The following is a 285,033-nucleotide window of genomic DNA, read 5'->3' as shown; positions in this document are numbered from 1 at the left end:
ATAGCAGAGAAAAATATTCGACGGTATTTGACAAGCTTTTCTTCGCTCGTTCGTTCTACGTACAAGCGTAGATTCGCAAGCAAGTCGAGAGATTGCGGCTGACGTGGGTCGTGACGTGGATCGACGAACAGGGAAATAATTGGAAAAGCGTAGCCGCGTATTCTCGCAACTTGCTCGTGCGTACGAAACGAACACGTGACCCTTTATGTTAATACGTCTACGATGATAAAGAAACTTCTGGTCGTTAATTTAGTGGCGCGATACGCATAGTTCGGGCGAACATGACCATGTCGAATCGTAAATCTTGTTAGCCAGTCGTAGCGAAATTCCAAGCGTATGAATATTTAATTTCGCGTACGTTCATTGCAACGGAAGCAATCTGTAGCACTGGACTGGATGCTCCTGTTGCTTAGGCGAACGCAGGAGAAACGAACGGAGAATAGAATGGAATTCACAGGCAGAACTGATTTTTACGGTTGCACTTGTTTTAACATATGCGCGAGAATGAAAAACAGTAGTAGAAACTATAGGAAGAACGTTTTATGGCTCTTTCTAAACTCTGTACGCTTTATTGAATTCCGAAACTTCTCTAATTAATTACAATTAATCGTAATTTCGAGTAATAGTTAATTAATAATCGATACGAAGAAAAACACAAATTTTCTAAATATTAATGTTGAGATAATTACCTCAAGAATAACTCTATACCTTCTCTTTTGTATATCCATGACCTGTTTCGAAGATAATAGAATGTGGCGAAAACAATTCAAAATAAAGAGAGGTGCATATTATTGTGCCCTTAAATATGAATTATGTATTGGGTTACAAGGTCTGGAAACAAAAGAGCTATAAGTAGATTTCTATTGCTGTTTCTTGTAGCCTTCAGCTAGAGCTACACACCAAGGCTAACTTCTTGCTAATGTCCTTTGCTAGAAATACACGAACGTGCTCCCTATCAATAGCTTCTTCTATTGTATTATAACATTGTAAGAGCGAGGATCTGGATCAACATACACTCAACAATTAAGGATCACTTGTTCGTAAGCGTATCGCGTAAACTTTTCCTCCCAATTCCTCGCGTACATTGACGTATTTCAATTACTTGTCCATTGTGTTTTATGTGAAAATTTAGTTGGAATAAATAGCGAGGCAAAAGCGAGGTGATTTCTCGACCGTTTCTGGTCCCACGATTTTGAAGTCGAATTTTGTGCCAAATGATAACTTGCGAGACGTCGATCGCTAGAAATTTTCCAGTCGAGCTGACAATTACTTTCTGAACTGTACACAGCGGCTGAAAGATGTGAAAATTCGTTAACGCGTCAAGTTCTTACTCTTTGGTCCATTTATAGTTCAAAAGATTGCTCGTTCGATTTGCAGATTTTATTGAAACGTTTTGGTAGGTGATTGTTTACCGTGTCAGATCGATAAAACGTTCTGACAAGAATCTGTGGACCAACGTCGGCTAAGATAAAGGAAGAACACGATATCTGCGGTAATTTATCTTTTTTTCTATCGCGCTTTCATCGCATATCCTTGCAAGGAAGCATCCGCCGTTGATAATACGCCCCTAAGGCGAAGGATAATCGTCGATAATCTATTACATCGTCGATCCTGGCTTCGTGTTTCTTTTTTTACCTACCTTTTTCTCACCTGCTTCGCTCGCAGGCTTCTAAAGTTTCCACCAGAAACGTTTCAATTTCGAACCATCGTCTTTCAACCGTTCTATCTCAAACCTATTTTGAGGTTAGATCCATACGAGGTTAGTTCCACACGAGATACTTGAAAATACGTTATTTTCGTGTTGTGTTTTCGAAAATATAATTTTAACGTTGCTCAACTTATACGAAATAACACGAACGAAAATTATTCCATTCGAGAAACGCTTATTCGTAACGCGTGCATTTTTTCTGTGTGTATTCGTTCATAGATCGACACAGTTTCTCTTCGTTGTATTATTGTTCACGGTGTCCATTTCAATCTGTCGTTGACGGTGAACAAAAGTGTTGAGGTTGTTGACTGATAGAAGAACGAGTGGATGAATTTGTAATATAATAGAAAAATGTATTGAAATAAATAAAGGTATAAATATAACGTATAAGATTATGCTGATCCAGATCCTTATTCTCTTAGTGTTACTATACAATAGAATAGATAGGGAGCAGGTTCATATATTTATAGCAAAAGGACATTACCAAAAAAGTTAACCTTGTAGCTCTAGCTAAAAGCTACAAGAAACATAAATAGAAATCTATTTATTAGTTGCTTTGTTCCTAGACGTTGTAATCCAAAACATAATAATAAGGGCACAATAATATACACCTCTGCTTGTTTAGAATATTTTTGTTTCACTAAATTTTATTTTCTGCCTAGGTCTCCAGGTCTCCAGGTCAGAGTTTTTCTTGAAGTAGTTACTTCGACAAAAAGGAATTTTCTTTTTTTAACGTGACTCCTTCTTCTTTAATGGGCGCCTTTTCTTCTTCTTAATGAAACGTTAGAGTCATGACTACGACAAGGATTCTATTATAGCAAGTAATACGCTATAATCCTTTACATTTTATTTATCGAATCCTGATTGTCTTACTTTTATAATTATCTTTACCACTGTGTTATTCGACGAATTTTACGCCATCTCTTTCTCTAATTTTATTTTACTTTGCTCGTCTGCCCTTTCTTACTTACCTTCTCATTCCCTTTTACGCTATTCCGTTTGTTATAAAAAAATTTCGTATAAAAACCACGTTATATATTTACGGACCACAAGTTACGGGATCACCTAACAAAAATATTAAGATTATGAAACAACGCGAATTGTAATTGTATCGTAGTAGCATGAAGCTCGTCATCCGCATAGCGTGACGCGAATGGCTGTAGAAAAACGCTATTGTTTACCGACTCGTTATTTATATTGCGACGTGTCGCAGTGAACTACGTTAACTGTTATAACAAAGATAAGCGAAACGCTATGGAACCTACACTCTTACACGATTATTCGCCTCACGTGACCAGGCAGCGAGAATGGAAGAAATTATTGATGATACCTTTCGAGGACCTCTCGTGAAGAAGTGTTAGCTGCGACTCTTCCAAATAAAACGCGATTATTTATTTATGCGGTCATTTTTCATTTAGGAAACGTGCTTCGCGCGATAAATTTTATTCCTCGTTTTAATTACCTTCAAGATAGAGTAGGTTTAAAAGCATTTCCAACTTTTCACTTGCTCAGTTACTTATTCATCGACGATGAGTCACTTTTCATTGACAATCGGGCGTTTTCGGTTTTTAAAAACTGTGAAATAACAATTAGCGTGAAAATGTCGCAGTTTCACCGTGTTAATATCTACTTATGACAATTTCAGAAATTCTGCTAAATTTACGATCAGTCACTTTTCCTCTCTGCTATTTCTTCGTCGAAGAAGTATAGGAAGATCGTAGATACAGTAATGTCACGGTTTGATTATGTTGATCGTCATTTATGGTAATTTCGTCAATTATACCGTGGAATAATTACAATCGACAAGGCAGAGAATTATGCTATTCGCTTGTTAAATATCGACGATTCTTATTCCTGCAAATTCACGCAAGTTGCTACGTTCTAATATTTTATTACGTAGCGATCATAACGTTGATTTCTAATCAAACGAAAGTTGTCTTTCTATATCGCAAAGAAGAAAAATGTATATAAATGTATTTTGTAAGAAAAACAATTTATTCAATTGATACCATTTTTATACCAATTATGAACATATTTTTTGGTTTTACCGATTAATACAAGTCCCTCGCGAATACGCTCGACAATCGCACGCCTCTCACGCTCTCATACGATTAAATCTACTTATCGATCTATCGGTCTTTCATCCTTATCTAAATTTCACTAATCGTTAACCCTTAGATCATCGTTTTGTCATAATCGAACGTTCCAAATAAATTTACAGAATTGTTACGATCACTTCGTTGAAAAATCGTGGAAAATCAGTGGCTATGATATTTCCCAAGAAGGCAGATCTTGAAGATCCACGTGGTCGTGAAAACGAATTAATTACAATAGTTCCAGGGTTAAGATTGATTATTCGATCGAATACAAATCTTTGTTCGTCGACGTATTAAAATTCGATAATTACGGTCATAACCATAAGACGCGATCGCACGGTTTAACAATTATTTCGACGATTGTAATTAGAGACATTGAAAAAATATCAACTTCTTACGGTGATATCTCGCTCTCAATCGGACGATCGATTAATCTTAACAGTAGATATAATACAATTCGTACGTACGCAAAAAAGGACCAAAGTCTTTGGTGAATTTTCGGGCGTGGCGATTTTTTACATTTTCACTGAATTTTCATCTCGACCCGAACAATACCATTCGACTAGGTCCGACTTATAATATATCTTTGGTCCTCTAGCCGCTATGATTCTTTGCCAGACATCGAATTTCTAGTGAAATCGTTTAGTCCTTTTTTTTTCCTTTCTGCCTCGTTTCTCTCCTAATTCGACGAGAACATAAAATTATTTACAATACATAGTCCCCGAATTTTTTCTTCTCGCAATTACTTTTGTGCAATTAGTACAATTTGAAGGGCGGAACGTATCGAAGAACAGCGCTTAACTAATAATTTCTTTAACGAGTGGTTCCAAGCTCGAGAAATTGCCGATAAAAAGATACAAGTTTCCGATTTATGGGATTTTTCTTTCAACTAGATCGAATTTAACGCGAGTTTAAATCTGTTTTTTGCTTTCGATGGCACCGGTGGAGTTTCGGTACTTAAGCAGAAATTTTTATCGCAAATAAAAAGCACATGAGATTTTGTCATTTAATTTCTCTATGAGAATCTAAATAAAACTAATATTAATTGCACAAGATGAATAAACATTTCTTTGGCTTTGGAAAATACAATTCTTTTTATAATTTCTATACTTTTCGAAAAAGGAATTTTACAAGCTAATAAAAAATAAGACTTCTACCTAAACATAAAATTAACATTATCCATACACATTTTTTACAATTCTAGATATAAATTTCGTACATATTTAAAAATATCGCGCGAATAATTGCCAAGCAATCGCATTGCTTTATTAAGAAAAATCCGCTTATTTTTTTTATAATAATTCATCTTCGTATTTGCGATCAAAAATTCCTAAACTAAAAAGTACGATGAAATAGCGTTATTAATAAAAACGACTAATTTAAATAAGACACGTTCCTTTGAAATAGACCTTCTGTCCACTCGTGAGTCTGATTGCAGGAGGTAGAAATAGTAAAAAATATGAAAAATACCGGGCAGCATGGTGATTATTGCGGCACGACTGTACATTTAATCGATACTCGATCGATATTTAATTATTATATAAAAACACACTTCGAAAGAACTTCTTACTTTCCAATCTCTCGAGTGGCAATTTAATTACAATTAGCTACACTTTATACTGTATCTTCGTTATCGTCGTCTCTTTTAGAGATGACGATGGCATACAAAGTTTTACAAGATTCAAATTCAATTATTTTTCGTCCCACAGATTTGATCAGATATCTAAAGATCAGATATGTTACAAGATTGTTTATACATTTTTTCTTACAACACTAACAAATGGTTTTTATATTTTTATATGAAATACCAAGATCTACGGAATTATACTTCGCTCGACACATTGCCACTCGAGCGATTAAGTGATTAGCAAAATCGCTTCTAAATGTAAATGAGCATACAACTAAGTATTTGAAAACCCTGCACGTGCAATTGGTAACGCTGGCTCGGATATAATATTATACGGATTTATACGCGCCGATATATGTGTACACACATGCAAACACACGATAGCGTCTTTTCTTTTTCGCGAAATACGCCGCTGAATTTCATTAGTAATATCGAAAATCAATACTCTTTTTTTTTTTTTTTTAAACTAAAAAATTCCATAGTCTTCTATAATTTCTTTAATTTTTCCTAAATACGTATCTTTGTACGTTACACGCACGTATATACGTGTACATATGTATACACACGTATCTGCTTGCTTGTATGTGTGTATATATATACATATATATAATTATATATATGTATATAATTATACACACATATGTATATATAACATATAATTTTTGTCAATATATATCTATATAAGATGTATATTTATATATATACATGTACATTACATACCGAAAGTACAGCAATAATGGACGGCTGAAGGTTCCCTACCTCAAAACAGTGGTCGATCTCGTAACACTCGCCGAGGACCGCTAGTTTAGCTCGAGAAATATGCAAAAGCGTGCCTCCCCTAAGGCGTTTTTTCATTGTTGAACAGCTCGCAGGTATACAAGTACCGGTTATTAACAGGGCCAGCCACTTGGAACAGGTGTCTGCCTACATCTAATACGTTCGTTACGCAGTTCGAATCTTCCTTTGACGATAGAAAATGCAAATTTGTTGCGTTCGAAATATAAGCGATTGTTCGTGGAATGCGTGATTCTTCGATCACGATGGTCGTACTTTTGTCCGCTTTGAATCTCGATCGAACTACCGTGCATCGTATAAACGAGCATTCTCCCTCGTTTGTTCTTCCGATCTTTTAATATTTCCGTGTTTTGCATACGAGCGTGAACAGAGGGTGTTGAGAAAGAACGTAACGTTCCAAAGACGTGGAAACATGTGATTCGAGTCGTTTGGAAAAACGATAGTTCTCTTCTGTACAACGTACGATCGTTGGTTGTACTGGAAGTTACGAAATTTGTTAAAATATGATTCTTTCATTCGTCACGTAGCAATTGTAATTAAGAGTAGTTCATTTTTCGAGTCGATTTCGAACTTTTATAATATTTCTTTCGATTGGAATTTCTCTTCTTTAAGGAATTTCTCCGAGGATTGTTAAAATCTGAACAAAGTGTAGCTTTACCAAGTGTAGCTACAGCAACATCCCTAAAGAATACTTGAACTTCAAATCTACCGCAGTTACCGAAACGAGAATAGATTTCATATCTATTTGATACTAATAACACACGCTCTTTTTCTTATCTTGTTATCTTCAACAAACCTCTCAACACCCTACACACATACTGTATCATCCTATCCATCCATTATCTTCCAATTTGCATCCGCATATCCATCTCTTCCTTATCTCTCATTTTGCTATGTATAGTACTTCTCTCTCTTCAACTGTGCCTCTTCGGCATTCACGCGGGGACAAAGAGCAAGAAGAAGGAAATGACAGGCAGACGGTGTTCGTGACAAGATCGTGAAAGAATCTCAACTATTACCGGGGACAGGTATCATGTGATAACCGGGGGCAGGTTGTAGAGGAGGAGAGTGTTTGACGTTGGCGGGCTGCGAGGGTAGTTGGAGCGAGCGATAATCGAGCGCCGGGGCGGCTGGATGCTGTCCTTCTCGATGACGTCGCAGATCCACCTTCCTCTGGAACGCCTTGTCGCAGAGACCACACTGGAACGGTTTGTAGCCCGTGTGCTTGCGCATGTGCGTGATCAGATTGCTGCTCTGGGAGAACGCCTTGCCACACACCACGCATTTATGCGGCTTCTCACCTGCAACAGCGATTTACGGATGGTTTCACCTTAGAAATTTGAGAAACTTTGAAACTCGCTATTTTTACTCATTTTCTTTTTACAGTTAGTCAATTACGAAGCTTGCTGTCTCCTCTGTCTCGTGACACGTGTCACGTTGTTCTTTAAACGATTATTTATCATTTCTGACGATTTTACCTGGTTTCTTTAGTATATTTGTTGGTTACCGTAGATATGTTCATAGACAAAGGAATCGAATAAATCACAATGTTTTTCCCTATCATGTGTTATAATTTTCTCTGTGCTTATAATTCGCGATAGTTAAGCTTCAACATTTATATTTGTTCTTTTTCAACCTTGCTATGATACTCGAATTTTTATTACTCGTTCTACGTGTTGCTTCAACGAGCAAGAGGATCTTTAACCCTTTGCACTCGGAATTTTATTTCAATTTCGTTACCAGCAGCTCCCAACGCTTTTACTTTAACTAAAAAGTAACAATTTAAATAAATAAAGGAAGACAGAAATTCGCTTAAGTACCAGTGTATTATTCAAACTATTGTTGTATTTTGTAATTTTTAAGCGTATGATATATCTTGAAACAATTTCCAAGAATCTTTCGAGCGACAAAGAATCTTTCCTGAGATAGAAGCTGATGTCGAGTCACGCTACAAGGGGTTAAAATGTTTTAAGGAAAATTTTGGTTTATAGTTACATCGTGTGGAATAGTTGATAATAGTTCACTGTTGCGCGATAAATAGCAACAGAAGCACGATCGAGGCTAAAACGACGCAAATTATGCCACAGGATTAATAAATCCTCTGTCAGATGAAATTTGCTAAACCTAACGATTTTTCATTTATACTATGTTACGCGTAAAAGTATTTGAACATAAACTGCAAACATCGTATTTCTGGCAACAAAGTATCTCACGCGTTTACAGTTACTCATCGTGACAAATAATCGTGAAGCAGGTTGCAAATTCGATTAACGAGCGAGGAAAGAAGTCGAACGCGATTTGGAATAATGAGTCAAGGTGAAGCTGAGCGCACCTGAATCAACCTATAAATCGTGGCGATCTGTTTGTCGCCGACAGTTGGAGCAATCTGTTTGCGTCAACGTCGAGAAAAGTGTCCTCCATTGCGCTTCTTTTTCTTTCAGGCGATTCAACCTTTCAAACCTTTAAACTGTTCTTGCAAATTAAAAAAAAAAAAAAAGAATTTTTGAATACAATACATTTTACAAAAGAAACCCGATAAACTACTAGAAAACAGAGTTTATTAGTTCACCGATTCAACGCTACCATCCTACAAAGATATTAACTAGAATATCTCTTTTTTTTTCCTATTTTACGACATATTTACAGCTGGCTGCCTAGAGCCAAGCAGCAAATTTGATACGTGAGATTGTGTCGTGGACAGTGGATAACACGCAACAACGTTTCAATTGTATTCTATTTTGTGTGCTGTAAGTCGGTTGGTAGGTTCTGTTATCTTTCGTCTTCCTACTGTCGGTGTATGTCTCAACTAGAATATCAATAATAAAAATCCCTATAAAGAGAAAAGGCGAGTAAAAGAGTAAAAATCGAATATCGCTTATAACTCAGTCCACGAGCTATAAAGATTGCGAGCAAAGAATAAATTTCAAGCGGCGCGACATCGCGTTACACGTTGAATACGGTTGCCTCTAAATATTCATAGTGTACCACTCTAACTGCTTTTTAAATACCTGTTTTTAAATATGTCCGAGCGGATATCAGAGCGTAATTCAGTGCGCACGACGTTCCGAGCAAACAGAGGATGGCTATTAAGCGCGAACGCCCGCCAAGTTCCGCTGGTGAACCGTGCAGAAGAAAATTCCAGGAAACTTAAATATTTGCTCGAGAACCATTATCAGCCTGGTTTTAAGAACGATCTTTTATGCGGATCGGGCTACCGATAAGAGGAAAAACTCGTTCGGAGGAGACCTCGAGCGGTCGTCTAACGATGATCGTCTCGATAAATCGTGCAAACAGCCCCGGTTAACCTCTCTTTCTCTATCTCGAAAAATTCCAGGCAAACACTGGAACCGATTGTAAAATGCCGATAAAACGGCTCATACGTAAGTTGCGTACCGCGGGGGTCCCATCGTCGTTAAGATTCTATCGAGAAGAAATTAATTTTCGTCCTGGCCGACGTCACCGTGATCGTGCGACATTTATCTCCGAGGGTGCAAAAACTCGCGGTGTGGAGGGGAAAAAAAAAAGAGGGAATTCTCATCGCGGTTAGGTTCGTGGATTGCTCGTTTTTCCGATTATCCACGGCCAACGTGTGACATTTTCTCGATCGACTATAGGCTAATATGTACAATAATTATTTGCAGAGAAATTGTGCACGGGGTGTAAGAAGAGACGAGAAGATTATTAAGTATGTATAAAGATCGTTGCTACGTATAATAATGATTTGGAGAGGGGAAACTGTGAACGGAACGGCAGCGTGAGAAGAGAAGATTGCTGGGGGATACAGCAGAAAAGAAGAGAAAAAAGGGAAAGAGAAAAAGAGTGGAGAAGAAGGTGGAAAGGAGTAGGGAAGATGAAAAAAAAAAGTATGGCAGTGAAAGGAGAACGGATAGTAAAAGCAAAAGAGAGAGAGAGAGGTGAGAAATAGCAATGTGTAATGGAGAAAAGAAGAAATAAATTGAATAGAAAAAGGAACAAGTATAAGTCAAGCGGGGAAGAGATGGAAACGAAGGAAATGCAAGATGATTATCTGTTTCCTTTTCGAATCAGCAATTAGAACTAATATTCACGATTTAGTTCCTTCTTTATGTTCCAGGATGAGGAATCTACCAATGAAGAGACGCGCAATGCTTCGATTCGTGATGTTCGATGCTTCATTCTTGAATTTGGAATGAACGGAATGTCAAAGTAATCGTGACGAATCTTGTTCGCGAAAAATTAGAAGCAATTGGAAAGAAGTGAAAATTGGTAGGGAAATATGACAACCGACCTAAACGAAACTTTTTATCTTTCCTATACTTATTACCATTCGTACCATAAAGAATAAAAATAGACGAATACAAAATTAATTAGAGAGGTATAAAGAAGAGAATAAAGTACCAACTTGCAATCAATAAAAAAGCGTAAGGGTATCGGAAGAGAATGAAAGAGGCGACCGATAACACTCTCTTGTAGAGCGATAAAAATGTCACCAGCAATCGTCACACGGCTTCCCTTTCGTTTTCCTTCGTTTCTCAGTCAACGTACATATATTGCTTGCGAATCGATTTGCATCGATATATCATCGGACTTATCGGGTCCGCTATAAATACGAACAATGGCGGAACGCGACGATGATGACGCCTTGTTATCACAAGCGTTGGTTCGTTTGTGTCACCGCTTAGGACGACGCGAGGAAAAATACCATTATCGTAATTGTTCGCTCGGCTTTCGATCTACCTAACCCTTTTATAACTAATGAAAGATGGTTGTCTACACGAGTATCCTCATCGAGTGGTGCTACGTTATTATCGAAATGATTTTCCCGTAAATTAAACATGGCGAACATAGCTGCGTCAGCGTACGATTTTTTAGACACAATTCTAAATAGATTGATAGACGAAGGTGACGATATTACACAAAGGAATTATTAACGATGCTTTCCAATAAGTCGAACAGGATTCTACGGTACCGTTAAAGATAGCACATAGTTACATAGAAGTAACTCGAACATTAAATGTTCCGGGCAATAAAATTATCTGATTGCTGAAAGTTTGAGTTTTCTTACAAAGATTCTATTTTTTAGGAAATGAGATATTTTGACTAGTGAAGCATGTTCTATTGCACTTACAATGACGAACAAAAGAAAACTATGTTGGTAACAAGTTGTTTATTTTGGAGCATTATATCTGCTTGTCGTTTCTCATCTGTCAATCACAATCTTATTTTCTAAAATTATGCTGTTTCTTCGTATTACTCACAAAGTTTCTATTTTTTAGGAAATGAAATATTTTGATTAGTAAAGTATATTCTATTGCACTTACAATGGCGAACAAAAGAAAACTATGTTGGTAACAAGTTGTTTATTTTGGAGCATTATATCTGCTTGCCCTTTCTCATCTGTCAATCACAATCTTATTTTCTAAAATTATGCTGTCTCTTCGTATTATTTAAAATTTGTTTTGTACACCACTGTAAGTATGTACATAAAAATATCCATTATAATATTTAATAAGTAAACTAATTTTCTATCCAGGTACCATTTTTCTAATTATTTTCTTGGAAATATGCATTCGTATAAATATACGGAATCTAGTTATTAGCATTCATTGGATTTTACGCGTTTACTACAACGTGTGCAAGAACCTAACAGGAGAAATTCCCCATGAAGAGGAGGAAACACCTAATGACACAGAATCGGTCGCGTGCTTATATGTATTTCGATCACAGAAACGTTCTGTATGGCCAGCTAAAGAGTTCCACTTTGCATATCAGAGGAACAACATATTGCAGCGGAAGCGTAATGTCTTTTCAAAAGCTCTTTCGACGGTGTACGGCGGGCAAACGATTTTCATCTTGTAGTTTCCCAAGTGAAAGCGTCACGGAGTAATAAATTTTTCATTACACTGCAAGAAGTTTCTTCCTAGACTGTGGCTTGGGTCAAAAAAAAAAAAAAATGTCAAATTCATCTTCTCACGAATTCATTTAGCACGCTGACAACGCAGCCAGACAAAGAAAAGTTTGATTTGAAATGAAATGATTTAAAAATAAAAGCGATAAAGGAAATTCCGATCAATCGTGAATCTTTTGTTTGATTTTGTTTGCTTTAGTCGAGCGGCTGGATGGATTTAAAATAAACTGATTAATCAAGATCATACTTGGAGAAATTTTGTTTGGAATAAAAATAAAAAGTAACGACCTGAAATAACCACTTCTTTCGACTAATTTATCATTTTTATTGAAACTGAGTTTATTTTACGTGTCAAAATTAAAGAGGACATTCTTTGTTTCAGTCAAGGTGATTGCCGAATAAAATATAAAAGATAATTAAATATTAACGTATCGATCGAATGCAGCAGATCGCTAGGAAAAGCAACAAATTGTTGCGATATCTTAAAATATATAGAAAAGCTTCTTTCAAAGTAATTTTAAAGCAATAAAAATTCGCGTTCTTTAAAAAATATACAAAAGCTGCTTTCAAGTTTATCTTCGGTGCAATAGATATTATTAAGTATTCGTTATTCAAATGTAACTTTGAAAAAATTACCTGTGCACTTTAAATTCCGTTCGAATCTCGATACGTGTGTATATTTCGCCTATAACAAATTCGATTCTTAAAATTTCACCGTTCAATCGTTCGAGTCTAATTCTATCGTGTTTGCGTTTCTGCTGCGATGTTAATTAATTATACTTGAACTTGAACGGACTCTGCGATCTCTGTACACCGCGTTACGTTCTTTTATTTTTTCCTTTCGTGATTCCTGTCTGTGTTTGCGCGACAGATAACGCCAAAAATGTGACGTGTACTCGTGAAATTGTATGCGGGCTTGATAAACTCGACGTTGCAACTGGCGATCAGAGCCGAAAAAACATTCGAAAACACAGCCGGCAAAAATCGTGATCCTTCTGTTTGTCCAAATGTTTCCGCGTCATGATACGCACAGTATCGGTATTTATCGAGTAATCGTAGAAAAAGCCACGAAATCCCACTGATTAAGTGGTAATTCAAGTGGTTCTTATTACCTTGGTTTTCTAATGACATAATAAACGCACTTACCGTACGTTAAACGTTCAATAAAAAATTATCAATCCGTAGAAATTTCCACAACGTACGATTGCTTATCAATATTTTTGTAAAACTTAACATTCGAATCTAACGTAATATCGAAAATCATTGCCAGTAAACAGTTGTACAATAAAAAAAAAAAAATGAACTATTGTTAGCAAAATATATAACATAATCGTGTTTCAATTGTAAAATTCTACGACCTTTTCTTCCCTTTAGAGCGAATATAGAATTACAAAAACAACAACTATCTAAACTAAAAGCTTCGCAGAATCATAATTTAAGAAGCGAAATCGATATCATAATCGTTTCCAACTGCTGAAAGTTCAACTGAAAGACGATGATCTCCCAAGTTTACACAGCACCTGCACCTTTCGCCTTTTAGAAAATCTCATCGTCGAGGGTGAACGATCGCGCGTGCATGACCATCGCAGCGAAAATACGTTAAAAAGGAAGCGACCGGTCGTTAGAATTACTCGCCATAGAATTATTGATTTGGCAAGCAAGTGATTGCGGATTTTGTCGATACCACCTAACGACAAAATCCGCGATCACTTAGTTGCCAAGCCGGTACAATCTCGTAAAGGCGTATCAAAAGAAGGAGGAAATTTGAAAGCAATTTCAGCCGATGGGTAATATTTATCAAGTGTGTCAGCAACCGATGAACGCGCGTATTCGTCCTCTTGTACGCGTACGTGGCCATGTATCGATCCATCTCGACTCTCATTACCGAGCCCTTAGCGGTCGACTTAAATATTTACCGTCTGAAACGTTTACTTCGTGGCCGATTTTAATGATAGCACTGGATACTCGGCCTTTTCGCGTGTGTGTCGACACGTGCGTGTGTTTTGGTAGCAGCCCGCCAGTTTAATTATGCAGCGACCGCTTAATGAACTTCATGTAATGGCGTCGCGTGGATTATCTGGGACCAACGTCGTCCACCAACAGTGGATTTTCATGTATCGGAAATCGTCTGATTCGGAATCTTATTCGTCCCTCGTTTCAAAGTTTCTTCAGAGTCAATGATTCGTACGAGTATCTACGTTTGTATATTGCTTACGTATTCTGATAATAAAATTAAGAAATTATTACAAGATACAGTCGACTGGTATGGCTTTTCATTATTATTGTTATTATTATTATTATACGACGAATATATAATAAAATAAAGCGAAATGGAAAGTAGGAAATCTAATTTTCATACGAACACGAAATTGAACGTTTTAGCCTTAATTGAAATATCGCTTTAGTAAGCGATAGAGAAAAGAAAGCAGTAAACTATCGTCTAACAACGATAACTCGACGTGATAGATTAGTGGAGTGGACGGTGCAAGAATCTGCAATCGAAACTTTTTAATGCGAACACGACAATAAAATTCCTCGATATACTCATTTCGATATAAAGCGATGTTTCATCGGCTTTTGCCAGGCAAGAGGACAATTTCAATGAAAGTACATGTTAGGGTATGCAATTTACCATGATGTGCGTGTATCAACGAAGAAAGACCACCGCATGTATGTAAAACTTTAGCGATAACCTCCCTTAGATCGCTGCTTCCTGTTCTATGTCTTTCTTATATTTATTTTCAATTGCTTATATCGCTGGTTTGAGGGGAAACTTGCTCACCTATTGTCTATTCGAAAGAACTATAGCTATGTTATTTCTCTATCCAGACGTTTTCTTACTCTTTCTTTCCTTATTTTCTGTTTAAATTTCACAGCAATCAGAAAGAGATGTAACAATGTATGACGCGTAATGTATCGCAATTCTGCGCGTATTTTCTACTTTATAACTCGAGTATCATTGAGAATAATTCTATTCTTTTAATGTTCTCTAAATTCCACTTTTCCTCCTACTATTTCTACTATTCCAATTCTACCTTTTAATTCTTTCCTAATTCTTTTAATTCTACCTTTTGATCCTTTCTTTTTTAATTTAATCGTCAATTTCTATTGGCAAAAAGTGGATATTATTTTTATTATCCAAATAATCTCGCCAATTTCGAATAGAAAGATTTAAACAAAATGTAACTTTGCTTCATCGTAAAATGTATATGGCAATATTACTTAAAATTGCTCAGGTATAACGCAAATGAGATTATTACAACGATCATAGGAGAAACGACGCTGAGAACGTTTTCTATTTGTTGTATTTTGTTGAGAATTAAATGTGAAATAAAATTTCAAACGTGTTGTCGCGAAGAGGTAAGAACAGGGTGGATACTGTGACGACGAGGCGTGTCGTATCTCCCACAGGAATTATTTATACGGCAAAGTTTCGCTATAGAAAAGTCCGGCAAACAATTTACAAACTGCGTGTAACCACTGTTCAGCCCGGGTTTCTACTTATTACCCAAAGGATTATTACAGTGCTGCCGTATTTTAGAGTACAATTTGTTGTTCGAGTTCAACGAATCTTTCCTCACGATTCATTTATGCCCTCCGGTAGTCGTCGTCGAATATCCTTTACCCTAGTCTTATATCATGCCGGTGAATTGTATGAGATTATATATCTTTCTCCTCAACGATAGCAAAAACGAAAAACAGACATCGAGAAGCGTATGAATTTTAAACCGGTTAGTTAATATTCTCCATGATATAAAAGTTTGGTTGTTCGAACGGTTGTAACGATTAGACCGGAGATGTTTATGCAAATATACTAGGTGGCTCTGTAGAAAATTGGCAACGAAGTAGAGATGGAATATAATCTGAATGGAACGTGTTTTCGCTTCAGCAAAATTTCAAATCTCTTCTTTAGACTCAAAAGTATATTTTATATAAAATTAGTTTAGTTAGTGACATAGTTATTTTATAAAACTCGATTAATTTACTTGCAAAGATGTACAAACATATTGTACAAATTACCAGGTGAACGTTATCGTTTAATTTGATGCTATTAATTATTATAAAAAATGAAATAACGCAGTGTAGAATACTAAATACGAATACGAAACGTAAAAGAAGCACCGTGTACATGGAAATGGAACGTGTTTTGGCTGCAGAAAATTTCAAATCTCCTAGACTCAAAAGCATATTTTATATAAAATTAGTTTTGTTAGTGACATAGTTATTTTATGAAACTCGATTAATTTACTTGCAAAGATGTACAAACATATTGTACAAATTACCAGGTGAACGTTATCGTTTAATTTGATGCTATTAGTTATTATAAAAAATGAAATAACACAGTGCAGAATACTAAATACGAATATGAAACGTAAAAGAAACATCGTGTACATGGAAATGGAACGTGTTTTGGCTGCAGAAAATTTCAAATCTCTTAGACTCAAAAGCATATTTTATATAAAATTAGTTTAGTTAGTGACATAGTTATTTTATGAAACTCGATTAATTTACTTGCAAAGATGTACAAACATATTGTACAAATTACCAGGTGAACGTTATCGTCTAATTTGATGCTATTAATTATTATAAAAAATGAAATAACGCAGTGTAGAATACTAAATACGAATATGGAATGTAAAAGAAGCATCGTGTACATGGAAATGGCACTAATTTGCAACGTGCTTATTGTAGATTTCGCGTATTTGAACTTATATCCTATATTTTATTCCTACATTGTGGCATACATTAAAACATACAGATAAGTGGAGTCATTAATCACATATCATTCTTTATGATAAACGATCTAGTTTCTATAATTTCTTTTGTATAATCAGCCAGTACTTCGCGACTTCCATTTACAATTTTCGTCGCATTATACCGACCGTTATTAATAGCAACAATTAAATACTGATACTAGTCCAAACGTGACACATAACGATAACGTGCTACACGTGTAACAAAACATAACATTAGGTGTCCGTCTCTTTAGCGACTAATCAACAAGTTAAATCGCAAAAACGAAAAAGCTAAATAATATTCAGAAAGAAACCGTAGCTTGGTCGGCTGTTATCTGACGTTTAAATCGCTTTACTTTCCGCCGATCCATTAGAATTCGATGCTCGTTCGTCCACGCGGTGTTCTTATAATTCCCCAGCAATTAAGCGCAATTATCCGTCAAGGTTGCTTTTATCGGAACGCTACGAGAAGCCAATACACGTTGAAAAGTCTGCCGTACGTACGCTACTAAGTTCCAACACTTTGATCGCGTATTATTATTACTAAAATATAGAAATTAATGTACACGGCATGTAATGTATACGGTATGAATAAATTAATGAGAAAATAGCGAGTAGACAGCGAGTTCATATTTTTGCGAACGCAGTTACGAAACGAAAGCTAAACAGAGATTTATTTGAAATTGCCAAGCTTACACAGTCTGTTTCGAATTTTCTTGTCGTTCTATGGAACCCACAACTTTGAAATTACTTACCGAAATAATTCAGCGATTCGTAGGAAAAGAAAAAGGGGAAGACGGACGTAAAGAAAACATTGCAAGTGTGCGGTGCACATGTCTCGGTGTTATGCATTACGCAATAACTCTGTACATATTTCACCCACCCGTTAATTATGTGGCATTTTCCGATGACAGACGAGTTTTGTTTCCAACTAGGAAATTGGAGATAGGAATATTCCAAAGTATAATGAATTGGAATAAGGAGTTACTTTTAATTCCATGTACGAACACGGAGACAGAACAAAGAAATTTTATAACGCTTTCGAATGTATCGATCAAACGATATGTTTGTACAACGAGTGGAGGTATCTTTCAAATCTGAAAATGTACCATTGTTAAATAACGTTTATTCTGTTAGTTCTCGTCGTGTCTTTATAAGCGATAAATTATTGTATCGTATCGTAGGCAGTCTATTCGTAGCAATCGAAGATTTCTAGTTCTCACAGGCTACGTGTATCTTGAGAAACGATCGGTTTTTTAGTTTTTAGATCAAAATAAGAAGCTCTGTTCGTAATATCTTCTTTGTTATGACCAAACAATACGATAAATAATTCCGGGAAAAAAGCCAGTCTCGTCTAGTCCAGTAAATTACTTTGAAGATTTTGTAGATAAATTAAAATTATGACAAATTAGTCCATTTTTGCACGTTTTTGAAGTATAGGCCAATTCACGATACACTGCGTATGTAGTATGTATTTTGCGCGTATATATGCTACTACAACCGAGAACTGGATAACATAAGTTGTCATTGATAAAACTAGCGATAATTAAAACCGTAAATGTATTATGTGCCACCTTGTAGATTATCGCCATTATGCGTGAAAATAAGCACATATAGCTGTTTTTAAACGCAATTAAAAAAAAAAAAGACTAACAATAATAACCAGTGTTGGTTCATAAAATATCGAATATACATTAAATAACTTCTGTAAATATTATAATAAAATGAATTTTACCTAACATTATTTGACGTTTCATATTCCCAGTTCTAAGTGCTCCAATTAAAATGAAATTAACTAAAAGGAAAAATTGTGCTATCAATATTTTATGTACCTATTTACAGAAACCTAATCGATATTTCGCGTTTCATAATTTTGCGTGTAATCTGGTTTTCCCACTGATATTCTAAAATACTATTCGAATGATAATTACGGCAGTTAAAAGAAACAAATCAACTAGAATTTATACTTACGTTTATTTAATGTGCCATATATTTATTTGAATAGGGAAATGGTAACGAGGAAACACGAATTGCTCGTTTCTATCCATAAATTCTATTCGCTTGATATCTCGCAACGCAAAACTCAGCTTTCTATAAAATCGTTATCAAAGAAATTTCCTCGAAACATTCCGACAAAGCAACGTACACGGTACACGAATGATTTGAAATAACGTTGGAAAAATGTATAGAACGCGTGTTACGTAAACTCCATAACAAAGTACTCTTTAGAAAGTTTAACAGTCAGGATTCCACATCTTCGATCAATATGCATAAAAGTGCAAAATCACATGGACGTTCGCAGTCTATTCGCCAACAACAAATTCGATGTCCGCCTGTACCGCTTGGAACGTTAAAGCGGTAAAGCAACCATCGTAAATTCTCCGTTGTTTTCTTAACGATGAATCAATAGGAAGAAATCGCGACGAGGGGCGATTAAATTTGTATCAGTAGTTGTTCCGTGAAACGAGGGCAGAATCGTTTACGCGAATGGATAAAATGTGTCTGGAGGTACACGTCGAACCCTTACGACGCCCGACGCTAATTAAAAAGGGACACGGCGATCCTCGTGGTCGGCCACGTGGCTAACCGGAAACTCCCCGATCCGTGACAAGCAGCACGTTTCCCATCACTCGTATATCTCCTTCCGGTCGTTCGAATCGGAAAACGCGATTAAATCGTCCCTAAAATGTTCCCCTCGCGACCGATCAAGATTTCTTCTTAGATTAAATTGGCTGTTTCCTTTTATTTATGCATCTTTCAATTTACATTACTACGTAATATCGTTTCGTCGGGAATAGACATAAGCATCGTGATATTTATACAGTGGCTACAAAAAATATCGAATATGTTCTATTCGGCCTCGCAGCCGAGAATCGCACGTTTTTTTTTTTACAAATATCTATATTTACAAAGCTATCTTATCCGTGCACTTTGTATCATTCACTCTCTCTTTCTCTCCTATTCGACTTACTTTATCGGCTAATTATCCTACTTGTTTCAACCTTCTTTCCTCGCTAAAACTTTCTTTAGTCCGCTTATCCCATATCTTTCTCTTCACTTTTGCTCTTTTGTTTTGCACCTCCTCGAGCTATTCTACGATCTTTCTACCCTACCTTTCGCCCGCTACGTCTTCCAACCCTGACATCTTTTACGTTTTCCTCTGCCCTGTCTCGCTGAATGCTCTAGTTTCCCGAATTTATCCCATGATTCGTCCCGATCTATCCTGATCTCAGGCTACACCTTGCTCTTTCCGATAACTGTCCCAATTTTTCAAATTTCCACGTCTTTTGACTTTTTTCCTCTCTTTTCTTAGATGTTGGGTTGGCAACTAAGTGATTGCGGATTTTGTCAATACCATCTAATGACAAAATCCGTAATCATTTAGTTGCCAGTCCAATATTTTCCCAGTCTTATTGCTCGGGGCTATAAAAAGTATTTGCACGCCATTGAATTTGATAAAATATCTAAATAGCAGTTAATTTGGTCCAAATGTATCAAATTCCATATCAGTTATTATCATTTTGAGATAAAAAGACGCTTCAATGGAAAATAAGGTACGTGCAAGTATAATTTTCTTTATTGTGCCTTTGAAACGATGAATTCGATTAAGCGAAAATTACGAGCATTGCAACACGAACAACATACGTTGAAAATCGAAGTGAAAAGCTTTCCACTATATTCTTTAATATCTGAACACACGAATACTATCGTTTGGTTTATCATTTATCTTTCTTACGAACGATGAATTTCCTACTTCGAACAGTTGCATATTTTATACAAATTTCATAAAATAGTCGAGCAACGAAACGTCCAGATAATTGTTTCATTCGCAATTTATCTTCTTCGATAAATTATGTATAAATAATTGTCGATATATCACGGAGGGCTATAACAGCGGTGTATGCTTAATGCATTATTGTATTAGCGATTTCTTGAGAACGTGTTCGTACATCTTCATGAATATGATTCGAGTATTGTATTAGACAAATAACAAATGTGTTCAGGGTCGGTTCTAAAGTCCATTAAAGTCTGCTCGTGACGAATATTATAGACACATTTATGTATCTTATTTCCTACTACATTAACATGATAATTCAAGAAATAATCGTGAAACGTCTAATGAAAAAATCTTTTGTTTAATATCTGTTATTTTTCATTCGTATACGTCCTATATAATTATTATTTATTTATATTCTTATAGATCCTTTTCAAATCTTCCATAAGTTTTTACATTTAATTATTTTCACATTTAATATAAAAACGTTTATCTCGATACGAAACTTTGAAACGTTTGTTTCTTAAACTTTTATTCAGAGAGTTTCTTTCTCGATAAAAGAAATCCAAGTCATCGTGTTTTTTAAACGACATCGTATCATCGGACTCGTACTATTCGTCATTTGAAAAGCTATTTACCATCGAAACGATGAATTTTTTAAGATTAACGTCGTACCAAGTGTGCGCTGAATCAACTGTCCAAGTTTATTTTGTCCTTCCTGAAAGGTTTAAAAAATATTTCCAGAGATAACCGTTTCAATTGACGAGGGAACGATATATCTATGCTTTGCATGACACGTCACGATGGGATATCCATATAATTTCCATTTTAAAATATACGTCGATTATTTGTCGATACGTGCCTCGTGTTTCATTGCAACTACTTGGCACACATATTTCACCGGATGGAACATAAAGTTCCATCGTTAATAAAATTCAATTACAACTTAATATCGAACAAATATGTAAGAATTGCATAATTTTCTATACCTAACGATCCTGTTTCATTCTACTTTCGAACAAACCGTAACTTCTATCGTGATCAATTCGCAATAGCGAAGTATACGATGACCATGCGTGATTCACAGGCATATGACACTCAGGAAGCGTCGGCGATAGGCCCGTGCATAGGTGCACGCGTAAACAGTATGTATATTAGAGCGTAAAAGAGGGACGAGGACGTATGTATCATCGTGGTTGGCCGAGGATGCGTTCTATCACACGTGCATATACATATAGTGCGCATTAACATGCACGCGTCGCGTCGATCAAAAAGGCGCGGTCTATAGGACGAGCCACGACACCGGCTTTTTCGGTATCGTTACACCCAGCGAACGTGCATGCCACGTATCCGACGTGATAAGCGTAATTTCGTTTCGTCGACGACAGCTACGTTACCTGTTCGACGGAAATCCAATGGACGATGGTCGATTAAAGAAAAGTAATATTAGTTCGGTGTATGTGAAAAATACATTCGGTTTTCGAAAATTTGCAATTAGTTCGTGGTCTTCTTTGACAATTTAAATAGTTTGTTATATTTTTTGCTATTCTTCGAGGCTCGATTAATTTTTAATAAAGCGTTGAAACACGAAACATATTGTTTGAAAAATATATTGAGACAAAGAATATATTGAAAATATCGGATCGAAATTAGAACTCTGTTCACGTTACATATCGCTATCGTTTCGAGTCGTTGATCCGGTTCGCCTCGAATAAACCAACAGAAAAAATGGTAAAAAATTAGGAAAATCGATTCAACGCGAACAATTTCACGAAAGGTGTCGTTTCGACGTGAAAAACGTGACGAGACGAATTATATGAAAAAAAAAAGAATGAAAATTTATAGTATCGCGGGCAAAGGTATCGTCGCGATATGAATTTGGTGAAAGTAACGAGGGGCAGAAAAGTTGAAAAAAGTTGAGGAGTTTCGTTCCAATGGGAATTTCACGAGGTAACAAGTGACGAGACAGTGGTGAGCTTGACAAAGTTGCGAACTCTAGTTGCCATGTCTCCGACATGTTGCAACGTATATTTGCAGTTTTCGACGATCGTAACGATGGTCAGCTGAATAATGGAAGCGAGCGAACATATTAGAAGCGGCACGAGTCGCGTGAATAATTGAAAAACAAACGTCAAAGTTTCTTCAATTACAAAACTAGTTGCGCTTGCAGACGCGCCAACGCGAGAAGAACTTTCTCTGAAATATGTTTTTTTATGTCGTTGACGGCAACTGTTTCATCGATTGGCAACGATACTGCTGGAAAAATTCAATATTTTATTCGAAGACTACGGAGCGAGAATCATAGACAGACTTTATGAAGAGATTACGATCACGTTCTCTACTTTTTATTTTACAGAGTAACAGTTTATCAAAATTGTCGCTCTATTTCATTTTAAACCTAAACGCCTGTATTTCCAGCTGCTTTGTAATTTAAAAAAATATTTCCTCTCCTTCCAGTAGATATTAAAGTATTGTTTGTCTTAACGATTATACTTTTGTTCTCAAACGATCCCATTTTTAACAATTAAAATATTTAAATCGTAAATGAGTCGACTTTTTCATTTTATAACGTCCAGCTAGTGAAGTTATAGTTAAGACCGATTATAGTTAAAAATAAAAAGGCTCTTTTGATGCTACACTGTATAGAATATCAACAGTGTATTGAAACATAAAATTACTTCACGGTAAATCTGATTCACCATATTTTCCCCTATGGTCGTTGTACACTTTAAGAGCTTAAGTAGTAATTTAATTACGAGACTCACCGGTATGAATGTAAGTGTGCTTCTTCATGTCTGATTTCTGATGAAACCTCTTGCCGCAATATTGACAGGGATACGGTCTGGTGTCAGAGTGTATTAAAAGATGAGTGCTGAGAGTGCTCGAACGTTTGAAGGCTTTCCCACATTGTTTACACTGTAACAGAATAAAAGGGTATCTTAGAAAGTCGAACCAAGTCTAATAACTATTGACTAGGTATCATATTCTTCGTCATATTCTCCATGCGTTTGTTTCAACTTTTTCATCATAAAAATACACTTTGCATAGTATCATATTCGTTGAATATTTTCAAACGTTTTACTGTAAAACACGTCTCAAATTGATGCAAAATTTACCCTGATCTCTGTGCTTTTAGATTCACGATGCCTTAAACCGAACTTTCATAACATTTCTAGTATTGGGTTGGCAACTAAGCGATTGCGGATTTTGTCAATACCATCCAATGACAAAATCCGCAGTCACTTAGTTGCCATCCTAATAAATCAATTCGCGAGAAGTTCATTTTCTCAGTGAAATTATTTCGCCACTTTTTCTTTCTACCTCGCAAATTATCGTTCAACCAAGTGAAAAATCAACGAAATAATGTTCGCTGGTAATTGATATAAGATTCGCGAAAACTGAAACGTAGTCTAAAGGAATTACAGTAGAAACAAAGGAGGAAGGAAAATGCGTAATTGATTACTGTTGAACGACGAAGATAAACGAACGATTCGACCTGGAGAAATCGAAATCGGTATAGATGATGAAAAATGTGGAAGGAAGAAGGCGGACGACGTCGAGCCGGCAGGCGCACCTGTGTTCACGGAGCCTCGGTTTTTCTCCTCGGGCTTATTGTCACATGGGCGCCAGTCCTGACAATGCTGTCGACCTAGGCGTGTCTCTTTTCACGATACACGCGTAGGTACATGCGTGGAATCGCGTACGAAACCGCTACAGCGGGATATTATTACGAGCGTGCACCGGTACCGGTAGAGAGCTACGACTACGCATGATTCACATCCCTCACCGATCAATAATAAGGAACGATATTACGATATTAACTTGTCGCGATGTTCCAGCTCGTTCGATTCTTTTCACGTGCCCTTACGTCGTTTGGATGTTTAAGAAGTTGCGGAAACACTTGTCCACTTGTGAAACGTAATTTTCTTTCGACCCTTCAATTTCAGATTATAATTTCGATCGCGACGCACGATGGCAAATTTTCTTCATTTTCTTTTCTCCTATCGGTATACTTGATATCGGTATACGTATATCGACAGAAATGGAGTTACTCGAAATAATCGATCTTCTACGATATCCATTTTACATAATTTCACATGCATGCCAATTTCACTGCTCGTTTTATGAAACTGAATGCTCTCGCAGAATTTCGAATGCTTTCTTGCGATCAAGTAGCAGCAGAATGCAGCTTACGATGCGCCGCTTGCTGCATTTGGACGACACCGAAGAAGTTCACCGAAACTCGTTCGCGTGCCCCTCTGGGAGACCGTAGAACGTGTAATGGCTTCCGAAGAGCTTATAAATCGTCCGTTTCGAGGTTTCCCCGAACAAGTATCGACCGTGGCAAAAAAACGTCCCGTGTCTTCTTTGATCTCATTTTCTTTCTGGAACGCTTAATGCGCGATCAAAACGACCTCGAGCATGACGTTCAACAACGTCACGAGAACTCATTCTTCTTCTGTTTAAAATACAGCAGGTTTTTCGTTAGTCTCGATGACAAAAGAATTACGAGAATTTGTTTCTCTCTTTCTTTACGGTTTGCCAAATGCTTTACATACGCGATTTACTAAAAAAAAAAAAAAAAAAAAACTGGATGAAACGATTAAAAACATTATTTTGTTTATTTATTATCGTATCTTTCTACTTTCTACGTATTGCGTTAGTATTTAATCGTTACCATTGCATCTATTACAGTATCTGTTAAAGCTTCTATCTATTAAAATAGCTTGTAGCTTTCAAATAAATTTTTTCAAAGATTAAAACACATGCAAAGTGTCCATTAATCATCTTGAATAAGAAGATGGATCAGCGATGATATTTTTCCCCCTAGTATAGCAGCTTCGAATAGTCGTGTGTATTTTTTCTTTCGCAACGAGTTGTATTTTAAAAAAAAATATTCTTTGTTATTTTAATCTTCATTCTCTATCGAAATAAATATCTTAGGCATCGAAATCAAATTTCAAGTTAGTATTTGGCAATTTTTCTTGCGGATATTCGATAGAATATCGTTAATAAAAAGCAAGATTGTTATCTCGCTTGTCCCACCGTATCTTCATATACAGAATTTTTACGTTTACGTTCGCCTCTTCTATCATTCAGCTTTAAATAACATTAAATTAAATAAAATACCTGATAAGATCCAGTGTTATCGGGCGTATAAAATTTAACGTCGTACAATTTTTGTGCCTTCGTACCGAATTAAGCAGTTAAGGCATAACTTTTAATGCCAGAAAAATAAAGTACGAAACTCTTGTAATAAGTATCATGGTCTGGGCTGTTGCTGTACAATTTCCAACGATATCTTCGAACAATATACGGAATCTGCGTTCTCGTACATAACGGTATAACACGTCGAATGACTGCAGTCGAAATATCGCGAGATGTTTGTAAGCGAGGTATTAAATTCAGGTCAAAATGTGCCGCTTACAAAGATTGAGAAAAATGGTTAACCGCTGGTTCCGTTCATTCGTTTTTATTCATCCCCGACTGATTGCGTTGTATACTTACGTATACGTGTAACATTATTTCTTAACATTGTCGAAACGTTGCCTTCACGTTACGAATACAGTAGAAATGGATACGGTACAAGATAGTGATACAGCGGAAAATGATCGTTTGCGCGAAACATCTTGCAACAAGATCGAAGAGAAACTAGAAAATTCTTAGGGGATAGGAAATCAACGACAATTTTCTGCACCATTACCTCGCACGAGCATAAAATCCTCGCTGATTAACGGCTTCTCTGATAGCCCGAGTGAATTACAAACAGGAGATCCCAATTCCTACGAACTGGATTGCACGAACGAAATGTCAAAGTTTCATGAAAGACAGAAAGTGTCTGATGAATTTTAAGCAACGAACAGCAGTTTGAAAGATTCTAGTTGTTACGGATCAGGATTCGAAGTCAGAGAATCCTATGATTCACAGTTGGAGCTACGACTGGAACTTTGAAAGCTTGGCAAGCTTATCGTAAAAACACTGTCCCCTTCGTCGGTGAGTCGATGAGCCGGTGAATTCTGGCTGCTCGTATCATCCCTTCGATTTTCGTATTTGCATACGTTCGAGGTGAAATCCATGGGAGTCACGCAATGGTAGGCTGAACGGTGGCGCAAGTGCCCTAAAGTGCACCGTGACATGACGTGGCGAAGAAGCGGGTCAAGCGTTTGACGAATGTCGGAACACGACAAAAGGCGGCGGTGAAATTACGGCTGATTGAATGGAAGTAGAAACTCGCTTGGCCGCAGTTTTACGCGCGACACGTAACAGCCACCGGACATATTAGGATATCTGGGGCACACGCGCGTCATACGATCCTGATTCTCAGCGAAAAAAGGCCCGCCCTGACAGCGCCGCGTCGCGAAACCGAGCTCGCCGTCAAAATTTTTCCCAAACCGCATCGTTTTCTTTTCGTCGGAAATTCGACAGGGTTCCACGACACGGAAACCGCACGCTCCACACTTGCATTCACTCTCCTTTCCACGACTCCAGTAAAACACGAAACGAGGTATTCGGGAGAATATGTACACATTTCCTGTATAAACATCAACATGATCCACCGTGGACTTTCACGCGAATTCGTATTTTTCAAAGTACTGTAGTATCGTGGACGAGAGGTCTGAGAGATATCAGGCGAACTATGAACAATGGGTTGAGGAACAAGTGCGTGGTGCGGCTGAGACGAAAGACAAAGGGATGCTAAGGGACAGAGACGAATTAATAGTCGGTGTTGGTTGAGAAGTCAGAGAGTGCGAATTGCGTTGTCGAGAGAGTGTGGTCCGCGTGAGAGAGAGCGTTGGATCCGTGGTGACGAGACTTGCCAATTAACCATCTAATTGTCTTAATTATAATACGTTATTGTGATTAGTTGACGTTAAACAACCATCGTTTTCTGTTTAACCAACGTCTGTTTAATCCATTTATTGTAAATAAATTAATTGTAGTAAAGATCTTACAGTACATTATTGGGAAGTGGAAGCTCGATAGAAAATCCTTTTGCCTATCGAGTAGGATAGAAAGCAGCGTACTTTCGCTATTTTACGTAATTTTCCCTATTACGTTGCGTTCTGTGAAATTTCCAAATTTCTCACAGATGCGTGAGAATTCGCGCTCCGGTTATTATGTAAGGCGCTGCTCGAAATTGGAATATGGCCACTAAAAACGGGTTTACTGTGTAGCTATCGACGATGTAAATAAAACGAAATGTAAATTCGTCGAGCTCTGTTCCACTCACGATCAGTCGCACTACAAAAGCGAAAGCTAAACAGGGATTTGATATCTTTGTGGATATTTTGTGGTCCTGTGTAGTGTATTAAATATCGTTCGAGATGAAAGAAAATTGCAAATCGTGTATAATCTAATACCTTTGGTATTAATCTTCCAATTACTATTTTGAAAAAAATGTGATCTTATCGTTGTATGAAATTCCGATAATATTTATAACGAAGATAATAGGAGCATAATGGTAAAAATATTGCGTCTGAACGAATTGATAGATTCGATGAGCAAAATTGAGAATAGAAATTGTTAATAATATAGCGAATTACAGTTATAGAAGATATAAAATGAAAAGTTATTGTTGCTTAATCGTTACATAAAGTATAATATAGTAAGTATAATATACAGGGTGGTTGGTAATTGGTGGTAGAAGCGGAAAGGGGGTGATTCTACGCGAAAAAAGAAGTCGAAAATATAGAATAAAAATCTTTTTTTAATTTTTCCATCGAGACAACGATCTACAGTGAGATCCGTTATAACGTACCGCACGCGTACCGAGCGAAAATTCAAAGTCGATTTTCTCGAAAACAAAGCCTCGAACGAAAAATTTGTATTCTATATTTTCGACTTCTTTTTTCGCCTAGAATCACCCCCTTTCCGCTTGTACCACCAATTACCAATCACCCTGTATACTAAAATAGCACAACATGCATATATAATTTCATTGATTTATCGATCGACTCAATGGAAAAGATAAATGAGACATGAAAACTGATTTATAATATTCTTGCGATAAATTTATGATCATTTCGATGGTAAAGGGAAGAGAAATTCGTAACTATACTTTTTCATTTCTTGTTCCTCGTCATTCTAAATGTTGCAAATACGATTATGCAACCGGAATGATGCTTCAAAGGTTGTGGCGCGATAAAACACATTTTCATTTCAGCTAGCACAAAAGCAACAGAATCTACCAGAAGAAAAATGACTACTTACAGAGATGCGTGACAAGATTATTATACAAGCGAATATACACGTAAGCAACGCAGGGAGTGACAATATTGATAGAGATATAAATTCAAGCAGAAAAGGACTGTCAACAATGTTGTCCTCGCAGTTGTATTTTAAAAACGTCGTTTCAAGTGAAAAATGGAAAAATTATCTATATGCAATAAAATATATCCGATTATTTCTTACGTATTTCAATTATACACTTTGCTGGACAAGCGTTCCCCGACTTGTAGAAAAATTGTTTCTTCCATGTGAAAACGTTATAAAAGTATCTTGATGTTTAGAAACGTCGTTTGAAGTGAAAAATGGAAAAATTATCTATATGCAATAAAATATATCCGATTATTTCTTACGTATTTCAATTATACACTTTGCTGGACAAACGTTCCTCGACTTGTAGAAAAATTGTTTCTTCCAAGTGAAAACGTTCTAAAAGTATCTTGATATTTAAAAAAATCATCCATCTAACGTAACTCCTGGGAATTTTGTACATTCGCAAAATACGAATACTAAACACAATTGAACATTTAATATTAAAACACCTTGCAGAAAGAAAAGTGAAAAAAAGGAAGCAAAAGGGAAAGAATGGAGTAACGTGAAAAGGAATGAAAAAACGGATAAATCTAGATAAAATCTTGGAAAAATTGACGCTATTCGAGTAGATGTCTGGTTGACCGTGATTTTGTTTACGAGCTGGAGATTATCGAACCTCGGAGAAAGCCTATTTACGAAGCTCGTAAAAGAATACACAAAAATGAGAATATTTGTTTTTGACGATCAACCGAGTGTTCAAGAAGAGAACACGGTGGTCGTGTAGAGATTTCCTAGAGCGATACTCGTCGTGTTCTCTGAAAAACATTTCACCACCTTACTGTTTGACGACGATTCGAGTTAACTCCATCAGGTGATATTGCCCTTTTTCCATTTTCTCTATTGATTTCTTTGGGACAAAGGTACCGTTCCGAATAATCTTTGAATCGTTCGATTAATTTTAATTTAACATCGTTTTAACTTGGAATTAATATTCCGATTGAACGTATAAGACATCTGGATCGAAGAAACGACTAGAATCTCATAATAATTTACAAAAAGATTTGGATCTGCTTTTTTCTTATTTCACTTTCTCATTAGTTAATTGCTTTAGATGAAAAATACCCGACTTGTTAATTTAGAACTAGATGTCTGTTAGGAAAACAAAATTTGCAAAACAACCAACTATATTTCTTCCCATATATGCATCTTTCCTCGAATTTCTCTTCTTCAAGATTTAAAAAAAGAAAGACGTTTTGACATAGAAAACTCACTTGGAATGTCCTTTCCGAAGAGGAGGGTGGTGTCAACGGTGAATGATGGATTTGTCGAGTGATTACAGGCGTCGAGGATGGACTCCTGGATGATAGTATCCTGGTTTCTTTCGCTTCCCTCTCGCAGACTGTTCCCGGTGACCAAATTTCACTCTTTCGGTTCATGGTGGACGAAACGTCGTTAGGTTTGGTACTTAAATTTAGCGGCGCCTCCTCCTCTGAAAATTATGTTGCAAAAATCTTTTATTTTGTATAATAACTCTAGCAGAGTCGATTCTTGGATAGAAATTTCTTTCAAATAATTTAAAGAAACTCTTGCTTCCAATAATATCATTATAATTATTCAATTATAATTCGATTAATCATTACAATTATATTATAATTCAATTAATCGTTACAACTATATTATAATTACAATATCATCGTAATTACAAATTTTCGGCAAGTTTTCGCCAAGTTTAAAATAGAAATATAAATCTTCATATACGCAAATTATAAAACATATAATCTGAAGCTTCTAAATCTAGAAAGTAATAGAACCAATCACTTTTTAGCCCAATACAGCAAAATAGTCAAAGAATATTCTATTATATTGGTACAGCAAAATAGTCAAAGAATATTATACTTCATTTTGTTCGAATCACAGACAAGTCGTGAGATATTCTTCAATTTGTTTGACGAGGATTCTAAGCTAACGCTTGTCACCCGCATATATCACGAAAGTACCCTATCGTCGTAGGTACACAAACAACGAATACGAACCTAATTCGTTATCGTTCACCAGACTGCGCAGAAACGTTTACGTGGCATAATCACCGACAATTATCGGAACGTTATACATTACCGAAAGGGATTCGTGATAATTAGTTTAATAACAGGTTCTCTCTTTGTTATCGATGACGATAAACGTAAACGTCGGTGGTGATAACCGACCGTTTGCCAACCGCTCGCAGAACAGGATCGATATTACCTACTTACTGTGCTTACGACAAAATTGTCGGTCAGTTGTCCCCTTTTTTAAGCTCTTCGCGTATTTCTACGCCTTTTTCGCCGACTGGTCGCGTCGAGAAACCCCATGGGAATCTCAAGGAGGACCTCGATGGAATTTTAAGATAAAACGCAGTAAATCTGGTTGACGTATTCGGAAAGTGATTTATTTCGTGACTTGTTTAAAGGAAACTTAAGCTTTTTTTAATCTTGCAGTCGATTTATAAATGGCGAGTGGTGAAATTGAATTAATAAGAATAAATTTGATAAAGCTTGCCGACGTACACCAAAAACGATTTATTTTACGACAAGCGATTTAATGCTCGCAGTCGAATCTCTTCTTGTCACGTAAATAGCAAAATTATTGGTTCGAATGGAAATCCCGACGCGATTATTACTTGTTAAACTCAACACCGTGACGAGTAGGATTTCAAATGTAATTTCACAGTTCTAACTTTGGAAAATGAAAGTTAATCGCGGCAGTGGGCAAACACGTGCGTACCACCAAGTGCCGTTAAAAGTACGCGGGATAATTCTGGAAATTGAAACAACCTACCGTTGGCGTTACAACTGACTGACAAAAGTGATATTATCGAGTAGACAGGAAATATACAATTCCAAATTAAGGACAATGTTTGTCGCGTTCTATGGGCATCGTGGCAATTTTGTTGGTTTTCGTGAGCGTCCCGTGTGTATTTAAATAAATGTTCGATCGTTCGACAATTTATTCGTCCAAAAGATTCGTTCGACTTTAAACAGCAACGAAGATAAATCTGACGTGATTACTGGTAGAAAAAGATATTAATATTTCCGCAGTGATAATAATATTAACGTTCCTTCGAACTATAATGTAGTATAATATTCTGAAACTATAACATGTTTCTCTCATCCCATTCATTCTCAGGCTACCATAGAACCTCCATCGAAATTGATCGTTACAGTCACCTCGTGTAATTTTCCACGAACTGCCCTCTTAATTAAAATTCTCACCGAACTTCGCCTTCTCCGGGGTGCATCTTCGTGGCGAGCCAGCTCTGGACGTGTTCAGGGGTTCCGGGTGAATAGGCGAGCAATTTGCAACCGGTGTAGTTTGCTGGTTAGAAATCCTCGAGGGTGGCAACAGGGAATGGGGCAGCAAGAGACTCAACTGGTGTTGAGCTGCCCACCATGCAGCCCCGGTCGACCCATAACCACCATACATCAGACCACAACGCATCTCTGCAAGCCAGAAAATTTCTATCTAGCACGAGAAACCTGGCGATCCTCGGCTCAATCATCTTTCCACTAGCCGGGAATTAACTCGGGAAGTTTTCGAACAAAGAATCTGTAGGTTTATGCTAAACGTGTAACACGTATTTTTTAGAAAGGTATATTTTTTTCTTAAATAGTCGAATTATTATGAAATTTTTACTTATTTTGTAAATATAGAATATAGAAGAATAAAGTTGTCCGATTGAAAGCTAATGTCAATCCCATCTAGTCTTCGAATTTTGATTTCAATCTTTCTATTTCGACGAATCAAAGAGACTTTTAATATTCTTAAGTTTTCTAAAAATATTTAAAAACTATCTTTGATGCTTTAAGATAGAACTTAAGAATATATATCAGAACAATTGTTTCGTATCTTCCTCAAACTTGAACAAATTTCGGATGATAGGAAAATATCATGATTGGGTCTAAAATGATTTAAAAAAGCGTTAGAAAATTATTATCGCAGCGAACTTTCCGACTGAATTTATTCTCTTATGCCTGTGTCTGTTTTGCTTCATATTTCCTTTTTCTTTTTCCTAGAAAACTCCGTCATTATTTCTGGATAAAGTAAAAAAGCACGTTTATTGTTAGATGGACAACATTGGATATTCGTTAGCGATTCAGATACGACTATTCGATATAATGAGGCGAGCTATAACCGATATAAATATTTCAACCGAGAATAGAAGATCAAATAGGAGAGCTTAAATGGGCTGACGTTCGCTTCTAAATTCGACTGACCGAACGTTCATACAGATCAAGCTTCTATTATTTACGAAGTAACGTAAAATGAGACAATTTTGGTGATCTCTTTGCAAATATATATAAAATAAATTATACAATTACTAGCTGGAGTATTTAAATACTCACTAGGCACGATACAATTTTACAAGTGTACACGTATCAGCCAAGAACAGCAGGTTAAATGGTTTAGTTCTAAATTTGGCTGACTGCATTGACACGAATACGATCCTATATTTGTGAAGTAGCATGGTCTGTTCATGCTCTGTTTCTCAGTCTGACGTATCAAGTAGTCGCAACAGATTCTGGTCAGACATATGCTATAAAACCTTGTTACGGTTGTACTGAGATAACGATCAACGAATACATCGAACGATAACAGAATGTCATAACTATAAAAATAAGAATTTCTAACAAACACGATATAACGAGCATTTGCCTAATTGCTCGAAGATGACGCGCCACGAACGTACCAGTCAATGATCGATTCATCTATTCGGATTACGAACATCTTGAAGCTAAATATTAAAATCAAATCGCGTTCTACGACTCTTCTATTTTCAACGATAAATAAAATTCTCCAACATCCTCCTATCTCTAATACGTACAACGTAACACTATATTCATACTATTTCGATATTAATCTATGATACTATAATAAATCTAATATTAATAGTAGTCATATCTGAAAGGAATTTCAAACGCTGAAACAAGCAATGGAATAGTCACACGATAGTACGATATTATAGCTCAGCAACATATTACGGTAATCGTACGTAATACTTGATAAACGAATAAACCACGCAGTATCGCGTGAATTTGCATAAATACCCGCAGAGTATCGACGATACTGGCGATTGTGTTACCTCGTGCCGTGGTTGTGTTGGTCAGCGGTAGACTCTGAAGTCTGGCGTCGGAATTGCAGGTGGAGACGAGGGTGAAAGCGCTGAAACGGTCCGGTGTCGGTTGGCCGAGGCTCGTGGAGGAAGCCGAAGAAGGATTGGAGGATGTCGCAGCGGTGTTCAAGCTACTTGCAGCCGCGCCAGGACTCCACGGCGAAGGCGGCAGCGTGACGCTGGGGCTGCTAGGCGGTGAAAGCGTGGCCGGGGGTGACAGAGCGCCCGCCGGAACTCCAATGGCGCTGTAGTGAAGTTCCGGTTTCATGTACCAAGTACGCGGCACCGCTTCTGACGAGCAAACCGTGAAACCATACATTTTTATACATCTTTTAGACGCTCCTGCTGTCGCTAGACTGAGGACTTTTGTGCGATCGTGGAAAATTTGAAGGCGCACGAATCGACATAGTGTACGTAATACGGAAAAATATACGAAATGTTCAAAATATGGTACTCTTTGTGATACGTAGTAGATAAGACAATCGCCCACCTGGCTTCCAACTTCTAAATTCTAAGTATCGGAAAAATTTGAATAAACATTCACGATTTACTTATCGTTTAACGTTATCGTGGCATTACAAAAATTGTTTAACACAAATGGAGTATCGCACCCTACAGGCGATAGATACGTCGTTCGTAGAAACGATCGAGTAATAAATATTCGTCTGGTACCAAAGAGAGTCGCCATAAAATCGTTGGTCTGCTTGAGAGCCGCAACCAAATTCTGCCAATTGTTCGATAATTTTCTGTAGTATAAAAGTTTGAAAAATCTTCAAAAATAATTAATCGGTAGTATCGGTTTTAAATATTTGAACGAAAGCCGAAGAGGAGAAGAACGTTTGATTATTTCGAACGAAAGTGTCTAAAATAGCGCTATTAACGCGTTGTATCTACGAAATCGTATACTCGATCGAAAGAACATGGAAATGGTGTGCAATTGTTAGAAGGATTCTGTTTTTATCGAATTCAAACGGCAGGATATAGAGAAAATTGCGCGTGTCCTGTTTTAAAATGGATTTCTATTACATTTAGATGGGAGCCGAGTTAATGCGTTATTCTCGCGAGTCATAGGTAGCCACGGCTATCAGATTTATAGGGAAAATCACAAACATGCTCCTCCCCCGAACGAGAACTATGAATTATACATCGTAGAACATGCGTGCGCGTGTCCATCCAAGAGACAGTGTTCCTAATCTGATCGTACGCTGAAACGGACGTGATTGTCCGACGAACTTTATTCGCGGCCAACTCTGATAAGCTAGCAATCAATAAGATCTCATCTATCCATCATCTATCCTTTTAAAAGCTTAAAAATCGAAAACAAAGTAGAAACAAATTGCACCACGGTTAGATATCTTATAAATAATTTTTACCAATATATACAGAGTGTACATTTTTATCGGCATTTACGATTTTCCAACTAACGCTGTTTAATCGTCTCTGTTGATGCCTGTAATTTTTCTCTATCCTTCGCAATATTAATCTGTTTATAGTAATATACATGCAAAAAAGGAGAAGAGGACCCGAAGCACGTAGTAGAGGAGATGCGAGATTACAGGAGGAGCAATAAACACGGGGAAAGTGCTGAAGGAGACTGGAGAAGGACTGACAGAACCGAAAGTCATAATAGTGAAGAGAAGAATAGCAGAAGAGAGGGAGGAACGACAGGGAGGGAGCACAGCAAGGAAGCAAAAGACAAAGAAGGACGTCGTTGGAAGTCGTTAAAAGGCGAAAGGCACGGATTAAGATTAAATAAATAAATAAAAATAAATCGTAATATACCTGACCTTAGATATTCGTAACAACGCGAAAGAAAATTATCTAGCCTCGTAAAATGTTTCGTGTCTTTTAAAGCAAATTGCCTTTCTATTTATTAGCGTTGTTGTTATTACCAGCTTACGTCTACCGGATATTTCTAACAATCAGCTAAATTCTCCTTCGACCGACTCGAAGAATTCTCCATTCACGTACTACTTAGACAAATTTCACGCGCAATTTAATTACGCGATTACAATAAGCCCTTTATGGCAAATCAATTTCGATTACTTTCAACGCTCGACTCGTAATCCAAGAAGAACGCAATAAGAGAATGAGTCAAACAACAGATAACAGAGTTAATTTCATAAACAAATGTATCGTTCAGAAAAATAAGGAAGTTGCATTAATATTAATAATAAGATTAACATTCTAAGGCAAAACGAAACCGAATAACTTTCTTGCACGGTAAGCTTCTCCGAAAGGCATAAGGAGACACGAGCACGCAACAACGGAAGAAAACGTGAATCGTTAAAGTCGAAGGTTTTCAGGTAATAGATAATGTTCGTACATATACACAGACGTAGTTAATAATCGCGCCTCGTTGTTTGAATAAATCTGTAATGCGATTTGCAAACACGACTGTATGAGTGGTTCCTGTTTTGCATAGATAACGAACGATAATGTCCGAGTTCGATGTCAATCACCGACCATTACCTACTTACAAATCAGCTTTAAAATTGCTTGCATATTGTTATACGAAAAAAAGGGAAAAAAAAATTATAGTTTCGACTTTTGGCTAAATAATTTGGCTAAACAGGTCGTTCGAGACTGGAATTCTCAACGAAACAAAAGGATGTACCTTCAGCGTTCTGATGGTCAGCGAAAGAGAAAAAACGCGTTGGTAGCGAGATTCGATTTTACAATTTTCTCAAATTTGATTTATTCTATACGATTTATCAATATGATTTGCACAATACGCATTGTGATTTATATTCCAGCTTTTCCACATTTCGAAATCAACGTTCACGAATGACAGACGTTTCGATCGATTCATCGTCCGCCACCTAATTACGAAAAAGCTAGCCGAAAAGACGTTTCGTTGGAAATCTTGAACGTGATCGTAGGTGAGAATCGATCCATCTGGTCACCGATTCTTCGCTTCGTTAAAATGTGTATAAACAAGTGTACATATCAACGAACGTCAGCGTTTCCGTCTCTTTCTTTTAACGAAGACGCTTCTGGGACCACGAAACTAAGAGAATCTTAGTCATTGATAGGAACAGTTGTCCGGTAAAAATCTGACACATGTGTACTCTGTTACTAAAGAGATTATGCAAACACTTGGTCTTTTTCTTTCAACAAAATGAAACCGAATTTATTCGACATTTAACCGACATTTTCGATCGAACACTTATAATTTCTAAATATTATAATTTCTTCTTTACGACCAAGTCTGTTTTCCCAATACACTGTGATATTACTTGTTGCAAGATTTTCCATCGAAATTCCATCGCTTCTATATATATATAAGGTCGTCCGAAAATTTTCTTTCGTTTTACAAGGAAATAATGGACGCACAATATCTTTCGTTTTATATTATTTTATCGAATCACGTATGATTCATTTTGTTCTATCAAGATAAAGATCGCAACGTTTGATAGACTAGGTTTCGTGTTTGTATAAAGATACACCGTTGTAACAGACGGGTCTGTAAAAGAAAGACAACCTAATATTACAAATTTCACAACGACGTCGATTCTCTTTTAGAATTTTATATTTTCTCCCACCAAATTATAACGCCATTTCTCGCAAAACTTTCCATCGAAATAATCTTATGGTTTGTGAATGCTATAAATACTTTTTGTAACGATATTATGCTAAATTTTAATATTTGTCATACTGAATACGAAAGACCCTGAAATTCGTGAAAAGCGAAGGTATCGAAGAGATAAGGAGCGAATGTGAATTTGAATTATGACATTTTGAAACAGGATTTGCGATTACTTTGATCTGTTTTAACGTCATTGGCAATACGTACAAATATTTGCTGCTGCCATTCGTGTGCGCTAATAACATTCTGGTTCCTGTGTATGTTCCGAGTGTATGCACACTTTTAATATATCTTTTTATGCGGCAGATATACAAGGTCGCGATAATACGAATATTTCGAACAACCTTGAAAATTTGAGTATCTCCTACAAGTTTCGCGATAAGCAACATTTTTCATTTTAAAATTGATATCTCGCTATAATTAATTTTTTAAATCGTTCGTTTAATTCTTTTTCCTTTTATTCATTCCGTTAAAAATGTACATAATCTTCACGCGATACAACAACGGTATAATTAATTTGCAACGTTATAAATAGAAGTAGCGAATAGTTTGCGATTGTATCGGTTTTAAGTTGAGATTCCTTTAGAATCTCCATCAAATAAGAGAATAGTTTTGAAATTTCGAAATAGCTATTCATAAATTTCAATTTGCAAGAAGCGATAATTGTAAACTTTTCTAGATTACAAAAACAGTTAAAAACTAAACCTGACAAACTAAATACGAAAGGTATTTTTTCATCGCCAAAAACTAATAACCGTATACTTTCTGCTAGATTAACAAAACTACAAGAAGTACAAGAAGAAGAAGAAGTAATCTGATTAAACCGATACCGTCATCCGCTCTCGGCTTAACGAAATACCTAATCCTCCTTGGTAAATCGACATCATCGAAAAACCGATATCTTCTCTTTCGACCGGATAAAATACAAAAAAGAAACAACCTGTATATGCACTTACATCGAAAAAGAATCGCATAATTTTATCGATATTTTATCGCTAGAATATTTCTACGGGGAAATTTCCCAGCAGAATTACGAAAATAAATTTAATATCACGAAAACGACTTTCACATCTCCAAGTGTCGTATATCAAATCAGCTAACATCGTCGAGATAATCGCCGAACTATATTTAATATCATAATTTTGCCATAAATTTCCATTGGAATACGTGAAAAATAACACAAGGTCGATAGTATATTCATGGTGAATTCAACCGGAGGCGAGATTCGTTTTCTCAAGCACCGTATCACCTCCCTGTGAAACTTGTCTCTCTGTTACCAAGACGCTTCGCGCCAATCGATCGATTCCATTCGCGCGAATCGCAGCGGAAGAAAAGAACAACGAGAGGAAAGCGATGAGATGCGGAAGAAACTCACCGCACATTGCGTCCAATTGGTCGATCGATTAGTCCCCTAAGTCTTGCGACTGTTCATGGAGGCGAGCAGCGAATCGTAGTCTCTTTTTATTGGCACTAGAGATCAAGGAACGCACAAACGACGTACACAATCGGTATCAACCCCACAGACAGTCCCGACGCACGTACAGTTTTTCCATTCACTGGGCTGCTCGCTGGCGATCCTCCACGTGGTTCGCCAAGGTCGCGGTCTCGTACCCGGTTCGCGCGTCCAAGGCGGTTCAGTTCGATGCTTGGAATCGATTATTACAGACGCAAGACGAGTAACACTTCTCTGAGAAACGTATTTTCAACACTCTTTCAAGCCAGATGATTTTTCTATCACAAAGCAACGTTGTATGCGGTTGTACGCAGTTGATAACAGAATAATTTTCTTCGAATCGTGAGAGGCGATCGATGAAACGAGCAAGTAGACGGAATCGGATGATCCGTAGAGCAAAGAAGAGTTACACAGGTAGCCCGACAGCTGTCCGTTGGTTGGTCTTCCGGAAGATACTCTCGGAGCGTCCTGGCTAACAGCAGGACCCTGACTGGCCCCGGTCTGACCGACGAGGGTACACGCACGGTCTCGCGTGGAGCGCGCGTCGCAGTCTGCCCGTGGCTCGGCTGCTTACCTGTTCGGCTTTTCTCTCTTCTCACCTGCGCTTCTCCGCTACCTGGAGGCCACGCCTACCGAGCTCGCATGCGGCTAACTTTAACCCACGGGAAGTAGCGCGCTGGTGGGGTGCGCGTTGCTTCATCCCCTCTTTGGCAAGGATAGTCGGACAGCAGACAATCTTCCTTCCTCTTCCCGGCGAACGGATGCACGCGAGCGCGCTTCGGAAGCCGCTTCCACGGACGTTAACCGTTGCATCGAATTCTCCAATCTCGGCACGTTGGCGGTGTCGTATTGATTTCTCGCGTTAAAAACGAGTATATTTGAAATGGGAAATCGTTTTGGGCAAGTTTGCTTGGTCGTTGAAATACGTCTACGTTGTTTCTATTGGATTATTTTTACATCACAATATCGACGCATATGCGTATGTGTTCGTAAAAATGACGAATATCTCGCTAATTCCGAACGAGAAGGTTAAAAGGTTGGATAGCGGTCGCATCGAATCGTATACCTAACTTTGGTTGAAATTGGTTGAAAACGAGCGCTGCAAGTCGAAAGAACTTTTTTTCCATCGCCTATTGGTTTTAGATAGAAACACTCGGATATGGAGTAAAAATATTCATGGACTATTTATTATAATTTTAACCATTAAGCTAGTACGTATCTCTTTAAATATCAAATACGTTCGTCAGGTACTTACATAACCTACACACTGGAACGTAACTTTGAAATTCATTGATTTTCCATCTTACTTTTGCCAAAGAATTATCATACGCAGACTACAATTTTTTCTAGCGAAAATCAGTTGATTTCTACGTTTCTTGGCAACCACGGTGGCTAAATTTAATTTATCTTAAATCTCTATCCACGTACATCTAACCCTGTCTTTCCAAATACAAATCGCAATAACCGAACCGAAAAACGCAATATCCTAACCGATCCTAACCTCAGCTCAAATATTCAAATTATATTATAATTATAATTTGAATATTTATAAATATAATTATACAATCATACGCAGATACTAAATGGATACTAAACAGCTGCTAAACGTAGAAGCGACAGACCGATGAATCGGGACACGTAGATCGGAACCTCGGAATTACGCGCGAAATTTCAAATCTCGATTAACCCTATGTAATTGCAAATAGAAGAACACGAACGCACGAATATATAGAAAATGGCGTATAGTAAGAGCGGGATAGGAGAGGAAATTGTCTGTGTACGGATTAGTTGATCTTACGCATATGTGAGAGAGCAGCGAGACCGGGACGATTCTGTGAGACCAATAGGCAGCCGAGACGGCGGAGCGAGAGCGATGCGCGCGCATACTAGCGCCGCGGCGTAGATTTGATTCGGCGCGGGTCGCGCGAAGAAGGAGAGCCACCAGTGCGTCTGCGCCGACCGAACACGTTCTATTGGGCCGCCTTCCTAGAACCGGGTCCACCTTCGATAATCGCGCGTGACGTTCTAGTCGAATTTGGATTAGGCAGCCACCAATCCGTGACCTTGACGTCTTCCATCGACACCGCAACGGTAAATGTTATCGAGAGAACGTATCCGAAAGTGGAATCGAACGCCTCGTCGTCGTCGTGGCACTACAATCGACTTCCAGTCGATGTAGGTCAGGACCACGCTATTGCTGCGATCTGCCGCGTTCTCAGAAACGAAAATTGTTCACTTCCGGAAGTCAGACCCTTTATTTTTCTTTTCTTTTTTTTTCTTTTTTTTTTTTAAATTAAGGGTTTCCAAGGAACATGTGACAAACACTTTGATTCGAGAACGTAATGGTAAAGATAATTTTTGATAGAAACATTCGATGCTTTTAAATATTACGAGATGTTAGGTATTATATTTAAAGTATTCTTATAGATATCGTGTCGAAGAATATTGAGACGCAAGGACGGTGCGATGAGATACTGTCCACTGCTACTGTTATATGTAAGTATTCACAAGTTCACCAACTTTTTGATGCATTTAAATGGTTTTTGAAATTGAACCGATAAAAATTAATTAATCGCAAGATTGAAATTAAATTATTCGATAATTTTCTAGGTAACGTCCAACGGAAGAATGGATTGAAAACTGAAATCCTGTATATCGACTATTTTGTATTTAAATTACCTTCGACCGGTAATAAATAATTGCACGTAAGCAATAAATTGCCCACGAGACTAATGTAATTAATGTTATTAGTACTAATTATATATTTCGTGTGTAAATATCTTTGATACGGACACTCGATGATATAGAAACGAAAGTATGGAACCGGCGAGAGATAAACTGGAAGAATGGAATTTCCTATAAAACGGTATATTTTACTTGACGTTAATACTTTTATTAACTTTTTAAATAACAGCACGTTGCAAACTGTCATTTCGCGAATATACCAAAATACTCGTTTGCCGCAGGTAACTCTTTCTCCAAAAATGGCCAAGAATTGAAAAACTCACGCGGTCAGTTTAATTTCGTGTGAATTACACTTGACCACCAGTTCGGAATCATTAATTCCTACCTTGTCAGTCACGACGAATACTTGCTTCCAGGCAATTAAACTACTTTCTCGCTTGTCACAAAATATCGATCGCAATCTTCGGAAATGTATAATGTACATCTACTATTACATATGTAAACTGTTTTTGTCCGTATAATAAATATCTTACTTCGAGCAGAGAATCAAGAAGCAAAGATAATATCCGACGATTAAAAATACTCTTCTACCCAAAGTCTGTAAATTACAAACAGTTTTTACAAATTACGCAGCTCCACTTACCGCGACATTTTTATTGAAATACAAAATTATATTCCAATAGATCGTAGGTAATCGATCGGTTTCGAATTCGCTTGTCCGAACTTGAACTCTAACTGTAACCTATATGGACGTAAGATCATAAATAACGAAGAGAATCAGCGAACCGAACAAACTTTTATCGCGTCGTGAGCCACTATCTTGAAATACGAAAAGACGTTAAACAGGACGTTTCAACCTATCAACCAGGTCATCTCGAAAGCACCGATAATCGGGTAGTCAAGCTAAATCAATTGATTTCCAATTTACTCCACGCCAATTGTATCTCTTACGCGTGCATATACCCTAAGGAAGAAAAATTATTATAGCAATTTCATGGCAAAACGAGCGAAGAATTGGCTCGTCTTTGCCTACAATAATTTTAACGGCTAATCCAAGGGAGTGAAAACAAGGAGGAGCAGCCATAATTCGTCGACAGCGAAGGCCTTAAACATCCCCTATTTCCATATCCTTACGATCTGATTCTTTCACGGTCCTGCACCAGGCCACGAATATTCCAAGATCCCGATGACCCGTTAAAACGCAACTTTAGGGTAGCACACTTTCACCACAAAACGAGGCGATTCCTACGGCGTCGAAATAGAAGGAGACAAAAGGTAGACAAAAGAAAAATTTCCAACCGAGAGTACAATGCTGACAGATGGAAAAGAGAAGGAAAGAACCTGGCCACGGTGTATTATCGGAAACGGAGTGCTTTCGTGGCGAGGAGTGCGTGGCGAAGAATGTATTGAAAGCAGGTCCCGATGTCCTTAACCCACTCGTGGTCTCGCGTCCCGCGATAACGAGCTACCTGGCAACTTCGGATAAGTGAAACTTGCATAATTGGCTACCGTAGGAGGGACGAAGAAAGAACTCGACCAGCAGGTAACTGCACCTGCGATGTCTCCAAGGTGCGCGCGTGCGCCCGGCCGGCTTGCCGGAGGAACGTGTGCTTCTACAACGAGACCACCGCATCCGGACGAACGATCAAAGGAGACTCGAACGTTCAACGTTTCGAAGAACCCACCGAATCACGCTCATCGACGGAAGTACGATTGATCGTGCGTATTCCAATTGTTGCTTCTTAGTCCATTGTTTCATGTACGCTCGTACGTATATGTAGCTTACGCGAACGTATTGAAAATTACAGGAAATTTGTACGCCTTTATCGTATGTGTTGTATGGAATATTTGGAAATTTCATCAGCACCACGAGCAGGCACGACTGCTGACGTCGTTATACTGAGAAACATTACGCAGTTTTATATTAGTTCGACTGTAAAAGTTATCGTATATAAGAAATATCGTAACAAGTAGAAGTCTACTTTGGATACTTTATACACTTTCGTGCGTTATCTATTGGTTTCTGCGTTTTTTAATTTTGCGTAAATGCAAACAGAAACGCACAAACGTTCGCAGTCTCGTCATAATTACGACGATGAGCGAAAATAAGTTTCAATTTGGTACACTACTGATCATTTTCCGTCGTATCGGTTACGGTAGCTGCTATTGTCAAGTAGAATCCTATTTTCTAAAATTAGGCTGTCGCTTCTCCCTTAAGCTCTCTTTTGTCCGCCAGTTGTGCGTTAATACGATTGGAAGCCAATCAACGTAAACAAAAACACAGTGGGAACAGCGTCAATGAAATTTCAAAATATTTTGAATAACGCACGCGATCTATTCGTGAAATAGACCACAAGTGACGAAAATTCGTAAGTGGCCACGAGCGTTCCATTAATTTCGTTATTCTCGGTCGTTGAGATATTACGAATCTAAAAAGACAAAGTAGCAAGCTGAATAAAAATTATGCGATTGAAAACTTGGTAAACGGTGTTAGTTTCTGATACATTGGAGTCATACGAAGCAAAGACGAAGGAAGAGAAAACAGGGTTTCTCGAAAGGAACGAGGTACATATTCCTGTCGCGCTGATTCTTCCAACCTGCAGCTTGACAGTTTTGGCACGTTGCGTGCTTACACGCGAAAACGTATGAATGGATGTCCCACGATCCGACCGCAAACCTTCCTGCCATTTGGAGAGGATGCGTGAAATCTTTCTCGTCGAACGACTCACTCCAGCCTGAGACCGAAAGGATGCATCTTTCAAAGGTATAATATATCTTTCGAGTATAATGTAGTTACTGGTATGATCTTCGGTTTTTATATGCCACCGAAGTCGTATTTCTTCGAAATAAACTTCATCCGTAACGAGAGGTTCGTATAAACGATACACGTAAATCTAAATTTGTCAGTTAATTGGTCTCTTTAACGTTAACTTGACTTTATCGATATAAAATTGTTGTTCCCTTCTTTCGGATATAACGTAAGGTTTTACGTACGCGATTTTTTAAGTTGAACGGAAGAAAATTAATTCGTTTAAGATAGAAACGTTGTCGAATTTAATTGTAGTGAAAGCGAATGCTAAACGTTGAACATTTTTTTTTTTAAGAGAAAGCATATCGTATAATTATTTGAAAAGAACGCGATTGCAAAAGCGCAGCGCCGGCTTAGGAAGAAGAAAAATTCCAGAATCGATCGGTGAAGCGATATTTTGGGAATAAAAATTTCAACGGATTCTCAAGCAATATTTTAGTCGCGTATAAACGAAGGAAAAATATACGTGGAAGCATGTCGATGGAGCCGCGTATATTACATTTAACAGCACGACGACGACGTCGAGGATACGAAAGGACAAAAAGAGAAAAACATCGCGAAGAACCAGAACGTACAAGCTGTTTCGTTTCAGGCAATAGTTATTAATCAATCGTTATTTCGAACGGTACACCATCGAGATTTGTCCTGGGCGAAAGCTTTTTAATCTCCCGTCGAGATCCCGTGGATCGTTACGAAACGGTGCTTAAAATGCAGGTGCAAGGGAGAATACCTAATAGCGGGCGCAGCTTGAGGGGTGAGGTGCAGCAGTAAAAGGAATAATTAACGAGTACCAGCAATTATCATGGAACAGCTTGCGGCCGCAAACGTCAACCACGATCCTCAAGTTTTATCATTCGCTTAATTGTTAAATATGGTCGTTTCTATCGACGATAAAGACAAGACGATTTCATTAGTAGTAGCACAGAATATTATTTACAGGGATCAATTGTCTTTGTGACAATTGTCTTTAGAATTTCACAAAGTTTAATGGAATATCCTTTCTGGATAAGTATTAATCGATAATTATACACTGGCTACCAGAAGTACTAGGGCGCTCAATCGGTGCGATCGTTGTGAAATTCTGACAACTTTTTTGTATTTTACCTTACAAAGTATTTTACATTACAAAGCACGCGCGAACGAATTTATGACGATTTATAACGAAAGAGTTGAAACATGAAAACAGTGGAAAGCATTCAAGAACAATTGGTAGTGTACATCTTTGATTAAAACTCAGCTTGTAAAAGATCAAATAGCATCAAATTGTGTCTTCTGTCTGCGTGCATGTACGCATTTTTTTAATTGTTTATTTAAACCTACAATTGCTAGTGTACTTCGTTGCTTAAAACTCAGCTTGTAAAAGATCAAATAGCAACAAATTGTGTCCTCTATCTGCCTGTATGTACGCATTTTTTAAATTGTTTATTTAAAACTGCAATCGACAGTGTACTTCCTTGCTTAAACTCAGCTTGTAAAAGATCAAATAGCATCAAAAACGCTGCAATCGATAGTGTATTTCCTTGCTTAAAATTCAGCTTGTAAAAGGTCAAATAGCATCAAATTGTGTCCTCTGTCTGTGTGCATGTACGCATTTTTTAAATTGTTTATTTAAAACTACAATCGATAGTGTACTTCCTTGCTTAAAACTCAGCTTGTAAAAGATCAAATAGCATCATATTGTGTCCTCTGTCTGCCTGTATGTACGCATTTTCTTAATTGTTTATTTAAAACTACAATCGACAGTGTACTTCCTTGCTTAAAACTCGGCTTGCAAAAGATCAAGCAGCATCGAAAAATAAACCATCAAATTGTGTCCTCTATCTGGGTGTATGTACGTATTTTGAAAATTATTTATTTAAAATTATATATCACGATAAATGTATCGATACGATGATAAAAGATAACCACGATGTAGAAGTGAGCATATAAAGTACGCTATAAATAAAATGTCGTTTCTTATTTATGGGCTGCGCACGTTTATGAAACTTACATTTTGATCTGCGTGTATAACACGACAGAGAAGAGGCATAAAAATTCATCGGTTTCGAAGGGAACGGAACCGTCTCAAATCCAATAACGCTTCCGTTCCGGGTCCGAACCGAACAGTGAATGGTAGAAAAAGTAGGTGTTCGAAAGGCAATTAATGAGCGAGCGTAATTATTGGCGGATGGACAGATTGGGGCTGACATGGTGGTTCGCGTGCAACGATCGCTTCCCGTTTCCCTGTGGCGTTACACGGAAATCATTCGAGACTTACAACCACTCGTTCCTACACTTGTCACACGTAATTCTGCAATTTTGACTGGTCACGCATACAAATACCGCGTCATATTTTTTCTTGCCCAGTTTCGACCACGTTGCAAACATCGTGTGTTTTACTTTTTAAAATATTGTATCGATTTCTTTCGTATAATTATATCGCTGGAAAAAAATGCGAACACGTAGCTGCGTTTACGAAAGGTGAGGGCCGGGTAAAATTCATTGCTAACGATAAGATCGTCTTTTTTTACAAAATATCTAAACGCGCTCAAACCAAGTACAACGCGAAACTCAAAAAAAGCAGGAAACCCGATTTATCTCTGGTATTTCGGTTTACAAAAATTCCCTCTTGCGTCACAGACAATTATGGTCTTAGGATGGCGCAGATAAAATTTCGATCTAACCTTACGTTAGGTTGCCTGAAAAGTTTCATTCGTTTCATAAGTGAAATAATAGATGCACGACATTTTCTATTTTATATTATTTTATGGATTTACGTATTTTCCATTTTCTAGTGATAGAATAAAATGGATCAAACGTAGTTCAATAAAAGAACATATAAACAAAAGATGTCGTGCATCTACTACTTGCTCGTAAAACGAAAGAAACTCTTGGAACAACCTAATAGATTACAACTCGACTCTTCTACACGAGTTAACGACAGTTTGCCCTCAAGCAACAACGACACGCGTTACTTTCCAACGAAATTATGTTCATGACATCTGCCCACCGCGTAACCTCATAAACCGATCAACAGTTAAATCAATACGCAATTAACTGATCTCAGAAGCTAGCCTAATTCGAGAAAAGAAAAAAGACTACAGATAAGAAAGGTGCAAGAGAAATGACGTTGCCGATATTGTGGCGTGTTTCGATCGAGCAGGCGATAGGATTCCGGTGAATTAGTCGGTAAGAATCTATCAAGAATGCAGAAGTCACGGAGGGTGAAGAAGGCGCGTGCACGAAGGATGCAAGGCGAGGATGCACCGAGCGGAACGTGCACCCGACGCGGAGGAGCCGGCTAGCACCCGATGCTTCCCTTTCCCTTGTTCTCCGAGCGGATCCTCCATTGGCGTATCACCTGCCTTTCCGTTGCTTCGCGATTACCGGATTTTGATTCGAGCGCCAGATGTCGAGGCTCGCGTTCCAGGGACTCTATCAAATCCGAAATCATCCATTCCGACGAACCGTTATTGCTGTTACGAGCCTATCTGGCTGATGTTAAGCGACGCCATCGGGATCATATCGTCGATCGTATTTACGATACGAGTTACGATCGTTTCGTAGTTTCACTGTCTTCTTTTTACGTTCTTACGCTCGACTTGCATTAGAGAATTTTATAAGTTCTTAGAAAATATTCGAGTATGGATCGAATTAAGTTTACACGTAGTACGTTTACTAAATTAAGCGATACGTAGTATCGTAATTATGTATAAAGAGTATTTGATTATACATAGATATAGCTGATACGTTTGGAACAATAGATACAAAAAATATATGTAACTTGCAATTTCTATCATCAATCGTTTTGCTTCGTTTCAGGTTCTCTTACTTTAAGATCTAATCTGCGGCGTAAGATGTTGTACGTTTACAAGATACAAGTTAAACTTCGTTTGTACTATACACGCGTAATTTATAGGATACCATCAAAGGAAAGATTGTACATCGGCAGTAAAAACAATGTAAGATTTTCTTATCGATCGTTGGTTACGATCTTGGGACTTCTCCCATTACATGCGTTGGCCACAAATGAATATCAGAAGCAACTTACGTGGTACTAAAGGAAACCAAAATTGCTAGTACCATGCGTAATATTATACTAATATATATTCACAACGTGTGCTTAATCCACGTTGCAAAGAAGAAAGCAAGAAGAACAAAATCTCATTTAAGTAATTGACGAATCGATCAAGTTTCCAAGGGAAACTCGATAAGAACGAAGAAGTACGGCTACACCTGAGCACATTTTCCTCGACGATAAAAGGAAATGGCGTGAGCTACGCCAATGACAGACAGCACGTGACTACAGGGCACGCGCCGGCACGCGCCACATTTCTCACAGAAAGCACGCGTCTTTCTTTCCCTCTCTCTTTCTCTCTCTGCCATCCCCTCCATCGACTCTCCTCATCCCACCTTTCCCTACTCTCTTTCACGCTGTATCCCCCTTTTCTCTCCGTATTCTCATCCTCCGCTTCTCTTTATCCGTGTTCATCCTCCTTCGTTTCGTTTTTCTGCAGCCGAAATTTTCAATTTCTTTCCCTCGTCTGCCATTCCTGTGTCTCCTCGTTGGTGTTATTCGCCATCTTTATCTCACAAATGATTTTTCAATCTCGATCTCGAATTTCTGCCTCTCAATGATAAATGTTGGTCGTTGCTGATCGTGGAATGGTGAAAACGTAAAGGATCGAAGAAGAAGATGTGCGGAAGGTTTGCCACGTTGTCGATGGCACTGTAGAGCTATGAGGCTTTTCCGTGTGTTTATTGGTTTTCCTTCGTCGTGAACTTTCCTTCCTGGCGATCCTGGTAGCTGAGATATGGCTATCTGCGAAGCAAGTGGTTTCCTTTTGACTGTACCGCGAGTGTGTATAATAAGAAATGTTTGAATTTATTACGAGAGGACTGCGTATAATTCTGTTTCTTGGTACCAAAGTATTCAGAAAAGCAGCAATTACCACAGTATTGTCCTGAATTGCAAGTATACCTAACGTTAACAAACTGCATTCCTAAAGAAATATTAATCGTTATGCAAAGCGTTATCAATTTTGTAAAAAGTTAAGATCGTCCCTATGTAAAATTAATTAAACGTATTAACGAAAAAAGCTACCACAAATTGCGAAACTAATAGACGTTTATTCGTAATCTATCGAAGCAAACGTTTATTACATGTTACGCTTCATCAAGATCATTTTATATTGTCCTTATACGGTATTTCTACTTCTTTTTCTCCCATACATTTTCAAAATCGACCAAACAGACGTTTACCTTGTGCAGCTTGATGCACCTTAACATTGACTGACTAATGAGGCAAGAATAAGGATTTAATAACGGAATAAAAAAAAAAAAGAGCGAGACAAAGAATAAGACAAATGTACCATCAAAATCACAAAACGTAAAGCAGAAACACGCGCCAATGCCGTTTCCACGCTGAAAATATCTCACAAGTAGACCTCTCATTAATCACTTAAGGCCTAAGTAACCAAACGTCCGATTGATAAACCATCGGACACGAGCCGATGAAACTCTTTTTATCGACCTTCGTCAATTTTACGACTGTTCAGAGGTTAGGGTGCGTGCAGTGTGGAATAAAGTGAGTCGTCAAAAATGGCGAAATCTCGATACGATCTCTCGAAAAAAGGACGAGGAAGTAACGATGGATGGAAAGAATGCGGCAGAGCGAGTGAAGGGGAAAGGGCGAGAGATTCATCGACGATGATTCGTCACTGTAACGGGGTGTCGGGTCTGTATGGGCAAAAAGGAACATCTCGAGACTGCTTGACCGAGGCCAGCATTTTTCAAGGTTCGAGGGCCGGATAGTTACCGGGCGCAGGAAGCATCCGAAAATCCTTGCCTCGCGCAGCCTCGAGAGACGCGCCATGCATTATTCAGGAGGCTGTGCGCGTGTTGCTCGTCCGCCGTGTTTACGTATGTAGTACCTATGTACATACGGCGCGCGTGTGCGCGTTGACGTCACTACGCTCGCCCTGGCGAGGAAGATACGAGGCACGCGTCCCTCCACGCGCGCCGCGGACGGACACCAGACACCGGGCAGCTGCACCGTGGCGGCCGTGCAACCACACGCGCTATACACCCGCGCGTTCACATACCTCGTGTAGATGTCCGTGGACGCCAACGCATCGATTCACCGACGCCTACCGGTTAGCGACGCCACTTTTTAACCCTAACTTCTCCACCCTGACCGCGAATTTTTCGTTCGTCGATGGTCAAATCGGTAGTTTCTAAGGATATGACTATGACAATGTCCTTTAAAACTGGTATCAGTTTCTTGCTAAATACGCTTGCCATTCGTATTTCGATTCTTTCGAACAAAATATTCGTAGAACCGCGTTTAGGGGGGTGTCCTGAATTAGAATAAACCTTTTTTCTGCCGTTGTTTAGTTCATCCAGGAGAAAAATATACAGGGTGGTTGGTAACCGGTGGTACAAGCGGAAAGGGGGTGATTCTAGGCGAAAAAAGAAGTCGAAAATATAGAACAAAAATTTTTCGATACGTTATAACGGATCTCACTGTATTTATTGTATATTTACCAACCACCCTGTATAATAATTTAATCTTTTTTTGGTGTTTTGTTTCCGTCAAGAATTACGAGGTGGAACTTTCCCGTCGATCGAAGACTACAAAGATAAGACGCCCATGAAATAGGCTTAGAAATCTGTTATAATTTTTTCTTTACTTTAAAAAGAATTTTTTCATATTTGTTAAATATATACAAAAGCATACCTCAAAATTCAATAACCTCGTTTCTTTCTTTTCCTTCTAAAAAAAAAAATCACAAGAGAGCGCTGTTTTAGAAGCCCCTTAATTTGTAGCAGCGCATGAGCTAGAGGACAATTCGGATCATGTTGTTGTTTTGCCTGGGAGTATCACTATCGTTAGGATACACATAATGTGATAATAAATAAACTGCGGGCAAAACAATGTCACCGCTACGTGCAACCGTCAAACGAAGACGAATTTGAATTTTCCAGTAATCTCTCGACCAGTATAAATAGACGACCATGTTCTGCGGAAGTCAGTCAGTCGTGTGAATCGATATTATAATATAGTTTTTCAGTCTCAGTCTTGAGCGATTTTAACAGCGATCTATACACTGTCCTAGCGAATCAGTTAGTACCGAGCGTCTTAGCGAACATTCTCTCTATCTATTTATCTTATCTTATCATTTAAACTTATACCTCGTCATCGAAACCATACGACCAACCATCCTCTACAAATTAAATCACGAGGCGTGGGATTTTGATACAAGTTATTTGTACAAAGTCGTTTAATTTTAATTCGACGATAGGTCGGAGCATACGTCGCTTTTCGCTATTATCAATCTCATTTCCAAGTAGTAAAATCCATCATCGTTTAAAAAGTCAAGACACTTGTTCTTTCAATGGGCAGATATTAATAAGAGGAAACGAAGTAACACACCAGCGGATCATTGGACGCAGGTCATGTTGTATTTGCGTATTATACTATCGCTGGGTTAAACAATCTACGAGCATTGACTCTCCTAACGAGCTTGATCTTTCAGCAATTTTCAATGTTTCGATCGTATGGTTACGCTACGTTTGGTATTTAAAGTGAATGAAAAATGAGAAACTCGCTATGTAACTCTGATAAAAGTTCAATAGATGATAATCGAACATAACCGTACCACGTATTTACCAATAAAATAACCACGTAAAAGTAGCAATTCTCATAAATCCTACTCGACATAAATGACGATTGATATATCCGACTTTCTATGATTCGAAGTCTACTAATTACGATCGTTACAACGAGCCTGAGCAATCCATAGAATCTACCGTCTAAGAATTTGACCAGAGTGTGGAAGTGGACTGGAAATCGTGGTATTTCGAGTGGAAAGCACTTAGCTCGACGACAGCAGCTGGTTCGAGCCAGTGTCACGGCACGGACACCTAGTTCATCGGCGCGAGGCGAGGGGCCGGTGAGCGTGTGTGTGGTGCACGTTCATCCCCTGCAGGGTGATTAAATGAAGCACCACGATTCACAAAGGGAACCAACCGTAAAACACTGTTGCGCCCTCATCGTCCCGCACACGCACAACTCCCGAAACTTTAACCGACCACGGCTAAGACGATCAAAGTGGCGTGCAACTTTGTGTTTTCAGGGGATCCCGCAGATACGATTCCGGATTATTACGTATCTGCTTACAAAATTTCGCGGCTATTCGAAGATTACTGGGGAATTTTGAGGAAAAGAGGATCAGTGGTGGTATCGGCATATGGTTAGAGGAATTTTTTAAATTCGTAGAAGTCGTTGTTAATAAACTTGTTAAAGAACTTGGCAATTTCGAAAATTTATAATCGACGATAATGGGACAAACTTTAAAGGGTTCTATGGGAAGACTTGTAAGATGTACCTTATTATTGACTTATACTTTAAAAACGAAAGGTACTTGCACAGTTAGAAATGATTATAGTTGTGCATTATTTTCAAGAAGAGATTTTGTCTAATCAAAATGATCGCTGACTTTGCATTAGTCCCATTGATCGAGATAAGCTTTCCACGAGCAAATTCGCTACATTTGTACACGTTACGTTTCGCCGCGTAAATTTTAATTAATCAATCGGAATATAATCGAAACTTGAAAAACTATATTTATCTTTTTCTTTTTATTTCTTATATTATTATAATGGATAAATTTAATCGTATAATTTCAGAGTACTTTTTACATTGTACATTAAAAATAAATACACGTCGTTCCAATCTAAAATGGCAAAAAATACCGTCAATAAGCGTAACTTATGTGTCAAACTCTAGATTCTAGACTTTCAACCATCATCTTTATTGTCGCGAGCCACGTTAGGTCGATGCAAGTGAAGTCACCACGCCGGTCTATCCGCGGATCGTCTTCTCGCTTTCGAAATTATTCATTAGACGCTTTATAGCGAGCTGGAGGATCGTTTTACCTTTTATTCCATCTGACTTCTTCCTCTCTCTCTCTCTCTCTTCCTCCCTCTCTCTCTCTTTTCTCTTTATTATCGCGGCTTGAAACGTCAGGGTAGAGCGAGCGGAGCGTTCAACGCGGAGGATGATTTGTGTCAGCTCGTAAAATCGTGGGACTCGGCCAAACATTTACACCTGTTCTTAATCAACGTTAACATAAATATTCTTTAAGGCGATCTTGGTACGAACTGACCGATATAAAACTCTGACTGAATAATGCTTCGTTCGTTCGTTCTTTTCAAGACTAAATTATTCACTGCGAGAAAGGAATTAAATTTACGCATTAATTTTGTTAAGCGATCACTTGTGCTTTATCGGGCAGAACTTTTTAACGTCCTTTTGAAATCTTAACCCTTTGACGGTGTAATAAAGCGACCAAGAATTTAGAATCTCGTGATTTCTTGCACGGTATCACGATACAAACAGTACACTTTTAATACTATTTCTAATATTCTATTTTTATAATAAATTATATTTTAAGCTTTTCGCAATACCCGATATTGTTCCTCGTATCGGATTAAACGATTACCGTAGTCAAAGATCGATACGTAGCCGCCTATCTGCTCCATCGTATCTGCTCGTTAAATTGAAATACTGCAGGACCCGATGTAATTTATCAAACTATTAAATTAATCGAAAAAAGCTAGAGGCAAAAAATGGGAAAATCCCGGAAGAGGAGGATGACAGGGAAGGGTGATTTGAAAGGCACGCGATGGGCACACGCCAGAGTCGAGGATAAGGAGGAGGTTTGCGGAGACGGTGGGCCTTTTTCCAGGGCCCGTATGTCGCACGCGTGCGCTCGTGTGCGCGTGTAAACGTCGAGGGCAGTGTGCCGACGTTGGAACGAGAATGGTTGGCCGGTGTCATCTGGCAAGCAGAGCAATCCGAAAACACATGGGTGTTTTGTCTCCTGCCTGTGTGTGCCACCGCTTTAATATGTGGAAGTAGAAGCATCGTACGCCTTCGTATAACGGTCGAATCTGTCGATTCCACCGCGAACGACTACCCACAGCCTACATCGGAAATTGTCAACCACCGAACGGCGATTAAACCAATCAAAAGTCATTTTCAACGTTATTAATGAACGTATCGTTTTGTTTGTTCCGCCATACGGGAGAACTAGTTGTGTTTTATTTGGCGAATGATTTTATGTAGTAGAGAAAAATCAACGATGGTAATTTTGCGAAGGATATAAGATAGGGATCAGGTACGAGTCAAATTAAACTATTTCTTCAGCAGTTAACCAAGAGTCAATATCAAAGTTAAATATCTGTATTCCATTTTAATCGATTTCTCTGGCTAAATTTCATTGTCATTTATTTCCTGGTATTGTAGCGAATTATAAAACGAACTTTAAGTCGATAAATTGTAAAAATTATTATTGATAGAAACGGTAATTTAAAATAAAATAGCCAGTTATTAGAAAGCACGCGTGAAACGTGCGTAATTTCGACAAATTTTGAAAACAAGTTTTGTTCCTTCCGCCATATAGGAGCGTTAGTTATCTTTTATTCGGCGAATGATTTTACGTAGTCGAGAAAAATCAACGATGGTAATTTTGCAAAGGATATAAGATAGGAGTCAGAATGGGATGCCATAAAGTACGAGTCAAACTAAACTATTTATTCATCGATTAACCAACAGTTAATATCAATGAAAGTTAAATATCCGTATACCACTTTAATTGATTTCTCTGGCTGAATTTCGTTGTCATTTATTTTCTGATATTCTAGCGATTTATAAAACGAACTCTAAGTCGATAAATTATAAAAATGATTATTGATAGAAACGGTAATTTAAAATAAAATAGCTAGTTATTAGAAAGCACAGGTAAAACGCGTGAAACGTACGTAATTTCGACAAATTTTGGAAATAATCATTTCCAAGAAACGTTTCCCATTAATCTTGTCTTTTCTGTCTCGCTCTGTCTCATTATGATACCCTCGTCTCTACCATAAATCACCATTAACCTCCGTTATGATATTTCGCGGGACGCTCGGTATACTCCGTAATTGCTTGGAAAAAAAACGGACACACAGCAAAAGATCATCAGCTGTGCGTGCAAAGTCGGGCATCCGCGTTGATTTTGCCAACTATACCGACACTCGCCGTAAGATCCGCTTCGATGATTTCCAGCGGTTAATCAGGTGAGCGTGCACGTGCGCTCGACAGGGACGTGGCCCATTCCATTTTAATTGAAAGCAATCGCAAGACTGCAGCTTCGATCCAAACGAATTTCAGTCACGGAACAACATACTGAATATTCACCATATAAGGAAGCAAAGGTGCAGAACGAAAGCCGACTATGTCAGTTAACAGATGAATTATACACTTTTTAGAAAATTCCTGCTCAAACGTGTCCCTACCTTTGCAAATTGAAATTCAGTTAAGACCGAAGTTTGACGATGAATTGACAAGCTTTGACGGGTAACTGAGAACTTGAATTTTGAAAAGTCCAAGTCAGATGAATTAAGAAACGGAAGTCTGACGATGAACGAGGAAATCGACGTTTAACGATGAATCGAGAAATTCGTGTTTGACAAGTCCAAGTCAGCTGACGAATTAAGAAGTGGAAGTTTGCTGGTGAATTAAAAGGTTCAGAGATGCGATGATGAATAGACAGGTTCAAGTTCGACGATGGACCAAAAAATGCAACTTTTGAATAACGTTTATCAAATTCTTTCGCGCAGTGTACTGCTGCGTTGTACTACCACAATGAAAACTTCCAGCGTAGTTTATTCGATTCAGAATTTTGCCCGATTATATTAGGTCGTCCGAAATGTTTCTTTCGTTTAATAATAGACGCACAATGTTTTATATTAGTTTATTGAATTATGAAGGAACGCGATAATAGAGATATAATTCAATAAAATAATATAAAACAGAGATTATTGTTCATTTATTATCACCTTATGAAACGAAAGAAGCTTTTCGGACAACCTAATACCTTTACCTTACTATCGAAACTATTTCATACTCCTATTTTTCTATTCTTCCAATGACACGATAATGGAAATAGCACGACCAATTTAACAGAGTATCTTCAGAATACTGCAGTTGTAGATTTCTTCAACTTCGTTCGCAACGACATTTGTACATTTGATATTTCGCGGGTATTTGATGTCGCCACGCGCAGGAATCGTTAACCTTTCGCGGTGGTACACGAACTACCGGTTATAATATAATAAGGACCAGTTTTTCATACGTGCGAATTGGCCTGTATTTTCCTTAAAAGAAGCGCCATTATGGCCACGTTTCGTATGTCTTAATTGGACATGATGGTTGTTGAATTCGGGCGGATAATGAGACCATCGATCGTCGAAAGCCGGTGTGGCTTTTCTTCGCCTGCCGCGTTTTCTTTCGTTTATGTAACCACATTGTCTTTCATTTTTGGCTGTTCTCTTGTGAAACGCCACTGATTCGTCGTTATTTTCGCCAACGATTGTTAGAGTGTGTATAATTTTCGTTATAAATCGCGCGAAAATTGCGCCTTGCGTGTTTGCACGCTCGTTTATAACGGTGCTGCTATTTCCATTTGTCGATCGAGCTTCCCTGTTTTCCAAATAATTATAGCACTAGGTTGTCCGAAAAGTTTCTCTCGTTTCATAAGACGATAATAGATGAACAACAATTTCTCTTTTACATTATTTTATTGACTTACACCAGAGAGCACAATATACGCATTGCTGTATATCGTGTTTCCTAGAAATATTATAATGTTTTACGCGAACGATATTCTCTTTTATACGACGAATTAACTTGCCTCCGTACTTCTGGTGCCTGAATGTATTTTTGGTAGCGTACAGTTTGCTCGCAAGTCGTCTTACCATTAGATTGTGCGAAAAGTTTCTTTTGTTTCATAAGATGATAATAGACGAACAACAATTTCTCTTTTATATTATTTTATTGAATCATCCATTTCGTTATATTTCTATTATTATGTTCGTGCGTAATTCAATAAACTGATATAAAACGAAAAACATTGTGCGTCTATTATTTCCTTATAAAACAAAAGAAACTTTCCGAACAACCTAATACATTGCCATTTATGAGCTGCTAATTCAGTTAGTATCGTGGTACCTAACTCGACAGGATGTTTTTCTCGTGAAAGGAATTTTAGAAATGGAAAGATTTCCAAGAGCCAGGGAGTTTCTTTAAAGTCGTCTTAATTTTTCATTTTTTATATTTTCCATTTTATCGTTTTTACGTCGTTCTCTTTTCATCGTATGCAACCGCGATCTTCGAAGCTTTAAAACTCAATTGGAAAGTATGTACCAAAGATATATAGCTTTACCAACAACTTTCAATCTCTCGCGATTTTTATTTCTGCCACAGTACTAAATTTATCAATTCGATAAGTCAATCTACTATCTACAAACGTACAGATCATCGTCCAGAAGCAAGACGAACGTAACGCGATACATTTTGCGAGATTAAACATATTCGGCATATCGCTTCGTCGCATCAAAACATTTTCAAATGTTGCGTTAAAAGAAATCTCTCGCTTTAAGGCCATAATCTTTTTTCAACAGTGGCAATTGTACATATACCAAATTGCCAGGCCATTTAAAATTTACCTTTATCTGACATCTTGAAAGAAAGTATTTACTTGGAACGTCATCGAACGAGAGACTTGAATCGCGTTATCCGTTAAACGTAGCCATCGCTCTTACTCAAGATCCATCTTTGGCTTTACGTTTCTCGTTTCGGACGAATATCATTCAAATCTGTCAGGAAGACAGCCAAGCAATTAATTCACTGTCTCGATCGACAACAACGCGGACCGCAGACAACGCGACAGATGAGTTTGTTGTGCGCCGGCGCAGTCGATCAAGGAGAATTTGCGCGGGAATTCGAAAGGTTCAGAGCGATGCGGGTTTATCGCGATTGCGTCAATCATTGTGGCAGCGGTCGGTGCGGTGAAATCAATGTAGATGCCGATAGCCGGTTAATTGGAAGTGAAATCACTTAAGTAGACGTCCGTAAAACGTTGTTCCGCGTTTTCAAGTATAATCGCGCGAAATGGCAAATGATAGCTGGCGTGGTTTGTCGTTCATCGACGATGCTCGTTTGTGACGCGCGTCGTCCAATTTCCATAATTTTCGATCGCGCTACTTTGTATCGTGCTCTTTGGCCAAATGTGTAATTATTTCCACGTACGCAATCTTTCTTACTTGCCCGGTCGAACAAGCGAAAATAAGAAAAAAAATGGTAGGGGAACTTGATCAAAACCGCGCATTATGCTTATCACCGTAATTAATTAAAAAAAAAAAAAAAAAAAGAAAAAGCTGCTGCCATTTGGCGGTTATTATACCAAAGTCGATAGAAATTTATCATGAGACGCTGCAGTGAATTACCAAGCTTCGCGAGTTTTCAAGTATCCCGATGTTATCTTCGCCGATTTTCTAGAAACAAATCTTCCGCTTGATGAGGAAATGGTAAAGTAACTTTAACAAAATAAACTCGTCACTATTCTCTACTTTTTTTACTTATATCGTTGATCGATGCTACTATCGAACAGCTTAAATCTGTGCCCTAAATAGCTGCCTTAAACAAATTTTCCAATGGCAAATACAACGTTACGTACTTACGTATTATGTAACTATATACGTGTATATGTAATACAGAGACATATTTACAGATATAGTACAAGGAACGCAACATACTTATTGCTTGATAAATTCTGTCGTTTCGATCACCATAGCGTTTACTTCCGATTCGTTTCGTTCGGTTCGTGTATTCGTATTCATCGTCCCTTTCATTTTTATCAAAGCAAAGTCTCGAACCAGCCAATATTTCCCAGCACTTCCTAATAAGTACATCGCAGCTGCATGAAGAGCCCCATGCCACATGCTACACGCAAAAATCCTCTTCATAATGCTGGAACCCAATCATCTCCCCATCGCTCGTACATAACCAATCAAATTTAACGACCAATACAAAATCTTGATCAAACTCTGGCGAATCAAATCACACGCAACAAAATGATAAAACACAAAGAAGACGCGAAATGATGGACGAACGATTGAAGCGAAGGGTTCACACGTTGCAATTGTCGGCTGGAGCGACAAGAGGTCGAAAGTAATCAACGACCGAAGGCTTTCCCCGGAAGATACGTCGGCGATAAGAAGAAGCCGCGGAAAGAAAACAACGGCGAAGGAAAAAACCGATCGGATCGTGTATGGCCAGTAAGACGAAGACGAAAACAGATTACGTATAAGCAACTGTGCGCATGTGCTTTTAAGTTGCACCTGACCATTCAGCTTCTTTTCCAGGCACGAGAACAGATATCCGTGCCGTTTCGATCGAGGGTTCGTTAATGAGACGCTACCACTCGCTGTCTCGATCTCTAATGAGAGGTTTTCCTTTGCCGTTTCAGGGCCAACAGATTGGGATCTGTTCGATGTGCGCACACAGCGACCTAGATGCATATGTCTCCGTGACAGTCAGAGCCAATCGTGCTCGTGTCTCTTATATGCCATTCGTATGCTTCAAGGAAAGAACCTTGTCGTACTTTAACGTCATTTTTATCGATATTATTATCATATACACGATATTTCTGTTCGTAAGTATTAGGACACTTACAGAACGTCAGATAAATTTGAAATTGCAATTGATCGTTGGGGTTTGTTGGAATCTTTAGCGTTATTACCGTTATTAGTCTTGTTTGGAATCGTTGATTGCAAAGAACCCATATATTATTCTTAACCATCTTTTAATAATAATATGTTACATATAACGTACGATGTACTATTCGTGTATAATATTGGGTTGGCAACTAAGTGGCTGTGTCGATACCACCTAATGACAAAATCCGCGATCTTAATTGCCAGCCCAATATATCCTCTATATCGTAATAATTGGCACGTGATCTTGAAACGTTGACGGAAAGATCCTTGTTCGATCAGAAGATCTGCCAAAGCGTTGCCCCCCACCGGTTCGTAATTAAATACGTTCAAATTTTAGTTTCTTGAAAAAAAGACCTCGAACGGCCATATATTTGTGGCGGCACTCAACAGAAAATACCACCACTCGACACTAAATAGAGTCGGACGACGGCAGCGCAGTGGTTAACGCCTTAGGTTACGAACGTTCGGGACCCGGGTTCAAATCCCGGCGACTGAAATCCGATTTTTCTTCCATGCATCTAAATTGGAAGAAAAATAGCAGTACCCCATCAGCGAGCGATATCTATCTACAGCCAGCATCTACAAGTATCACGAACACTATACCACCTCATATTATTTCACGTCTTATTTTCAAAGCTGTAATAACCTCGCGTTGATTGTTCCTACTCGTACTTAATCGGCGCTTAGCCAAGTCGAGCTATACTTGGCGAATTTTCAAACTCGTTTTTCTCGAAAACGAAGCGTCGTATGAACAAATTTTCTTGTATTCTTCCCACTTGTTTTTCATATAAACTCACCCTATCGTCGGTTGTAACACCAGTTACCGAAAAATTCTGTACGTATCTGTCTAACGTATGCATATACGGACACGTACCTATCTAATTGAAGAGAAAGCTGCTCATTGTCATCTGACAAATTGAGGATCGTTTCATTCGTACGCTAGTAGTAGTGAAAACACACAGTCAATAGCAGGTCCGTCCGTCCGTGTCTGTAATTTTGCACGACTTCATTCACGAAAACGAGCAAGGGACTTTTACGACTTCATTCATAGCCTGCGGATCCCTTGAACGGATCCAACGACCGATGGAAGAAGCACAAGTCGTTTTCTTACACCCTTCGTTTAACCCTGTGAAGCGCCTCCTATTTTTACACTCAGACGATTATATACCCTTGAACGTTCAATTGTAAACGGATAACGAGTGTGTAATTTCACTCTTTGAATTGCATCGAAACCCTTTGCCACTGTCCTCTCTGCCTTTAATTATCTGAAAAGCGAATGCCAAGAGAAGCATGATCGATTTCGATCGATAGTCATTTCTCTGGGATTCGGTCATCGATAATAAACTTTCGCAACTAGCGCTTAAGCAGTTTTGAACGATTAACGCAGGGTTCGCTGTTTTGATACTTCTGAAACGGCAGAAAAAAATGCGAAATTAAAAATTTTGGCGGGTTTAAAAAGAAAATGTGTTTAAAAAAAAGATAAACTTTCAGGTGTTATAATTATTATTTAAATAAACCTTTTTTCCGCCTTTGTTTAGTTCACTCTGAAGAAAAATATATAATAATTTAATCCTTTTTTGGTTTTTTGTTTCAGTCAAGAATTACGAGGTGGATCTTTCCCGCCGATTGAACACTGCAGCGACAAGACGCCCATGAAATAGGCTTAGAAATCTATTAATTTTTTTTTACTTGAAAAAAAATATTTTCGTATTCGTTAAATATATATAAAATTGAATAACTTCATTTCTTTCTTTCCCTTGTAAAGAAAATCAGAAAAAAAACGCTGTTTTAGAACATTCTGAAGCAATTTTGAACGATTACTGCAGGTTCACTGTTTTCATACTTCTCCCTCCTCTAAATCTTTCGTAACGCTTTCCCAATCCCATCCATCGCATTTTTATTCTGTTGGTGATATAAGTTGAGATACTTTAACTAATTTCCTTAAATTATATGTAATATTACCCTATGTTGTATACGTATATCAACTCACAAATTATAATTTCAAAAGATTTTCTTCGAACTGATACTAACATCTAACGCTAGTTAATACGTTATATTCATATTTAGTATGTTAATATCCAACATACCAAGAAATTGTAATTTCTCAATTTATTAGTCAACTCTTCCACAGAAAGAAATTACGATAGAGAGAAAATGTAATAGAAACGACACGTTGGATATTCCTCTAAATCGAAACACGTGGCACACGGTGGAGGGCTTGTTCGAATCGAGACGCGTCCAGAGGCGAACAGAGCACAGGTTCTTAATAAAGGAATGCGGAGAGGCCAGCATTTACGAAAAGATCAGCTGTTCCTCGGGATGCTTCCTGAACGAGCGGCCAGAACCGACCCGCCCCTTTAAATCTCTGTGCAGGACCGTAAAGGATCAGATGGCTGCAAGATACGTAGGTTGCAGACTCGCTCGGACGTTCATCAAAACTTAAGCACGTTTAAGCTTCACCGTTATAAAATTCACGAACACGTTTTTCCTTCTTCCTGTCTTTTTTCTTTTTGTTGCCAGATTCTTGCCAGTAATTCGTCCACTTTTTTACGAACGACCGTGTTTTCTCGTATCAAACGGGTTTCGTTTTAATCATTTTCTCCCCTGATTTTATAGGTCGAAGAAACTTTGTATATGTATAGCTACAGAGTAGCGACGAGTTTCATCGAATTAGTTACGAAATCCCGAGTTAGATTATATTTTGGTCGAATCGACAGATTCAACGTGCGACTATGGAACATGTGGAATATCGATGAATCGGTTAAAAATTTAGGGATGATCTACATGTATGCTGCTCATACCTTCTGTATACTTTCTTACATTATACAAATATTTTGATAATTTGTTCGAATTGTAAAAAATCAAGTAAAACGAATGAACTGTACGGTAGCTATTACTGTTTGGTAACTATTATTAATACTATTGTATGGTAACTATTATTAATTGCACGAGATGAATATTATGTAGATGAAATATTTGTTATTTATTTGTAAACTCTTATATGAATTTTACGATAATCGAAATCACGTTTTGCCAAAGACGAATCATTGTGTGCGCGTATGTTTCGCTAATTTCTGCTTATCGGCTACAGAACGAGACCGATTTACATAGATTTCTCATTCGCACTCTCACTCGACCGCAATATACACTGGTTTATGCACCATTACGTTGGTATACTTCTCGTTATTTGTTGTCATTGTATGTTACAGCTGCTTAATCGAGACAGAAATGTGGATATGTGAATTTGTTTACATATTACTTTGTAGAATAGTCTATTACGATTCCTATCAACCCCTATCATCGATTTCGTTTTTATTTAAGGATTTCGGTTGATATTCTACAAGTTTTTATTTCCTGTTCAATGGACGTCTTTATTAGTTCCCGCATGTCTGCTCATGTAATGGAGAAATATGTGCTATGAAAAGGACGCAGCTGGTTTTCAATTATCCATTTTTCTTTGTTATTCCTCAAGTTCTCGGCAAACGTCATTGGATTGGAACGAACGATCGCTTGGTTTACGTGTGATTGTGAACATTTCCAATGGAACGCGTATTGTGAACGATATTTATATTTTGAAGATATTTACTCGTCAAAAGTACCAAGAAACTTATTCGTTACGTTTATTAAAAAATTCCAAGAAAATTTACCTTCTCCAGATACGCAATATTACAAGATACATTTAACACGAATAAAGTAATAGACCACACATGTGTATAATAAACTCACTGAAAAATGGAAGCAGTGAAAATCCTAAATCCTATAGCCAACAGTGTACTCCTCGGAATACGTAAGATGCTTGAAATATTTTTTGCTAAATAACATTTTGCGAATAAAAATAATAATCACCAATTACAAAACCAAGCTGAAAGTCTCATGATACCAGCAATACCTATCGTGACAACAGACCTATCGAGTGTTCGTACCGAACACCGGTCCCAACAAAACCACCAAAGCTACCCAAACTACCCAAAGCCAGCGTGACGAGACGAAAGAAAGTTCACTGTGAAGGAAAACGTCGGTCAGGATGGTCGGAAGAGCGTTTCGGAAGGTTGGATCGGTTAGTCAAAGCCACGCGTATCGCAAGAAGGGGAACGCGAAGAGGCGGTTATGAAGTGGCTGAAGAAAGAGGAAAAATGAGAGGGGACGACTGGTCCGGTAATTGAATGTGCCAAGGTGTATGATTTCGTCGATTTATCCCCGAGGCGCGAGCGAGCCGCGGCTAATTTAAACTAAATGCTTGGCCGGTAAACGCGGCGGTGGCCTGATAAGTTCTCTTGATTTAAGCGGTTCGAAACCATGGCCAGAACCAGCGGCCCTCTGTACTTTCGCGTCGTTAAGCCAACTAATTAAACGGCTGGCCACCGTCGGCGGGTATCTCTCTTTTTCACGATTCATCCCCAAACGCGTCACGCAGACAGAGATATACCGCTGAAGCGACAGTGTGTAGAGGAAAAACGAGGGAGATGCGTAGCCGCAGCGTATACTTAGCCACGGTTATTCTATACCTAATTATCGTCTTACGCGGCCGATTATCGACGATTATTAAGGATCACGGTCGATCTTCGCCGACAATCGTTCGCCTCGGGACGTATAAATCTGCGGGAACGGCCGGGTGCAAGCTTGTTATCAAAATCTATTACGCTTTCCGTAATTCCGGCGGCGCCCCATCGTTAGTTTTAATTGTGACCGGTTCAGGGATCGCGATCACGCGGGACACCATGATAAGTACAGTGGTGAAGATCGCTCGCTTTTGGTTTTCTAATTTTATTTAAGAAAAAAAAAAAAAAAGGCTGCGCTTGGCAGGCTAGGACAAGAAGATGGAGCGAGTCATTAACGTAAGTATTGGTTATGCGTGTAATGGCAAACCTATAGGTGTATGATTCAAATATTAATATCGATATTGTATGATAATAGTAACCTCTGCATGCCGTGCTCCTTTTATTCTTTTTAGCGCTTTCAAATTGTAATATACACGGGTAACTCTCTCGCAATGCGACACTCGAATGCTGACCATTTTACGTACTTCTATTATATTATATTCATCTTTCTATTATATTTTGGTCAAACTTACTCCAACTACCTGCACTCTGTTTTCTTTTCCATCGGATATTTTTATCTTCGTATATCATTTTCTGTGTACTTTGTCTCTTTCTTGCGCCTCATAGCGTACAAAGAATTCGATTACTCTGCGCCAAGTCTAACATTGAATTTCAAGATCGAGGCTCGGGAGACTCAAGTAACCCTTACATCACTGTTATTGCACAAAATCTCAAAAACCAGTTAACGACGATCTCCTACAAAAGCTAGGTGAAACTGTAATCATCGTCTGCTCTTGTCATCTTCGTATATATTAACCCCTTCCCCTATATATATTAACCCCTATTTTATCGAGTCAGACTCGCGATGAAAATTTTGGCCCAAACATAAATATCGCGAGTCTGACTCGCGACCAGACACTTGGGCCAAACGTAAACATAACAAGGCGAGCTCGCGGACTGTTTTTTTTTGCCCGTTACGATCGTCACTGAATGTTAGCTTCTGTTTACGAGCATCAGACTGGTCTGTTTAGCCCGCGTCGATGTCTACCGCTTGGACCCCGAGTTTCGTCGAACTAAATGGCACGGGAAGGGGTTAATAAGTACTTTGTCAAATACAAACGATCTATCGCAAAATCTCTTCTAAACTATACGTTATCCGAGAAAGTGTTTCGAATAAAATTTTATCCTATTTTCGTTCCCTACTGTATATAGCTTAGAACTTAAATAAAAACGACATGAACCACGAAACGGACTTGAGGAACGTGTCCCACGCTACAGTTACGTAACGGCGTAAGAATACGGTGTAATATAGTTGTCTCTCAGGCCACGGTTTCGTAACTCGCAGTGTGGCACGTGGCCCGGCCAAAGGAAACTGCAGCGGGCCTCGCGTGTCGCACTTGCATCCGCGTGTCTCGCCTTGCCTTCTTCGCAACATTAATAACCAAGCCCCATTTGCATCAGAAACACCGACCGTATGCGCGGACAATGACAATTTGTCGTGCGATATGAAATCGAGTCGCGTACGCACGATATCTTCTTTCGCATTGCCTCGAGGAATGGCTTCGATAGGAACAAGAGCTATTTGCCGGCAAACGACGCGAACCTTTTTTGTTTTAGAAAACGGGGCATTGTTTGGTTGCTTGCTTGATTACACGGTTTCTTCTGTCGTTACATGTGTCCTTCTATGACGCAGAATTTAATCCTACGTTTTATGATTCTTCTAGCAGCTGTCTCAATAGATCTATATATATTCTTCGTTTACATCGTTGTTTTGATAGACGAGTGATACATACGTTTAGGAAAGTGTTTGAACATTTAACACAGCCAATTCTTATTATACGTATCGCGTACAATTGCATTTTCCTTATTTTATAATACAGGGTGGTTGGTAACTGGTGGTACAAGCGGAAAGGGGGTGATTCTAAACGAAAAAAAAAGTCGAAGATATAGAATAAAAATTTTTTTTTAATTTTTCCATCGAGACAACGATCTACAGCGAAATCCGTTATAACGTACCGCACGCGTACCGAGCGAAAATTCAGAGTCGATTTTCTCGAAAACAAAGCCTCGAACGAAAAATTTTTATTCTATGTTTTCGACTTCTTTTTTCGCCTAGAATCACCCCCCTTTCCGCTTGTACCACCAGTTACCAACCACCCTGTATATCTCAGACCTATCGCGTCTATTAGATTTGCCTATAACATTTTCACAATGTTTCAGAAGAACCAATTTTCTGTCAATTACACTTTCAATCGACTCTTTACTTCTTACTCTCGTTATCATTCGAATCAACTCGTCAAAGTAGAACTACGAGCGTGCGTAAATTAATAATAAAGGAAACTATGATATTTGCGGACGATTTATCTTAAACAAACGAGGCTTACGTAAGCCGTGTGCTAATTTTTTGTCCAGCCGAGTATATCCTGGCTGCAGTCGTGAAGGATCACCGGCTGTTGAAGAGCAAGAGTGGTAAAAGAGGATTATGAATCCCCCGCTCTTGCAGCCTGCTAATACCATAAAGAAAGAGTAATTCGACCAGATCATCTTGAGAATACGCTGCAACGTATTTCGTTATACAGCTTTCCTTCCTTCTGTCTTCACGGCAGGATTTAATGAATTTCCTATAAATAGGAATTTCGAGAAGAAGAAGCAAAAATAGCCAATTGACTGATAACTGAACAATTTTGAAAAATCTTTATCACTTCGTACCGAATGACGTTCGAATATAGAATTTGCTATTCGATTAGTTAATATGTAAATCGAAGACTTATTAATCAACAAATTAAGCTCTTTCGTAAGTTACTTCAACTAGCAAATATTACAAGCTCATCAAAGTGTTAAAAATTATAATTTCCTAATCTCTTGTAAACAAATATGAAAAATATCTTTCCTCTGCTAGAAGCAAATATGTATGTTTATATAATATGTATGTATATTGAGGCTGTTATTTGCCGAAAGACTATCGTCACGCTACCGTAAAAAGGAGAACGCAAAAATGATTCGAACCACATAAACCAAGATCAGAAGGAGTGTAAAAAAGATACACAGCGATCGAGATCGAGTCGAGATTGCCGGGGCAAACCGCAGAAAATGTAGCAAATGTGACATTGTCCTCTCAGTGAACGGAATATTCTGCGAAAACGTACACCAACCCTGTGCACCAACAGATGTTTCCCGTATGGTGTCGGTGCGTCAAAGGAATTCGCTGGTTCCCGCACGTTCGCATTTCTTCGGTTGGAACGTGTTTTCGTTGCTCCTCGAGAATTTGCTCCCAATTTTTGCCATCTCGTATCATTTTTCTTTCCGTGTATTCGTGTTACTCTTCTGATTTTTACGACTATCCGGTGCTTAAAAGAGAATCCGTATCTTTGCTCGTTAAGACTCAAGTGGTAAAATAACGAGAAACTGCCGTACAACGCTATGGAGAAACGAAATCATAGAGCTAATCGTTTAGATAGACTTTAATTAATTTCCTCGACCATCTGTCACTTGACTGATCTTATAGTTACCTTTTATGGACAAAAAAGATGAAATCCGCGATGGTTATGCTGTTTCTGCTAGTTGAAAGTACGTAATGAAACATAGCTTGGGCATATTTACGGTGACGTGTTCGTAGTTTACGATTTAGAAAGTAATTTGTGAAACGAAGGAATAATCCGTGACTTCTACTTTCGCTAATTCAGTAGAATGAACTCGTTACGCGTACAAACGCGAGTACATTCCTTGGTATGTATTACAGCGAAGAGTTTAAAGAAGAGCCAACTTGGAATACTATTACCTTGAGAAAATTCTGTCGAACTCTATCGGAATAAAGATCACTATCGTCGTGTCTGTACATATTAGCAGTATATATTTGTATATATATATATCTGTATATATTTGAAGAGCGATTCAAAATTCGCAACAATATACCACCAGTATACGAAACAAGCATACCATTTACATAACCAAGCTATGTAAAAATGAAACTACAAAAATATATTTGCAGCTCGTCGCATTTACTTATTTATCTCATACCTACTATCTCGACATATTCAATTACATATTCGCTTCCTTCTCGTTATTTCACTCTATCACGAAGATAAGCGCGTACCTTAATCTCGAATAAGATATCCGATCAAAGATGTAAATACCAAATTACAACAGTATTTTCCGATCGAGGCTCGTTTCATAAATTACTCGTTACGCCGTGTAACGTCGCAGGACTAATAGTAGACGGTACCGGTGTACATTTTAAAATAGGGGAAAAGTAAGATGGAAAAACGTGAAAAGGGAGCCGCACGGGGGACGCTAGATAAAGCGACAGAGATAAGGGCGAGGGGCAGAGCGGAGATAAAACGGAAATCGGGTAACGCTCTCTGTTCAACACCTGGAAGTGACTGCTGGTAAGGATCGGCCTGAAGGTTGAATTACGAGGTAGCGAAGGAGTAGGGGGCACCTGTGCGGCAGGTGACCGCTATCCTGCGAAGCATAGCGGAGCTTGAATATTCACGCACGGACCGCGTTCTTCTTCTTTGGTTGTTGGCTCGTGTGCGATCGCTATCGCCTACGCCTACCAAGCGTTCGCCTCGTTTCTAATTACCGCGCAGCCATACGCGTTCCATCCATCCGCGATGCGTATTAAACACGCCGTGTTTACTCGCTATTATACAGACTGGCGCGCCGCGCCTGCTTAAATCGACGCTCGTGTAAAATTTGCATACATCGGCGCAGTAACCTTCGCTCTTTTTCTTCTGAATTTCCTCTTCTTTCCTTTTCATTCATCTTCGCTCTTGTCCTTTTATTTTTCTATGATTTCTGAGCATCTGCCTTACACGCCACTGAAAACAATCAAAGGATCATATATAAAAAGGCATTTATCAAATATCTATTGAAATACGTACGAGGGGAACAGTAAGATATCTTCTTCCTTTTTCTGTCCAATTTATCTCTCTTTTTCTCTCTTCCATCGATTCCATTCGCTCTTCTTCCATCTTCCTTTTCCTTCCTTCCTCTACGATTCATTCTCGGGTATTTGTCTTATACGCTGTTCAAAGCAATTAGAAGATCAGACGAAATAAAACTTTCGAATATCTATGGAAATATGAACCAAGAGAACGACAAGGTTACTGTTGTGGATACTGTTTCCCCTGTTAATAACATCACAAGATGAATATCATTTACAACGACGAAAGCGTATCTTTTGCTCTACACCAATTTCATTCCATACTCTTTTCGTTCTCTTTTTCTGCGGTATCTGTGGGTTTGTCTTCCTCTGAGGTCGATAATAGTACTAATGATAGTCCGGATATATGGTATGGTATTATTCGTGATTAAGTACAGGTACAATTATGTGTTGAACGATTTGTGATTGAACTGGTAGAAAAATTTTAACTGCTTCTGCGTTTCGAATCAGTGCTGATTATTCCTTGAAATATTTAGCGCTTCTGGGAAACCTTCGTTTCGTTTTCAACGTACAGATAATATCGTACGAAATGAATCATTTGACTCGCATATTCGAGCAACTTCTACGTTATACCAATCAAGAATAATGTTGTTTTTCGAATCGTTAACATATTTCCCCATTGCACGTTTTACATCGAGCCTTGTTATGAAAAACACAATTTTGTAAAAGTTGCATTCCATTTAAAGAGAGAGAACAAAGTTGCTCTTCGATATTTCTACATAGCGTTAACGGGCTTTTAAAGCAACTCGAACAAACTCGTTACTCAAGCTACAAACCGAAAAAACCGATAAGAAACGAAGCGCTTGGTTCGCGTATATCACATTCGACAAATTGGCCCATGAGTCTGTTCGAAAACGCGCTCGACGATCACGATCGTTTACGCTGATTTACAATACAGCGGGCGCGTCGATTTGTTCGCCGGCTTCGCAGAAAAACTTCATCTTGCCGGAAATTAACGGAGATCGCGGCGCTGGTTAGAGGCAATCTGCGAACCGCGTCAGTTCTCGATGAAAAAAACGGTCCTTTCAATTACCGGCAGACTTATAGCCACTTAAACTCTTCCAACCTCATAATTGCTATCGTAAAATCTCTGCTACCCTGTGCGCCATGCTCACGCTTTATTCGCGAAACTGGCTTCTTCGTTTCAGTCAAATCGATCGAGCCTGCCTCGCGATATACTAAACAGCTGTTAGAAACGTCGTTTCTTCTCCGCGTATCTTGCTTTCTTATGCAACTGTTTCTTCCGTACGAATGTTTCTTGGTGTGTGCGATTGATAACAGTAGAATGTCCCATTAAGTTTTTCCAATTACGTCTGCAGTGTGTTTCGAGAGATAAACAAAGATAACAGTGTTCGCTAAATGTGAAGCTATATCGAAGTTTGGCGTCCGTTTTGCTTATATTTATTTTTATTATTTATTTTTGTTTAGTCTTTCGGGTTTTACATCCCTTACATCTAATTCTCTTCTTATATGTTTACCTTCCCCCTTTTCCACTCTATTCTATTGCACTACCTTGCTTATTCTACCTCTAGAAACTAAACATTAGGGACTATAATTTAGAAACTAATGAGAAACGAACTATTGCAACGTTGGTATTTAGCCTCCTTGCTGTGCATCCTCCTTGTCGTTTGTCCTTCTCTTCTCTATTATTGCTTTCAGTTCTCTTAAACCTTCCCCAGTCTCGTTCAGCGTTTATCCTACGTCCTTTGGTCCTCCAGTTATTTCACATTCTTCTATTACATGTCTCAGGTCTTGTTCTTTTCATCTGCAATAGTCTGCATCTTTCTTCCTCCTCTTCTTTCCAGTATTCCCTTGCTTTGGTCTCGTTTCCACATTCGGATCTTGATTATTTAAAAAATTAAAAAAAGAAAAATTTTTATTCTAAATTTTCGGCTTCTTTTTTCGCGTAGAATCTTTCCGCTTGTACCACCAGTTACTAATGACCCTGTATATGTCAGAGATAAAAGGACATCGGGGCCTTTCTTTTGGAATGGTCGTCAAGGTCCGCAATACTTTAGTCCAGACTTTTTATTATATCTGTACTTAAATAATAAAACTGAGAAATAGTTGTTCACGTTCTAATCCGAGTATGAGTGCCCGAGATTTACGACAGTGGGTTTTTTTTTTTTCTTTTTAAATAACGTTTATTACACCAAGATACATTTTAATACATTTGGGTATTCACAATAAACTATGAATTTTGATAATGATGTGTTAGGCAAAGGTACGACGTAGCCATACTATATTATGTGTCGGCGCTTTACATTTTTTGCGTTTAATGCAATCTTTGGGTTTAAGCCGCTGGGCAGCGGAGCTTTCATATGATTTTGTTTTTCGTTGATTTTTTCTGTCCTGAAAACTTGGTCGCAAAACAGGACGCTTCGGTAGTCTACTTTTTAGGTGCTGTGTAACTTTGGGGAGGGGTGGGATGAGAGGGAGGGGGGGGGGTCAAATAGGTTTATTTACAAAATTTACAAATACCTGTGTTATACGCTGTCAGAATTGAGTTCTGTCGGTTTAATGGGTTTACGACAGTGGGCTTGGGCTCCAAGTGACACAACGGGTCGCTGAACGTAACCACGGTCACGGAAGGGTCGTGTACCTAACGAAGGTATTGTTTCTTCGACCATTCGCGGAGAGACGCGATGACGAGAAAGCACGTCAACGGGAGTCGCAAATTCCCGTTACGATTAGATAATCGACGCCACGAACTGATCGATCCCCTGATTTCTGTTACGATAATAGGGCTGGTTTAATTGTGCTTACGCTGAATTAACAGGTATAAATTAACGTTTATTCCAACAACTCTGTAAAGAAGATAATTACACCGATGCGTATGTACAAGTTAAGTAAGTGATTGATTTAAGGATAGAAATCCGGTAATTACATGTTGGCTATTCTAACGATGAAGAATAAGCGAGGTAAAGTGACGATGCTGTGTCGGAGGAAAGCTAGTGATGGGTGTGGGCTAACGCAAGGGACCATTGGATTTGTTGATGGCAATTTTGGTTAGAAAAGCGAAGGCGAGACATGTGAAAGTGAAGGTTAGACATTGCTTCTGGTTAGATAAAGACAGATTGATGGATTAGGAAGGGTCTTAGCTACCCTTGATAAAAAGTTGCTAGTGTAAAGTGTCTTTCCGTAGTAAATAATAAGCTTCAAAAACGATTCAGTAAAGAGATGTTTGTTCGGTCCGAAGGACCTTAGCTAGCAAATTCCTGAGATTTATGATGGGTCCTTACGACTATCGAGGGTACTTAGCAAGGATGGGCGGTCATTTGATTCCCATTTTGCCCGCGTGGCGTGGCCTGGTCTAGGTAGAGTGTTGCCCGACGTAACAGGTATGGAGTAATTATATAGCTCTCCTTAAAAACAAAGATTGACCCGAAAGGTACGGATAAAAGTATTTAAGGGCAATTTCACTTGGACTGCGGTTCAGTTCTTTCAGATAAATTCTACTTGTACAATGGACAAATACGTTGAGTTACGCCAGAATGATCTTCAATACTTAGTCTAGACTTTTTATTATAGCTGTACTTAAATAATAAAACTTGGTAGTTGTTTATGATTTAATCCGAGTATGTTTGCCCGAGATTTATGACAACATGCTTAGGCTCGAAACGATCCATCTGGTCGCTAAACGTGGCCACGGTCACGGGATGGACGTTTTAACTAACAAAGGTATGTAGTTCTATAGCTCTCTATAATAATGAAACTAGAAAAACTAGAAAATTATGTAGTTCTATAGCTCTCCTTAAAAACATAGTTCACCCAAGGGGTACAAAAAGGTACATAGAAAGGTACAGGAGGAGTTCCACTTGGACTGTGGACAAGTAAGATCAGTTACACTTGCACTGTGGACAAATAAGATCAATTACACTTGGTCTGTGGGCAAGTAAGTTTAGTTACACTTGGACTTAGGACAAGTAAGCGCATTTGCTATTCTGTTGATCGTGTATTCGTTATTGAATCTAAGATTATTGTCATTAGCATCTGGTGTATCTAGTCGGCCACGGTTAATTGTCAAATTCTGTAATGATCATATTTGTGGCATTAACTGTCATCTATATGGTATAACAACAATGGCTAATCCAAACGAAGATTCGTTAAACGCCCCTAATCTCAATGATAACTCGACATATATAGGTGCGTGTGTGTGTGGATATACAGAGAAAAAAGTAGATGTCTGATATAATATGGTACTTACTGTAATTTGTTTCAAGACTAATTTTTAAATTCCTATAATTTTGGTAGCACGTATCTTCGATTTTTCAAACTTGTAAATTTTCGTTTTTTAAATTTTCGGATCGTCGAATTTTGTATTTTTTGAAATTTTGACTTTTCAAACTTTCGATCTTTCGAACTTCGGAATTTGACGAAATTCATTCCACTCGATTCTACGATACAACTACGATTCTACAATAACATTATCTATCGTTATTACGAAAGGCTGCAACTGCAGGTGCAAGACATTTAACAAATAAAGAATTAGGATAACATTACATCTGAATGCTCAAAGATTCAAATAATAGAAATGGAAATAATGAAGATTCTCCAATGCACGTGTTTCTATAACAATTGCATATCAGCACCTGTTTTGACGTACCCTGTTTCCTCGAAATTTCCATATCACTACGTTTTCAATATCACTGACAATAACCCTGTAAAATAACGTTATTGTAGAATCAAGAATAGCAACAAATACGTAACGTCATTATATAGTAACATTGTAGCAGACGTGACGCTTTCGATTACTTCCTGGAAGCTAAGGAATTGTTTATTATCTTTTCGTAGTCTTAAGAATTCACTTTTATCGCTCTGTTTATCTGTTACGTCGATCAAACTTTAAAAAAAGTTCAACCGTTTTATGTAGGTTTTGGAAAACCTCCCTAAAATAATCGACGATGATTCTGTAAAATTTCTGAATTTCAAAAATACCTGGCTAACTAACTTCACAAATTATTCATCCAGCGCTGTCCACGATTCACTCAAAAATTCTTGCAAAACCTCGTGAGAGTCCTTCGAGGAATCAAACACATTTTAAGCTTGAGGAGTGAAGAACGCAAGTGCGATACATTTTAAAGACCCCTTAAAATAATCGACGATGATTCTGTAAAATTTCTGAATTTCGAAAATACCTGGCCAACTAACTTCACAAATTATTCATCCAGCGCTGTCCACGATTCACTCAAAAATTCTTGCAAAATCTCGTGAGAATCCTTCGAAGAATCAAATACGTTTTAAGCTTGACAAGAGAAGAACGCAAGTGCGATACATTTTAAAGTTCCCTAAAATAATCGACGATGATTCTGTAAAATTTCTGAATTTCAAAAATACCTGGCTAACTAACTTCACAAATTATTCATCCAGCGCTGTCCACGATTCACTCAAAAATTCTTGCAAAACCTCGTGAGAGTCCTTCGAGGAATCAAACACATTTTAAGCTTGAGGAGTGAAGAACGCAAGTGCGATACATTTTAAAGACCCCTTAAAATAATCGACGATGATTCTGTAAAATTTCTGAATTTCGAAAATACCTGGCCAACTAACTTCACAAATTATTCATCCAGCGCTGTCCACGATTCACTCAAAAATTCTTGCAAAATCTCGTGAGAATCCTTCGAAGAATCAAATACGTTTTAAGCTTGACAAGAGAAGAACGCAAGTGCGATACATTTTAAAGTTCCCTTAAAATAATCGACGATGATTCTGTAAAATTTCTGAATTTCGAAAATACCTGGCCAACTAACTTCACAAATTATTCATCCAGCGCTGTCCACGATTCACTCAAAAATTCTTGCAAAACCTCGTGAGAATCCTTCGAAGAATCAAACACAATTTAAGCTTGACAAGAGAAGAACGCAAGTGCGATACATTTTAAAGTCCCCTTAAAATAATCGACGATGATTCTGTAAAATTTCTGAATTTCAAAAATACCTGGCTAACTAACTTCACAAATTATTCATCCAGCGCTGTCCACGATTCACTCAAAAATTCTTGCAAAATCTCGTGAGAATCCTTCGAGGAATCAAACACGTTTTAAGCTTGACAAGAGAAGAACGCAAGTGCGATACATTTTAAAGTCCCCTTAAAATAATCGACGATGATTCTGTAAAATTTCTGAATTTCAAAAATACCTGGCTAACTAACTTCACAAATTATTCATCCAGCGCTGTCCACGATTCACTCAAAAATTCTTGCAAAACCTCGTGAGAATCCTTCGAAGAATCAAACACAATTTAAGCTTGACAAGAGAAGAACGCAAATGCGATACATTTTAAAAGCGCAATCTGAATAATTCCATCAAAAAAAGAGAACATAATCTCCCGAGATACAAGACTTTGCATTCCACGTGCGTATTAATTACACTCATTTCCGCAAAATCAGGGTGCCTGACGTTTAAGCGGTGGCCATTATCGTTTCCTAGTCTGCGGATGGTAACGGATGTCGATAAACAGTACGTTGTCTCGCAGGAACCAGACTTTCAGCCGTCCTTGCTCAAACGCGCCAACGTAAAACCAAGAGCACAAAATGCGCTAAAACGACAGTCGTAAGCGGACGTCGATTTTGTCGGATGTTACAACTGCACAAATTTTAATTGTATCCGTCGAAACTACACTGTGAACTTTTACTGTAATTTTATTTTGAAATATAAAGGCGCGAAAGATACGCAAAATAGCCAAAGTAAAATATAATTTTTGCCGGGTGAAACGAATCACTATTTAAAGATTCTGCTTTATCTGCATTCATAAAGATGTAAATTTGTATAAAAATCTGTAATCTATTGATAACTTTCTCGCATCGAGAACAAACGTAGACGAACAAACTGATTCTAATGCACAAATCAGGATTTTCATTGAAACTCTGTTAAGAGTACAAAAGAAGAAACAAAATTGAAGAAAGGCTGCTGTATTAAGAAGATATCTCCATATTTAAATAAGCAGTAATTTCAGGAAAGCATCAGAAGTCAACTAAAAATCAGGCTAATGGCTTAGCTTAGCTTTTAGTCGAGACGCTTCCGTATATCGCAGCTAATACTTGTACATTTAACATAGCATAACTTACCTTAGCTACCCGATAGATTGCGGCTTTAATCAGCGAATATGTAACACACGAGGTGGACAAAAGCAGAGAAAGGACGCAGTTTCGTTAATTAGAAGCGTGCGATTGCCAGGGCCGTTCGATTCTTGCGAATTGCGCGCCAACTCGCTGGTAATTTGCTGGCGGCACGATTGAGAAGAACGGTCGAAGAACGAGAAAGAAAGCAGAGTGAAAAGGGACAGAGAAAGAGAAAAAGGTTCTGGCCGCAAAAAGGGCTTCTTCGTTCGTTAGGACGCTGTGATTGGCTCCGGTACGGGACAGGTGCGTATCAGCGCACGATTCGCCTCGTAACGTCGCCGCTTCTGGCCGCCTCGCTTCCTCATTTTTTACGCCCGGAAATCTTTACGCCCGTGTAATCCGTCCTGAGTAACGATACGAGTTGGAAACGGCTGTGACACCGGGTCTGCTCGAATTTTGTGTATTCGACGCGCAATGCCATGGCCCTGTTTCGTGCGAGGTGTCTCGTTCAACGACCTATACATGCACATAGAGTGTTTAGAAAGATTGGTATTAAATTGGCCTTGAACATTTAGGAGAAAACGTTTGGGGCGATATGAACGAAATGTGGTTTGTTTCAGTGGTTTATAGAACGATGTTTTATTTTATTTGGAAAAAGTATACTTGATTTGTTTGACAAATTGTGTTTAAAATAATAAGTAGGCTATGGACGATTATAAATCCATAGGAAATAAAAGAGATACACAAATGCCTACAATGTACATAATACACAAAAGTATTATGTACGAAAATCACATAAAAATATATGTATAGGTAAAAGATTTAGATTATAATGCTCGATATAACTATTTGATTTTTTACCGACTTCAAATATCATTATCTCTGAGAAAACAAACATTGTAGTTCTCTCGACTATCGAGTTATCTCTCTAAAAGTTATTTTATAAATATTTATAAAACGATATTTGCGTAGAGGATCGTTTAGAACACAAATATTAAAGTTCTCTGTATTGCTTACGTTAATACTACACACCTTTGATCGTACGTTTTCCGACACCCAGTATATCGAGAATAGACACGTGGGAACTCAGTCGGCAGACGAACTCGAGTTCGTCGTCCCCGAATCACCAATCTCGGCCGACCTTCGTTGTCGAGCGAGCAATTAATCGATTTCGAGAAAGGCACAAGAAGGAGAGAAGATTCGATTCCGATAAGAATCGGCCAGTAGTCGCGTAAATAGTGGTGGAACGTTAATTTTGCAAAGGGGCTACCCTCCGGCTGGGCCAGAACAATGCAAGTATCGTGAACACCGGAAATCAGATGCCAACGGCAACAAAAACATCAAGAACGAAACGTCTATTGCAGCTTTCGACGATTAGCACGAGATACATGGCATACTCGTCGTTTCCTCGCTTTTGTATTATCCAATAACATGTATCTTTCAACATCTATATTTAATTTTGTTATAATAACCTTAATAGTTCTAAACGGGGGTGTACAGCAGTTTAACAATTAATAAACTTGTCTACTAACTAATAATCAGCTTGTTATTACGTACTTTGTTCGTATTTCCTAATTTTACTAAAAAAAAAAAAAGGAACAAGAAACGTGAAAAATTTGTTCTCAACTCGACAACCAAAGATCGTAGGTTCTACTTGAAATTTCAAACAGTGCAGATCATTCGTAAATGCAACACCGACATGCAGAAAATAATCGTGTAATTAAACCGGCATCGATAACATCAACGTTACCAACCTGACACACGTGTAATTAATATACACGAGTCGTTGGTAACTCAATCGACAAGGTTGCTGCATTTCTACCTTGTATGGCTGCACCGTGCAGTATGATGACCACGCGAGCGCACCCACGCGGCCGCTGAGGCGGGTGTCGGCGTGTGTGGTGCGCAAGTACGCAACCGGATACCGCGAGCAGAGGCCGGCACGCGCCGAAAGTCGACTCGTCGGTTTTCTCGGCTGGTTACCCGTCAATTTGCCGCTTCGATACTCTCGCTACGGGGAAAGGTGATTCGAGAATGCTCGTCGAGCGTAGCCACGCGTGTCCCGTCCAGGAACGTGTCAAATCAACGTGCGTTAAATCGTCGAAATTCGACGGTTTTCTGTCACGATAATTTCGTTTATCGTCGTGGTTCGTTTCGAGATCCATTCGCACCCGTACGAATTTAAAAAATCGATATGCAAAGCTCGCATGCTGCATTCTATTCGTGTCAGTTTCACCATCGATTTTTGAAATTATATTTCCCGAAACTGATTGGACACGCAAAAACGCTTACAAATATGACAATAGCCAAGAAAATGTCACTGCTTATGGCTATAAAATAAACCCGCGACTACCATGCTCGTGAAAAATTGAACGTAATACAACCAGTCACCCAGGCCGATTCGAACCTTAGATCCTAAGATACGATTGAGTAACCGGAGGAATAGAAAAGCATGCGACTCACGATTAGATGCGAGGAACGTCGTCTTCGATGTTGTTGCGATCCAGAAAATATCATCGTGAAGTCCATCATCAAATAAAAATCATCGAACGCCATGGAAAAAGTGAAGGCTGGAGAAAATCTGAAAAAAGCGTGGGATATCTATTATAACTCGTTTTTGGAAACAGTGCGAAACACGACATTCAGAGATACTTACATTCTTGATTTCTGAAACATCGCTAGATCTTCTGCGGAGAGTAGGAAAGAGTGCAGATTGTGAACAACCTTTAACACGTTAAAACGTGAAATATTATAATCTATTTTTAAAAACACAAGGTCAATTGTTTAAATAGTTTGAGATATTAAAAGATGAGATTCGAAGAGAACGATTATATTACGTGCCGGAAACTGAACATGTAATGGCGACTTCCTCATAGAAATAATAAAAGTTATTTAAAAAAAAGTCAGGAGATGACGCTGCTATAGAGAAAATACGCGGGAAACACAGTACAACGTAATCCAAATGCAGACAATAAAATTATTCCTTTAATTTATTTGAAATAAGAAACGTTGATATATCAAAGGGCATTTGTATAATCATTTTTTAATTTCTAATTAGCATTCTCAAAAGAATATGAATTTATTTATTATTCAGTTATGTTACGATTAGATACGAAGAACGTTGTCTTCGATGTTTTGACCAAGGAAGTACATGAAATTACGTAATCAAATAAATTGTGTATCACGAAATAAATAACTGTATGTATATCAAGTATTATTAATGATTCAGTGAAAAGACAATGCAAAAATGTGATAGCTTTCGTTACAATAAGTGATACATTACCAAATCTCCGTAAAAAATCAGATTGACCATTAATCATCATAGCGTCCATGCTTTGAGTTGACGACTTAATCCTTCCATGTTAGTGGCGTCATTAATCGACACCATCAAATCAAGTCGAATTAAATATAAAAGAAAGTAACACCAAAACCAGCGAAAATTATATTAATACATTCCATTACAAAGCCTGTCACGATAGAAGTAAAGAACGCAAGCTATCGATATCTCTAACAATCAAATACAGGATTGGAGAAAAAATAACGAAAATGAAAAAGGAATATTTAATTTGGAATTTGACACAAATCACATAAATAAATGGTTGATTGAAATGACAATCGTAAGCAAAAGCTACTGTGCACTTACCTACTTTTCTAAATTCAATGATTTTCAAATGTGGCTGAATTTTGGATGCAACAAAAAACAATCTTTTTATGTACTCTCTTAACCTTCACTCACACGACTGGTTGGATCGAACGCTGTGTTTATATCCACCACCCTAGATCATAGATGGCATAACAAAATCTCTGACCTTTTGTACAATCGGTATTTCAGAACACGTAATGTAAACTCCATCAAATGCTGTGTATATTCGACATCTCATCTGTGATTAGTATGTCAACAAGGAAACGGTGATCTGTGATTTGACTTTTGCAGTTCGAAAATGTATCGTAAATTGAAATTTATCGAAGATTTGCAACACGATATAAGAATAGTATAGTGTACTGTAACAAAGTAGTTAGTGTTTACTTGTATATCCACAATTTCAAAAATGAATCATTTTCCACCAATGGGAGTATGTCCATCAGTGAAGACAGCACAGCAGTGTACATTTGTGAGTATGAAGAATCTGAATCACTCGAGGTTGTGCTTCGAAGTATTTCCGTGTTTTACACTTTCGGTGAAAAGGAAGAACGAGAGAACCGGAAATCAGTTGCTGGTTCGTGATAAATTTCGAGCAGGTGAAATACACCGGAGTAAAAGGCTTCGCGCGGAACAGAACAAGTCGAAGAAAGTGGGAGAGAGAGAGAGCATGACGGCGATAAGGAGCAAGATAAAGAGGGTAAAAACGGCACGTGAAGAGACGGATACGCAATTCGATGGCTGAAAACGGCCGATAATCATGACTCAGTCATCTCGTTTATTGCGAATAAAATAATTTATAGAACGAACGGCGCGTGTTACAACCGGGCTAATAATTTGTCACGACATAACGGGATTTCTTTGAATCACTTGCCATTTCGCGCGTGCATGTGCAGGTGGAAACTCGAGTTTCGATAATTAACGCATCTACTTCTTTATTTTCACCACTCGTCGATACAACAGCCGGTTAATTATGTAAATGAACTTATTACGGGAGTACTAAAGGACCACCGTGTTCTTCGTGTTTTACGCAACGAATAATCAAAAATGTGTCCAATACGCAGTTGATTTTACGTACCGCTTGGAGATGCCAGGTAAGGTTAAACCAAATATCTTGCGATTTCATAAGAGGAAATGCTTTCGAAGGTTATGTTTATGGTACTGTAGAGTAGAGACATTTATTTAAGAATTCACTTATGAATGTGAGAATTGAGATAGCCAGTGAAAAATGGACAAATACTGGTAATAAAAAGAATTTATGAAGTAATTGAAAATAATTATAATAAATAGAATTTATATTGCATAGATTTCTTATTGCGTATTCTACAAGGTGTTAAGAAAAGGGGCGAGGTATACAAACTATCTAATACGCAATTTGCGTCATTAGAAGTTAATCTGTTAATTCATAACTTTGTGAAAAGTGTAAGACATGGCATAATTTTTCTTCGACCATAATTAGCCAAAATTTATACCAAATAAGATACAAATGATTTATGCATTTATGCGAGAAAATTGTGTAATTTAAATATGATTTAACACCTACAATCATGCTCTGGAAATTAATAAAGATTCTAGAAAACATTATACCTCGTACAAAAAAGTATATCGAATACGTCAGCAATAAATAACAAATTTCACGCTTAGTAGGCACGCTATAGCTTAAAATAATTTACAAACGTTGCTTTCAATATGAAGCTTAATTTCACATCGAACAGGCTCGGACGAATTAAACAACATTTTATACCTATAATTTCCATTCCGTTGCTAGCTAATAATTATAATCTTACAGATACTGTATGTTGCTTCAAAGGAACATTTGTCACTACTTACACTTTCACCAAAGATATCGAACGACACTAAAATATCGAATATTCACTGTAATCATCGTATTCTTATCTCGTTAAAATTGTCGTATAAATTGTTCGGTCCAGATAATTGTTGCCGGATTTATCGTTGGGTTAAATACAATTTATCGGTTTTAATTGGCGCGACAGAATCAGGATGAGGTTGTAATAAAATAAATAACTTTTCCCTTTCGCCTGAAATGACCTCTTTTCCATCTTTCTGTGTCTTATTTATGCTAAACCAGCATTAATAATACTAATTAATTAAAGCTCGTGAACCTTTCAAGTTGAAGTTTCGCTAGTTTTTGCTCGATTATGAATCGACAAAATTCGAGGAGAATTCATTTCCGCGATATGTAATTGGAGTGCATGTACAGGGTGTCCCATTTTAATCGATCAACACAAATATCCATCAAATTACACATTATTCGAAAAAGTGTTTCAAATGAAACTTATTTGTTTCGAGGGAACAGCTCGCGATGGTTACAAATCTTATCGCGCCTTGGAGATGTCGAGTTTACTTGTTTGTTTAAATGGAACTACCTACAAATTGTAAAAAATGATAAAATTATAAATTATAAAAATGGGACACTCTGTACATGCGTTTAAGGAAGAAAAGTCTCGAATGGGTAAATATGTACATAGAATGCAATTACAGATTTTTATCGAAAACATCATTTTTATGATCGTGTTTGAGAAACTGATAATTAATTAAAGCCGATGTATCGAAGGAAGATAATTCCTTAATATAGATTACACGTAGAAAGTGGTTGAAACGAGGAGTTCGCCAAATGAATGAAATTTATGACGCCGGTGTGATTTCTTGTTAGTAAAAGTAGTTCCTTTTAAATTTCATTAACGCTATAATGAGATAGATATATTTATTTCAAGAAACGTCTCGTAATTTCTACATGCTACCTCTATTTTCATTGGTTCCAAATTTCTCCAATATAATCGCGATAACCGCCTAATAAAATTTCATAAAGTTTCCTACGACACGTATAATATATTTAGAAAATTTGTTTACGACAAACGTTTGTAAAATCGTGAATCACTATGTATCACTGCTAATCACTATAATACGATATACAAATAAGCGTTCGTACGGAACTAATGCACGCTGCAAACCCGATTTCTCTTACGAATGACGAGCAAAGTTTCATAAAAACATAGACGTCGATCGAACGAACGAAGGAATAAACGAGCGAACCAGCGAACAAGTGAACGGGCATCGTTACACGGCTGCTCAGAAAGGATCAAATGTCAGGTACGGAACCGTGGCTGGTCTTGAAGAGCCTCGGGGATGTTGCACGACAATTAATCGAACGAGGCGGCAGCTGCTCCGTCATGGCTGATTTTCGTAATTACGATTCGTCTTCCCCTTTGGTAATTCCGTGCAAAAAACGCTGGCAGGAAACCGCGTTGTTGTTTGACCGTCGCGAAATTCATCGACTCTTCTGGCTGAGGCCGCTGCGCTGTATCACGCGTTAACTTAATTTGTAGCGAACCGATCAGCCACGGCAGCAATTAGCTCGCTAAAACTTTCCGTAAGTTCGATGCCCCTCGTTTGCTCTAATTAATACGTCAACGACTTTCTTCCAATTGATTCTGACTTCTATGGAGAAAACGACATGCCGTATTCCTTCACGTTTTTCTTTCATCTTATTGCATCCAAAACTGTCCGGCAATCGTCTTTTTCTTCCTCTTCGTCGTTTATGTGTTTGTCGTGTTTTCTCCATTTATCTTACAAGGAATCGAACTTTTTCCCCTTGTGGTCACTTAGGTTACTTAGTTTTAAGCGTGCAAATTAAGATTATCGTGGAAGATTTATTGCAAAATTAAAAAAGATTAACAAGCAAATGAAGATTTGGAAAGTTACATTTTTTATACTGTTTCAAATATTATTAAACGATATTATTTCAAAAGAGGATCTCCGGTACCGTAGAATCTTCAATGGGAATCAATCTTCTCAAATAGTGGAATAATTTTCTCTTTATTTTATAATCCTTTAATTACGTATCTGGTATTTGATAATAATTTTATCTATCGTTATGTACGTAATGTCAGACTTACTTAATTTTTATTATTTCCTATCGTCGAAAGATTTGAACGACTTCAGTGAGTTCACGTGACATATTTACCGTATAAAGAATAACGTGAAATATAATAAATGTTTCCGTTAAACGCGCCACTATACCACAGAACCATGTTTAAGCGTTTTCTTTTTGAAGATAAAAACGATTGTATACTGAAAAAGAATATGGTAGCCAGACCAAACTGTTCATTATGTCCGGCAGGCAGAAACGTTTCTGTTCTTTTCAAACACGCATGACAGATGTTTCGTTGGGAAGTGACAAAGGATTTACCGATTAGGGTCTTCTATCTTTCCACTAAAAATTAATACGAGAATTCAGATCGGATTACGATGTCCTAGAATTTACGCGCGAGAAACGTTAAACCGGATGCTAACGAACGCGTTAATTATAATATCAGAGTTGTATTTGCATCGCATTAGACTTTGTATTATTTCAAACGATGGTTCGAACTTTGAGCAAACATCGTTCTTTGGAAATATGTAGATTGTAAATGTTTATGGAAATATTCATGTTTTCATGAATATGAAAAGAACATTTTATATATTCCTGCGCCTTCAAATTTCTCATAAATCTATAAACATCCACTGCCAAAAAATAAAATATTATTTCAGTTGTCATTTTCTCAAAATCGTCGATCGATCTTGTCAAATTCTTACAATTTTCCTTGCAAACGATTAAATCGATTAAATACTGCGGATTGAAAGTATTGTATCTTATCTACGGTATATACGATATTTGTAATAGAAAAATTCAATTTGTCGTACAACCTTTCTTTTTTTACTTTACCATCCGTTTCACCTATTTCCTGCCAACTATGCAAACATTCTCAGAACACATTCATTCACATATATTCCAACTCTTCCACACCCTAATCTCACGCAGTCGATTCATTCACGCGTCTCAAACCTGCAATCACGCGCAAAGAACAACTCTGGTTAATCGTCTATTCTTCCTTCATCCCCTAATCTCAAGTACTCGGTTTGTCCACGCATTTCTAACGCTTGAAGCTCGGAAACACGCAACGAAGAGCCGCCCAAAATTCCCGTTTAGTAATGTAGTATCGTCGTATCGAGAGGCCTAAGAGATATCAGGCGAACTATAAACAATGTCGCGAGAAAGCCGAAGTGCCGACAGGCCCAACAATGTATCGTCGGTCCTTCGATCGAACAGTTTCCCGGAAAAGGTCTGCGTGACCCTGGCCACGAGCGGTTGAGGAACACGTGCGTGGTGCGGCTAAGACGAAAGACAAAGGGATGCTAAGGGACAAAGACGAATTAATAGTCGGTGTTGGTCGAGAAGCCAGAGATTGTGAGTTGAGAAGTCAGAGAGTGCGAATTGCGTTGTCGAGAGAGTGTGGTTCGCGTTAGAGAGAGCGTTGGATCCGTGGTGACGAGACTTGCCAATTAACCATCTAGTTGTCTTAATTAGAATACGTTATTGTGATTAGTTGACGTTAAACAACCATCGTTTCCTGTTTAACCAACGTCTATTTAATCAATTTATTGTAAATAAACTAATTGTAGTAAAGACCCTACAGCGAAGAACTTTCTTTTATTACGTCACGCATGGTGACATAAAAAACGAAGAAATAATCGCAGCCGCAGTTCCCATGCATCAAACTGTTCTCCGCTTTCGATTCAATGCGTGTATCTTTGTCCTCGAACGATCCATGCCGACTATGCATCGATTCGTGTGGACGTAGGCGTATATTCAGACACACGCAGTGGAATGAACGTAAGAATTGTAATACCGAAGACATTCGACAATACACGAAGGCAGCTGCCGTTTCGGTAGCAATTCTCACAATGGCATCGCGCGAATAATTCTTACGGTAATTACGACCGTTCCTCTTTTTCTCCCGTCATCCCCTTTTCCACTCGCATTGTCTTCTGCCTTCCATCTGGTTCCGCTCGTGAATCCTTCTTTCTCGTTACTTTCTCACGATAAGCGGAATTCACTACGGTTTCGTGGTGTCTATCGTGATAAGTATACCCGAGAAGATTTCAATACCGCAGGAAATTCGAGTTGCAATTATTTGTTCGATACTCGCATCTCTTTCCATAAGTATCGGCGGAAGCTCGCTACTGTCGTACAAGAAGCTTACAATATTCGATCTATTGGCTTGGCAATTAAGTGATCGCGGATTTTGTCAATACCAACTAATGACAAAATCCGCGATCACTTAATTGCCAAGCCAATAGATCGAATATTCTAAGCATTGAGATTTTGTCAATACCATCTAATGACAAAATCCGCGATTACACAGTTGGCAAAAATTTGATCAAAAGAGGAACCTGATTTGTGGAATCATTATGGTATTTTTGGAACAAATAGCAATAACGAGAAAGAAATTTGATTTCGTCGTGCACGATGGATAAAAAAGACGAACCTAAACGATCGCTAGAAATCACTACCTCGTTTTACCCTTACTTTGCTACTACATATTCACTGTCTATCGTGTAATCGCAACTATTCACGATTATGCGTGTTTGAAATCTGTCGTTATAAAGAACATACGTTGGATATTTTAATCAGATCTACAAGGTGGTTCATAGTGTAATTAAGAGAATAACAAAATTGCGATGGAGGCTTCGTCTTTGATAAAACCGAGCTTGGCAATTTTGTTATTCCTGTCTTCGTCTTGTTTCCAGCTTGCTGACCCCATTCGTACCATGAATTACGAATCACCCTGCGTATATCAATTATAACATTTTCGTAAGGATCGTAAACGTTGTCAGCTTTACGAAAAGCTCAGCCATCTGACGTGTAACAGCTTGGTGGAAGAGAGTAAAAATGAAACGTTCTTATATATCCGAGAAAGGACACGAAATGCAGGCCCGTTAGTCGCGGTGGTTCCAGGTCGGTAATAATTGGCAGCTTCGAAAATTCGCTAGAGAGTGAAAATCAGCCGGCAGCAGCGGCGAGCGGCGGGTCCTCTTCACTGTGGGTGGAGAACAGTCGAACGCGGTGATTACCGGGTTAATTCCCTCCATTATCGGGCCACAAGTGACCCACATCTTCGGGGCTTCCGCTTTCGGAGAAGTTGAACGATCAAGTGACGGCTATAAGATCGCGCGAGTTTGTAACAATTTATTTTATAGATAACATACGAATGAATTTTCTTATCGAACATTTGTACTTGGATTTTATTTCTAGAGAAATATATATACAGTGTGTGTGAATTAATCGAGACTGATCAGAGATACTTCATACACCAGAGAAGATACGAACAAATTGTTTCGTACAGAGGGTTAGTTTGTTTTGTTTGTTAGTTTTAATTTCGCCATTTATCTAAACGGTAGATATAGATCGATCATAGATGTTCATCAACCACAAGTCAAACAGTCTATCTTCGAATATAGATCATTAGAAAGTCGTTATCTTCGTTATTTCAATTCCATATTTTAGGTTTAATAGATACTTTCTCGTTCGCTTCGTTTGTGATATAACTCGTAAATAAATTAATAATAGTTCCACGTTCCATAGAATTAGAGAGGCCTGTAAGCCTTAAATTAATGCGAGTTTTCACCCTCAGAAGCCATCAGTGAATTAATTTCGTATCGACGAACTACAACGAATAATTGTCTTTCCGTCTCTTTGAAACGAGATATTAAATCGCTACTGTGGAACTTGCAGCGAATTTTTCAAGTGGCAAATTACGTTAACGCGATTCATCTCTAATCCAATTATCAGAAAATTGATAGTCATTAACGCGGTGATCATCTGGAATTTCTGCGTTCCTTAAAGACCACCTACAACCTGGTGGATTTAGTAATTGTTAACGGCCAACGTCAATTAGTGCCAGGATTGGGTCGTGATTAATCGTCCTTGTGATATTCGGCTAATTGATTAGCGAAGGAATTATGAGAAGAACGAGAATTAATCAGATAAATCGGTAATTGCAAGTTACATCTCGAAATCATTAAAGTACGTTTTCATTTCAGCCTTTATTAAAATCGGTGATACTCATCTGGAATTATAAGTCGCGCACTTATAACGAGTTCTTATTATTGCTTTTGTTTCATTGACATCAATTCCAATCTTGGTCCGAGGAGAAAATTATCAAAATGAATTATTATCCTTTAATACGTTATCGTTGCATCGTCGTAATATACGATTGTCATTTATCGAAAGTATCACTTTCTTGTGGCAAACATATTAAAGTTATATGAAAGTTCCATAATGAAAGTTGGAAATGTTAAATTACACCGAAATCAAATTATATCCTATCTATACACTTTTAATTAATCGATCGCTACAATGTGATGTGATTTTTTAATGTTTTCGTTGAGAGTTCGTATCGTTTAGAGAACATACAGTTTGATGGGAATTACATTGGAATTACACTGTATTTCACTCGTATGTGTTTTTTTAATTTGTCGTCATTTGTATTTTCTTATATTCAATTTGCAGTTTCGGTGCTTCTCGTCATTTTATAATGCCATAAAAGATTTAAATCTTACATTTTTCATTAATTGCATTTGACCAATCTCCTGTTGCATCACATTATAAGAGAAAGTCACCAAAATCGTACTACTTAAAATGTTTTACCTTATCTTTATCATTCGTATCAGACCAATTTGCATGCAAGTTAACGCTGAAAACTGAAATTCCATATTTCGGCCATACGTATTTAAATCATCGACGAATTAATTCGTTGCGACACCTTTTAAAACCTGACTCTAAAAGGTAAGAATACAGCTACTTTTAAAAATTAGGAAACCTACAAATGTAAATCATAAACGATATACGTACTTGAAAGGAAAGATCAATTTCTAAAACGTCTCGTAAGTATTAAAAATTAGTCGATTAAATACAAAATAAAAATAAAAATACAAAATATTAGAAATAAAATTGAGTTTCATCCGTTAAGGAAAAAATAACGAGTTTTATTTAGGCTAAGCTATATGTTCTACCATGAGATAACTCTGTCAAAGGGATTTGACGATAAGATAAACATAAGAACGTAAAAGAGAAAACAAAATAAAAGGAAAAACTGAAATTTAGAAAAAAAAAAAAAAAGAACGAAAGCAAGGAAACGAACAAGACAGGGAAAAAGTGGTGAGCGCATTCAACGACTATCGCTGACCGAAGAAGCTGGAGACAGAGAATATCCGTGGGTGAGGCAGATATTTATGATGCACCTCGAATCGCGCTCCAGTTGGGATTTCGACCGCGAGAGTGGCCATTCGCGTGGCTGATTACCGATCGGTGATTGCCATTCACGTGACGACGATGATTTTCGGACGGGACTTTAAAGACGCTCGAGAAATTATCCGTGGAATTTTCTGGTCCATGGTAATCAAGTACAGTTACGGCCAGACGCCGCTGAATCTTCCTCGACTTTTATTTAACGAAACGGCTATAAACAACGAACAGACTTATCAAACTTTTCATACCGGCGATGTATATGCGAGCATGCACAAACCTTTTTGATAATGATTATTGTGAAGAACAGGAACGTCGTTAACCGTATGTGGCGTTTTTTAGAAACTCGGGTCGAGATATCGAAACTTTCGTTATCGTTTAGTGGAGCGCAATTTTCTGAATATATTATTAGCCTTGAAAGGCTTTCATGGGATGAGACTCCGCCCTCTACGAATTTCGTTCTCGTATTTATCCACTCGTAGTAATTTTATCGTGATATTATTCGCGATCATTAGCAGACGATCATTTGTCTGCTCTTCGTCTAGCATCGAATAATAGTAAAACACCTAATTCCACTTGTCCGACTTGCAATCTGAATGTAAAGAGATTTCCGAATGTTTCGTAATTTCTGTCAGCTACGTACGCCTATTCGGTTACCACGTGTCAACTTTTAAAAGACAATTTCTGTCGTCAAGGTCATCGTGTTTTATCGTGTATAATTGATTGCAGATAACATAAATCAGAAAACCGATCAAACGATATAATCAAAATCTACGGTACAAGCGAAAGAAAAGCGATAAAAAATGTGACAGTCGACGCGATGCCAATAAATATGAAAATGCACGGAACCAAAAGCTTAATGTACAAATTTACGATAACATCTGTATCTTTTATACATATATGCAAATATATTCGTGTCAGTCGATCGACACGTTATAATACAAATCTGAGTACGATTAACGCAAGGCGACATGCTAATTATAATAACCAGATAATAATTCAAGTAAAGGTACAAGTGCACGAATGATAATGATACAAGGGAGCGATGCAAAGGCAATCGGAAAGAAGTCGCGTTAATTAAATGGTAACTAACCTGGCACGTATACTTTTCATGGTAATCTTCTCTGTGGTATTTTCTTGACCGTACGGCAGAAAAAAAAAACTGGCTAAGTACACAAGGCCCGCGGCTCGCTTCGGGTAAAAAGTATAACTAGCTGACCGCATAATATTCACGAAAATATATCCGTACCTGACAATAACAAGCGTAGGATCAACCGAGTCTGATTACAGAGCAGCGGTCCTATTACGATGCCAAAAACGACTCTGGTAACGGCTACCTGGAGGAAATTTCAAAAATTACTCGGCAAAATTTCTCCCGCTCTTATTACGTGGAAAACGTATCCGAATTGTAAATCGTATCGAATCGCAATTTCAGTAATTTTTTCTTCCTCGAACGGTAAAAATATTTTCGTAATTCGATTACCTTTGTAACTTTCCGTTCTCGACGTTCCAAATCCATCTTCGTTCATTTTGATGTTCTTTCGGCACGGCAATCCATTAATTCCAGCTTTTGCAACTTTAAGTATCGACTTTCATGGCCATTAGACGACATGTCTGTGATTCCTCGGCTTTCAGTCGCGTTATCGCTCGTCTATACGTTTCGTCGACATTCCAGATTTAAATTTACCAAATGTCCAGCTGGACAAATTGTGAAGTATAAATTAAATAATAGAAAAAAGAAAGAATTCCAGATTTCTTCGGGGTGAAGCTAGAAGGAAGGACGAAAGTTAGAGATAAAATATGTTGAGCTTCGACAATTTTCAGATATTATTTAGTCAGAATTGATAACATTCAAGCTACTACGATTTCACTGGAAGGTAGCTTATTGTAATGGTCGATGCAACTGCAAACAATCAATTAGAAGAAAAAGAAAAGTCTTATTCTGTTAAAAAATTGTCCATTTGTCTTGTCTTCTTCTGCGAGTATGTACGTATGTATATCTGTTGGAGAGGCACATGTTTGGATAAAAAAGGACGAAAGAAAAAAGATGATTGATCGAGCAAAAATGTTTGATGGTTGCAGGATGTTTAAATTGTCAAGTCACTGGAGCAGAATATCTGAAAAGTTTGCAGGAACACGAAAAAGGAAATTGAACGAGAAATTCAGGGAGAGTCACGAGAGATTGGCTGATAATTGAGTTAACGAACGAAACTGCATTTAAACGAGGCTGCTGCTAAAGCGTTGCTCGATTAAATATTCCCGCAGAATCGAGTTATATATCGTGTCGGCAATAAAACTCGAATCTTCTTTATGGGAAACGAGAATGCTTAAGTAATTTCCTTCCAATGACACACTAAACTAATATGGAAGAGAACTATATCCGCGATAACTGTACATCTTTCTTTCACTTTGAGTATGTATATCGATACTCCGCGGAAAGTACAAATTAAAGGAGAGTTCAGACGACCAATGTCATTGCCAGTACAGGGTGTCCCGCAACATCGAGCAATCACTATGACGGTGGATTCTGTAGATGGAAATAATAAAAAAAAAAAAACATCGTACAGACGCATACCCTGTTTGACCTTGTTTTTGGGTTATAGCAAATTTCTTATTTAATAAACCACATCTGGGTATCGTCGCGAGATCAAAATAATCTGCTTGCGTAGGGTCGCGAGATTAGAGACATTTCATCATTGACTGGAAGCGTTTAGAATACAAGGGCCAACGTGGAATGATCGAATTCTGTTTGCAAATTTGCAAAAAGGTGCACCTACTTGCACCTTTCGATAGAATTGTTCCAACCCGGTATAACTCGAAAACAAGGTCAAACAGGGCATATGTTCGTATGAACTTTTTTTATTGCTTTCATGTGCAGAATCCACCGCCGAAACGGTTCCTCGATGATGCAGGACACCCTGTAATTAAGGTTTTCAATATTGTATCGTCAATATCGTATACATATGTACATTGATCGCCTAGTTTAGAGGGTCTCTTACGTATGATCGTGTTGATAAATAAATATCGTCTTCTTCAGCGGAGAAATGGAGAATATTCTCATAAAGAAGATGTACAAGGTAATGTTTGATTAAAATAATAGAAAAAGATAAAATGGAAAATTTTCAAAATGAGTACAAGACGATAAGAAGAGTCGTACCCACGACAATTTCACATTTGATAAATCAAAGAGTATTAATTGATAAAAATACAATTGCAACGAAAAGTTCTTCTCCAGAAAAGAAAAGAAAAACGAAGAGAAGGCATTTCTCAAAATAGAATTAAAGAAAGATTGAAAAGCTACTAATCGAGACAAATTAATATATAATTTCTAATTCTCAACAACCCTTAAAATTTTCTTACCTGCAGATTCTTTGAAACTCGCGGTATAAGACACGACCGGGATAAAGGGTACATTAAATGACCGTGCGAATATATAATTAAAGCAATTTCTTCAATTACTATGATCTTTCCGGGCTCGTGAATTATCGTTCTCTGTGTGCAGTCGCACATTTTGGCGTAAACCCTTCTTCCCGCTTATCAACGAACGATCAATAAGACGGCTCGGACTAATGTGCTCAAATTATTGATCTTGTACTTATCTGGAGGTCGTTACAAAGTAGAAAGGAGTAACTGATCCCGATTACGATTTCTCCTCTCAATGCCATGAAAAACGTCGACACTTTCACAAAGCGGCGTGTGCAGCTGTTGAGAGAGGAACTCCCCGTATCTGGAAATGGTGGATAAATGCCGACAGGGTGAGGCTGTTCCTCCGTGTCCACGTGCCACCTCCTATTTCCTCGATTATCGCCGCAATTATCTGAAACTTTGTATACGTGTTTTCGCAATTACCAGAATATATGTATATCGGTCAATTGCAACCGAGAAGCACGTGTTATTTATTATATAAACGTATTATGCGTGTAGGAAATATTAAAAAGTGAAACAGCGTGTGAATATATATCAAAAGTGACAATTTCACTTTAAAATACGATTTCACCAAAGTTACTGTCGAATATTATATATTAACTTGAAATAGTTTATACGCGCGTGTACGTTTATGCGCGTTTCGCATTAACGTCTGCGTTTGGGGACAAGGGATATTATCCTTGTACTTTCCATTCCTTATTCAAATTCCATTCTTAAACTGTACGAAGCAGTAATGTAATATATATTTATAATTCTTCAAAATCAAAGATTTTATTCGATTGAATTATCTCGTAGGAAATTTGAAAATGTATAAAAGTATAGGTAAGGAATATACAGGGTGGTTGGTAACTGGTGGTACAAGCGGAAAGGGGGTGATTCTAGGCGAAAAAAGAAGTCGAAAATATAGAATACAAATTTTTCGTTCGAGGCTTTGTTTTCGAGAAAATCGACTTTAAATTTTCGCTGGGTACGCGTGCGGTACATTATAACGGATCTCACTGTAGATCGTTGTCTCGATGGAAAAATTAAAAAAAAAAAATTTTTTTTTAATTTTTATTCTATATTTTCGACTTCTTTTTTCGCATAGAATCACCCCCTTTCCGCTTCTACCACCAGTTACCAACCACCCTGTATATGTAATACGTAGAAACGTATAAAACATCTCAAATATTCATTTATATAATTCGTTATAATATTCAACGAGCGAAACAAATCGTCATTAACGTGAATTTCAATTATTTCCATAGAATTTCCATAGAAACCCATAGCCTGATAACGACGGACGAAAGGAAAATAAAATATTCGCGCACTATTTTTACATTAATAGTCGAGCCGAAAATGGAATTACATAACAGAATCATTAACAAATCTTGCAACGTTTCTTCCCTTACAAATTACCCTTGTCTCGATTTGGAAAGGCAGCAGCATCGAGTTCATCACGATTCCTTTGTTCATTATCGGCATCATTATGAAACATTGTTCGTACGGTCTTTTCATCATAAAGGGCACACGATCGATGCCATACCGAAGGAGAAACCGAGCCCGAAGCTGGCATTTGCGTTTCAATTGCCGCATCGAAGCTTTAAACCGACAATTTATGCGAATAATGCCTGGAAATTGTTGAAACAACGAGGCAGACACCGCGATCAAAGAGAAAACGCCAGCTCGCAGCGACCAACTCGCGTGCATCGTGAACGAAACCTGCCTCGCGTAACAACACAATCGATCTCCTTTAAAAAACCACCGGAGGAACGGCTTAAAAAGGTATAAAAGCGTCTCTGTAAGAAAGTTGCAACCGATCGAGATGTCAGCCTCTTTGATTTTAATTGTCTAATCCACGTGCTTTAACTATTTGCGTATTTCAGCTGCGAGAGGAATATTAACATTGCATTATAATGCATAACAATAGCGTTGTATTTACGCAAATAATTAGTTTAATAGCGTAAGAGTTAGATGTTCTAAATGTGGGAGAATTTATGAATGACGAGCGTTATTAACATCACAGTCGAAAATCAAGATTCAGAAATATACACATAGCTCTATACGAAAGCATCTCAACGCTTATTATTTTTTATACTTTTTATGAATTATATTATATGCGTGTTATACAAAACATTTTGCAAACATACGCTCCAACGAGAACCATAGAAACTATAACATATTTAGTACAAATATTAAATGCAAGTTGAACAACCAAATATCCGTTATTAATAATCTCATATAAAATTCTTCTATATGTCTGTAACAAATGAAACTCTGATTAGTTCCAACTTTGACCAGTATAATGATAACGATGTTAACGAAATTTTATACACGTCATGTATACATAACGGTTTGCTACGATAGGCGTTGGAATAGCTTGTAGTTGGAATAGCCACTGTAGAGAGGAACGACTTTAGGATCGAAGATTAGCATTAACTTTAGAGTTAGAACGATAGGAACAACCATCGTCGAGAGTATCAAAGATATCGAATCCTTGGAGTTTTCGATGTTTCCAAACGACCTAATAAAACACTCGTTCGTCATACATACTCGAGCGTTTGACGGCGACTAACGCGAAAAGAAATCGTTATTACGAGTAACAGTGCTCGTTCTGTTCTTTTACGCGTGTTATTGCTGGCTAAGACGCGCAACCGCGCAATGATTGGTCGCCGATGGAAGACCATAAGCTTCCAGGAATCAGCGCGGTCTCTCGTAGCCATCTCGTGCCGGTTTTGGTCGAGTCGGCGGCGAGGTAAGTCCAAAAACGAGCGGAGCCAGCCCAATCGAGAAACTGAAATATCTGATCCGGATGATTCTTTCGCGGGCCCCGTTTCTTTTCTCTTCGATACGCACTCGTCGCCGCGTATTCGCAGCTGTACGCCATTTACGGGCTTACGGTGGCACGCCGTGCCTTTTTTCCCCCCTTCCGTTTGGTACAACGCGTCCCCCCTTCAACAACAGCGACAATCTTTACTTCGTTCAACTTTATGCTTTTATGGCTTCTCGTTCGGTGCGATATTCCTCGTATTTGGGAATTTCTTAAGCTGTTAATGCGCTTCTGTGTCGCGTGTACCATCTCTGGTACACGTTGAGCTTCTCTCCGAGTCATCGACATCTCTGATGAATGTAAAACAGAGAATGGTGTCTAGGATATGTTATTAACTAGAAAGGAACGACTAAAGGTAGATAGAATCGTTTAAAAATGTTGACATTTTCTATCAATTAAGTATTATCTTGTAACAGGATTAGAATAAACGTACAAATTATTGTCACAATTGCGTTACGAGATACTATTCTGGCAAGATAATGCGTCTTCATATTAATCTAATTTCCCATTAAAATATAACGTTCTTCGCTAGATTGTAGTAACGAAAAGACAATTCTGATCTACTGGGGGTTGGCTGCAGCTTTTCCTAAATGAAAACAAACGCGAAGTAAAATTTTGATGTAAAACAACGAAAGTGGAGTAAACGTTGGATGAATCTACAGACATTGCGGGGAAAATTAATCGATGTTCGCCGCTGAAATATATCTCATCCAAAATATCCCTACGGGCCCAAGGTTTACCGCATTCCTGTCACGAAAATATCCTTGCAAATCATTAATCAAACACTGGAAAAAGCATCAGATGATAAAGTATCTTCGTTTACACCTTACAACCGCGATACGAGTAACGTATTCTTCAATCAAAAAGTTCATAACGACCAATCGATAACTCTTCCGAGGATGAAAAGGAAAAGAAACGAAAGGAACAAAACCTTTCCGCGACCCAAGACTTTCTACCGAATTAACATCGATTTCAGGATTGTAACGAAGCACGATTAATTGATAACTGCGAAGAAAAAAGAAACCATAAGTTTATAAGCATCGGAACGTGCAAACAAATCGAAACTCGAGCTGATCGTTCCAAAGCGATAAAGTTGTGGCGTAAAGGGGAACAAGCAAAGAAAAATGGGAGGTGTTTAATGGTTAATTGGATATAAGCAGGAACGAAAGACGAAGAAACGTTAGCCAGTCAGCTGGACGGTAACACGGTTAAATAACTGGGTCGATGTCGCGCGAATCCGATTTCGATCGGATCCGATCGTGCCACGAAATCGCGAAAATGGATTTTCGTTTAAGACTGCGACCATCATGCAGCATATTGTTCATGATGTTCGATAAACGCTGTTGAATCGTGTATGGAACTATACTGCGTCATATCTCATTGATGGAATACAGGAAATAGTTTGGATAAATATTTGAAGAAATTAACGAGAAACATACAAAGTATATTTATGTCAACTTATTCATAAAACCATGTAAAAATACTAATTTTATAAGACAAAATTATACGTAGTAAAAATAATGTACCGTATATACTTCAGAATAAATTACCGTTACCAAGATGATAAATATTACTATATGGTATACGAAACTTACCAAGTTTCAGGACATTCTTACACGAAATTATCAATTTTAAATTTTCCTGTCCGCATTACCGTCATCGTCGCAACTTCAACAGAAACAAAATTGTCCTCCAATCATCATCACGATACCCCATAGAACGTAAACTCTTTCCAAACACGCCAAAAGCGACGGCGTGACGCTTCAAGAATACTTATCTCGAAAAAGACTTTCCTCTTAGCCCGGAGGTGTAAAGTAACGCTTATAAATTTTCCAAAAGGACTTTCGAATCTGCTTATACATCAGCCGTACGCTACAGCTTCGAATAAAAGGGAGCTTATCTGACCCGGAAACGTTTCGTTTCGTAATCACAGGAGAAGCGGACGCTGTTTCACGGACGCATGCCGAAATGGAGCGAGAGAGTGAGTAATTGTGGCGTACGCGATTACCTGTGCGAGAGAGCGATCCGCGTGGCAAGGCACCTGTTGATATTTCCAAAGTTTCCGCGAGCAGAGACAGAGGGACCTGTTTCGCGTCACGCTCCAATAAACCTCGTCGATAGCAGACGTTCGTTACGAGAGCTACAGCGAATTGCTCACTACCAGAATCATATATTATACGACGCTCGATTTGTTCAAGATAGCACACTCCAATGAGTTTCCGATACGCACGAAACTTTGCATTTGCTATTTTTTGGTACACTATCTTTTTTTTTTTTTTATTTTGCTCAAGCCCCTTGACCTTATGATCATCTGTAACAAGCACAGCCAACTAATGATTCTACAGAATAATCGTATACGACGGTTCGTAAGAGTATCGGAGCATTTAATATGGAAAAATTATTATAAACACGTTATGCGTATTATGAAAAATTTTTAGAAATTTTATTAACGTTTATTCTCGTTTATGTGGTTTTGTGTCGTTGTTATGCCTTCGCATTTCGTGGTTGTAAAAATTCTCGATCGACGAACGACATTGTTTAACAGGCTAAAGTATAGTTTTCACGTAACAACCCTATTTATGACGACATATTATCCTGCAACATCTAGCCTCGAATCGAAGGCAACGCCGTGAGTTATCTTCCATATATTTCGATCGAGTATAGCGATTAAAAATTACGAAGCGGTTAAACAAAGCTCGTATCCTTGAGACCGACGCAATTTACCGCTGTTAAAATCGAGTTGATCGCGAGCTGTACCTATCGTATGCAGAGACAACATCGAACGACAGAAAGGAAGGAAACGTGGGTCGTGTAAAACGGAAATGGAATCCACGAGGTATTATCTGTACCATCGTCTGCTTCATTGGACAACCTGAATATGCATAGCGTTCTGTCGAGTACCGAGAGCCCATAAAAAATACGCTCAGACAACCATCTATTTAATTAGATGCAAGTATACATTTCGCAGGTGTGCTCCTATACTATCTCGCTATACTTTGCTCGAACCGTGCGACATCGAACTGATCGACCGTGTGAACCGATCTATAGCCACGATGGCCACGACAGAACTTTATTATTACCCGTATAAGTGTTAAAAACAACTGGAATTTCATATCGTGCAGATACTATGTGGTGGTTTAATTTAAAGTACCGATGGATTATTATACGAGTACTTAATTGATTCAGAATTACTATAAATTGTCGATTCGTTAATTTCTTAACATATCGTAATGATCAAATAACGCGTAATCTCACGCAACGACATTCCGATGAGACGTATACATTATCGCATAATGATTCACTCTCGTTTCAATATTCTTTTCTACGCTGAATTCTATCGCGTCTAATATTGGTCTGGCAATTAAGTGATCGCGGATTTTGTCATTACCACCTAATGACAATATACGCAATCACTTAGTTGCCAGTATATCATAATATCGAACAATTCTATTGTAAGATCTACTGTACGTTGAGCAGTAGCAGCTCAAGCGGAAGACACGTGCTAGACACGATCGTTTGGAAGCAACCGACAAACGGTAAAAAGAAACCGTGTACTACACCGCGGAATGCACGTGTTGTGTCGCAGCAAAAATTAAACTGAAAATACTTCAGAAGTTCCCGCATACCTAGACGCAACAAGTGTCAACCGAAGTTATTTTTAAATTTCTTGACGAGTTTCTGAAAGTCGAGGGTGACTTTTCTCACGCACGTGCAACAAAAGGCAACCCCAATTCCTTCTCCTTCAGCTATACACTTGTATTCTTCCGTTGTTAACAGGCTCGTAGTGTTCCTTCGATATCCGTTTTTCAAGCTGATTATTCAAAACGAATGGGTGTTACGAATGCAACAGTCGATGGAGCCTAAACGCTTATTCGAATAGCCGCTAAGCATGTTTTCGTGTTTGCGATAAAGTAGGGTTGAATAGTTAATCGTTCGAATATCTTATTTACTTGAATACCCTGAGAAACGATCTAACGAACGTACCGTGTCCATCGACAGTTTCAGAAAGTTTCTTAAGTTTAAGAAAAGTACAAAAAAATCGTCGATTTTTCGCCGTGATGATACACTTTTTCCCAAAACATAAAAAATCTTTGCTGCTTGTTGGAAAGAAGAATGACGTTGGAACATAAAAATTGAAGCATCGTTCGCAGCTGCGTTTAAGCGAATTAATCGAATCGATGTTTATCTAGTTACTGAAAATTATCGCGTAACTATCGTTAAAAAAATACTTATTACACGTGGTAAGTGGTGTCTCATTGGCAAACACGCTATTATTATGTTTAAAAGGCCGTAGGGTAGAATAATTGTGAAAATAGCCATATGAAAAATGACGAGATCGTTTAATTTTTTCGATGGGGTCACTTAAAAAAGATAAGAAATTCGATCTTGGTGAAAGCGTGCCTGCAAGGATTGAGACAAACGACTTCGAAATAACCTGCGTCTATACGTATACACGGCATTGTGAAAATGTTTTAGACCACCTGCTACAAGATAAATTTTTATTACCTCGCGAACGAATTTAATGCTACAAGGTATCGTTTTACCTCTTTATTATGACCGGACAATATATAATGCGAACATATCTAGTTGTCTGTGTGAGATATCGATCGCTGTTAAAGATCGATCGTTTTATCGGAATTACATAAAACCAACTTTCTTATAATTTTCGCAGTATATTCATATTACCTTATTAAGTGGCCATTAAACAAATCAAGTTTCTCTTATCTCTTCTTTTTCTTCTTTTAAATAATCGTACTTAAATTCAATAACAAATTAAATTTCTACTTTGTAGTAGCAGACTTATTAAAATTTCCTCCTTGCAATTATTTTAAAACTTCGTTTACCGATCTGTTAAAAAATTCTGCTTTCGGTGTCGCTATATTCGTCCGCTTCGATATTTTCCTCATATTTTGTACCAACCTGTGTAATCTCGTCCAAGTAGACATTTTTTTCGATTTTTCTATAGAACTATAACTAAACGATTCTTGCGAAACTGAACAGACAATGCAGAGAATAAATACGAATGAACGAATAAAGAAACGTTGACGAGGACGCGCGACTTGGAACAGTGACATAAAGCCAAACCCTAAGGAGACAGAGAGATCGAAAACGTGGAGGCCAAGTTGGAACTAAAAGAAAGGGACAGTAAATCGAGCGGAACGAAGGGAGCAAAACAAAAGAGGGAGATGGGAAGAAACAAAGTAACGCGGACACGAAAGAGGAAAGCGATGTAACGAAGAATCAGAGCAAGTCGCGAAGAAGTAAAACACGAGGAACAAGAAGCAAGAGCAGAACGAGCGAGAGAGAAGAAAAATAAGAGGCAGAGAGACGCAGGAGATAGAGGAGGACGTATAAAAAGCAAAGGAAGAAAAGAGTACGCGAAATACAGGACAAGAGAAAGAAGCAGAAGAAGTCAGAGAGAGAGAGAGAGAGAGATTGCAAAGAAGCTCGCTTCGTGCATAATGCAGAAGAAGAAAGTAAATGTAAGGATGAGGAAGGAGGAGAGGACGAGGGAGAAGGACGAAGAAGAAGGAGGAGCAGAGCACGAGCCATGCGGCTCCCGCACCATCTGTTGCACCGTTTCGCTGCACGCCGAAGACGGTACCCGGTACACGCTCAGACTTCGTGGGGACACCATATGCTCTCTCTCTGTTGCATCGGTCTACCTACAGCCGTTCCGATGCAGACATACCTCGCATATGTAATGTTCTACCGGTTTTCTCAATCACACCGTTTCATCATGATTTCCGTAAGCCGTGTGCCGTGTGCCACGTACCCTGCACCGTACATGCCCCTCTCAATTTTATCGCACCCTCTTCACCGGCTCTCTCCTCGAGAAACATTTTCATCGCGGAATTTCTAACGTGCTTTACGGTCGACTACCGTTTACGCGAATTTATCGAAAGAAATTTAGTGCGAAGAATTAGGTATTAAGAACATAATACATCACGTTTCTTCGATGTCTTTTACGAAAGAGCTATTTCGAAGTTCAACGTATTTGATTAATTCTACATCGAACTATCCATGTGATGATTTAACCTAAAGAAGATATCGATAATACTGATTACGAGTGATATTAATTAAAGGAAGATTATAGTTTCGTGTACTAGAAAATACAGGATAAAATGTGTCCAAAATGATACGATTTTTCCGACTCTCTGCAACATCGTGCTCGTTCGTTCGATCATTAATACGAGTAAAATTGTACGTGTTTATATATTATAATTGACATAACGCTCGACAACAGTCCACATAATAAAGTAAAGTCGGATAAATCAGACATCGAATAAATCTTCGTTGCAATGAAGTTCGTATAAATGAACTCCCACTGTATCCTTCGATTGGACAAATGGTCACGCAAAGATAGGTAGGTTTCTCTTTTACAAGTTAATTCGACGAGATGGCTTTCTCAACAAAGGATAAGGCTTTCTCTGGAACCACGTCAACTTCTATTAATCATGCTACTGTGAACACTTCGATGAATATTCATATATAAAGTATATATATATACATATACATGGCAGATCAATGACGTGATAACTGCAGCCAGTTTCGTACAAATGAGCGATGTACCGTTTCGAAAATTATTCGTCCTCCAGATGTATCTTGTTTTGACAGAACCAGTAATTCACAAAATGAAAAGCACCGGGGTTTCTTTTATTGCGAGGGAGAGAAAATGATGGGCAGGGCGAAATGCTTGAGACGACGTTTTCGAATTTATGATTCTCTTCTTCGATGATACAACCTTGAACTCGCTATTCGTCTGACTTTTGTACTTTGACGAGATTTCTAAAAACCACTTCTGGAGGATGATAGAAAGTTTATCGATATTCCATATGGAACGTCCCATAAATTTCATTTTGACGAAAAGTTAAGAGCGAAGTGTGCGAAACGAGACGTACGTTCCGTATATTTTTTACACCCGAAAATTTCTTAGCGATTTTTTTCATTGCGAGTTAGTTACCACGCGTAACGCATCGAAGGGTAGTCCTGACGTTAAAACACGATATACAGAAATATGCGAAATACCCGAGGCAAAGCGCTCATTTACATTTCTCTCGTTTCACGCTTATTTAGCGGGCGAAACAAATCTCTACTTTTAGTTCCCATTTCTTCGATCGCATTTATAAAAATATGAAACTGCATATAAACATCCGCAATCTAGTTACATTATCGCGAAGCGTTCTACGCGACAGACGGAGGGAACGATCAGCCGAGGGCGACTGCAACTGTCCCCCGAGGCTAGCACGCGTCGCCACGTGGCCAGGTAACGAAAAAATGAAAGAGGAGCAAGAAAGGTAAAAGCCATCCTCGAGGAACAAACTTATATATGTACTTTTGCGTGCCGGCCTCGTTTCATGCTCCCGATCAGTGAAATAAAATTTGATTCTCAATCGGGCGTGGCATTTTGTTAGGATTACCACCCTTCTGGTATCACAGGCTCGAATGGTTGCAAGTTTCAACGATGATATATTTTCGCTCAAGGGCGTTTTGATTGCGTTCCTAGGCTTTATTCGATACCCTGATTATGTTTCGTTGATACGCCGCGATGTCATTTGCGGCGTTTCATTTTGATTATATTGAAAGTCTTATATTCCACTAAAACTTGAACAATATCTCGATAAATGCAACGAATGATAAAAAGCTCAGTTTCATAATCATTTAACTGCACGTTTTGAAGAAACGGATTATTAGGATTATTTAAGAATCAAATTACTCGAGTATCGAGTATTTCTTAAGTAATTATTTAAAGAAACGATTTAAACGCAGATAACGTTATTCAGTAATTATTACTTTAATTATACTATAATTAGTACTTTGTAGTAATACACGTTTAAGAAATACACAAAATTCTATTACATATTCTATAATTGTGAAAATATTTTGGAAGCAAAAACAGTTTGATATAAACATCTTGTAGCATTTGCCGTTTTATAAAACGAACGAGTAGAAAGAAGATAGGTAAAAGAACACACGTAAATGCAATCACTGATGACAAAGCATCTGTCCCGTATATTGGTTCTAAAACCATATATCTATCCCCATATAGTCTGTCACGTGATCTCAGAACGTTTTATATTGCCACTCTGTATTTGCTGTGGGTTATATGCATGGGAACTTTCGAAAAAGCAGATACTCACGCGTTACTTAGCTTGATCAGAACGCGTCACATTCATTTTTATGACAAATATTTGCGCCATTTAATTAAGAACCTAGAAAACTTGCAACTTGTATACCATCCATCTCAATTTATATGTATCGTAACATGTTGTTATCATTGCCGTGGATAATTAAAAATTATATAACCAGTGATATTCTTTGGAAAAGGAATTAAAAAAATATTTTCTAGTCTGCCATTACTTCTCTAAAAAATTAGACGAAACGCAGGAGCAACTGCATAAACATCCACAGTCTGTTTATTACACAAAACGAAGATTTACAAGTTCTTGCAAAAGCAGTTGCAGTTTATCAAACTGTTTAGCAAATGCAACCTTTACCCGAGCGATAGACTCTAACGAAGGGCGAACACAAATCCAGTGAAAATTTTCTCTGTTCGTAGCAACAAAAGAAGTAGTAATAATATCCAAATATATATACAATAGGTGTATAAATAATATATTAACAACTATGGAAGCTCACATAAACATGCTATGGAAGAAGGCGCGATATTTATTTACATCGATAATATTTTCGAATAATATTTCCTACCAATTCGCAAGCTTTCGTGAATGACGACCAGGTAAGCGAGAAAGATGTTGGTCTTGTCCGAACGTTTCAGAGAATACAATTCATACGCATACATGTTACGCATACAACCGTTAGGCAATCGAGCAACGCTGATGGGGCTCCTCTTTGTAGATTCATCCAATTAGGATCTCGGAAAATCGGGCGTGTCTGATCAAAGTGTGAAATTCTGTTTGCCACATGGCACGCGCCCGTAGACAGATTGTTGGCGAGAAATTAGCAAAACTCTTTGTTCCTTTACGGCAAAAACCTTATCGTAAGATCGTAATCGAGTTTCGCAGACGCTATAATTAACTTTGCGATTAATTCGCTCGTAGGAATGCAGAGAACCACACTACCTCTTAAAGGCAGTGTGACTCACTTTCTTGATAACTTGTTAACCTACGAATCGCAGTAACGATCTTCTTCGGTGTTCTTGCATTCTATCTTTGCATTGCAAATGGAACGTAACCTCGGTATTTTTGAACGATACAGACAATTTTTACGAATACGTGTATCATACAAAACGTGTCATTCGGTGATCTTCTTCTCTGTCTAAATCGATAGAATTGAATACTCTAAACACGATACAATTAAACGGTACTATTAGTAGAGTAGTACAACACTAGCTACAAACAACATTGGTTTTGAGTAAATGTACATCTCAATAGAGAGCTGTTCGCAGACTTCCGAGCAACGACGTCGAACATGAATCTTCCTTTATTTCGTGGCGATCCAATTAATGCGCCACATGACGTTTCCGACGAGCGGAAATCGGTGAAGGGGCCGCTGGCCAGAGAGAAACGAGCAAGAGAGGGCACACGGCCAGACGTCGGACTCCTGCAGGGTCTAAGTTAATTGTTAATCGGTAATCCAGCTCGATCTATCCGCCACGCTACCGTCCAACCGTCAGCTGGCTCCTGCGATTTTTCGAATCCGAAAAACGTTATCCTTTCCACTTTCAACCGCATGATCGTCACTCTACTATTAAACGTAATGTGCTTCACGAAAGTATTCCGACGCTTACCATAGAGAGCCTCGATGTATTTGAAATTTCATTGCCACTGTCGCGATTATCTTGGTAGAACTGAAAACCTGATCTTAAAAATCTGATCACGAATATAAAAGTTGTAAGATATCTAGTAGAAAATTAGTACATGGCCTGAGTAGCCATCCTAAACACGCAAATACGTGTCAAGAACGATTCCATTAAATATCGAGGCTTACTAATACAGTATGCAACAAAATACATTATTGCAATATCCTTTGGAAGGTAGTTTAGATTTATAGTACCGTGGCTCAACAAAGAGCCACTACGTATTACTTTAATTACGAATTTATCATTAATTCGTACCTTTTGGTAAAATTCTCATTACTGGTTCTTACAAATCGTCCAAAAAAGTCTCTGAATGCTTATTCAACACGGAATGATCTCCGTTCTATCGTGTTTCAACCAAATTTCCTCGCGAATAACCAAACGTAGTAGCCGAACCAGTGTCGTCGTCGAGAATGAGCTTTTTTGCGAGCACGATGAGCAAAGGAAGAAGAAGAAGCAGCGAGACGTAAGTGCACTCCCATACAGCCGGTTTTCTGGCGCATAACGCGCGTTCCTCTCCGTGGTTCTCCAGGCGAAAAAGGAAGAGAATTCTCGGTGCGGTGTCTCGGTGTTCGGATTTCATGGTGCCAGGCCAGAAGACAGAGAAAGTCTCAACTCCCGTCGTCGGTGGCGAGAACGTGGTGACAAATTAAAATGGGCGAGAGAGGCAGGTGGTACTATCTCGGTGCTTCGTTTTTAAAGTTATGTATGCCGGGCCAGTTTTCGGTACCATGTGCCGTAAGAAGAGACATTGCAATTCGTATCGTCGCAAAACATAAACTTCTGAAACGCTGTTTCTTTTATTAATGAGTCTTGTCCATACAATGACCAAATGCTCGAATATACGTCGTGAGTGATAGTTCACTTTCCTGCCCCCGAGTCCCGTTCATATCAATCGGGAATATCTCGATCGATATTTGTATGCAATGCCTGACCTCGATAGTTACACAATAATTTATTAAAAAATCATAAATATGTGCATTTAATTTAGTCATTAATAAATAATAATGTTTTTATTGACCTGCAGTAAGGGAAGAGGAAGCGAGCGGAAGTTGGGATGGGAATGGAAGAGGGAAGAACTGGAAACGATAAAACGGTTCACATGTCTGCAGATATTATTTTAAAGAGGTAGATGTTTGGAAGGGAACATAAGGGAAAAAGAATATAAAGAAAATACAAATTTAAGAATGATTTTAAGTTAAGAATGTACATGTTTGGGGAATGTGTGGGTGGAAAAAGAAAAGGGATGTGGGGAAGATAAGGATAAGATATATAAAGTCAGTATTAAGCTTGGATAGATATACATACTGGACTACATGGTATTGAAAGAGACGCAGAGAGACAGGATAAGAATTGAGGCAGGACAGAGGGCAATGAAGTTCGAGGAGAAAGTAAAGGAAGAAGAGAGAAGAGAAAAGGAGAGAAGACCGAGCGAGAAGGGTATTCACTAAGAGTGAGCCAATTTGGAGTCGAACAGCTTAGAAGCGAAGGTCAAGAGACAAACGAAAAAGCTAAGGGAAGAGAAAAGCAAATACAAGTCCAATATAACAAGATAAGAGGCGCAAAGTATAATGTGAGGTACAAGCAAATAAGGACAAATATACGGGCGAGATATTTGGAAAAAACTGGGGATGGAAATAATCAACAGCTCACAGCAAGGGCGAGATGTGGTAATATAAAAAGATGGAATAGGTTTTGGCTATGGGCACTGGGAAGAAAGGAAGTGCGAGATTTGCCATGAAGGATAGAGCACGTTGGAGCATATGGTTAGAGTGTTAGAGAATGCAAAGAACTGGGAAGGGGGAACTTCAAAGTGAATGGAAGGGAAAGAGAAGAGGTAATAAAATGGCTGAGGGAAGTGGAGAAAAGAAAGAAGGAGCAAGAGAGAAAAAAGAAAGTCTATTCAAGGGGACAGGTGAAAGGATAATAAGAGAGAAAGAGCAAGAGTGAAGAAATTAGCCCAAGTGGAATAAGTAAAATTATACGCTTATGTATAAGTATAGTCATTAGATTAAGCAAATTTTCAGGGTTGTGGAGCCGAAAATAAAGATATAGTATGTACAAATTACGTCTTTATATAGTTTCTGATATAATAAGCTCCTTTTCAAGATCAAGATATGAGAAAGGTAAGCGAGCAGAAGGTAAAAAGAGAGGAGGAACGTAAATGACAATGAAAGAATAAAGGAAAATGTGGAAGCACGATAAAGAGAAGAAACAAGAAAGATAGATAGAAGATGGTAAACGAAGCAGAAAGATTATTATAGAAGAGAAAGAGTTTAAAGAGAAAAGGAAAAGAGTACAAACCTAATCCTGGCAATATGAAACGATACGTAAAGAAACGCAGTGAAATAGGAAGAAGAGGAAAAAGTAGTTACAAAATGGAAAAAAGAAAGGAAGAATGGAAAGGAGAAGTGAAAGGAAGAGTGGAAGTAGAGAAAGCTGCGAGAGAGAAAGAAGGAGAGAGAAAATGGAATCGACGGTGCGTGACCCCCTTGGGAAGGGTCAAGTAACGGAAGTAGAGCTCGGCTCTCGACCCTCGAAAACCAGTGGGTCGCAGGGATGAGCACCAAATTAACCGGCAGTTCAATCCAACTGGCATCCCTCGATATATAGGCATCATCGACATGGATCATCGTTCTGCACCGTCACCATATGTCGTGCAGGTGAAGACACACGGTACGTGCCAATATCGAAAAAACGTGACTAGCAACTACACGCCTTACCCTCTGACTGATCGTGCACCCTCAAAATGGATGGAATGCGACAAATTTCAAAATTACCGAATTAAGATTCTGTATTTGGTTATTGTTCGATAGAAGATTGAGATTAAGATTTTTAGAAATGAATTTATTCAGACTAAAAGAAGATAATCTTTTATTTTCTTAAGGTATTGACATATATATATATATATATATATATATATATATATATATACGTGGATATCGAAAGATAAAATTGATTATTTATAGAAAAATTTTGGGAATGTTTGTTTATAATATAGTATTCATTGTATTTTTCGAATTAATCTTTTTTATTGAAACGAACCAAATATTTCCAAATTTTTTTTAATTTTATTTATATAGTGGATGAAAGCGACACAGTGAGTTCGTAGAATCGGCCAACGATTAAAGTTTTCGCTAAATCGCTTCCATCCACTATACGTGCTTTTTCCTTGGAATTCTACATACGTACTTAACACATATATTACCATCTTGCTAAAAGTATGTAGAACCAGAATAGCAATATAAAATACAGTAATGATATAATTCGAGATACAAAGGAATTCAGCTAAATATGTAACGCGCAAACTAACAAGAAGGGGTGCAATCATTCAAATCGCTTTATCGAACTACAATCTCATTAAAAATGGTCGTTTTTCATTAAAAACCATGATAAATATTCTCATTCAAATTGACGACAATATTTTATCGAATTCGATTATTTTATCTTTTCTCCTTGCCAGTTTAAATCGATAAAGTTGTAAAAATCAAAAGAAACATTTGTTTGATCAAACATCAAGGTTCCTTAAACTAAAAACACGTTGTAACAAAGTATAAGCAAGGCACAAACAAAATGAAAAAATCAAAAATAACATTGCAATACGCGAAACAACTGAACTCGGTTCGGCTTTAACGCCAATGTCGCGTGATGATCCCGAAATGGATTTACACGGATATCGAGGGACAAGCGACGCTCCGGCACCGTCAAAGCAAAAATTTTCCCCAGGGACGATGTTCCCCTTCACTTTTGTCATTAAATGCGCATTACCGCGCTGCTTGCATCGCAATCGACTCGTCCACGTGACTTTTAATCGAATCGATCGATATCGTTACACGCGTGTTTCGTTCCGTACAGACATTTAACGACGCAAAAGTAAAATCGTCTACTAGACAATAGAACTACCTCATCCTCCCCTCTGTCTCTTCAGATCATATTTTCCTCCACTGCAGCCTGTCCTATTGCTATATCGATAATCCTTATTAATCTCTAATTAGCAATCACGGTAGTTAAAATAGTTTCTCTCGTTGTTTATAATCTTCCGCCCGTTTTAGAATGGGAAATAAATTTTATGACAATCAGATGATTATAAAATCGTTGATCAGTGTTTAGATTCCTTTTTCGTTTTAGAAAACCTTTACAAAAAACGTAGTATTTTATGGATCAAGATAATCGGAAATTCGAGAGAGCTATGCGAAGCAATCAATTTTTAACGTTATGCGAAATAGAACCTATTCTTTCCACTTTTGTGTAGTGAACAGTTTTTTTATCGTTTAATCACGATAAATATTTTTTTGGTTTATATCTTGACTATAAATCTGTCGTAGGAAATACATATCAACGGTTCTATATGCGCATGTTCTCGTGCAAAAGCTCATCAAATCGAATGTCGGGTGGAAAACCAAACATCAAGATAATTAAAAGTCGCATTTTTCTTTCTTTATCTAAAATAATTGAGGCTTTCTACAATAATGACGCAACTGCATGTATACAGGTGCTCAGCATTACGGAAACACCGTACATCAACGTCACTTTCGACCGATGCCTTTATAACTTTCGACAATGAATATCGTCCAGCTCATATTGTATGCACGCATCAACGATAAACCTGCGAAATCAGCCTAACTGAATTGTTCATTCTTACGTACTATGTTCAAACTAAATTATGTACACGTTTCTTAAAGAAGCTATATAAAATTTGAAACCGCTAAAAGTTATAAATTAAATAATTAAATGAATATATATACTCGTTTTCGATTTAAGATAAATGAGCTCTTCACAAGCTCGTCTAAGAAAGTATGATTCTGTCATTGGTAACCAACAGAGAAACAATTTTTTTCACAGGCTAAGAAAGCCCAGTTCTCTCTCGAATGTTACGATACATAGGAAAGACCAGAGACTTGTACAAAAAGTGCAAAAAAAAGATTGTCATCAAGGCGTTGAGGCGTGAGAAATGATGGGAAATTGTGGTTAAAGTTAACGACGCGAGTATACACATGCAGCAGCAGGGATTGTAAGACAACCAGAGAATATGCGGGTAGCACGATCATTCCTGCGCAACTTTGAGTACAGCCGATTTTATACCTGTACGAGAGCCAGTTGTCGGTGTCTCGGAACGTGCAGCTGACCGTTTTTCATTGCCACCTGTACAGTTCGTCTTCTTTCGTGTATACTTTTCCGTTTTGTGGTCCCATACGGGTGAATTTTAAGAATCAAAGAGAGAATTGCGTTCATTTGCCGCCCGCAGCCGAATAAATTGCATCTCCAAATTGTTCTGACATCGATATCGTCACTGTTGAATTTTTGCAACATGACCGTTTTCGTTTACTTTTACTGGTTGATTGGATACTTTTCGGTAATCGATCAATGCTTATTTATTTTATTTATATATTTAGAATGATCAACAAAGTACGTCAATTACGAGCTAATTAATTGATAACGTTGAGTGCCGTTTTCATTACTCAAGATCCATCATCTCGCGTTTAATGGTATTCTCAAAAGGAAGATTAATAGGAGCAGGTAGGCGGTTTGAAAAGTGGAAAAATAAAACAGGTGCAACGTACAGTCCGGCAGCTAGACTCGTCTCATCTTCGCTGATTTATCGGCGACCAACAAAGTGTATCCTATACTTCACCTGTTGTCCTGACAGCTAACTTCATCCCTGGGCTACACACTTAAAAATTCTACTTGATAACATACATAAAACAAATTATTTAAATTTATTCAAATTTTCGAGTATTATTAATTTCCTCTTCTAATTAGCTCTTTTAATTTCCTAAATTTATGCGGTAAATTCTTTTAAACTATCGAATATTTTAACGTACATCTTTTAGAATAAGAAATCATATATTATGTATGAAAAAAGTCTTTCGCGCACACGTGATAGATATATCGCAAATTGTTACTTAAATATCGATAAGCTATCAAAAAGTACGAGCTTATCATTCAACCTTTCGATAATAGCATTTCGATGATACCATCGGCAATACGAGGAAGAAATCGTAAGAAAAAGCAAATTTGTATCGCTATTCTATTTATTTTAGTTCAAACCTACTACAGCGAGCATGTTAGTACGTTCGTCTGACAATCGTACTCTTCGATCAAATAACATTTTCTGCAGTTTTGAAAATAAGGGATTGTTAGATACAGAGTATGCAGGTGCGCACAAGTAATCGGCTGCAATTTTTGAAAGGTTTGGAAACATCACGTGTCCCGTAGTACTCCACCATGCGATCGGATCGTCTTTTCTGTTAATTATTTTCAAATTTATGTATCTAGAAAAACAAACGAGAAAAGGTTACAAACGTGTATTGTACCACTAAATCGTAAAAAGCTACACGATTTAATTTCTACGTTTGTATATTACCTTTCCAACTCGTGCCTTGATGGACAATTAATAACACAGTTGTCAGGTTTAACGCCCAATTCCTCAACCCTTTTATCAAACGCCGCCCATAAAATATTTGTTTCCACATTTTCATCGTTCGTTTCCGGACTACCAATCGTAGATTCATCAGAATTAGTGTTTTCATCGTCGGAAACGTTTGATTTCGTCAATATATTCTTCACATTTTCGATACATTTCTCGGAATGAAACGCAACGTCCTTGTATCTAGGATCCAAAAACGTGGCGATGGCGTAGCCGACCGACTCTTCCACGTCCTTAAATCGTGCACAGAAACATGTCAACAAACTGTCACGGAACAACGCGCCATCGGCTGACAAATCATCCATATCTTTTAAAGCAGCCTCTATACCATGAACGATAGGTATTATTTTCGAAATTGTCACGTGAAGATCAGAGAACAATTCTTTCGTCGCTTCGTGCAACGGCCGCAAAACTTTGATTATCTCCGAAATTATATTCCATTCAACTTCCGACACGGATGGTACATCTCCGTCAGGTCTTTCGTATATCTCTGGCGACGTCTCAAAAGTTGCTTCCCATTTAGATAATGCGCCCTTCTCTGCGAAAGCTTTCGATAAAACAGGTTTTAATTCGCACATGTGGTTTAGCATTAAATACGTGGAGATCCAAGAATCGGCCGCATCCCCCCATAAGTTCAACATTTTCGAAGAATTTGCAGCAAATCGCTGCGAAGCCGCAACAGCTTCGTTAATTTTAGAGTCTCGGCACTTATTTATCACGTCAAATACAACTTTCGTGTTTTTCATCGCAATCTGTACTACACGGTTCAACGTGTGACCAAAACAAGTGTTATGCGTGGCGTGCGTCATAGTACAATACGTGTCGTTGTAAGTGACGACGTTTATTTTCGAACAGAATTGCCAGAGTTTACCGATTTCGTCGAGCTCGCGTAATATGGGAAACTTGTCGTCCGTTGATCGAAACGAGATCCTCAATAACTTGTGGTGTTGGACTCTATCGACACAGAAATGGACGCTTGTCGCGAGAATCGAGCCACTGCGCTTCGTATTCTCCTGCGAACTAATCGCAACGTTAACACACGTCGCTTTCGACAAACTTTCCTTGATCTCCGTGCATTTGCGCGCGTACGAGTCTGGCAAGTATTTCGAGATCAAAATACTTCTCTTTGGTATTTTGTATTTTTCGTTCAACGTTCTCACGAAATTTATGAATCCTTTGCCATTGATTATCGAAAACGGAAGCACGTCTTCTGCTATCATTTGTACCAAAGATCGAGTTATCTCGCCTGCTTCTGTGAAATTCGAAGACGATCTTCGCAGCGCATCGGACATTTCTGACGGAATTACCGCTCTGTATTTGGTCTCTGACGAACTGGATGCAGTTGTACGAGCTTGTCCCGCTTCTTTCTTACAACTAGACGAGTTCATCTCGAGAACGTCTTTGTGGTGTGTGCGGAAGTGCGACCACAGATTCGTCGTGTTTTTACAATAAGGCACTATGAGATTGCACTTGTTGCACCTGACGATTGCGTTTAATCCATCGTTTTGGTATGCTATGGAAAAATGCAGCCAAATGGCACTTCTTTTCGCACGAATCTTAGGCATATTCGATCATCGATGGTAAAACTTTGCCGTAAAACTTGTATCTTGAAATCACTAGCGTTAACAGTTCTTGTTAATATATTTGTTGATATAATTTCTGTATCATTAGTTCTCTGTTCTTTCGTTAGAAATGGTATTACTGGCTCGATGCTGCACGCTTAAAACTCTACTACGAAGATGCTACTAAAGATTAGCGATAAGGTATCGGTAACTTATCGATAATATTATTAAGATATCGATAACACGTATAAAAATAAATGGAAAATTTTGTAGCGTATCCACAAATAGGATTTCAACGCAAGATTAAACGAGTTGGAAAGAAACGTTCGAATAAAAACGTAGCATAACTGTTAAATTCATTTTGCGTTATATTTTAAATGATAAAATACGGTTCTTAAGTACTTTGATAGAATTCGTGTTGCTACTTTAGATAAAGATTATTCCTCATAAATTAGATTAGAAGCATGCTACGAGATGAATGCGAAAATAAATAATTCAGAAAAAAATGTAACTTATCATATTTCGTCCTTGCGCTCATCGTTCGTTGTAAATAAACTATAGATATTTATGCATTTACAAGGACTATTAAAACCACGAACATTCACAGAATACAGGAAAATGCAAAAACATACGAAAAATAACCGAAACATAGAACTTTTTATAATATCCAATAGTTGAAACAAATCTCTGTATTTTTTTCATAAAAGTATATATTTTCATAATAAACATCCTCTGTCTAGCTCTGAAATACTTTATCGAATTCTTATCTATTTTTATAAAGACCTACACACGAGTTCTGCCCACGAAATTCGATCAAAGCGCAATACACAACAAGCGGAGACTAATTTTTTCGTTAACCATTCGACGATCTTATCGATCATCTTTTATGAAAGGAGTAATGAATAGTCGTTTAAAGAATAATTAATCGTGAAGGAGATATCGTTGCTTAAACTCAACGTAGTGGCTTGCGTTTAAAAGAAAAGCGATCGCTTAACAATAATGAAGTCGACGAAAGCATAAGATCTCGTATGATCATGCTTACACGAGATTAATGCCGCGACCAAACGACGAAAATGCAATTTCTTCGTACAGCAAATCCCATTCGATCATCGTCAGAAAAGCATCCTTTATCGATTCGATCGCCGATGCGGCCTGTACGAAACTTATACTCACGCACGGCACACGATATAAAGATACGGAGGAACTCAGAAATTGGCGACACAACCCCGATGTGCAGGCAGCAGCACGAGTGTGCCTTGAACTGGGCCAAGTGTATGATAATAAATAATTCGCACGCCTCACTCGATCCGGTTTAACGCAGGCTCGTCCTGTTATAGGTGTATACAGGGTGTTTCAAAAAATTGCTAACAATCGTTCGTTATAGCGCAGCCTATTAAACGTCTATGAAACAGATGCATGGAAACAGAAATTTATTCGCGGGCATTCGTCGTGACACGTATTAATTTACGATTATCTGAATATGAATAGGATATTTGAATCGAGTTAAACGATTTACCCGGTAATTCGTAAAATTCGATTACCAACAATTTTTGTCTCGTTGTTAGTGTCGCGATAAATATTAAAATATATCGTGTACTTGTCGAAAGATAAGATGTTTGTTCAACTAAACAGACGATGCGTCGCTTTCTCATTTTTAATGTTTCCTTCCCGCTGAACCTCAAGCACCCCATATTTTCTCCTTCCTTCTCTGTTCTTTTATTAAAAACTAACACTGTCTCGTAACGTACATAAGTTCGATAATTTCGTACAAACGTTCCGTACAATGTTCGAGGCTGAATTTCAAGACATCGAAGCATAGCTAGCTCAAATAATCCTACCATAAGCTGTTACTTACCTACGCGTATCATCATTTGTCTCCATCGATGTCGCAGCGAATTTTTCTCTCGTTCGTAGGATGCTTCGATCCGCTTTTTAAATACAGACCGAATAAATAATCCTTCGGGCACCTTACGCACGAAACTTCGACAAATAACCTCAAAACTGAGCTCGAAATGTTTCAATGATCGTGTATCAGCGCGCGTAAGTACGCTCTTATGCAGGCGCGTGTACTTGCGTCTCCAGCTGTCCCTTGTTATTTACGTGTCTCGGTTCGAGGAGCAACGACAGCGAACGAAGAGAACGCGAATTCGTTGCTCCGGAACAGGGAGAAAGGAACGAGAACAGTGAAAGAAAGAGGAAGAGAGAGGAAGAGAGAGCACGACAACTTGGTTCCCGCGTGACATTTATCTTTATGCCCGCTCATTTGCGCCCGCTTATGGTCGAGCACGTGCTACCCGGATCGATTGAACGGGGTCCGTGATGCCGCCTATATAAAGTCGAGTCTACACCTGACAAACGAGCTCGAACCAACGTTACAATCGAAAGAACGAACCTGGATAATATTTATTATCCGTTGCTTGACGATACAACGGAGGAACGTATTTTATTAGGTGAAACAATTTGATCTATTTAACAGACAGACCGTATAAACGAAGAACAACCGACAGAGTAGAATCTAGGTAGAAAGCTTCGTTTAATTAATATTATACATTTGTTAACAAGTAGCTTACCTACTTTGCGCACTTCGTGCTTATTTTTCTATATTACCTGCATTCTATGCATTTCGCACATCCCATAAATGCATAGAAATCTAGTCTATGTGTATTTAGCTGGAAACAAATTTTAAGGAAGCTAAAAAGTTGCTCGTCGGTACGGCAAAGGATTATCTTTATTAAGTAGGACAATTTCATCTTTTTGGTTAAGATATTTAGACTAGCGTTTATCGATATGAGTAATCTTTTGCTTTTATCGTTTATGTTTTCCCTGAATAAACTAAAGATCATATTTCGATAGATACGTAATCAATTTGTAGCGACAATACGAAACTCGGGGAAATTTCTTCTTAAAAAAATGCAAAGGGCTGCTCTCGAACATAATACCACGTTATTTCGTTAATTGAATTCGACGACAAGACGTGTAAGTAATAAAAATAATGAAAAAACAAAAACACCTTAAAGAATCGCGAAATAATGATAACTTGAAAAGGACGGTTCCCAAATTGTATCACCTTTATTACGAGTCTGTGAAGTAAGTATATTTCAATTACACGTATATGTGTAGTCCGTGTCATAAATTTTGTGCTTGTCACCCGAAGACACGTCCTGGGAAAAAATCAATGTTAATCGAGTGGCATTAACGCAGATGACGTATTAACGGAGCAATATTAAAATCCGTGTCTCGGGAGAAGAAGAGAACGAGAGAAAAAGAAGGGAAAAAACGGGGAACGGAGGGACATTAGTCCGGGTCGGGTTCCGAAAAGCTGCAATCGGTTCGAGTTTCTGTAATCGGAGTTAAACGCGCCTCCAGGCAGTGCGTTTAAGTCGAAAAACCGCGGTAACACCGACGATACCTCTTAAACCACTTTAATGACGCATCGACGCATCGCGAATTTAAAATTACACTGACGACTTACTCGGTCCGCGCCGATAAAGATCGTTGCCGATGCAAAAACCGGCCTGACTCGGTCGCGCCGACTGATAAACCGCGATAAAACTCGCGTGTGCGCGTGTAGCAACAGTATCGTAGCGCAGCCTAGTTGTTCGTTCATGCACACCGAGCGCAGTGATTGCTGCGATTTCATTACGGACGAAACGTACGATCCGACGATGGATGTCAGCTTGAATCGTGTAACATACAGTGATTGCCGGAAGTACTCGAACGCCAGCATAGAAAAAACGTTTACCATTTTTACGAAAACACGACGTGTTTCCTACTTTCTCCGTACGGGTATAATCTTCAGGTGGAAATAAGAGAAAAACGTTGTATAGAGTCTGACTATAAAAGCTTCGTTACAGAGTTGAAGGCAAATATCGAACGTAGGCTGGATTTAGGTTTATCAACGCGTATTCTGCGGTAAGGAATGCGAACGATAGATCGTATTTACCTTAGTTCTATCGAAATTGTTCAAATGCTTCAACTTTCATTAAAGAATGCCACGTAGATGCGTTGATACACGCTCAACATCGATACAGCGTATAGTATACAGGATGGTTGGTAACTGGTGGTACAAGCGGAAAGGGGGTGATTCTAGGCGAAAAAAGAAGTCGAAAATATGGAATAACAATTTTTCGTTCGAGGCTTTGTTTTCGAGAAAATCGACTTTGAATTTTCGCTCGGTACGCGTGCGGTACGTTATAACGGATCTCACTGTAGATCGTTGTCTCGATGGAAAAATTGAAAAAGAAATTTTTATTCTATATTTTCGACTTCTTTTTCATCCTCTTTCCGCTTGTACCACTCGCAGTTACCAACCACCCTGTAGATATAAATACGAGCAAAGTCTTGCGTGAATCGACTATAGATCATTTGAAACTTTACTAGAAAAGTATAAAAAGAATTCGGAGTGGGAATAGATGGTTACAAATGCGTGGTTACTACGAAAGTTTATTCTCTAAGTTGTATCTATTTCTAGACTTCGTCAGCATGATAAACTAATCAGAAGAATGGGTCTTCTGAAGTTGTTATACTTGCCCTAGGGAAAAAATATAATACTAAAGATCAAACAATTTGTCTAAATTAATGTTTGAAGGTGTTTCCTTGAAAGTAATAAAATATCTAATGGGTTAAGAGGAATTTAACGAAGAGTTCGTAAAATGGCTGTAGCAATCATCGGTGAAGGACTATGAATTCACAGTAGTACGAGTGTATCTTGTGTCAGACATCTAGCGCGGGGCTTATTTCTTCGCTCGAAACGCGTCTTTTTCTTTAAGTTGGTCTCAATGAAAGCTCAACTTTATATTATATATTCTTATATTTTTTTAAACAAACGTTTAAACAATGTACAAAATTCCAGTTAGAAACAATTAATTGCAACTTGTTTGGAAAAAGGAGGAATACAAATTGTTGACGTAAAAAGCATGATATTCGATAATTAGAAATATATTACGTGCAGAAAACCGGTAAAATTTTAATTTATATCTCCTTTTATCAACTGATCGAAAGTATCTTAAAGAAACGTAGCAACTGCCGCGATGGAAATTATAATTACGTATATTCAAGCGACACCTGTTCCACAGTTAAGCAAGTAAACCTTCAGCAAGTAGTATCTTTCATTCTAACTAATATATTTATTATACGATATTTCGATTATTACCAACCTATCAAATACTCAAATATTTCTATCTATCCTTCTGATGTCGACTTCTTTCCCAATAATTCAAATGTTTAGTAAATAATTCTTTCGCAAGCTTTCAAATATTTGCTCACTTTTGAAATACGTGCGCAACGCGTAACGCGGTGTTCGGACGGTATCAAACCGAAAACTAAATCACAAGCTATACATATATATATATATATATATATATATATATATATATATATATCCTTTCGTCAATAATTCGAATAATTAAACTGGCAATACGGTTTTCCCTGAAACGGGAACAACTCGTCTGGCGCAATAAAACAGGCAGAACTTCCGTGAACGCAGCGTGACTGTGTGCAAGCTGCAGAAATAGCAGGCGCGCGATACGATAAAACGATTAAGCGGATCGTCGTGAGTTCGGATGGCAGGTGCCAATAAAAATCGGTTACGTCTTATTACGGTTGACCTAGATTTTAGCCGACTCACAGGCAACCAGCCCTTGTAATCTTAATAAGGTGATCCACACGGTGTAACGGCGGTATATACGGCCCCATTTGTCCCGTTCGTGATGATTGAATAATCTTGCGGCAGAGAATGAGAGCCGATGTTCTCGGAAGCGGAATATCCATAGACACGCGACCGGCTCTTTCCGCTTTCGCTCCAAGCGCATCGATCGCCGTGCTATTTTATTAAGCAGCGGCTTGATACAACCGATACGATGGCCGCGAAACACGGCCAGCTTTCACGATTCGCAGCCAAGATACGGTGTTCGAACATTGTTTACCAGATGCGAACACGAAAACAGTGATTGCGCGTTTCGAGATTCGAAGAGAACATCGTGGACCTTGTTCGCTGTGTAATCTTGTAACTATACGTTTAATGACGTACAGGATGTCTCGGGAAACCAAGTTTGACTACGTTACGAGACAAAGATGGATTTATGGCTATGCGTCATCATTAATTGTTAATACTCGATTTCAACACGACAGAAATAAAAATTTCCATTTATTAATCTGTGATCTGTTTGCTTCTGCTTCGTCTCAATGAACCAATTTCATTCTTTTTTAATTGAAATGTCTTCGATAATTGAAACATCCTCTATTGATATTATCGACTTGGCCTTTTTTATTTTTTGGTACTGTCGAGTCTGTAATTTCGTGTTGTTTCTGAACCTTGAGATTCTTACGGAATCTCAACAGGTAAGTGATTTTAAAATGTAAAAGTAGAAGCTGGTAGTGATTTAATCGCGCAATCTTATTGAATATGTTATGGGTTAATTAACTTCTTAATTTAACTTAATTTCTTAAGATGTTGAATTTTTCGACTGGAAATAAACATTTTTTTCGTGAAATCTTTTTTCATTATTATTTAATTTTGCTCGAGAGCTATACGCGGGAAAGAAGTTTAAATAAAAATAACTGTAGTTGTGCCATCTGTTGTTGAAAAGAGAAAGCGTTGACACGGTTACAACGATTCGGACAGTTCTAACGATACAGTGCTTCTATCTGTTGGTCTTGGACGGAAAGCAAAGGTAGAGTGACACAATTGGCACAACGCGAGCGTAACCCTGGGGATTCGGTTCAGAAACGAAGGAATCGCTATTTGGTGCATTATGCATCACAAGCAAAGATATCAAAATGAATGTACCCTTGTGATATCATCCACGGAAATTTGGTGAATCGGATTTTAAACTGGTGTATCGGTTCTGAAGCGCGACGCTGATTCAACATCTAACATCATGCTATTGTTTTAACAGTATCGTGAAAAAACGAAGCTGGAACGGTGATCAAATTTTTGTTTATCGCTTATTAGCTGGGAAACTACCCAAACCATACAGAAATTCGATCGAGTTTCTTAATCGTACGTCAAAAATCTTCGTATTCATCATACAGTGAGTGTCAACGATGTTTCTACTATCACTTTCTCACGCCTACGAGCTGTCCAATTCCTTGAAAACACTTTTACACGATCCGTCGTTAAGATAAATGTATAAAAGGTGAAAATATCACATAAAACTCGTATCATTTATTCAATATGCAAAAATATATTCGCGTAATTAATACTTTTGCTACATTTTCGATTCTTTGTAAATTGTATTGTAAAACTGTATTAACGATGATTTATTTCCGACGTAGAAAAATTCAGTTAATTTAATCTCAACGAAAATCTCATTTTTCATAATGGCAGTAGTGTCTCAGTGTATAAATTAAAAAGATATATTTTTATGTTAGAATGTGTTGTATTAGATCTATGTCAGTATTATCCATGTTATTTTGAAAGATAAAATTCTATTGAAGATTTGATTATTTTTAGAACGCGTTTCGTATATAATGATTATTTTTTATATATTTCAAGCAAAATTTCCAACTTTATGTTATGCATATACAGAATCGTTTATTTTGATGACTAAATCTTTTATCTATAATACTGAGTAACATAGTTTCATTCAAAGTTTAGACAGATAAAGAGATTAGATAAAAGAACTATGTGTTTACTCATGTACTTAACACAAAGAAAACAAGAAAGTTTAACAAAGAGATTTTATTATATATATCACAAAACTTAAATGTATGTATAATTTGCTGTTAAGTTAAAGATAAGTTAATCGTACTATGATTTTGAAAAATTTATATTTCTTTCTCATAAAGTGACTTTTAATATTTGTGGATATTATTTTAAACATTAATTTCATTATTAATTGCTACTATATGTTATTACTGGGGTTATGTTGTTATTTATAAACAGTCATGCAATTACTATGATTACTATAAGAGCATTGCATTATCTACAAATAATCTGTATCGATTTGGAATCTTTATTAATTGATGTTATATCTATATACGTATCCTTTTACAATATAAGAGTCTTCTTTTCAGTTGTTTTCTTTTTAGGTAGAATATTTGTATCAATGAATCGTTAAGTCACCACACAACTATATTAATTTTTCTACTCATTCTAAGCTTTTCCAACTTGTTATATAATTCAAAAGTAAAATTTGAGTTTATTAAATTCTGTCAAATTTATATGGAAACAGTTACTACGTATAACTATAAAAAAAACTTGTTTGTAGCATGATCGTAGTTGAGAAGCCATAATGACTAATTTACAAACACTTCTTCAACCTTTGGTTTATATAGGAAAATAGAATTTTAGCACACGATAGCTCCTAAAATTCTTCAATGTATCAAATGTAATTATGTAAACTTATGTCAAATTATTTGGATACTAAAGATCAGTTAAATCGTTCAAACAGATAAGAAACGAATGCTTTGATTTTAGGGATTTGAGAAGATCAGAGGGCCTGGTGCGGGCACGTTCGAGAGCCGTGGTGGTTGGTGAATGGTGTTGCAGATAGACTCGGTGTGGGGTTGGGCGTCACCCCCGCTGCGCCTCCAGCTAGGGGGGTCTAGGGGCGCCTCGGGGAGAGCGACCGCGGGCGCCCCATCCTCACAGAGGATGGGTGAAATGGTCGTAGAACGCGCACCTTCCCCAGCCCGCCTCAGTCACACTTCAGAGAAGCATCCTCGTGCTACACTCACCGAACTCAATGTTCTTCGTCGTCATCGAGAATTGTGCGATGTTGTTCTCAATGTCGGCTCTAGAAAGATATTTGCTCACCGTGTTATTTTATCGGCGTGTAGTCCGTACTTCCGGTAAGATACTATAATCGTAATTAAACATTGGAACTTTCAAAATTTAAATTGACTAAATAGTGAAAACTGTATTGTCTGTAGAGCGATGTTTACTGGGGAGCTGGCGGAATCTCGACAAACTGAAGTCACGATACGTGACATAGATGAAATGGCGATGGAACTATTGATAGACTTCTGTTACACTTCTCACATCATCGTCGAGGAAGCGAACGTTCAAACTCTCCTTCCAGCAGCGTGCCTTCTCCAGCTAGCAGAGATTCAAGATATATGTTGCGAGTTTCTCAAACGCCAGTTAGATCCGTCTAATTGTCTAGGTATACGAGCGTTTGCTGATACTCATTCTTGTCGTGAACTTTTACGAATCGCGGACAAGTTTACACAGCACAATTTTCAAGAAGTATGTATTCTTCATTCTCCAAGATGTATCTAATAACTAGATTTATAATAATTGTTTACATTTTTGTTCCTAACTAGGTAATGGAAAGCGAAGAATTTCTTTTATTGCCTGTTGGCCAATTAGTAGATATTATTTCTTCGGACGAGTTAAATGTTCGAACAGAAGAACAGGTATTTAGTGCAGTTATGAACTGGGTCAAATATAATGTCACTGAGAGAAGGCAACATTTGGCGCAAGTTCTTCAACATGTACGACTACCCCTCCTTAGCCCAAAATTTTTAGTTGGAACCGTAGGTTCTGACCTTTTAGTTCGGTCCGATGACGCATGCAGAGACTTGGTAGACGAAGCGAAAAATTACTTGCTGCTTCCTCAAGAAAGGCCGCTGATGCAAGGACCTAGAACACGACCTAGAAAACCAACCAGACGCGGTGAAGTTCTATTCGCTGTCGGAGGTTGGTGTTCTGGCGATGCAATCGCTAGCGTGGAAAGATTTGATCCTAACACTGCGGATTGGAAAATGGTGGCGCCAATGAGTAAACGAAGATGTGGTGTCGGAGTAGCTGTACTGAACGATTTGTTGTACGCAGTAGGTGGTCACGACGGACAAAGCTATTTAAATAGCATCGAACGATATGATCCACAAACGAATCAATGGTCCTGTGATGTTGCACCTACCACATCGTGTCGAACTAGCGTAGGTGTTGCGGTATTGGATGGTTTTCTTTACGCGGTAGGTGGGCAGGATGGCGTCCAATGTTTAAATCATGTTGAGAGGTAAATTGTCCTATTTATAAATATTTTATTGCCATATAGTTAAAATCAAATTTTATTCATTCAGAGTCTCTTCACTAATTATACATCACAAGTATAAATAAACTTTGCCTACTTATCATGCATGTTATTCACGTTTTATTGTTAGAGTGCTATCTCTTCCATTCTTTACTTTATAAAACACAATAACAAAGTGAGAAATAACATGACATGATAACTGTATGATATGATAGAACATTATTTGTAAGCTTTTACTCATTTTATCTACTTTCATGTATCAATATGAAATATACAAATTAATATAATTTTAAAAGGATTCAAAACGAAACAAAGGATTTATTACATACAGGTATGATCCTAAAGAAAATAAATGGTCCAAAGTATCACCAATGACCACTAGAAGGCTTGGAGTAGCTGTTGCTGTGCTAGGCGGTTATTTATATGCCATCGGTGGATCCGATGGCCAGTCGCCTTTAAATACAGTAGAAAGATATGATCCGAGACAAAACAAATGGTCTCAAGTATCACCTATGTCTACAAGACGTAAGCATCTAGGCTGTGCGGTATTTAATAATCTAATTTATGCCGTTGGAGGACGAGATGACTGCATGGAGCTCTCAAGTGCAGAACGGTATAACCCTCACACAAATTCTTGGAGTCCGATAGTCGCTATGACATCAAGAAGAAGTGGAGTAAGTTGCCTTAACTTTTACTATTTATTGTTTAAAACGGTCATTAACCTGATTTCTTGTAAAAACCTGTTTCACTAAAAATACTTCACTTAAATTTCATAATATTGGATGCAGATAAATTTAAAAATCATACGTTTCTTACTAACAAAAGAATTCATTCACTTATCATATTTTCAGGTGGGTTTAGCAGTAGTGAATGGTTTACTATATGCAGTGGGTGGATTTGATGGAACTGCCTATTTAAAAACAATTGAAGTGTACGATTCAGAACAAAATCAATGGAAACTATGTGGTTGTATGAATTACAGAAGACTCGGTGGAGGTGTGGGAGTAATGCGAGCCCCTCAAACAGAAAACTACATTTGGTAGCTCAGGCCCCCCTCTTCAGCCCAAATGGCTGAAACTCCTTTAACTCCTCTTACACCGATGACTCCAGTTACACCTGTAACTCCTCCCGCCCCTGTGTCGGTTCCTGTTGTTATAACTAATACTAGAAAACGCTACCGCCGATCGATGAGCATTATATAAGTAATACGTACGTTTTATAAGACTTTGCCTTTCTAGAGATGAAGTCCTTTTTGTTAGAAACTATTCTATGTTCTTTCACTAGCTTTGTGTAGCTTACAGTTCATTTTCACGAGACAATTACTTTGTACTAAGTACGGATGTATATTTTCCTGATGTAGAAAATTTATTCCTTGATAATGTTTATATTGTCGCGATTTAATCATGTTTTTTATATAAGACTTTGTAAAATATTTCTCTTATGTTATTTATACATTCTGTTATGTATTACAAAATACCAATTCCAACTGTTCTAGATTTAAGTGCAATACTCTTGTAATTTCTGTTCTATTTTCCTTTTCTTTTTCTTTTTATATATATATATAAGGCAGCCGTGTTTATTGTGAATATTTAAAATACAAAGGAACAGAAAGGCAAAATCTCTTTGGAACATATTCTCGAACACAATATTCACTTCAATGGAATGCTTGCAGCTTCCATGTTTTCAGTGATTAAAAAAAAAAACAGATTTTTAAAGTATATATTGACATCAAAACTTCGTTATGGAGGACTGCTTGTGCAGTCACTGATAAAAAAAAGAAAAACAAAAATAAAGAGTTAATCAAACAAATTGTTTCTGTCTCGATAGTATACTTTCTACATGTATCGTATTTTTATCAATAAGACTGAAGTGAAACCAAAAGTTTATGTAAAATTAATAAATGAAACGAATGTTTCAGGCTCTAAGAATATTTTTGTTTTAAGATAATGTATAAAACATGCATAAGTTATAACATGATTTCATCATGTACTAAATATTACAATCATTGGATTTACGTTTCTTAATCCTTTTAATATCTCTACAGAAAACAAAGCTTGATAAATTTACGTTTTGTTTGAAGCGATAAAGGAGTACTCTTATTGTACAAAATGGTAATAGGGATCATTATCCAACAATTTCATAATGTAACGTTTGTGATAATAATCTAATAAGAGTCAGTAAATTTGACTGATTGTGAGCAATATTTTACTAACATAACAAAATATTGTTTTGTAATTATTTAAATAGAAAGTTATAAGAAAGCTGTGAAAATTTCTGTCGATTAATTACAAAATTAAAAAGTTTATGAACTTACTAGTTGTGTTACATCTATGAGATTGTTGAAGAAAACAAAGCACATGTCTAGTATAAGAATATGCTGACGATATGATGTAACTATCTTTAAACAACTTGTTACAAAATATCACTACTAGAAACTGTACAGATTCTCGATATTGTATTGTAATGACTTTCTTCAATGGAACAATCAGTTTTAATTAGACACGAAATGCAAAAACGTTTCTATTTCTTTACAAACACAACAAATTTATGAAATCTATATAGTATATCTATATAAATGAAACAATTATATTGAGTTGGAATAATCCAATTACAGATTTAAAATGGTACAAATTATTGTAATCACTAAACAAAGTTCAAATAAGTGTTCAAAATTACAGATTTAATTTACAAATAGTTAAAACTGTAGTTTCATTATAAGATGTTGCTAAAAATGTTAGTATTTTAGTTGCTTAAATCAAAATTTAATTCAATTTTAAACTCATGTGAGAAACATTTTTACAGAATGACATTTACATTTTTTTTTACATCAATAAATTTTATTATAACCAATTGCTATTCTCTAATGAGACAATGAAATCTTTGAAGTAAAATTATTTTATTATTTTTTATATATACATATATACAAAGATTTCATTATATTCCTTGGGAAATATATTAAAAATGTTTTATTTTCTGCCTACTGGTGAATTCTATTATGTGGAGCAGATAATCAAAATGAAAAAGTTTTACACATAATACGGAGTAATTTATGGAAATGCTAAAAATTAGATGTTTTTTTACAAATAAAACATACATTTCAAAAGTACAGATTAAATTTTTGTTTTATATAAGATTTCATATATGTATAATATAAGTTTATAGAAATGATAAGTTTTTAGTGTACTTAATAATTCTGAAAGATGAATTTCTTTTTTAAATCTTGTATAATAAACAAATTTCAGTTTGTATTTTTAATTTGTTTTTATGCTAATGATCTCTTTCTCAATTATACCAAATGTTACCTCCTATCTTCTACAGTGAATAGCCAATTTTCCACCATATTTTATATGCTAATCTTTAACAATTAATTTTGTTTTAAATACTTGTCATTTATACTATACAACTATAGAGTAATCATATATAAACAAAGAGTTTTCTTAAGGTTTAGTTACAACGGGAACAAGTAAAGTGTACTACAAACTGTCTTTCTAAAACCATTGAGAATATCAAGTATTATTTCTTTCAAAATACTTTCTAACACATGAACACAATTCCAGAGATAATTTACCAGAACAAGAACTATTTTATTATATTAAACACACTTCTGTAACAGCATTTTTATATTTTACTTTTGTATTACAAAAGTAGAACCATAAAATGTTCTACTATTTTCTTATATATTAATGTATTTGTGAGTTATCTAATACAATTACATCCTTTTTCATTAAAATTTTTAATAAAAGATAAGGAAAATATTAGAATATATAAAATTAAATAAATGTGAACTAAATAAATATTTTGAAACATAATCAGTGCAAAAATTGGAGATATGTGATATCTTTGATGGTTTTAGAGAAAATAGTCTGATTAATGGATCATGTTACATGTTGTTTATATGCAATATAAGAAACTGATTAGAACAATATCATTATACATATGTATGTATATCTTTGGAGTAAATATGAAAAAGTATAGTACAAAACACTTTATAAAATAATCTTTTCAGTTTTTAAGCAAAAGAATGGGGGAGAAAACAGAAGAAAATTAAAAAAATTATGAACATTTTACTGTAAGTAACATTACATGCAATTTCCAATTTCTTTTTATCACTAACATAGAATACTGTGCAATATTATTTAAACTAAGAAAGTTATCTTGCATAATTACTGTAATTGGAACCATACATGAATATATAAAATTTTAGTTCAATATTCAGTCTACACATACTTTATTTTCTAATTTTATATGCTTTATTTGTATATGAATACTTCTGTGTATATTAAAGATCTGTTCAAATCCTTTAACAAAGAAAATATATCGTTAAGATAGAAGAAGAAAAATTCATTTTGCTGTAATCAACCCTTTTATCAACTAACATAAACTCAATTTTAGGAAAAAACATTTTTCCTAACATTCTCATATTTGAATGATATGAAGGTGGAAAAGAAATAGTCCATCATGATAATTTTTTAATAAGTTTAAATAGTATTTAATTATGATTGTATCCTACATCATAATGAAATAATAATATGTATTAGATTATCATATAATGTGCGTAAATTATGTTTTATTAATAATTTCAAGGAGCTATCACATCAAAAATTAACCAAAGCAATAAAAATTAGTAATCAGATTGAGATCATTATCTATCGAGAATATAATTTTTGGCTAAAAATTGAGGAATGTTAACAGGAACATAGAATATTAAAGGAGGTATCGTCATGATAAGATAAGGAGTGATACTGAGTGACGATGTCGAAATTAGAAAATAAATTTTACATTTTCACGCAATTAATTTACATCCTACGCGTATGTATCAAAAGTTGATGCTTTTAACTATTTCCAGGTACAATTTTGATCCAAGTACCGAATATAGTTTGTGAGAAATGAAATATTATTCAAGCAAATATCTATCTATTAAATAAAATTTGTAAATCTTTATTTATGTATTTCGTAGATTAAATGGAATATTGGAAGAAAGCTAAGAGCCTAATTTGGGAGAATCAATCATAAAAGTTTACAAATTAACTGATTTAATTAGTTTTTTTCGAAATAAAATATTTCATCTATTTGTGGATATAGAAATACTATTCACCACACAGTGGTGAAAGGTGGAACTAATAATTTCTCTATTTATCCTTGTTGCACAGAAATGTGCTCCTTATCTAAGAACAGACGAATGCTGCCATTTATCCATAACATTCAAAGCTTATGTTCCTTCTTTATCTCATAGATGACACCATATAAATGCCATTAGATCGGAGTTAAATTACTTAAAAATTCTACATATACATATAATAATATATTTCAAATTATATATTACAGTATGTACATTGGCCTACATACGTAGTTATTTAATAGTAAATTACAAAATGTACACTGTTCTATACACATACACACATCTAATAGTAATACACAAAACCATATCATGATCATAAACAACATAAAAAATTATTAGTTTTTAAATATAAATAAAATATGATAAGTTGTGACAATAAGGCACTATTTTGAAATAGTTTGTATAAAAACAAATCTAATTAGTATAAGTACACTGTACAACGTATCTTTAAATTGAAACTATTCATTTTTATTGTGTCATATTCAAGGACCTATTTCGTTTACTTGCCGAATAAGGACCACGAGGATCACCATATACAGGATCAAACGCAGAAAATGTAAATCTTGTTGGTGTAACTGGACTCCTTGGAGTTGACATAGTTGTACTATTTAACGGAGATGAGCATGGAGTACTAACTTTTTTTAATTGTGGTGGACATTTATCAGCTATAAAAGATGAATTGCGGTTAAACAGTTATTTATTATAAATATGAATAGAAATTATGTTAAAATAAAATACATACCAAAAACTGATCTATTCTTTATGTTTAAATCAACATTTGCTATTTTATTCTTCCATACTATAAAACAAAATATAAAGATAATATTGTAAGAAAATATTTATACGATAAGCTAAAACCAATATGAAATACTAAGAGACTCACTGTAGAAGAAAGTAATTACAACAACAGCAAATGTTCCGAATGTATAACGATGGAAGTACATATAATCTACCCAGTGGATTCCAGATAATGGTATGAAATTTTCATATTTTGTTACACGTACAAAAAGCTACAGAAACAAAATTAAATTATTATTTACAATAAATTATGATGTTTGATAAGTGTTTTTTTTTATCTACTCACGGATATATTTTGCTTTGTAATGTCATTTACAATAACAACTTTTTGACCTTGGATTTCTTCCTGATTATGCATCAAACGCAGTTTGTATTGCATTGTAGATTTTGAAATATATTGTCGAGCACTTACAGTCATTCCATCTGGTACATCAATCTATAGAAGTTTATTACAAATGAAATGAATCGTATTTTAAAATTTACTTCAACTTCCATAGAATAATAAACTTACAGTAAGATGATTTAATACAGATTGCAACCCATATATTTCAAGTGTTGCTGTTGGAATGGTTTGAGAATGGGTATTAATAAAAATAATTTCTTTGGCATCAACATAGACAGGAGGAAGATATGTAACTTCTAAAGGCACAGCCTCAATGTCTTTACTTTGTGCACTTATTTGAATACGACTTTCTAATGTACTAGAAATTATGTTTGGAGAACCCATTGGGATTACATCACAATAATAAAATCCTACAATAAACAATTTCTATGTAAAGTTAAATAATAGTAAATTTTGTTATATGCAGCAGAAGATCAAATTAAACGTACCAGTTGCAATATCAAATCGTGGTTTGACAAGAAACAGGTCTTTTATTCCGATAGATGAAGTTGATGAAACAAATTGTATATTACAGGTATAGGGAAATGAATTTAAAGTAAATAAACTAAATGTTCTACAACCACCTAAGCCTCTAGATAGGATATTGTTTTCTTTGACTTGTTCATCTTTGCTTTTAAGTACAACAGGAACACTAAAAGTTTCAGTTCCAGTAATATTTCGACCTCTCAGTGGGACAATTGATACCTGTATGTACAAAACAATACCATGTACAATTTTCGAAAAAATATTAATGATTAATAATTCCAAATGATTCACTGAATGTAGTACCTTTGCAATAGGTTGGATGTGAACTTCTATTTCACCTTGCATGTGAGTTGCAAGACTATGTTTTACTACTGCATAACCGATATTTTTTGCTCGACCTATTCCTGTAATAGGATCTACAGTTAATATTTCAGGAGCAGAAGATTGCCAATAACCTGGATCACCGTCAGAAGATAAAAGTGGCATTGAAAAGCATACTATATCGCCCACTGTTAGTGTAGTCTATAATACATTATAAATTTAAATGATTTAAATGATTCATATATGAAAATTTCTTATTTAACATAAAATAAACACGTAAATTACCTTTGTGGGGAAAACTATATCACCAATCATCATATGTACATAATCAAACATTGCATTAGGATATCTTTCATTGTATGCTTTTACAACAAGGTCTCCATTTTCAATAAATTTTGCAGTAACTACATTTTCGGAACCTTTAGTAAATGATGCGAGATCAACCCGATTTAATATAGTTTTAGCATCAACTTCAGCAGCATGAAACTTTGTTCCAATATTATCATAATATTCAAGAATATAATCCAATTCCATACCCTTGGGTAACATATTTAATTCTTCTCCACTCCGAATTCGTAAAATTGATTTTAAAGACAACATCATATAATGAATAGGCTTGACCTATAAATAAAATAATTAAGATAAAAATTTTTTAAACTCCCAATCAAATTCACATCTTAATAATATAATATAAATCTTACTTCAACAATAACAGTTATTGATTGTTTCAAATTATAGGCTTCAGTATTTGTAATAGAAATAACTATTTTTCCAATACTTTCACCAGCTTTTATGATGCCATTTTTATCAATAGTAACGGTTTTAGATGCAACTGTTAAAGCCTGTAAATCCACTGAATCATTTCCATGTACAGTAGACAATACTTTATAAATAGTTGAACCATGTTTGTCACGATTTGTTTCTAATTTTAAGACAGAATTTGGGGACATTAGTATCACTGGTGCATCCAAAGGTAGTCCCAAATGCATTAAACGCAATTCCTCAAAAATTTCAACTTTTATAAATGTAGTATATGTTACATCGCCTTTAAAACCGGCTAACATATTAGATGGCATTGTAACATTTAAATAAATAGTTGCTAATCCAGGACTAATTGCTTTGGCTCTCAAAGATACCTCATTTTGGTATCTAATGTTAATTCCAGTACCTTCATACATATTATGCAATGTTATTAAATTAGAATCACTAGATAACCACATAAAAGTTAGTGGTAATTGCATAGAACCTATAATAAGAGGAGTTAAATGTTCTGGGATACCAAATGCCCAAAGTGGAAACATTGCACCCACTTTTACTCTACTTGTTGGCACAACAATTTTAACTCCTTCAAGATACAATACATGTATATCAGCATGATCCTCGGAATAAATAACTTTATTGCCTTTAGCATTAAGACCAATGGCTCTAACAATAATTTTTGTTTGTCCAACTGATTTTCCTTCAAATATACCATTATAGCCAACGTTCAGAATATCATTATCCTGTGTAGAGAATTCAATTTCTGCATTTGATGGACCTCCTGTTGTTTGTACTTGATAAACAGTCCCTACTAGTATTGTTAGATTTTTTGGAAAAACTCTTAAAGGAACAAAGACTTGGATAGTTGCTGATTCACTCTGTATCTCCTTTTCGGCCCCTTTATTGACGAAAATTAATTGAGATTCGCCTTCTGCCATTCCATATACCATATACAACAATTGATTATAAGGAGGATTGCCATGTTCACTAGCAGGTAACTGTTTAACTTCTATGTATTCGTTATCAATTTCTGCTCTAAATTCTAAAGCATTCAAAGAAGGCAATTTTATAGCATGACCATTCGTGTCATAAAGTTTCAATGCAGCTACTATGCACTTTCCCTTTTCGATTTTATTCACTGTTTCTATCTCTATTATGGCAAGTTGTTGTATTTCAATCACAACTTCAGCTGGTTTTGAAGGTAAACAAAGATCTATCAATGATAAATGAAGCACTCCAGATTTTTTTGGAGTGAGACTAATTGCTTTTGTTGACTCTATATATCGAACTTCTGCAATATCATCTGAACTTAATACAAATTCGTAATATCCAGAACCCTGACTCACTTGCAAGTAATATTTTGCAGTAGGATCATTTAATACCATTAATTTATCAGGGATAACAGAGGTATCATTGACTAAAACTACTTCTATAGAAGTTTCTATAAGAGGCGTTTCATAGATTTTTCTTTCAGTCTCAATTGCGAATGGCGGCCATTCGGGAATTATTTTTAATTTACTCAATATATATTTTTGATAACCCGTAACTGTAGCTGTTAATATAAGAGTGCCAAAATGTTTTTTAAAAATGACATTTTGATAGTAACTTTTTGGTAAAATAACATTCATATCCGTGATTGTTTCCTCTATAGAACTAGAAGGCATTTCTACAGAACCTACAGTCGAGGGTTTCAAATTCCATTCAATTCGTAAACTCGTAATATTATCGAATGTTCTACCTTCTTCATCCTTTATTATTGTAATAAGCTTCAAATTTTTATCACTGTGTGCCATTATCCTTTCTATATTAAGATTGCTGATAGGACAATTCTTATCCTTAAATTCAGGTTGAAGATAAATATGTCTAGGTTTACCACAAATCACTTTTACTGTTTCAAATGCATATGTACTTTTACAGTTTGGCAGTAGAGGAACATTTGAAATTTTATATGTTACATCCACCTCTCCAAGGGCACGACACATTACTTCAATAACGAATATATCGTGCAATCCATCTGAAGAATCTACATGTTCTGTTACATCAACAATTTTTTCCTCAGATACTTGAATTTTTCGCGAATAACTTTGTGGCTTGTTAGACCATGGATGGGGTCCACCTTTAAAAACTATTTTCCTCAATGAACCCACTGTTAATAAAGTTTCCTTGCTACTTGGATGTAATGCTATTAAAGGTTCATAGGCCGACACAGTAACGTTGTCAGTCAAATATTGACCGTTACCGTTGTATACTACAGTTACTTCGGATGTTCCAATATCCACGCTAGTAACTGCTATAACGGCACATGCAATTCCTACAGGTTCTATGACATTACTATTGTTTTGTATAAAATTACCGTCTGGGATGTATGTCTCAAAATTAATATCTCTACAATCATTGAAAGGAATTTCTTTGGAGTCTGTTCCATTAATTAATCTTCCATATAATGCAATGTGAAGATAAATCTGTTCTCCTACAGCAGCTTCCATGTTATATTCAATTACTTTTACTTTGGAAGGAGGTAATACATACACTTTTGTTGTGTCTTTATTATACTGATTTCTTGTCATAGCAACATTTATTTCTGTTACACCTGCTGTTAAAATTCTCATTCCTCCATTTTGAGAAATTGTTGCTATAGAAGGATGTTTGCTTGACCATACGTATGATCCATCTCCTCCACTTGCGTTTAGTACAGTGTCATACCTATAATAATAAAATAAAATTTCATATATTAAATTTAATAAAAATATTATTATTAACGAAAAAGAATGATGTATTACACATAATAATAGTAATATAAATGACAACCTTGATTTAGCCTTAGAATCCCATGGAACTGCCAATACCTTAGGTTGTATAGTAACAGGAGTATGAATCAAAAGCTCAGCTCTTGTAGTAGGACGTGAAGCAATAAACACTTTTCTACCATGTTTATCAATTATACCATTGAGGGTAGCTTCAACAGTCATTGTTCCACATGTGATAGGCACACCAACAATATAAGTGCCATTTTGTGTTATCATCTTTGGTTCAAAGTAGTGTTCATCTAATTTCACTGATACTTCAACACCTTCTCCAATGTGAAATTTATGATCTTTATTATCATATAATTCAACAACAATTTCGTGAGTATGACCAAGTACTAAACCCCAATTTCTATTGGGTAAAACAGCAAGCATTACATACGCTACATCATTTACATTAACTGTAGCAGATGGTAAAATAACGGGATATTCATCACGTACATTTTTATCATGTAAGAATATTTTGGTACGTCCTAGAGATTTAGCATATGCAAAATCACGATCGTTATCAATTTCTAATATATTAGGATTTTCTGCTTCTAAGTAGTATTGGCTAGATGGTAAAGTTATTTCTTCCAAACGACCTTGACGAGCCTATAAATATATTAATAATTCAATCAACATTAATATGCAAAATATGTCATGCATAATAATAGTGATACTTACTTGCATTATTTTATATTTAAAACTATCATATGCCATAACTGTTGTGTCTGATGGAATAATAATTAGATTGGCTATTACAATTAATTCAACTTCTATTGGTGGAACATGTTTATATTCTGGATAAGTTAATTTCACAGAAACCTGCAATCAAAAATATTTTCTTCTCTTTATATATTTTATTTATAACTAAATATTTTATTTTGCTTGAAAGTGCAATAATATTTACATCTGTATAGAATATATTGATACCTTTGCTGTGCCAGTTTTTATTCCTTCTAGCAGTACGATATGTCCTTTTTTACCAATTACATCTAATGCGGCAATTGTTGGTGGAGTTTCATAATGTGATTCTTGATAAGTCATAAATCTTAAAATATCATTTGGTGCTTTAGAATCTGACATATGTTTATCAGCATTGTCTATGCTCCAAAGAAATTCGACACCAGCAAGAGTAGTAAATTCATTTCCTACAAAAGCATATCATATTATAATCGAAATTTATGTATGTTTTAAAAGCTTACAAACTTTAAAATAATAACTTTAAAGGAATGTTCAGACAATCAGTATTGTATGTAAAAGACCCTGTAGATGCTCAATATATATTATTAATACAATGCTGGAAACCTTAAATATTGACAAATATAAATGCTCTTTTATATAATGTAATATATAAGGTTTTATCAAATATCTTTACCTTGTTCATCGTATGCTCTAACTTCAAATGCTTCTGGTGCTTCCTCTATATATAATTCTCTGGTAGTTGTCACAAGATTTAGAGAAAATATCACATCTACTATAACATCACATCTTAAAAATTGCCCATTATTAACATCTTCTGCTAATACTATTGCAGTATTTCTATTGGACTCTCTCGTTATTGTTTGAATCAATATAGCAGAAGAACAAGTTCTCTCGACATTTTCATTTATAGGAATTAGTTGAATAATATCTAATCGCGATGTTGACCTATTGATAAATGTATTTTTAATTTTAAATATAAAACCATAACAAGGTTCGTCGAAAATCATAGTACAATCAGAGAGAGATAGAGAGAGAGGGAGAGTGAAAATCCATGAAAAAAATTACTTTTGAACAAATAATAAAATATTAAACATATGAATGAAAAATTGAAAAGATTTAAGTTTTAATACTAAAAATTGCAACTAAATAAATAACAAATTAATAAAACTAGGTTGTAAAAGAAATAGTAGTTACCATTTATAGCAAGCACCATCAGTAACTTCAAGTGTAAAATTTACAGCAAAATCATTAAATACTGGTAATAAAACTCTGGGAACATTTAATCTGTGTACTAAGGCATTCGATGTTACACAAAATAAAACAAAGAGTACCGAGAAAAACATTTTTAAGGGTTCTACAAAGTCAAGTATAATTTCTTCACGTGTATTTAACGGTAAGGAATCTACTGAACTTGGCGGTCTCTAAATAGCTTTCAAACCAGATTACATACTTCGATACTGATCGATAATTATCGATACTTTCAGTCGATATTTAAATTATATTTAATTTTTATTGTAAAAAGGAAAACAAATTTATACATTGTACTGAATCTCAAATATTTCTTACATATCCATTGCTGGTTAAAGAAAAATATTATTTACTTAACTTCCTTTGATTTTTAATTTATTCAACTTTATTTAATTTTCAAGAATCATGACCAATCAGAAAGATTTGTAGTAGCTGCTACATGGAAAAGTGCCAGAAAGTCACAACGGTACTGCGCATCTGAGTGCGCAGAATTATTTTCCCGCGTAGAGTCAACGAATAATAGAATAGTGCGAAGAGGAAAGTCATTTCAATAAGCTTTTTCGTCAGAAGTTTTCGAAAAGAGCGAGACTATGTAAATATAAGTATGTAAATATCGTTGAAATTTATTATATTTCCTTATGTAAATTTTTTATATATATTTTCATAAGCCTCGAACAGCTTTAGTAACACTGAACTAGGCTGTGAATATAGAAAGAAACATTGAAATATTAAGCTTCTCAGAACATAAGAACAATAATTTATTTCACTTTCATTATACATTTTTTTACATAACCTTTTAACTATAAACAAGTTATTCATCTATAGTTAAAATCAATTATTATTTACAATATCCACATTTATATCTCTTGACATTATTATATTTTAATACATTAAATTGTCAGTTGTGAAGTTCAATTTGTTTTCTGAACCTCGGTAGAATATCTGGCATGATTCATCATAGACTCTACCCTGTTAGCAGTTTCTCTTACAACATCAGATATTTCATCCGGTAAATGATCTAAGGTAGGAATGTGTGCAGATAGTCTTTTGTATACAGAATCTCTATTTCCGTCTTTTTTGTGCCTACGCTGTTCTTCATACTTTAATTGTTGTTTGAAAAATATAGCATTCTTGATAAATTCTAAAGTGTTCTCAAAACTCTTCCCAGCACCATGCATTGTCTTAATAGCGCTTACAGCATACTCTACATCATAACACCTGCCTAAAAGTTGCTGTTGAAGTGTAAGCACTTCTACTCGTTTATCCACCATAGGAGGCAATGCCTTTCTTACATGTTCCTGAAGTCTATAAAATGCAAGCGATGGCTCATTTGCAACTATATGCATGTTTTCAGATATGCGTTCAGTTGCTGAAATGTTAAAAAATGAGAGTAATGATAATCTAAATGTATTCGGTGATAGAAGTATACAGAATCCTAACCTTTTTTAACCTTCGTCTCTAATTCTTGATCTGGTTGATATATTTTTGCAGTCATTGTATAAATATTGCAAATATTGTATAAATAATAAGTTACTAAGAATTTATAAGTTATAAATATACAAAATTCGAAAATTAAATCAATTTAGTTAATGAAAAATTCTGTTTTGCTGTTTTACGATATACTGAGAATATTCGACACAATTTCTTTATTGTTATTAATGTATGATATATAATATTACAAATAAATTAATTAAATTTTCCGTATCAATGAAATTATTGTATACATTCAACAAAACATTAGTTTGTTTTCACCGCCATTTTATTAAACGCTCGTTGCCGGAAATTAACTGCTAACAAAACTGTTTTCTTTTGACGAAATGTAATATCTGGTAATATAGAAGTGTATACTGTTGGTACTGCTCTCAAACATATATAAGTTGAACTTGGCTTTGTTGGCGTTATGTTTAATGATTATAGATATGTAGATTAGAAAATTTAAAATACTCAATACATCCATAACACAAAACATATCTATATATTGTTCAAGTATTTGATGCGGCTAATATAGCTAGGAGGAAGTTAGAACTTGATAAACAACATTATTTGAAAATTTGTATCATGCTTCAGATAATAGATCTGGATAGTAGATATTTAGAGAAAGTAAGAAAATTTTTGATTGATGGGATAAAACTTGATTTATGATTGAACGAAGATTTAGGAAGATAATCTCAAAGATATCAAAGATCTCTGTAAGAGTAGAGACGTCAAAAAAGAAAGAGAAATTTTTCAAATCAATATTTTTATATATTTTAAATAATAAACATTTTGAGCCACTTGTTTTTTAAATAAAAGTTATCTTTGCCATACCTAGACATCTTTAATTTTTTATCTTATAGTATGGCTCAGTGCTCCATGGGCGCCAACTCATGTGAAAAAGCCTTTAAGAAACTACTGAATAATAATCTTAAAATGTTTACGATGTCCAAGCTTCCATAATTATAAATGCAGTCATTATTCCCGGTCCTTTCATGTACGTCATATAAAAATTGTAGATATATTTGATATAATGTTAATAAAAGGAAATACAGATATGAGTAAATGTGAGCTAGAAGTACCATAGATGTGAATGAATAATTCGAATCATTCCATAATCATACAGTTCCTCTAAATGATTACTATAGTTTTGTGAACTTATAATTGTTATAATGTACATTCTAACGCAAATATTTTTGACACATTTATTATTTTCGTATCTTGTAATTGGTGGTCCGGAAGAGGAACAAGGTGTTAAATATGCAAATAAATGCGAAGGTAACTATATATATACATACGTGCAGTGTATATTGATAAATTTTTTTAAATGTACACAGAAAGCAATACATATCACTGTTTTGTTATAGTTTGCAAAGTTGTGGCTATCGAATTAGAGGCTAAATTAGATGAAACCGGTAAAACGCACGATGTACTTGAAATTGGATATTCTGTTGATGATGTTTCACCCAAGAGGAAAAAGGAATACAAAAAATCGTAAATATGAAATATATTTTTAAAGACGCAATATTCTATGTGTTCGTAAATTCTAGTTTACATTGGTTTTATTATGTTTAGAGAATTACGTTTAGTAGAAAGTATGGAAAATCTGTGTGAACGTATATTGGAATATAATATTCACAAGGAACGTACAGATAGTACACGATTTGCCAAGGGAATGAGTCAAACATTTAAAACACTTCATGGACTTGCGTAAGCTATAATTTAAAAACAAGAAGTTCGAACTTAAAGTACCATTAGAAATAATTATATTATATTTACATAGGCATAAAGGTGTCAAAGTTGATCTAGGAATCCCATATGAATTATGGGATAAACCATCTGTTGAAATTACTACTTTAAAATCACAATGTGAAGATTTAATTGAAAATCATGAGTCTGACATTGAAGACTGGTATCATAACTATCAAGGAAAAGTTCCATTAACTAGGTACTAATTTATTATTATTAGTTATATTTTATATTCAGGTTTTATTTATTGAGTTTAATTCCATTATGTAATATGATTTTCATCCTATTAGGTATTTGTGTTCAGAAAGAGTATTAAAGGATAATGATGATTCTTGTCTGAAAGAAAAAGGTGATACTAGTGGTGAAGTTAAAAAGAAAAAGAAAAAGAAGATGCAAGTTGCAAAAGTTGAAAACAAAGAAAATGATGTGAAAGAAGAACTATAAACTATTCCAAAAAATTATCATCATTATTATTGTTATTGTTATTACTATAATTCATCAGTGAAACACTTTTAATTCATAATAGAAAAATTAATGGCAACATATAAAAAAGATAAAGTGACTTAAAAAATATAAGTAGAATAATATTATGTAATAATATTTTCTGAAGCCAGCTTTTTCTATTAAAAATTTTAATATCATCTTTTTACATTTGATCTATAAATAATATAAATAGTGCCCTATGATTGCCATAATTATTATGTTAATATACTTACCTTTTAATTAAATAAACAATTTTACATTCATTAAAAATCGTGGACATTTAATTTAAGTTATTATAGTATTAACTTGAAGATAGCTACATAAAAATAAGATATATTTCAAATACATATTATATTTTCTATTTCATTTTAATGAATATGTCATTTTACATTTCATTTTTTCTGATCTTTATAAATTTGAAAGAATATAAAGGTATACTATTAAAAGGTAAAAGAGCTCAAGATGGTCAGTTTCCCTGGTTGATACAGTTTCAAACAGTAGCACCATGTGGTGGAGTACTTCTATCACCAGATTGGGTTTTAACCGCAGCGCAATGTGTGCAAGACAAGAGAAATGTATGATACTTTTTCTACCTAACACTAAGAAAAGGATATATATATAGTCATATCTTAATTTTATTAATACAGTCCATTACTTTATTTGCAACTGGACTAAATGGAACTGACTCTAAACAGACATTACCTGTAAAAGCTACATATATATATCCCACATATGAAGCTTATTCTGTTCTTCCTGATCGAGATCATAACATAGCTCTTTTAAAACTTACTAAGCCATTTGACATGTGCCATAATAAAATAATCCTACCTAAGGTTGTGCCTGTCAAATATGATGATGATTACAAACTATGTTTGATATTTGGATGGCAAAGTTATGTTGCACCATCTTCAAAAGTTCTAGCTAAGCCAGTTCTATATTACGAAGTAATTCTTAATTCCTGGAAAATGTGTACGTATATGATAAAAACAAATACAACTTACACAAATGTATTTTGTACAATGGTTGAGTTTAAGGATGAAATGAGAGCCTGTGCTGGTAATCCTGGTTCTCCAGTTATATGTGAGAATCAAAAACATGAGATAGCTCTAGTTGGAATTGCATCTTGGACAAATTTTTCTTTAGAATGTGGAGATCTTCCAACATATATCGATGTCGGTGCATTCAGGTATAAGTTCAAAAATAAACTTACCAACAATTTTCATAAAATTTTAAATTAGAGAAATAAAAATTTGACATATGTATTTGAAAATGAATTATAATGTATAACTTTTGCAATTAGGGCATGGATGGATGATTTAGTTTTTAATAGCAAGGACACAGAAGAATGGGAAAATAACACCAAATTAAATGAAAAACAGAGTACATTTAAAGAAAACATTAATGTACATGATAGTTTATGGAATCATTCAGATCTTTTACAATTAGGTTCACGAATAAGTTATTGGCCAGGTAATACAAAAATACATTTACATAATAAAACTGGGACAGCAATAAAGTATCAAGAGGTACCTATAGAAAGTATGAACAAATCTTATTTTTGGAATAAGTTATATCCATCTATTTCCAATAATTTTAACAATAAGAATGCATCTTCCTCCGATGGCTACTATAAAATGTCTTATCTAGATGTAGCAAGAGAACCAAGTAGTAATATCTATAAATATAAAGAAATTGGAAGTTCTCAAAAAAAGAATCAATTTGTAGGAAATTTCAATGGTGCTATGAATAAATCATTATTGTGCAACATTCAACAATTTGATAAAGTTACAGTACAACAAAATAAGGATCAAATAGAAATAGATGATTTTGAATTGTTATTACCACTTAATTTTGAAGCTGTTTCTTATTCTAATATTATTGTTGCATACTCTAAAAAATTATACTTATTTTTTCATTTTGTATTTTGGTATCTTTACATTATTATTTATACATAACATTTGGCATTTAAGTAAGCACATGTATTATACGAAATACATTTTATACAAATACAGTTTGATTTAATACACTGAATTTAAACAAATCAAATAACTTATTACTTCCTAAATGGTGGAGGAATCCATTTCTTTTTGCCACGAAGTTCTCTTAAATGTTGATACTCTTCCTTAAAATCTTTATGTTCATCTCTGTATAATCCATAACTCCTAAGATGTTTCATTAATAAATCAGTTTCAACGTGCCGTGGATAATAATCAACAATTTCTGGTCGCTTATTTATTGGTCTTTCGCTAAATAATGTCACTACTTTCATCGATTTTTTATTAGTCGTTCTTGTTACTTCACCAAATATTCGATTACTTAAACGATTCATATGTTTGGCATAACTGGTACCTGTTTTTGCAAGATCCAAGTATTTATTCATTTTAAAAGACATTTGATTATTTCTTTTCAGAATGTATCCTATGTAAAGAAGAATAAATTAAGGTTATATAGGTTAGAAAGTATAATATTGTCTATTAAATTTAACTAGTTTTGAATTTTAATCATTAATATGTTACTTTAACTAAATACGTACTATTAAATACGTATATGAAGGTGTAATAAATTATTGATATTCGCTTCTACTTAGAACTTTAAGTTTCAGGCGTGAATAGCAGTACCTTCAATAAATATATAGAGTGTTAAAATATTTCGAATAGAATCAACTGCTGATTTAAAATAAACATAATTTTTTTTACAAAGATTAATAAAAAGATAAAAAATTGTTAATAATAAACTTACAAATTCCTATATAATTATCTAAAATTAATTTACAGGTGAGATTATCATAATTACATTATTACATCAACATTGTTATATTTTTATTTAAAAAAGTAAATTTTCTTCCAATAAAGAATGTTGGAATTATTAATTAATTGATAATATGATTTATCATTTATTTGTTATATGTTGTTTTTTTATTATACAATTTTCGTTTGACTTTTTTGCAAATGTTAACAAAAAGTATGCATACAGAAAAATACACATATTATATGAATTTTTACTATTAATCTTTTTTATTTTTATTTCAATTTTTTTCCTTATATCTATTTATTTTATTACATTTTATTGAATATTGTAAAATATTTGATTCATTTATAGGATTTAAATTTCCTGCTCAGTAGAATACGCATATGGCGCAATATGTCAAATCGTGAAATTTGAATTTTACTGATTAAACATCGTAAACTGGTATTTAAAAGTTTTCCTTGTGATAAACGTAAGTATATTAGTATCTATCTTATTATCATTCTTTGATTAAAGAAAATAAAGATATCAGAAAATGAAGTTAATAATTAAACGAATTTGACGATACAACAACATATACATAACTGCCGTTTCTTTAACCTGTTTAATGGTCCCATAATTAGAAAAAAATTAATATCTGTTAGATCGATTTTAATTCTTGTAAATGTATGTAAATGTAATATACATACTTTATTTCGGATATAAATGATACTGTGCCTAAAGAAATAGGGAATCTTTGGTCCACATGTAATTAAATTAATTATAATAAATATTAATTATAAATTAGTTACATATCTATTATCATTTGTTCAAGTGTAATAATGAAATAAATAGATTATTCTTTTCATTGCTTACAATGTTGAGCTACCGATACAAATTTTATGTAATAAATCTCGACCATCAGTCAATAAATCAATCCCTGTAATTCACCAATGAAATTCTCCCTTTAGTATTAATCGGTTTTCGTCTATCCGTGAAATTTAGTTAGAAGTCGACAAATGTATTCGTTTAAATCTCGAGTGATCTGCTTGTTAAAATGTAAATACTTTAAAATATACGATATCGTAAATAATTCCTGAGAAATTCAATGAACTGAGGATTCAATTATAATAATATCAGAATTTTCAATTAACTTTAACTTTATTTGTTCATATTAACTTTAATTTATTGTGTATTGAAATTGTAATGTTGTATAATGATGTTGTATTGTCTGTTTTGATTAATTCATTTCAATTAACAATCAAAATTTTGCCTAAAATCAATGTGTGTATTTCTAATATCAAATTTTTACATATATATATTATTTAATATTTTACAAATCTAATTGTATATTTTTTTTTATTAGGAAACATTAAATGGAAAAAATTAAGTGAACAATATGACCCAACATTTTAATCTAGTATACCTTACAAGTAGATTTTGCCAATCTTGTTAGCAAATATAATAAGAAGCTTGCACTGTGCAACAATGATTAACAGTAGGTAGCAAATATGTTAATACTAGGACTAATTGCAATACAAATGGGAATCCATGCTGTTAATTTTTGTAATGTGTTCAAAATGAAATAATATTGTTTTTCTGATTTTATGTAGACTCATTTGAAGATTGTTATATACTGTTCTAAGTTGTTAAATCCCTGTTGCTCATTATTAACTATTACTAACTATTATCCAATTATGTCATTATGAACAAAACCAAAGAGTACAACAAGATATTATCAATTTTCGGAAATCTTTCAAAAATGTGATCTTTCAATTTCCGTATTAAATTTTACTCATCAATTTTATAGACAAATTTTGTTTGAAGAACATGTTTTTAAATATATAAATTACGCCATTTCTTTATTGTTCTTGAAGCATTGTAAAAAAGAGCCACAATAAATTCACTGATAACAACGAGAACATCATAATCCTTATGTACCATTACGTACATAACGATCTGCATATACATATAATATGTAAGCAACAGATTAGAGATCCCCAGGGTATGAACTTTCATACATTTAAAACGGGACTTCACGAAACTTACTGCTCTCTAATTGAATTAATATCATCAATAAACAATGGCAATTACACACATACTATCGTCTTACCTTTTCGTTTTATCCTTTAAAATATATATGTACTTAAAACAGAAATCAAAATTTAAATTAAATTTCCTCTAAATCTTCAATGTTATCAAAAATATAATTTCTTATCGGCTCACATTCTTTTAATACATTAAATTCTGTTTTCTTTTTTTTCAAAGCTTTATTTTATATCATCAAACCTACCTTAATCAGAAATTACAATATTTCCCACTATCGATATTATATCCTTATGAATATGCATATATAACAACGATATATTGTACTTTTAGAAACAATGAACATTATTTCTTTTTCACAGAAAGCTTACTTTCATCGGTACCATAGGAGGCCTGTAACGGAATCAAGATCCATCCAGGTCGGCAGGAAGGTTAACACGGTCAGTTTATTCATTACGGATTATAAGCGGACGGAGCATTCGTCGAGGAATATTCTTATGACAACAATGATTGAAAATATCGGCACGTAAATTACCAGCAAATTAGATTGGCGAGTTTTGTTGAGGCTTCCGTAAGCGAATCGAGAAACCTGCCAAGAGTCAGCGCATCTCAGAACTTCTCCGACCTCCGGCAAGGTGAGTGCTACTCTCTAATATTCGACCACGACTATCGGACGGACTTCCTGTGGCACGTGACTTCTTCTCGTCACCGAAATTCTGTTTACTGGGTAAGTGCCAGTATCGAGAATACCTGTCGAAAATATCGTCAAGAGAAAACACCGATTCGATTCTGCGAGCGGACGATTTCGAAACAACGAATCTAGATACGGCGATAATAATTATTTCGCCGAATTTTCGCTCGGCATTTGTTCATATTTGCATCTATCTGTATTAATTACGTTGGTGGTGGTGCGCCAAGATATTTCAAAACGGTGTCCGAAAAATTTCCACTGCATTTTGCAGTGCTGATTTTTCAGATACCATTGGTCTTAGTTTTAGCGTAGGTTGGCTATACATACGTGCCTTGCATTTTAAGAGACATTTCTCGAGACCGAAGTGAACGTCGAGGCAAATGGTTGTAGCAGATTTTGTTCTCTCGAGCTGCGAAGTTTTTCTCCGTTGATACGTTATATTAGTCGTAGACCGCAAACGTCTGTAATTTTTACGCCTGATAAAGACTTCATTCGTTGGAAATAACGTGTTTGATCACTGATCACTAATCAAATAATATGTCAGACTAGATAAAATGTGTAATATTGTATTATAAAGATGAAAATCACGATTCTGGGGAAAGTCGTAAATTGTACGAGCGTTTTTGTTGGAGGAACATTGAATGTTTGTTTCCTGCACTTAAAATTGGATATGGTGCATACAACATATTTTAAATGGATTACTGTGTAATTTATACAGGATGTCCCACGAAAAGCAGGATGTGATTCTCCATAGAAAAGAATAAAAAGCATAAGAAGAATACAATTTTTGTATATAAAGCTTCGTTTTCAAGGAGACTGACTTGGAGATTTTGAAAACGTAACAACTATACGTGCGTTTAACTCATAAGTAATGACGTGATGAATCTTGGTTTACATTCTTTCTTTACAATCTATTATCTTATCAACGTAAGCTAACAAAAATATTGAATAAGACAAAATGTTTCATCAATCTAAATGGTTCATCGAGTCATTATCTAGACATATACTCTACTCGATACATTTTCAAAATTCATTTTCTCGAAAACGAAACCTTAGATGTTTTTAAAAATTGTGTTTTTTATTTCTGATTTATTATCTCTGCTCGATGGTATTACCGTATTTTGGAGCATACTCTATATGTATAGTTTGGATTTGTTTAAAAAGATATAAATTCTATAGTATAAAAGATTTCTATGAAGTATTAAAGAAACACGTGCGAAATTTGTTTGTTGTATCAGACTTTTTACTGGAGAGAATCGATTTTGAAATTTTGTTTGCTACATGTCGTAATTCGTACACGTACGTACATATGCATGCATAATGCATATGTGTGGTAATATAGATTACCAAATAAGTACAATGCCAGTAGAAAACTGATTCTCCATGAAAAAATAAGTCGTAAATATGGTTACTGTTTATGTGATAGTAATTAGCAATTATATGCAGGGTGTTTCACAGTAAATAGAAAAGTAGAATGAAATGTAAACTATGATTATTATCGTAACTTAAAATATGGGAGGAAATAAATAGCAATAGAGACACTCGCACCGATATTTATAGTATAGATGTGACAAAAATCAACTCGTATGATAGGATCGCTAAAATGGAGATTATTTTTGGCGTGCGAGGAGGAGTAGCCTTGAGCAGTAGAAATCTTTATTTTTAATTATGGTAACTTTTTATAATATGAAATATAATCATCCATTCATGAATATTGTTTAATTCGATCTTTCTAATTTAGGAGTGAAAAAATATAAAGACGCGTTAGGGTAACAGCTAACATTTTAGATATATGTAGTTATAGTAACTAATAAGATACTGAAACTCGAAATATCGTAAATTCTAGAATCAATGTAGTACTTTGTTTTATTTTTGAAACTTCAAGAAGTTGTGCCAAAATGAGATAGCTGTAGCATATATGATCGCCTAAATTTCTATTAAAGGTGACATTATTGCGATTTTATTTTTGATTTATAACAGTTTGATAACTTAATTTTCTTCGAAATTAATTAAATTTCGTATATTTTGAGTTAGTTTCTCTTCCAAGTAAATTCATTTAAATATAATTAGGAAATTTTGTTATTTCCACTTGTACAATGTTATGTGAACATGCATACGATGGACTTAAATGTCTTTTAATTATTTCAAGCCTGTTTGCGAGCATGTTCTGGCTTGACATTGTGAAAGTAATTTCTTGGAAGATTTTATGACAAATAAAGTACATAGCCAGTACAGTTCGTACAATCAACAGAAACACAAATGGAATTATCCTCTAAGCGTACATTGTAGTGTTCGTACATTTGCGTCTAACATTATTTAGAATAAAACAATGAATTTATTTAATGATTTTGTTTCTCTTTCGAAAAAGAATATTACAGATGCAATTCTTCCAAGTACCATGAAATAATGGTTTTTACTAAAAGTAGTTGTTACATACAGAATGCCTGAAAAGATTGGGACAAAACAGAAAGATTCATATAAACTTATATCTGAAAATGCTTTATCGAAGAGTTATAAGTGTTGAAAGATTTTCGGGAGGTTACTCGTTATACTGAATCGCAATTAGCATGCATCGAATGCATTTAGTATTCCATATCTCTACAACAGCAGGAATATTCGAAAAAGTTCAACAATTATTAGTTCGACGATTGGGATTCTGTGTTTCTGCAGAAGCAGGAAATTTTGATTCTTCATTTACTGTAACTGTTAAAATAATTAATACAAATTTTTGAACGCTTATAACTCTTCAATAAAGCATTTTCGGACGTAAGTTTATATGAACTTTTTTTTATCTACTTGACCTCATTAACATATAGTATGAGTTTTGTCCCGACCTTTTCGGATACTTTGTACATAGTATATAGAAAGGGAAATAGAGTATTTTAACATTTAGGATAATATAAGACTTAAGGTAACATAGACAATTTAAACTTGAAAGGGCAAATTATGAAACGTCGAAGAACGAAGCCATAGTAGTTATTTTATGTGGAATGTATCCATGAATTCGATAATTACGATACATGATACAGTAATCTTGATCGGTGTGTAAGGTAGAGCAACGAATCGACTTTTTCACGAACAGACTGTTTCATTCAGTGTTTATTTTTCAAATCTGACGGTGTTACAGTTCGTATTAATATTTTTGAAGGTAAAGAAATATCGGAATTAATTTTTGCTTAAAGCAATAAATATTTTCAAGAGTATTTTCACTTTATCGTTCGAACGTTCAAATTTCATTCATTTATGGTTTTTCTCTGCCTAATGGTCATTACCGGTAGAGAAGAATAAGTGTGCAAACCGTAAAAAGAAAAGAGAGCATTAGAAATTTATTATGGGTACGCGCATTGTGCTTGTTCCATGTGTTCCTCGTTAAGATTCAAGCTTCGTTGCTTCCGTTGGAAGCGTCAAAGGGTTCTTGATTGAAAGTACTTAAAAACAGCTCATCAACGAATGGAAAAACAAGTATTGAGAAAAAAATAATTATTATTTTTTTAGGTTTTTGTAGGTATTAGTAATTGAAAGATCATCATTCGCGAAGGTTTAATATTTCAATTTTTTACTCTTCGAAATCTTATAGTTAATCGAAACTATAATTCTAACTATAAGTGTCATATTAAAATATTTTATTCTACACATTTTATTCGTTTTTAGATATAATATGGCCCTGCTATTTATTGTACCACTCTTTATGGGACATTCTGTAAATACTCAGTAAAAAGTAATTATTGAATAATTTATAATTCCCCAACTGTAGTGATAGCATCCCTCTGCCTAGAGCAAGATAAAATAGGAAAAAAACCATCTTCTCTTTTATAAGCGACGTTGTACCAATTATCCAAACCTATGGCAAACCATTTGTTTACGCAGTTGCGAGAAATCCAAGATCATGTCCTTGAATCCTGCTGCATCAAAGTATCAAGTGTCTTCGGTATAATGATCTATAAGCTAACGATTAGTGAAATAATGGCTAAATAACTATATAACGCTTCGATCCGTATCACGCACGGCTCGAATATCACGTGTGTACGAGGAACAGAACAAGATCCATTGTCATCTCGCGGAGGTCGCAACGAGGGAAAAGTTCGTGCACTTTTCCTCGCAGAATCGAATTTCCTGTTGCCAGTGTGTGACGTAGGTTTGGTGTTCCAATAACAGGAGTCCCCATACATAGTCGGTTCTATTGATTTTTCGTAGAGGCGCAAGCGCTATTCGGTTCTTATCTGGCAAAAGGGAGGCGCGGCTATAACCATGGATCCCAGTGTACTAGCTAACATGGACAAGGACGCATTGAAGAAGCAGATCGAGAACATGAAGTACCAAGCTGATATGGAACGGTGGCCCCTTTCGAAGAGTATTGTCGCGTAAGTCCATTAACCCCTCTTTTTCGTCCCACCTTCGTCGATTGTTTCTCCAATTTTTTCTTATTTCCGCTTCCTTTTTACGGTTCTATTGTGTCACCTTATTTAGTAGACAATGATACGACCAGGATGGTCCACGGAAAGTTTCGTGTTACGCGTCCAACAACCCCATCTGTCTCATCCTATATTCGTCAATTGTTCTTGAAATTTCATTTGCGTCTTTTCATTTTGCTTCTTGTTTCGTTTGATACACTGATTAACGCATGATGTTGTTTCCTATCTATCTTTGTTATCGTAGAAATCTATTGGTCAGTATAAGTAGCTGTCCTGTTTCACCTCATTTCTTGTTTTATCGTTGTTCGAGTAATAGGTTGAATTTTTTTGTTCAATTTTCCCGATGGACTGTTCCGTCCTTTCAACGAATTTTTTATGTATTTAATTATTCCTTGTTTACTTATTATGCCGCATTTTCTAGGCTGAATAGTTCATCTTGTATTTTCTTTATCTTCTGGGTATCATAGAAAGAATGTCCTGTGAAATGATTCATTATTTTTTGATAGGTTGCATAGATGAAGTTAAAAAGGATTCAGGATTTAGACAATATTTTTATACAAGACGCGCAGAGTAACATCTTTGTACCATTCTGCAGGCTACAATTTAGTAAACATACCGAACTTTTTAAATAAATAACGTACTAAAAGATACAGAAGCATTTTACACTGGGAAAAGTGAATCGTATGAGGATTTTCTAAAAATTGCACACAATATTAATGGAGAAGTTTCAATAGTCAAAACCACATTCCTATTTGCATTTGATATGTATTTTATGATATTGTTTGGAAGATTAGTTCTACTTCAAATGGCTCTATCACAGCCAAATTTAATAAACATATGATACATAATGACGTGACACGATATTTAAGGAAACTGTATGTCTGAAATTATTTTTAATTTAAATTTAAGACGGATTAATCTAGAACAGCATCCAGTAAACAATGTTCCATTCAAATGACCCAAGTGATTTTGTGTTATATTTAGCATTTCTTTCGAAGTTATTTTTAGCTACGAAGGTATTCATAACACATACATACATCGTGTAATACATAAACAGTGTGATGAAGATTGTGAGAAGCAAATCATTTTTATTTTCTGATCTTGTAAAATTCAGTTCAGACATTCGAAAATCTCCTAATTATATACAATACAATACGTTTTACAATACATATATTCCTAGTAGCTTTGTAATTGATCCGAGATCCTCTTTCTTTCAATTCTTTTTCTCGTTTGTCTTCAATATTTAAAAAAGGCGTTCATAGTACAACAGGAAAATAATGATTATTCATACTATTTAGGAAAAATTACCATAGTTATCACAAGAAATTATTAACATGGCATTGTAATCGTTTTAATCATATTTGTTAAATTTACAATTATTTTAATGTCATAGTATCTATATATCATTTATAACAAATTGTTTTAAATACTTCGAATCTTTTTATCAAGCATCATTCACATTCTTGCACATATTCGTTTATTCGAATTCATGTTTGCTTCCATGTAAAAACTGTTTCCTTCTTAAAATTCATATGGCGTATTCCAAAGTCCTCGAAAAACTTTAGAAGCTGGACGAGACGGACAATTTTGTTGGTATTTTACTGACTTTGATAATTAATCAAAAGAACTTGAATGGTCAAGAAAACGACTATGAAGACTTTTGCAGCAGAAAACCTTGCAATAGTAAACGCAAAAGCTTGCAATCTTTCGTATCGACATTATCATGGAAACTACCGAGAATATGAATGCTCTTGCTAATTATTTTATAATTTTTTTTCTTTGTTCGTCAACTTGCTTTTGTCAGATTACTTGGGAGTATCTGTCGAATCGTTAGGTGTCAGGAAAATTGATTTAACGATCAACAGGTTGAAAGTTAGTAATATATATCTAATGAAAAATGGAAAGTAAATTGGATAAATAAGTTATAGTACTTTTGTGGAAAGAATATTTGTATTGTGGCGAATTTATAATATTAGAATGGAAAATGTTATCTGTATAAAATTAAGCTGAGATAAGAAAGGAATTTTGAATATTATTTCATGCGTTGATTTGTCATTTTCTGCGCTAATTAATCTTAGAATTCCAAATTTGCACAAAAAAGATAGGCGATTATCGACGAATACTATTTTCAATATTATTTTACATTATACTAGGATATTAGGTCAAATCAATATTAGTAATTCTGCTGTAATGAATTCAGAATCCTTCAGCTGCTATGAGTACTTGATGCTTAATCGATTCTCTTCATTTTGGAAATTCATTCTTGTAACATATTAATACTTTATAGTTTAATGTCAAACGTCTAGAATCCTTCGTTCATAGATTACATACTGTCATCTGATCCTAAGACTTTTCTTAATTAGTTACTTCTCGAACTATCGTGTTTCTTTGTCTCGACGCTGAATTAGTACTTATTAGTGCTGTTTTGCATGTATAGTTATCCATTCCAAATTATAAAGATTTATAAGTTTTCAAAACAAATGCAATTAGTTTTAGAAATAAAACGATATCATCATAAAGAGGTAATTAACAATTCCGTAATTATTTAAAAGACAAGGTATCAAATCTATGTATTTTACGATTTTCTGATGAAACACTGTTACATTGATTTTTCTTGGAAAAATAAAGTCTCTTCTCATTTACTCTTCTCACGATTACCGAATTCTTTGTAAATATGTAAGAAATTCTCGATTGCTTACATTTAGAAGAACCGTATATTTACTTCTTCTGTACTCGAGAACAAAAGCTGTTCATATAATTTACATTTGCTTTAAAAAAGAAATACAGTTTTTCCATTTATTTGCTTCTTCCGTGTATTGGTTTTTATTATAACCTCTGGGTTGTTCATGATACTTGAGATATTATATTGCGATAAAGTGGCAACTCAGACGGTGGTTAAAAAAACAAATCGAACGACGCAGTATTGATCGAGTCATGTTGAACCGACTCGAACGAAACAATCGTCGCGGTGTCGTATAAAAATCGTTCGGACAAAGTGATCATAGAAGCAGTTTCCTAGACGAATCGAGAAACGCGAGACGTATAGATAGTGTAGATGACGACGTAATCGGTGTGGCGTGGCGCGGTGTGCCGCAACATGCTGCTAGTAATCGACAGTCAAGGTTAAATTACACCGACGTTCCCATATTACACGTTGGGACAGGATCTCCTTGGACGTGGAGTATCTGTTAATCGCATATTCGTGGACTGATCGCTTTTAGACGCTCGCACTGTGCATACTTACATATCAGCTGGTTCGTGCAAACGAATTAATTGTATCAAAGTTGTAGGAGTTTTATATGTTAATTATCTTCCCTAATGTGATAGAAAGGCGTAATTTTCGGATAGTTCCACGTCATGAACGAAGATGTGAAAACCATAGGAGAAAATGTGATATGTAGATCCATCTTTGTTGATCTTCTGATTCTTATATTATGTTAGTTGAAGGAGACTACCTCGGATTGGAAAAATTTTATTAAAGAGAGAGGACGTTTTACGTGTACGTTACAACTGAATGGATACATACTGCACTGTATTATAAATTCATTCTGCTTTTATATTTACTACTAGCAGATATTTATGCAAATTTACATCTTTATGGGCACAGTTACGAAGAACGGAGCTTAAGCGCAGCGTGTTCTATACAATATCCGTATTATGTGTATTCCGTGTACCTTTGCATCCTCAAATTTCCCATAAATATATCAAAATCCGTAGTCTACCACCTATTGCACAATACCCACAATCTTGCGTTATATCTTTGCCTTGCCAGTGGCAGCAGCTAATAGAAAATATTCTTTATTTCTTTATACGTTTAAAATTTGCCAATGATTCCTTTTAATGACGATAAATTTTTACCTAAACGGTTGCTGACGTGTAACTTCTACGATGTATGTAACATTAACCATCGTACAGTCGGTAAAGGATCGAAAAAACCATATTACATCACCAATCGGATATGTTACACTCTAGTACAATAACATAGACAGCTATTTTAATTAAAAAGGTCTCAGGCAAATCGACAAATAAGTAAATAAGGATAATCTTGCTTATATATCGATCTTGGTTCGTTTGAGTGGACACACACAATTAATCGAATATTCCTCTGAGGTCTAGAGGCTGTAATGGCGACGCGCACCTAATGAGACACACGTTCAGTGTTCGATAACATATGGGAAGTTGCACAGCGTTGCGGAACGAACGCGGAACCGCATTCGAGCAACGACGTTGCTCGTTGCGGTTTTCGAGGGGAATCGTACGCGAAAGCAAAAAGTTTCCGCGGTCTGCTACTCGGAGAGTGCCCGAGTGAAAGGTACCTCCCATTTTTTTCTTCCTCTCTTACCGATCGAGCTAATCTCTCGCTCACCGTCTTGCACTTAACGCCGGGCATTCTCCTCTTTCAAACGTGGTGCGCTTTTTCCCTTCGCGCGCTTTGAAATTCCTTGGAAGGAACAGTATTTTCCGTGCCAACTACATACAACGTATATTGTATACAGCGACTCATAAAACTATTCGAACGCTTACCATAGCAAATTTTTACGTACACACGGTATATACAAAAAGTCTTTACACGTATCCTTAGTTTCTAATGAAATGATTTTTCATGAGGTCCTGCGAAATTTTTATAGAAATTTAATATACTTGGAGCTAATTAATCAGTATATAATTCCTATAATAAACACAGTGGCGTGCTAGTATTTTTTGCAGCCACTGTATTATGTGTATTACATAAAACGTCTTCGCAAATTTCATTTATATCGTAGCGAGTTACGACTGTGAATGATTTTATTCGTGAAATTTGGAACGAATCTGAGAATTGATGTAGAAATTACAGGGTACTTACTATTAACATGTATTTAGTAAAAAGTTAATGTACAATATAGAAAGCTGACTGTGTTCGTAAAACTTTTCTATGCCAAACATTCTGGATACTTTCGCGAAGCATTATACTTGTGAAACTTTGCTCTTGTGGTACATAGGAAAAGTTGGTTTTGTATCGTGTATTAGCCTTATCTAGTAGGGATACTTATATTTGTATATCATAGTCGCTATTAGAATTTCATACAGTGACTTACTATAGGCGATTTACGTGGACAATATAGTCGACTATAAACACTAATGGCCTGGATTTAACACCCACCACTTTTATCGATATAATGAAGCTCTGATTGATTCAAAAAATAATAGACTTCAAAAAGAAATTAACATTCTAATTGTTTCGAATTCTAATTTGCTATTTGCTATTGTAAGATGCATTGTAAACAAGCATTTATTCTTCCTTTTTGGCTGAGAGATACCGAACCAAAAACAGTCGCAATACAGTAAAATAAGAAACTCTGAGTATCATGTATTGTACAGGTATTTATACGGTGGTGAGCATCCCACTTTATGGAGGTTGGTACAAGGGGAAGCTAGAACCTTATGGTAAGAGCAAGATGTGAAAATATGGAAGAAGGAAATAGGTATTGGAGAAAGGAGCAGGACACACTGTGTAGGATATACCGAAGGAATATATATAACGATAAAATACTTAGTAGAGAACTATACAGGTGTGCAAACAGTAAATTTAAACGTGGAAAAAGTTCTGCACGATAGAAGGGAGTAACGCGTGGTGGAATGGTGGAAAGGAGCAGCATTGTAGGAATGAGGAAGGAAAAGGACGAGGGCGGGAGAAAAGAAAAGCAGATGCAATGAAGTAGAGGATAAATGGAGGGATTAGGATAGTTCTAAAGCAAATAGCAGAGGCTAGAGTAAGGAGTAAGCGTTCGAAATAGAGTCATCTGAATAGAGTTAGGTGGATAAATGTTATGAATGGAGTTATGGAAGGATGAGAAAGACGAGTGAATAATTGTACGGGTATGTGTGTTGAGTAGAAGACTATGTAAACCAAGTTCACATTTCCTAGGCTATGAGGCTGAAAATTAAATAAATTATTAATGCTAGTCCATTTTCGAAAAATATTATAAAAACTACTTAAAGAACGTGAAAAGGAACGTATTTGAATTTTTTTCATAAAAGGTATAAAATAAAGAAATAGAATGAAAAAGTTACTCTTTAATTAGGTAGATTTTATACTAATAACGTTCGACGTTCTTTTAAGGAAACGTGAATGAATGTATTACTCAACCTAACAGTTTAATAGAACAGAATACGTAAATGTAATATAGAAAGTATCTAATAAACATGAAATATCTATATGAGTCAGTATTGACCCAGTCTTTGCTGCCTGGGAGTTAAACGAGCTTTTACATAGAATTTAATGTCTCCAAACTTCATATATTGAAGTTGATAATATAGTTTATATTATAGGGTTTGGATGCATGTGGAAGTCTAGAAACTATGTTGTGAAAGTTGTAGAAATTATTTTCTATCATAATGAACGGGGGTCCTTTAAGCGTAATGGAATGATGTGCTTGGTAAGATATTTAGATCTTAATAAATAGAAAATAATAATAATTCATTTATCTCATTCACCTATCTTAGGAAGCAATTGACAAAGTTTAATAATAATTTGACAATTTTTAAATAATCTTGAATAATACGATTATAAGATTTTAACATAAAACAGTTTTCTAAAACAAGCATTGAAAAGTTACTTGTGTAAGTAGTAACAGGTCATTAACCTACATTCGTTTCTAATAAAGAGCGATAAGTGAAAGCTTATAATTTTCTCGCATTTTCCGCTAAGCTGCGGGTTAACTGGAACAGGGGATTCTTATTATTATAACTATTACTGATTTACTGATACTACCGACTAATACAACCGATTCATTAACAGCTTTGCTTGAATGTTCTAACATACACAGCATACCACATGTAATACTAAAAATAATAATAAGCATACCACAGAGTTAAGTAAATTAAAGTAGAAACTACTATGTGTACAAAAATTATTTACTACCGTTAATTAATTATATTATTGACCATTGCTGTGTTTTAGAACACGTGCGATACTTTTGGATATTTTTTTAAAAGAATGATACCTAGTTCTAAGATTAATTTTTTCATGATTCGGAATAAATCCTTTACAATGTCCTGCCTATTCAACTAAAATAATTCCATTACCATTACACAATCCCTACTGTATCTCGATACCAGATACATAATTCAAATCTTTCCCCCTGTAGCTCATCAACTTGAAAAAATCGTGCTGGAATTATAGTTGCGATTGCATCTAGACATAGGACGACCTGCTTTATTCAACGACATAGCTGAAGAATTCGTGCCGTATCCTTTCAACTTATTCTTTGCGATCAGATATATTCAAGATAACGTTGGATATCTGGAGATCAGTGCAAACAACAGAGCGCAATAGAAAGTGCTATAAATTCATTTTAATCAAGAAATCTGAAACTATTGCAAAAAGCATTATCAGAAAGTTAAGAAAAATTTTGAAGATATCGTTGCGATCGATAAATTCTCAATAAAGACAAATTTCAAAAATAATTTGCAATAAATAATTTCCAAACCAATAATTGTAACACACCTATAAGAATAAGTTTACATTGTTCTACACTACAATTTCTAGATACCCACCTACTACGATACTTTTTAACTTTTTGCAAAGCCTTAATGTTTCTCTGATTCTTTTTATTTGAAGGCGAATTGATTAGGCCGACGTCATAAAGCATAGTTGCACGAATTGAATTAGATTTTATCGAAGTTGCTTTATCTACAGGTATTTAGCGAGAAAATCGGAAAAATTGGTCGATCGCGATTGAGCAGTCGCGAACCTTCGGAACACAGAATTCTCCTTGAACGCAAAATCGGCCAGACTGGCCGCGAGTCCCTTTCACCGAGCCTTCTCGGCGAAACGACCAACTATTCGTTCCTCGCTGCACTTTTCCTTGCATCGCTTGCAACCTTGTTACGTTTACAACGATCCTGTATCTCGTCAACGTGTTCTCCTCAGGCACCTGGAAATTTACTTGGATTTTGTTCTTTCCTGAAAATATCATATTTTAAATACTTATTAGATCAAATATATTTCGAGCGAGATATTCGAATTAACGTTTTATATAATCTGTTGATTGAAATTTCTTTTAAAATTGAAATTAAAAAACTAGTCATTTTTCAGGATATAATTCGTAACGAAATTGATTAAAATTGATATACAATCAATAGGTAGAGTCGTAACCAATATGCATTGATAATGTAACTGTTGCATAATGATAATGTAAGAATTATGTAATGGTGATATGGGAATATGATTGATCACCGAACGTGTACGTAATCAACAAGTAATTGGTAGTTAAATCATAAACATGTTAGAAATATCATCATTAAATGCATAATATATCGTAACACCTTTTAGTATAAACAATTGTCTGCAGCTTTTCCCAATCGATTCTTTTTAATTTCTTACTTCTTCGCAAGAATTTCTGTATCGAACTGTGTTGTAGCTTAGTTCAACATAATTTGCCTTTTTATTCGAAACCATTCCATCAGAGGTTGCAAATCGTTGATATTTCTTCATTATTTCGCGCTCTTTCGTTTTTAATCTTGTATATTCAATCATTAATAAATATTTCGTTTTTTTCGATTCCTAGAACCATTCAACGTTCTCGTAAGAGATTCCACCTTCAGCGATAGTCGAAAATATAAGCGAACGAACACAACTGAATCAAAAGAAAACTTGATCTAGTAGACGATCTGCTTGCTTCCAGGATGAGGGAGTATGTGGAAGAGAACGAGAAGACTGACCCACTGATACACGCGCCCGACAAGAAGAACAATCCCTGGGCCGAGAGAGGCAAATGCATAATCATGTAATCAGGACGTAGAACCGCAGGGGAGAAGGAGAAGGAGAAGAGGCGAGGAAGCATCTGAGCGAATACCATCCGAAGCGAGCAGGAGAAGCGGAAAACGTTTTAGCCGCGTTTCAAGTTAAACCAGCGAAACGAATAATAAAACCAAAAGAACGAAGCAGACAAACTAAAATAAAAAAAAAAAACAGAAAGACGAGGAATACATACACGTAAAAGAAGAAAAACGTTAAAAAAAAAAGACAGAAAGTAAGAAGAGGAAGGAGTTAAAGAAAGGATAAGAAAGACGTATGACGAATGGGAAGGAATTACGATGAGCAAAAGAAGAAGGACAAGAGGAGAAAGAGAAATTAGGCGTTGGCGGAGCGATTTGGATGAAATCCTGGAAGAGGAAGGTGCCAGGAAAGCAGCAAAGTCTCGGAAGGAGGAGCACGACTGGCGCGAAGCGAAATCAAAGTAGCCGGAGCAAATTATTCAACAATCTAATTCCTCGCGGTTACCTGTTCGCGGTAACTTTCCCGTTTGGCATGCAAACGAACGAGTGGCACGTTTCAGCCCGGCTTTCTTTGTCTCTCTAATCTCCGCGGCTCTCGAATTGACTACTCGAGCTATTCTGAGGACGTGGTCCTTGATCTGGCTAAGTTTCGATCGATTCGCACGACGGCGAACCGAGACGCGAAAAGTATCGTGTATCGATATTAATTGGTTAAACTTTCACCTCGTGCGTCTATCGCTCTCTATTTCTCTCTCTCTCTCTCTCACTCTCTTCAGCCTCTTCATCCTTCGTTTCCTTCTTTTCGAAGGGCCGCTCCCTTTCTCTCGGAATAAATGGATTCCCTCTGAGTGAGCTCGATCTAATCTATCCGAGGATTTTAGAAAAGAAAGGCTACGAACGAAAAGGTACGGACACGGTGAAAATTTAATCGATCTAAGAGGACTAGACGAGAGAGCGGGCGAAACGGCGCGAAACGAACGGATCTTCTGAAACGGGCTCCGCTACGAGTACGCGCTTCCGCTTCGTCGTCGTTTCGAGTTCCGAGTTTTGGATCAGTTCTGAATAATATCAGTTCCAATTCGACTCAATTCGTTTCGATTCGATCCAAACCGTTTCGACTCGGACATGTGTTACGCGTCGTAATACACATCATGTGCAATTCGAATCTAGTACCACGGAAAACTCTTTTGAATCGTTCATTATATCGTGTAAGGATTATTTATCTTAAGTACACAATGTAATCTAACGTCATTATATGTACACACGTTATACCATATGTCGTACGATTAATACGCTATGCATATTTCTGCGAATTTCTTACGAAAATATAATATATTCACATCGTTTAATGGAGATTATTGTATGCTGTTTCGTCCTGTTCCTTTACATCGGGCATTAGTTTCTGTCGCGTGCTTTCGTAATCTAGCGTTTCTTCAGAATTTATAGAAACGTTTTTATTTTGCAAAAGAACGGTAGTGTTTTCTACCTTTTAATTAAGTTAGTTAATTCGACGTTTCCGAATTGGTCATCGTAAAGTTTAATCGTATTCGTTGGTTATTTGATTAAACTCGTGTTTATTTTAATCACTGTGGTAGATACGTCGTTGCTTCAAATAAGTATAGCGTTAGGTAAATGCAAGGTGTTTCATTGTTCGTGAATATCTTGAATATTTTTGACATTTATGAAGATGTGAAAAGTCTCTGAAGCAAAATTATACGACTCGAAGGAATAAGATGTCTGCTCATTTAAAAATTTTTATAAAATGATAATTTTGATATTATTATACGTGTTTCATCATCTAACCCGCGCGATTTCATTGTTAAACATTTTTCCATATTTTTAGCAGATATTTAAGAATTTATGGCGAATGAAATATCTTGCGTATTTAAACAAATAATTTCACAGACTCTTATTCCTAATACATATTTCATTAACATCGTATGTACATTAATCTAACAATCATTTTTATATGATGTTCTATTTTAATTAATCTCGATCGTCACTAATTTTAGAAAACAAGAGAAAACAACAGCGATAAGCTTAAAAAGTTGGAAACTTCTCCACCAATAAATTAGACCAACACCGATATTTATAAATACATCAGACAAGATTGCGGATATACTCCGTAATTTCTAAATTCAATTCCCTAAGAAAAATGAAGTATATCATTGAATAACTCTCTCTTCAAACGATCCATTGCTTTTTCCTCCAATTTAATTGTACCACGAATGACAATTTTGCATAGCTAAGACTGCCAAAATGTATGCTTAACAACAAAACACACGGATAATTATAAAGTCTATACCCTAAAACAGATCATAAGAAAGAAAACTTAAAAATAACACGTTTCACGGTGCAGTGTACAGTATTAATTCGTACCAATTTCCTTTGTAATTTGTAAACGGAATTTATAATGTTATTAAAGCAATTTTCATTGCAGGGACCATCCTGTATGTACCACAGACAGATAAAACAAAAATAAAGTATCGTAAACGCCTAACTCGAATTCTCTCGAGGGTTGTTCAAAACCACAAGAAACTGCCGAAGAATACACCGTGGAGATGCGATTCTGCCGAACGGCCATTGACGTGGCCCGTGATTCTTCGCCCACGATATTCTGTATCGATTCTGGCGTTCATTGTTCAACAACCGTTTCCACTGTCGATTACCAAGCAAACCTCTTAAGCTCGCTCGCGCAGGAAAACTTATCTTCAGCCCTGAAACGTCCGGCGAACGAGGCCGAGATTCCTTTTGGAGGAGGTGTTGCATTTCAGAAATGTGTTTACAACAATGTAGCTACGTATTTGTAAAAATGATGGATGAGAAGAAGAGAACGAAGAAAAAAAAAGCAGAAAACGAGAAAGGAGATTGTATTTTCGTTGGGGTACAATGTCGAATTATATCGTTGTGTCATCGAATAAAACGCGTGTGAAGGATGAAAAGAGGAACATAATGAAAAATTACTTTCACTTTTTACTACATGCAAGAAGCCTTATGGATAGCTGCTTGGCTTTCCAACAATTAATAATTATCGAGGATATGCTTTGGTCACGGTATTTTATTTCGATATCGTCTTCCATGAAACGTTCTAGACGATGTGGGCGATTAATAAAACCGATGGTGATTTCTTCCTAGAGAATGCACGATAATTATTTCTCTACGTGTTTGTACTTGTAGGAGACGTTAAGAAAAAATCACGTGGCCCATCCGTTTGCACGAGGAAAGAAAGATTTATTGTTAGCAAATGTGTTCGAAGGTTAATATCTATTGAAATATAAGTGATAACGAATATAAAATATTTTATGATTCGTTTGTTATCGGTGTACGTACTTTTTTAATTGGTACCATAGTTTCTTATCTTGGAATATGAAGAAGGAACATTGTGATACGTAATTTAAGCCTGAAAATATTTCTTCGTTAATTTTTATTAATGAACTGCTAATAGATAATTGAGGAAGAAGATATTTGTTTTGAATGTTGAATCATTAATCACTTAATAGCATCAAAGTGTATTAAATCGCTATATTAATATGTTAAATTATTAGAAAATTGTAAAAGATGATAAAAGTATATCGGATATTCCAGTTTGTAGGTGTATTTGTTGAAACATAATTTAAAATCATTCAAATTCTTCGAAATAAGTCAAATTGTTCGTTTTTCATCACATTATATGTAGGATTCATTGCGAAAAAATAAATGTAATGAAAATATACATTTTTATTCATAAAATTAAAGAATTATTCATGAAATTTCACTAAAATCTCTACAAATGAGAAACGAATTTCAGATCTAATACTCTATCTATCTCTCATATGAATGAAACACATGCGCATACAATACTTCTCGGTTTTAATGGTTTAAATAATTAAGACAAACGATTATCTTATCTCCAAACTTTAATTAACGCTTTTTGAGACGTTTCTAGTATGTGATCTATTACCAAATATTTATCAAACTTATGCACCTGGCTGAGGATTAAACATCCAGAAATTCTGTGTAATTAACTCATGGGACCGGTTATTTTACCGCTATGCTTAGAATATTTTGCCTTAATTAGTGATAGTCCATCTAGTTTATATGCAACGATGTTCCATCTTTATAGTAAATTTGGTCATATTTAAAGGAAATTTCTCGTGAAAGGTTAATGTGGTAGGAAAGTCCAATTAAACGGCCTCCATTTCTAGATTTAAATCTCCTTAATTGTATGTATATGTCATGAATCTTGTGTAGGTTCCTTATTAACTAGTATTTTTCAAGAGTTATAACAAAGTCCGGGTATCAGGACAAAGTTATAATTATAAATGTCAAAAAGATTACTTACAATGCTTTCTAACAAAAAGGAGCATGTAATGACTTCCTTGCAAGAAAAGAAAATGAATAACTAAATATGCATATCTTCATTATCATAATACAGTATAATATTTAAAATAATGCATTCATTTATCGAAGAGAAACTTTATAGATATGCTCGGAAGTTTTGAGTGGCAGCATTTTCAAAAATGAAATTAATTTTTTATTGTCTGATAAATAACATAGGACAATGGCGATAAAATTTCGTTTTACTCAGTCAGTTTCTATAGAATTGTACCAAGCAAGCTTATCGCATACCTTATTGTATCATTGATTAACATCGATGATCGATACCATTTCCTCCGCAGTGCCATTTTGCAACGCGTGTTAGAATATTTTCATGGCAATCAACTGTTAAGCATAAATTCAAGAGCCTGACTTTCAATATTTTCTCATTATGCACATTGCGATATAAGGATGTTATTTGATATTATTATGAAACATTTAAACGATCGTCATTCGGATAAAACATATCTCGAATATTACAGATATATTATTTTGTAAAGCTTCTACAGTAACAAACAACATTTCTATTGTAGAGCAGATATTGAAATCGCAATTTTTTAACGTTTTCAGTTAATTTACGTATAAATATTAAACTTAATTATAAGAAGAAACACTAGAAAAGTCTACTTTTACGTTGCAATTGAGTTTTGGAAATTAATTTACCTATGAAATGACGAACTTACATCAATGTTATAATAATTCAAATATTCGTATTTATTGTTATTTTCTACTAAGGATATAGATAGATATAAATGTCTAATATGTATATCGATGAAGTAACGATATGGAAGCCTTCAGACGCCCGGTTAATTAAAGGTACTCTTTCATTTACGCGACAGGTAAAAATGACATCTAGGTTGAACAATCACCTTCTCGTTGCAGCCGTTCCTTTTCGTGGAGGACACGGTGCATTATGTTTTCTTTTGATTAAGGATATTCCCATATAAGCTTTCAACGTGTTTCAGCGAATGAGGCGACAAAAGAATTTGAAGAAAAAGGCGAGGACAGTGAAAATTCGTCCTAAATACGAGACCCCTTTTCAAAACAGTCGATTGAATAGTGAGAATGACAGCGGGTAACAATTTCTTTCGCGTTTTGTACGCTAGCTGTTTCTTCTTACAATAATGAGAATATTTGACAGAAACGACGTATGTGCATGTGCCTGCGTCGCGTGTGCATATGTAGCGTATCCTTTCCAAGATTTAACATAAAGATAATGTGGGACCGAGTGAAATTCTGTTGTAACTGTCGCTATTTCTTGATCGCCTGTTTGCTGATTTTATACGAATGCGCTCTGTAAAAGTTTGCGCTCTGCGCGTTCCTGCATTCGGTATGCTGCAAGTATATATTTCTTGGTTGCAACAACGCGTCTTTTCAGATTACGGGGTATTGCATCACGAAGGAATGTTGAATTAAAAAGTAATGTTTAACGCGAAGCTTGACAACGAGTTGATCGAGATTGAGTTAAATCGCGCCTTTCTTTCTAAATCTGATGAAAACTAAAGTTCGTTTTTGTACGATTCTATTCTTAACGCGTGTCGTATCTTTCCCCTTAATTGCAGTTAAGTAGTTTGGCAGAGGTGAAAATTATGGGATGATAACGATTAATAGAAATCTTTAGATGGTTTCCCAAATTTATTTTATCCATGTCCTAGAAAGTTCGAAATTATACGAGTCTTCCGTCTATATTTCTACAACCAAGAAAACTGGTTCGCAAATTCTACGATCCGTTTCTTACTACGGTTTTTATCAACTGAAGCATTTTCCGATTGCAAAGATTAAAAGCCACATAATTATAGTTTACTGATACAATAGTCGGAGAGATATTGTTAACCAAAGTTATAAAAACTGTATAGTTCATTTATCAATCTATTTTTGGAATCATTAATCGTACGAATATTTATCTTTATTTGAAAAAAATGTTGATTTTACTCGAGATTTATAGTAATGAAGATATGTGACGTACAGTGTCATAATATTTCATTCAAGCACGATACCATGCAAAATTATACATATATAATCGTGTGACGATATAATTTATGTCGTAAATCAAATCATATGCAAGAGAAGTTTTGACAGAGGTGAAAATCATGGGATGGTAAAAGTTAATAGAGATCTTTAGGTGGTTTCCTAAACTTTATCCATGTCCTAGAAAGTTCAAAGTTATAGGAGTCATTCGTATATATTTCCACAATCAAGAAAACCGGTTCGCAAATTCTACGGTCCACTTCTTACTGGAAGCAAGAATCTGATTTGCGCAGTTGAATCTGATTTACGAATAGTTTCATGATAGATCAATCGCTATATTAGAAATAGAGACATTCCTATCCTTCGGAGACCTAATTGCAACCGTTTTCATTTGTAAATGAAGAAAGTGAAAGCATTCGAGTGAACATTCGATTGATCGAAATGATTTGTTTCAAAGTATAATAAGCAAACGAACAGGTGGTGCCTTTTCTTATCTTTTTGACAACAATTTTTTTCGAATTTCGTCACTTGAGAAGAGAAAATTCGATACTCCAATTGTTTGAAACTGCAACAAAGAAACAAAGTCGTTTAGAAGTTTTATGCAGATAGTTATTAAATAAAAGTCATCAAAATTATTAATTAATAAAATACGAAATTATTAAACTTCGTTTCATAATATATCGCACAATTGCATCACGTAACTTCGAATTTTCTTATGACGAGTGAGGAGGAAACGATTCTAAAATCGAATTAGGCAAACTTCCAAGTAAATTATTATATGAACGACAGCCACTCGTTTTCATGCCCGAAAAGGAAGTCGGAAAAGGAAAGGACTTTGAACGGATAAGTTACGTTTGTGGTGTTCGATCGAATAGCGTAGGGAAGGTTCACGTAGCATAGGTTGGGAAACGCTGTTCTAGTCGGCCGATGTGGATCGCTGGATCGCCGTTTCACTCTCGCGTTCCCATTTACCGAGCAACCGATTGAGCCCTGTTGTCAGCGTCAATGCGTTGCCAATATAAACGAGAATTACCTGTCAATCCAACACTGATCTATATCCAATACCAACCGAATAATTATTATGATAAACACTGATACGTATGACGCTTAAACGGTAGATATTTTCCCAATCTATCGCAAAAATAACAGTTGTTAGAATCTGATAAACCACAGTTAGTCGCAAGTTAAGTCATTCATGGAATCTTAACCCTTTGAAGTTGGATATCGCTGTATTCAAAATTTGTTTTCACACTGTAAGCATCTATTATTTCGAGTAGTCGGTACCACGAGAAAAATCTGCCAATCGCAAAGGGTTAAACATTTCCTTTCAATATCTAATCTAAACCGTTCCGTACATTATACTGTGTGTGTTTATAGGTACATACATGTGTGTAGATATATATGTATATACTTAGAGCACGCATAGTCACTTACTGTACACAAAATGAAAGGTGGCTTTAATTGTCGCCGCGGCTACCGAGGACAATGTTCGTCTACGATATCGTCTGCCCCTGTTGCGAAAATTTTCGTGCGGCTTTTGAATACCGGGCTGAAAACGCGTGTGTGCAAAAACGATGGAAAGGAAGGGTTGTGGGGGCAGCCACTATCGAAACAGCCTGATCGTGATTGTGAGTATTCCTCGAGGAAGGGGGTTCTTCCTTCCTCCGTTGGGAAAGAAAAAGAGAGTTGGAACGAGCTGACTAGAAACAGACAGCAAGAGAGTGAGAAAGAAAGGGAGGAGGGAGAGAATGACAGGAGGCACTCGTTCACTACGGTCAGTGCTTTCTGAACTGTTGTCAGTGACAGTTCCTCGATCATGTGGCGGTGGATCCTCGATCACTGATTCTCCTATCGATTACGTTTTTCCTTTTTCTATCATTCGTTTCCGTTCACGGACTGAGTTTCGCCGCATTTCACACACGCTCTTCTCGTGTATAGTTTCGTTCGACCGCGCCTTGTCTTGTTTTTACTCATCCCCTTCTTCGTGTCTGGTCGATATTGGTGCTACTTTCCACGTTCGGAGCGTCACGCGTGGCTGGAAAAACTGGACGAATCATGGTAAGTGGAAACGTGCGAGCTCCGAATCTGTTTGTTATCGTGTTTATTTGAGAGTGGAGAAAAAATAGAAAGAGAGTTTAATAGAATTGGTAAATTGGTATCGCTGATACCAATGTCGTATAACATGGCAATTTTTCAACACTGTTTTATTTTCTTACTTACTTTGTTAAGAAAAATTAGTCAGTCGATATCCGATCAATTTTTGTAAGTTTATTCGCATTCACCAAAGTAACAAAATCGTGATTAATCGTCAGGTCTACGTCGTATCGTATGTAGAAAATTCGTGGACGGTTTGACAGAATTATTTTGGTAAATTATATAATACTATTGATACTAATTTTCTACAGTATAGTAAATTTTAACGAAGATTTTATTTTACCCTATCAGACTTTAACGCGTAAGTTTCTAAAGCAATTTTCGTAAATTGATTCACGTTTGTCAGAACCAAGAGATTAGCTTGAATTCCAAGTTCTTCTCACTTTATCTTGTTAGAACGAGGATCGACTTTTTAATCAAGTTTTTATAAATTTATTCACATTTATCAGTAATAAAAGAATCGAGATTGGCTATTAGGCTCACGGTGTTTCGCAGGCGATTTCTGAAAAAATTGCTCATGTTTTTGCAAAATCTTTTCCTCCATCCTTTTTCTCTGATCGAATCGGCTCCGTTTTCAAACTCGTTTTATTTTTCATTCGAACGATATTACATCATGCGCGGATTCATGCAAGACCACCGTGGAACCGGTCTGAAAAGAGATCGATTCGGAAAGGATTAAAACAGACATCGAGATCTCGACGCAGTTGTGCTATTCATTTTTCTTTCTCTTGTCCTTCTTCTTGCATCAATGACCGGACCAAACTGTGGCAGAATGATTTTTTGGACATTTAATCTAGTGATCTCTGTTTGAAGATTTCTAGCAAGTGTTTGATATCATGATACATATGGATCGTTTGAAAGTACGCGCAACTCTCATATTCAAGCACAGAGAATAACTATTAATGGTTCTATTTATTCTACTTAAATAATACGATAATATAATATTGATTATATGTGTTTAATTGCGTGTAATGTCGTGTGATTTTGATTATATATGCGTAAAGTGTGAAAAATAGTAAAAGAGTTTGCCGGTCGTAAATTTTGACAAACTTTGCTTTTACCAAGTTTTATATTAGGCGAAGTTTCAGTTTATTAATTAGAAGTAAAAGAGCAAACTTAGTGACTATATGGTGATGACGGTATAATAGTGCAATGTTAAATTACAATAATACAGTGATAAAACAGAAAGCGAAAAACTTATGAAATGCAGATGCATAAATATATAACCTTCTGGCTATATATAGCATTTTATGTCCGGAATAAAGCAATCTATAAAATATTTAATCACACTTAATTAAAATCAATTAAAATATTTAGGTTGCTGTAAAACAAAAGTTACATGGAATCCTGTTCAATTTTTTATTCGCGTATTAAGGAGAATTTTCCTTATCTGATTAATATTTCGGAAATTACCATTTAAACGATGTCATTAAAACACCACAAGACTTATTGCCGTTTTCGACTAGGCGAATAATCCAAAAAAGGCAAAAGGACAATTTAATTATTCCGGAATAATCGCCAAGGTTTTGCAGAGCATTTCGCGTGGATTGTTTTGCGCCAAGGTTAATGAAGCTGGCAGAAATGTGAATGAAGAAGGAAAGTTCACCGATATCTGGATGTATCTCGTAAATCGGCGGAACAGTGACAGTTGTCTGCCTACGCGATTCCCGTGGACCTTCGTCGTAACAAGTATCAAGAACTCGTTTTTGTCCTTCCGGGTTACTCGAGCCCTCTCACTTTCGTCGAGCGACGACCTCGTGTGTCGATTCTGCACTTTGATAATCGAACAAATTCGAAGCGAGATCGAAAGGAACGGGACCGCGTAACTGACTATCGTGATTCGAGAAAGGTGGGCGTCAAAAAGTACGGCACACGATCGAGAAGACAGGTAGAAATAGAGATTTGTGTCACGAAGAGGTGTTCTTAATGGTTAACAAACGTTTTTTCAAAATTATCATGTTACGAAGATAACTGTGTACGCATATTGATTATATTTGTCAACAGATAAGACGTATGTATACATCTAAATAGACAGTTCCAGTCTGCGATTCCGTATTATGATTTTAATTATGAAAATCGATGTTAGATAAAGATGTTAGTGTAATAAAAGAATGTTTCTTTTTCACCTTGCAGACTATTATACGTATACTGTATCGAACATGGTTGAATTTGTCTCCACGTTCACTTTCATATGATGTAAAAAGATATTTATAATTCCGAGTAATTGATTTTATTAATATTAATGTTATGACAGTTCTACGTATAATGTTCGTTGACAGATACCGTTAAAGGAACTTAATACGTATTATTTTCATGAAATATAGAATTTTCATTGTATTGGATTAACCAGGAAATACGTATGAAATACGTAATACACCTGATTGTCTCTTTAATAAGTAATATGCCATCATTTCTTACAAATTCTCTGCTAAATCTCATACAGTCGTTGATCTTTGACTTCGATATCATCGTAACATTTTAGATGGTTCTTGATTTTTAAGACTGAAATACCTGTTTCTAAATTTAGCAAATCGCTACGATATGGTGCTACGTCGAATGAATATTTACAATTTGGTTCTTCGATATCTTTCTTGAATTATAAAATTCACATGCACTCAACCGCTTGTTTTCTGCTCGTAATGTATTTCTAAAATCACGGGTGCTAATCCCACAAAATATGCAAAAACTTTCCGTTCAATCCAATACTTATAATATATTCACAAAAGAAAGTTTATAAATTAAACGATAATCAAAGAAGACACCTGTTGTGTTTTTGTCCATCATTTCGATCCCACTGTGGTGATTTCACCTTCGACTCACTATTTCAAACTGTTTCTCTTTCATTGACATTTACCTAGCACGGATCATAAACTTCATTTTCTTGTATAGGAGGCGAAAACCTTTTGCAATCACGAAGAAGATGGCTCGTGAACACCTGTAACGACGATCGTGCGCGGTTTAATTCGACGTTAAAACGTGCGGACTAGACGCGATATTAATCACCGGACTATGGTGAAAACGTCGATCGGCTGAGTGAACTCTCGATCTTGATTTACGAAGTCTACGAAACGAAGAGAAGGAAACTGACACGGTATCCTCCTTCGAAAGAATTGAATTGCCAACGTTTCGTTTCTCTCTCGCTCGTGTTCTTTTCTTTTCTTTCTTTTTTTTTTTTTTTTTTTTGTTATAACGTTTGCCAGCCCGTTTTCACACGAATGCTTTGTTGCATTGTGAAGCAATGCAAATTCGGCTTGTTCATAATGCTTAGCTAACGAGTCCCTTCATTTGCCGGCGATGTAACGGGTATGTAAATAAGAAAATTGCTGCCTTTCCATTGCATTAACGCTACATTAGAATCCCCTAGGCGTAATCATTTTGATCACTTTTTCTCCTCGTTCTTTTAATGTTTCTAGTTATGGAATTTTTTTACTTGATGACATTTTATATCTGTGTTAACATACCATACGCATGAAGTTTTGAAGTTATATCTATTCCTCATCATTTACGAGATGATTGTTATACAAGGTTTTGTTCCAAAAGAAATTTTATTATTTATCATATTGAATATTCACCTGATAGTGTGTATCTATGTTTCCATCTAAAGGAGCCCACTGTAGATCAATATTTCTGTTCAGTTTATTACGTTGAATGTTGAATATTGAAGAACGTGCAACAAGACAGGGTATTAATGCATGATAAATTTTATTATTTTGCAAATCGTTCAAAACATTTCCATTCTGCGGAATATATTTTGTTTTTTGTACAGACGAAAAATTTGACGCAAACAACCCACACAAAGAGCGTTCGTAGTCATCCTCGGATGCAACGTATTGCGCTGAATTATTAATGGTCGTCCCTGGCAATCGCTAATCGTGACTAGTCGCGTAACGGTAAAGAAAAAGAGAAATGTTCTTTCTACATCCAATGACACCGATTGGTGAAACCTGCGACAACCTGGTTCGCGACAGGTCAGCACGCTCAGGAATTTTGGCTTCTCTGAATTCGCCGTTTGCAGGTTTTCGCTGATTAATTAAGTGACAACGTTTTCATTATAACATTTAGAATCAAGCATAGATAGCTGTCCTAAAAAATTTCAGTTGATCAGTAGAAAGTTCATAACGATTGAAATATGTATGTAGGAAGCAAATTAATCATCAATTCTAGTATATTTGAATAAAGTTTAATCAGTTGTAGAATTTTGTTAAATTGGGTGCAGTTTCAAGACTATTTTACATTTTATTTTTTTTTGTATTACATCATATAATTTTGTTATCTAATTAGATATTTAACCGGAGCAATTTCTAATCGCATTACATAATGTAATTTTATGTAACCGCTTCACTTTATAATTTCTTAAATATCACACATGAGTAAAATCTTGAAATATTGATCAACCTTAGCTACAGCTTATAATCATTCAAATAATGTTTTCTACGTATGATGAAACGTAAGAATCATACCCTGAATATAAAATATATTCGTTGATTGACAAATAATTTATGACAAATAATCTTTGGAATATACATTAAATAAACTTTATTTTGTATTCTGTTCAGTACTGGACCAAAATTATGAATGCTTGAAGTATATGTACCTATAGTATCACTAAATTTAAATGATTGTATTGTATATAGATCATGATCATAAAATAAATAGTGGGCGTATCAGATATCTTCTTTCGAAAAGGTAAAAAGAAACATTTTGAACAAGGAATTAAGAATTATTAATTTCGAATTAACCGATTATAGCCAGTAGTATATGTACATTATTTCACTTACACGTTAATTGATTTATTTTTCTCAGCTGTAATTGCTTAATAAATTCGTCCATTTATACATGAAGCGGTTTAAAGATATAGATACATAATTTTTAAAAACATACAACGTCATTTAAAATCAACAAGATAATCTACCGATAATCTTTGATTTTTGTGTATATATGAATTATTAAATCCCAAATATTGGCAATTTAGTTAATCCTAGTTAATATATTGACGTTTACGAATATCAATTCTACGAAGATCTTAATATTCGAAAAAAAAAAGATAATTCACGGAGATTAATGATGATGAAATGATGAAGCTAGCCAAGAGAAATTCATAATTCATGATTCTTAAGATTGTCTCGCAGATTGTATTTACAATTCAAATACCAAAATTAAACGGTGTAATTCTGGGTGAAAGAACAATACTAATTTGATGTATAATTCCTGAATCTGTTTGTTATCTAATTAACAGTTTTATGATTTGCAAGACGGTGTAATGTAAGATATAAACGGAGTTTACCTGTACATGCATACACGGTGCTAAGGAAACCGAAGGCCGATTTTTATCGGTCTGCGGTCGATCAGGCATTCGAGAAGAATCGTACGAGTCTAAAAAATAGTCGATTATGCAATCCACGTAAGATATACTACATTCTTTATGAATTTCACGTTAGCCATGCTTTTGGCAAGCGATCGTTCAAATAATTCTTGATACACAGCTGCAATAAGCGTTCACAATTTTTACAGTTAATTTATACAAATTGGTGTTGAAAATACCTGTGTTCAACATGCTATTTAACAAAGATTAATAAAGATAAAATAACGAAAGTAGTCGAAGAATGTGCATGATTTATTAATCGCGAGACTGCATTGAGGCTTGAATTGGCGATTCAAACGTTGTGAGTCATCCCCATAAAGAAAGATTTGTAGCTGTAAGAAGCTTAATATGTGATTTGTAGTTGTAAGAAGCGTAATATATGTGGTTGGGCCGTGTCTCTATTTGTGTTTCCTTTGACACATAAGAAATTTGGATCTCTTTCAAATTTATAATGATTGCAAATGAATAATAAATTATTGCGCGATACAGGGTTAATAATAGATAAAGGAATTCTACAATATATTGCAACGTCAAAATTGTTTATCAATTTTCCAAAAGATTTACCCTAATATAACACATGTACATCTAATTGTAATCCAATAATTACATATACAGATAATTAATAATAATAATAAATACACACAACAAATAAAAAAGTTGTCACAAAAGTTGCTCAATAAATTTGTAAAATACTTCCAAAAATAAATGACAGTTTCGACTATCATGCTATTGTCGCCATTCCAACCATAAAGAATAACTTCAATTTTTTAACAAAATCGTTTCCAAATTTTTAAGTTTATACTGATGCAGCAAGACCTGAATATCTAGTTGTATCCTTCCAATCGATGAGTGTTGTTCTATTTCTGTTATCCTACACACACGCCTCAAGTTCTTGGGTCTTTACATTGGATCGACAAGAAAGAACGCGTTCATCTAGCGATTCGTTCGTACGCGGAAAAATGCGTGCAAAAGTGACCAGGAAAAAATTCGGTAGAAAGCAGTTGGAATCCGGTGGAATTTCTATCGAAGCACGCGATACCATCCCGTCCTCGCCGTGTTTGTTCCTCTACCAGCGCGATAAACACGCATGCACGGTGCAATGCACGCGCACGTTTGCTCAGTTGACGTTTTCTAAAAAGTAAACGCTACATCTCTTAGGATTTCGAGCGTAGTTTCTATTCCTGGTAAAAATCAGCCGGCCGTGAAAACTAGAATCGTTTGGTCTACCTTGTGTGGCTAAAAATTCATTCCTTAAATTTCCACTCATGCAATTTTGAAAAAATTCCTTTTTATCATAGTACGATATCATTTTCATATCATTTTTGCGAAAAGTCAATGATATTAGAATGATGGAATAAATACGGATAAATCGACTTGAATTCATTCTATAATTATTGATCTAATTACGCATATCATTCCTAAATACGCTCATCTTTTTATGCAAATAGATCTCTATGACTAAAACAATCGAATGGAATGGGATTATGTCAATGATATGTAAGGAATAATCAAAGCGAGCATCAAAGATGCCGACGTGTACGTTAGAAGGGTTTGATACGTGGAACAGAATTTCTGGGAATATTTTACAATCTACTATTGTATTGACCCTATTTGCAAATCTGATCTTACCGCTGTAAAAAGTCATAGAATTGCTTTTAATGAGCTATTAATAACTGACTGAACATTTAGATAAATCATTCATAAATTCTAGAGTATATCGTGTTACATCTAAATTTTAGTCACGTACAGATTGATTTATATTGGCATAGAATTTTTAAAAATTTGAAATTTATCATTCGTGACTTGTTACCTTTAACTTATATGTCATACGTATCAAACAGTAAATCGCTAAAATAATTAACGTGTCTACGGATTCAAATATATACAAAATGAACAGTACGAATAAAATATCGTAGACATAGCTCGATATAAAATTTCGCGATTCTTGACTTTCAAAGTTTTCTCCAGAATGATCACAATTAATTACACTTATGAATCCATTCTAAATTAGCTCTTAATTACGATCTATAAATTCATAAATGTTTATTTGGACCACACTAATCTTAAATCAAACAGTTTTTCTATCCTCTAAGACTAATTAATTTTAATTTATCTTAAAGTCCTCTAATTTCGATTAAATTCTAATCTACTTAATTAATTCGAAAGTGATTTGATAAACCTCATCTAAAAATTTTATAATAGAAATTTTTAATTCTGTAGTTTGATTATTATTTTTTTTTTTTTTTAGATATTTGTTACAGATAATGTTTTCTGTCTCAAGGTTCAAATAATTAATCAAATAATTAGTTACATATGTATGGACGATATATCTGAAGCAACTGACCAAACAATAGCAATATTTTCTACCAATACAGATTCGCGAATGCATTCTCTACGAGTCGCAGACATTGAAAGTTGCATACTTTGGTGAAAGGAATGTAGCATGGTATCTGAGCCACACAGTAGTGCGTAAAGTGGCATGCCTAAAAGCGCTAACTATTTTTCACCATTCACTGTAAATGCTTGTACATTGAGTTTCAAATTAACAAGTTTGTTAATATCACATGAAGTCGAAAAACGTGCCCACAAAAATATAAATCTCTACTCTATAATCGTAATTAGTCGAGTGATTAATCCAAACAGATTAAATGCAATGAGAGTATCGTTTGACGGATACTAATAAAAGATGATAATATTAAATACCATGAATAAAATACCGATCAGATAAAATGTATAAAATTGCAAGTTTATAATCTACATCAAATAGTATAATTTCATTAAAAATAAAAGATGCTCCAGGGAATTTTGAGCGGACATTATGTGTAAAAAAGTAGGTTTTCGCAGAGGAATCAAACCAACAATTCTCAAAAATCTGCCACTGTGATGAAAGCAAAAATAGAAGACATCTTCAGAATTTTTTAACAAGAGTTTACGGTATAAAAATGGGAAAATTCTCGCGTGAGAACCAAAGCAACAGTTGGCCGAAAGTCTCCATCGCCATAAAAGCAAGGCATCGGTATTGCATGGTATGCCATGATGTAGATAAAAGGAAGAAAGGAAATGGAAGAAATTCGATAGATTTCCCGTAGCGGCAGGAAACTGCTGAAAGTTTCATAAGCGGTGGCCGAACGGGCCCCTCCGGCGGAAGTCGAGTGAAAACGGTCCGCAAACGTGCGTGGCTTGAAAACGATACGAATCGATAAGTGGTGGTACGTTGCTCCGGTCAGAAGAAATACTCGCGCGATCACAACGAATGAACCAGCCTGAACGGAGCTCGGATCTGAAGTTTTTGCTCCTAGCAAGCCGGCGAAGTTTTCAGGTTAAAATACGCTCGCTTCAACCTGACAACAGGTCCGGCAACTTACACCTTATGTAAGTTTCACCGGTGACTTGGTGTGCATTGTATTTACGTATATGCCTGTATGCATGTATTTATATGTGAATTTACCTTTCGCGGCATTATCGCGCTATTATACGCGGCCACTATATCTAGAAATGGTAAATGCTAGAAACAATACGACCGGTCTGTTATTAATTGCAATGTCGAAGATTCGAGACGAGGCGAAGACAGGATTCGGCAGGAGCAAGAAGAAAAATTTGCGAATCGAAGTTTCGTCTGAAATTAATTGTATAACTTGTAGCGTAATAACGTATTTGGATTATGTGCGTTAGGAATGCCGGTCGGTTTATTAAAACGTATTTTTTATAGAATAGAGCAACATATCGGTTTACGATTACGTTAGATATCGAGAAAACATCACCAAGTCTTTCACTACGAAGCGTCCCCATTTTCTTTCGTTACGCATCGCTTCAAACGACTCTTTCAACACAAGTTAGGTTTGCGCATAGCTGCAAAACTAAATTATTATTAATTTGATCGTTGCGTATGATGCAAGAGGCAAACGTTTTCCTACTAAGTTTGTCAAATTTCCTATTTTCCTATTCATAATGAACTTGTACGATGTCCCTATTATTCCAAAGAAATTGTTATACGTTGACCGAAAATGATGATTTATTTTACTTATATTTTTCTACGCATCAACACGAATTATTTCACTGCTTTGTCGGTTCTTAATGGGTCAATGAAGTCACACAAATTATTATTTCTATTTATTCGAACGAACTTTTAGTTAATAACCGATGAACTGAACTGTTGCTAGCAGAATCTACTTATCCGAACGTTTGGGTTCTTATTGATGAAAATTAGTGAGCTCCTATTCTATAAATTCTAATCGACTCAACTATGTTGACCAACTATGTTGACCTGACGACCAAATACGTAGAGTTCTACTGTACAGTCGAACAATTTGACTGGAGGGTGAACTTGAAGTGAAGTTGGCGAATTGAACCGCCTCGATCTCAAGCAACTCGGATAATCTCAACAGAGATTGAACTTTCGCGTGTACAAATTGGTCGGCACAGGGGGTCTGGAAATGAAGAATCGAGAAATACGCGCGTGATTTCGCGTTTCTTGCGCGTACTTTTTCTTCGTAAGTGCTCGTATTGAAGCGAGGCCACGAAAGTCGGTCATTGCCTTCTTTATCGTTATATACGTAAGAAAGGCAGGCCACGAGGCGCATGGAGATTGAACTTCTTTTTTCGAAAACCGTGTTTGTCGAACGTCGGAAGGCGAGCCACGATGAATTATGCGGGAACCGTATGAAATGGAACGAGGCGGGATGGGACGCCACGAAATAGGAACGAAGGAAACTTTGAAACGAACTGTATGACACTCGTTGGACCACCTGTTTTAAAATACTTCGTTTTTCCTTTGTCACATTACGCTACGTGACTCACAGATACTACGAACTAGAATGGCCAGAGAAAGTATCGACTAATCAAGTCTAAGTATATTAAACTTCGTATCATTCTGTGGTATTGCATCGTATTATACGAAAGGTGATTTTTCTAGAAATTAAGTTGAAAACAATGAGAGTTGTTACTATCGGAGTTTCAAAAAATTGGAATAGAAAATTTTCTAAGAAAACTTTATAGAAATAGATAGTGAATTATAAAAAGGTACGTGAAGATTCGTCACTGATTGATCGCCAAAAGGAAAACCTATGACCGCGTTACTTACAGGCTGATTCATTCTTTTCGTACGAGTATAAAAAATTTGACGCTATAAAAATGAAGCGTATGATGGCTCATTAGAAAGTGCGGGTCATAGGAAACCTGTTATATTCAAATATTTCGATACATTACGCTATGCGATTTATATTACATGTTATTTTGTTTGTTAGAATACGTCAGGTGAAACAATGGAAACAGTTACGTAACTGACATAATTGTATAAGTTGTTTTATAACTGGAACGTAATTAGGAAGTTTGGACGTTAAAGCGTGTCTTAAGGCAGTCAATGTCAAATCTGCTGGAGTTCCTTCATATTTCGCAATTATGAAACTCGTGTGATATGATATAATTAGCGTACAGCGTTCAGAATATTATATCACGTATGAAGTTATTTAATATCAAGTTAAAACGACAGCCCAAAACTTTACGTCTCTCGATGCCCTTCGTCTCAAAGATCACACGCGATCTACCTAGGCTTCGCTTTCTTACAAAAGAAAAAATTAATCGTGTCTTCTCTCGTCAATCGAGGAAAGTGAAAGCGAATAAAAGAACGCATACACAGGCCATTAAAAGAGTTCATTGCTTTCAGCAAAAATAAAAATGAACATTCGTCTTTTGTCGGATGTACGTTCGTAAATATCGCTCGAAAGCTTGAGATCGTTTGTTACGTTTGATCGTTTGAGAAGAGAACTTGAATATCTTGATGTGGGAAAAAATGTACATGTACGAGATTTTTCGTACGGGTTTTCGTTTTTCTTGATATCTTTGTCATTTTTTGCCAAATTGTGCCAAGACGAAGTTCGTTGGTTCAGAACAAGCGACATTGTGATTCTTCGGTTGAGGTTAGGTTCTTGGGTTGAGACTGTACAATTTTTCATTTAAATAGTAAATAATAAATTAGTAAATTCTAAGCACAATTTTTCATTTAAATAGTAAATAATAAATTAGTAAATTCTAAGCACAATTATTTCATCTCATTGGAATTTATTTAGAGGGAGGATATATTAGCATGTATTGAAGCAAGATGATATTTAAATAAAATGGATATGCATTTAAATAGGTTTAAATTTTATAGTGAGTTTTATATCTAAATTTAAGCCCACTTAAATAGCTATTTGTTTCCTTTGAATATTATTTTGCATTGGTAATAATTTCATAAAAACATAAATCTCTGTCGAATCCACAGGCTAATTACAATCGATAGCAAACTCTTAAGTTGCAATGTACACGCGTCGTAATTATTTCATCCAATTGGAATTTATTTAGATGGAGGATACATTAACTTGCATTAGGTTGGCAACTACGTGATTGCGGATTTTGCAATACCACCTAATGACAAAATCCGCAATCACTTAGTTACCAACCTAATAAAAGCTAATGTATCCTCCCTCTAAATAAATTCCAATGCAATACCACCTAATGACAAAATCTGCAATCACTTAGTTGCCAACCTAATATTAAAGCAAGATAATATTTAAGTAAAATGAATATCTATTTAAATAGGTTTAAATTTTATAGTGAGTTTTACATTTAAATTTAAATCTACTTAAATAGGTATTTGTTTTGCTCGAATATTATTTGGCATTGGTAATAGTTTCATAAAAATATAAATCTCTGTAGATTCCACAGGCTAATTGCAATCGATAGCAAACTCTTAAGTTGCAATGTACATGCTTCGAAATGAAATAGCAAGAGAGGTACACGCTTGAAGAAAGGAATTCGACTTGTTCCTAGTGTTACGATTAATTGAGAATCAGGAAATGGAGTCAATTGAAGGAAGGAATGGTAACAGTAAGGAAAAGATAGGAAAGTAGCAGGAGAAAGAACGAAATGACAGAAAGGAAGCAAATAGATGAAATATATGGGACAGATGCTTGTTCCTACATTTTACATAAATCAACGTGAGAGAATTTCTTCTCGGTTGGGAACGTTGAACGAGCCAAAGGCGTCGAGCATGATCTACAACGAGCCGAAGAATAATAGAAGGCTCGCTGGTTGCTTTCACCTGATTCCAGGTTAAGCGTTAATTGTACCGGTTAATAAAATTCGCAGGCCTGTTTTAAAAGTCCCATGTAAAAATCGTCGATCGTGCTCGAAATTCAAATTTCGGTGAAAGTAGGAAGACACCGGAAAAAGGTTGTTAATTGGCCGGCGGCAGAATTCACGAGTTATTTATCAATGACAATGCTGTTACTAGATTCAGTGAATTTTTATGCAATTCTGAGAAATATGAAAATACAAGGCTCACAAATATGGATTTCTATGCAAGCACGTACTTTGAAAAATGTAATTAAAAAGATAGAATCTTGGGGAAAAATTGTTTTACCTACCAAAAATTATGGAAAGCATAGTACTTTGAATGTTTCATATACCACGCATATATATTCATATATTATGCGTATTTTATGAACTTTCTCATCTTTGTATTTATCTTTCATGCATACGACTCCACAATCTATATAATGTATTCGATTGGCTCTAGAGGGGGACATATGTCTATTCTTGTCGCACAGTGGTTCGCTCTTTGTCTACGACCACACCTGCCATCTATCGAAAACGGTTTAAACTACAAGAAAGTAACAGGATCATAGAACGTGCGAGGAGGTAACTCAGCCTCTGTTAGACAAAGAGCGTGTTAGTGTGCGACAAGGACAGACATACGTCTCTTTCTAATTCATTGAATTTTCATTAATTGCACCGTTTCTGGGATAAATTCTCGCTCATTTGGAATCGTAGAATATAGACGGGGATCCCTGACAACATTTTGGCACCGTTTTCGACCGGAATTTGTACCTAATTATTCAATTTTTAATAATTATCTACGACGTACCCTCGTCACCCAGGGGCGACGCCGTGAATTTTCGCATAATTCTCGCTACGCGTGATTAATTTACGAACTTTTACGCACGAAGAACTTAGCGTAGGATCTAAGGAAGCTTCTAAAATTCCATACAGAGCGAATTAATGCCGCAAAAGATTGATATTTATGAAAAATCGCAGGCCCGTGCCGCGGTAGCCGCGACACTTACAACGATAATCGTTGATAACTAATTAGTTAAAGGAAAATTCCGGTCGAAATTGATGTGTGAATCTTGCCAGAGATTTTACCTTTATCGTACGATCCTGAAAGTCCATGAATTTTATCAAGGAAAAGCGTAATTAACGAATAATCCTGAAATTAGAGGGATAAGTACATCTGTCCACAATATAGCTTTCCTTGTCTGTGACGTCACGTATGTCTGTCCTTTTCGCACAGTAGTGCGCTCCTTGTTTAACAGGAATTGAGATACCTCCTCGCACGTTCTATACTCCTGTTACTTTCTCGCAGTTCCAACCAAATTCAATAGATGGCAGCATCGATCGTAGACAAGGAGCGCACTACTGTGCGACAAGGACAGATAATGGAAATTAGTTGCACCTTTTCACCACTACGTGGCGCTAGTGATGCACAAATAGCGCGAATTTTGATTTCGAAAAAAGCCAATTAGGAGGATTAATTTACGATCTTTTGCTGTTGCATCTTCCTAATTGAACCCTCAGCTTTCTTTCTTACACTATTCGAACCTCGAATTGCCTCTACGAACGTTTACAAACATTTCGCAAATCAACATTTCCCAGTTTAATATAGTACAACAATTAATTTACCACGTTGATAAACGAGATACAGAAATCGTTATATAAATCGTTGGACGAGCCGTATGTACACGAAATGATGATTCATTTGTAACATGTTGCAAGATCAAGTTGCCGTATGTATGCCGGTCGCATTAATTACGGGGAACATCGACCTTCGTGGTGTTAAAAGCTTTCACGAATAAGCGACCTTATTATACAATGTCGCACGCCATGAGGTGTCTTCGAACATTTCCACGATAAATCAGCGAACTATGAATATTTATGTAAATCTGCATCTTACCGAATGGAATCAAAAAATGGAATTATTTCACCTGAACACTATCCTTCGTCTGGATAAATTTTTATTGGATGGCAGGGGTCTGTTGAATAAAAATGCCATAGTAATACAGCGATAAACATGCTTCGCCTGAATAAATTTTAATTGGACGAAATAATTTTATTAAGCACAGATATATTCGAATAAAGTACAATGTAGAGTACACCATGTGTTATCAACAATTTGCCAAAGTTAGCAAACCAATAGACTAGCAGCATTTCTTCGGCGACTCTGTATCTTCTTTTAAACTAAAACAGTTCTCTTCTTTTAAACTACAACGTTCTTCAAAACGAATTAGATATTTAGAGAATTATTAAATTAACGTTGATTGTCTAAATTGTGGCATTTCGCTTACATACAAAAGACGAGTCAACTTGTTTGTAATAAAACAAATAAATAACTCTCACAGAAAGAAAATATCCATTTAATTTCTATAAGTGATTGCCACTAGGGATTTTGTCACTAGGTGGTATCGCCAACCTAATAAATTCCCCAGAAATGGCTACTATTTTTACCTAAGCCATTCAAAATTACTTTGTCCGAATAAGTTTGCCAAATAACCTTACTTTATCTGAAAACACTAAGAGTATTACAATGACTCTGTATCTTTGTGCATTTATGAATAACAATGCACGCCTAATAAATTGCAAAGATGTACATGAATTCTTTAGTTACGTTCGTAGAAACATAAACTTGTATCGTATTTAAATTCTTAAATAAATGCATCAACTTCTATTTATCGCATTTTTATCTCTTCCTGTTGCACGCCTGCGTAGTAATTATTAGGTTGGCAACTAAGTGATTGCGGATTTTGTCATTAGGCAGTATTGACAAAATCCGCAATCACTTAGTTGCCAAGCCAATAGAAGGGAAGAGAAGAGAAGAGAAAGAAAAGATTAGCTACATTCAACTAGTGGCTGAGCTCTCGTAACAGTTAAATGAAGAAAACTAATAGATAATATGTCATGCAATTAAGTCCATTCGTTTCAGACGAACGTTCTATTAGGTTTCAATCTAAACGATTCCATGTCCAATAGGAATGATCGTTGCCGAGCTTTCATAAAACTTTAATTAATTCGAAGATCGTAAAGGAACAAACCTACGAAGTTGCTAGATGATCATGTTCGTTAGATTAAATATGTGTCGCACAAGGCAAGCATTTATGAGGTTACTCGTTACGAAGATACGTGTTTAGATGGAATATATTGACTACAAAAGCGTAGCAACGACGACAGTTTGTTAATTAATGAAGCGAATGATGTGCCAAGACAAGAAGAAATAGCCATACTAAGGTGGACTCGTAATTTTGGTTCGATATGCTTGAACATCCACAATTACAAGAAACACTTATGAAGATATTTAAATTGGAATTAAAGGAAAAGGAAGAAATTATAGAATAAATTGTGCTATCGTTTATTTATTAAACGTTATATTAGACGATCTATTAATTGAAAATTAAATAAATAAAAATTACAAAACCTGAGAAATATCGCGCAAACATGATTCGATGGGGTGAACGCTATATTCCAAGCGAAGAACTGGACGTGATGGTTTTAGTTTACGTTTCTATGGGTTGAGAACCGTTCGAACGTCAATCGAAGCGTCACATCAATTTCACAAATTGCTTTATATTTACCGTGTAATAATTTGACGATGGCATTACAATAAGCTGTGTCCTCTGGACACAAATAAGGAATGTGAAGCTTCCCTGACCAATCCACGGAAGCAATGTTAATAGAGATGAGAACCTTACTTTCAATAAAGCACAGCCTGTAATCTGAAATCTCGTTATTCGGTTATTTCCCTATTATTCGAACACGTTCTTGTCTCGACGATCCATTATCCAAGTGATCGTTTACGATTACAGGTTGCCTCTCTTCATCTTGGAAGAAATATTTCATCGAGTCTGTTCATAACGCGGTACCATGCAAGTTAAGTGGCGTCCTTACAATTTTCTGTGTCTCTACTGAATTTTATAATTAAATAAATCCTTTTATATTCCTGTATCTGTAAAATTTGAACCACTAAGTTAGAATAGTTAAAATATTACATAAAATAATTGCCCGTGATCGTACGGAATTTAAACGTTGCATTAAAGTGATATTTCAATTTTTAATTATTTTTATTATTCGAAATCGAAGAATTTATAATAATATGACGCGCCAGTGTTTTTCAAATCGTGGAGATCTCTTCGTGTCTTCGGTTTACGTAGATCACTTCCACGTAGTATTTATTCTATTATTCTGATAAACCTTGGCAAAATTATTTAACAATTTTCAATAACTCTTTTCGTTAGAAATTTCATCCGTCATTTCGTTAAAATAAAGAAATAACGAACAAAAGAAGGAGAAAAACAAAACTTCGCCTATAATTCATCCAGATATATGATTACAGTGTTAAACTGGACAACGTAGCTATTTTTCGCATCGCGGTTTCGCGGGTAATCGTTGGCGGCGTTTCCATGAAACGGAACGAAACGAAACGGGAGCGAGAAAGGAGGTGAAAAGGGTAAACGCGACTGAGAATGGGGAATATGGCGAAGAAGAAAGTTAAACGCGGTCTCTCACGGTACTTTATGCTACTTTTCTCTCCCGACAAGAAAACGTTTTTTTCTTCCCATTAGACTACTAGCTTTGGTCGGTTCTAACTTCCAGGTATAGTAACCTTAAGGCTCGTTTAGATTAGTCAAATCGTTCGACAGCAAGTGCCCCATATCCAGTTCAAGGATCTCGAAACCATTTCACTAATATGAAACTGCTAGTTGGAAATTTCGACTTATTCAAAGTCAAGTGACTTGACCAATAAGAACGAACAAAAGAAGAAATTTATATATAATAAATAATATTTCTGTAGAATGTATATGTGATGGATATATGAATAATCTCCTTTGCAATAGGCTGTTTGTCCGAAATACGAGTAAACATACTACTAGACATATAAAATATAGTAAAATATAGTAATACTTCAAGCGAAGTAAATAACAGGCATCCTGATGAAGAAATTTCAAATTATTTGTATCGACTAAAATTTTTACAGTAATTTTTGTGTCAATTATTAACTTCGATTGGTTCAAATAAGCTTAATTGAATTTGTCATTTGATTTTGACATAACTAAAATTTGATGTGAAATTGTTAGAAAATATTAAATACGATATTTCAAATCTTCTTCTTTACACAAAATTATAATTAATGATTTGTAAAATTTATAGGAAAATAATAATGTAAATCTAATATAACATGTAATAAAAAATATCTATACAATAAACTCTATAATAAAGAGTGTTTATTCTTCAGGCGTAAGTAGAATGAGACGCTACTGTAGAATGCGAGGCTACAGTAGAATGAGACTTCACGAACGCGGCTTTACGCGGCTACCGCAATTTTTCACGCATCGACAAACGAATTGATCGAAGAGAAAAATCGCTTTTTATGGCTCTCGTCCCTTTCCTTCCCGCCTCGCTAATTACATTCGCTGGGCTGTTCGCTCATTTCCGTGTCGTTTCACTTGTGCTCGGTCACGTTCGAACAGTATCGAGAAATATGACACACTTATTACATTATGGCTGAGCGTCGCGTCGTTTCTACTGTTAAAATTTGATTAACCGAAAATTTAATGGATTTACTTTTGAATCTTTATTGGCAACTTATTCGGCATCTGAAAATGTGCGCTCTGATTTCACTTTAGATTGTACAGAAATGTTTTGTGCCTTGCTTTTCCATCATATACGGGGTGTCACATATCAACTGTACTCACATAATGTTGTTAACGATCTGTGAGTAAATATAAGAGAAAAATATCGTACAACGAGCGATGTTCGTATCACTTAAACATTATTCGTGTTCGTACTAAAACATGGAATTTATTTTTAATGATTAATTAAACGAAAGGTGTTGAAAGGTTAAGATATATACAGAAGAGAAGAGTAAGATATAAAAATGCCAAAAGTCGATGCAACCAGAAGATAAAGAATAAAGAAATTGCACTTTTTCCTCGAATTTATTGAAATTTCAAATAAAATATGTGCGTTGATAAATAGTAATAGATGATATATTTCTTTGATAAATAGTGAACTGTTAAAAATAAATAATAATCGCTTATGTATATTGTGCGTTCATAAAGTCTCTTAAAAAAAGAAAAAGTAGGGACATAATGGCTACGAGTTAAGATAATCTTTAATATGTGCTGTGTTTCAATATGTTTCACGATAAAGCTACGAAATTTCGTAAAATAACAGGATTTATGTAACACGATGAGGGAAGAGAAGAAAATAGCGGCGGCGAAGAAGACAAAAGAAAAAGGGAGAATGGCGCGTACTGCGGCCGATATCGGCAAACTGTATAATCGACGAAATAATTACGTTCTCCCCTTAATAGGCGATCTTGAGAATCGATTTCTCTGATCGTGGAGAATCGACGATCGAACGTTACCTCGCGACAGTTAGCGATACGACGTTGGCTCTTGGCTTTCGAAAATCTGTAACGCCAGTGAAATTTTCACGGATGGTCGATCTTAGCTGGTCAGCCAACTGCGACACTGACGAACCGATTCCTTTTTCTTCTCTTTTCTTTTCTTTTTCTTCGCTGATTAACTCGCTACTACGATCTAAACAAGATACATATTCGCATTAATGTTACAGCGCTATTCAAAAGTGTTACATAGACGAAGAAAATATTTTGTTGTTGCTAAACTATGGATAATTGTGCAAATTTTTATGTACGCGACTAAGGAGTCACTCGCAAAGATCTTCGTATATTCTACAAAAAGGATTTTATAATAAAATGAAATACCACAAAATTTCACGCCGAAGTTACGCTATGTATTTCGATGTAATTTAGAGTAATTAATATTTTGGCTATCGCCTCTTTTGCTCCGCTTCCGACTGCAACATTTTCTTGATAGCTTCGTTTTCTGTAATTTTTTTCGTAGCAGGTCATCCTCATAAGTAACATGGATCGTGTGAAAAAGGAATTTCCGTTACTATAAAATACAAAGTCGAGGCATTCGGTTATTCGTTAAGAATATGACGTTAAAACCATTTATTTGTTTTTTAATAACAGATATAAATTTTTCTACGCAATGGAACTAGTCTACGATCCTTGTATCGGGAATAAAGTGGAAATAAGAGGGAAACAAAAGCACTTGTCTGCAAATGTACATACAAAGTGGTTTTGAAAGCATCCGTTTCTAGTTGTGTTCTTTAATCTACGCGCATTGTGCTAATTAGCTAAGCTACGCGAATAATGAACATAAAATGTATAACGTGGAATAATTGCAAACCTAATAAAGACTCGGCTAATTGCCACGCAAATGACAATAGAGTGAAAATATTGTGAAAAAGTTCTCTTCGCCGGAGAATGTAATCGGATTTTTAATCAGTTACCAGTTCCTCTCTTATCTCGAAACAACTCTGGAACGCTCTGTGAAGCAGAACTCTACTTAGATGCAGTATTACAATTGGAAACGCTTTCACAAGATTTCAGAGCGCGTAGTATGTCGCAATATTCTTTTATCGCGATACGTTGATTAAGTAAGGGATTGAAAATTTATAAAATATACGATAAATTCACAAGTGGGCGTCCTGTTCTGAGAATAAGAAGAAACGAGAAAAGATCGATTTTTTTAGAAATGGGAAAGGTCAGACATACTTTTTAATAAATAGCATAAATTCTGTAGAAATTTTTATTGGGATTTACTCAGACGATCTTATTTAAGATTTAACATTTGGAATATTATAATAGGATATTTTATAAAATTAATTATTAATACTGTACTTGATTATTATTATTATGATAATGTTAATTTGAAAAGATAATTAATATCTTGTTTCCATTCCTTTAGAAAATGATTTACATAGCGTATTAACGGTATTCTTTAGTTGCTCTTTATCCGTGCCAAATATAAATGAAATTTCTAAAATAAAGCCTTCTTATTGCAGAAAGCATTCAGTGTCTGGATAACATAATTATTAATGGCTTGTGAAACTCGATAGGAGAAATTGTTCACGGCGCCAGGAAACGTTTAAACAAATAAACGATATTACAATTTTACGATTGTTTATAATGAAACGAAACTTTCCATAAAACCTTTCTTGAATGTAACAGCTTCTCGTTTCCCACGCAGACTATTATACCCCATTTCGGTTAAATAGGGAAGTTTACGATTCTCAATTTTCGATTCAGTAGGTCTTGGTAATTGATCGTGGAAACCGCAAATAACTTTCTCTGGTTTTTGTAATGGTGTTTGTCGTGACTAATATCTCATCGTAAGCCCGCATTTCTTTCTCCAAATGTAAGAATAATTCGCCAGAAAAATTTCACGAATCAAACGGCCAGCTATTTCTCCGTATTCCCTTCATAATATTTGTAATTTTTAACGAAATACATTTTCACTATACCTCTCATTTCATTTCACATATTCACTATTCATCCTATGGCGATAGAAGATTCGTCTCTATTTACAGTGTGAAGTTATTCAACAAAAGTTGCATAATACTGCGAAACAACTATGTATACGTATTACGTATTGAACGAGACTGCTTAATCGTAAAAGAAATGAAAAGTTATGTTTTCAATTCTTCCGGAGATTAATCAAACTTTTAACTTTGTATTTCTCAACGAAGTTCTCTTTAAAATCACATGTAAATTATATAGTTGCATTATTCAAAATAACAGCACCATTTTTATCACTTCGTAAAGTGTGTTATTTATTGCATGTTTAACAATTTCTGCATCATTAAATATAACAGTGAATAATATTCCCTGCATTAAGAATTCCCTCCTATTAAGTACGTGTACCACCGTATGGTACACGTGCATGTACCACTGAATAATTTTCCACTCGTTGAAAGTCGTCCACATTGCTGAATAATAATGCGACAATAACTTACCACGATCAAACGCTTGTTCGCTACATGAAGCTAATTAAACATCTACGAGCTAAACTTCCACCTGTCTAATACGTTTTTTTAAAAAAAGAAAAAATTCGACGTTTAAGTTAGGTGATTGATAGGTTTGAGCAACACGCGGTATAAATCTGAACGTTTCCTCAACGGTGACCGCATTTTTGTTAGTTTATCGACCCGAACGAGCACAAAGAAGAAAATGGCCTCTCCGAGGCGGACTGAATCGGCTCCTGGTGATCGAGATCCATGAAAATATTTCGATATTTCGCGTTTGTTTCCCGGTCAAACATTTAGGCGTAATAGCAGCGACAGGTTCCACGGATCAGTAACACGTTCACTTTCTTTTCAGGTGTCGACTAGCAGAACGACCTGTTGTTGGCTGCTGCTCGTCTGCTTCATCGTACTTCTCGCAACTCTCGACAATGCTGAAGGTAATCACTTACCAACTTTCCAATGATATGAATCTTTCGCTTATTTTCCTCTCTTAACGTAATACCAGTTCGTTTCCTCTCGTTTCGAAATATCAGGGTAATTGGTACTGCATATCGACGACGGTTTGCTAAGAGAGCGATACAAGCGAAGAAAGTAAATTTTTCAGGAAATCAGTTCGAGATAAATAATTATTAATTACTCACACATTTACTGATAGCTTATTTTACTTTTAATTTAGTTAGTACAGCGAGTTTTGGATTGATAAATCCCTGTGGATCGATAAATGGTAAAATATTGTTTCTTACGTAGGAAACAGTTAATTATCATTTAATAATTGTGACATTAACTCGCTTTCAGAGTTTATTTTTGCAAACATAGCGTCTTAAAAAATTAATCGCGTGCCAAGCCAGCTCTTACGTATGTATTATGTGATATGAATGCGTTACCGGTATATAAATTAACGGATGGTGCTCGAAAAGTAGCCGTAATTTAGTCTGCTATGTGTCGACTTTTTCTTCAGTTTTGGACCTGTTCAGATTTTACATTTTTAATTCAACTTGACCAGAGAAGTGCGATAAATAATTCGATCGATAATTTCAGTCTTCCTATTCTTGTTAATTCGTTTCCCTGTCAAGATAATTTTGTTTGAAATCCGAGTACATACGATCAATCGTTCGACTCGCTATACCTGAAAATCTACAATTTTCTCAGTTTATATTTAGTTTCATTCAAGAAATGTTTCTTTCAAATTCTTTAACGTTCTAAAAGTGGACGTTCTAAAAGTGAAACTTTTATTCTATATATTTCAACTATAGACAAATATTTTTCTGGTCAATGTATAAATATGTGATATCGCTTTGAACGAATCGTCAATTTTACATTATTTCATCGTAAAAGCATATGTAACGTATATTTCATCATTCGGTTTAAATTATTTCTACAACCATTTTTATTTTTCAAAAGACAAGGTTGCGGAAGCAAAGCACTATGTAGAATGAGCGAAAGGCGCTAATCTCCATTTTCGTCTCTTCATTACAAACATGAGTCATTATATAAGAATGGCCCACATATTCTCAAATGATCAAAGTTATGTAAACTGGTACTAATATTTCGAAAAACTTTCTCGGGCAAACGTAACTTCTCTTCTAAGAGCATTTGCATAAACGTATGTATCTATGTTAAATATGTTTTTTACACTAAATTTGCAAGAATTTGCAATTTACACTAAGACAAATTTAACAGTATGTACCTTTGTATCAATGATCAGTATATATTTTATGTTGGTTATCTTTTGTCTTTGTTGTATTATTCATTACCTTTGTGATTGATGTTTCGAAAGTTCTTCGCCTTTTGCAATAATGAATTCTTTTGAATAATTTTTATAATATTTCCAGAATAAATAATTCCAGAATAAATATCAAGTAAATAGAACAAATAGAGTTGAACATGCAGTGCCAATATCTTACCTATCTATTTCTTTATTTCAACAAGAAAAATCAATTTGCAACGCGTTAGTATAAAAATAATGCGTGAAACAGGTACAAGGAAAAGATTTCGCAGACCGGCAACCGCCGCCCCATCGATCTCGAGCGATCAGGAAGTCTCAGCAAGCGTGAACAGATTCAAGGTCACGCGAAATCGTATCAATAATAAGAACAAGAAGAATGAAATTCAGACTGGTAAACCGGAGGACTACAAGGTAGGTATGATAATTATTGTCACATATACAATGGTATAAAGAATTCTGTACTGATTCGTGCAATTCGCTGAAACTATTTAACTATCTCGGTGTCATGTAATTAGTAATTTAAAAAACCTACGTTTACGCTTCAGCAACTTTGTTACTTGTATTCCAAGAAACGAATTCTTTGAAAAAAAAAAATATTACAAAATATGGTGTAATTTATGATACAATTTACAGTAAAATTTAATTTATAATAATTTTCTTCTTTACGAATTCTTTAACGTAAAAACTTATGTTTTGATCTTCGTAATATCAGAAATACCCACTTGTTATTTCCTCGTTATTTACTTTCTCAAGGAAATAAATGAGAGACGAAAAGCAACGAAGGAGTCGTAATGTAGTTTTAATTTGTACAGCTTGTATGTTACTATACAAACTGGTCTCAATACCGGACGAAAATTGGGAAATTTTTACCCGAAGACATACAACCGGACTTGTGTACGCACATCATATTCGCCTTCGGTTGGTTGAAGAAGAACAAGCTGACCAGCTTCGAGTCGAACGACGAAACGAAAGATGGAAAAACTGGACTATACGAACGAATCGTGAATTTAAAGAAGGCTAGTCCCTCTTTGAAAATTTTACTTGCGATTGGTGAGTATCTTTGGGAATATATCTTCCTCGAAGATGGATGGATTCAAATATGTCAGGAAGAAAATTTATACCTATTTATTTATTAACAAATTGATCAAAACATTGAATAGTGTATTTTAAAATTTCTGTATATGAAGATTTATGAAGGTGTCATCGTTTATAATTTTAATCAGGTGGATGGTCGTTCGGCACTCAGAAATTCAAAGACATGTCCTCGACGAGGTACGCAAGGCAAACCTTCATATACAGTGCCATTTCGTATCTGCGTGATCGAAATTTCGATGGCCTCGACATCGACTGGGAATATCCGAAAGGAGGAGACGACAAGAAGAACTACGTTCTTCTGTTGAAAGGTAAATACAGAATTAATGCTAATTGGATTCTCATTACGCGTGCTATATGCTCACAGATAATCCACTTACAAAATCTACTTCTACATTGTAAAACTCCACACAAATTATCTAATTATACTATTCCATTTATTTACATCTACAGAGCTTCGAGAAGCGTTCGAAGCTGAAGCTCAGGAGAAGAAAATGCCGAGACTTCTTTTAACAGCTGCTGTACCGGTTGGTCCTGACAATGTGAAAAGTGGATACGATGTACCAGCAGTTGCTAGGTAAATCGACGTAACGAAATTAAAATTTCTTAGCTTTACGCTTCATTCAATAGAAGGATAAATATATAAAATCTGATAATAAAATAAAACAAGAAAACTTATAGACCATAGGTTTTTATATCGTTACACAAATTATTGCAAAATGGAGCTATCTTCAATTGTAAAAAGAAGAAATATAAAATTCGTCGTTTTGACGATTTTGCTAATTCCATTGTCAATGGGTTGATAAAAATCATTATATCTACTTAGCTACCTAGACTTCATCAACCTGATGGCATACGATTTCCACGGGAAATGGGAGCGAGAGACGGGTCACAACGCACCTTTGTACGCTTCTTCGTTAGATTCCGAATGGCAGAAACAGCTTAGTGTGGATAACGCGGCCTCCATGTGGGTCCGTTTGGGTGCCCCTAAAGAGAAACTGATCATCGGCATGCCGACCTATGGCCGATCTTTCACTCTCTCGAACGTCTCCAATTTCCGTGTTCATGCACCTGCCAGTGGCGGTGGCAAGGCTGGCGAATACACCAAGGAATCCGGCTTTCTTGCCTATTACGAGGTACCTGCGATCTCTTGCTTCTGAACGTGACTCTTGCTTCACCCAAAGTGCCATTTTACTCACTGAAACTTGCGTGGATCGTAAATTTAAATCAAACTTTTTTTAACTCGCGAGGTCCTTAGATAATCGATCGATTAGATGCTTTCCCCGTTTCTTGCGGTTAGAAATTTATTATCGCTTTATTCCCGGTTGAAGGTAGTTAAAGGGTAAGCAATTTAGCTGTCTGTTTGATTCTAATAATAAGTGGGAATGGTGATTACTGGGTTGTGTGATTCAAAGGGATAGTTAAAACGATGGTTTTAAGGAAAAATGTAGATGTAGATACAGTGGCTCGCGAAACTATTTGAACGCTTATAGAAACTCTTTATGAATATGTTACACAAAACATTTCAAAAAGTTTAATACAATATCTACGCGTTTACAAAAATTTTCCAGAGTAAGTATTCGAGTATGTGTTTAATGAGTCACAGTATAGAGATGTTTGAATGGTTTTGAAGTTTGATTAACTTTTTTGAATGAGAATTTGAAGAAGAAAGAAGAGCAATTTTTCTTTCGTACAAACGATAAGTACACCTTTTTTCTATTTTCTATAGATCTGCGAGATGTTACAAAACGGTGCAGCTTATATCTGGGACGACGAGATGAAAGTACCATACTTGGTGCAGAACGAGCAGTGGGTGGGTTTCGACGACGAGAAATCTATTCGAGGCAAAATGGACTGGCTGAAGAGCAAAGGTTACGGCGGTGCCATGGTGTGGACGGTTGATATGGATGACTTCAACGGCACAGTTTGCGGTGGAAATGTCAAGTACCCCTTAATCGGAGCGATGAGGGAGGAATTGCTCGGAATATCAAGAGGTCCAAGTGCCAAGGACGTCGATTGGAGCGCCGTGGCCAGCACTGTATCTGAAAGCATCTTGAAAAAGCCAGAACCTTACAAGATATTGGTCTCGGATGTTATCAACAAGGCGAAGAAACTTCAAAAACCGACAACGCAACTCGTCGTTAATCCTCCTACCAATGGTAAACTTTTCTCCTCGAATTTTTTGGTTTGCGTTAACGCATTATAAATTATTTGATCATTGTTCGTAGAAAGGGCAGCCCAATCAATGTGCTACCTAACAAATTGGTCGCACAGAAGACCTGGAGCTGGAAAATTTGTACCGGAAGATATCGATCCAACTCTCTGCACGCATATAGTCTATTCGTTCGCAACCTTGAAAAATTACTTGCTTGCAGAAGAAAGCGAGAAGGACACGGAGATGTATGAAAGATTGATCGCTCTGCGAAATAAGAATCCTGACATTAAGGTTGGATCCTATTTTTCATACATATTGATCGATATTGATACGTTTGACACGTATTTTGATACGTATCAAGCAGACCATGGTATATATCGATCGTCTTAATGATTTTTCAGATATTATTGGCGATCGGTGGTTGGGCTTTCGGGTCAACCCCGTTCAAGGAACTGACCAGTAATACTTTCCGTATGAATCAATTCGTTTATGAAGCCATCGAATTTCTCAGAGAATACAAATTTGATGGCCTAGACGTTGATTGGGAATATCCACGGTAAATTTCGAAAAATGATTTCTTCGCCTTCGATGTTCCCTCGTTCCTTCGTTTTATATTCTTCTTTTTATTTATTACATTAGGGGTGGTGACGACCGAGCAGCCTATGTGAATCTTTTGAAGGAACTTCGACTGGCATTCGAGGGTGAAGCAAATAGTTCTGGACAACCAAAATTAATTTTATCAGCCGCGGTACCAGCTAGTTTTGAGGCTATTGCCGCAGGGTAAATTCCAGTTATTGAGTTTCCTTAATAATTAATTAATTATCTTTAACAAAAACAAATTTCAATATCTCACAACGTGTGACTACTATCGAGCGTATGGCTTCGAAATGCAGCTAAATTATTTTTCTAGCTTCTTCCTTTGAGCTAGTTCGTTAATTTCAGGTACGATGTACCAGAAATATCTAAGTATCTGGACTTCATTAACGTGATGACGTATGATTTTCACGGCCAGTGGGAGAGACAAGTCGGTCACAATAGTCCTTTGTATCCTTTGGAAAGTGCTACCAGTTACCAGAAAAAGTTGACAGTGGTACGTATTGAAAATTGCTTTCTCCTACATTTTTATTAAGTATGGTTCCACTCTTTCATGTAATTGACAAGTAATGTTCTTTCTTAACGAATATTCTAATTCTGTAAGAAAATACTATTTTAAATACTCAATTAAATCCTATAACTCGGCACTGTGAATGATCAGCATCACAAAATGTACATCTTTCAATATCTCATATGTATATGAAAAAACTATAGGATTACAGTGCAAGGGAATGGGTGAAACAAGGTGCTCCAAAGGAGAAATTAATGATCGGTATGCCAACTTATGGCAGATCCTTCACATTAGTGGACAAAGAGAAATTCGACATCGGAGCCCCAGCCTCAGGAGGTGGAATAGCTGGCAATTTCACCAACGAAGCCGGATTCCTCTCGTCTTACGAGGTATTACACATCAGCGTATACTAACCTCTTGTCCAACACGTGGCATTAACAGAAATACTAAATGAATGTATAGATTTGTACCTTCCTCAGTGAAGAGAACACAACGCTAGTATGGGATAGTGAGCAACAAGTTCCTTTCGCGTACAGAGAAGATCAGTGGGTTGGATTCGATGACGAAAGAAGCCTTATAAATAAGGTAAGAGAAACGCTAACGTCAATATTTCTTTTGAAAGTCGACGAAAATATCAGAGGCGCGCGTCAATTTGTATTGCGATTAATATAATTAACTCACAATTTGTGTTTATTACATTAGATGCAATGGCTCAAAGAAGAAGGCTTTGGAGGTATAATGATCTGGTCGGTGGATATGGATGACTTCAGAGGAAGTTGCGGAGCTGGCAAGTATCCATTAATCAAAGCTATGATGAAAGAGCTGCGAGACTATAAAGTGAAATTGGAATACGATGGGCCTTACGAATCTCATTTGAGGAATGGGAGGTACACCACCAAAGATCGTAAGTGTTTATTATTTATTATCTTGTCACAATTTTATAGAGCTCGATTAATTTCATAGAACTGATCAACTGACCAATTCTCGAAAAATCGTTTCAGCGAATGAGGTAAGCTGTGATGAAGAAGACAACCACATATCTTATCATCCTGACAAGAACGACTGCACTATGTACTATATGTGTGAGGGCGAAAGGAAGCATCACATGCCCTGCCCGGTAAATCTGGTATTTAATCCCAATGAAAATGTTTGCGATTGGCCTGAAAACGTTGACGGATGCGTACAACACACGCAGGCACCACCAGTGTAAAAAAAAAAGAGAAAAAAAATAATGGGAAGAAACAAAGATAATATCTATTTAAGGATATTTTTCTGCGGCTCGCGATTATACTGTAAAACGCGAAGAACATTCACACGACGTTAATTAGTATAGTAACGTTAATTAAAAAAAAAGATCGTAATTCGTCGAAAAAAAAGCGGAAACACGATAATCGTTAATCGACGAGAAGTTTTGTTATCAAGAAATCTTTTTTTATTCGAGAATTTTTATTCCTTCTCCTTACTCCAATTTCCCCTCTTCCCCCTCTTTAAAACTTTTACTTTTTTCCCTTAAATTCTCCTCCTATCTCCCATTGATTCTGTCTAACTATGCGTTTCTCATGTGTATAAACCGCGCACTATGTCCAACTACTGTGACAGATATATTTTGTAAATAAAAAGAAATGAGATTCTCCGAAAAAAGAATTCATATCTCGCTTGTAACGGCGAAAAAAAGTAAATTGTACGTACTATTAACTAGTAATTTCGTTTTATTTTGTAACTTTACATAAGAAGAACTTTACATAAAAGGAAGATAATTTGTTGTTCGTATGGCTTTTGTCTTTGGTTTAAGCTTATCCCTGCTACTTTCATTTCGAACTCAATAAGAACAACGATATAAATAAGTAGCAACACTCAGTTTAACCCTTAATCATTGTAATTATAACCACTAATCCAAAATATTGATACCATCAATAATAACAAGTTTAGTTTAAGTCGTTATTATACTTAGTTATCTCGCAGTTGAAATTAAATTATGAAATCAGTTTGTAACAACCACCTATACAGTCTTACTATAAAAATCCTTTATTTTTCAAACATAAATAATAACATGTTAAACAAACAGCTAGTATTAAACTTACCACTAGTAAAGGTAACATCATTTGTGCGCATACTTTTCTTACATTAATATTTAAGTCTCATCAACGCTGTTAAATTAAATCAAATTATTTAACACAACATATTTACATATTTTTGTAAATATAAATTTAACACTTTGCCACTCATAAATTTCTCCTCTGTAATTGTCATTGAAGACAATGATTTTAAATCATTCAAAAACCACTATGAAAAAAACTATATTTTAATTCCTATATTTATTTAAATATAAGAATTAAATATATTTGATTCCCTTATGATGTACATGTTGAAATAAAATATCTGGGAGATGGTAAAACCATAATAACCTCTTCGTTTTAATATAAAATAAACGATTCAGTAGGCGCGATTATCGTTAGGAGAATGATGTCCACTATAGCCAGCCAAGTGGTAGCTAGTCTTTCGTAGTTACCAGAGCTAAGAGCAGAGGCTTGACAGGCAGTGTGAGGGGTCCCTAAAGTTAATAGAACTTTGTCAGACGAATATGACGGCGTGGTTTCCGTACAGACAGCTCTTCCAGCGATCGTTCTCAGCTGTCGAGCATCCGATTGAGAAGCTGTATGGATCTGACGAGACTCTCGTAGCCATCTTCGTAACCATAAGCTGAGCCAAGCGATCTCGCAATCGCATTCAAGAGGATTTCCAGATACCTGTAAACCGCCTGAAAAACAACGACACAGTTGTGTTTTCTTTTTCTTTAAATATAAGAGTTCTAATTACATTTTCTTCATTATATACATATGCATATACTACATACTATGTGTCGCGTAATTTTCAAGAAAGAGAAACTTATTAATCAAAATTTGTTTGTATCGAGTACAATACACACTTGTATGAACGTATTGTGCAAACCAAAGATCAGCCTGCATTTTTTAAGCCGTAAATATTAAATAATTTAATTGTTTCACGTACCAGCAACCATATTGGTGCCAACGCTCTCCCACGAAAGATTCCCATAAATAACCGAAGGACTAAGTTCGTTGATATGATTGTTCCTCAAGTCCAAAGTCAATTGGGAGAGTCTCTTCGTCAAAGAAAGAAACATATCGGACTGCAGTCTCCGGACTCGAGTATCCCTGATCCTTAATATCAATTCACCACCTTCAATAGTAGAGAACGCTTCTGAGGAAATTACCTCGAGATCACTTCCCGAAATAGTCAATTCTCTGAGCTGCTTTGTGAAAGCGTTTTGTATCTGATGTTTCAGCAAATGTTCTGTTACTTGAATCTCCACGGTTCTTAATGGTAATCCAGTTAACAGATGTCGGAGATGAAATCCATCCGCTTCAGGCCACGTTTGAATCCGAAGATGTTTCAAATATTTTAAGACGCGAAGGCAATCTTTGTCCACCGATCTGGTTTTATTCAGGTTTCTTAGATTCAGTTTCTCCAATCTTGGGTAACCCAGGAAGCTCTCTTTCGTCAGTTCCTAAATTTTTAATTTTATTAGCGAATATTTTTTGACAATTTTTTAAACACACAAAAAAACACATTCATTTCGTTATAAAGACAGTAGACAAAATTTTATTTGTCTATAGAAAATAAGTTTCAAAGTTTAAAATATTATCTCTTGCTATTCTTCAAAACTTTTAAACGAAAATGAAAATATTGTATAAATCGACAGAAATACGATCAAAGAACTCACCTCTATTGGATTGCCAGACACATCAAGTTCTCTCAACAGACTTAATTTCACATTGGGCATAGAAGTCAACGAATCGTTCACCAACCACAGGATCTTCAAATCCTTCAAATACTGGAACTGCTTGTCAGACGTCGAGTGTATATGATTAAAAGACAGATCTAAGACGTTTAAATTCGTCAGTGGAAGAAGAGGTATGTCTCTAAGACCGCAATTAGCCAAATACAACTGCCTTAATCCAGGCAAGTAATGAAAGAGTTCCTTAAAATTCGCTTGAAGAATATTTTGAGATACATTGAGGCTTAGAAGTTTTCCCAAAGAAACAAACGAATTGTCTGGCAGGATGGTTAGCCTGTTATGCGCCAAATTTAAAGAAACCAATTGCGAAGTTGGGAAAGCAGTCGAGTCTAGGTGATCCACAAAATTGTCCGCTAAATTAAGATCCCGTAAGGTATAGCCAACCTCGAGAAAAGATGGCGACGGTACCACGGTGAATTTATTCTTACTTAGGTCAAGAATCTCCAATTTTGTCCCTTCGAAAACGTCTCTTGGTAGGGATCTTATTTTATTCCCAGACAAATTCAGGATTCGTAAATTCTTTAGATTACGGAATTGCTCGGTGGATAGTTGAGTGATCTGATTTCCACTTAAATCTAACTGTTGCAGTAATTCTAAACCGTGGAAAGATTGTTTCCGTAAGCTTTCTACCTTGTTGTTTCGTAGATTTAGCGTTTCCAAGTGTCTCAACGTAAAGGTGCCTAGAAAAATTTGCTATTAATAAAAAGTTAATGAAATTTTGATTGGTAAGATGCATCATATTACAAAGAAAGAACAAAAAGACCAATCAACGATGCATTAACGATGTTTCATTACAGTCAAGGAACTGGATAATAACGATATAGTAAAATATTGTTTTACCTGATTCAAGAACAACGATGAAATTACTCTGCAGATCCAAACTTTTCAACTCCGGTGTTCCATAAAACGTGTCCGCCGGCAAATGACTGATGTTATTGAAACTCAAATCCAATCTCGTCAAATTATTCGTGAAGCTTCCAGAATTTATGGTCGAAATCGCGTTATATGAAACGTTGAGGGCAAAATCTGGCCCGCCGATTTCCGCGATCGCGTCCAGATCTAGCATCACCAATTTGTTGAACTCCAAATGAAGGAAACGCAAGCTAGGCAAACCGTAAAATGCATTTTTCTCCATTTTAGTGATCCGATTGTAAGCCAACGATAGCGTCACCAATTCCGGGCAATCCATAATAGAATCGGAATTAAGAATCTTTATTCTATTCCCGGTCAGATCCAGCGATCTCAATTCGGTCAGATTGTGAAAGCTGAAGTCTGGAATGGCTTCGAGGAAATTGTAACCGAGCTTCACATCTCGAAGCTCGGGATGGACGCTGGACAGAAATATTCGTTCAGGCAGATAGTGAAGTCGATTCGATTCCAGGTTGATGTAGCGTAATCGCTGGAAGGAATAAAACGCGGTCGCCTCGATTGTCTGAAAGTTGTTGTTATCCAAAACGAGCCACAGTAAATTCGAAAGGGGCCTGAGTGCCCGTTGAGGGAACACGTCGGTCGCGAAAGCGAAGCTCAACTCGAGAATGTCGAGGCTCTCCTCGATACCAACGAAGCAATCGTCGTCGAGCTCCGTTAAGTGGTTGAAAGACAAACTGAGCTCTTTCAGCTTCCCTGAAAGTGATCGAGAGATTGGCATTTCCTCTTTACTCATCTTTTCTATGTACGGCATTACATAAAATAAACAAGCTGTAAAATATTATATAAGATGACTAAATATTATATAGAAGAATAAAACAAGTACAAATGGGAAATATATTTAAATGTAAAATTAAAAACTGACCATTGAATCTCATGACCAAAATTATTTAAGATCGTATTTTAATTAATCACATATATGGCAACTTATCCTATGATTTTATGATAATATATGGTAATAAACCAAATAGTTGCGACAGAAGGAGATCTAAACTGAAGCTTACTTGCTCCTTTGAACGTTTCGTCTTTCAGTTTCGTCAAGATATTGTTTCTAAGCAAGAGAATTTCAAGATCCTCTGCCCATTCGAAGTCACCCGGCTGAATATGAGAGATTTTGTTGTAGCCGAGATTAAGATGGAGTAACCTCTGGCACCTATTTCGTAAAACATCGTACCATTAAATATGGATATTAAATGGCGTAAAGATTATTTACAATTGTATATCGATCTCTCAGTTCTCCAATATTGAGCAATTCTTGCTACCAAATCGCAAAACAGGATGAACTCTAAACATCGAACAGTCAAGTGCAGACACGAATTAAAGAAGCAAGGCACCTGGTTACAGCCGCAACTGGTACAGCATCCAAGCTATTCGTAGCCAACGAAAGCGCCCGTAAATTCTCTGCAAACTCATAAAATGCATCGCCAGATATGTTCCTTATGTCGTTATTAGCAAGATACAGGTACGACAACTTCTTCAATCGACTAACTGCTGCAGGAACACTGGAAAGATCGTTGTTCTCCAGGTTCAGATATTCCAGCATATCCTCAAGCCCTCGGAAAGCGTCATCGTCAACGTTCTTGATCGTATTCGAGGACAAGTGAATCCTTTTAGTCTCGAGACCATCAAAAATACCAGCAGTTAACGATGTTAACTTATTGCTGTCCAGATTGAAATCTTTAATCTTCAAGGTTCGGTTGGTCAGGCTTAGTGTACCAATCCATTCGATGCAATTTTCGCTGACGTCGATCAGTTCTAAATTTGAACTTTGAAAATCGGGCAGTTCAAGGCTTTTAAAATCGTTGCCTCTCAGATACAACCACGTGAGATGTCTTAAGGATTTCAAGGAGGATGGAAAGGATTTTAAAAGGTTGCTGTTGAGACTTAGAGTGTGTATATTGGGAGGTAGACTGTCTTCCGATAGTTCCTCGATGTTATTGTTGTCGAGATTCAACCAAGCCAGGGATTCGAACGTGTTGAATATTTTTGGTATCTCGATGATTGAATTATCTCCAAAGAAGGCGTTTGTTAGTGCATCCTTCGAGTGTCCCCAGTCACCATCCAGCGATGTTAAATGATTGCTAGAAATACAACTTTTCTGTTATAATTATACAGCTTTATGATTTGATAGATTGATTCTATTATTGAATTAATTAGAACCTTTGCCGAATTTCCTCTACATTTTTACCTGTGCATGTTGAGCCAGTTTAGTTTCTTCAGGTCGCGAAAAACCTTAAATGGCACGTCCTCCAAGGCATTGTAACTGAGATCCAGTGAACGTAAACTATCCGCAATACCTCTAATAACATATATTCCCTTAAATGAAGCATCACATGCACCTCTTGAAGATATAACAATTAGATACTTACAAATTATTATTCTCTTATCTTGTTACAAAATATTACATTTAACAGATGAAACAAAACAATACAAACATCGAAAACATATAATTTCATTATCTTCCGTCATACTAACTTACGAAAAGGATTTATCACCAATGTTGGACAATCGATTGCTCATTAATCCCAAAGCTTCGACACCGACTGAACTCGTGAGTGCGTCGTTGTCCAACGCCTGGATCCCAGATCCAACTACATCCAACTGAGCCACGTAACTTACGGAGACATCTATCATTAAATATATCTTTTTTAATTTAAATACGGATTTTGTGTGTAAAATATGAAAGCACGAAGGACCATCCAATCTTGAATGATTCAGTGAATAAATTATTGTATTCGTCGTAAGAGCTAATATTTAAAAACAAAGCAAGAAATATAGCATTGCACCTTAAAAAATGAAAATAGGTCTAAAAAATTTCTTTCTTTCATTAATATTAAATAGTTTCTTCGTTAAAAGAAAAAGAAGACAATGACTTCTGTGCAATGTAATTTTTATTACAGAAATTTTTCTTTTGTTCTGTACTTTCATAGTTTTTAAGCTATCAAAGCTGACGATTATTGCCTCGTTGTACGTGAAATAATTATAGTTATAGTTATAGTCCGTATCCGTAGCTTTATCCATCTCTATAACTTTCAAACGTGATGATTCAGTAAAATTGAGTTTGTAAAATATGATAAACCTACCTGGAAATCTGGCAAATGGTATTCCTATGCAATTGATATCCATCTTCGTGAAATCTTCATCGTCTTGAATCCAACACATACACATGGTGTTGAACGTACATGGTACGCTATAGCATTTTATGACACTCGACATACAAAAGATAAAAAGGATCTCTATGTATATACGGTCCACCTGCTTGTTTAACAACATCTGTATTGAATAAACAAAGAAACTAATCAATTTAGTGCAATTATGCATATATATATATATACATAAAAATTTCTTTTTACAAATTGTTCAAGTCCAATTTTGAAAAACCAAAGTGAAGATCCAGTTGTGCATTGGTATAAAATCTTAAATATTTTCAAACAATAGAAAATGAGTGTATGTGGTATCATCCTAAGAAGAATGACTTACGTAAATAAAAAAATGAATAACAAGCGGTAAAAATGACAATATACCACGGAGAACATTGAACTTAGTAAATAAATAAGCGAATAATCATGCAAAATAAAACAGAGTAAGAGATATACCTTTCTGGATGACAATGTTCGGCAGCTCATATAAACTGGCACTCGTCAAATTAATGTTCGTGATCGTCTAACCATTTTAAAACGAATTAGGGATCTTTCATTAGTTTACACGTTCTATTTTTCATGGCCATGCTAAAGACAAGCAGCAAGGAAGCAACAGAACGCAAACTCGGGCAGACTGATGCTAAAGAGCGCAAGTATGAAGCCGGGAGACGCAAAAGCGCATGTTCCTCCGGGTCTATGGATCGAAGTAGAAACCAAAACAAAGCTACAGCTGCAGTCAGACCGATGCGATCAATTTTGTAAAATAGATTTTGTGGTTTTTATCGAAAGCATATTAGTTTCTAATCCTTTTGATTTCATAAAATATAAGAAGAAATAGGAGATTCTTCCTACTACGGGGTAAATTAACGATACAAACAATATTGAATCGAATCTGTACGATTTAATGGAATGTATTAAACGTAAAATAGTTCCAGTAAAATTGCATTTGTCTGTGAACTGAGATTTTTTTCATTTTAGCTAAAAATTTCTTATTCTATCAATAGGAGTCCGCATACAGATAAATGAATTGAGAAATAATTTTGAGAAAAAGCTTTAAATAGAAATTAATCGAGCAATAACTAAAACTTGACTTTAATAATATATAGATGAAATGCAATTATACGAAACTAATTAAAGATACTAAGGTCTTTAAGCTACAAAATGCTTTTGTATAACAGCTTTGATTCATTTTGCCATTGATACGGAACGACATTGCTTCTCGAAATCTATTTTTATAAATCGATATGAATTTGATCACGGAATTGAGGCGTTTACTTTACAGTGACGCCTTAAAAGTTGATGTACAATTTTTTGCCGCCATTTTAATCTACTTTGAATGAAAGTGTGCTGCCAGTATTAGAACAACCTAAGGCATATCACAAGCAGGTTGTATTTCGTATATATTTTTAGTGTGTTTAGTGTGTTCAATGCGTGTTTAGAGATGAGAAAGGATTGAACAAGGCTGGAAGTATAAGAAGGTCACTATGAGCCATAAAGTATGTATAATAAATTAACAAAATTAAAATCTTTTATTATTAAAAAAGGACTGATACATTTACTTATCGTCGCTATTGTCTGGGTCTTCTTTCTTCTTTTTCTTAATTTCGTAATGTTTTATTTTACTTTCTAAGCTTTCTGAAAATCAATTTTACGTTTAATATGATTATCTCCTTGCAAAAAATTGATAAAAGAATATTACTATTCTTTGTATGGATTTGTATACTAACCACAAGTAGGTCGTTTCATTAAACGTTGATACACTCTAGGTTGTATACCAAGTAATAGACAATCACTTTGAAAAAGCATATCTTTACAATCCGTTGTATCTTCTAAATCCGATAACATATTTTCAATCATAACTGATCTGTTAAAATCGAAATTGCATTATTTTTATTTATAAAAAAATATAAATAGACAGAGCAATTATCTATAACCTTTTCCGGGTTAAAAATAGATAAATGTTTTAATTCTTAATGAGGGAGAATCTCATTTTACACGAGAAATCACATTCGTTCTGTTTATATCGACGATTTTAGAATCATAATATGCACGTATGAGGTTGTAAAAATCGAAATAAAAAATATAAATAATATTCAAAATACGATATACATAGTAAAAAATAATACTGTATAAAACATTTTAAAATATCTGGTCTAAATGGTATGTACATGAGACGTATGTAATTCACGCGGTAAAACAGGTGTAATTTATATTTTTTCTGAAAACGTTTATAAGATCATATTTATGTACTTTAGTTTATTAAAGTACGTAATTTATTAGAGTATTTTACTACGTACTTTACTGTGTTCAAAGTCCAATCTCTTTGTAAAAATTTTATTGTATTTATTAATTCATCCTTATCGATATACCACTCCATCGTGTCGTACTCACAATACCAAAGATTTAATGGTATTTCGTGAGCTAAATTATATTGTGGTTTCCTAGGACATTTTTCAATATCTAGAAGCTCTAAAATAATTTCCGGTTTCTCGTTTCCTTGACCAATAAGAAACAAAACACCCATTAAGCAACGAATTTGATGCCATAAAAATGCTTGACTTGTTATAATCAATTGACACACGTCATATCCTACAAAGAAACATATAACATACAATATTTTACAATACATAAACGAACGTAGTACACTAACGAATAAATAAATATATTATAAAAAAATCGCAATAGAGCAAATTTTTGTTTATAATTTTTAAAAAATCTTTTAAATAAAAATCACTATTATAACAAAATAACATGTATGTACAAAAGATAGAAAAAGCACATAACATCGCAATTGTTACACTTACTACTCCGATATTTAATGCCAAAAATTTGTACTAATAGTAATGCTATTTTAAAAGAAATTTACAATCAGATTCAATGCATTCTTAATATACTATAAATATATAAATAAATATAATATTGCTTAATTACATATGATTAGATCAAACGCAATAATTACCTGAAATATTTCTAAAATCTCGACGATACAGACATACTTTTGCATCAATAACTTTTCTTTGATAATTAGTAACACCATTGGCAACATCCATTTTACAAATATTTCGAAAATCATGCTCTCCTATAGTATATTTAACAGCTTTATCCATTGAATCTATATTTAAATTTCCTCTTGGGAAAAAGTACTTGTAGGTTCGAAATTTACAGTTAAATCTTGCTGAAAAATTACTAGATGCTGGGCACCATGCGATACATCTTATGTTAGAAGGGAGCAGCCTATTTAATATTTTACAATATGGAAGCTCATCTTCTAATTTACATTGATCCTCTGGATTTAATTTACTCCTTAAATCTATGGAAATCACTTGTGAAAATGAACTGACACCTTTGTCAGTTCTCCCACATCTATGATAATTTGATGTTTCACGTGACTCTATACAACAACTTTTTATTAATGCTTCAAACAAATGCTCCTCGATTGTATTATCAGTGCTTTCTTGTACAACATAACCGTTATAATTCCATCCAAGATAATAGAATTTTAAAAGAATATGTCTCTTATTACACCTAAAATTAAAATAGTTTATATTGAAATAAATAGTTTCTTTATCATAATATTTATTTTTATAGTTATATAGATTTACATACTTTGAAAAATCAAATGGTTTTTGTGATTTATGAATATCTTTATTTTTTGATTTTTCTTTTATTTTATTTCTCACTGCTTTCAGTTGTTTATTTTCTTCTTCCAATTTTATTATCTTTTCTATCAGTTCCTAACAAAAATATGTTACTTAGAATAAAATATTTATACCATATACTATTATAATGGTTCCTTTCAACAAGGAATTGTATATTTTTTGTCATTATTAACTATGACTTAAATATTAGAACATAATGCAAAGTAGTGAAGTGATATAAAAAAAGCAACTTAATTATAAAATTTCCATATTTTAATCTAAGAAAAATATACGTAGCTTAATTGATTGATAGTTTATTTATCAAATTATTAACAAATATAATTTATTTATTAAATCAGATAATTAAAGTAAATATATTTACCGCCTTGCTGAGCAACTGAAGTTCTTCTTTCTCCAAAGTTTCTTGTGTTTTCTTTTTATCCATACTTGACATGATCTTATAATTTCATATAATAACGAAACGAATATTATATTATTAGAAGATGTATTAAAAGTTACAAAAAATTACAATACTTAGCATATAATTATTAAAGAATACAATTAATATTTTTTACAAAGATTTATTATGTTTATAATTACATTATTTGAGATATCCCCAAAAAAAGTATGAGTATTATATAAAACAAAATATTAAAAGAATTACAAAATGTATATTATTACTAAGTCTAATGCAATCAATTACAAAATGACATATAACCTCAAATAAAAGAATGATACATAACCTCAAATGAAAGGAGAGAATATATTAAAGAAAAATACTAAAATTCGATTTACAAAATATAAATGCATTTATTTACAATAAAATATACGAAAAAATCATTTTAATTAGTATTTAATACATCTCAGAATACAATAAATCTCACGATATAAACGAATATCAAATTATACATATGTGCATACATATGAATACAAATATCAAATCCTCTGAGTGCTGACAAAACACGAAAATACTTTATCTGTATTAACACAAAGATATGTAAAATATTAAACTTTTCGAAGAAATTTAACATTATGCGATGTAATAAAAACATACATTTGTTACGAAAACAAGATTAAAATACTTTCACTATTTCAAAATCTGTGATTTCATTTTGATCATACACAATAAAAGATTTAGAGTTACAATTGCAAGAACAAGCCAACAAAAAGTTAAAAGATTGTTTTAGTACACCTTTGTAACAGTTTAAAACATTTTTTACATTTTACATTCACTTTACATTTTTACGGCTCTATATATGTGTATTACGCGAGTAGAAAGTATTATTAGTAATTATACATACAAGGTTTTTTTCTGTAATTTGAACTTGATACAGTTGAACTCGTAGTGCTATATTTATGCATTTATGTACAGTTCCTTATTCTATTTTTTTAATTCTAATAAATTTTTTCTTAATTTAGTTGTGGTTTTATTATATTTAGATTTGTTCTGTATATATTGACCCTATACCCTATGTAAGTATGGTATACTCGAAATCAATTCACAACTGAATTTGTCATTTAATCTTATTTTGCATTATGTATAAATTGTGTTCCCATATTTTTATTAGATTTGGTAATAGCTCCCAAATATTTTAGTTTAGACATTGTAATTTAGATTATCTTTAAACAAGTACTGACGAACCCTGCAACCGCGAAGTAGTATTCCATGGTAAGAAAAATCTAGTTAACCATCTGGATGTTATAAATATCTATTATTTTAAGACTATTGTAAGACAGTACTTATCCTATTTTAAATATTTCCAATAAATTCACAAATCTTTGAAATATGTGCGTTTATGTATGTACACATGATATGTTATACACATATTGCAATTTCAATGTATTAATTGTAATTTAGTTAAATACATTGTTGTTGTTATTGTATTTCTAAACGAAGCTATCTAAAGTACTTAAAGAAATATAAATGTAGAAAATATATTTATTGTACCATATTATACAGTGATATGTGTTTACATAAATATAAATATAAGAAGGAAGAAAATAATATATGTATATGCACAGTGAGTACTTATTAAGTGGTTAGTATGTGTAATAATGAAAATTATTATATTATAAGTATTACACGTATTCTTACAATTTTATTATATTATACATTTTTAAATAAATTTTAATATTTAAAATATATTGCTTTGCAGAGCTAAAATTATTAAGTATAATCTTGTAATCATATAATATAAACAAAGATAATATATCATAAGTACATCATTTTAAATGTATAATATTTCAGAGTCAAAGATGCCTGGAGAACCATCTATGACTAGTGGAAATAAAAGTGCTGGGAAAATCAAACGGATTTCTATTCCAAGAGTACAAAGTAGTACAGATACAGAATTGCAATCACAAAGTGGATCTACTCCATTGCAACCAACTGCACTTCACTATGCAGCTTTTCGTACAGACCCTGATGATAATATACTTCCACCAGCTTTACGATGTCGACTTTTTGAATTATTTCAACAAATAGAAAAAGAATTTGAGATTCTTTACACAGAAAATTTGGGATGTATGAAAATATTGATATTTTTATATGTTATATGCTATGAATATTAGTTTTTATAATGAAATATAGAAAGCTTTTATCTATTACTTTTTATATAATTTAAAAAATATCTTTATAATTGAGGCTTTTAAGAATATAAATAAGCAATGTCAAATAAGATGATTAAAATAATTTTTAGTAAATTTTACTTATTAACTTTATGTTGCTAAAAAAAAGTATAATCTTATTAATATATATGTTTCCAAACATCTCAATTTAGTACAAGAGAAGATAGATACTCTTAATGAGAGGCTTGAAAGAGAGTGTTATGGTTCTGGAGAACGGAGCTTACCTCTTGGAGATGTTGCAGACTTTCCAGATACAAAAAGTCTTTCCAAACAAAAATGTAAGAATGTAAATAATTAAGAGCAAGGGAGAATTGGAAAGTTATCTCATTCTTTTTCATTTATGTTCAAATATTAAAAATATATATGTTGTTTACAGCTATGGCAGGGAATTCAGCACCAAAAACAAAAACAACTTCTAATAAGTTAAAAGCACAAACTAGTAAAATAGTTTCCAGTTTTAAAACACCAACTATGACATGTAGTATGCAAAGAGAATATTTTGGACATCGGGATGGTGTTTGGGAAGTTTCTGTTGGAAGAGCAGGTCAAATTATTGCTACAGCTTCTGCTGATCACAGTGCTAGAGTTTGGGCTATGGACAGTGGGCGTTGTTTATTGCAGTATATTGGTTTGTTTTTCTTTAAGTTACAGTTTTACGTATTCTTATATATTTTATTAGTATTTACGAACTATACAAAAATATTTCCATTAGTATTGGGTTGGCAACTAAGTGATTGCAGATTTTCTCATTAGGTGGTAATATTTATAGTATAATAAGTTCTATAAAGTACACATTATACATAAAATAATAATTTTGTTATTTGATAAATAGAATATTTCTCATTTAATTTATAGGTCATTCTGGCTCTGTTAACTCCGTACGTTTTCATCCTACCAAAGAGTTGGCACTCACGTCAAGCGGAGATAATACTGCTCATGTGTGGCAAGCTGCTGTAGATTGGGATTTACCTAAAAGACAGAATTCATCTGAAGACCTTTCAGGGTTGAGTTCTGATAGAAATCTTAGTGGTGTGATTGCTTTGAATGAGGAACAAGAAGAACCGCCTACACTAAGGTAATATTTATGGAAAGCCAATTTAAATTTCCTTATCATTCAATTAAATTTTTAATCTAAATTACACTTTAATGAATGAAAGTTATTACAATAGAAAGAGTTGTTTTTACATAGTTCTAAATAGGAAATCCACATTTCAGTACATATTTATACTTTGTAAAATATTACAGAACTCCAATACGAGAGTTATTAGGACATACGGGTGTCGTAATGGCTGCAGATTGGTTACCTGATGCAGAGCAGATAGTCACTGCTTCTTGGGATAGAACTGCAAATCTTTATGATGTAGAAACTGGAGAAATTATTCACACATTATGTGGACACGATCAAGAACTTTCTCATGTATCAACTCATCATACGCAACGACTTTGCGTTACTTCGAGTAAGGACAGTACTTTTCGTCTGTGGGATTTTAGGGAGCCCATTCATTCGGTTTCCGTTTTCCAAGCACATACTGAGTAAGTAATAATTGATGATGAATTTGTTAAATCTGATGAATCATGGTATAAAATGAAATGTTCTTAAACACTACATATTTTAAAATACAGGACTGTGACATCAGCGGTCTTCACGCGTGAAGATAAAATCGTTTCCGGCTCGGATGATCGAAGTGTAAAAGTATGGGAATTACGAAATATACGAAGTCCTTTAGCTACAATTCGAGGTGACAGTGCCGCTAACCGATTAGCCGTATCAAGCACTAGCATCGTTGCAATTCCACATGATAATAGACAAATTAGATTATTTGATCTTAACGGTCAACGATTAGCTAGATTGCCTAGAACTAGCAGACAGGTAAGTAAAAATTTCACCTTATGTCCTATAGTATTGTTACTTTAATCTTTCTTTGCATATCTTGTGATAATTTAGGCTTAAAATTTCACGGTGAATTTAAAAAAAGAATTTGTATTTTATACTGAGAATATAAAAATAAAAATACTTTAAATTTGATTTTGATTTCAGGGTCACCAGAGAATGGTCTCGTCTGTAGCCTGGGCTGAAGATAGCGGGGGGGTCTGTAACTTATTCTCTTGTGGTTTTGATAGATTAGTTCTTGGATGGAGTATCATACCTCTTAAGGAATGTTAAATACATGTATATTACAAATATATTTATTTAGTTTAGTTTAATGTTATATTATACCAAACAGGATTACAAAATCAAATTCAATTAAAAATAAATAATTATACTAATTTTAAAACTTCAAACGTCGTGAAGGAAAAATTAGGTGTGCAATTGTAAACCACTATGCCTATTCCCAGAATTATTAAAGATTCCAGTCTTCTATTGTTGGTTGCCACTGAAATTATATAACATATAGATATATTAATAATAACTATAAATAATTTATTCTAATTATAAGTATGGTTATACGATTATAGTAATAGGATGAGTTTAACCGCTATATGCGTGAAGCATTCATCAACTTAGCACCGAAAGGTGTTTTAACTTAATCACCACATCCTAGAAGATTCATACGTAACAAATAAATAAAATATAATATAAACTATATGAAATTTCTTACCTGAATAGGTAGTAAGTAAGCAAAGAAGAGTATATCCCAATATAAGCAAGTAATGGGGCGTTAGAAAAACATGTCCCCATGTAATTTCTAACAGTCCTAATAATTTTCCAGATCCACCAATGATTAAAGCTTTCATCAACTGTATCACACTACATTTGTTTGAATTAGTTGGGTAAAAATACCACTTCACTTTAGTACAGAAAATTACGGCGAAGACAAAAGTAGCGAGAGCGAAAGCAGTGTTGAATAATATTAGATAGACACTACATTTTCCATTAAAATTAGGTTGAAATATCTTCCAATATTGAACATACTGATTGCTATTGTTACATAGAAAGAAATTTCGGAAAGATTCAATAAGCCACAAAATTATTACTAGTTTCCAACACTGCGTTATATCACAATTGTGAAGCAAATGCCTGTATGCTTGTCTTTTAAGCAATATTAAGTCAACCAAGATTATTACTGGATCGTATTCAATATATTTATCTGCCAAGAGATCACATGTTCCCTGAAATGAATAAAAATAAATTATTAACCATTTAGAAGCAAGAAATAATTGTTTTTTATAATAGAAGTTATTTTACAGTATAAAGTTCCAAAATAGTAACGTTAGAAAAACTTGGAGTATTGATTTTGAACATTAAACCAATAAGAAAAGTTCATGTACACAAATGTCTGATGAGGTTTATTTGTCAAGTTATAATAAGAAAAGAATGTTATATGTAATTTTATTACGAACACTTTATTACGAAATCAATAACAAAATACAAAAAAGATATAGAAACAAATGTAAAGGTTTAAAAATAGAAGTGCAGAAAACATGGCAACAGGAATAAGTAATAACGTAAGTTATCACGAATACTAAAATTATTTGGTATTTGCTTAATAAATATCTACAAATATGATACACATACTTGAATACAAAAAACATACTTTTGTGTTATGTATATATTATATCATAATACGTCACATAGCTTGGAAATTTGTAAGCTATGATTAAACGTTTATAACAATAGTTATATCGAAGTAGTCTTCTGACGATAGGCCATGTATTACGTACGATTTAAATGGTACATCGCTGGTGTAAAAATAATGATAACAATAACTATAACAGGGACAATATTATCTTTCTTGCTTTTTATTAAAATGATCTATTATTCGTTTTGCATCGGCTTCAATTTCTGGTTCGATTTTACTCAGCATCCTTAAATTATACAATAGACGATCAATTTCTTCGTCTTCTATCAGAGAAGGAGATGATTCAAATTTGCAAATTTGTTTCAAAATTGCAGTTTCCTCTGGAATGATTTCCGCCTGTTCGCATCCGGAAATCCACTCTGTTATTTCTTCAGCAGACATCACGTCGATAGATTGCTCTGCATTCTGTTCATCGGTGACCGTGGAATTTTCTGTTTTAATGTTATTAAATTCAAACTGTCTGTTAAGAATTTTCACCCAGGAACTACGAATGTTTTGTGGTGTAACATTATTCCATGCTTCGCTAATGTAATCGATGCAATCCTTAATATCGTAATCAGCATAAAACTGTGTAAGTCCGTCGTTATACTGGAGTACCTATGAAGAAGAAATGTATATGAGAAAATTGCATTATTATAAATATTATTTTAAACGAAGTATTAAACGTACAACATACCCGACGAAGTAGTTCAAGCCGAAATATCTTTTTACATTGAGTAATTACGCCTCGGTCCATAGGTTGGATCAACGAGGACGTATTCGGTGGTAAAAATATTAACATAAAGTGGCCATCATCCAGTTCCTTTTTTTCAAGTTTGTGTGCCTTGAAATTGTCAACGAGCAATATTACTTTTCCTTTACGTTGTTCCTGTAATTGGCGCTCTTTCACACTTTGCTTAAAATGATTAGTATACCATTCTCGAAAAATATCTTCGTTAACCCAAGCATTACAATGACTTTTATATACCACCGGTAACGTATCCTTACAATGTTTCAATGCTCGGGGATTTGCGAATTTATTTACAAAGAGTAATGGCAATTTGTGTGTACCGCTAGTGTTTGCACAAAATGCCACAGTCACTATGTCTGTTTTTCTGTTTTCTCCTTTTATGATCAGATATTTTTCCTCGTGAACTAATGTCTTCCACGGAAGTGCTTTCCAAAGTAAACTAGTCTCGTCCATGTTATACACATCTTCTTCGTTTATATCTTCTTTTACTAGTATTTGTAAAAATTCACGTATAAAATTATTCGCGGCGATTTCATTCGGATCTGTCGTGTTCTTGCCAATATCATATTTTTTCTTCCAGTTCTGGAGCCAACCCCGACTTGCTTTAAAATTCGAGGTACTGGGAAACTCTGTCTCTATTTCTTTAGCTTTATTTATTAAAATATTATCTGTTAAACAGTCTCCTAACAACTTTCTTTGCTGAAACCAACGATACAATTTGGACTCCAAATCGGTATATATAGGTATCCGTTGTCTCTTCATTTCCCGGTACTTTGGATTCGCCGCGAAGTTGCGAATCGCCTTCGAGTGCTGCCGGTATCGTCGTATTGTTCTGTTACTGAGTCCATATTCACAGGCAATACTACTCACAGTCATGCCATCTTCTAATTTTTCTAGGATATCTAGCCGATCTGCTATGCTTGTGTTATTACCAGAAGGGGATGTCATCACGAGCTATCAAGTTATCAATAACCGCAGTAACTGAAAGTTCAGCAAATTTTGTTCTTATTATCACTTGATGTTAATTCTTCACCAAAGCATAATTTTTCCGGGTGTTTCATTCACTTCGTATCCGCTTCAAACCTATTGCACGTTATATGAATACTTACATACTTCATAGGAATGATATGTAGTAGTGCCGCGTTAGCTGACTGAGAGTTTGCCGTGTTAGCTGATGGCCATTATCTCTATCAGTTCTTGGAAGCGACTCCGTAGAGAGGCACCTAACATATTTATTTTAACCTCGATATTTCGTGTCAGGTATCTTTATCTCGTTCTCACTTAACGGAGAAGGAAAACACTCGGCTTTTCCTAGAATTCTACCTCCTTTGACAGTTGGTCAGATATAACTTCAAGCTACCGGTCAACTAACGCTGCACTTCTTTGCAGTAAATTATGAATTAATACATTAAGCAATCAATTGGTTTAGCCAGCCACGTCCAGAGCTGTATGAGTCTTGTAGATGCACTTTAAATCTTAGATTGCAGAAGTTCCGTTAAGTATCACATATCGATGACTATATATATTTACGAAAAAACTGCTCATCATTTAATACCTTTGTCTGAGGTCGAATCGCCGAAGCAGTACATCCAATTCTCTTCGTCCGAATAAACTACATAAACCGAAATTTAAAAAAAGTTCTTATAAAGAGTACAATCATACGAACAATAATAGAAACTAACGTAGTGATAAAGAACATAAGGAATATTTGTTATAGGAATAATCGTTTTTGTTGCTTGGAACACAAGTAAATTGAGCGAGAAAATAAATGCAATTAAATGTAAGCATAGGTTGTATTAATTTATTGATTGTGAAATGGTGAAACTCAATTAACCACGAATATCGATAAAATCCGTACCCGTTTTCCTGCCATAATACAGACGGATCATCAGACAATATATGCTTTTACTTGGTTCAGTTGATATGGCTACTCTGAAGAATGCGCGTTGTTTTTCCACGTAAAGGAGTCCGCGATTATCAAGGGACATGATCAATAATATATTCGACAGTAAAATGAGTTTCAAAATTTGGCGAACATCTAGATATTTTGCAACTTTAAATGTTTCGTTATTTATTCTTATGTTATCTAAGCATAAATGCAACTGTAATTTTCTTACATAAATTTTATTTTGGAACATTATTCTGTAAAACTGTGTATTATTTGTAAATAAGTGAAATATGATATAAAATAAAAAATTGGCTACTATATTCATTCATTTATTTATAAAACAATTTTCGTATGCAATTATTTCGAGAAATGAAACTAATTTTTGATTTCTATAAAAAATAAATTTATATAATATATGACATACACATTTTAAAAGCTTTAGAACACTTGGACAGTATCTCCTATAAAGCTCTTCCACCTCAGCTCCACAATTTACACATCGATACATTATAAAATCACTTATCGTTTTAATTTATGTTTTGTTCTGTAATATTTCCAGATCACCTGCAGTAAACAGACATTACCTAAAATTCATAACATTACATCATTTCTGTCATGAACTTTAAATCTGGATAATTTTGATTAATAAGAGAAAAAAGAGAAAAAAGTCGAATTTCACTGTTTTCTTAATTATTCGTTATATTGCCTTATGACTTATATTGTTTTATCGTTACCAGAATTAATTATAACATACAGTGTTCGATATGTATGTAAAAATGTGAATACATTTCTTTTAAGAATGATTACATAAACAATTAACCTTGAAAGTTAAAACTAATAAAGAGTGGAAAATGCCGCAATTACTGCATGCCTGCCTGATCAAGGTTGTATACGATTGTGTACACATGCTTAAAGAGAAAGTCAAGTTAGTTTTAAGAAACTGGAATCGGTATTACAGTTATTCAGTTATTCTACGAAGTTGCTACTGTACACAAGCAATGGAGAACGGCACTATTTTGCTTCCGAATGGACACTTAATGCCAATAGTCGGTTTTGGTACATGGCAGGTAAACTTGTTGTAAAATAAAAAGTTTTTGTAAAGAAAATTATTTTTTATACAATACTGTCGTTAAATACTCAAACACAGAACGTTAATGTATCAAATATTAAAATGTACAGATATACTTTCGTACCATTCGCTACGATTAATTTTTAAACGTTGTATATAATTTTATTCTTAATGAAATACTTCTTTTACAGTCTGTAAATTTAATTTCATTAATTTACAATCCTATGTAATAATTCCTCTATTTAATATCAAATTTTATAAAATCTACTATTCTTTGAGTGAGAAAAGTTTGATTACAAATTACATATATGAAGATTTAATCTCAAAACTATGGAAACTGTTAATTCGAATAGTACCTATGTCATGTTATTATTGTATAAAGCATTACAATAACAAAGATACAACATTTTATTGTGTATTCATGACTGTATATGTGTATTGTGGTATTATATAAATTAATTGTGTAAATGAAGATTTAACATAGATCTATGTATCAACTTGCTTGATTTAAAGTGTAATATTTTTTTCAATAATATAATAGTAATAGCAAATGTTTTCTATTTAATTATGAAAATGTGGATCAAAATATATCATTATCCTAATATGGTAATAAAAATTTCTAATACAATCATAAATTTTTAATATCACATATCAATATATATAACAAAAGAATGAAGAATTGATTTACACATGTATCTTGACAAAATTATTTGAGTTACTGAATATTTTATATCTTTTTGATGTCCCACATATCTTTGAATATCAAAATTATATTTACAAATGCCTTAAGAAAGATAGAATACAAATAACTATACATACAACTTTAATTAAAATAAAAAATATATATATCGCCATGCAATTAAATAATCTCACATGTTATAGTATGTTCATATGCATAGATTTAATTTAAAATTAAGACCAGTAACATATAGTTTTTATTAAATATTTATTATTAATAGCTACATAATTTCAACTTATTACACTGTAGGAACTTCAATAAAAGTGCTCATAAGTTATATATACATATAATTAGTATAGTTTCTAACCTCACATTCTAAAGCACAAGTATCGCTAATTTATACATTCAATTTTAAAAGCTTTATTTCTCTTAATCTCCAATATTTTTATAGCAATAGTTAGAATAAGCTGTAAAAATAGTCTACTAATATTTATATTAATTTTGTTAAAAGAATAAGTAAAACGTAATAATACTATACCTAGTAACAGGTTACATATTTCTTTTACACAGTTATAATCTTGATTAGTTCATGTCTTAGAAAGAAAGAAAGATCACTTTTTACGTAAAATTTAAATAAAATGCAAGAACATAACTTTTACAGGAAATATTTAGTTTAGTCATACATGTATGACAGAACACTAGATTGAACACAAATGATAGTTGTGCGCATGCATGATACAGCTTTGTCGAACACCATTTTCATAATGACCACATTATCAAAATACATAAATTACTTAAATTATTTATCTAAATACCGATTCGACGTTTTATTTTAATTAAAGTGACCGTACATTTACGTTGACTGAAAACTGTCGAGGAAATAGATACAAACATGTATGATATTCCGATCTTTTAATAAACAAATTATTACAAGGACTTAAAAACAATATAAAATATCTACCTATACACAGGATATTCGTATTACTACTAGCGTCTTTTTACAAATATGTATAAAAAATGATAGAGAAAAAGGTTTTATAGTATCTTAAAATCAATACAATAGTACATATGCAATTTCTTATATTTGTAATGTTTCTCTGAAAAACGAAGGTAACGTTTAGTTTTTTATATGGAATACTATATACATATCTCTTTATGTACATAGCCGTGGTACATACTATATGAAATAGCGATTGCCCAGAAACATTCAACCGTAACGTAATAGCATACAAACCTTTGAAATCATATTTATAAGTAGTTTGAATATTCAATATTTTTAATAACAATTATGTACAAGAATATACTAGCTTTAGTTCTTTTGACTACATTTTAAAATGTAAATTGAACATAAATACATCAATATTGTTTTAGTTATCTTTTTTACAAATTGTATAATTTCATTTAAACAGTTATCGCGGGAAAGGAAAATAATTATTAATGAATTTCTATCTCATAAGTGGGATTCGGTTCTTGATAATTAGTTATTTCTGCATCTTAGGTATTATCACGCTTAAATGCTATATATAATTTAATTAATAAAAAAATACTTCTCCTACAAAGTTATATTTCCTAATGATTTAAAAAGCATGTTATAATGTTTTAGGCAAGTGAAGAAGAATTACAGGACGCATTGAACATTGCTTTAGAGGCAGGATACAGACATATCGATACAGCACCAGTATATGAAAATGAAAAAGTAATTGGTCACGTTCTTAAAAAATGGTTTGATTCTGGAAGAATTAAACGATCTGACATTTTCGTTGTTACGAAGGTAATATCAGCTATATATCTAACGTCGTATTTACATGAAAATATTTATTGTAATATAATTGGATGGAGAAAATATTAACGAAATTGTTAAAAATAATATTGAGACATAAAGGATCAGTAAAAATTATTTTTTACGCTTGTAGCTTCCTTGTGTCGGAAATAGACCAGAAGATGTTGAAACATGGATAAAAAGATCTTTAAAAGATTTGCAGTTAGAATATGTAGATCTATATTTGGTTCACGCTCCATTCGGTTTTAAGAAAGTTGGGGAAGATTTACATCCTAAGGATGAAAATGGACAAATATTACTTGATCTTAGCACGGATCATGTAAAAGTTTGGGCTGAAATGGAGAAACAAGTAGAATGCGGACGAGCTAAAGCAATTGGGCTATCAAATTTTAATATCCCTCAAATCAAACGAATTTTAAAAAATGCAAAAGTAAAAGTATCAATGCTGCAAATTGAATTACATGTTTTTTTCCAACAGAAAGAACTGGTAAGATGCTTTTTTCTTTAAACAAAAAAATTTAAAAATTTAAAAAATTCTTTTTATTACGAAATTATTTGACATAAAATAAAATAATATTTTACAGGTAAAGTATTGTAAAGAGGAAAACATCTTTATAACAGCCTATTCGCCGCTTGGTTCGCGCAGTCTTGTTAAATTACTAAATAGAACGGAAAAAATCCCAGATATGTTACAAAACGATGTAGTACTAAAAATGGCAAAAGAGTACAAAAAATCACCTGCACAAATTTTATTGCGATTCATTATACAAAACGAAATCGTAGTTATCCCTAAAAGTACAAACCCTCAAAGAATTAAGGAAAATAAAGAACTATTCGATTGGAAACTTAAACCAGAGGACATGCAGAAATTAAAAAATCTCGATCTTGGTGAATCTGGTAGAATTTGTGACTTTGAATTTTTTAAGGGAGTAAGGAATCATCCTGAGTTTCCTTTTTAAACCTTTCGTAGATTCGTATGACTTAAATATGTACACTGCAATATATATTTACTATACGCAAAAATAGTAACTTTATAGAAATAAATATTTTTAATTGCCTGAGTATGTTTCAAATTTCTATAAATATATGTATTAAAAAAATATATATCTTTATTTCTGCTCTCACTGCATTGTTCTTTTTTCTTTTTGCTTTATTCTTATTATCTAAAATGAAATCAATACCATCAATGTTTCATCAATGAAATCAATTTTTTATCCTAATAAAAGAAAACATCTTAAACAGTGAAAAAGTGTATCCTAAATCGAAAAAAATGTTACTACGAAACGCATGGAAAAGAAAAGAACCGTGTGTAATTTATCTTCCTTGAAGCATTACAATAATATTTTTTAAACTTTACTCACAAGTAAAATAATCTACTGGCACCTATTTGAGAAAACCAATAACATATTATTAGTTACGTGTTACACGAGTCTTGTACTTCGAAATGAAAATTTTGAAATGTATTAACCTTGATTAGACAATATGGTTTAAATAATTGAATGAAGCGTGTGTCAATTAAATATGAAAAGAGAAAACACGTGATTGTAAAATGCATAAAAGATCCCTGGTGTTAGTAAAGATAGGAACCAGACAATATAAATAATCTTATCTATAAACAAACAATATTGTTCTTCGGTAGCATGTAAGTAGAATGGGGCGCAGCTGTGTAAATTAGTGTGAAACCAGAGAGGAGTAGGGAGATTGCCAATGTGCATGGGTGAAACGCAGCCAAAAGTACGCTCCATGAATTGCCGCCTCTAGTGGTTAAATAACCGAACTATACACACATTTCTCCACAGGTGCTTTTGGTGAGAGAAACGTGCATAAACACGGCATCGAGGTGAGAGGGAAATAGGTTCGTTTCGAAATATTGTAAACTTGCGAATTGAAATGAATAATACAATCTTATTTTATAAATAAACAAAGCGTTTAAATCTTTTAAAATTAGGAGGCATTCCTTAGCGGAATATAAAAATAAAAATAGCAGTTTTTTTTTATCAGGAGAACATAGCATTAGAGGAACTGACATCAGATTCTCAGGATTTCGGAAATTAAAATTTTCTGTTTCTCGGAGGAATTTCTCGCCAAAATTTGGATGTTTTATCAAGAGAACATAATAAAGAATGTGATTAAAGGAAGTGACACAATTTTGACAATATGATGTTATCTCTATTTAGAAAAATTTCCTTCGCTAATAATTGAAATATTTCCCTGCTCACCGTGCATATGTACGTTTCTTCTACAAAGAGTACTAGAGATCAAATGTGCGTATAGTTCAACCGCTAGCCGCTGGAGACTCTTATTCCTTGTATCTATTTCTTGGCTGACCTTTTTAACATTGCGTCGGCAATAGCCCTGCTCATCTCTGATAAAGGACCCCACCCTTATTAGTAATGGATCGAAGCGTATGTACTAAAGGTTTGTTCTCAGTAAAATAGGATATCTATTATTGTGTTGTGTGAATTAATTATGTATGTGTAACAAAATATTTATTATATTAAAGTTTATGTAATAAATCGTTTTATTTTGTTTCATTTTGATTTTATATTTTAAATTACAATTTATAGTAATTTCCTGAAACATAATTTTGACATCATGTATCTATTGTATTAAGGTTTACATTTATTCATGTGTTGTGTCAACAGTAAAGACGCTAATTTCTACAATTATTAAATAACAATTCATAGTGTTTCATACGTAAATAGAAACTAATTAAAGCTGATAAATAATAAATAGCAATACAGTTTTAAAAGGCAAAGGTCTAAACTACATTAAGTATTATATTAAATTACTTTAAGATTATAGTGCCACTCCCTAGCTTATATGGTCAAATATAATATGCTTTTATATGTAATTAAGTTCTTTCAACATTGTTCTTCATCAAAACGGCTAATTTCTTTCTTAAATTATTTATATTATTTTTGTTATAATTAATATAAATTATATTAAAGTGAGGTGAGAAATGATTAATAATATAAAAATTAATACACATTTTCCTTGATAGTATTTGTATTTATTATAAAAAAGATCAAATATTACAAAAGTCATTTGATTGACAGATGCATTATGTTTAATCACTTAATCACTTATTACATCTGATCTTAAAAAGAATATGTAATGATTTTATTTATAATAGAATATGTAATGTTTTTTCAGATTACCATTAATTTGATAAATCTATAATCTTTCAATTATATTGAAGTAATAATGTATTGTGTATCAGAGATTATAACATACATTCTTATTGTAACAAGTTATACATTTGCACAAAATGTCTTATATGGAGAACAATATCAGTGTCCACAACATTGGATAAAATTTCAAGAATCATGTTACCGTTTCATAAAGAGTCCTATTAGGGACAGACAAGAAGCTAAAAAAAATTGTGAAGCTTATCAAAGTGATCTTACTACAATTAATTCCTTAGAAGAACATGGATTTATATTATATCATTTATTATGGCAAGATCCACAACATCATAAATGGTATACTGGTATAAAATATCAAAATGGAAATTGGATAAATGAAGCTGATAATACTCAATTATTAAATATGGAAAATGCATTTTTACCTGAACCAGTTGATAATACACTTGGAGGAGATTATTTAGTGTATTCTTATCATAATAATTTACAACGATGGGGACTGGAAAAAGTAAATGGTAGAGATAGGTTCTTATACATTTGTGAAGCACCAATTTCTAATTTGCATAACTTAGTAGATGATGATCGCACTTATCAATATGGTATTGAAATTGATAATCCTCGTGAAATTCCTAGAGGACCATATTTTATCAAGCAACCTACTGATAAAGTATTTGATCTGTCAAAAAGAAAAATAAACAATGATGTTGCACTGAGTTGCTTAGCAGGTGGTTATCCTGCACCAACATATGAATGGTTCAAAGAAGATTATGAGAATGACAGACTCATTGCAACAAAAATAGATCCACTAAATAATAATAGATATACAATCAGTGGTGGCACTTTAATTATTTATGAACCTGATCAGGTAAATAATATCTTGGATTATAATCATTATATACTAAAAGAAAATGTTATTTATACAACACTAATTTATTGTTTTTAGACAGAAGACAGAGGTTCATACCACTGTAAAGCAACCAATAAATTTGGTACAATTATATCTGAAAGTGTGGAACTGTCATTTGGGTATATATTGGAATTTAATTTAAAACGTTCAGAAGAACGTGGAGAACAAAATTGGGGTAAAGTTGTATATTGTGATCCACCACAACATTTTCCAGGAGTCAAATATTATTGGGCACGTGACTATTTCCCCAATTTTGTGGAAGAAGATAAACGTGTTTTTGTTTCTCATGATGGGGCACTTTATTTTTCTGCATTGGAAATGATTGATCGTGGCAATTATTCTTGTAACGTTCAAAGTGTTGCCTCTGATACTGGTCGTAATGGGCCATTTTTCCCTTTGAGGGTTGACTCACATTGTAATTATATTCCTTTAATTGTCTTCATTTTTTCAGTCAGTATTTTATATTTTGATGAATCTCTTCATTTTCAGCCTCCTTCCAACAATTAAAGTTCTCTGGTAATTTTCCAAAGGCATTTCCAGATGCTCCAATTGCAGGAGAGGAAGTTAGACTTGAATGTGTTGCATTTGGATAGTAAGTTTAATTGTATAAATTTACTATATCATCCGGTAATTTAGAATATTTAAGTTAGTAAATTGTTATTATTGTGTAAAGTAGTATATAATTTTATTACATAATACATTTTTCAATTTAACACAGCCCAATTCCATCATACAATTGGACAAGAAGAGGTGCATCACTGCCACGTGGATCATACACAACTAGTTATAATCGAGTATTAATAATTCCAAAAGTACATGTTGATGATCAAGGAGAGTACACTTGTAGAGTTTATAATGACAGATCAGCAATTGAAAATTCTGTAAGACTAACTATTCAAGCAGCTCCGAATTTTACAATTCCATTAGTAGATAAACATATGGATAATAGAGGAGAGTTAACTTGGACTTGTGAAGCATTTGGAATACCAGATGTTTCTTATAGTTGGTTTAGAAATGGTGAAATGTTAAATATGGAAACACTTCCTTCACAAGATAGAGATCGATATTCTATACAAGATAATGTCTTAAGTATAAAATATTTAGATCCAGAGCGAGATCAAGCTATGTATCAATGTCGTGCAAGAAATCAGTTAAAAACAAAGTATTCATCTGCACAACTTCGAATTTTATGTAAGTTGTTATTTAGATATATAGTTTCGATAGAAATGAAATGTGTGTGTAACTTTTAAAAAAAGACTCATATTCAAAAATTATTATTTTTAAATATCATTCTGAAATTTTAGCATTAAAACCATCTTTTAAAAAACGGCCTATGGAACCCGAGACTTACGCAGCAGAAAAAGGTAATGTCACAATATTCTGCAATCCTGAAGCTGCACCTAGACCAAAATTTGTCTGGAAGAAAGATGGAAATGTGATTGGTTCTGGTGGTAGACGTAGAATTTTAGAAACTGGTAATCTAATAATTAGCCCAGTATCAAGGGATGATGAAGGCACATATATTTGCACTGCAACAAATCAATATGGAAGCGATGACACTCGTGGACGATTAATAGTATTACGTAAGACAATATACTTCATTACATACGAGTGTTCATGAAATCGAACGTAGATTAAATCAAACCAGACATACTTGACGAATTTTCAAAATCAATTTTTTCGGAAATAGAGCTCCAAATAAAAAAAACTTTATATTTTAAACTTATATTTGTGTGGAGAATCATCCTCCTTTCTGATAACGGGATTCTATGATTTCACGAACATTCGATAAAACTATAGTTTTACTGAATTGTATTTAAGATATCGATTTTTATTAAATCAAAGGTGGTCCACAATTTATTGAAAAGTTACCACAACATGTTACAAGTGCAGTGATGCAAAATCAAACACTGCGTTGCATGGGAGAAGTAGTTGATGAAATGCTAGATGTAGCTTATATTTGGAAACATAATGGTTTACGTATCAGAGACGAGGATTTAATAAATAATCCTAGATTGCATATTGACGGAGAAGAACTTAATATAATAAACGCTACATTCGCAGAAGCAGGAGAATATCAGTGCATAATTAAAAGTGCAGTAGGCGAAATTTCTAGTAAAACGACAGTTACAATAGAGGGACCACCAGGACCACCTGGTGGTGTACAAGTTGTAAATATTGTAAAAACTTCTACAACTTTACGTTGGACTGATGGTGCTTTTAATGGCAAACCCATTACTATGTATACTGTAAGCGCAAGAACAAATTGGAATCACACATGGTCTAATATCATAGAAAGTATGTATAATAAAATTATTTATGGTTTTTGATCACATAGATTTTTTCAATAAAAACGTACATAATGTAAATGTTATTTCAGATATAACTGCTGTTGAAGTAGATAGATATAATGGTAGAAAAGAGGCTTATTTGGAGAATGTTTTAAATCCTTATACTACATATGAGTTCTGTGTATCTGCTTTTAATGAATTAGGATACAGTTTACCATCATCACCCTCCCCACAGTACAGTACACCACCTGATAAACCAACAAAAGTTCCATCCAACATAGGCGGAGGAGGAGGTAAAATCGGAGATCTTACAATAACATGGGATCCTTTACCATCATCTGAACAAAATGGTCCAGGAATCTACTATAAAGTTTTCTGGCGTCAAAAGTATCACGAAACCGAGTTTCAGTCATTATCTTTGAAAGACTATGGTAATGCTGGGAGAAGTGTTGTTCAGATACAACAACAATATTATTACACAGAATACGAAGTTAAAGTCCAAGCTGCTAATGCATTAGGTTTTGGACCAATTTCTAATGCAGTTACGATATTTAGTGCTGAAGATATGCCCCAAGTAGCTCCACAACAAGTTGTAGCACATGGCTACAATAGTACTAGCTTAAAAGTTAGTTGGTTGCCAATTGAACAGACACGTGAAAGGATACGGGGCAAATTAATAGGCCATAGAATAAAGTATTGGAAGGAAAGTAATAAAGAGGAAGATGCAGTATATTACTTATCTCGAAGTGCAAGACCTTGGGCTCTTGTAGTTGGTTTGCAACCTGATACTTATTACTATGTTAAAGTCATGGCGTATAATTCTGCGGGAGAAGGTCCTGAAAGCGAACGATATTTAGAAAGAACTTTCCGTAAAGCACCGCAAAAACCACCATCTTCTGTCAATGTATATGGAGTAAATCCTTCAACAGTTCGGGTTGTTTGGCGTTATGTACAACCAAGTTTAGAAGAAGAACCATTAATAGGTTATAAAATACGTGTTTGGGAGCTAGACCAAGATATGAGCACCGCGAATGATACTATTATACCAGGTGGCTCGAAATTAGAAGCTTATATCACAAATCTCAGCCCTGGAAAGGCATACCACTTACGTGTACTTGCATTTAGCAATGGAGGAGATGGACGAATGTCGAGTCCAACTCATACATTCCAAATGGGCGACGCAGCTGCTTTCAGAAGCAGTGCTGGTAATAAAATTTTGGATGCTGCTTTAGGTATATCATTGTTATTATTATTGAGAATTTATGAATACATATAGTATGAGTATAAGATACTTTTGATATATCACAGATTTACTAAACTGTTAGTAAGAAATTGAACGCGAGAGAAGAGAGAGAGAGAGAGAGAGAGAATACGTATGTGTATGCGCGCGCGTGTGTATGAAATATTTTTATGAAAAGATAGAAATAGACCAGTATAATTTGCTGTTTTCAAATCATTAATTTGTTGAGAAATTATGATACCATTATTATTTAATTATTTTCTAACCAGATCTAACATTGCTAGACAATATTAATCATATCCAAAACTTCTACAAATACCGTAACACATTAAAGTTAAAGAGTTCACTTTGAACAAAATACTGTTTATTGTAATATTTAGTAAGTTTTACATTAAATGGACAGTAGATGATTTTCATAAAATATTTATGACATTAGTATAATAATGTTGATATGAATATGAATGTGAAATATAAAGTGAAATCTCAATACTTTTAACAAGTACTTGTTCTTTTAAGAATAAAAGTAATGGAAAGCTTAATGGAAAAGTGGTACAAATACATTTTATTAGAAAAATAAAATAAGTACTGGAAGTACTTAAGTACTAAGCAGAACCATTTTGTAGACAAGGGTGCCTATACGAATCAATGTTATTTTTGCAAAAAAGAAGAGTTTGTCACTTTTCTCTTGAAAATAATTTATTATAAAAATATAACATACAAATTTTTACATAAATTAATATTGTTCTTCTAAATTATTTAGACTTTATGATATTATGAACAAATGATTTTTTAAGAATTTTTTATACAAGAAATCATGTTTATCCGTCCATGAATAAATATCCAAATAATGTGTAAATAATAATTATCATATTAATATTTTTTAATATTATATTCTTGTATAGACAATAATAAAAATCTTCGTTAAAAAAAATCTCATAATGCATAAAAATTTGTTACTCAATTATGTAAAAAGTTTATTATTTGTATAATCCTATTTAACTCGGAAAATTAAAATTATACAAAATAATAAATTTTGGTAGCTATAACTTATTGATGTAAGAATGTTTAATTCGTGGAAATAGAATACATACCTTTTTATACTAATACATTAATAATAAATAAAATCTTATATATGTTTTTTACAAGAAAAATCAGTTTATCCTTATCCTTTATTAATAACCAGACTAAAATTAAAATTGTGGAGAATATTTTCTATAATTAGAACTATATATGTACATCTTTAAATTAAAAGTATAAGTATAAATTACTAATGATTCTAAAGACATCGAAATAAAATTCAAATAAAAAAGTTAGAATTATTTTATTTGGTTTATTAAAAAGATAATTAGCTAGTTTAAATCTAATATTTGAATTGATTAATCTGAATATTAAAAATATTACATATATTGCGAGGATTAAAATAATAAAAAGTTTATATTTCATTATTTAAATATCACGTATTTCATTTTTTATAAAATATTTTGGATAGATATTATATATACATACGTAGTAGCAGATAAAGTAGTTTGGTAGTAGATATCAGTTTATTGTCAATACATACAGATTTAGTTTAATATAGAGGTTATAAGAGATAATTGTAGATATACTTAAGATAATGTCCATATAATTTAATTTTAGAAACCGATGATTACTCTTAAGATACAAATGATAATTCCTATTTTGTAAAGAATTGTTGTAAACATATTCTGTAGAGATAAATTGTATCTTAAATTAATGCCGGTGGCTGAGAATCGTGAATAGTCTTGAGGATTTCATAAAGAACATTTTTCATTGCTATTTTATAAGGTTTTATTTTTAAAGTTAAACATGTTACGATTTACAAACCGAAAGTTATGTCCAAGTCAAGTGTTGAATAAAATTTTAAAATTTAATACTAAACAAACGAGAAGCTTGAATCTACTCGAATATCAGAGTAAGGAACTCCTAAGAGATTGTGGAGTTTCTGTACAAAATTTTGCTATTGTGGATGATCTAACTAAAGCGAATTCTGCTTTACAAAAAATAAGTTGGTATTTTTCCCTATTTCTATTATATCTAATTTACTTGTTTATTTAATTATCATTTGTATAAAGGTATAATAAATTATTGATACAGATGTGATTGTAGCATTTTAATTTATCAAAATTTAATTCTTTATTAGTTCAATCTTATAACATTCTATTATTATTAGTTACATAGATATGTTTCATTCTTTCTGTTTTTAAATGAAGCTGTTGCAATTTGATTTACTTTTATAGGTGCGGATGAGTATGTTATAAAAGCTCAGGTACTAGCTGGTGGTCGTGGGAAAGGATGGTTTGATAATGGTTTCAAAGGAGGTGTTCATCTTACAAAAGAGTAAGTGTAGATGGTATGATACATAATACAAAAGTATGTGTATTATTTATTATTGCATATTTTTTAATAGTCATAAAGCTGTCATAGATGTTGTGAGAAATATGTTAGGTCACCGTCTTATTACAAAACAAACTTCAAAAGATGGTGTATTGGTACAAAAAATTATGATAGCAGAATCTGTAAATATTGCACGTGAAACATACATTTGTATTCTTATGGACAGACAACACAATGGTCCTGTATTAATAGCTTCACCATCAGGTGGTATGGATATAGAAACAGTTGCTGAAAAGAATCCAGAATTAATAAAAACAGTACCTCTTGACATATACTATGGCATTGATGATGAGATAGCCAAAGATGTTAGCATATTTCTTGGTTTTGTGGATTCAGAAATACAACAGAAAGCAATATTTGAATTAAAAAATTTGTGGAAACTATTTGTAGATATTGATGCTTTACAAGTTGAAATTAATCCATTGGTTGAAACTACAGATAAACAAGTTATAGCAGTAGACGCAAAAATAGCATTTGATGATAATGCTGAATTTAGGCAACAAGATTTATTTGCTTTAGAAGACAGTGGTACAAAAGATCCTAGAGAAGCAGATGCATCACGTTTCAATTTGAATTATATTGGTATGGATGGCAACATAGGATGTTTGGGTATGTTTAATAATATGGTAATAATATTTGCTATACTATATATTATAGATTACTATATTATATATATATATATATATATAAAAGGAAGGAATAATTTTTGAAATAATCATTGTTTAATTTTTAATTCATAAAAATTTATGTAAAGTATTTTGAACAGAATATTATTATTCTTCTTAATTAACATAAAATTCAAAATTATATATTATATTTAGTCAATGGTGCTGGTTTGGCAATGGCTACTATGGATATAATTAAATTAAATGGTGGATCACCAGCAAATTTTCTGGATGTGGGTGGAAGCGTTAAAGAGGATCAGGTTTATCAAGCATTTAGAATTCTTAGTGAAGGTATGTATGTACTATAATAGACTCGTAGGAAAGTCGAAAAATCGAAAAAAAAAAAAAAAGAAATTGAAGTTTTCCTATTTTTTATATATGTAACATAATGGCCTGAATATATCTCTTAAACTTGTGAATGTGATTTGTGTAATGTGTTTCCATGATTTTATCATATTTCTTTAAGAAATTTAATTAATGATTTTATCAGATATATTATCTCTGTGAATTATATTCACATATTTTCGAAAAAAATAACTTTAAATGTTCTGTTTGATATCTCTAGATCCAAAAGTAAAAGCTATTCTTGTAAATGTATTTGGAGGTATTGTAAATTGTGCTACAATAGCAAAAGGAATTATTGCGGCATCTCATAATTTAAAGCTTAAAATTCCATTAGTTGTTAGACTAGAAGGTAATTATTTCGTTATTATTTACTTTGTAATTTTGTTACAGAAGTTATAGAATATTATCTATTTATCTATTTATTTATTTTTATTGTTATATGATTTAATAATGTTCACTATGTTTTTAAAATAGGTACTAATGTAACAGAAGCAAAGAAACTTCTTGCAGAGAGCAAGTTATCAATTGTTACAGCAAATGATTTAGATGAGGCTGCAAAAAAAGCAGTTTCTTCAGTAAAAACATAAGTTTGGTAACATTCTTGTGTATTAAGTCTATTAAGACTGGGAATTTTTGCTTCAAGTACATATATCTAGATAATATCAACACATCAAAGACTACTTTTTCTATTTCTTTTTTAACATAATATGGTTTATTTTAGTTTATTGCTTATAAATTATTTAAGTAATCTTTTAATTTGTATTTTTTTACGTTTCCGCGAAACGAGTGGTTTGTTTTGTCGATAACTGAATTAAATATTTTATTATTATTAATACCAAAATATTGTTTTCCCTTCATTATTACATCGTATTCCTTCTGTCGTAGGTGTTTTCTCTGTTCTCGTTAATAAATAGTCTTATCAATTTATTTATTAATACCCTTAAACAAGTATTATTAATTTATTGCATATATTTTATACATTTTCAATAAATAAATAAATAAATAAATGGAATATGTTTATATAGATGCTTTTAAAATAAGCTAATTTTATATTGTTTTATAATTTTATAAGATTCATTAAACATATCTTTTATGATTATAACATATGTAGTTTTTTATATCTCTACTTCAAAATTTGTTATATCTGATAGAGGAATGTTCTTATCGTTAGAAAGAGGACGACTACTCTATAAGTATTTATTAAATATTGATGATGCCATTAGACTAAATTAAAGTTCGACGGACATTGTAGTAAGAATAGGTTTAAATAAAATGGCAAAGTTTCAATGGACAATAGGAATTGGGAAAAGGGATAGCGAGAGAAACAGACAGATCGGCGTGTGTATATATAGTTTGCTAGCCAGAGTGGGAGGGTTGAAGACGAGGGGATAGCTATTCTCGGAGTTTGTTCGGTACATTTTCCCTCTCTTCCAAATTCGGTGGCGGTAAACGTCAGTAAACCTTTCTAAATCGTATCGAACAGTGCAAAGAGTCTCTTCTCTTTAATACATCGTTCAAATGTAAATTGTGCTTGTGTTTTAATGTATATTAAAAGTGTAAAAGTGTGAATCATATTTGAAAGGGAATTACTAGTGCGAATATATACCTTATTAATAGATCCATTTTATCCTGTAAATAAGGTAGCGTGTAAAGTATTTTTCTAACAATGTTTATCGTTTAGAAAAGAAAAACAGTCATTATCTTTTATTCTATACATTTTCTTCTTCTATAATTTTAAAAAATTTTGTCACAATTAAAAAGCTTTTTACATTTACGGGAGAAGATGCATCCTTTATCACGCCAGTGTTTACTTGTTTGCTACATAATTTGATACTTTCAATCAAAACTGCTTCAATCAAAAGAGATGCAAATAAGAGATTGCAAATAAGATTCTTATCTATGTGTTTTAATAAACGCTGTTAATTAGTGATTGCATGAATGGCAATTTATGCTTCAAATAATTATATGAAATGATATGCATGCCACGTGAGTGAAACAATTGAGAATTAACATGCGACAAATGCGTACAGTGGTTTTTAAGTTCGTTGACGTTACAAATAGCAAGATAATAGATATTGGAAAGTATAATTTTTTAACGATTGATTCAATTTAAATTACGAAGTAAGATTATGTAGCGTCGTGGTAAACTTTATTTAATACTGTATAATTTGCGAATATGTTATAATAATTTCTTCTTTTCCTATTCCTCTTGGTTTATTACTAATCTTTTGTGCAATAATTTACAATAACTCGTCACTTACCAACATTTTTCTAAAACTTTACAGAAGCATTTTAGTTAAACGATTGCTAGTACAAGTAAATACCATTAATCAATTTCTAATTTTTAATAATCGGAACTAGTGTCAGTAAAATTTGTCTTATCTAATCGTAGAACAGTGATTGTGTTTCTACAGCCACTGTCTATGCACGTTATTTCTCTATTCATTTTAATCTGTTCTATTCAGTGAACTTTGACGAAATATGTACTCACATTGTATACTTTTTAACTTGAACAGTATTTCGCACGATAAAATTTATCTTTTGCACACACACAAGATTAGACCTTGGAAAAAAGACACGTATGTCTACGTACTCTAAAAATACCTTGGCTCTGACTTGCAAGAGGCACATCGTAATTTAGCATGGAATTGATTAATTTCCTATTACACTGATCAGATTACCTATTTGACAATTATCTAGAACCTAATGACAAAACTTTGAAATAACGCCTAACCTCGTATTACGTACACGTATACAATATACATGTACATATGTACTATTCTCATAGTATTGACACTTTAATTATTTGAAATCCTAATCATTCTTGTAAGTTATATACCGTTTACAAGTTATGTGTACGCGAGTGTATACTATAGATTTATTTTATAATACAAGCTTCACTTTGCTAGCGATTAAGTAAATGAGACATTGAATTTAGCTTAACTACCTTGAACGGAACTACAACGAAATTGCAGGATGTTTATAAAATTGCATGTATTTTTACATATGATACATGAGAGAGAGAGAAAGAGAGAGAGAGAGAGAGAGAAAGAGAAAGTATAGTTCAATTGGATGTATTATATTTTACACACAATTCGTTTAAACTATCGATTTAAAAGATGTCAGAGTTTGGAATTTGCAAAATTATTTTCTCCATAGCGCTTGAAATATTTTCCCATACTTTTCTTATGTTATTTAATACACTAGTTATGTGTCTTTTTATAATCTTTGGTGTTTCATTCTTTCTGTCATTCATGTTTAAGGAACTTAACAACGTGTCTTCGTAAAGATGTAGCTGTCCTAGTTGCGTGGGATGTTCTGTGTAAGATTACTCAGAACATTGACCTTCATAAAATATTTCAAGATCATTGAAATCGACGAGATAGGTTCCATTTTCACGTGTCCGTAATTTTTTCTCATAGGTAACATAGCGTACGTAAAATATCAAATTCGTACGTTCATGTACGTTTTAATATGGCGGTTTCCATCAAAATATTCGTAACAAATTTATCATTTTTTTAAACATCACACACGTGACATTTAAGTAAATGATTTTATCGATCCAATTAATATATTTCGTAGATTTCAAATGTTACAAGCAACTATTTTGTTTGTCGAAGATCTGTTCTTAACAATTATACATTCGTCATTTCGCGGCTACATAAACAGGCCCGTCACTAACGTGTGATGAGTCACAGTTACTTAGACATTGAATCACGAGAGTTAAATATGGATCAGGAGTAAGAGTTTTGTTCTTGCTGATAAACATTCAATTCGAATACCAAATACATGCATACAATAAAATCGATCATTATAAAGAATTATTTATACGTTTTATATCAACACAAAATATGTAATATGCGTCATTTTAATTGCTGAATTTCTTTTAATAACGACAACAGGATAGGGTGGTATAATAATCTCTCGCAATATCATATGCAGTAGTATTTCGGAAGATGTTCGCTTGCCAAATTTCGAAACTTATATGCCATTATTTCTACCACGGTAAAACTAGTCGGAGCGAGCGGTCACCTCATACAGCCGATGAAATATGCATTAGAATCGGGAATTTTGAAGTCGACCACGAACGAGAAAACGAGAAAATTTATTATTTTCCATTATCTCTTGATAATTTGCGACACCTCCAATCAAATGATATTCAGTTTAAAAACAATTCTCCGCATAGTAAAAAAATGTATATCCACTAGTAAGTATTATTCTTGACAAGTTCTCTTTTCTGGCCAATACTTATGAATCTATGAATTAATCATGCTATGATTTTCATATCTTCTATTCATTAAGCATATGAATGATATGACGTTACATTATTAAGTAAAATTAGCGTTTAATGATTTGGTATCTTTAAAATCTTTTTTAATACACGTTCTAAGATAACTTGTTTTCATGAAACCTTCACTCTATAGATTCTTAAGTATCTGTTGCATGAGAACACTCTATAAAAAAGTTTTTAAGGGTAATATTTCTTTCCATAAAGATTCCACAGGAACAGATATTTTCTTAAACGAAACATCAACAGAATTTAAAAAAAGAAAAAAAAAACGGAAGAAGCTATTTATTTCGATTCCTGCTTTAAATAATACATAACCTCGTATTTTGAACGGGATATGTATATCAATTTATTATCATTTTTTTTTTGGCGGTTAAATCACTGACCTAACTCTTGATTGCAAGTCGGCTGAAAAGGAACGTAAGGTCCGCTGCTAAAACTGGAATCGTTTCCGAAAAGGAAGAAGAAGGTGACTATTCCACAAAAGGACTTTGTGTTGCAATACTTACTATATCGGATGTTATCCGCTAGCGACACAATTTCAAGTTCTTTTTGGTCATTTAGATACAGTTAAATACACATATCTTATACATCTTATATACCTTATATATCTTATATATTATTATCTTTATTATACTATCAGGGTCGAGTTTTACGTATGATAGATATTTCATTGTACGTCAAATAGTATTATTTAATTTTGTAACTTTGACATTAATTGTTAATTCGCTAACATGATATGATGTGGAATTAGATAGTAATTCGTATTACGTGGCTGAATATCTAATAATAAATTATAACAAATATTTCATTCAGCCTTGTGTCTTTATGGGGATAATTAGGATTTGTATTGATTAAATTTTGCAGTGTTCCTGTGCGATATATGGAATGATTTACCACTTCTATTTATCTCAAATATCTTTGTTATTTCAAGTAATAAGCAGAAATATTGCTTACCAAAGTTGCACGGTTGCAAGAATCTCACAACACGGTGGCAATAATTTTTTGACCCCTCGACACAGATGTTAGAATTATGTAGATATCTCTATTATTTCATAAATTTTTCTAGTAGTTTGTAATAAATTATTTTATATTCATTATTCATTAAATTCATTTATTTAAATTGCATATTCATTAAAATAATTCTGATGCGAGTCATTTTTTACAGAATTCTAAAGGAATTCCTTATAAGGAGACCAAAAGAAATCGAATTTTAAGAAGTACAATTTTGTAGATTAAGATAAAGATATTTTGCGTGTAGGCAGTACGAACATTGTTATATTGCACTTATTTTGTCGTAGTACTATCTATATAACGCTATAATAATATCTATAATTTACGATTTGGCTTTTAATTTACATATCTTTTAAATGATGTATAATCAGTAACTGAATGATCGAAGTATCAAAGGTTGATTAAAGAATTATCGTGCAAAAAGAAACGTATTACAGATTTACAAATTTCTACTCTCTCTTTCTCTCTATTATATGATATAATTGATATGCTATTGCATTTATTCTACCATATACATACTAATTAATACTAAATTTTATACAATTTAGAATTACTTTCGTATAACTACATATAAACTTGATACTATAGAAATGAAATTGAGATGTTGATAAAAAAAGAACGCTTCATAGAAAAGTAAGGCTATGGGTAATACCGATACTTTTGCTGCTGTAAGTAGTATGTGCATGCATCAGAGAAGATACAGTAAAATGAGAGAAAGTGAGTAAGACACACGGTGTAGAGCGTATAGCGGGCTCATCTCGGTTTAAGAGGAGAGGGGAGATTAGAGTGAACGGAGCAGCAACGTGTGAACACACACACAAGGTTTTCTACTTTTCTCCCCACCATCGTTCTCACCATTACCAATGTCATCCCGTAGGAGCGAACCGGCCGATAAAATGTGCGAGAACGATAAGTCAGTCAAGTGCGAGAACGCAGAGGAAGAGGACGACGACATGTTCGAACAAGATTTGCTGGAGGATGCCCAGTGGAAACGAACGCAGCAAAACACGTTTACGAGATGGGCGAACGAGAAGCTGAAAACGGTGAACAGACAGATCGATGATTTGGAGTGTGATTTGTCCGACGGTCTTCTACTCATCAGTTTGATCGAGGTGCTCGCGCAGAAGAAGCTTCCGAAGCATAGTCAGAAGCCCGTCTTTAGATCACAGAAATTGGAAAATGTTTCTGTGGCTTTGAAGTTTTTGGACGACGAGGGAATAAGAATCGTTAATATCGGTGAGTGGCTGACACTCGTGTTTTGTTGCTTCAGTTAGGCTTCCCTGTGTTCCGCTTTTTTCTCCGTTCATATCATTCGTTTGAGTCATTCTCTCCTCTTTTTTCCCTTTCGAACCGAGAGGAGAGAAAGCAAAGGAAAAGAATTAGGAATAAGAAAATGAGATAGATCAAATTAACGAGTACATGTGATACGTAGTTTTCTTTCATTGTATAAATATACATATACAGTGATTCTTACTAGTACACATGTAAAGCATATTTGACAGTACTTTAACTGTTATTGTTATGTATATGTCGGTGTAATTAAGCGGATGTAATTATTATTGTTTGTCCTCTTAACAAATTTATTTTGTTCGATGGTAGTATAAATTTTATTCATTCCCCACATTTAATTTTTAATGTTGAATATTACTATATTGGACTATATTGGAGATAGATTTTATACATATTAAATAATATATTATTCTTCCGTTGCAAAAATGTGCTGATAGAGATATACAATTACAATCATGATACTAAACAAGATGTAAGTAGGTAGGTATAGTATAGTGAGGTCGTAAAATCGGTTAGGAGTTCAAGTTTACATATCTCGAGGATCGAAACAAATAATTTGAGACATTTTGGAGGGCATAAGGGCTTAGAACCTCGTTTCGGGCCGTACGATGTTGCAGTTTCCTAATTTTATGTCATAAAATACCGTGTGAACTGTTTTATTTTGTTTTGATTTTCGAGTTGAGACTTTGTCGATATACGTAGGCATCTCGCGTCGCATCTGTCAACTTGTATTTCGATCTAAAAATTTCACTTTCGAAAAGCTATTGTAACTGGAAACTCAGTTAGATTTTTAAAAAGAAGTCGTACGTGACCAGCGATTAATTAATAACGTAGAAAAGACGTGTCTCCTTACGTGACTGGCGATGAAGTGATAACACGAAAAGAAATATTTTTACGTGATCGGTGGTTTGTTCAGGTCATTACAAAATTTTGTGCGCGTCAAAATATTAATCGACGTAAAATATTAAGAAATACAATAGTTTCATGTTTCGTATATGCCTTTGACACACAGAGAGAATTGTGTTGCAAGAGAAAGAAACATGGTTTTTTATATAAAAGTTTGAACGAGGACAATGTTATTATAGTACACATATTGTTATCGACGATTGTAAAGGATATCTCAAGTTCTGTTTAACTCTATCAAATGTCATCACTTACCTTTTTTCCCCGGTGTAACAACGTTTAGGAAAACCAATTGTAAATTAATTTCTAATTAGGGTTAGGTTGGGGTTAGGTTAGGGGGGGGGTTCATTTCACGTTAGATAAATATACGTACATATTTTCTTTGAAATGCTTTAAATTATTAATGAACAGAGATAACGTAAAAATATAATTTACATTTCTTATAATATGACTCATTGCAAGGAAGTAAAAAACACTTTCGCGCTTTATGAAGCTGCGCTTCTATTTGACTTAGTTTCTCTAACGGGTGGCTTGAATAGCATTTATACAGAAGTTTCATGGTTGTGGCGGCTAGTTCTATAAGAGAAAGGAAAGTTTATATGAATATTGAAATTTTTCAATGGAAGATTTTTTGTAGAACAAGATATGATAATTAAAATAAAAATAAAATAGAGATAATTACACGGAATAGTAAAAAATCCTCGAATCGATGATGCTTTATCGAAATATTTCAAAATCTGTAGAATAGGAATATAGCGATAGTTTTGTTACCTGTACCCACTAAATATTTCTGAGAATTAGCAATTATATAAAACGTGCTTCGTCCATTCTTTATGATAGTCGTGAATCTTTCATTTCTTTCAAGGACTAATCTCTTCTAAGTATTTATAAGATATAAAAGGATTTGATATATGTAGGTATCAAGCCATACATATTTATTAGTATATTAGTATATTAGTATATTGGTTCATGTACGTAAATTATTTTATATATCTAAATAATTCTAAAAACTATAAATAGTTTGCTCTTGAAAGTGATTTTGGGAAGCGGGAAGAGGGAGTGAGAGGGAGACATGGAAAGTAGGCGGGAAGGCAGGTAGGTAGGCGCACGATGAGGTGAAGGTCATATTTGCTCAGGTACAAGGGACGTCATCTTTGCTTTCAGTTTGCGTACACCTATGCCAAACTCATTCTCCCGATAAGATAGTTTTTTCTCAAAATTAAAAAAATTTCGAGAGAAATACTCTTCAAACTTCTTGTCCACGTAATTCATTTTAATTCTAAACCAATTATGTTTTAGTCGTGTGTGTGTGTGTGTGTATATTTATAAATTATCGACTAAAAATGAAATCAGAAAACAAATCTTTTCGTTCGTTGTAATTGTACAATGTGTTAATTTAGTGGAAACATAACAATAACTGTCACGAGGATAAATGATAATGGCATTCTTTTCCGTCTTATAACTTATCAATACGTTCTTAATTTAAAATACAACTGGTTATCACGGCATGGAATGTTTTACCCGCTTAACTTCATGTAGAATACGCGTTTGTACTGAAGTCATTCGTTTAAATGTATATTTGTCATAGCGCGTCTGCTCTGGCATCATTTTAATTAATTATTTTGTTCATTCTGATAATTATCTTTATCGTACGATATTAAAGGAGACAATCTTTTGTTAATGAAACTTCTTATTTACGTTTTTTCATTGCGCTGGATTTCTTCTTATGTTTATTCTTTTGTTTTACCTACGTATATATATATATATATATATATATATATATATATTGTAATAGTTTATCTATAACTGTTGCACTTTGCGATGTAGATAAATTTATCACCTACCCTTTGCGATGAAGTAGAAAATAGAAACTTGTCCTTTCTAATTACTTGAAAGAATTTTATAAAAATAATCGAATGAGTAATATTTTTATCACATAAAAGTATTTCCTTGTGCGAGTTTAGAATTTCTTTGTGAAATGAATTTGTATATCTATGAAAGAATTAGCGTACATGCAAGATATTAGTATTATTATCTTATCTTCTATACAAACGTAGAAATTCCTTAAAAAATCCACTGTTTATATGTATTGAGTTGTCGATCACGCTTCTTCTCGAGTGCCCATGACGTTTTCCTCGACCGTATTCCGCGGCGAGTTTAGACGATGACGTCATTGGTGGCTAACCGGTTACGTCATGGATTGAACGCGCATTAGGAGCTCGTGCAGGAGACGATTTCCAAGCATCGCTGACTCCGTCCATTACTTCATCTTACGTCTGTCAAACATAATTGCTAAAAATGAGTAATTAGATTTTAATTCTAGGCTGCTTATAGAAGTTCAGATTTGTATGATCTACAACTGAAGAAATAGGATAGAAGCAGACATTTGATATCGTGTACAGTCGTCATGTGAATTTTTGCACATTATCTAAATTTCCCATAAACGCATAAACATCTTATGTCAACTAATTTATAATTACCAAATAATAACGGGAGAACTTGGGAGTTGGATGAAAATTTGGATGAAACACCGAGCCAACAAGTGAATAATGAGGATTGAATTAAACCACAATTGTCGCCACGATTTTTTATATGCTATTTATGATGATCTTCGTGTACTATTTATGCCAACTGGAATCAGTTTTCTTGCGTTATGAAATTTGAGATCGAAGCGAATTCTAAGTGTACCAACACATATGCGTATAGTACGTTTCTCCATGTTCTAGAGTTTATTGGATAGTCCTAACACACTGTACACAGATACGAACTACATTTGATATAATTTCTCGAAATATACTCGTCATTATACCGGATCTGTGTAAATAGCAACCACGTAACACGAGATATTCTATTGTGTATAGTATGAATAGAGAAGTTTCTTTCGAAACAGAAGACTATTGTGTACGAATCATAATTCTCACGTTTATAATTTGTTCAGTTATATTTGACGATCATTTTCTTGTTTATTTTAATTAGGTCAACGTTTAAACAGATATATTTGTGAAAAGAAAAAAGGTATTCCAAGTCCTTTGAACATTCAAATACCAAAATGTTACATTCAAATTTGAAGAATTAGGATTATTTCTTTGTTATACAGTTCATGGTTTTCGTCAATTGCTGTATATCACATTCGGCGACGTAGAAAACTCTTATCTAATTTTAATCGAACCGACAAGGTTGCGAACGTATTTTCCTGAAAATAAATTTGTCAGATACTCAGGTTACCGCGAAGTTGCCAAAATTGATTAAAGCGAATGCAATTACCGTGATATTGATTCAAATGGTACTCTATAGTTGTCTCGTTTCTAATATGAGAAAGAGGATGCAGTCGCCTAAAATATTTTGCACCAGTCATTATCATAATATATAGTCTTCCATTTACTCCTTTGTTATTTGTATGGCAGCACTGTCGTGCTAAGAATATCAACTCTGATTCGTCCATATTTTTGCTTGTAAAATACATTTATTCGGTGTCAATTGGAAATTGTAATAAATATGTTTACGAATTGTTTTCTATGTTGGCATTGCAATCAAAATCTAAAGGTTGTAAAGTTTGAAGCGATAGAAATTCGTATGACTCATCGCCGAAGATAAAATTAGAGCGTGATTAAAAAAAATTTTGCGAACTGTGTAATCGGGAATATTGATTACGTCTGACAAGCTATTATGACATAGTGTGCGCATAATATATATATATATTTATGGACATACCAGGTGACACAATCTCTTTATAAAAATATTGAAGTTGACGTTGTCTAATCAACGTGGTATATCTTGTAATAAAGTACAGTGTATCATGGCTGACGTGATCTTAAATAAAATAAATAACAGATAATATAAAGTATGGTGAATATAACAAATAGCTATTTTTCTTTTAGCTGTACTTCACATCAAATGCAATTACTTTCTTTCGCAGAACTAGCGTTGATTCATTTTGATGTGTAAGCGTCATTTTTTAGCCATTGTATCACTGTATGGCTATTCGTGGCCGGAAATGTCAGAAATATGTCTGCATGTATTTTATATTTGCTCGTAAAATGCTCTTTAAAGCAGATTTTCAATTAAACATAAATTTTGTATCTTCAAATATGAAAACGAAGAGATGGATTTAATAAAGTCGAAATAAATAGAATACCGTTTATTTCTCTTACATATAAATACGTAGAAGCAAATGTCTTAATGAACGAGACAGAATATTTCGTTAATTATCAGGTTCCCGACTAATAAAGATACATATTTTTTAATACAGAATTCTCTCATTTTTTTACAAAAAATTATTTACAAGTTGAATAGTTTCATCGGTGAATGCTTTATTAAGAAACCAATGTTTTATTACATACTAAGCTCGAAACAGAAAAATAATATGTTAAATTAATCGTAGATTATATTTACACTGATCGTGTGTGTATAGTGGTATTAGCTACCGTCCCTGACCGTGATAAGAGCTCGGTAGTTTCTCTCTTGAGCCAATATTGATATAGAGAACAACTATTTCTTTCTTCTTATCTAACAGAACTATCTTCTCGCTTTTCTTGATTTCAAATTAATCCATAAATGGTATGAAAATCTATCCCAGTGAAAATGAAATTACAGTCTGTATTTCAAAGATTATTTCTAGTTTTATCATTTACAGTCTCATTGATTCAACTTTAATCAAATATTTGTCGAAAACGTAGTTTTATTTTCAACGTTACGATCCATGAAGATAATTGTTGTTATTTCTATATTTAGAGGTAGAATCACAATAGCTATTATTTTATTCTTTGGATAAATCTATCACACCGTTTTGAGCCGATAAACCATTATTGTACTTTCTTACATGGTCTAGGGATAAAAACAAAAGAATATCTTAAACCTATCGATTAAATCTATCGATTATTTCTAGAACTATATTCTAGTTACTATTTATTGTAACTAGCGTATCTGCATATGGATGGCGAGCGCGACCTCACGTTGTCATTTTCAACAATAATCATAATAATAGCGGACATTTATCTACCCTTTTTCTTGGCGTAAAATTAAAGAATTGCACCTATTGTGAATTAATTTTCTAAATTCGCAATTCGTTATTATTCCACTGCATCTAGTATTTCAAAATGATTTTATAGATTCAACGGACATCGTCGATTCTAAACTCAAGTTAATCCTGGGTTTAATATGGACCCTAATTTTACACTATTCGATATCGATGCCTCTCTGGAATGGAGAAGAGGGTTCTCAAACAGAGGGACCAAAACAAAGACTCATCAAGTGGATCAAGAACAAAGTACCAGAATTGGTAATCGGTAATTTCACTACTGATTGGAACGATGGCCGTGCTATCGGTGCTTTGGTAGATGGAGTTGCGTCTGGTCTTTGCCCTGATTGGCACGAGTGGAATAAAAATGACGCAATTCAAAATGCATCGGAAGCAATGCAATTAGCGGATGATTGGCTGAATATACCTCAGGTAAATGCTATAATGCTTGTTATGTTGTTTAAGGAAAATTTGTAAATATATATATCGGAAAATTTTTTACGCTTCTCTATCTCCATCATCTATTGTATTTACTTGTATTTATTCTGACTTTTGTTTCTTCTTTCTGAACTTTTATTAGCTGTTATCTTTTTTTTCTTACGTTTAATAGCTTCGTTTTTTCGCTGTTAAATAATAGTTTCATAGAGCTACGTGATAAAATAATGAGAAGTTCATTTTTATAAATTATTTGTCGTTTTATTCGTTCTCGTTCTAATTTAAAATTATTTGCAGCGATGAGAAAGCGATTGTAAATATTTTATTTTGTGCAATGGGATTAGTTTTAGAAATTAAATAAATTAGTATAGTAACGATATTAAATTGCAACGAGAGACATGACACGAAAGCGAATGAAACGATTACAGAAAAGCAAACTAACTACTTTACTATTTAATTCTGTCATTCTTTTACATAGCTCATCAAGCCAGAGGAAATGGTTAATCCAAATATAGACGAAATGTCAATGATGACATATTTGAGTCAATACCCTAACGCAAAACTAAAACCAGGAGCACCTCTTCGACCACGTATCAATCGAAATAGGTAAGTCGATGAATAAATTCTCTCATCGATCATTTGTTATACGATAAAGCCAGATTTCATGAAATGACAGTCAACTATTATCGTATCGTATCGCGCGAAGAAGCTTTTTATGTCAAAATGTTTAATTGAAAAATAATTAAGAAATATAAATAACAGTAGAGTAGGCATCTGAATGTAGAAGCAAAAATGTAAATTATTTCTTCTATATTTAGTCTCACGTATAAATAGAGAGAGTGTAAATGTTTTAATGACACAAAGTGGTATAATTAATAAATCTATTTTATTTTCCGGTTGCAGTATCCCGCCACCGCGGTAAGTTACGTAAATATCGTGTTTTCTTGCATCTTTCATAGTCATTCATATTTTTTTTTATAATAAAATAATAGTTATGCATAGTTTGGCGCAATTAATTCCTGGCTATTCAAATCAAAGATTGTAACAACTTTGTTTTCTATTTTTCCCTAATAGACCATTTTAAATCATTCGGTTAATTAAAATTCGCAATTAGCTAAATTTATTGGTATGCAACACATACTATTTTTTAAGGCAATGAAAATTGAAAAATTGCATCCTTCTTGTACAGAACAGTTATTATTGCAATGAAGTGTAAAAACTTTCGAATTACTATAACAAATTCTGTACTCAACTAGTTTTTTCTCAGTCTGCTTAAATATAAGCTATTGTTGTTTCTTGTTTATTTTAATTATAGTAAACTAAGATTTTCTTTTAAAAAAATTAATTTAGAATTAATTTAGAACTTAAGCTTTCAATGTGATTCTTTATTTTTTGTATATTATTATTTTTTATTTTCATTCTTTATCTTTTGTGTATTAATTAAATTTTTTATTTCCTGCAGAGTACGTGCTTACGGTCCTGGTATTGAACCAAGTGGTGTAGTCATCGGAGCACCAACTAATTTCACTGTAGAAACATTATCTGCCGGTAAAGGAGATGTCGAAGTCATTGTGGAAGATTTTCAAGGAATGAAACTTCCGGTGAGAACAATTTTTCGTAACATAAACATTTTTCGATCACTAAAACACTTATATTTATGGCTATGGCTCGACTAACCCATTTATAAAAAATTTAAAAATGTAAAAATGCAGAGAGTGCGTGTTAAAATAGGATGTTTCTTACGATTTAATAAACGGAACGAATCTGTATTTCAATTCTACTTCTTGAGGTGCATTTATAGAAATACAAGTTCCCAAAAAAATTCACAATTTAATTATAGTTCATTGGGAAATTTAAAGAATCTACAACTAAACTTCCAAATATTTTTATATTACATAATTTATAATCGCTACGTGCGCTACGATTGCTACGTTACGTACCCATTCATCTACTTGCCATGTATAATGTGGTTGACCACCATCCCGGAAATTGCTACACTTGTATCATAATCATAAATTGATTACAAGCCAGGATACACGTGATGTAATAGTTTATTCTTACTTTTCTACATTTCTTTTCTTTTCTGCAACAGTTACAGTACTCGAATTAATTGAAATTCATTTTATTACAACCTTGATATAAAAATATGTAACACGATTTTTATGCATGATTTAGTAGATAGATAACTCTATTTTGCTGCCTTTCGACCTTGAAAAGAGGGTTGGCACGTGGTTATGCCTACAAAATCAATATAGGATATTATACAAATACTTAATATACAAATACTTATACTATAAATACTTGAACTTTAAATAGTACAGGATTTAGTATAATCTTACATTAGATTAGATTTCATAGTTACTAATAACATTACGAATAAATAGATTTACACTAATAGAATTAATATAACACGCTTATTCGTCATAAATCTGATATATCGTGTGAAATGAAAGAATTCTTTAAAATATATGTTTATGTGTAAAATTGGAAGAAGGAGTTGCTTAATTTATACAGCGAAATGTTTTAGATACAAGCAATTAAGATAATAAGAATAGAATGGAGATTCTAATTTTGGCACGATTAGTTCAATTGTTAGTCAGTCAATCACACGTTGGCACGTACAAGCTTTGCTACACGAGAAACATGGATAAATGTACATTCGTATAAATTATACTTCTAACAACTACAGCTTTCCAATAAATACTCACGGGTCTATCAATTAAAATAGGCTTTTAATTCAATCCGTGATTTTATAGGATTATGCTTCAAGTAGCTATTCTGATTCAGAATGCCGCTTGTTTAGGTATTTGGGATTTTTTTCTAAAAAAACCTTTAGCCTCTTTTTATCGATCTTTGCCACACATATATATCAACGATCGGAGGATATTCGTCGATTTTTTCAAGTGAGAATAATCAGAATTCCGCGAGTTACGTGTTATTAAATAAAGTGCTGATAGATCTGTATGCCAAAGACTGATAGGGAATGTTTTATATAAATAGATTTACAAAAATATCCAAAATAATGGTATTTTAGACCGGAATATTCCGTTAAGATGTGCCAATGGGTTGTATCATTGAAAAGAATGAATATGAATATTATTTGAATTTTAATTTATAAAGCTAAGTAAATGGTATTTTAATTGCAATTAAATTTATTAATCTTATCTTGATAATCAAATTTAATTTTATTTAATTTAAATAATTTTTCTTTCTTAAAGGTTGATATCAAGTTCAACAGAGACAAAAATCTCACCTATTCCGTGTCATATACTCCGAAGACGCCATCACCGCATAAAGTACAAATACTGTATGCCGGAAAAGAAATTCCAAAAAGTCCATACGTGGTGAATGTAGAAACACCATCAGCTGATCCTAGCAAAATTATAGCAAGTGGGCCAGGATTACAGGCGGATGGAATCTTAGTCAACAAACCTACTTTCTTTGATATATTCACGAAGACTGCTGGACGTGGCGCGCCAGTAGTTACAATCTTGGACGAAGAGGTATATTATTAAATAAGGATATGCATTATCATTGTATGAATTAGCTTATTTTTCTGTTAATTAAACGATTTTTATTATATATTTTAACTATCTGTTACGAATTCTGGTTTGTAGGGATTAAACGTACCTTTCAAATTACGTCAAACTCTACCAGAAGTATGGAGGTGCGAATATACCCCTACCGAAATTGGGGTACATACGATAAAGATGTCTTTTGCTGGCAAATCGATACCTGGCAGTCCTTGTAATGTTAACGTAGGTTCGGGGACAGATGCTAAGAAATGTAGAGCTTATGGACGAGGATTATTACCGAATGGAGTTCGTGCTCACGACAATGTGGATTTCGTTATCGTCACAAAGGATGCCGGTGAAGATGTGCTTGGAGTTAAAATTATTGGTCCCGGAGGAGTCAGTCAATCTGTTCAGTAAGCAATTTTATCTTCTTGATAAAATCTTGATTAAAAATTATTTATTAGAATTCGTGGCGAAGAAGATACACAGAAGATGTATTTAATCTAACGAACATGATCATCCAAGCAACTTGGTAGGCTTATTTCTTTATGAGCTTCGAATTAATCGAAGTTGTATGGATTTAACTTTCGCGGAACAAAGCTAAACAAATTTCACATACAGATTTGTACATCAATTTCTACTTAATCGATTGGTTATTAATAATTATTGAATCGAGCATTGGAACTAAAGTGACTGTGAATTCCAGCTAATATTGAACGTCAACAAATATAATTTAATTCTATGTAATAATAGAAGTACCTTTAGGCTCTATGCTGTAAATGACACTCGACAAAAATTGACATATTAATTAATATAACATAAATTGTACGTGAGTTCAATGTACAGATTCAAGCTGAGTACATTTGCATCGAAAGTTTCTACACTTTTACAGATGCAATTCGAGGTTCAAACGGTGTAAGAAATAAAGTTGATTGTTCAATTAGGAATATACAGCAGCAAGACTTCGTAAATTAATACTCTTAATTGACTTTTTTTCTTTTGATTTTTATAATTGATTCTTTGGTCGATTTATGGACTTCGAAGCACCACTTATATATATTTTTTTTTCCAGTATGGTTAAAATTGACCAAAAAACGTACAAGTGTAATTACACACCGATGAAAGAGGGACGATACGTGGTGATGATAACATACGGCGGAAAAGAAATTTACAAGTCACCGTTCGAGGTGAACGTTGGCCCTTACAAGGAATCAGCGATCAGAGCTTATGGGCCTGGTCTTCACGGTGGTATAGTCGATCATACAGCCAAGTTCATTATAGACACACAGAGAGAAACCGCTGGTCTTGGATTCGCGATCGAAGGACCTTCGGAAGCGAAAATCTTCTGTCACGATAACGGCGATGGAACAGGCGTCATATCCTACTTACCAACTGCACCAGGCCAATACGCGGTTCACATTCGTTGCGATAACGAGGATATTCCGAAATCGCCCTACATCGTGAATATTTTGCCGAAAGGGGACTTCGATCCTGACAAGGTCTGATTTTCATATATTCGTGGTCCTTTGGCTTTCGATCGTGTCCTAATATAACAGTATTGCACTCTTTTTGTTTTAATCGACCTTAACGTTGCTTTGACATAGAAAGTCACCAGCAAAGCTCGTTCGATCGTTCGTTCATGTCTAAATTATTAATTCGCAATTGGTATTGCTGGATATATGGCCATTCAGTTTACATTGGATTAAAGTTTCTTAATTGTGGAATATTTCATTTCAATTTATGCGCTATATGTTGGCCATTGATAAACCTTGTCAATTAAAATACAGAATATATGCGAAATTAAGGAAGCGAAGATTATGTTAATTCTGTTATTACAACGATGCTAATTGAGGGTTAATTAAAATTTTGCTAACTATTCTTATTTGTTCCGATATTTTTTGAATATTGTAGTTCGCTTCTTCGATGCTCTGAAATCGTTTCGATGAACTGAGTGAATGAAAGACGAGTGATTTAACAAAGTACGATTTGCAGGTTGAAGTGTACGGTCCGGGAATTCAAGCGGAGACTCTTCCTGTTGGGAAACCGACGAATTTTACGGTGGACGTAAAGAAAGCTGGGCAAGCACCGTTGGAAGTCGTTGTTCAAGATATTCAAGGAAAGGATGTACCCGTTCGATTGGAGGATAATCACGATGGCACAGTGCAATGTCACTATACTCCTACGTCTGCATCAAATCACGTTATCATGGTGAGGCATTGAAAATTTTGACAGATGCAACGTTTCGATATTCTATAAAATATGGCTTAATCGTAAGACGAGTTGATATGCGAGATAAGATAAGAATTTATCGATGCTAAATGTTCTTTGAAAAAGGCCAAAAATTTCTTCGGAATTGGTCTGATTCATAAAGAATTTCGTACGTCGCTTTGATTTTACGATATCAAATTATAATTCAAAAAATTGGTGGAATTTTACGAAATAGCAAATACCAGGGAATAAAGACGATGATAAATGTTATATTACTTAGGAAAGTACTTAGAAGTACAGATATATCTGACTGTTAGGAATAAGATAAATTATATACATATTTAGAACACAAAAATATAAATAAAATTGATATTAAATAATTATATGATAATATTCGTAGGTTATTTACGGTGGCGTAGCTACGAAACACTCACCTTATCGAGTAAAGGTAGAAGGACCTTTAAACGTTGCTATGCTATCAGCATACGGACCCGGACTCGAGAAAGGGGTCAAGTCGAACATACCAACGCATTTTATCGTCGATTGTCGCGAAGTTGGACCAGGTGAACTTCGCGTGAACATAAAAGATTCTGACAACAAAGAAATTCCATTTTCACTTTCGGACAACAAGGATGGCACGCATACTATCACTTACGTAGCACGAGAACCAGGAACTTGCTCCGTAAATTTGAATTATGGAGGCTTGAACGCACCTCAGTGTCCGATTAAAGTGAACGTTGAATCGCATATCGATATCTCCGAGGTCAAAGTAGAAGGTCTTGCTCAAAGTAAGTATAAAATTACCTATTTATTATGTCTATTATTATGCCTATGTCTAATTCGTTGTAATTCAATAATTACGAATATTATTAAAATCTCTAAAATCTCAAAGTTTCTAAATCTTTAAAATGTATCGCTACGAGCTATACACAGTGTACGATTTCGATTTATTATTATAAATAATAAATTCGAGAAGCACTCTGGTTGAAAGAGAATTGTTTACAGTAGCGTTACAGGAGATTGGGAGTGTCATAGTCAGACAAACGCAGGACGATAGAATATCAGACATAGGCCACGCATATCTTTTTCGGCTACACTCATCGCCCTATCTTTATAGTTTTGTAAATATTCATATCGTGAATTCGCTGCTCGTATCTAAGATTTCTTAAAGACTAGGGAAAAATCTCTGAGCGAAGCGAATAAGAAATCTAAGCGAGTTAGTAAGCGATCGTAACGTTTACGTCGGTCTATGCAGGTCGTCTATTTCCACTTAACCAAACGAAACTCTATCAATCACATGCTAATTATCTGTTCCAAGTAAGTACGGTATGAAAAGAGCATAGCATGACTTCACGAATTCACAAAAAAAAAAAAAAAAAAAACACACTACAGAGCAAGACTTTGCAAAAGAGATCTGGCCTTTCTCAAGAATATTGGTTTTTATCACCACTGACTACTCTCATCGTGATCGCTAGTCACTTTGGAAGGTGCATGCGATTTTAAACTTGTAATTAAGAAAGACAAAAGGTAGAGCAGAAAATGGGAAGAAAACTAAACAATTCGAAACTAAATCCATGTCACAGCGGCTCCAGTGAACAGCTTGCAGCAGTTCCTCGTGATAACTCAGGACGCAGGCAAGCCAGCGGACTTTCAGGTGACGATAACCGCACCTTCGGGCAACCGTATCAAGGCGCACGTGATACCAATTCGCGAAGGCTATCTCGTGAATTTTACGCCGACAGAACTAGGCGAATATCTGTTGGGGATTAGTTTCGGCGGAGTGCCAATATCCAACCAGCCGTATCGATTGACCTGCGTGCATGGCTCGGATCCTGAAAAGGTCCGAGCTTCCGGGCCAGGTTTAACCCATGGAATAATAAACAAACCGGCTGAGTTCGTGATCGATACTCGCGGAGCTGGACAAGGCAATCTCGGTGTGACGGTCGAAGGTCCCTGCGAAGCTGCCATTAATTGTCGAGATAATGGCGATGGAACGTGTTCCGTTGCGTACTTACCTACGGAAGTTGGCGATTATGGTATCAATATTACCTTCAACGAGAAGCATATTCCTGGCTCGCCTTTCCAGGCGATCGTTGTAAAAGACGTCGATGTGTCGAAGATAAAAGTCACTGGGACCGGCATTCAACCAAACGGTATCGTTTGTCGTGCTTTTGCAAGGTTCCGCTTTTATTAACAGCAGGAGTGTTCCGGGTGTTTTCTTTTGCGTGTGTAGTGTGCTATAACGTAGGTACATATTAGGTGGATGGTGAGACGGATGAAGTATATTTCGAAGAAATTTTCTTTTACCAAAGTAACAATGACTCGTTAATTTGTTTATCGATGTCGTCGAAACTGATCGATGTTATAATTCTTTTGAGCCTATGACAATTTTACGTTTCATCTAAATGAGCTTTTTCATTATTATTAAATCTGTTGTTATTAAACATAATATTACCTACATCTTTAGGAACGTAGTTTCGTTCTCAGTTTTCTTCTTTCTCTCCTTGAAAATTTGTGACTATCTTTCCAAACAACAGTCTTTCTTAATTGATAATAATAAATCAAGAGTATTATTAATCGTAAACAATTCGTGCGTCTTTTATCTAAGATAAAGGTGAATCATCGAAATGTATTTCATCCAAATTATTATCCAACGTAATTTTGGGTATTTTTGTTTGTTCATCGATTTTGTGATAGTGTTTATGCTGCAACTTATGACAGAGATGCACATTACACAGTTTGATACGTAAAAAAGTGCACTGTATGCATGCTTTGTGGTATTTTGAATTTTTTTTGTTGCTTATTAGAGAAATTCATTATATTGAGATATTTTCTATAAATTATAATTATAATTTATTATTTAAATCATATATGAATACCAAGGATATTCTTTTCCATCGAAAATATAGCAAACGAATATGTAATTGCTTAGGATTTCTATCAGATACACTTTTGTCGAATACATACGAGTCAGGCCCTTTTTTGTTATGAAAAATTCCGGAATTTTGTATAAAAGGAATTTTTTATGTTTGCGAATTCGATCCAAATCTCCTTCCGAGCAATTACACTGTTTATAAGTTACAGGCAGCGGACACCTGTGCACTGTTTAGTGCGCCACGTTTGTTGTTAATATCTTTTTTAGAAGTTATGTTTTATATTTTTCACATGTTTCAAGATACATACACGAAGCTATAAATATAGCTTCTAACTATTTAAACCTATATTTCCGATTACTATTTTTATCCATTTTTATTTCTATAAGTATTGAATTATCCTACACACTTGTGTAAATAGTTCACGAATGTTTGTCACGAAATTTCAAAAAACTGCAACTTTTCTTAATCTGTTAAATTATACATAATAAATATACGTATTGTAATAATATTGTTTTTGGCAAATTTCAGGCCCATGCGTAAATCGTGCAACGGAGTTCACAGTGGATGCTCGAGCGCTTCCAAAGGCGAAGAACGATCATGACAAACTTTCCTGCATAATTAACAATCCCAGTGGCAATACGACTGAGAAAGTGATTGCTTTACAAAGGGACGGAACTTATTGCGTCAGTTACAAGCCATTTGAAGAAGGACCTCATACTATAGACATACGTTATGACAACATTCCAGTTCCCGGTTCACCCTTTACAGTTAACGTTAAATACCATAGCGATCCTAGCAAATGTAAAGCGTACGGACCAGGTTTGAAAAAAGGATTCGTGAATAAGTACAACACGTTCGTCGTAGAAACGAAAGGTAAAATTTTCAGAGACAAAACGTGCAAATTTTACTGATTTACCTGTACGAGTAGTATCGAGTTGGTGACAAAGTAATTTCGCTTTTGTGGCTATGCACTTACACATACATGTCCATACATTAGCTTTGGAAGCTTCTTTATGTTATCTTCATACAGAAAAAAGTTAATTTTGATTGAAAATATTTGTTCCTCGGTTCTCGATCGACCGTCTGTGGTAATCTGATGGCGCCGTCTCTGGAACATAGAAGGGAATTTCAATAGAACTTAATTAGTTGCATTTACACATTTTTCAAATTTATATAACTTAATCGACCAAAGATAAACATCTCCTAACTACATTGTCTTTTATCTCTGTGATGATTCTCTCTTCTGCTTACTTGCTTCGTTAGTTGAATTAATTTGTCATATTTAAATTAGTTTTCGACTCTACTACTTAGTCGAATTAATTTATAACTATATAATTAGATAGCATAAAATGATTTGTAAATGTTTAGATGCTGGAAATGGCGGATTATCTCTATTAATGGAAGGCAACGACTACGCGCAGGTGACTTGCAAAGGAAACGACGATGGCTATTGCACAGTGGAGTATTTTCCACCGTCGCCGGGTGACTACGAAATATCCATCAAATTTGCCGAGCAACACATTCCTGGGTCTCCTTTCCAAGTCCAAGTCGTGGACGACATGCAAGCGAACAACGTGACTGCCTACGGCGAAGGCTTGAAAGTAGTAAGAGAAAATATATCGACGAAGTTCATGGTGAATACCTCCAAGTGCAATCCAGCACAATTGAATGTCACTCTGAAGACCAACAAAGGACGAGTTCAGAAACCAATAATCAAAAACTGTGGAAATGGATTATTCGAAGTTACATATCAACCACCATCTCCTGACAGTGATCTGCAAGTTGGGGTTATTTTCGATGGAGAAGATATTCCAGGAAGTCCTTTCAAACCGAAAGTTCTGCCCACTGTAGAGCCAAATAAGGTTGCTGTCACGGGACTTGGTGTGGCACCTGTTTGTACCGCATCTTTTCCCGTTGATTTCGTAGTAGACACCTCCGAAGCTGGTTACGGTGATCTGGAGGTTCAAGTATTGGTAAGCAATAAATCAATGTTATACCGCCTGTGTTATTTATTGTTGTTTATTGTTGTTTTATCCATGTCTCTCCACTTTGCATAGCTTCCGATTATATCTTCATTTACAGTTTATATTACGTTACATATCACTCGCTTAATACGTTCAAGCTTTTTCATGCGCGCCTTCTCTAATAACATTTGCATTTTGTTCCAGTTTCCGTTACATCACACTTTTATAAATCAAAATTGGGACCATAAATGGAGTGAATAACGTGTTAATTAATCTTATCTAATAGTCTTACAAAACCTTATTATCTTAGAACTATCTTACTTTAGAATCAATGATAGCTATTCTTTAAATCTTTCAAGAAAGGTTCTTAAAAATAATATAGAAAACGATGTGATAACACGGAGTATAAGGATACTCAAATTTGAACAAGTAAATTGAATGTAACTTTTTAAATGAGATTTGCAATCCCGCGTACAATAGCTTCAAGGTGACGTTAGAGGAACTATACATCTTGAAGTAGTTTCAACAAAATATATCGTATTATGAATAAGAAAATACAAGATTTCGTTAAAAAACATTATCTTCACATTGAAATATCCTTCGTTATTCTGTCGAGGACAAAATTATTTATGCCAAATATCGTACATCTTTGTAACAATTTTTATAACATATAAAAACACTTTCTTGACAATTTTAGTCGCCCGAATAAAGAAAACGACCTGTATAATTTGAAGTACATTTAAACTGACAATTAGTTTTCTTGAATCTTAATATTAAATTGCGTCTAGGGACCAGATCAGGTGCCTCGTAAGGTCGAAATTCAGGATCTTGGAGACGGGAAATATAAGGCGACCTATTTGCCCGATGATTGCGGTCGTTACAAGGTCAACGTTAAATACGGCGACAAAGAAATACCAGGATGCCCAATAAACGTTCAGAGCTTGTCCACCGGCAGAGCTGAGAAATGTAAAATCAAAGAGGGTATTCAACGTACTTTGGCCCAGGGTGAAGAGTACTGTATCACCGTGGATACCGAAAATGCAGGACGTGGTGCAGTGACCTGTCGCATACGATCTACTTCTGGAAGGTAAGCGAATTTCCACTTAGAATAATCGGATTGTTTATTTTAGAAATGGTGCAAGCCCATTTTCTGAAAAAATTCAGGAAACGAGGAATTTACATAATGCATACATTCACGTGAACTTTTTATTTATAAGCAATTCACAATTTAAATCTTTTTAAATATTTTCACTTTGTTTCAATCAACTTCTAATTGAAATTATTTATTTGAATGAAAATTCGTTAATAAATTAAACTGCATAATCATTTATTTTAGAAGCGGTATATATTTAAGCACGGAAAGACGTGGATTTTTCAATAGATGAAAACGCGAACAATTGAATATCTGGAAATAAAGGAAGATGGACTTACATCACTTTCGAAATAAATGGTTCAATCAACGAAGAGTGTTGAGGCTGAATCGTTCGAATTTAGACAAAAATAACTCTATTGGAATTTAGATGAGCATTATCGTATTTCTATTCGTTGGAAAGAACTGCATCATTTCTACGCGATAGTTTTAACAATCGTTCGTTTGTTTTGCTAATATTTAGTTTATAGAAATCATATAGATGCATTTATTATCAAGTGAACATTAATCATCCGGTTGATGTTGACGGCGAGTAAATATTAGTCAGTCACGAAACTCTCGAAGAATCCCTTGTGTTTGAAATATTGGCATTTATCCGACATGCTATCGCCTTAGTAAATAAACGATTTACGTTTTGGCACAAAATAGTGGCTAGTGTCATTTAAAGTAATAGCAGAAATGCCGGTCTTGACATCTCTAATTGCCAATAGAAACATTAATATATCGCGTTTCATTATTGACGTTTTACATGAGCGCTATCTCGAATTAACTCATTTTGCACATTGTGTACATGATTATACATAAAAATGATAGAATTCTCTTCGACATATATACATATGTATGTATTCTAAATATAATGAAACTCAATGGAAGTTCGGTGTATTATGAACAGGGAAATCTCTTCTGATTATCTTTATTCTGTATTGCTTTTATTTCTTGACAATTAGAAGACGATAACATTAAAACAAAGCATCACCCATGATAGTCTTCAAGGAGCAAATCCTTCAAGTTTTAATTTCTTAATTTTCTCTACAGTGTTACAAGATGCTTGTATAAACATTTTAGCGATAAGAAATATGAGCAAGTACGTACAGTTTGACTGTTAGCTTGAGTGTATTATAAAATATACATATATATAGAGTGTGACATAGGAACAATGCAATGTAGAATGAAATACTCGTGTACAATGGAAATGTCGTTCATGAAAAACTTTTTTGCATGTGTTACTGCCGTTTTACGAGGCATCAGAAGGAACGTTGGCGACTCTATAAATATAGCTTACATACCAACGAGGCGGGGAGTTGGTAAGCCGTATCAAAAGACTCAACATCAATAAATTTACGATTCAAAAATAAATATCGGGGTCATGTTGAAATTTTTAAAATCTGCTAGAACGTCCAAGTTATTTTAGCGAAATGTAACAGATAACGAGAGAGAAAAGGACAAGATTAAAGTAGAAATCTGTGAAAAATTGTAGAAAAGTTATATTTGACAGATCATGTGGGACAAACATTTTTCAGGAATTTTTTTTATGATTTTATCCCATCTCATCAATTTACCATTATTTTCGTTATTCTTGATTTACACGCATGATCATTAATCTGTTCCTACAGTGACAATAGGAACAAGTATACCGAATTGGTTGCATAAAAATTCTTTTGTCAGAACTCATGATACATTTTTAACGATAGATATGAATCAATGAAGAAAAAGACAAAGGTCTTGATATTTAAAAAATTTCCTCTCAATTTTAACACGTATGACAATCCTCTTTTTATTGTGTATGCTATCTTTCAGTGAGGTGGTGGACATCGATATCGAAGATAATGGCGATGGCACGGTGAACATTTATTATACTGTGGCGGATGCTGGCGATTATACCCTCAGCATTAAGTTTGGTGGTCAACCGATACCGGAAGGATTTTACACGTTCACAGTAAGTCATTACTTCTTCTATTTCCATCAGTTTTCCAATCGATTACTTTTCGTTATTTCATTCTTATTTTTATTTCACACGATTACAGATTAGAAGCTCTTATGCATATAAAATATGTTCATGCACATAATCACACTACTGCAAGGCTATAATAATTTTTGACATCATATACCATAAAAAATGATTCATTTAGCAAAAAAATAATGCGCATGAGCGGTCTTATGAGGACAATTTTACACAAAAAGATTCGGTAAAGTGTAAAGCGTTGTTTGATTTTCTTTCATGAAGAATTATGAATTAGTAATGAATTAGTAAAGCGAGATATCTCGACTCTGTTGTTGCTATCGAAGAAGCACAACAAGTGAGCGTATCCAACAGAAACATAAAAGAACTTTAACAGTCAATTAAATTAGATTGCAAATTTCTATAAACAATGTGAGCTTAATAATCCGCAAAGCTTGAATTCATTGCTAGAAATCGAGCGAATATTTCATGATTTTATTCGATGCTCTTACAACAGATTATGTTTGTGTATTCTATCTTTAGAATGTTTTGAAGTTTACTCTGTGTCTAGTATAAAACGTAGTTTTATCGTTTCATCGCTTCATCGCCTGGATTTAGGTAGTGAAAGTGTTGCGAAGCATCGAACGATTTGGAATTTTATTTATAGATCTATAAGAATCTATAAGATAATCGCAAGTGTGAGATGTACCCTAAGGTATCCTAACGCGTGTCCTTGTGATCGCCAAAATTCTTACGCGTTGTCAGTCAAAATCGATTGAATCTTCTATTATCCTTTTTGAAGGGACGATCGAGAAAACAATTTCAAATTATAATTGCTTAGTTTCAAGCACGAGTCACAACAATTATACTTCCTATCATCGACTTCAGTGGAATCTTATAGTTTGCATTTCACATATTTTTTAACGTATGATATATAAAATACTGAATGGCACGGGTTCTTCAAGTGTTTCAGACTGCTCGACCACGTACTTATTTTCTGTAACGAAAAGCAGTGGTTAATTGAAGATAGAATAGAACTTATGCCAAATGGTAGAACCTGCCATCTCGAACAATTGTGCAATAAAGTTGCATTATGTATCATTAATTTTTTATGAAGGAGATGCGTGGTTTCTTGCTAAAGGATGGGTGGGGCGGCAGGCATCTAACTATAGAGACAAGATATACTGCAGGATATATTGTCGACTTTAGTTTAGTCTCCAGTGAAACAGTTCACTTCGAGGGTTCATTGGAATAGTGTCTGTCAATTTGACATTACTCCTATACTCATTCCATGCGGAGTGTCTAACGTTCCGTCCAAGTGCATTATCGAGTAGTATCGTTCTCACTAGAAACGTACCGAGTGTTATCGTATCGAGCTCACTGAAACTTTGTAAGTACTTAACAGCTTTTAGAAAGGAGGCCAGACATCTTAGTACCTCTTGACAGCTGACTTGGCAGATATCTCGAGATCATCTTCCACGATACGTATCTCTTTAAATGAAGAAATCGCTCTTTTACATTAGTCAGGAAGAAAACATAAACTTTCACATTTATTTTATTCGTTGGATAACTTTTGAAAGATAGTTACGTACGTTTTTTTTATATCAATTGAATTTACATTGACTTTATACGAGTATCAGTAATAAAAATAGCAGTTAGTTTTTGGAAAATAATAAATTTATAACAGGTTGGAAATTTATAATAGATATTGAAAAAAAAAGATGGAATAAGAAGTATCTGATCGTTCATTGAAGGTAACAAAATATATGATTTAGTTAGATGACGCGTTAGAGGCGAATAAAATGATATTTTTCTGACAAATATCGCTATAAAATATTTTCCAGTGAACTATTTTCTTCCTCGAGACAGCAGAAATAAACAGGAACGCGAGACAAAATTCTTTATAAATTCACGAAGAAGATATTTTCTTCTTTCTTTTTCTAATGTTATTCTTCTTTCATTGCTGCGTTATTTATACGTTATTAACAAAATTTTATACAAATTTGAAGACAATTTTACGTATAAATATATCGATTTTTTAAAATATGAAGTATAATTATTTTATTTATAAATTATAATTATAAATATAGTTATTTTATACGATCAATTGAAATTTCAATGCAACAATCTAATTGTTTAATTATCATATTTATCCTATCTTAATTGATTTATTTTGGACTCTGTTCCATTCTTACATTTGTGTCCTATATCGCCACATCTGTAAAGATAACTAAGAGTGTTTTCCGATCGAACTATACGATCATTGTAAGCAATTCTGACACAATGATACTTGCTGCCGTGGAAACAGTTTAAGCGTTTGTTATTTCAGTAAAAAGCTAGACTTTAAATGAAAGACGTATGTAACTTTCAAATAGATCTTCGTCGTTTCTTTGAAATTTCACTCTTTAATGCCTTGGAATTTCTGCATATTTTCTATTTGCAAATTTATCATTCAAACAGCCTCTCAAAAATTCTGCGAATAATGCAAAATTCACAGTGGAATAATTAAGCAAAATATTCTTGAAATATGTTGGATATATCGTTGTTCCGTTTGGTGGTAGAAAATAGTATTCGGTATTTTCAAGCTTATTTTACACAATTTATCTTATTCATATTTTTCATCGCTCACTGCCGTATTGTTTCTTCTTTTCTATATTTAAGACGAGAATCTTTTTATAGCTAGAAACCTTTTCATGAATCGTTCGCTGTTTTTCTGAAAATTATTTTCTGCTACCTTCCGTATCAAGTTGACTACAACGGTCTACGAATATATAGCTGTCGTTAGCATAAACGCTTGGAAGTTTGTCAGAACACGTTGCTTTACTGCTCAGGCAAATTCGTTAATTATCTTGAAGCTGATGTAAAGGGGAACAGTTGTCTTCGTCCCAGACTTGTAATATATGACTGTTAACTCGTACATGTGCAAATGTTCCACCAATGGCACTAAACTCACGATATGTAATGCAATAAATATTTCTTTATTTTATTCCTTTAACTAAACTTATCTTCAACCAACTGATGAGAACAAAGCAAAAAGTATTACACTACAAATCAATTTATTCCTATATGTGTATTAACCAGGAATATGAATAAAATATACAATGTCATTTTTTCATTGAATCCCATTAAGGCTAAAGCCTTTTGGTTTTGAAAATATTTTGAAGAATCACTTTTATGAAGATGCCGGTGGGAACTACATCATCTTAGAACTCCGATGATATTTATAAATGCTATTTTTGTTCTCTATGTGCATTTATTCTGTGATAATGTGCTCAACGTTAGCTGAACTATATTCAGATATTCTGAACAAAAATAAATAGCAAAGAAGAATAAAAATGATGTGATTCAGAGCAGACAAAATGTAGTACGATAGAAGTAACGCTGCAAAGAGCTTGCTCAACAATCTTGCGCATAGCAGAACTTTCTGAGTTGCTTTCGAAAGACGAAAAAGCAGCCAGAAGAAGCTAGAGAAATGCGCTATATAATCAGAGTACAAAATAAACGCCAAAGCTTGGTGTAACGTGAGAAGAAAAGCAATTCGATACTAAATTTAACGCTTTCAACAATTTATATGTAAGACAATGTTTATCCATAATTTCACCAACATTTTATTGAAACGAATAAAGGTAACTATGAAATATTATGCGTAACGTGTGCTCGTAGAGGAACGATTTCACATCAGCACGAAACCACGTCCGTTTAAATCGCCATCTGCTTATTAGAATAGCGACAGAACGATCGGTGAGATGAAAAGGAAAAAGCTTACCGATAAACAATAATCGAAGGGATACAGAGAATACAGTACGAGCTATTTAAGAGTTTTATGCGAATCTACTGCTGATCTACTTTGAAATTCAATACGCATCTGGTCCACCGTGGAGGTCTCTTAGACTATTTCGAGTGCAAGTCAGGCTTTCCCAAATTTATAAACAGAAACGTTTGGACCAGTGGGTGGAGGAGGGGGCCGAGAATTAAATTAATACGAGAGGTTGGAGATTAAATATCTGTATTTGTCTACCGCGTTGCTTACCGGCCATTATATCGAAACAACGTGGATATAAAATGATACGAAAAGTTCATCTTTCTATATTAACAACGAATCCTGACAGTTTGAAAGTACAGGAAATTGCAGAAAAATATCGTTGCAAACTTACGTTCGCGATGATAGATTCATAGATTCTCTTTTCTCTAATAAAATAAAGTATCCTCTGTTTTTACAAAATTATACGGAGATATAATTTCGCTTGTTGCATATTTAACGTCACTTTGCTTCTCAGTCAGAGCAACAAGTTTTCCTCTGGTTACGACGAATTTCTCATTTAATCTACGAGAATTCCAGTAAGTTGGAATTACGTCGTTCGCGAGACTGACGATCCCATCGAGTTACGTTTACCGAATGAAATTTCCACAATTCCAGAAAATATTCTAATTCAAACGCGTAATTAGTACAGTAGAAGTCTATTTATCCGAACTGTTGAAAGAACAAGGAGTATAAATAACTGGAATTCGTACGATAATTATTAGGAATTCAAGGAATAGTTTATCATCTTTTGGATAAGTAAATTTGGTAAATCGAGTCGGTGAAAGTTGAGTTACTCGGGCGTCGACTGAAATTTTGCTCCGATAAATAGAGTTCGGATAAGTGCAATTTTATTGTATTGTCACCTCTGACATAGAGTATAAGACAGTGTTTACAGAAACGTTAAATTCCGTACGACGATGCTACGAATTAGCATAGAGCGAATTAACACATTCGAAGGAAGTAGCCTTTTTATTTTGGAAAGCTAAACGACATCGAAGATTAGAAATTGGATGCGCAAGTAAATTAGGAGTTCGGTACCGCAATGAACATTTCGAATTTCTTCGATTGGAAGTACTGGCGTGTAATTTTATGCGATTACTATCCTTTACCCTTTTATGACGTGGGTGAGTGGGGGCTAGCCAGCTATTATGGTAACATCGAATACAGCATTGTGCCCGAAATTACGTTCAGTTAGCACGAGTTTCGTGACGACCATCGTGCTGGCTGGTTCCTGCTGTTGTATATCGCGACAAAACGCTTTGACGCGCATCTTAAGGTAAGCATCCTATCGGCCAGATGATTTAAAGTGGATAGATAAAAAGAACGAGGAAAGAAGAAGGTAAAAGAGAGACAAAATTTTGTTTTCTACAGTAGTTACATACGTGTATGTGTATATATGTAGATGCATGTTAGAGATTTAGCCCTCGAGTCGCTGTCAACGTAGAAATCCCTTTTTACTTGTTCTCTTCATTTCGGCGGGCTATTTGCAGATCGCAAGTTCGCGAATAAAAATATTTCCTTTTTTTCCAGATATTTTCGTTTCTTTGTTCTATTGCACGGTAGAAGTTTCTTTGTGACAAATGTACGTAAAACATAAAATTGTGCATTTTGTGTAGCAAGATATAAAAATCGCTTGTAGCTGGAGGGTTCAGGCTTTGGTTGATCATCGACGATAGTTTGGATTTATTTTTTAAACGCATATTTACTTGGAGTACAAAATCTTTCTTACATCGAGTAAAGGATAGTTTCGTTGGTGATTTCGTACAAATCACTTGCACCTTGTTAGGAAGTGAATCAACGTAGTTATCATCTGTTTGCACGAAATTTCTCGCGTATTTCGAATACATTTCGTCGCAATGAGTACAATTTGCATAATATGTAATTCTCGCGCATTCTGTCGAAAGATGTGAAAAAACAGTATGACTAGGTGCATTGCTTTATAATTTGTGAAGACTGATGGCCAATTGCGTGGGCATTTCGTTTCTCTATTTGCAATGAAAGAATTTGCAAATTTAGCTGTTTATATCTGCATCGCGTTCACTTCATTATCACTGTATCGATTTAATTGATAAACGAACGAGTATAACGATGTAGTAGGCGAATAGAGGAGAGAATAGATCGTTCCTATCGTTTAAACATTTTCATCCAAATTTCAGTTCTCTCGAATTATTAGAACGTTGGCATAGTTGAAGAACGAAAATATAAATTATAAAGCAGATGTACAACACGTTGCTTTAATTTCTCGCACAGTGCAGACTGAAAGAAAGTAGAATACGAGGAATAAAGGAGAGAATAGATTGTTTCTAGATATTTTAGACATTTTCATCCAAATTTCAATTCTCTCGAATTATTAGAACGTTGGCATAGTTGAAGAACGAAAATATAAATTATAAAGCAGATGTACAACACGTTGCTTTAATTTCTCGCACAGTGTAGACCGAAAGGAAGTAGAATAAGAGGAATAAAAATGTTGCACTATATATATAAAGCGAATATTTTAAAAATAAAATTACCGAGTATTATCGTGCAAAAGATCGTAACATTCGATCGACTTTCTTTCGTACAATACGTACGATCGACCGAATCGCGTATTAAACTAAAAGCTTGCGCGTTTCGACCGGAAAAAGCCGAGAGGATTTAATTGTACAGGTGTGTTTACAAGATTTTCTAATAAATTTTTCGCGTGATACATGTTTTGCAATAATTCTGTCGCGGTTACATAATAAATTATATACACATAGCAGGCTTTGGCTTGGCACCAGTCTTAAAATACGTAGATTCTATCGTAATGACCTGTAACAAGTACTATCGCCTCATTTCAGTAGTCCCCTTGTAATTTCGTCATTTATGTTGACATATCGACCCGTATTTATAATGCCATTTCTTCGAAAAGGAACGTAAGCGTGTAACACAAATATCCTGGAAACCTATCGGCTCTTGAAACAAATTGCAAATTACATTTCACGATGTCTTTCCGATTTACGGAATACGCTACCCAAACAAACGGCCTTATTTTCTTCCTATTGAAATAATTCCGTGTGGTAGAAAAATCTATACGCGAGATTGGACGTTACAAGGCGTTTTTAAAACATTGTTCCAGGCCTCAGAGGAATATCGGGAACACAGTACGCACAAGACTCACAGGGCCAAGAGGACCAGACAGAAAGAGGAGCAGCACGTTGTAAAACAGCACAGTTCTACCGTCGAAGAAAGCTCCAGTGTTTCTACGAGGAAGAATTTCAACGAGGTCCGGTTGAATAACATCCTTTTACCGCTGTTAGACGGCACCGTAACATGTAAGTAACAATCGCTAACAATTTTCCAGAATTCACAAACGATTTCAATGTGTTGGTCGAATTTCTTTTTCGGCTAAACATAGTCGACGCGTAACGCGCAATAAGTTTATTTATTTAACGAAGAGTAATTCTTATTTATTACGATGATGTCTATTTTCTGTGGAATTTTGGGCCTCGAGCAGTGTGTACGATGGTAACGAGGAATTCGTTTTTCATAAAAATTAATTTTCTTTTTAAATTTGCACCTTGTATGTAACGTAACCGATAGGAACTGTATACAGTTTATTATAATAAGTATAATACACTTGCTGCATTCGTAGATTCTATACGTATAATAAATTAGGAAGGTTAATATCTTTTAGGAAGAAAATATTTGATTAAATATTCAAGTACAAGCGGAAGGGGGTGATTCTACGTGAAAAAAGAAGTCGAAAATATAGAATACAAATTTTTTTTTTTCATTTTTCCATCAAGACAACGATCTACAGTGAGATCCGTTATAACGAGACGTGGTAAAGTGCACGCGTACCGAGCCAAAATTCAAAGTCGATTTTCTCGAAAACAAAGCCTCGAACGAAAAATTTTTATTCCATATTTTCGACTTCTTTTTTCGCCTAGAATCACCCCCTTTCCTCTTGTACCACCAGTTACCACCCACCCTGTATAAAATGTCGATCTTTTTTCGTGCCATGAGCAACGTATTCATTAACAGTAAAAGTATGGCGTTTTATACTAAATAAAGTTAAAATTCACTGTAAAAAGATTTACAAACAGCCTTTATATACGAAGAAGGTATTTCTATATCGCTTTAGTTTTCGGTGAGCAAAATTTCACACACGAACAAACTGTAATTACACACAGAGTTTAACCGTCGTTTGTTTCGCTATCTTTATTGGAATTTGTTCAAGGATAATATATTTTTGATCCTATAGATTCCTCAAACAATAGGTGCAGTGTTTTAAGCGCGCTAACCAACCAATATCATCGTAAACGATGGTATTTAGGTTTCTTGGCAACAGTGTCCACTTCCATGCTTCTCAGATTATACAAAAAGAATTTTCATTAATGCAACATCGAGATTAAACCGATTAAAAATGATATACATAGCTGCGAAACAAACAAAACTATTTTTCGTATTCATTGTATTTCTAACGATTAAGCTATCAAGTATACAAATAATAATCGAGAGATGATTCACGAATGAATCTTCGCTTACCTTTTTACTAATAAACAATATTGATAAATAATAGTATTAACGATTAAATATGGATAATAGTCGTTTAGAAACGTCGATGATAATTTACTGACGAGTTGCATGGTATTGATTGAAACGTTACAATAATTTTGGTCCATCGAAATAATTACAATTTCTGAATAATTACAATTAACGTGCCTAGTGTTATCTTTGTCGGATGTGATTATTCCAATACGCGTAAATAGCTTGCTATGCGACCGAGAACACTGGACCAAGGAGAGTGCAAATAAAGTAGAAAATCGTAGGAGACGGTTCGATGGAATTGAAGATGGAAATTGAAGTACAAATGAATAACAAAATCATTGGAAATCATTGGAATCATTGTTGTTACGTATAATCAAAGTTGCAACATTGACCGTAGACAGGACGAGTGAAACGATAAACACAAGTTGTAGCACCACTCATCTTGTTCTTCGTTCGCGCACACACTGAAATAGAGAGAGAGAGAGAGAGAGAGAGAGAGAGAAAGAGAGAGAGATATGTGGACGCTAGTGTCGGAAGCGAGGCGGTGATATTAATACTGGATGATTAAGTGACTCCGGATGTACGGATTCGTCATTGGCCCAAAAATCGAAGCCCGAGTTTCAAAATCTTTAACTAGAACGATGGAAATCTTGGAAATATCTTTTTGTCCTTCTCCTTCATTCTCTTTCATTCTCTCCTCGTTCAGCGGATTTTTACGTACATTTACGCTTTTCGGAGTATAATTTAAAAAAGCTAGAAAAAATTCCTCCTTCTATCGATTATTGTAACAAGTACCGTACTCTGGAGGTATTTTATACAGGGTGGTTGGTAACTGATGGTACAAGCGGAAAGGGGGCGATTCTAGGCGAAAAAAGAAGTCGAAAATATGGAATAAAAATTTTTCGTTCGACGCTTTGTTTTCGAGAAAATCGACTTTGAATTTTCGCTCGGTACGCGTGCACTTTATCAGGTGTCGTTATAACGGATCTCACTGTAGATCGTTGTCTCGATGGAAAAATTTAAAAAAATTTTTATTCTATATTTTCGACTTCTTTTTTCACGTAAAATCACCCCCTTTCCGCTTGTACCACCAGTTACCAACCACCCTGTATATCTTTTCGTATTACGTGGAATTTTGCGTCTTTAAATTTCTCGTAGCTCGCTGATGTTAATCGGCTATAACGCTCATAAAATAGCAATTTTCGCTGCGTCTCTGTCGAACGTAAAATAAAATTTTCATTTTCGAGAAAGATCGGATACGACAATTCCATAATTAAATAACGCGAACTCCATTTGTTGCCGAGCAACAATTTTTCTAAATCAGTCAAACGAGTTGGTCGAGTGAAATTTTCCTTGGAAATGTTCGTTCGTCTTTCATAGAGAAACACGCACTGATACACCGTGCGATGTGTCAGATATAAAATACTATCGCAAAGAACGCGCGTGATTAGATGTATCGACGTTGTTAATCACCAACAGACGAAGTTCGGTGATCAATTTCCTTGGTTCTCGTGGATGTCGTTCTCGCGTCGATATCTTTGCAACATTTCGTGCAATTCAGACGCACGTGAGTAACGTAACGTCGTGTAAATTCAACGTATTGCGATGCTTTGCGATTAATCAAGACGCTCGCACTCGAATTTTTCGTGTGACTCGTGTTACCTTTGGCACGCGTTTAACGCGTACGAATCGGCCGATCCCGTACCCCCTTGCTCCACGATTTCCCTGCGCAAAGTGGAAACAGCGAGCCAGTGGAAGGGAAGGATATTACGCGCCAAATTCCACTCTCTTCTATCTTAAGAATTCCGCGATTCCTTCCACATAATAAAGAATTATGTAACCGTCTGCGTAAATGACCCGTTTCGTCGGAGAACGTAAAAATATCAAAGTGGACGAAGCGTGTCGAACGTTTAAATCGAAGTGATATAAGTGGATCAAATAGCTGGTACATGAGTCTGATCGCGCGAATATACACGGCCATCCATAAGAAATTTTAAACAGATCATTTTTATTAAATATCTGACGACAGGCTTCCAATTTGTATTTAAATAATGCTGTAATTCTGCAATTTTTTAATGTCCGAGTTTTGTTCTTGTTTTAACGCGAGGAAACATTCGATGCTTTAGATAGAAATTTTTAGTAGAAATTATCTTATTATTCAGACTTGTAACGAGCGAAAATTAAAAAGATTCGAAAATAACGTGAAACTAGGATTGGCTCGAAAATGACTTAAAGAATGCAGGAGAGTGTTAAGTATGCTAAATATAAATAATTATGATTAAATTGACAAGACGAAAATGAGTATGTATAATTAGGTTTCTGTGTAAAATTTCATAGCATTTTATTCGAAGAAAAATGACATTTCGATAGAGGGTTTTGTAGTAATTTTCATGAAACTTTTGTCGAGTGTTCTTCTAGTTTAAACATAATATGAAGATACAATGAATTTATCGTCGACAGAGTCACAGGTTTATAAAAGATCCGAAATGTATAAATGTCCATTCGATCTAAAAATACGGCTCTATTGCCAAATTCTCTACGTCTCATTAAGATTGGATTTATTAAGGTTCGTATTGCCAAGAACCAATCATATTTCTCACGTTACAAGCAATTTACAATGTACGGAACATCGGTCGAAGGTTAAGCAATCGACCAATGTAAATTACTTTTGCATATCTGTATCTAATCTTACGCGATTAAACGTTTATTAAGTTTAACACCTGGGCGTAATATTAAATGTGTGGAGGACGAGACAAGTTGATACTTAGCGCGGTTGCTCGATATGCGTACACAAATTTATTATTAACACTAGAACTACCGATAGTTAACGCGAAGCTATTTTTACCAAAACCAGTGAAAATCACTGGTCTTTAAAAAATACCTAATAATAGAATATTTATTGATTTATCACTTTCTTCAATTCCATGTCATGTAGTACATTTTTGCTATTATCAATCCATCTAGGACGATGATCCTTAAACGAGGGTTGACAGATTTCTAAAATCGTCGAACCAGTCATTTTCACTGCTGTGGTATTTCCAGCGTTAGCATCTGGCGATCTAGCGATCGATCCGCAATTTTTCTGATATCCGATATCGTCATATTAAACGATACACGGTAAAAATTTGAGAAACGCGTGGCAAGTTGTAGAAAACGAGGAAACTGGTTAATTGGCGTTCGATAAACAGGACCCTTTTACACCTTTTGACTAGTATTGGTACAAGTAGCCTCGATGCAAAATTATTTTCAGTTCGAATACATAAGAAACAAAATAAAATTCATTGTATCATTCTTTTAGTTATCGTCGTGAAAGTCGTTACATCATTGCAGAAAAAATGTAACGCGAAGTAGGAATTTTAAAATAAAATTGTAAAACCAGTCGATTTAACTGGTGTGGTAGTTTCAGTGTTAATCGCTATAAGATCGCTAAGATTACTAAGTAACTGATCGTCTTAACGATCGTGTTTTTTTTTAATTTTACTCTTTACTTTACTTTACTTTCTTTTACTTTAAATTTTTTAATTCAACTTCGATTGACGATTGCACGTAGCGGTGGCATTGTTTTGCCCGCATTTTGTTCATCGTTACGTTTTGTACTTCAAAAAGGTTTGAATATCCCGAGGCAAGACGATAACACGATACGCATCCTCCTCCAACTCATGCGCTGCTACAAATGTATTTGAAAAAGAACGCGTATGCCTCGAAAGGACTGACGACATTTCGTCGCAATATCGAAGATAAAATATTTTTATAGCGAGAAGTTTGTCGATTTTCTAATTTAGCAAAGTCGCGTTACTTTATTTAAAATCGAGCTACGTGAAATTTTGCTATCATTCGTCACTGATAGCGAAAGAACCTGTTGCAGAAAATATTACAAAATATCGAGATATAAAATAGTACGTATATAGCGGGCGATTTTCGTAAAAGAGAAAATTCTTACTCGAAGGATTTAATTTTGTCAGAGGACCTCTCTCTAAGTGCGCTAGAAATATACCCAGCTCCCTTTTCTTCGGTGTTCCTCTTAAACGTACTCTTTAAATAAAATAAATTAAATAAAAAAAAGCACATTCTCTTCTTCCGGAAATGAAAAAATAATTTACTTTACCAGTGCGGATCATAAAACAGCGTCGATCGAACTGTCTCGATTCTTCTACCATTTGTGTCCTCTAAGCTGTTGTACTATTTTCTCATCTCGATTAAAGGGTGAGATGCGTCCCGATGTACGAGCGCGTAATTAGAAGACACGGGAAACTCGAAAGCAAACCGTATACGTACGGTGGGGTCGGTGTGACAGAGATAGAAAGATTTATTAGACACGAGGCGACCACTGCATGATATAAAGTCCGACGGTAGGTGTTCTGGAAAAAAAGAAGGTCTCCCGGGCTGGCATCGTCTGCTCGCGAAGCGATGCCCGCTTCATCGTCAGTCGCGCCAGAGATGTGCCCTCGAGAAGTCGATTAAACGTCGTGATCCAGCTGGAAGCGATATCGGGATAACGTTTTCTCGTGTTGCAAGCAACTCTACTGTAACGAGGATTTCTAAAAGGGAGACGAAATCCAGACGATTTCTTACGGTGTAACTCGTTCGGTCGGTCCTTCTCCTGCCACGACTTTAGAACGTATTATCTTCGTTTATGTTCATTGGCTTTAGAAAAAAAAGAAAAAAAAAAAAAAAAAGAAAAAAGGAAGAAAGAAAAAAGAAACGACATTTACACGTTTCCTCGTCTTCGCGTTTCGACGAGATATTTCGCACACCCTTTCGAGGGATCCTGATCGACGATATCGAGACAGAAATAACGAAATTCCATTGCTCTCTCGCAGCGGAATAGTTGCGAATTTGATTAATCGATCGCTGATTTATTCGTTTGCTGATTTATTACGTGACACACATCGAATTCTATTTTTACACGGTAGATTGGTAAAAATCCGGCGCGAGGGATACAGTGCGTGTGGAAAATGGAAGATCGCAGCCAGACGTGAAAATTCGCAATAAACGATACACTGTTTTCGAACAGATGGTATGGAAATCTTATTTAACAACTGGGATTTTATCAAATGCTGGAATTTTCAGTCACTTTCGTCTATCGAAACAACGCGAACATACCGAGGCAAGCTTTTCGTGGCCGAACGAGTAAATTCGAATGGACATTTTTCAAATGGTCCCGTCTAACTCGCGTTCCATCCAATTAAACTACGTTCGAAAAGAATCTTTTTTCTCTTTTTTTTTTTTTTTTTTTTTACATCGAGACGAGTCGAGATCGTGTAGAAACAGAATTAGATGCGATTCATTTGGTCGAAAGTTTGTGCTTCGAAAGTGTCCTCTTCTTTCTCGCGTTCTTCTCTCATCCGCTGTTCCATCTTTCCGCGTTTTCAATCCCATTAAATCGTGTAAATCAATTCTATTCGATAGAAATAAAGTGGAAGTATGGAATAATAAACCTACAAAGGCGCGGAGAATCGCAGTAGCAAAGATGGATTAATCGATTCACACGATGCCATTACGCGTCAACTTTATGTGTTTGTTCTACCTAATTAGATTCGATTCGATCGATACACCTGGACATGTTAAAACGACCCAATCCTTTCGAACAATTCCGAGCGATTTAAAAACCCCCTGTAGCTTTCTCAGCTTGTGAATCAGTTAATCGTTAGCTGGAGATTACGCAGCGATTTAGAAATTAATTCTAATTTTTGTGTCAATCTTTTACGATCAAATTCTCAACCATCCGCCATCCACGCGATACACACGATTCTACAATTTTTGAAAATAATCGATGCCAAACTATTGCAAATAATAATTACACTGATCATTCGCGTGCTACGCGATCGTGCTACGATCAGCTAATATCAGTAGCTGCTTAATTTTAGAATATCCGTCTCTATCGACATTCTAATAACACGTTCTCGTTAACAACACGATCCAATTAATCTTTACTTTACTTCTGCAAACATTCACTTAAAATGCCGTAAAACTATCCAGTTTACGTGTCGTTTACTTCACATTGTATCGTGTTTGACAGTCGATTATAATCGTTCGAATCGTATTGTCAACGATCGTGTAATGTTATTCGTATCAGTGAGTCGACCGAATCGAACTATTGGATATGGTTTGGGAGGAAGAGGAGGTCGAAACCACGTGGCAGGAGCTGTCGACCTTCTACAGATACGGATTGAAGACTATTTCGTGCAGTTCGTACGATTATCCTGAACGTGGACCGGTCTGTTACACCTGGAACTATAGGGGAAAAGCAGCAGCGCCAGCAGGATCCGATTTTTCTTCGTTAATTTTTCAGAGCGTTTTCTACGTACAAACGACAAAAGGTTTCAATGTTCCGGAAATTATTCCTAGTCATTAGATCATTTATTCCTCTTAGGTACACGCCACCTATACACGGGATACTTCGAAAGACAAATATTCTCAATTGTTATTCGCCTTTCGCGTTCTCATAATCTCACCGATTAATGCGTTTTAGTTGATAAGTAAATTCTTTGTAAAAAAAAAAAAAAAAATTCCTTTTATTTTCATATATTCCACTATTCGGTGGTATATCATTGAATAACACACACACACACACGCATACATAGATTATATGGAGATTGAAGAATCTTAGTGGTTCAATTTCTTACAATTCTTAGAAATTGTTACGACGTTGCTGAAAGGATATTCTTAGAAGGATAAAATTTGTATTTTCACGTTTATAACGTTTTAGAGTGTAATATCTCCGTATAGTTAGGCGAATAGTATGATAGATCGTATTAGACATAGCAGGGATGATACTGTAAACGGAATAAAAATTTTGATAAATCGATAACACAGCTTTTGTATTTGGAAGATGATATCAAGTTGAATCGTCTACGTAAATGAGATTATCTTTTGTCGCGATTCCATTTGTTCAATTTATCTACAAATTCACATTTCCGTAAATACAAACCACAGAAACGATATTTAATAATCTTCTGATAGGAACGCGTAAATAAATGAAAACGTGCTTCGAAGTAAATACGTGTTTCTCTTATTTGTAAAAGATATTTACATAGAATTTTTGACGAACGTTGAATCGTTTGTGAGCATATCGTTTCTCGTCCGATAATTTCCATTTTCACGTTGCGTTATTAAATCTCTGCTGTTTTGTTACATTTCAGCGGAAGTAAAGATGCCGAGCGGGAACATGGACAAACCGATAATCACAGATAATCGGGATGGTACAGTTTCCATCAAATACGATCCCAAAGAAGAGGGACAGCACGAGCTTGCAGTGAAATTTAACGGGGAACATGTTCAAGGTTCGTGGAAATATTAAATTTCTATTCAGAAAATAAAATACGTAGCTGCGTTAAGATGACATGTAGCAAAGTACATTTTAAGAACAATTTTTATAAAGAAGTTAATCGAAAATGTGAAATAAAATTGTTTCCTTTGCAACTTCTTTTCCTAGGAATTGGCTATGCCTTTTACGCTCGAGGAAAACAGAATACGAGAAGCCGTTTCAAGCAATTTGTTTCATTAACGCTAGAACTACCGATAGTTAACAGGAAGCTCCTTCTACCAAAGTCAATGAAAATGACTGGTCTTTAAAAAATACATAATTTTTAGAATATTTTTATATTTATTGGTCGATTACTTTCTTACAGAAGCAATTTCATTTTATGTACTATATTTTTGGTATTATCAGTCCATCTGGGACTATGATCCTTAAACGAGGCTTGACAAATTTCTAAAATTGTAGATCCAGTCATTTTCATTGCTGTGGAATTTCTAGCGTTAGCATCTGGCGATCTAGCGATCGATCCGCAATTTTCCTGATATCCGATATCATCATATTAAACGATACACGGAAAAAATTTGAAAAACGCGTGGCAAGTTGTTGAAAACGAGGAAACTGGTTAATCGGAGTTCGATAAACAGATTGCAGAACCCTTTTACGCTTTGACAAGTATCGGTCATTTTGACTGGTGTTGGTAGAAGTAGCCTTGATACAAAATTATTTGCAATACATAAAAAACAAAATAAAATTCATTACATATTTCTTTTGGTTATCGCTTTGCGAAAGTCGTTACATCATTGTGGAAAAAACACGAAGTAGGAATTTTAAAATAAAATTGTAAACCCAGTCAATTTGATTGGCGTGTGTGGTAGTTCTAGCGTTAATCCATCGATTGTTCCATTTTATGGTACACGTGTACCATCTGTTATTTATATCCTTCTATTTAAAAATATTTCACTATTTTATAGTAGTAGTAGTAGTATTTATTGCTCCATCTGTACTTTTTGACATTTTTGGATAGAATATATGGTATTATCATACGAGTATAGAGAGTAGAAAGAAACGTTTGTTATTTCTCAAGTAAAAACCGAGAAATATGACAAACAAAGTTATTCAAGTAGCATATAGTCCAATCACAACACTGAAAACTAACACGAGAAAGAGTGTTAGGGTCTTTTTGCCAGATTCAGTGCACGTGGAAGCTTCATTATCTTAATAAACGATATATTTCTTATGAATTAGGTTCACCATTCAGATTCCACGTGGATTCCTTAGCAAATGGCTATGTGACAGCGTACGGACCAGGCTTGATATACGGTGTTTGCGGCGAACCAGGAAACTTCAGCATTTCCACAAAAGACGTCGGACCTGGCGGTCTTTCGCTATCCATTGAAGGACCTGGCAAAGCAACGATCTCCTGCCACGACAATAAAGACGGCACAATTTCAGTTTCGTATTTACCAACCGATCCAGGAGAATACAAAATCGGCGTGATATTTGGCGGCAAACACATCCGAGGCAGTCCTTTTTCCGCTAAAATCACAGGTACGCGTGGCTCCCATTTATTTTACTCGCATCTCCAAAACTTTCTTTCGACTATATATTCGTTTCTATCGAACTGCAACGAAAAATACAAGATCAGAGTGCTTGAATTAAAGATTAAACGCTTAAGAACAGTGAAAGTGAAAAGAAGAATTCTTGAGAGAAATTAGTTACGACAGAGTGACAAGAATTTGTCTGTTGCTTATAAAGATTGAGCTCTTTCGACGAATAAGTACGTTTTCCTGCGCTGGATAAACAATATCAATAGAATATTAAATGAAAATCAATCGAGGATTAATAAAAAAAGAGCCATCGCAGAGAAGTAACGTGGTACGGTTTAGGAAAAACGTTTGCGATAAAATCTCTGTTGGAATCTGTTGCAGGTGAAGGTCGCAAGAGGAACCAAATCTCGGTGGGTTCGTCGAGCGAAGTGCAATTGCCTGGCAAGATAACAGATTCGGACGTGAAGTCCCTGAACGCTTCCATCACGGCACCGAGCGGTCTCGAGGAGCCATGTTTCCTAAAAATGTTGCCAAACGGTAACATGTGTGTCTCCTTCACCCCTCGAGAAGCCGGCCCTCATACGGTGGCGGTGAAGAAGATGGGCAAGCACGTGCAGAACTCACCCTTTAAGATCGACGTGAAGGACCGTGAAGTGGGCGACGCGAAAAAGGTAAAGGTATCCGGACCAGGTTTGGTAGAAGGTAAAACTCACGTGGAGAACAATTTCTCCATCGACACGAGAAACGCTGGTTTCGGTGGCCTCTCGCTCTCGGTGGAAGGGCCAAGCAAAGCAGAGATTCAATGCAAAGACAACGAAGACGGAACTCTGAACATCTCGTACAAGCCGACAGAACCTGGCTATTACATAATAAACTTGAAATTCGCCGATCATCACGTGGAAGGCTCGCCGTTTACGATAAAAGTCACTGGAGAAGGTAGTAATCGTCAAAGGGAGAAGATCCAGAGACAGAGGGAAGCCGTGCCTATTACGGAAGTTGGCAGCCAGTGCAAGATTACCTTCAAGATACCTGGCATCACGTCGTTTGATCTAACAGCAACAGTCACCTCTCCAGGAGGCGTAACCGAGGATGCCGAGATCAAAGAAGTCGAGGATGGCCTTTATGCAGTCGCATTCGTACCGAAAGAGCTCGGAGTGCACACGGTTTCAGTTCGCTACAAGGACATCCACATCCCTGGATCACCGTTCCAATTTACTGTCGGTCCGTTCAGAGATAGCGGAGCACACAGGGTGCATGCTGGCGGTCCTGGCTTGGAAAGAGGAGAACAGGGTGAACCATGCGAATTTAATATTTGGACCAGGGAGGCTGGAGCTGGTACTCTGGCCGTGTCCGTGGAAGGACCTAGCAAGGCTCAAATTGATTTCAAGGATCGAAAGGACGGCAGCTGTTACGTCAGCTACGTCGTCTCCGAACCTGGTAAGTTGCTATTAGAATTCTTCTAATTAATGTAATAGTTATAGTCGTTTTTTATTATTGTCGTCAGCGTTATTAGACTACGGATGTTTGTGCATTTATGGGCCACCTGAAAGTGCAAATAGAGTGCATATATTAGACGAGAATATGTATATAAAAAATAATACTTGTTGCGATATTTGATAGGTGAAACGAATTTCTACCCAAGTTCCATCTCATTCTGTGTTCATAAAAATGTAAATTTGCATAGAAATCCACGGTCCAGTATCACAGAGGAAATTATGAAACAGATCAAGGTGTCACAATCTCAAATTTTATGATCGATGCATTTCACATGTTCTTGGTGGAGAAAAGCCAGTAGACAGTACCACGTGCTTCTTGATGTATTGTCAGTTTAAAATATTCTTATTTTTATAGGAAAAATATCTGCATGTGTGTACAGGAATATGTGTATATATGAATCCGGAAAAATAAAAGATAGATTAGATTTATGGCAGTGAAAGGTGTGTACGAAGTGGATAAAGAAACAATAGAATTCTCAGGTGTCAGCTTGACAGCATTATTAAGTGATGGAAAATGAGGTTCATGGTACACTAATTGCAACATAAATGTTCATAAAACAGTCTACCACTTACTGTCACTTCAGTCATGGATGCCTGCCAACGTCGATAATTCATATTTTAGTTGGTTAATCATCCCGAATGTTATATTGTTCATTTGAAGTACTAAATCGTCATCGAGTCAGCCACACGCAAACATGCCTGTTAATTAAACCGTTTAAGCGTTTACGACTTTCGTTCATGAATCATCCAATGCTTAATATCCAGAGTTTATTATTTTTGAACAAAATGTCCATTGATATAGATTTCTGGCAAAATCTTAGGAGAATAATATACAACTGGGCTAAAACCAAAATTGGTAATTTTCTTTCATAATTACTGCGTTTTTTTTTTTTTTTACAAAATAGTAGTCACATCTTAAATTTACTACACAAGATCAAGACAATAGTCCAATGGAGCTGCCAGGGTAACAATGAAAGCAAACATACAATGTGTTACAAAGCAGTGAACTTGCATACCAAGAATACCAGAAATTGGGTTATTTCTAGAACAGGGGGAAAGTAAATGAGACGCTTGAGCTGTTTATCCGGATTGTCGGTATACGGAATAAGATTAATTGTAAAGTAATTCATTATTTATTTAAAAAATTGTTTAATATTCGATTCAGTCATTGGCGATGAATTTCTTGCAAAGAAACAATTTTATACAAAGAAAGAATTTATAACACAAGTGGACGAAGAAGAGCAAGTTTGCAACGTTAGTCACGTTGTTTACATATCGAACGAAGATGCACACGTATGCGCGTATAATAATGTATATGTAACTAAATGATGCATATTCGTGATTCACGTTTCTATGCGCGTAACAAAAACCCACAGAAACAACGGAGTAACATTTTCCCGATAATGTTCGCTCTCGTTATATCGCGGAAAATATGTGGATGGAGGAATGATATAAATAGCAGAGAAATTCTAAATTGCAATCAAAGTAGAAGTATTACATAGCATCGGTAAACTTTGAACGTTTCAAAGTAAGATAGACGATTGGCTAAAAATTTCAATTTACTTACAAAACTTAAGAATTTCAAAAAAGATCAGCTCAAAATTCTACATTACCTTGGTGGAGCATCCTTTTTTTTCAAAAATTTGTCACAGTCACAAAAATCGAAGATCAGAATCTATTAATTTTCAATCGAAGATCCGAAGAAAGGATACGATTATTAATACAAAATATCAAAAAATGAAAAATATCTGTTTGACACGACCAACGATATAATTGTCCAGACAAGCAACGTTTTAACGATGCTCGACGTTTTAACGACCTGGGAAAAAACTATTATTCTTCGATTAATACCAAGATCGTCGCAGAAGTTGGATTGGGATGACAATTAAAAAAAAAAAAAAAAAGATTCGACATTTTCTGCCGTTAATGTATTATGCGTAACGGAATGAATGAACAGCGATAAAAATGGACTCACCGCATTCTGAAGCAGAGGTGGACAAGGGCTCTCACCAGTCTTCATTGGCTGTTCTCGGCTGATCCAGAAATACCTTCGTCTATATTTGCGTCTAAGGTGGATTCATATTTTGGTGGCTACGGCTGCTGGACGTGAATTAGCGTGGCCGTTATATTTGGATGGTGTGCATCGAAGGAGAGGAAGAGACGGAAGAAGAGCGAGATGGAGAACTGAAAGAGAGAAAGCGTGGACGAATCGAGATCAGAAGTTAGAATCAGCCAGAGGAAAATAGTGGTTCGCGATTTAGCTGCGCTCGGTTCTCCACTCTCCTCGTTTTATCCTCCTTCTTCGCGTTCGCACTTTGCTTTCTTTTCTTCTCGTCGTCAAGCTTTCGTTATCTCGTTATCTTCCCTCGCCTTTGTCTCTTTCCCATTGTTTTCCAATTTCGGTGTCACATTCTAATTTCTCTTCTCGTCTTTTATCTCCCCTCTCGCACGATTCTCCTTCTATCGTAATTGCAATTTTGGATATTTTTATTCCCCAGTATCTTTCCGTCGCTCCTTTCTTCTTCTTTTTTTTTTTTTTTTTTTTTTAAGAACTCGCAACACATTCGAATAAAAATATTCATTTCGATCTTGGATTTGTAATATATCGGTGGACATAAAACGATGGCCACCTTCACTGCTTCCACGCAAATACTCTTTACGGGAAATGACGATAACAGCCAAGACGATGGTTAGTCTACACGGTGTGACAGAGGAATTAATCTGTCGATTTACATCGTGCCAGAATGTATTAATCATACTGTTTTGCCGAATATACTAGCGTCCGTACTTGTATCGTAAATAATTCGGATAAACGTTATTCGAACTTGTAATACGATACTCTATAATAAAATCTGTATATTCGAATCGAAGCAATAACTTGTTCTTTCTTTTCAGGTGAATACAGGGTAGGAATAAAGTTCAACGATCAGCATATCCCCGATTCCCCGCACAAACTTTACATATCACCGGCGATGGGCGACGCTCATAAGCTGGAAGTGGCGCAATTTCCGGAATCCGGCGTACAACCGGACAAGCCAGCAATCTTCCTCGTTCGCAAAAATGGTGCCAAGGGTGAACTCGATGCGAAGGTACCATACCATTTGTATACCGTTTAAATCACATTGTGACACGTACCTTTACGAGCAATATGTTTTTCGTTGGTAATAGCTAGAATTAATTTCTTTTTTTTACAATTTCTTTCAAATTCTTACGAATAATTTCCAAAACTCGTTGACAAATAGAAAATTCCAATTAATTAATTATTTGCCTAATAATGCTGTTGTTATTTCTGTATTTAGAGGTAGGATCACAATAGCTATTTATCCTTCGGATAAATCTGTCACACCGTTCCGAGCTGAATAACCTTTCTTGCACTTTCTTACACGGACTAGGGATAAAAACAAAAGAATATCTTAAGCCTATCGATTACATCTATCGATTATATCTAGAACTATCTTCTAGTTACTATTTATTGTAACTAGCACACCTGCATATAGATGGCGAATGAGAATAAATGCGGATTAATTTATGGGTTTCGTAGGAGACTAACGGTTATTTAAATATTTATAAACGACGGTCTGTATCGTTTACAGATGCCCGGCGACTGGAAAAATAATACTTCTGTATTTTGAATTCGTTAAAATTATGCCGCGTACGCGTCTGACGTAACGAAACTACGCATAAAGCATGGGATTTATTTACTTTAAAAATGAAACTTCGCTAGTGATATCGCTACGTAAACGATGCAATATAAACATCAGATTCCTCGTTGAATTTTCAGCTAAACAAGCGGAATTTCATAGCCGGGGTGTTTGAAGGCCTTCGTTTTTCTTAGAAACCTACATCATTTTAGGCGACAAAGTCCTTGCGAAAATCGCGCGCTCTAAATAACTTCCTCTTGTGAAACAACGATGCCACATCATATTGCGTAGGTTTGTGCCGCATGCGCGTATCGCATATTCTGCGTGCGTCTTCCATTCATGCGACCAAATATTTCCTTTCGATCGTAGCTTCATCAAATTCCTCGAAAACGGTCCTAACCTTGCTACATTTCCTCGAATTATTCTTTTTTTTCTTCGGATATCGTAGAAAATGTTAAATACCCGTAAACAAAGTTTTCAACGTTTACGAAATCACGAAATTGTCAACGTTTACTCACAAACTTCGAAACCTGACACGAACGAAACAGAATCTCATCTTTAGATACTTTCCCCCCAAAAATCAGAAAATATTTTTGAAAATATACACTAGCGATACCGCGAACCATTCAGAAAGAATAGCTGCTGTATTCAAAATTCTTTACTAGAAATTAACGTATCATTTAACGTATCGTCGTTAGAAATATCGTCAACTTACTATTGTTCATTATATTCTAAAAAAAATGTTGGATCGCTGTAACGAAATATATTCCTTTTGCCACAGATCGTGTCTCCCAGCGGTATCGAGGACGATTGCTTCATTCAAGGCATCGACGCTGACACTTACTCGGTGCGGTTTATGCCTCGGGAAAATGGTATCCATAATATCCATGTGAAGTTCAATGGGGTGCACATACAGGGTAGCCCGTACCGCATCAAAGTTGGCAAAGTGGATGCTGATCCAGCCGCGTTACATGCCTATGGAAATGGCCTAAAGGAAATTAAAACTGGCCAGAAAACAGACTTTATCATTGATACGTGCAACGCCGGAAGCGGTGTACTGTGCATAACGGTAGATGGCCCTAGCAAAGTCGCGATGGACTGTACAGAAGTGGAAGAGGGTTACAAAGTTAGATACACACCTTTGGTACCTGGCGATTACTACATTAGCATCAAGTACGATGGATATCACATCGTTGGCTCGCCATTTAAGGTTCCCTGTACCGGTTAGTATATCGAGAACGATTAGGTGTACTTGTATACTATTGATCAAAAGTCTGAAATCTCTCCATGTTTGGTAGAGAAAAATTGATCGCGGATGATTCAATCATAAAGCTAATAGACGTTTCCGGCTAGTAATGCGAATAATATAAAACACAATAGTTGGTTCAAATAAGAGTTAGGTCATTGTTTATAGTAGAAGATGGAATAGAGCAGCAGGAAGATTGAACAAACTTGTGGAATTGCAAAGAAAAGAAGGATGTTTCTTTTGATTGGAAATTTTGATTCGTACGACATTTATAATTTGGCAATGTGATACTTTGAAACCGAAGGATGGAAAAACACAGGTTTCACGAGAATCATACTTTTGATATTACGTTCTAACCGTTTGCTCTATTCTATCGAAATTTTAACTCGCCAATGAACTTGCCTATTCTATTATTATACCTTCATGGACGTGCTATGAATAGGCAATGTCTGCTGAATCATCAGATATTTAATGTACTTAGGAGTTCTAGTTACTGCGTTCATTTCTAGAAAATGGAAATTTTATCTCTTGATATGAGACTAAATAACGAGAATGCGAAAAATTCATTTTATACCGTGATTGATTAATTTTCAATTGTTTAAATGTATATCAACCAGATCCTATTGTCACGTACAATGCCAAGTTAACAGCCTAACGAATTTCGTTGCAGGTGCGGATCTGGCAGAAAGAGGCGCACAAGAAACCAGTTCGATCGTGGTGGAAACTGTTCAAAAAATTTCCAAATCAAAGCACGCCGGACCAGTTTTACCTCTGTTCAAGTCAGATGCTAGTAAGGTGACGAGCAAAGGAATGGGTCTAAAGAAAGCATATCTTGGCAAACAGAACGTGTTTACTGTAAACGCTGGCGATGCTGGTAATATATTATTCATACAATCCTTAAGTATCATTGAGTATAGACTATGTTCGAATTTAGAATCGAAAAATGATAATTATTACTTAATTCATACGAACGTAATCTATTGGGTTGGCAACTAAGTGATTACTGTTAGGGAAGTGATACATTTACACTGTACATGAGAGTGTGTGTGTAAGGGCCAGAGGGCGTCAAGGCTTAGTGGAGACAAAAGACTGTTGCCAGATGTTAGCAGAATCTAGGATAGTCGGTTGGCGACCAGCGTGCGTGCAAGACGTTCTTCAGAGTGGAATATAGATGTATAACTGTTGTGTGGGAAATATAGTAAATAATTTGTATTCCCAAATCCTCGAATTTCCTAAACAATTACGGATTTTGTTATTAGGTGGTGTTGACGAAATCCGTAATCACTTAGTTGTCAACCCAATATATATCGGTTTTAACAATTTTAAAGGCATATTAAAAGGGCATAGTTTGATACAATTTCATGCAACACTGCGTGAAATTATCTTGATGAACATGATTTTGATAAGAAGGCGAAGAAATTGAAAACGTTGATTCATTTGTGTTTTCCTCGTTTGTAGGTAACAATATCTTGTACATTGGTGTGTACGGACCCAAAGGTCCATGCGACGAAGTATCCATGAAGCACATAGGTCGCAACAATTACAACGTGAACTACTTGGTTCGCGAAAGAGGAGAATACATCGTTATCGTAAAATGGGGAGACGATCATATCCCTGGATCGCCATATAAAGTCGAAGTATAAGTAAACGCATGTGGAACTAAACAGAAAAAATAAATAAGAAAGGAAAGAAGAAAGCGAAAGTAAGATTCCAATAACGCGGTGCGATAATTTTGCTTTGTACTGGCCAGACTCTGTTACATTGATTGTTCCATTTGAAGAATTTCGATGATTATCGATTAAATCCTTATCTACTTAAACGAATAGAGTAATAAAGCGTATCGTAGACGTAGTGAAACCCGCGACGTGAAAATCTTGAAACGAATAGCGTAATTTACGATTAAACATAAAAACACGTCTTCTCTGGCTGAAAGTATTTTCACAGAGTTCAGCCAGAAGTCAATATATAGAACGTTGTTTGAATGTAAACCCCTTACGCGCTTCCATCTTCGTTCTAAATAACTTTGGTATAGCTATCTGTTATTTTGAAGAAGAAATTTCATCGAAAACGTGCGAAACACCGTGGCAATGAAACTTCTTTTATTCGCCATCGTACGAATTTTTTGCCATATAAATATTAAAGTGATTATTTATGGTATTCGTTTAACTATTTTCTACCACGTATAAAAAGATCGAAACGTACAACGTGTTGGTCGAAATACGAATAAAATTTCTTGATAGAATAGAATGCAAACGCAAGTTCTCATATCGATCAAGCAACGTAAAATAAATCAGGTTTCGTCAATTATTTTTGTAAATTTCGCGACTCGCAACGAAGAACCAAATAATTATAAGGAAAAATTGTAAATTCTTCCGAAGGGAGAAGTTGCGCGTCGTCTTGATCTTCTACTCGTAAACGATTTCTAAACTAGCTCAATTAGAGCTAGGGAAAGGATAATTCAAGGATATTCAATTAGAATAGGGAAAAAGTGTTTTTAATCGTTTAAACAGTTTCTTTATCAGATGGGGATTGGTACGATGTAGCGTGTACTTATTATATACAGTCTCGTTTCGTCTTTGAATGATATACGATAGATATTATTCATTCGACAAAAAAAAAAAAAAAGAAAAATGATACGGACGTGTTAAACTACGGCGATGAAATAAGTCAATTATTTTTATTCGAGAATAGTAAGATACAACAATTGTGCCTTATATATCTTAGATTCAGATATTTGTTCTATGAAAATACGTTCTATAGATGCATCCTTCTCCACTGCGTAACGTTACATCGATATGATTGGATTAAAAATGCAAACTAAAAGTATCGATGATTATATATTATATAAAAATTAAATAAATAATATGTTTATTAAAAATCATTCGTTATATCGTTTCCTTGTCTCCTTTATCCCGTGTTCCACACATAGTTTTCCACACTAGTTGTACAAACTAGTCCGATAGTTATTCCAGCTTGCTAAATTAGAATTGCCAAAGCGATGATTTCCCAGTCGCTTCGACTACCTAACTGACAACACCCGCTGAAATGTGGCCAACGAAATGACTCTATGGGCGAAGACAAATTTCATCTTACGAGATAGTAAACTTTGTTCCTGCGAAATGACGATTTCCTGTGGCCAATTTGTGGTCTGCATTTTATGCCATAAATATATCTTCTTTATTTAGAAACATATTCTTTTGTGTTTATTTGGTTTATATGTGTCAAGATATATGGAGGATATGAAATATTGGGAATGTAGGAGAAAGGAAATAGAGCGTTGTATGTGGAATGCATATAGAGAAATACTCGACGAATATTCAAACTTAATTTTCTCGAGAACGAAGCTCTGTGCGAAAAATTTTAACTCTCGATGATATATATGGGAAAATATATATTTTCGATTTACTTTCACGCGAACAATTTTCCGATTGTTCAACGATTTCGAAAACTGTAGTTTAAATTCGTTTCTCTCAAAACAGTATTTTCGAAACAGGCAGATCTGATTGCCACAAAACCGACAAAACCTTTGAAAAATGTTTCAGATCGAATGTCTCGGGAACCGGTACGAATTGTTGGGTAAAAATCGAGGACCAGCCATAAGCATTCAAAAATGTTGATTCGTAATAGCAGTTAGGAAAGCGGAAGCTTTTTCTCGTAGAAAAGATGTGTCGTCTATGTATCGATAACGAGAACGCTGTAAAATAGATTGTTATTGTCAAACGGTGCGCATAAAACGAACACTTAAACACGGTTGGCTGCTTCTCATTGAATAAATTTGCATTCACCAGGAAGAACACGATCCGTAACTTGTCATCGTTAGATGTATCGTACCTGTAACCATGAATAACGATACACAGGCTTTTTATCATACGAACTGTGAAACTTAGCACAGTTTACATCGTACGCGTCACGCTAACCATTTATTTCTTAACAATGTGGCGTAATAAATTTCTTTTTTCTATGCTTGTACATTTTTAATTGCTGGGAAAAATTTAGTTGTTCAATCTGCGATTAATATATATCGTTATTATTAATTACATGGATTTCTTATGCTATCATCATAGTTATTACAACTAATTGTTGCAATGTTTGATTTCACCATTTTCTCTGGAACGCTGACGAAATTTGTCGAAAGATGATCTGTTTCAATTTTCAACACTATCGTTTCATTTTATTTCTTGGCTACGCGATTATCCATTTTTGTCGAAGTAACTGCTTCAAGAAAAATTCTACATCTTTATTTACGTACATCCGTGACCTGGAGACTGCTATTACGCAGAAATATTGTAAATAAGGAGCGGTGCATATTATTGTACCCTTAAGTATACTTTATGTTTTGGGTTGCAAGGTCTAGGAACAAAAGAACTAATAAATAGATTTCTATTTATGTTCCCTGTAGCTTCTAGCCCAAGCTATAAGCTTACCTTTCTTGGTAATGTCCTTTTGTTATAAATATATGAACCTGCTCCCTATCATTCCATCGTCTAATAACACTAAGAGATAACACTAAGGATATGAATCAGCATAAACTTATACATTATACTTATACTTACACTGTTGTTATTTCCGTATTTAGAGATAGGATCACAATAGCTATTAGTTTATTCTTCGGATAAATTTATCACACCGTTCCGAGCCGAATAACCTTTCTTACACTTTTTGATATGGACTAGGGATAAAAACAAAAGAATAGCTTAAACCTATCGATTAAATCTATCGATTATATCTAGAACTATCTTCTAGTTACTATTTATTGTAACTAGCGCATCTGTATATGGATAGCAAGTGCGAACTCACGTTGTCATTTTCAACATATACTTATACTTTTAATTATTTCAATATACTTTTCTATTACAAATTCATCCACTTGTTCTTCAATCAGTTAACCTCGACAATTTTTCGTTGCTCATCTATCACAAACATAACGTTATCTGGAACGCAAATATTTGTGTATGTGGGTATGTAAAACTTAAAGATGCCAAAATATACAGAATGTACGTACAAATATATGGAATATCCAGTATCACGCACACTGTCTAATACGTATCTTTTATCACAGGACCCTACACATTTTTCTTCTTCTTCGATCCTATTCACTGCAACATGAATTGTCAGAAACATATGCATTCGGACCATCGTTTTCTCCAACTTGCCAATCCACATACTCAATCGATAGACCGTGGATTTTTACGCAGTTACTGGAAACTTAACGACGCAAAATTGCACAGAATGCACACGATACAAGAGGCTATACGAAATACCCAAAGCATAGGGCTTTCTATTAGGTTATCCGAAAAGTTTCTTTCGTTTCATAAGGTGATAATAGATGAACAGCAATTTCTGTTTTATATTATTTCATTGAATTAGGTATCATCCATTTCGTTCTATTTCTATTATTACGTTCGTGCATAATTCGATAAACTAATATAAAACAAAAAACATCGTGCGTCTATTATTTCCTTCTAAAATGAGAGAAACTTTTCGAACAACCTACTACAATACTTGTTACTTGGTATGTAAAACAATTTTCTACCTATAGTTTCTACTCTCTCGGTTACATCGTAAGAAATACGAATTTACAGCGAAATCCGTAGTCTATCAATGGCCGCAAATTAGAAATCCCATTACTAGCCTATACTTACGATACGACATATCTCAAACATATAAAAAATAATTACGAAATCGTAGCAACGATAAAACAGTAGAACAGAAGCGGGAAGATATGCTCGTCGACACAGACAGGAACGAAAATAGAGCGGAAAGAAAGGGGGACAGTTAACCGAGGGATGCATACGTCAGTTGGAAAGAGAAGATA

At 35.1% G+C, this 285,033-nt stretch overlaps 17 protein-coding genes and 6 long non-coding RNA genes across 51 annotated transcripts; 11 read left to right on the top strand and 12 right to left on the bottom strand.

The window, feature by feature from the left end:
* Nucleotides 1-6,069: 6,069 nt before the first annotated feature.
* On the bottom strand, nt 6,070-39,675 carry LOC117243161 (zinc finger protein 628-like). Of its 2 annotated transcripts, XM_033510410.1 has the most exons (6): nt 38,994-39,675; nt 34,000-34,320; nt 32,132-32,359; nt 30,155-30,372; nt 23,390-23,540; nt 6,070-7,527 (listed from the first exon to the last, which is right to left on the bottom strand). In XM_033510410.1, the coding sequence occupies exons 1-6, from the start codon at nt 38,998-39,000 to the stop codon at nt 7,235-7,237; spliced, it is 1,218 nt and encodes a 405-aa protein (XP_033366301.1). In that variant the 5' UTR covers nt 39,001-39,675; the 3' UTR covers nt 6,070-7,234. The 2 variants fall into 2 exon arrangements, with proteins under 2 accessions (XP_033366301.1, XP_033366302.1); XM_033510411.1 differs by lacking the exon at nt 34,000-34,320 and having other exon boundaries at nt 38,994-39,674.
* A 1,141-nt stretch (nt 39,676-40,816) lies between these two features.
* Nucleotides 40,817-42,309, top strand: LOC117243050. The gene is made up of 4 exons (XR_004495379.1): nt 40,817-41,416; nt 41,499-41,567; nt 41,682-41,937; nt 42,038-42,309. It is a non-coding gene; the product is annotated as an uncharacterized LOC117243050 (long non-coding RNA).
* A 29,115-nt stretch (nt 42,310-71,424) lies between these two features.
* On the bottom strand, nt 71,425-74,156 carry LOC117243273. The gene is made up of 2 exons (XR_004495424.1): nt 73,841-74,156; nt 71,425-71,474 (listed from the first exon to the last, which is right to left on the bottom strand). It is a non-coding gene; the product is annotated as an uncharacterized LOC117243273 (long non-coding RNA).
* Nucleotides 74,157-111,512: 37,356 nt separating this feature from the next.
* Nucleotides 111,513-113,574, bottom strand: LOC117242366 (zinc finger BED domain-containing protein 1). The gene is made up of 2 exons (XM_033508964.1): nt 111,840-113,574; nt 111,513-111,747 (listed from the first exon to the last, which is right to left on the bottom strand). The coding sequence occupies exons 1-2, from the start codon at nt 113,465-113,467 to the stop codon at nt 111,513-111,515; spliced, it is 1,863 nt and encodes a 620-aa protein (XP_033364855.1). The 5' UTR covers nt 113,468-113,574.
* A 6,542-nt stretch (nt 113,575-120,116) lies between these two features.
* Nucleotides 120,117-126,550, top strand: LOC117242352 (kelch-like protein diablo). Of its 3 annotated transcripts, none has more exons than XM_033508935.1 (6): nt 120,117-120,495; nt 121,884-122,257; nt 122,339-122,654; nt 122,732-123,429; nt 123,776-124,118; nt 124,296-126,550. In XM_033508935.1, the coding sequence occupies exons 2-6, from the start codon at nt 121,944-121,946 to the stop codon at nt 124,485-124,487; spliced, it is 1,863 nt and encodes a 620-aa protein (XP_033364826.1). In that variant the 5' UTR covers nt 120,117-120,495; nt 121,884-121,943; the 3' UTR covers nt 124,488-126,550. The 3 variants fall into 3 exon arrangements, with proteins under 3 accessions (XP_033364826.1, XP_033364844.1, XP_033364835.1); XM_033508953.1 differs by lacking the exon at nt 120,117-120,495 and adding an exon at nt 120,522-120,600; XM_033508944.1 differs by lacking the exon at nt 120,117-120,495 and adding an exon at nt 121,663-121,794.
* Nucleotides 126,551-128,775: 2,225 nt separating this feature from the next.
* On the top strand, nt 128,776-129,315 carry LOC117242370. The gene is made up of 2 exons (XR_004495236.1): nt 128,776-128,959; nt 129,051-129,315. It is a non-coding gene; the product is annotated as an uncharacterized LOC117242370 (long non-coding RNA).
* LOC117242341 (nuclear pore membrane glycoprotein 210) lies at nt 128,970-136,224 on the bottom strand. 2 transcript variants are annotated; one of them, XM_033508912.1, is made up of 14 exons: nt 135,995-136,224; nt 135,474-135,745; nt 135,029-135,246; nt 134,780-134,920; nt 134,118-134,707; nt 131,252-134,012; nt 130,836-131,171; nt 130,533-130,751; nt 130,193-130,448; nt 129,873-130,114; nt 129,648-129,797; nt 129,447-129,573; nt 129,306-129,362; nt 128,970-129,228 (listed from the first exon to the last, which is right to left on the bottom strand). In XM_033508912.1, the coding sequence occupies exons 1-14, from the start codon at nt 136,141-136,143 to the stop codon at nt 129,032-129,034; spliced, it is 5,715 nt and encodes a 1,904-aa protein (XP_033364803.1). In that variant the 5' UTR covers nt 136,144-136,224; the 3' UTR covers nt 128,970-129,031. The 2 variants fall into 2 exon arrangements, with proteins under 2 accessions (XP_033364803.1, XP_033364811.1); XM_033508920.1 differs by lacking the exons at nt 134,780-134,920; nt 135,029-135,246; nt 135,474-135,745; nt 135,995-136,224 and having other exon boundaries at nt 134,118-134,465; nt 134,555-134,695.
* A 569-nt stretch (nt 136,225-136,793) lies between these two features.
* On the bottom strand, nt 136,794-137,918 carry LOC117242478 (BLOC-1-related complex subunit 8 homolog). Its single transcript, XM_033509188.1, has 2 exons — nt 137,489-137,918; nt 136,794-137,417 (listed from the first exon to the last, which is right to left on the bottom strand). The coding sequence occupies exons 1-2, from the start codon at nt 137,541-137,543 to the stop codon at nt 136,960-136,962; spliced, it is 513 nt and encodes a 170-aa protein (XP_033365079.1). The 5' UTR covers nt 137,544-137,918; the 3' UTR covers nt 136,794-136,959.
* Nucleotides 137,919-138,417: 499 nt separating this feature from the next.
* Nucleotides 138,418-140,023, top strand: LOC117242474 (protein canopy 4). The gene is made up of 5 exons (XM_033509176.1): nt 138,418-138,799; nt 138,889-139,015; nt 139,097-139,231; nt 139,305-139,469; nt 139,561-140,023. Exons 1-5 carry the CDS (start codon nt 138,694-138,696, stop codon nt 139,712-139,714), a joined length of 687 nt encoding a protein of 228 aa, XP_033365067.1. The 5' UTR covers nt 138,418-138,693; the 3' UTR covers nt 139,715-140,023.
* A 303-nt stretch (nt 140,024-140,326) lies between these two features.
* On the top strand, nt 140,327-141,708 carry LOC117242468. Its single transcript, XM_033509164.1, has 2 exons — nt 140,327-140,939; nt 141,054-141,708. The coding sequence occupies exons 1-2, from the start codon at nt 140,557-140,559 to the stop codon at nt 141,706-141,708; spliced, it is 1,038 nt and encodes a 345-aa protein (XP_033365055.1). The 5' UTR covers nt 140,327-140,556.
* Nucleotides 141,652-145,144, bottom strand: LOC117242486 (28S ribosomal protein S33, mitochondrial). Its single transcript, XM_033509198.1, has 3 exons — nt 145,059-145,144; nt 142,287-142,371; nt 141,652-142,171 (listed from the first exon to the last, which is right to left on the bottom strand). Exon 3 carries the CDS (start codon nt 142,143-142,145, stop codon nt 141,807-141,809), a length of 339 nt encoding a protein of 112 aa, XP_033365089.1. The 5' UTR covers nt 142,146-142,171; nt 142,287-142,371; nt 145,059-145,144; the 3' UTR covers nt 141,652-141,806.
* Nucleotides 145,118-160,540, top strand: LOC117242493 (guanine nucleotide-binding protein subunit gamma-e). The gene is made up of 3 exons (XM_033509210.1): nt 145,118-145,250; nt 149,409-149,575; nt 158,293-160,540. The coding sequence occupies exons 2-3, from the start codon at nt 149,463-149,465 to the stop codon at nt 158,396-158,398; spliced, it is 219 nt and encodes a 72-aa protein (XP_033365101.1). The 5' UTR covers nt 145,118-145,250; nt 149,409-149,462; the 3' UTR covers nt 158,399-160,540.
* On the bottom strand, nt 148,827-149,418 carry LOC117242498. Its single transcript, XR_004495273.1, has 3 exons — nt 149,220-149,418; nt 149,067-149,152; nt 148,827-148,985 (listed from the first exon to the last, which is right to left on the bottom strand). It is a non-coding gene; the product is annotated as an uncharacterized LOC117242498 (long non-coding RNA).
* A 5,612-nt stretch (nt 160,541-166,152) lies between the features above and the next one.
* Nucleotides 166,153-195,578, top strand: LOC117243000 (probable chitinase 10). Its single transcript, XM_033510116.1, has 16 exons — nt 166,153-166,768; nt 188,503-188,584; nt 190,124-190,284; nt 190,686-190,923; nt 191,097-191,276; nt 191,419-191,542; nt 191,792-192,101; nt 192,695-193,124; nt 193,194-193,411; nt 193,522-193,676; nt 193,760-193,900; nt 194,063-194,210; nt 194,429-194,614; nt 194,688-194,810; nt 194,928-195,129; nt 195,227-195,578. Exons 1-16 carry the CDS (start codon nt 166,766-166,768, stop codon nt 195,433-195,435), a joined length of 2,910 nt encoding a protein of 969 aa, XP_033366007.1. The 5' UTR covers nt 166,153-166,765; the 3' UTR covers nt 195,436-195,578.
* Nucleotides 195,579-196,227: 649 nt separating this feature from the next.
* LOC117242999 (chaoptin-like) lies at nt 196,228-203,750 on the bottom strand. 4 transcript variants are annotated; one of them, XM_033510113.1, is made up of 10 exons: nt 203,663-203,750; nt 202,053-202,242; nt 201,449-201,596; nt 201,158-201,268; nt 200,304-201,050; nt 199,974-200,122; nt 198,883-199,665; nt 197,968-198,722; nt 197,235-197,751; nt 196,228-196,983 (listed from the first exon to the last, which is right to left on the bottom strand). In XM_033510113.1, the coding sequence occupies exons 2-10, from the start codon at nt 202,240-202,242 to the stop codon at nt 196,640-196,642; spliced, it is 3,744 nt and encodes a 1,247-aa protein (XP_033366004.1). In that variant the 5' UTR covers nt 203,663-203,750; the 3' UTR covers nt 196,228-196,639. The 4 variants fall into 4 exon arrangements, with proteins under 4 accessions (XP_033366004.1, XP_033366003.1, XP_033366006.1 ...); XM_033510112.1 differs by lacking the exon at nt 203,663-203,750 and adding an exon at nt 202,566-202,738; XM_033510115.1 differs by lacking the exons at nt 202,053-202,242; nt 203,663-203,750 and having other exon boundaries at nt 201,158-201,266; nt 201,449-201,571.
* Nucleotides 202,835-210,561, top strand: LOC117243001 (WD repeat-containing protein 37). Of its 9 annotated transcripts, XM_033510119.1 has the most exons (10): nt 202,835-202,967; nt 203,520-203,605; nt 207,708-207,786; nt 207,996-208,271; nt 208,528-208,653; nt 208,752-209,003; nt 209,231-209,450; nt 209,621-209,908; nt 209,999-210,245; nt 210,414-210,561. In XM_033510119.1, the coding sequence occupies exons 3-10, from the start codon at nt 207,756-207,758 to the stop codon at nt 210,537-210,539; spliced, it is 1,566 nt and encodes a 521-aa protein (XP_033366010.1). In that variant the 5' UTR covers nt 202,835-202,967; nt 203,520-203,605; nt 207,708-207,755; the 3' UTR covers nt 210,540-210,561. The 9 variants fall into 9 exon arrangements, with proteins under 9 accessions (XP_033366010.1, XP_033366014.1, XP_033366017.1 ...); XM_033510123.1 differs by lacking the exon at nt 207,708-207,786; XM_033510121.1 differs by lacking the exon at nt 202,835-202,967 and having other exon boundaries at nt 203,170-203,605; nt 207,708-207,768.
* Nucleotides 203,616-206,228, bottom strand: LOC117243003 (tRNA pseudouridine(38/39) synthase). The gene is made up of 6 exons (XM_033510132.1): nt 206,130-206,228; nt 205,716-205,843; nt 205,069-205,634; nt 204,407-204,698; nt 203,837-203,973; nt 203,616-203,744 (listed from the first exon to the last, which is right to left on the bottom strand). The coding sequence occupies exons 1-6, from the start codon at nt 206,199-206,201 to the stop codon at nt 203,665-203,667; spliced, it is 1,275 nt and encodes a 424-aa protein (XP_033366023.1). The 5' UTR covers nt 206,202-206,228; the 3' UTR covers nt 203,616-203,664.
* On the bottom strand, nt 206,538-207,202 carry LOC117243006. The gene is made up of 2 exons (XR_004495376.1): nt 206,802-207,202; nt 206,538-206,724 (listed from the first exon to the last, which is right to left on the bottom strand). It is a non-coding gene; the product is annotated as an uncharacterized LOC117243006 (long non-coding RNA).
* On the bottom strand, nt 210,504-217,097 carry LOC117243002 (protein ARV1-like). 5 transcript variants are annotated; one of them, XM_033510131.1, is made up of 4 exons: nt 216,861-217,079; nt 214,999-215,158; nt 210,976-211,486; nt 210,504-210,750 (listed from the first exon to the last, which is right to left on the bottom strand). In XM_033510131.1, the coding sequence occupies exons 2-4, from the start codon at nt 215,080-215,082 to the stop codon at nt 210,635-210,637; spliced, it is 711 nt and encodes a 236-aa protein (XP_033366022.1). In that variant the 5' UTR covers nt 215,083-215,158; nt 216,861-217,079; the 3' UTR covers nt 210,504-210,634. The 5 variants fall into 5 exon arrangements, 4 of the variants coding, with proteins under 4 accessions (XP_033366022.1, XP_033366020.1, XP_033366018.1 ...); XR_004495373.1 differs by lacking the exons at nt 210,504-210,750; nt 214,999-215,158 and adding exons at nt 212,039-212,553; nt 212,633-213,667 and having other exon boundaries at nt 211,408-211,486; nt 216,861-217,097; XM_033510129.1 differs by lacking the exons at nt 210,504-210,750; nt 210,976-211,486; nt 216,861-217,079 and adding exons at nt 211,702-212,553; nt 212,633-213,667; nt 214,242-214,298 and having other exon boundaries at nt 214,999-215,270.
* LOC117243004 (1,5-anhydro-D-fructose reductase) lies at nt 211,486-219,144 on the top strand. Of its 2 annotated transcripts, none has more exons than XM_033510134.1 (4): nt 211,486-211,822; nt 217,926-218,093; nt 218,236-218,589; nt 218,687-219,143. In XM_033510134.1, exons 1-4 carry the CDS (start codon nt 211,799-211,801, stop codon nt 219,059-219,061), a joined length of 921 nt encoding a protein of 306 aa, XP_033366025.1. In that variant the 5' UTR covers nt 211,486-211,798; the 3' UTR covers nt 219,062-219,143. The 2 variants fall into 2 exon arrangements, with proteins under 2 accessions (XP_033366025.1, XP_033366024.1); XM_033510133.1 differs by lacking the exon at nt 211,486-211,822 and adding an exon at nt 215,333-215,641 and having other exon boundaries at nt 218,687-219,144.
* A 1,278-nt stretch (nt 219,145-220,422) lies between these two features.
* LOC117242998 (contactin) lies at nt 220,423-229,940 on the top strand. Of its 3 annotated transcripts, XM_033510111.1 has the most exons (14): nt 220,712-221,057; nt 221,259-222,113; nt 222,192-222,570; nt 222,645-222,747; nt 222,874-223,346; nt 223,460-223,738; nt 224,001-224,453; nt 224,536-225,701; nt 227,514-227,712; nt 227,945-228,044; nt 228,115-228,710; nt 228,923-229,057; nt 229,332-229,460; nt 229,586-229,940. In XM_033510111.1, exons 2-14 carry the CDS (start codon nt 221,310-221,312, stop codon nt 229,696-229,698), a joined length of 4,929 nt encoding a protein of 1,642 aa, XP_033366002.1. In that variant the 5' UTR covers nt 220,712-221,057; nt 221,259-221,309; the 3' UTR covers nt 229,699-229,940. The 3 variants fall into 3 exon arrangements, with proteins under 3 accessions (XP_033366000.1, XP_033366002.1, XP_033366001.1); XM_033510109.1 differs by lacking the exons at nt 220,712-221,057; nt 227,514-227,712 and adding an exon at nt 220,423-220,520 and having other exon boundaries at nt 224,536-225,678; XM_033510110.1 differs by lacking the exon at nt 227,514-227,712 and having other exon boundaries at nt 220,713-221,057; nt 224,536-225,678.
* Nucleotides 229,941-230,461: 521 nt separating this feature from the next.
* On the top strand, nt 230,462-281,843 carry LOC117242997 (filamin-A). 6 transcript variants are annotated; one of them, XM_033510102.1, is made up of 24 exons: nt 230,462-230,751; nt 235,291-235,649; nt 241,715-242,055; nt 242,537-242,664; nt 242,962-242,976; nt 243,521-243,659; nt 245,277-245,561; nt 245,676-245,986; nt 246,646-247,072; nt 247,566-247,781; nt 248,182-248,569; nt 249,365-249,934; nt 251,186-251,530; nt 252,026-252,630; nt 253,410-253,708; nt 255,569-255,707; nt 262,613-262,808; nt 271,170-271,310; nt 272,534-272,836; nt 273,217-274,272; nt 277,227-277,420; nt 278,754-279,195; nt 279,889-280,092; nt 280,677-281,843. In XM_033510102.1, exons 2-24 carry the CDS (start codon nt 235,310-235,312, stop codon nt 280,859-280,861), a joined length of 7,269 nt encoding a protein of 2,422 aa, XP_033365993.1. In that variant the 5' UTR covers nt 230,462-230,751; nt 235,291-235,309; the 3' UTR covers nt 280,862-281,843. The 6 variants fall into 6 exon arrangements, with proteins under 6 accessions (XP_033365993.1, XP_033365994.1, XP_033365995.1 ...); XM_033510103.1 differs by lacking the exon at nt 242,962-242,976; XM_033510104.1 differs by lacking the exon at nt 249,365-249,934 and having other exon boundaries at nt 230,469-230,751.
* A 628-nt stretch (nt 281,844-282,471) lies between these two features.
* On the bottom strand, nt 282,472-283,881 carry LOC117243005. 2 transcript variants are annotated; one of them, XR_004495375.1, is made up of 4 exons: nt 283,772-283,881; nt 283,318-283,711; nt 283,136-283,223; nt 282,472-283,049 (listed from the first exon to the last, which is right to left on the bottom strand). It is a non-coding gene; the product is annotated as an uncharacterized LOC117243005 (long non-coding RNA). The 2 variants fall into 2 exon arrangements; XR_004495374.1 differs by having other exon boundaries at nt 283,136-283,711.
* Between the last annotated feature and the right edge of the window lie 1,152 nt (nt 283,882-285,033).

Source organism: Bombus vosnesenskii, unplaced genomic scaffold, assembly GCF_011952255.1.
Source record: "Bombus vosnesenskii isolate JDL3184/JDL3185 unplaced genomic scaffold, Bvos_JDL3184-5_v1.1 scf7180000013265, whole genome shotgun sequence".
Taxonomy (NCBI): Eukaryota; Metazoa; Arthropoda; class Insecta; order Hymenoptera; family Apidae; genus Bombus; species Bombus vosnesenskii.
This window is presented reverse-complemented; position numbering and strand designations above follow the sequence as displayed.

What these genes read in the sequence shown, in the direction of transcription:
- LOC117243161 (XM_033510410.1), bottom strand. An exon ending in CAACACAACCACGGCACGAG is followed by an intron (nt 32,360 to 33,999) that starts GTAACACAATCG and finishes TCTGGCTTGCAG; the next exon opens with AGATGCGTTGTGGTCTGATG. An exon ending in GCACACTTACATTCATACCG is followed by an intron (nt 7,528 to 23,389) that starts GTGAGTCTCGTA and finishes TCGCTGTTGCAG; the next exon opens with GTGAGAAGCCGCATAAATGC.
- LOC117242997 (XM_033510102.1), top strand. Translation starts at nt 235,310, where the DNA reads ATGTGCGAGAACGATAAGTCAGTCAAGTGCGAGAACGCAGAGGAAGAG. An exon ending in CATCAAATCACGTTATCATG is followed by an intron (nt 247,782 to 248,181) that starts GTGAGGCATTGA and finishes TAATATTCGTAG; the next exon opens with GTTATTTACGGTGGCGTAGC. An exon ending in TTTTTCCGCTAAAATCACAG is followed by an intron (nt 272,837 to 273,216) that starts GTACGCGTGGCT and finishes AATCTGTTGCAG; the next exon opens with GTGAAGGTCGCAAGAGGAAC.
- LOC117242352 (XM_033508935.1), top strand. Translation starts at nt 121,944, where the DNA reads ATGGTGTTGCAGATAGACTCGGTGTGGGGTTGGGCGTCACCCCCGCTG. An exon ending in CACAGCACAATTTTCAAGAA is followed by an intron (nt 122,655 to 122,731) that starts GTATGTATTCTT and finishes GTTCCTAACTAG; the next exon opens with GTAATGGAAAGCGAAGAATT. An exon ending in TGACATCAAGAAGAAGTGGA is followed by an intron (nt 124,119 to 124,295) that starts GTAAGTTGCCTT and finishes TCATATTTTCAG; the next exon opens with GTGGGTTTAGCAGTAGTGAA.
- LOC117243000 (XM_033510116.1), top strand. An exon ending in AACTCTCGACAATGCTGAAG is followed by an intron (nt 188,585 to 190,123) that starts GTAATCACTTAC and finishes TGCGTGAAACAG; the next exon opens with GTACAAGGAAAAGATTTCGC. An exon ending in TTTGAGGCTATTGCCGCAGG is followed by an intron (nt 193,901 to 194,062) that starts GTAAATTCCAGT and finishes CGTTAATTTCAG; the next exon opens with GTACGATGTACCAGAAATAT.
- LOC117242478 (XM_033509188.1), bottom strand. Translation starts at nt 137,543, where the DNA reads ATGACTGCAAAAATATATCAACCAGATCAAGAATTAGAGACGAAGGTT. An exon ending in AGAGACGAAGGTTAAAAAAG is followed by an intron (nt 137,418 to 137,488) that starts GTTAGGATTCTG and finishes TTAACATTTCAG; the next exon opens with CAACTGAACGCATATCTGAA.
- LOC117242366 (XM_033508964.1), bottom strand. Translation starts at nt 113,467, where the DNA reads ATGCCTAAGATTCGTGCGAAAAGAAGTGCCATTTGGCTGCATTTTTCC. An exon ending in TCAAGGCACGAGTTGGAAAG is followed by an intron (nt 111,748 to 111,839) that starts GTAATATACAAA and finishes TTGTTTTTCTAG; the next exon opens with ATACATAAATTTGAAAATAA.
- LOC117243004 (XM_033510133.1), top strand. Translation starts at nt 215,426, where the DNA reads ATGCCGCAATTACTGCATGCCTGCCTGATCAAGGTTGTATACGATTGT. An exon ending in TCGGTTTTGGTACATGGCAG is followed by an intron (nt 215,642 to 217,925) that starts GTAAACTTGTTG and finishes ATAATGTTTTAG; the next exon opens with GCAAGTGAAGAAGAATTACA. An exon ending in ACATTTTCGTTGTTACGAAG is followed by an intron (nt 218,094 to 218,235) that starts GTAATATCAGCT and finishes TTACGCTTGTAG; the next exon opens with CTTCCTTGTGTCGGAAATAG.
- LOC117242998 (XM_033510111.1), top strand. Translation starts at nt 221,310, where the DNA reads ATGTATTGTGTATCAGAGATTATAACATACATTCTTATTGTAACAAGT. An exon ending in TTATTTATGAACCTGATCAG is followed by an intron (nt 222,114 to 222,191) that starts GTAAATAATATC and finishes TATTGTTTTTAG; the next exon opens with ACAGAAGACAGAGGTTCATA. An exon ending in TTCTGCTTTACAAAAAATAA is followed by an intron (nt 227,713 to 227,944) that starts GTTGGTATTTTT and finishes TTACTTTTATAG; the next exon opens with GTGCGGATGAGTATGTTATA.
- LOC117242468 (XM_033509164.1), top strand. Translation starts at nt 140,557, where the DNA reads ATGTGCCATAATAAAATAATCCTACCTAAGGTTGTGCCTGTCAAATAT. An exon ending in ATCGATGTCGGTGCATTCAG is followed by an intron (nt 140,940 to 141,053) that starts GTATAAGTTCAA and finishes TTTTGCAATTAG; the next exon opens with GGCATGGATGGATGATTTAG.
- LOC117242474 (XM_033509176.1), top strand. Translation starts at nt 138,694, where the DNA reads ATGTACATTCTAACGCAAATATTTTTGACACATTTATTATTTTCGTAT. An exon ending in AAAAAGGAATACAAAAAATC is followed by an intron (nt 139,016 to 139,096) that starts GTAAATATGAAA and finishes TATTATGTTTAG; the next exon opens with AGAATTACGTTTAGTAGAAA. An exon ending in GGAAAAGTTCCATTAACTAG is followed by an intron (nt 139,470 to 139,560) that starts GTACTAATTTAT and finishes TCATCCTATTAG; the next exon opens with GTATTTGTGTTCAGAAAGAG.
- LOC117242341 (XM_033508912.1), bottom strand. Translation starts at nt 136,143, where the DNA reads ATGTTTTTCTCGGTACTCTTTGTTTTATTTTGTGTAACATCGAATGCC. An exon ending in ACATCCAACCTATTGCAAAG is followed by an intron (nt 130,449 to 130,532) that starts GTACTACATTCA and finishes TTGTACATACAG; the next exon opens with GTATCAATTGTCCCACTGAG. An exon ending in TGTAATTACTTTCTTCTACA is followed by an intron (nt 129,363 to 129,446) that starts GTGAGTCTCTTA and finishes TTTGTTTTATAG; the next exon opens with TATGGAAGAATAAAATAGCA.
- LOC117243003 (XM_033510132.1), bottom strand. Translation starts at nt 206,201, where the DNA reads ATGTCAAGTATGGATAAAAAGAAAACACAAGAAACTTTGGAGAAAGAA. An exon ending in AAACCATTTGATTTTTCAAA is followed by an intron (nt 205,635 to 205,715) that starts GTATGTAAATCT and finishes TTTTAATTTTAG; the next exon opens with GTGTAATAAGAGACATATTC. An exon ending in AGATTTTAGAAATATTTCAG is followed by an intron (nt 204,699 to 205,068) that starts GTAATTATTGCG and finishes GTTTCTTTGTAG; the next exon opens with GATATGACGTGTGTCAATTG.
- LOC117243001 (XM_033510119.1), top strand. Translation starts at nt 207,756, where the DNA reads ATGTATATGCACAGTGAGTACTTATTAAGTG. An exon ending in CAGTGAGTACTTATTAAGTG is followed by an intron (nt 207,787 to 207,995) that starts GTTAGTATGTGT and finishes ATAATATTTCAG; the next exon opens with AGTCAAAGATGCCTGGAGAA. An exon ending in TTACACAGAAAATTTGGGAT is followed by an intron (nt 208,272 to 208,527) that starts GTATGAAAATAT and finishes ATCTCAATTTAG; the next exon opens with TACAAGAGAAGATAGATACT.
- LOC117242486 (XM_033509198.1), bottom strand. Translation starts at nt 142,145, where the DNA reads ATGTCTTTTAAAATGAATAAATACTTGGATCTTGCAAAAACAGGTACC.
- LOC117243002 (XM_033510127.1), bottom strand. Translation starts at nt 213,634, where the DNA reads ATGACATCCCCTTCTGGTAATAACACAAGCATAGCAGATCGGCTAGAT. An exon ending in GGCTTGAACTACTTCGTCGG is followed by an intron (nt 212,554 to 212,632) that starts GTATGTTGTACG and finishes TCTTCTTCATAG; the next exon opens with GTACTCCAGTATAACGACGG.
- LOC117242999 (XM_033510112.1), bottom strand. Translation starts at nt 202,595, where the DNA reads ATGAGCTGCCGAACATTGTCATCCAGAAAG. An exon ending in GAACATTGTCATCCAGAAAG is followed by an intron (nt 202,243 to 202,565) that starts GTATATCTCTTA and finishes TATTCAATACAG; the next exon opens with ATGTTGTTAAACAAGCAGGT. An exon ending in CCAGTTGCGGCTGTAACCAG is followed by an intron (nt 200,123 to 200,303) that starts GTGCCTTGCTTC and finishes TTTACGAAATAG; the next exon opens with GTGCCAGAGGTTACTCCATC.
- LOC117242493 (XM_033509210.1), top strand. Translation starts at nt 149,463, where the DNA reads ATGGATCCCAGTGTACTAGCTAACATGGACAAGGACGCATTGAAGAAG. An exon ending in CTTTCGAAGAGTATTGTCGC is followed by an intron (nt 149,576 to 158,292) that starts GTAAGTCCATTA and finishes GCTTGCTTCCAG; the next exon opens with GATGAGGGAGTATGTGGAAG.